The sequence below is a fragment of the Ursus americanus genome, chromosome 27 (assembly GCF_024610735.1).
Source record: "Ursus americanus isolate L20-20 chromosome 27, mUrsAme1.1.p, whole genome shotgun sequence".
NCBI lineage: Eukaryota > Metazoa > Chordata > Mammalia > Carnivora > Ursidae > Ursus > Ursus americanus.
Window position 1 is genome coordinate 16794887 of NC_142153.1, and position 288358 is coordinate 17083244.

The following is a 288358-nucleotide window of genomic DNA, read 5'->3' on the forward strand; positions in this document are numbered from 1 at the left end:
GCTCAGTCGGTTAAACGTCTGCCTTTGGCTCAGGTCAGGATCCCTGATCCTGGGATTGATTCTGGCATTGGGCTCCCTGCTCAGCGGGGAGCCTGCTTCTCCCTCTTCCTACTACTCCCCTTGCCTGTGCTCTCTCGCTCTCAAATAAATTAATAAAATCTTTTAAAAAGTGAACAAGACTAATACAGTCCTGCCCCTCATGAGAGGTAGATACAAAACAAAGTACAGAAATAATTATACAGTGAAAATCGCTGTAATACTACAAAGGAATGCAATGAGGTTGTATATTAGAGGGACCAAATCTGGTGGATGTATACGAGTGTGATGTTTAGGCAGAGACCTGCTGAGTGAGTTGAAATTACCCAAGAGTATTAGTTTCCTAGAGCCGCCACAACGAATAACCACAAAGGTCACGGTGACTTAAAACAACAGAAATGTATTCGTTTACAATTCTGGAGCCCAGAGGTCCAAAATCAAGGTGTTGGCAGGAGTGTTCTCACTCTGAAGCCTCAAAGGGAGACTACTTCTTGGCCTCTTCTAGCTTCTCGTGGCTCCCAGAGTTCCATGGCTTGTGGCTGCTTCACTCAAATCTCTGCCCCTGTCTTCACAGGGACCTCTTTGGGTTTCTCTGTGTCCATTTGTCATAAACCTCCCTCTGCTTTCTCTTATAAAAACATCAGTCCTTGAATTGAGGGCCCTCCCTAAATCCAGGAAGATGTCACCTTGAGATCCTTAACTTAATTACATCTGCGAAGGTCTTATTTCCAAATAAAGTCACATTCACAGGTACCGGTTTGGATGTATCTTTTGCCTGGGGACACAATTCAACCCATTACATCAGGTGAATGGATGTTCTGGAGTGAAGGAAGAACAAAGAGCCTTTTATAGAGAGGAAACAGCATGTGTGAAAACCTTGCCATTGAAAGTAACACAATACTTTTATTCAAGCAATAGAAAGGAAGACTTCCTTTTAAGCATACGTTGAATAGGTTTGTTTATAGCTGCTTGCTCCCGACACCCCAATAAAATGACAGAAAATGAATCTGAAATATAAGAATTCACAAGGGTAAAGAGAAACAGAGACAACAATGGACTAGTATGTCAACGAATTTTTGGAGGATAGTAAGAAGAGGGAAGAGTGATTAATAACTTTAACAGAACAGAGAAAGCTGAAACCTTACATGTTTGCATAATGATGACAAAAAAGAGCAAGCCCATTTCCCAAAAACTACAGAAAGGGTCAGTTCCTGGAGCCTCTAGGAACAGTGGAAGGTAAGAGTAAGTGATGGGACTAAACCCAATGATCAGCTGAAAGTCTGTATATAAAACAGATTCCAGTTCTTTCCCCCCATATTTCATAGCTTAGTCTCTGTATTCCTCCTTTCTCTGTAGGTAGAAGCTTTCCTCCAGTCTCTGGAGGGCACCAGGGGTTTATAATCTGGAGAAACTGAATTAGAGAAGTTATGCACTTGAGGATACTAGGCAGCATGGAGGAGAGACAGGTGTGGGACTGACAGCAGTATAAATAAGAATTTGACACTGAAAGTCAGAGCCCCTCCCCCCCCCAACCAACCACCTTTCCCTGTTCATCTCCCAGAATGGTAGCAACCAAGGTTATTCCTTCCAGGTAAAAAAAAAAAAACAACCAACCAACCCACCAACAAGCAAACGAAAAAACCCCACAAGACACTTCTCTAGGGAAACAGAATGGTCCTGGAGGAAACAAGTTATAAGAAGAGATATTTTTAGGTCTCTTAAATCACCAGGGACCTTGTCTAAATGCCCTGCAGTGGTCAAATCAGTCTATGCCTTCAGAGCTTTAGTCAGCTCTTTAATATTCCAATTTAGTATGAGTGAAAAATTACAGGTCTCCGAACACTGGAAAAAAGCCAGTACAATGAAATACAGAGACTAGAAAAGCAACTCAGAGGAAACAGATATTATAAAGAGCAGAAGAACCTTGTAACTATGATATGCTCACAGAAATCAGAGAAGATACTCCATCCATGAAACAATACCCCATTTCCGTTAAAAAAATAGAAGATCATTTGGAAATTAAAAATATAAGAGATTAAATTTAAAAAAACTTCCAGGGGTTCCTGGCTGGCTCTGTCAGTAGAGTGTGCAATTCTTCACCACAGGGTTGTGAGTTTGAGCCCCACATTGGGTGTAGAGATTACTTAAAAATAAATTCTTTTAAAAAATTTAAAAAATTAAAACTTTCAGTATAGCCTCAGGAATAAAGTCAGGAAACTCTCAAAATGTATAATAAAAAGGCAAAGAGGCAACATACAGTAAATCTGATGTATAGACATTTCAGAAAGAGAAAACAAAAAATATAGGGGAGAGGATTTTCTTTTTTCTTTCTTTTTTTTTAAAGATTTTATTTGTAAGTAATCTCCACACCCAATGTGGGGCTCAAACCCACAACCCTGAGATCTAGAGTCACACACTCTACTGACTAAGCCAGTCAGATGCCCAACCCCTCTCCTTTTTGTTTCTAGGTGAGGGGATTTTCAAATGAATAATATAAGAACGTTTCTCTGAACTAGGTTTCAAGATTGCAACTGTCCTTTAAATTCCCAGAATATTGTATGAAGAAACACCTACCCCAAGTGTAGACAGGGCATTGGTATATATGCATGTTCTCAGACAGCGGTTCTGTGTCTGTCTTTCTAGTCACCTTGGTGGTTCAGAACTCTTCTTTAGCAGATTCCACGGGAAGGGCCCATGGCAACAACACGCAAGAAAGTCTGAGTTTGTGTGTGTTAATGAAAGTCTGCCTCTGCCCCTTTATATTTGAAAGTCATTTTTGCTGGGTATAAAACCCTTGGCTCACATTTTCTTCTCTTGAATATCTTAAACTATTACACCATTTTGGCCTAAACTATTGCTGACAAAAGTTTGATGATAGTCTAATTTTCTTTCCTTCATGTCATTTTTTGTTTGTGCCTAGATGCCCAAATAATGTTTTCTTTCAAGTCTGGTAATTTTATGAGAAATGTCCTGGGTTGGTGATTTTCAGGTTGACATAAATATGTGTGTGCTATACTCTTTCAACATGTAGTTTTAAGGTTTTTTTTTTTTAAACAAGATTTCCTGACTTACAGATTTAACATTTGTTTTGTCTAGCTTATTTTACAATGGGGAGACCTATGGTTCTTACCTGCTCCTGGAGTGGACAAAACCTGGAGTGGCTCAGTCGGTTAAGCATCTGCCTTTGGCTCGGGTCATGATCCCCGGGGTCCTGGGATGTAGCCCCACATTGGGCTCCCTGCTCAGCGGGGAGTCTGCTTCTCCCTCCCCCTCTTCCCCTCCCCCTTGCTCATGTTCTCTCTCTCTCTCTCAAATAAATATATAAAATCTAAAAAAAAAGAAAGAAAACTTGTAGTGCTACTTAAAAGAAAATGTTTGTATTGAGATATAATTGACATATGACGTTGTATTTGTTTTGGGTGTACGACATAATGATTTTATATATGTATATATTGTGAAATGATTATATATTAAGTTTAGTTAACATGCAACATCACACATAGCTAGAATTTCTGTGTGTGTGATGAGAACTTTTAAGATCTACTCTCTCAGTGACTTCCACACATACAATACAGTAGTGTTAGCTACAGTCACCACGCTGTGCATTATCTCTCTAGGACTTATCTGTCTTAACTGGAATTTTGTACCTTTTGATCACCTTCACCCATTTTGCCCACCACCTCTACTTAAACACACACACAACTATAAAGACTTGTTTTATTAGGTAATAATAAAAATAAGAAATAAAAATAATTAATAATAAAAATTAATAATAATAAATAATAAAAAGTAAATATTAAAATTCCTAAGTGGCTGGAGCATAAAGAGTAAGGATAAGAGACACCTGAAATGAAGCTGTAAAGTTAGGGGAAGTTAGGGACGGACATGTGTGACAGTGTAGAGACCACACCCACACCCACACAAGCTATAGCTAGGTGACAATATTAGTATCTTTCATTTGTACGAGATGTTGTGATGGGTGATGCCTGGATGGTTTACTCGGTTAAGCATCTGCCTTTGGCTCAGGTCATGATTCCAGCATCCAGGGATTGAGCCTGCAGTCGGAATTGGGCTGCCTGCTCAGCCTGCTTCTCCCTCTCCCTCTGCCCCTCCCCCCGCTCATGTGCACGTGTTCTCTCTCGCTCTGCACTTTCTCTCTCTCTCTCAAATGAATAAATAAAGGATTAAAATAAATTAAATTAAAATTAATTAAATAAAGGATTTTTTTTTTTTTTTGAGAGAGAGAGAGGGAGGGAGAGCACAGAAGGAGAAAGAGAGGGAGAAGCAGCCTCCCAGCGGAGCAGGGAGCCTGATGCGGGACTGGATCCCAGGACTCTGAGATCATGACTGGAGCGGAAGGCAGATGCTTAACGGACTGAGCCACCCAGGCGCCCAACAAATAAATAAATAAAATCTTAAAAAAAAAAAAAGATGTTGTGATGGTTAATTTTGTGTGTCCACTTGACTTGGCTAAGAAATGCCCAGAGAGCTAATAAAACATTATCTTTCCATGTGTCTGGGAGGATGCTTCCAAAAGAGCTTGGCATTTGAGTTGGTAGACTGAGTAAAGAAGATGCCACCTCACCGACGTGAGTGGGCCTCATCCAACCTGTTGAGAACTGAAATAGAACCAAAGGGCAGGCTCTTTCTTCTTGAGCGGGGATGTCCATTTTCTCTTGTCCTGGGACATTGGAGCTCCTGATTCTTGTACCTTTGAACTCCAGGGCCGGCCGACCTCCCGGGTCTCAGGCCTTCAGTGTTGGACTGAATTGTACCACCAGCTTTCCTGTCCTTCAGCTTGCAAACAGCAGATCGTTGGACTTGTTTTTACACTCTTTGTATCTTTTGAATTTTGTACCACATGCATACATGTTGATAAAAAAAGTTTAAGCTAAAAAAGAATTTATACAATGTCACACAGGTAGTAAGGGCCAAAAAAAAAAGGACTAAATCCAAGTGTTCAAAGCTGTGATGGTGGATAAGAGAAGGGTTTTCCCTTTGTGCAGGATAACAGTGACAGAGAGGGATCAAAGAGCCTTGTGATCGAATTAAGAATGGACAAGGCAGAGTGCCAAGCGAAGGAGTGTGGACGTCATCCTGCAGATCATGGAAAGTTGCCCAAGTGTTATGCAGGGGATAATTTGATTAAAGGAATATTCAAGACCTTACTCCTCTCCTCTTTGACCACTGCCCAGAATCCATCCAGTCAGGGTTCAAGAGGTGAATTAGGAGAAAGAAGTAAGATACAGAATGATTTTCTTTTAATAGAAGCAGACAGCTCATTTAAATCAGCTTCAAAGGGCTCCAGGAGTGATTGGGCACACCTGGTCACCCAGCAGGTGAGGGAGGGACGATCACTTGCACAGTGGCTGAGTAGAGCACCGACACACAACCACTGAGCAATTAGTAGACCACAGAGGGCCTGGGAAAAAGTATCAGGAGCACCTCTACCATTCCTGGCTACCCTTCCCATTGATTGCTTTTTCTCTTGGACAAAACAATTGAGGAAGCTGTGTTCAGATTAGAATGATTTTTCAGTGCTCTGAAAGAATCTAGGATCTAAAAGCTATTGCATTAGCACACGTAAGCCTAGCTATAATGCAATAATTTGCATATATAGCAACATTCATCTCAGGCAGAGCCGTGCTTTCCAGCATTAACTCATTAATCCTCACAGTGTCCTTGGGAAGGAGCTGGTGAGTGTGATTATCTCCATTCCACAAATAAGAAAAATGGAGCTGCTGAGGGGGTAAGTAATTTGGACGAAAATAAGTTGGGTCTACGTCGGGAATTAATACTAGAATTAATACAAGTCTCTTGGAAATGAGTTATAAATGATTGGTTCAACACAGTTTGGTATTCAGATTTCTCAAAAATTTTGATAAATGAGTATCTGGCTTTGGCTTTGTAACCAACAGAATCTGATTATTGTTCTGTCTTTATTCACCCAGATGAATACCAAAATTTGTCTCATGGAATTCAAAGCCACATTTCTCCCTGACTAATAACTTTAGAGCCCAGAGGTCATAGACTCTGTGAAAGGAATCACAAGGTCAAGGGAATAATAAGGGCAATTCACTTGGCTTAATAGGTGATTAGCAATTTGTTTTTAGTTTTTGAACCATCCAAAATGCAACTTTAAGATGATGATTTGGGTGCAAATAGTTTCTTCAGAAGGTATCCCAGGAAGCATATTGAAGGGGTGGAGAAATAAGACAGCAGAGAGGAAAGTCAGTGAATGCTCCTTAGTGAGAGGGTTCTAGCGGTGGCAATGGTCTGTCCTCTAGGGACCCACTGGGAGACCCTGCAGACCATACCTCAGGCCCAGGGGCAAGGAAGTTTTTAACTTCACCAACTCCTGCCAGCCTTTAGTATATGTGCTGCCGAAGCGAGCACCAGCCTTTAGTTGAGGATCATTCCTGTGCACTCGTGGTCTGCTCTGGCCCAGGCTGACAGCTCCTGCAGGCAGGAAACGCAAGGAAGCTGTAGTGTGCCTGACATTAAGCTTTTAATTGCCAAGGTATCTATTTCAAAGACACCCTTCCTGAATAAACCTATTGTCAGCTGTAGGATACAGCCACTAGCAACGCAACCAGATAAGAAACCAGGTCACCCCCACCCATCAAGTTCCCCTTTTAGAAAACCCTGGGTAACCTGGATCACTGACCACTTGAGTGACCCCCACTTCTCCCTTCCTGCGCCCTAATTCCCACTCTAATGTTTTACATTTGCCAATAAAGAGCGAACCCAAGAAACCCTAGGCACCCTACCCTTGATCCTAACACAGGCAGAGCCCAGGTCCGTGGTCCCATGCTCTCTTCCTGTGCTCATAATGAGAACCACAAGGGCTGGTCCGGCCACAACATTGGTTCTAGGCAGCAATGGCTGTGGGGGCTGCCACGTATGGGCAGTATGGGCCCAGGTGAGCAGCTTAGGCATTTCTAGCCAAAGTGTCCCTGTCGCAAGACTGGGACCAACAACACGGAAGCCTTGAGCAAGGAAGGGATTTCACAATTGAGACTACTGGTGACCTCAGGGGGGGCCAAGAGGACAAGGTCAAGGCTCTGGCTGCACCTGCTACAACATTCGACTACCCAGCATTTATTGAATACTTACTGTGTGCCTGCCACTTTCCTAGGTGTAGGGCTACAAGATAACGAAGATATGGTGATTGTTCTGAAACATAAATTCTCGTCATGACTTTTGATAGAATCAACCTTCAGGAGTTCAGCTCTGCTTTAAGCTGCTACAATATTACAGGAGATACAGAGAAATTTGTAAGCTCGAGATGCAAAAACATTGAACAGCCTTAATGTATTCTATTCAGTTTGGTTTGACTGAGGGAGTGATTCCCAGCCTGTTTCCCTCATCTCCTTCCATCTAAGTGACAGGGCTTTGGTTTCACGCTAGACCAGGGCAGAATCCTCTTGTTTTATGAACTCCCTTTCACTGTGTTTCAATTACTTCTTCCCCAGTAGGCACAATATCCGTTTGTTTGGTTTTCTTTATTTCTCCTAGATTGAATGACAAATATATCTGCTTTCCTACTGTTAACTTTGTGTGAGTGTATGCGTGTGTGTGTGTGTTTTCTCTTTTCAACCTGATTCTCCCTTTTAAAACTCTTACCAATGACTGAGTTCATTTGGGATTTTTCCTTCCTATTCCAGTGCCCACATAATGACTGCCCCTCTGTGGCAATTTCTGGTCTCCAAATTTACTGATATTTTAATGTAATGCTGAAATTTTCCCCTCTTTTCTGGTTTCCAAGGTGAAGCTAGGTGAATCTTTCCTTGGGTTAGTAGAGAGCGAGAAAAAAGCCATCCCTGTCTGCTCTGCCTCACAAATGTATCCCAGGTAGCATTTATGGATTTTATTTATTTTTATTTATTTCTTCATTTGAAAGAGAGAGAGAGAACACAAGCAGGGAGGAGGGGCAGGGGGAGAGGGAGCCGCAGACCCCCCTGCCAAGCAGAGACCGCCTCCCCACCCAACGCAGGGCTCCATCCCTGGGATCAAGACCCAAGCCTAAGGCAGAGGCTTAAGCAACTGAGCCACCCAGGCGCCCCACATTTATGGATGTGAAACATGGCTACAGGAATCAGCGCTCCTTTTCCTGACCATTGTTTGGCCTAATGGAATAATGATGACGAGATCCTCAGTTGAACATGGAGGCACAGGTGCTTTGTTATCTTGACAAAGTGGCCTTTCTGCTCCGTATTTAATCATGTAGTTATATTTCCAGATAGTTTTATGAAGAAGGGAACCAAAAGAATTTGAGGTGGTGGGGGAAGATTCGTCTTATTTCCGTTAACTCCATGGTTATGGGGTGAGTGACTATGATTACCCTTGTGCAGTTATCTTCTTGGCCATCTGTGTGCTTTCTGGTCAAGGTCAGACATGAAGAAGCACGTGTGTAGCTCCAGTGATGAGGCAAAGAGAAAGTCACACGAGCGTGGAGGGTGCTGGCCATTGGCGTTATCGGCACCACACGGAGCAGCTCTGAACGCTGAGAGTTTCCCGTTCTATCTGTTTGATTTGGGAGCTCTCCTCTGCCGTGACAATGGACATCAAGAATAGCCACAGAAGGTAGATTTATGTAATTCGAGCCTACAAAAGTCAGCTCTTTCTCCCATAGAAACAGTCTGAGAAGGTGATGTAGTACGAGGCCGAAGATGCAGATTCAATTGTAACTCACACGCCCGATGTTCTCATCTTGGTAGCACTTGGCAGTCCGCTATGCTAATTTGGGGGGCGGGGAAAGGAGAAGGGGAGTATTGATGTCTTTGGTTTGTCATTTCAGACAACAATTCTACATGGGAGTCTCAAAGTCTTTGAAGAATCTTGGCCAAAAAAGAAAGGAGAGAGAGAGTGGTAGCTATAGAGAAATGCAGGGTCAAAACCCAGCAAACCGTCAAGGAAGCAACACTCATCCTAATGGGATATTATCAAATACAGTTAGAAAGTTTTGTCTCTGTCTTTAGTCTGTAAATGATTCCATTGATTTTCTTTCTTTCTTCTTTTTTTTTTTTTTTTAAGATTTTATTTATGTATTTGAGAGAGAGATAGTGAGAGAGAGCATAAGTGGGGGGGTGGTGCAAAGGGAGAGGGAGAAGCAGAGAGCCCGATCCCAGGACCCTGGGATCATGACCTGAGCTGAAGGCAGATGCTTAACTGACTGAGCCACCCAGGTGCCCTGATTTTCATTTTTTTGGCAACCTTGTCCCAGTGTCTATTCTGTACCTTCCTGGACATCTATGTTTTTTTTGCCTGTGAGACATCTCTCCTCCCATTTGGTAACAGGACTTAATTTTCTTAGGGAGTCACCTCTCCCCCACTCTCAGTTCAGGTGGCTTAGGTGGGGCTGATTGTCTCTCCTTGCTCTAAAGGTAAGAACACACCCCAGGCATAGGTAATTAGAGCATTCCAAACCCCCTAAACAAGGTAATTGGCTCAGGTGATGGCCCTGATCCAAGCCAGACCGTGAAATTAGCTCCAGAATTTTTATTGGAACTTTTGGGAGAGATCATTCTCTTTTTGCTGCGGTTGCTAAGGTGTTAGGATATAAGCCTGGAGCTGTAGGTAGTCACTTCTACCATCATCTGGGGAGAACCTGCGTGAGAATGAAACTAGTGCAGGGGAAAGCCCGGCCAATAGATGCAGACAGAAGTCATGATGACAATGAATATTTCAATCTAGCAATGACTAAAATAAAAACAAAATTATCCCTTGACTTTTCAGTTACCTGAGCCAATACATTTCTCCTCCTCCTCCTCCTCTTCCTCCTTCTTCTTTTTGCATAAGCAAATTTGAGTTGCCTTTCTCATGCTTGAGAACCAAAGAATTCTGGCTAATACAACCTTTTACTAATCAATGGATATTTCTTTCCATTGCTCTGTTTGATTTGTCTATTTTAATATAAGCTTAGCCTTTTTTACTGCGGTAAAATACACATCACATAAAATTTTCCATTTTAACCATTTTAAAGTATACAGTCCAGTTGTATTAAATACATGCATAATATTGTACCACTATCACCCTATCCATTTAGTTTAACCTTTTTAAAAAAAATTTGGATTTGAGATAAATTTTCTTCTTTATAGTCTGTTTCCTAAAAGATCAAGTCAATTACAATAATGTTGAATTAAAACCATTATATGAAATTAACTTATTCTGGCAATACTGTGGGGGCCAGGAAGTATGCGGTCCACAAATCACAAAGGGGCTATTTCTCCCAATTTCATATTGAGTGGACACAATCTTGTTGCTCCCTGAGTACCTCTTACTCTAATTATCTTAGTTTGGGCTGCTTTAACAAGATATCATGGACTAGGTGGCTTAGACAACACACATTTATTTCTCACAGTTCTGGAGGCTGGGAGGTCCAAGATCCAGGTGTCAACTGATTCAGGTCCTGGTGCCGTCCTGCTTTCTGGTTTGCAGATGGCCACCTTCTCACTGTATCCTCACACGGCAGAGGGAGAGAGAGAGTGAGAGAGAGAGATTGTCTCTCTTGTGTCTCCTCTTATAAGGGCAGTAGTCCTGTTCATGAGGGCTCCACTCTCATGACTTAATTACCTCCCAACGGCCTCATCTCCAAATACCAGCACATTGGACATTAGAGCCTCAGTGTGAATTTTGGCAGGCATGTCAGTCCACAGCATTTTGTTAGGATTATAGAAAGGTCCAGTACAAGAGAAGTCTTATTAAGTAATGAAGGCAGACTAGGACTCATAATCAGAGACACTGATGGATGTGTAAATGCTATGGGATTCCCACTGGCAATTCAAGACCCTCCAAGTCCTTGATAGTGTGACTGACAGTGTTCTCACTTTTCTGAGTCTTTAAAAAATAATTTCGAAAGCATTTTAAAACTTGGAAAAAAAAATTAGAGCAAAGAGACTCCAAGGCACTGAAGAGAATTGGTGATGGGAAGTACATATTAGAATATAGTAAGATGGCGTGTGTGTGTGTGTGTGTGTGTGTGTGTGTGTGTGTGTGTGTCTGCCTGCACTGGAGTTGTGGTAGTTGGGGGGCAGTGCAAAATATAGAGAAAGCTGAAAAAATCTCTTCCTCAGGTTCAACTGGGTAACCAGTGGTGGCCTTCACTTAGAATCCTAAGGGGATGTCAGAGGCAATCTTTCACTTCCCATCCTTCAAAAATGCCTGTTTCCTTTGCTCTCTCTATTGTCCCTCTCCATCTCTCTCCTGACACACTTACTCTCCCACATGTGCTCTCTTCCCTTTCTTGTTCTCCTTTGCCTCGGTCCTGCATGCAATACCAAAGGCAACAGCAGATAACTTCAGCATGTCCCCAAAGCCCTGTAGAAATTCACAGTGAGTCTGTTTAGGCCAGGAATCTCCTTGATTCCCCAAAGGATTTGCCCTGTTCCCTGGCTAGCTGCATGGAGTTCAGAAGTCATATTCACTGCTACATGAGCATGAAATTTCCTTGTAGATTTTGGATTACTGTGCTTTCAGGACTTCTGCTATTTCAAGACCTTGGGGATCTTTCAATGGAAGTTTCAGGAGAAGCGATAATGGTCCCCATTGAGAATTCTTATTAAAAATGGGAGTAATATATTTTTTCCCTAATTCTTAAGGACAATTGAAGGAAGTAGTGATGAAAAGCAATTGAAAGCAGTTCATCAGGATCAAAATGGCTGCCTTGCTTGTTACTCTACATAGAATTCTTCTGTCATGTCCGAGTTACTGTGTTGAATCCAGATTTGGTTCATGTGTTGCAGATGTTGGAGAATAACACCCCCCTCTGTGAATAGAGTGAAGGAATCAATTTTTCCTGGTGTCATTTATCCAATTGACCTTAACTCAACAAACCAGAACTTAGAATGTATAACAGGGAACATGTGTCTCATTTGGGGTCTTGTTCTTGTTAGATTTTAAAGAGGGTTTTTCAGGGAGGTGTCTGGGTGTGGGCTGCTGCATAAGAGATGCAAAGATGGTGAGTATCATGTCTAGTCGTGTTGCATTGAGTGGAGCTCAGTCACTTGACCACGGCTAACTACCAAGTGAGGTGGAGAAATGTAATTTAGCCGTGTGCCCAGGAAGAAGAGAAAGGTGAGTTTGAGTAGTAGCTGACCAATCTTTATTACAAACAACCACTCAAATATTTTCTACTCCCATTTTCTTTTTTAAAAATATTTTATTGTATTTTTAAAATAGATAAAACATTCATTTTAAAATATTAAAAGAAAAGATTTTATTTATTTATTTAGGAGAGAGAGAGACAGGGAGAGCACAAGCGGGGGGGGGGGCAGAGGAGAGGGATAAGCAGACTCCCTGCTGAACCCAGAACCCCAGTGTGATGCAGGGGCTCAATCGCAAGACCCTGGGATCATGATCTGACTTGAAGTCAAAGGCTTAACTGACTGAGCCACCCAGACACCCCTAAGGATTTTAATTTTAAGTAATCTCTACACCAATTGTGGGGTTTGAACTCACAACCCTGAGATGAAGGGGCACGTGCTCTACCGACTGAACGAGTCAGGCGCTCCTCTATTTCCATTTTCTTTCTTTTTTCCTCCGTAATATTTTAAGACCATGTAATATGCTATATATTTCACTTACTTATTTTGTTTATTATCTGTCTCCACTACTACAGCGCAAACTCTATGATTAAGAAGGTTTGTTCAGGGGGATTTTTTACTGTTGTGTTTACATCATTTGAAACAGTGCCCAGTAGCGCATAATAAATGCTCAATAAATATTTGTTGTATGAATGAATAATATTCAGAACTTTCTTTTTCTGTTCTTTCCTAAGTAGTTTAACCAATTCTACTTTATTTCCTATGTGAGGATATCTTTTTTTTTTTTTTTTTAAAGATTTTATTTATTTATGTGACAGAGAGACAGCCAGCGAGAGAGGGAACACAGCAGGGGGAGTGGGAGAGGAAGAAGCAGGCTCCCAGCGGAGGAGCGTGATGTGGGACTCGATCCCGGATCGCCAGGATCACGCCCTGAGCCGAAGGCAGACGCTTTAACGACTGCGCTACCCAGGCGCCCCATGGATATCTTTTGTTTATTTATTTTTTGAGATTTATTTACTTATTTTAGAGAGCGAGAGAGCAGGTGTGGGGAAGGGCAAAGGGAGAAGGAAAGAGAGAATCTCCAGCAGACTCCCTGCTGATCACAGATCCTAATGTGGGGCTGGATCCCAGGACCCTGAGATCATGAACTCAGGCAAAATGAAGAGTCTGATGCTCAATGACTGAGCCACCCCGGTACCTTGGGAGGATGTCTTTTAGATTGCCTGTGCGTCCTTTCCAAAAGATGTCTTTTCACTTCAGCTACATTTGACTGTAGTTCTTTTTCTCCTCTGACTCCTATGAAGAGCCTAGACCGAGACAGTACTTACCTCATGAAATAGTCCATGAGGTGGGTAAAGACATTAACAAGCAAACTGTACCTTTTAGGACACCTTATTTTGTGGTATATTGTGCATTTTTCTTCTTCTTTTGCTATTCCCAAAAGTATAACCTTTTCTAAGTTTCCAGCTTTGTCTTAGGTGTGTCTAGGGAAATTAAGATGTGTATACGTCTAGAATAATATGGCAGAGGCTACTAACTGTCCAACAAAATCCATTCTCTGCTTTTTCCATAATAAAAAATTTACACTAGACCATAGCTGCATAGTTAGTGACTACATTTCCCAGCTTCCCTTGCAGCTAGGTATGCCCTGTACCTAACATGTCCCCGTTTTATGCACAGAAGTGATCTCTGCAACTTTTCACTTGCTTATGAGAAAATCCCTAACTTTGGGTAACTATTGTTTTCTCTTGCCAGTTGTCTGGGAAGATGAAGACCAGAGTGACCTTGGAAACCACACTTTGAGACTGCAGGGCAGCTATCAGCCTGGGTCCCTGAAGGATCATGTAGACAGATTTGGTTACCAATCTGGACCATCACTGGGACTGTTGTGAGAGACAGAAATAAACTTCTTAAAATGGCATATTATTTTTCGGTGTCTTGTAATAGCAGATTAATGAGAATTCCCAAAGAGAAAGTGAGTTTTGAGGTCAAAGCCAAGGCATCTTCTCCAGTACAGCACAATGATTAAAATCATAGACTTTGGGATCAAACTGCCTGGGTTCATACTGGGCTTCTCCACTTACTAGTAAACTGGGAAGTTTAGTTAATCTCCCTGGGCCTATGTTTTCTCTTTTCTTACCTGAGGATAAAAGCAATACCACCTCAAAGGGTTATTGTGGGGATTAAATGAGGTAACGTATGTGATGAGCATGGGAAGAGTTCAACAAACAGTAGTGATTATGACTTTTATTCTAGGGATTCCTTCTCTATTGCCGGCTTTGGGGTACTAAAGTTGGAGTTCATTAGAGAGAGAGTGGATTTCCTTATAAGGCACAGAATCAGCTTTGGTTTTTCTTTTTTTAAAGATTTATTTATCTATTTTAGAGACAGAGACTGGGAGGGGGGTGAGGGAGAGGGAGGGAGAGGGAGAATCCTGAAGCAGTCTTCCTGCTGAGTACAGAGCCCGATGTGGGGCTCAATCCCAGCACTGTGAGATCATGACCTGAGCTGAAATCAAGAGGTAGATGCTTAACCAACTGAGCCACCCAGGTGATCCAAGCTTTGGTTTTTCTAAGTCCATCATGGGCGGACACTGAATGCTATGATCTCTGGCTCTTCCAAATCAGACATCTTCACTTCTCAAAACTGAGGTATAATTCACATACAATTAAATGCACAGGCCTTAAGTGTACAGATCAATGAGCTTTGAAAAACATATATATCAGCATAAGTACCACTCCCATCAAGATAGAAACATTTCCATCATTCCAGAAAGATCCTTCGGACCTTTTCTTTTTCTTTTTCTTATAATATTTTTTATTATATTATGTTAGTCACCATACAGTACATCCCTAGTTTTTGATGTAAAGTTCGATGATTCATTACTTGCGTATAATACCCAGTGCACCATGCAATACGTGCCCTCCTTAATACCCATCACCAGGCTTTGGACCTTTTCCAGTCAATTCCATTCCTAGTGGCAACCACTAAGCTGATTCCTATCATCCTAACTTAGTTTGGCCTGCTCCAGAATTTTATATAAATGGAATCCTACAATGTCTGGATTCTTTCAAGCACCTTCATGTTTTTGAGATCCATCCATGTTCTTGTGTATATCGTGTCAAAGATAAAACTAAATCGGAGACAAAATTAACAAAGACTATTGATTCATTGACTCTTGGCAAGGGAGCCCATCTGTCATCACTTTTGCTTCAGCAAGGATTCAGATGTAGTAGAAGGGAAAGGAAGTTTTATGGAGCAAAAAAGAGGAAATACTGAGACAGTCCCTGACTGGCAAGTAGTCTATTAAGGTGGGATTTGGGGAAGCAGGGAGACTTTCTAATTGGTATTCAGGTATTTGGTAGCCCTTGGTACCCTGCACGGGGGAATGTGAGCAGATATTTCAAAAGAGGAGGGCGTGTTCAGTGTTCGATGGAGGGTATTCCGTGACCAGCCATCTCCTGGGACAAGTTGGGATCCATGGGTGGTGTGGGGTTTTTTGATGGTCAAACTGGCATAATGGTTTTTTGGGGAAGAGCTGCAATGGCGGGCAGTTTCTCAATCAGTAGTTTGGTCCATTTCCTTGCTAAGTAATATTACATTCAACATACTAGACCATTCCATAGTGAACCACAATTCACTTGTCCAATGATGAATTCTCTACTAAAAAAATTCAATATACACTCAAGTTATTCAGTTAAGAAGATTCATATCACAAAAAGATTCTCCAATTTCAAAAAAATGTTCCACAGACACCCTTAAATAAGAATGACCCTAGCAGCACTTAGAAAGTAAATCTATTTACATAAAGTCAGTTTACTTGATTTTTTTAATGTAAAGATTTCATTTATATATTGGAGTTCTATTCTAGATGATCTGTGATAAAATTCCTTTTTATAGTCCTGAACTTATTGATACTCATTATACATTCATTCCCCCCCCCCTTTTGGGAAAAAAAAATAGAGATACAAAACTGTGACTGTTAACTAGTTTTCTTAAGCAAGTCTCATCAAGATCTGTGTGCAGGCTTCTTGGGAAAAAAAGCTTGTATTATCACCGCAAATGGAACGTGTGATGTTTGCAAAGTTCCTGTGGGAAATCACTAATATTTGTACTAATATTAGTATAAACTGAACCATATTAATATATTACTGATATTTGAACTAATAGAAATACTAATATTCGTACTAAAGAATAAAGAGGGACCCATCCACTGAACCCTTCTTAACTAAGAATAGAAATACAATCAGATGTCATTGTTGCCCATCTTTTCTGCATCAGAAGCTTTTTTTTTTTTTTTAAGATTTTATTTTTAAACAATCTCTACACCCAACGTAGGGCTCAACCTTACGACCCCGCGATGAGTCCCATGCCCCAGCAAATGAGCCAGCAGGTGCCCCTGCATTAAAAGTTTTAAAAAAGGCCAGATGCTTTCTCTCCTTGAAGTAGGGGGAAACCAAGGCAGGTGAGAACCATTGTGTGTACCTTTTTGTTGAGTGTGGGGAGGGCTACCTCTGATTAAACATATGAAGAAAGGAAGAACTCCCATAAACAGAAGGCTAAAACTGGTGTGACAATACCTGAGTGTTGTTTAATTCTGTTTTGGTTAGACAATAAGCAGGTGTTAAAAATTTTTTTATTGGTCTCTGAATCTTTTGACATTTTAAAACTTTTTCCTCTAATTTATTTAAAAAAAAACCAAAATTAGACCTAGTCCAAAAAAGGGTATCATCTCTGATTTTAGCAAGTGCTTAACATAGGTACTCATTTATCTTTTTACATTTGTCTTTAATAAATCACCACTTATCCTAAGCAAGTGGAACAATAGTAATTTGCAAGATTGCATTGTCTACTTACAAGTCCTCAAGTGGAGTGATTTTTCTCAGAATTCTTTTTGATTACATGCCTACATTATACATATGTTTAAAAAAATTTAAAAAAATCAAGATAAAAAGCTTCTGTACAGTGAAGGAAACAATCAACAAAACTAAAAGGCAACCTTTGGAATGGGAGAAGATATTTGCAAATGACATATCTGATAAAGTGTTAGTATCTAAAATATGTAAAGCACTTATAAAACTCAACACCCAAAAAACCAAATACTCCCATTAAAAAATGGGCAGAAGACATGAATAGACTTTTTTTTCCCCAAGAAGACATACATAAGGCCCACAGACACATGAAAAGATGCTCAACATCACTGATCATCAGGGAAGTACAAATTAAAACTACAATTGGATATCACCTCACACCTGTCAGGATGGCTGAAATTAACACAGGAAACAACATATGTTGGCCAGGATGCAGAGAAAGGGGAACCCTCTTACAGTGTTGATGGAAATGCACATTGGTGCAGCCACTGTGGAAAACCGTACAGAGGTTCCTCACAAAGTTAAAAATAGAGGGCTGCCTCGGTGGCTCAGTTGGTTAAGCATTTGACTGTTGATCTCAGCTCAGATCTTGGTCTCAGGGTCATGAATTCAAGCCCCACATTGAGCTCCACACTGGGCATGGAGCCTACTTTAAAAAAAAAAAAACCCAAAAAACAAAATAAACAAACAAAAAAACAAAGTTAAAAATAGAACTACTGTATGACCCAGCCATTGCATTACTAGGTATTTACCCAAAGGATACAAAAACACTGATTTTAATCAAAGAGATACATGTGCCCCGATGTTTACAGCAGCATTATCAACAATAGCTAAATTATGGAAAGAGCCCAAATGCCCATCAACTGATGAAGATGTGTGGTGTGTGTATATGTGTGTGTGTGTGTGTGTGTGTGTGTGTATATATATACAATATATATAATGGACTATTACTTGGTCATGAAAAAAGAAAAAATCTTACCATTTGCAATGGCATGGATGGAGCTAGAGTGTATAATGCTAAATGAAATAAGTCAGAGAAAAGACAAATGCTGTATGATTTCACTTATATGTGGAATTTAAGAAAAAGACAGATGAACATGGGAAAAAAGAGAGAGGCAAACCATAGAACAGACTCCTAACTGTAGAGAACAAACAGGTTGCTGAATGGGACGTGGGTGGGAGAATAGGTTAAATGAGTGATGGGTTAAGGAGCGCACTTGGAGTGATGAGCCTCTGAATTCTACACCGGAAACTAATAAGTTAGCTAACTGGAATTTCAATAAAACTTGGAAGGAAAAAAAAGTGAAAAAAAACAAAACAAAACAAAGTCGAGCATTTTTAAAAAATAAAAGTTAAAAACAAGAAATCATTCAGCATTATTATTTTCATGTAATGGTTACTTACGTGCTAGGTGCCAGGAATACAGTGGTGAGAAGTCAACCTTTAACCTGAAAACAAGTTGAAAATACTGTGAACGAGCAGTTTCCAAGTGAGAAGTTTGTTGACCTAAGATTTTGCCTTTGGGGAAAAGATACAGAGAAGTGAGGAATAAAGACCTAAGGTGATACTTCTTGAAGTATGTGAATGTTTTCTGGTCCAGAAGCTCATGTTTGGAATGAAATAATCATCATTCAGAATGGTCCTTTTTTCCTCTCCCCACCATGGAACATTATTTATAAGATGAGTGGCTTTCTTAAAACTTGAAATTAAGGGAGATGGAAGATATCACTTGGATTTTGTGTAAGAAATCCATGAACCTACAAGGCAAAGGGCAAAATCAATTTGCTTTATCTTGGTAGAGAAAGTGAATTTTGTCTGAATCATACTTTTAAGGTAAAAATGGGCAGAAATTCAAGCTTGAAGATTTTTTTTTTTTGCAATGAATTTGCTTTTTTCCAACAACTTTCTACAGGTTAGTGATGAGAGCAAGAAAGAGAAAGCCTCAAATACAAACGCTAAGCACTTGCACTGACCTTTCAGCTGCTACCTAATCAGTGGGCTGATCAAGTCCAGAACAAGAAGGGATTGCCCTGAAAGGGAAGAGCCATCCCTTGTTGTTTAAGTGACTATTCCTATTGACAGCAATTTTCCCAAAGGGAAAAAACACTGGCGAGATGGAAAGCAAAGTTTCTTTCCGTTGTCTGTTCCTCTATAATGCCAAAAACAATCAGCTGAAAGGCAGTGGGGAAAAAATCTAAGGGACAACTGGTGTTTTGTCTGTACTAGGTTGCATGATCTGTTTAATGACTTGACTGCAACGAATGGTTGTTTTCGCACTGAGTGGAAACAAGTTAAGAGATTAAGACTTACCAACTAATAGACTCCGGTAGCCTGATGATGATGATGATGGCGGCGGTGGTGGTTGAAGATATTATTTTTGAGTGCTTACAATGCGCCATACATTATTCTGCACTTCGTTTAATTCCCAATAACCTAATGAAGTAGACACTATTATTGTCTTCATTGTACAATGAGGAAATGCTCGAGATCGTACCGCTAATGTACATGAACTGGGTTGGTGAACTTTAAAGATGTGTAAAACACGCCAGAAGAGAGCTCAACCTTGTGAAAATTTAACTTGCAAGTGCCTACAAAATTATGTGACTTGATATTAAAAGCCTAATAATAATGGGCCAAAAATGCGTTAGATTTAAATAACCTTTTTCCAGAATAATTATCTTACGAAAACTTTAACACCACAGTCACCTCATTTTGAAGGGACTTCAGAAGACACTTCTTATGTCTGAAAGTTCTTGAAAATTGAAAGTGATAATCCATCCGTTCATGGAAGCTTTCATAGCACGCGTAACAGAATTTTGGAGGATAATGTTGATGTGGTTGGGCATGGTATGAAAAGAAAAAAAAATGTTTAGAATGAGAGTAAGAAATAATGTGTCACATAAATTTGAAGAAGCCAGCCCTTTGCTTCGGTGTTATACGTATGGACAGGCTGAGGTATTTTATGTATGTGTATGTATATGTATGTATTCATAATATAGTAACTGAGATTCTTGGGTTACCTGACGAAGATACATGAAGAAAGGGGAGATAAGTATGAGACACCTTTAGAACGTCAAATACAGAGTTACCATATTGCTGTAGTTCACACACATGACATGTAAAACTGCACTATCTTTTTAAAGATACATTATCTCTTTTTTGGACGGGATCCACCTTTTAGACAATTGGGTCCCCCTTTTCTCTCATATCTCACATACATTATCCATTGTTGGCTCTGTCGTCAAGACATACTTGTAGTCCTTCCACTTCTCACCGTCTCCACTGCTACTCTGGTTCAAGTCACTGTCATCTCTTGCCTGGGTCACTCCAAAAGCCTCTTACCAGTTTTCTCTGCTCCCACCTTGCCCCCTGTGGCTTATTTGGTTCTATTAAAATGTACGTCAGATGGCGACACTCACATGCTTAAAATGCTTTGGTAGCTTCTCATCTCAGAGTAAAAGTCCTTATGATGGCCTGCACACCACTGCCAGATCTGTCTCTTCTACCTCCTCCACACTCCGATCTTACCTGTTCTCTTGCCTGAACTCTCTTCCTGCTACACTGACTTCCCTCCTGTTCCTTCAACTTGCCAGGAACAGTCTTGCCTGGAGGTCTTTGCCTTGCCCCCCTGTCAGTTAATGCTCTTCCCTCTGATAGCCATATGACTCATTGCCTTCCTTCCTTCTGGTTTTTGCATAAATTCAACATATCAGAGAGACCTTCCCTAAGCATGAGGACTTAGTCCTACCCCCTGCCCTCCCTATTCTTCACATTCTGCTTTATTTTTCCTCCATGCTTAGCACCTGTTATAACCCGACATATTCTTTTCTGTTTATTGTTTGTCTCTCTGCCCTAGAGTGTAAGCTCCTGAGGCAAGATTTCTGTTCAGTTCACTGCTATATCCCCAGAACATCATAAACACTCAGTAAATAATGATCTTTCGAAAATGAGTGAGTTAGTCCTCATGGTAGTTCAGGATTGCGAATAGGACAGGAAAGGAGCTACACTTTCAAAAATTGGCTTGAAACCAGATTTTCATAACACAAATTTTGTTTGCATATCACTTATGAAATTTAACATGATTTAAGAAGAGTGATTCTAAGTTTCCAACAGTTTTTTTTTTATGAATTGGTGATAAGCAAAGTGATACAAGAACAGGAGAGAGAGGCATTAACAGTTTGTTATAAATCTATGTAAGCTCCATGAAAGCGAGAATTTCCCGTTTTATTTATCGCCACTTCCTAGCACTTTGAACATGTAGTAGGTACTCAGTAAATGTTTATTGAACAATTGAAGACATTTTGTATATGTCCCCACTAAAACTCATCTTACGGAAGCACATTCCATGCTCATGGATTGGAAGAACAAATATTGTTAAAATTGCTTTACTACCCAAAGCAAGCTACACATTTAATGCAGTCCCTATCAAAATACCAACAGCATTTTTCACAGAACTAGAAAAAATAATCCCAAAATTTGTATGGAATCACATAATACCCCAAATAGTGGGGCACCTGGCTGGCTCAGTCAGTAGAGCATATGACTCTTGATTTCAAGGTCATGAGTCCAAGCCCCACATTGGGCCTGCAGCTTACTTAATGACAAAAAAGATCCTGAATTGCCAAAGCAATCTTGAAAAAGCAAAGCAAAGCTGGAGGCATCACAATTCCAGACTTCAAATTATCTGATAAAGCTGTAGTAATCAAAACAGTATGGTACTGGCACAAAAATAGACACATAGATCAATAGAATAGAAAACCCAGAAATGAACTCACAATTATACTGTCAACTAATCTTCAACAAAGAATATCCAATGTGAAAAATACTGTCTCTTCACCAAACGATGTTGGGAAAAACGGACAGTAACATACAAAAGAATGAAAACCGATGCAGCCACTGTGGAAAACAGGATGGAGTTTCCTCAAAGAGTTAAAAATAGAACTCGCCTATGATCAAGCCATTGCAGTACTAGGTATTTACCCAAAGGACACAAAAATACTAATTCAACGGGATACATGCATTCTGATGCTTGTGGCGGCATTACCTACAATAGCCGTATTATGGAAACAGCTCAAGTGTCCGTCGGCTGATGAATGGATAAAGAAGTGGTATCTACCTACAATGGAATAATACTCAGCCATAAAAAGAATGCAATCTTGCCATTTGCAACACCATGGATGGAGCTAGAGAGTATCATGCTCAGCGAAATAAGTTAGAGAAAGACAGGCATGCGGTGCTGCACGCGGGTGTGCATCCTTCGTGTTGAACAACAAATCGTGGCGTTTTGGCTTGTCTACACATGGGGGACCCCGGAGTTCGAGATATCCAAAAGGAAGAATCCAGCTGCCTGGGAAAATGACAAAAACAGCCTCTCATGTGGATAATGTTTCCCTGTGTCTGAAAGACCCTTCTCTGGGAGAGGAGTCTACACTGCAGTGTCTTGAAGACATGATAAACTTCTTTTGGACTACAAAAAAAAGAAAAAAGACAAACATGCAAAGGGAATAGAGAGATATTGAGAGAGACAGAGAGAGAGAGACAAACCAAGAAACAGACTCTTAACTATAGGTAACAAACTGATGGTTACCAGCGGGGCAAGCGGTGGGGGATGGGTGAACTAGGTGATGGGGATTAAGGAGTGCACTTGTGATGAGCACTGGGTGATGTATGAAAGTGCTGAATCACTACCTTGTACACCTGAAACTAATATTATACTGTATGTTAACTAACCTGAATTTAAATAAAACTAAAAAAAAAATTAGTCTTATGGAAGCAAATAGCAACCTAAGTCTCTCCTTTTCCTAATGTCATTAGAGAGCTTTCCAAACAGTGTATTTTAATACATACACCTACATGGGTACACGTTTAATTTATCGTTTGAAATCTTTATTGCTTGTCTTAAATATATTGAAGGACGCAATGGTAACCAGTTATTCTAACTTTGTTATATATTTTCTGATTTTGATTCTGTTTTTTAACTCACTTGATTTATTCCCTGAAGTATGTGTTGAGTACCCGCTGTGGGCAAGTGTGGTTAAATACAGTTATTGAGCTTTGGCAGAGCCCCCGAGGGGCAATGGGCCTAAACTCGTTCACTGGCCGTGAGAGCGTAGGGAAGGAGCAGACATGAGCTTATCATGGCCAGGATTTGACAACTGATTGAATGCTGTAAGAAACAAGGGAGGTGTAAGAAAGCTCGCAAACAAGACTCAGATGGGGCTTGAAACAACAGGGACAGAAAAGCTTATGGTGCAATTCTCATGTTTGGATGTCTGGAATTCATTTTAAAACAATTCAGCATAGGGGCGCCTGGGTGGCTCAGTTGGTGAAGCGTCTGCCTTCAGCTCAGGTCATGATCCCAGGATCTCGGGAGGGAGCCCGGCATTGGGCTCCCTGCTCAGTGAGGAGCCTGCTTCTCCCTCTCCCTGTGCCCCTCCCCACCCTGGGCTCTCTCGCTTGCTCTCAAATAAATAAAATCTTTAAAAAAATAAAACAATTCAGTGCAGATGGACTGTTACTATGTGTTTGTGGCCTAGATTTTTTTCTTTTAAGATTTTATTTATTTGACAGAGATAGAGACAGCCAGCGAGAGAGGGGACACAAGCAGGGGGAGTGGGAGAGGAAGAAGCAGGCTCATAGCGGAGGAGGCAGATGTGGGGCTCGATCCCATAACGCCGGGATCACGCCCTGAGCTGAAGGCAGACGCCCAACCGCTGTGCCACCCAGGCGCCCCTGTTTGTGGCCTAGATTAAGCTACAACTAAGTGCAGCTAGCCTTCTAATCAGACGTTGCCAGAGACAGCTATCCTACACAACGGTATTTCTGGGATTACCGGTGCTGCGACCCACTCATAGGTACGCTACTTCTTACTAGACGAAATGTCAACAATGGCCATTTTACTGGTAAAATGAGTGACTTGTCAAACAGCATGAAGACAGAAACGGGAAATTCCGATGTCCTGATTTGTGGGATGTTTCAGAGCCCCTCCCCGCGCTGGCACACGCAGGATACAGATTGCTGTAGTGTGTATTTCTTCCGTGTGTAACCTTGGCCTCAGAGGAGTCTTGTGTGATGTCCTGGTGTGTCTGCCTAGAGGGGTTCGAGCATCTGGACAAAAGAAACAAGAGACAGAGAGGAAGGCAAGAAGGAAGGAAGGCAGGAAGGAAGGCAGGAAGGAAGGCAGGAAGGAAGGAAGGCAGGAAGGAAGGCAGGAAGGAAGGCAGGCAGGCAGGCAGGAAGGAAGGCAGGAAGGAAGGAAGGCAGGAAGGAAGGCAGGAAGGAAGGCAGGAAGGAAGGAAGGAAGGAAGGAAGGAAGGCAGGAAGGAAGGCAGGAAGGAAGGCAGGAAGGAAGGAAGGAAGGAAGGCAGGAAGGAAGGCAGGAAGGAAGGAAGGAAGGAAGGCAGGCAGGCAGGCAGGAAGGAAGGCAGGAAGGAAGGAAGGCAGGAAGGAAGGCAGGAAGGAAGGCAGGAAGGAAGGCAGGAAGGAAGGAAGGCAGGAAGGAAGGCAGGCAGGAAGGAAGGCAGGAAGGAAGGAAGGCAGGAAGGAAGGCAGGAAGGAAGGCAGGAAGGAAGGAAGGCAGGAAGGAAGGCAGGAAGGAAGGAAGGCAGGAAGGAAGGCAGGAAGGAAGGAAGGCAGGAAGGAAGGCAGGAAGGAAGGCAGGAAGGAAGGAAGGCAGGAAGGAAGGCAGGAAGGAAGGAAGGCAGGAAGGAAGGCAGGAAGGAAGGAAGGCAGGCAGGCAGGCAGGAAGGAAGGCAGGAAGGAAGGAAGGAAGGCAGGCAGGCAGGCAGGCAGGAAGGAAGGCAGGAAGGAAGGAAGGCAGGAAGGAAGGCAGGAAGGAAGGCAGGAAGGAAGGCAGGAAGGAAAGCAGGCAGGCAGGCAGGAAGGAAGGCAGGAAGGAAGGCAGGCAGGAAGGAAGGCAGGAAGGAAAGCAGGAAGGAAGGCAGGAAGGAAGGCAGGAAGGAAGGCAGGAAGGCAGGAAGGAAGGCAGGAAGGAAGGCAGGAAGGAAGGCAGGAAGGAAGGCAGGCAGGAAGGAAGGCAGGAAGGAAGGAAGGCAGGAAGGAAGGCAGGAAGGAAGGCAGGAAGGAAGGCAGGCAGGCAGGCAGGAAGGAAGGCAGGAAGGAAGGCAGGAAGGAAAGCAGGCAGGCAGGCAGGAAGGAAGGCAGGAAGGAAGGCAGGCAGGAAGGAAGGCAGGAAGGAAAGCAGGAAGGAAGGCAGGAAGGAAGGCAGGAAGGAAGGCAGGAAGGAAGGCAGGAAGGCAGGAAGGAAGGCAGGAAGGAAGGCAGGAAGGAAGGCAGGAAGGAAGGCAGGCAGGAAGGAAGGCAGGAAGGAAGGCAGGAAGGAAGGAAGGCAGGAAGGAAGGAAGGCAGGAAGGCAGGAAGGAAGGCAGGAAGGAAGGCAGGAAGGAAGGAAGGAAGGCAGGAAGGAAGGCAGGAAGGAAAGCAAAGCAAGCAAGCAGAGCTTTCTCTTGAGCTCGGAATAGGCGGGAAGAATGGCTTTTGTGCTTGCCTGGTTAGTCACTGGTTAGATGGCGAATGCGTGTGTGCTGGCGGAACGTCGTCTGCGGGCTCCTTTCTTCACAGCCAGGCGCCGAGGTTGTGGGGGAGTGCTGATCTTTACTCCAGGCAAACTTCTTAGGTGGCTACTGTCATCTTTCCAAAAGAACGTGCGTGTTGTGCATACGGAAGTGGCTGAGGTCAGTTGGCAACACCGCACCATTGTGTGGTACAAAATAGAAGCCACACTAACTTATACGATAAGTGTCAGTCAGTCCAATTATTTTAAACTTTATACCACGAGAGCGATCAGAGGAGTTTTGAAAGTATTCGACATAAGCTTATTTAATTTTTCCTTCCTGATTGGCTTCCCCGATTTGTTGAAGCCTCAGTCAAGGCTCGGTGTGCCTTGTATAGAGCCGATGAGGCTGTCACTTCAGGCTTCTGGAGAAGAAAAGGTCACTTGGGCGTTTTTGTGCCTGGTGACCTGTGTTATCTTTCTCCATGCAAGATGCATCTGATGATAGGAAAGCAGATCAAGAACAGGGAAAGAAGGGAACTGAAAGTCAAAGGAAGGTTAGAGCAAAGAACCGTGAAGGGATCTATGAAAAATTGAGAAGAATTATTGGTGAATTGCTGAAAGATATTATTGCTGCCTGGTGCCCTAAGGGCAGCTGACAATAGGCATGATATTTTTCATGTTCCCTTTACACAATGGAAAACCCATGACTTCGCTTTACTTATGAGGCAACTGAATATTCTTACTCTAAAACGAGTTTTCAGACCTCTGTTTGGTATTTGATTAAAGAAAAGCAATCTCTTCGTCAGTTTTCAGGCACCTATGTTCTTCAGCCCTTCAGATTTTTTTTCTTTGTGAATGCATTAAATCATCATCTTTCCACAATGTCTATGATTTTTCAGAAATGGAGAAATCTATCACCAAATTTAACGTATAAAACATGTCTTATTTTCGTCTTTCTCTTTAATTATCATTTTCTGAACCTACACAGCTGTCTATCAAAATGTGCAAATTAAAAATCCTGACCTTGACACGATCAAAATAAGATATTTGCTACATAACTGAATTATGTGTTTATCTTCCATACACCTTATTCATTACCTCACAAAGAATTTTATTTGATTTTTGGATATTAAAAAAGCCTTCTTTATAAATGAAGTCCTGATTCATGCTACAACATGGATGAGCCTTGATTCCATTTATATGAAATGTCCAGAATAGGAAAATCAATAGAGACAGAAAGTAAGTTAGTGGTTGCCTACAGCTGGGAAATGATGAGGGTGGGGGATGGGGGGAGGATGGGGGTTGACGGCAAATGGGTATGGGGTTTCTTTTATAAGGGAGGAAAATATCCTAAAATTAGAGTGTAGGGATGTTGGTGAGCTGCCCTCTTTTATTTCCCTTTAAGCCTCAGTAAATTTCCATGTCGAAGTATACATCACTTCAAGCACTGACATAGCAGAATCACAGAGTTGCCTTCGGAGTTACTTGGGTGGTGAGACATACTTCTGTTTATACTGCATCTTTCACAAAGTTGGAACATGGCCAGTGACTTCAAATCCATACACAGGGTGCAATGTTTTCTCATGTAATTAACAAGTGAGAGTTTAAATGACTGATGCTGCGTATCTAGTTTTAGCTCTACCACGAAACCGTCTTTTAAAACCAGGAACTACAACATAAAGAAAGAAATTATATTTAAATAACAATGCTCCCTCTGTAGAAAATCAAAGCTGATTACAGTAACGCTTCATTTTCTTTGTCCTCATTGCTGAGGACCCCAGCAAGTCAAGAGGGATAAATCCCTGTTAGAATTTTTTTCTCCTGCTACCAGTTGTGTAATGAATGAATAAATGCACACACACACACACAAAGAGATACATTACAGGAAGTCACTTATGTGAAAGAAAATAACATAGTGTCTAGCATATGGCGGGTATGTGATAAATAAATGATATAGTAGTTTCTGAATAAGTAGGAGGGGGTGTTTTCTGCTAAACAGAAAGCAGGCTTCAGCTTGAAGCTCTTCGCTAATACATAATTGCTGCTGCTATACGAGGGATTCAGAATATAATTAGTGATTTTCAGTATTTAGACCTTTGCTTACTGGGCAGGAGCGAAAGGACACAATAGAGAAAGCAGATGATGCAATTTTTGGTAGTAAGTCTGCTTTGGTAGCATGGAGGAAAGAATATCCAATCTGTGTGATAGGTGTTGGTGTTTTCAATCTTTCACTCTCTGGCCTCCTTTGAGAACTGTGAGGAAATTTAAAAATTTTCACTCTTCTGCTTTGAGACCTACAAATCAAGCAGTTATAGAAGTAGTGTCCCGACAGACAAGGACATTTTCCAGTTTAGCAGCCCTAGCCTTCAAGCTGATTTGAGAGAGGCGTGGAGTGCACGGACACCAAGCCAAAACGCTTTTAACTGCAACAGGGAGGGAGACGAAGAGATTAGAGAACTTAGAGAAATCACGACGCACAGCAAGCCACCTGGGCAATATCATTAAATATCACCACGGTGTTGGTCTTTGTCTGTCTCATTCCTGGCTCCTAAGAGCTCCTAAAACCCTTGAAATTTCCTAAGTGGAAAGAGCGTGATAATATGAGTGATAAAGGTGTCTTTGGTTATTCCTAACAAGTTCCTTTTAACTACCCCTGAGTTTATGTTAATGACCTGACTTACCGAAAGCCCCTGTGGCTGGGGGCTGGTTGCCAGGGGAACCAGCCCTGCTAAGAGAGGCTAGAGATCGGGTTCAACCACTAACGGCCAATGCTTTAATCAATTGCGCCCTGTGATGAAGTTTCCATAAAAACCCAAAAGGACAGGGTTCGGAGAGCTTCTGGGTTGGTGGACATGTGGAGGTGCTGCGAGAATGGGGCGCCCAGAGAGGGCGTGAAAGTTCTCCATCGCCCTGCCTCCTGGCCCTGGCCCCCTCCCCGTACCTTGCCCTGTGTATCTGTCTCCTCCATCTAGCTGTTCCTAAGTTATGTACTTTTAGCATAAACCGATAATCTGGTAAAACAAAAATAGAACAAACGAAAATATCCCCACAGTGGGAAGCATCTAACAACATGTGTCTCCACCAGGGGTGGGGTATCTCCAGATCACCTTTAGGGGACTTCCAAGGACAGACACTGGGGCTACCGACTCCTAAAATCTGGAAGTGGCAACATTTATTTTAAGGTTGCATAGAAAAAATGAGCTGACCTCTGAACAGAGCGTAGTGTTTATTTACTAATTTCGTTCTTTCATTTAACTCAATAAATTATAAGCTTCGATCATGTGGCAGGCCCTGTCTTAGGTCCTAGAGATACTCTATTCAATCAAGACATTAAAATTAACAGTGATGCTAAGAAGGAGAGGTCATAATGAGAAAATAAAATATATTAGATTTTAGTTGTTTCTAATCTCTCCCCTCACCTCTTGGGAGGAAGACGCTTAGGTTATTACTAAGTTCATGAGGATAATGGCCAAAGTGGAAAAACAAATAACCTGGAGAGCATGGGGGAAATCAGTGAGACTGCATCAGAGAAAAGAAGGCTTTACTAGAAGGTGACAAAGAATAGATATGAAAAGGGGAAGTAGTCAGGGAGAGTGAAGACTTGCGTAAGTGGAGTTTGCCTGAAACTAATTTTGAAGATCCTGAAGATGGATAGATAAGGGCTTTTGTGGCAACTTCTGTGAGTATGGAGTTATAGATGAGGAAAGAGGACAAAGAAATTTTGTCTGAGAAAGTGACTCACTCTTTTAGAATTTTCTTTTTTGGTCAAATTTACTTTATCCAGTTTATGTTGAAGTTCATAGTGCATTGTTTCAGAAAAAATAAGGGCGTGTCCAGTATACGAAGGTCTCCTTAATCTATCTCACGGTTCTGCTTCCCTAACTCACCAATTGTTCATTGTTTCTGGTATGTCCTTCCCAGAATATTTTCTGTATATGAAAGCAACTATGAGTATATAATATTTTCCCTGTCTTTGTACAAATGGTACCATACTATATACGGATGAAAAATACGGACATTCTTCCGATATCAAAATTATGATTTGGGGAGAGAATGCACTGTTTGGTACTGAATACAATCAGATAAAGAACCAAAGACTATGTATTTGCCATAGGTAAGTTCCTTTGGGGAAAAAGGCTCTGAGACTCTGAGATTTGTGTGTGGATTGTCTAGCGACTTGGTTTCTCAGGGCCTCTCCCTTGATTAACATTCTCTGGTGGAAATGAATAAGCAATGCAAAGACCCCCACACTTCTTGCCTATTCCCTTGGGTCCATCCACAAGGCTCTTCCCCAGACCTCCCCATCCTCAGCGTTCCAATCCTTCCCATTTTAAGCTCTTGACCAAACAGTCAAACCACATGTCCACGTCCACGAGTCTCTGCAGTCTTTCCTTGGGCCACTTTCCCTTCACACGAAGTGAATGAAGTGCTCAGCTGAAGCTCTGCCCATGGGGAGACTTCCCTCCACCCCTGATCTTCAGAGCCACCCCTGAATGGGTATGTGGTAGAGCTGCAGTCTGTTTCTGACTTGGACTCCCACACTGAGCTCAATCATTCAAGAACCCAGCCCTGTCTTTTTCCTTCTCCGTGAGCTCTTCACAGAGGTCCCCCTATGTAGCCCTAGGTATGAGCTGCGGGACAGACGATGGTGCGATGGTGGGGAATGACATGGAGCCTGGAGCAGCTGCTTGGGCAGCTTATTTTTGCCCTTTGCCCTTGTTTGTGCTCAATCCCGAATGTATCACTCCCATTTTAATGCTGCTGGACACACTTGACCTTATAACTTTGTGGGTCTGACAGAACACAGTTCATGATAGGCATTTCTGGATACATAGGCACTTGATGTCCAGTGGTCAAGCTTTCTGTCTTTTCCATGAAAGCTAACAGCATATCGGGATCTGTTTTTCAAATGATTTGTTTATTTTGATTTTTTTTTAAAAGATTTTATTTATTTATTCGACAGAGATAGAGACAGCTAGCGAGAGAGAGAACACAAGCAGGGGGAGTGGGAGAGGAAGAAGCAGGCTCATAGCGGAGGAGCCTGATGTGGGGCTCGATCCCATAACGCCGGGATCACACCCTGAGCCGAAGGCAGACGCTTAACCACTGTGCCACCCAGGCGCCCCTATTTTGATTTTTTTTAAAGTAAACTCTATTCCCAACATGCGCTTGAACTCATGACCCCCAGATAAAGAGTTGCATGCTCTACCAGCTGACCCAGCCAGGCACCCCTCAGGTGGTTTATAATCCCTGCTGCAAATGGCATGATCATATTCCAGAATCCCAGGAATCTGCATTGTGGTTCTTTTAAAAAAGTTTTTTTTATAGATTTTATTTATTTCTTTGAGAGAGATAGTACGAGTGAGTGGGGTGTGGAAGAACAGAGGGAGAGGGAGAAGCAGACTCCCCGCTGAGCAGGGAGCCCAGTGTGGCCAATCCCAGGACCCTGGTCATGACCTGAGTTGAAGGCAGGTGCTTAGCTGACTGAGCCACCCAGGTGCCCCTGCATTGTGATTCTTATGTTGGGACTTGCCGTAAAATCCATATGGCATCTTTTCCTACCACAGATGCCTCTAATACCATAGAGTCTGCTGGGTCAGACGGCAAAGTGACAGTGCTGCCTCCAGCCTGGACTTGCTGTAGAGCCCTTTGCTACTCTGGGCTTTACTCAAATGGGGAGACTTCCTTGTGATTTGGTAAAATGGGCCAAAGCATATTTCTAAGTGTAGAAAATGGTACTTCCAAGACCTGGAGATCCCTTCTAGGAGTTCCCTTCTAGGTTCCATGTTACTGGTGGGAAGTGTAAGACACATTAATTTGCTTTTCACTTTGGAGGGTATATCCTCTCATGCCTGAGGCCATTGACCCTGAATTCTTGCTGATGTGGTGGGGCCTTGAATCTCTGCTGGGTTTATTTCCCACTGTTTGGAATGTGTGTCTTAACAAGGCCTCCAACATACTTGCTACTTCCTGCTCATTTGATCCTATGAACATGATGTCATCCATATAAGGGACCAAGGTAGTATTTTGCAGAATGGTTGGAGATTCAATTCCCTCTGGGCCGTATTTTGACAGAGAGTGAAATAGTTAACATAGTCCTCTCATAAGACAGTTAAATGCATACTGTTTTCTGGCTTAAGTTAATGTGAACTTTCTAATAGAGAGGACAAAGAATGCATTTGACAGCTGAATGGTCACATGCTATGTACCAGAGGCAGTGTTCGTGTGCTCCAACAAAGATACCATATCTGACACTGCTGGTGCAATTTGGACCAGTATTTTGTTGGGTTTGAGGTAGTTCCCTGCCATCTTCCATGATGTAGTTTCAGTAGCAGCCAGATTGGAGAATTAAAGACATGTATGATGTGGACCACTAATCTCTGCATCATTTAGGTCTTTAAGAGTAGAATTCATTTCTGCCATTCCTCCCTTAAATATGATATTATTTTTGATTTACTATCTTTGCTTGGGGGGGGGGTAGTTTCAGAGACTTCACTTGCCTTTTTCCATTAAAAATTTTTTTTTCTTAAGTAGGGTCCATGCCCAGTGTGAAGCCCCAACACAGGACTCAAACTCACGACCCTGAGATCAAGACCTGAACCTAGATCAAGAGTCAGAGGCCCAACCCACTGAGCCATCTGGGCGTCCCTTTAATAAATGTTATCCCACAAACCAAGGAATCAAAGTAGGGTATCCTGCTAACTATAAAATATATGTAGTCCAATAATATATATGCATATATAGATAGAGATGTTGGCAGTATATAGAATATAAAAAATCAATTATATACAAAATACACGAATATCAGTTGTATTTTTATAGACTAGGAATGAACAATAAGAAGCTTAAATTACAAAAACAGCATGATTTATAATAATATAAAAATTATGAAATACTTAATGAATTTTAAAAAAGATGTGCAAGCCTTGTACATTTAAAACTACAATTCATGAGAGATACTAAAGAAGAATTTAATAAATGGTAGGAAGACTTAATATTGTTAAAATGTCATTTCTCCCAAAACTGGTATATCGATTGAATGTAATCCCACAAAAATCCCAGTAGGCTTTATTGCAGAAATTGAGAAACTGATTCTCAAATTCATTTGGAAATGCAGAGAAACTAGAAGAGCAAAATTGCTTTATAAAGAATACGAAAGTTGAGAAACTAACACTTCCTGATATCAAGACTTATTAATCAAGAGAGTGTGGTATTGGCACCAAGATAGACACATGTAATAATGGGACAGAACAGAGTTCAGAAATAGACCCACACATAAGTGGACAACTGATTTTTCAACAAAGATGTGAGGGTAAATCAGTGGAAAAGAATAGTCTTAGCAAAAAATGATGACAGAGCAACTAAATATTCTATTTTAACACAATGAAATTAGACCCATATCTTAGAGCATGTACAAAAATGGACTCAAAATGGATCATAGACCTAAATATGATACATAAAATACACAACTTACGACAGAAAACATTGAAGAAAATCTTTGTGACCTTGAGTTAGGCACAGAGTTCTTTGAAATGGTACCAAAAGCACAATTTACAAGAAAAAAACCTGATACATTGAACTTTATCAAAATTAAAAGCTTCTGTTCTTTGAAAGACACTGCTAGGAGAATGAAAAGACTAGCACAGAATGGGAGAAAATGTTGGCAAGTGATACAGCTGATAAAGGACTTGTATAAAGAACCCTGAAAATTCAAACAAGGCAATACAAACATTGGAAAGATAAAAAATAGGCAAAGATTTGGGGCACCTGGGTGGCACAGCGGTTAAGCGTCTGCCTTCGGCTCAGGGCGTGATCCCGGCGATCTGGGATCGAGCCCCACATCAGGCTCCTCTGCTATGAGCCTGCTTCTTCCTCTCCCACTCCCCCCTGCTTGTGTTCCCTCTCTCACTGGCTGTCTCTATCTCTGTCAAATAAATAAATAAAATCTTTAAAAAAAAAAAAAGGCAAAGATTTGCAACTTCCCTGAAGAAGAGATATAGATAGTAAATAAGCGCTTGAAAAGACATACAACATCACTAGGCATTGGGGAAATGCAGATTAAAACCACATGAATTACCCTTACGTAGCTATTCAAATGGCAAAAGTTAGAAAAACTGACCATACCAAGGATTGACAAGGATGGGAAGGAGGATAAAATGGAACGAGCACTTCAGAGAACAGTTTGGCAGTTTCTTAAAAAGTTAAATGTCTACTCACCATGATCTGGTCATTCCATTCCATTGTTAAAGAGAAATGAAAGCAAATGTGTATAACAATACCTGAACACAGCTTTTCATAGCAGCTTTATTTTAACAGCCAGACTGGAAACAACTCAAATGTCCATCAGGAGATTAATACAGCTAAAATTACACTATGTCCATACAATGGAATACTATTTTTAAAAAAAAGGAATTAACTATTGATACACACCATTTGGATTACTTAAAAAAAATAATTATGCTGAGTAAAAGAAGTCAGACAAAAAGGAGTATATACTGTATGACTCAATTATATAAAATTCTAGAAAATGCAAACTTAACTTTATAATGGAAAGTAGGTCAGTGTTTGCCTGGGAATAGGGGTAAAGATGAGGATGGATGTGGGAGAGGAAAGGAAAGTTTGCAGGTGATGCATATGTTTATTATTTTGAAGGTACGAGGGTTTCATGGTTGTATACATCATCAGAACGTATCAGGTTGTAAATTTGAAATGGATACAGTGCACTCTATGTCACTTACGCCTCAATAAAAGAATGAGAACAAGTATCTCTTTCGACCAAGTAACTTTCCTTGTTAAGATATGTGTAAAATGTCATATAGCATTAGTTGAAACTGTAAAAAACTGAGAACAATGCAATGTCCATTATTAGGAGATTAGTTAAATAAATGTTGATGCCCTCTTATAATGGACTACAAATAGCTATTAAAATAATTTTATTAATCTCTATGCACAGAAAGATGCCTAAGATATTTGAAGTATAAAAAGTAATTTGCTTGGGGCCCCTGGGTGTGCGGTTGGTTAAGCATCTGACTCTTGGTTTCAGCTCAGGTCGCGGTCTCAGGGTCATGAGATTGAGCCCCACGTGGGGCTCTGTGCTTAGTGTAGAGTCTGCCTGAGAGTCTCTCTCTTTCTCCCTCTGCCCTTCCTGCTCATGCTCACTCTCTCTCTCTCTCAAAATAACTAAATAATTTTTTTAAAAAGTTAATTGCTTGATGGTGAAAAGGTATAGCCAGTGTGGGCAGTAAATAACCCTATGACCCAAATATTCTACTCCTAAGTGTATATATTCAAGAGAATTGAAAACATATGTCCGCTTAAAAACTTGAACACTGATGGTCACAGCAGCATTATACATAATAGCCAAAAAGTGGGAATAACACAAATGTCCATCAACTGATAAATGGAGAAAAAAAAAGTTATCCACACAATGGAATATAATTCAGGCATACAAAGGAACGAGGCTCTGATACAGCCTGCAATATGGATGAACCTGGAAAACATTATGTGAAGAAAAAGAAGCCAGGCCTACAAGGCCACATAGCATATTTGTGTGAACTGTCTGGAATAGGCAAACCCATAGACACAGAAAGTAGAGTGGCTGACAGGGCCTGTGGGGATTAACTGCTGGGCCAACTGGGATTAACTGCCAGTAGGGACAGGGTTTCTTTTTGAGGGGATGAGAATATTCTGGAATTAGGTCATGGTGATGATTGTGCAACCTAGTGGATATCCTAAAACCGTGGAAGTGTATGTACATCTTAAAATAGCGAAGTCTATGTTGTGACCTATACCTCAATTTAGAAAACATTATTTAAAAAAACTTACAAGAAGTTAAAGATGAAATGTTAAAACACATAATTTGAATATTGAGTGAAATTGAGTATAGTAAAAGACCATTTTTGTTTAAAACATATGCATATAAATAAATTTGGAAGACTACTCACTGAATTGTTCATAGTTACCTCTGAGGAGTGAGGTTATGGAGGGCATTTGCTTTCTAAATATACATTTAGGTGCTATTTGATTAAATATTGTATTATATATAGGGGCACCTGGGTGGCTCAGTCGGTTAAAATATATGGTTGCACTCATATGTGGAACATGAGAAATAGCGAAGAGGACCACAGGGGAAGGGAGGGAAAACTAAATGGGAAGAAATCAGAGAAGGAGACAGACCATGAGAGACTCTGGACTCTGGGAAACAAACTAAGGGTTGCAGAAGGGAAGGGGATGGGGGGGATGGGGTAACTGGGTGATGGCTATTAAGGAGGGCACGTGTGGTGATGGGCACTGGGTGTTCTATGCAACTAATGAACCCTACGCAACTATTGAATACTACATCAAAAACTAATGATGCACTATATGTTGGCTAACTGAACATAATAAAACAATAATTGATTGAAAAAAGAAAATATTTATTCATTGGTTAAAAACAAACAAACATCCGACTCTTGGTTTCTGTTTAGGTCATGATCTCATGGGTCCTGAGACCAAGCCCTGCCTTGGGCTCAGGGCTCAGCAGGGAGTCTGCTTAAAGCTCCTCTCCCTCTGCCCCTCTCCCCACTCACTCGGCCGAGCTCTCTCTCTAATAAATAAATACATTCTTAAAAAATTATATACTATATATACATATATATATCATGATCGAGTAAAATCAAATACTTTTAAATGACTAAAGAAATACGCTGGCAGTTTGTTCATAAATACATCATATAGGAAATCTTTAAAAAATAATCCTTTGTTCCACAAAAATCACTCTACTATTTATTTTTTGTATAAATTTAGGTTTTTTTATTGAAAGAGTTTTCTTTCAAAATATAAGATGTGTATAAATATATATGAAGTATTTGTATGTTGCAATATTTTTTAAACTTTTCAAGTAGTTTCTTTTTTGTATAATTTTACTATTGAGCTTAAGAGTATTCATTAATATTGGGGCACCTGGTTGGCTCAGTTAGTTAAGTGTCAGACTCTTGATTTCTGCTCAGGTCACAATCTCAGGGTTGCGGGATCGAGCCATGCATGGGGCTCTGCTCTCAGCACGGAATCTACTTTTTTCTCTCTCTCTGCTCCTTCCCCCCTGCTCATGCTCCCTCTCAGATAAACAAATAAAATCTTAAAAAAAACGAAAAAGAGTATTCATTAGTATTTTAATATTACTTTTGAGTTTATTACCCATGGTCAGTTCAGACTCCAATTAGGTTAATCTTTCTCCCACAGTTTTCAGTATAAGGATCAAACTCATCCCTCTCTCAAGCTGAGCCAAAGGAGCCTCAGCATTTCAACAATGGCGGAGATGGGCTCTTTGTGAACACAAATGCCTCTGTGTGCTGGCATGGTGTGGCAGCCATGTGCACATGCCTCCCAGAGCCCCCACTGCAGAGAAGGTAATTAATGGAAGGCATCAGCTGCTGTGCTCTGACCTTTATCATTGTGTCCATGCTAAGACCCCAGTCCCCTGAACGGTTCCCAGTGACTGCTTCTGGCAGGGATACAAAGGCAGGTCCATTTCGCAAAGACACAGGACTCCTCGGAAGGATACCTTTGGCTTGAGGACTCCTGTTGGCCTTGCCAAAACTTCCTTTGAACAGTGCTGCAGTCTGAATGTTCCTTCTCTCCTGCACAGGGGTGAGATCAGCATTGGTCTGATGGATCTCCCAGCTTCCTCCAGCTCCCCATTTTCCCTCACCAGAATTTGTCCCAGCAAATCTCCTAAAGTTCTCTAATTCTATTTTAGCTTCTGCTTTTCAGATGACCTGGATTAACACAATTGGTCCCAAGAATGATCTAAGAAAAGATTGCAATTTGGGGACCAACCCACTAATCACCCAGTGGGCAAAAAGGGTGTTAACCTGTTTGATAGATAGGGCAAGGACAGTCCCAAGCATAAAGTGGTGACTCAAGTGCTAAATATCTCATTGATAGTGACCTAGGGAAATGTCCCGGCTGAGGGGGGAATGCTGTTGCAGATGTAATGATTCAGGCATTTTAAAGCTATGGTACGAACAATATCCTCAAAGACCGCAGAGTTGGCTGATTCCTGCTAAGTTGTATTGATGCCAGCAGGGGGATAATGAAAGGCTCAGAGCCATTAATAAGCAGTTAATGGCTAAGTGTGAGAGCCAGAGGGTCTCTTCAGTAGCTTACAAAGAGGTCCTTACCTCCTACAGTGTGGGAGACAGACACAGTGGAACAGACTGAAAATCAGATAGAATTGCAGAGATCCCCAGGTGTTTGAATGTTCAGCCAAGACAGAGCTCTTCTACCAAGGTCAAGGTGCTGGTTGGGGGACCCTGGGACCCTGAGAGCCGGGATAAGGACATTAGATGGCTGTTCCTGAGTCTGTTTTCTCTGCAGGGTTCCCCTCCCCATCCCAACAGCACCATATCCTTTAGGCTGCAGAGGTGTCCCATCCTTCCCTGGTAAAAGCCAGCAGTTCTGTCACCTGAGAGGACGCTGCAGAGACCTCTCCCTCTTGAGGAACACAGGCTCCCCTCGGCCTTGCCGCCTCCCTGTCTGATAACTAGAGATCCGTCCCAGCATAGCCCGCATGGACACATGCTAGGAATGATGAAGAAGAAAAGAGACTGTACACCAGATAGGCTGCCAGAATTCTCTAGCACGTACCAGCAGGAGCCAGAGGCATATACTTTGGACTATATTTTGAGAGTGCTTGATAAGGGGCCTGGAATTTCACTTTCTCAGGATCTAAGATTTTCAAGAACCTCAGGGAATGGGGCAAACTCACTGTTAAGGTAGTTCTTAGAAGTCTGGAGAAAGCAATGGCAACACTCAGTGAAGTCGAAGTTTCTGAGCTGCCCTCCGTAGGAAAGGATTTTGCAAGGGGCTCAGGCCGCAGTGCAGACCACATTGCTCACTGGTCCTTGTGATCAGGGGCAGGCATTATGAGGCTGTGGAAAGTGGGACTCCGTTAAGGACCCTGTGAATATTCAGGCTCCTGCCACTTCGGCTTCACTTATCATCACTACTAATGACCCACTGGGGGTTTGTGCCTCCTGTCCTTGCAGCTCCGGGCTTTGCAGCTTGGAAATTCTAGTCCCCGAAGGGGGCATATTCTTGGCAAAGGACACAGCCGGTATCCGGTGAACTATAAGTTACAGCTGCTGCCGAGGCACTGGGGACTTTTTGTGCCTAGGAATCAGCAGGTTAGGAGAGGAGTCACCAGTTGGGCAGGGATAATTCACCCTGGCAGTTCGGAGGAGATAGTGTTGCTTTATGCAGTGGAGGCAGGGAGGAAGGAACATGCATGTGATCGCCTCAGGCTGCTTTCTGATACTTCTTGCCCCATTGTAACTGCTAATGGACTTGGACGGCAACACAGCCGGAGAAGAGAATGATTAATTATGAAGAGATCAGATCCCTCAAGAGTGAAGGTTTGAGCCCTGCCATCAGGCAAGCCCCTGAGTCATGCCAAGGGGAGGGGTCATTTAGAATGGATGGTGGAGAAGGAAGAGAAGTTCCACTTGCGACCCTGAGATCCAATGCAGCACCAGGGGCTGTGCTTTATTCCCTAACTTCTCTTTTCTGAGTTTTTCCCTGAGGAAGAAAGGCCTGTGAGGACCATGGAGAGGGTGCTCCGCCAGCTTAGAAGGACATGTAGATCTGTGCCGTGCAGACAGAAGCCTGTGGTGGCCCTGAAAATGCATCTCTCAGATGTCCTACTTCGGGGAGCATGACCGCCCCGCAGACCAGCCTCTATGCTCTGCTGTCCATCCTGCGCTGGCACCGAGGTGGTGTGACTGAGTGTGGCGAGGTACTAAGCCAGACCATACCTGTAAGATGCTGGCCTCCTCTGAAGGGTCACCTGGGCTCAGGGACTGCCCATCGTTTGGCTGAAACCTTCTCAAAACTGTGCTGAAGTCTAAGAAGTAACTTCTTTCTCCCTTCTTCCCTCCCTCCTTAGTTTCTTCTGTGTTCTCCTTCCTAGGGTACAGCCCTGCCTCGCCCTGTGATGGCTCCTCCATCAGCTTCTCCATCAGCTCCTCCATTTTCCCTCAGTGGCGTTTCCTCTAATAACTCTATTGTTCCATCCAATCCCGTCTTGGCATCTGCTTCTTGGAGGACCCAGGCGTCCTGAGACATCAGAGGCAGAGTGGCATATATGACAACCTTGTACACTAAGTCTAGTCAACTGGTAATGGCTGCCGGGAATGCTGAGTTGAAAAAGATTCTAGAGCTGCATCTGGTCCATTGGAAAGAATGCCATGATCTCTTGACATGTTCTGCCATGAGGGCAAGGGAAGAGGGTTTTAATTCTTCATTAGTCGCTACTGCTGAATTGGGATGTTCCCACAATCTCTGTCAAGAAGGGCTGCAGTCTGAGGGGTATCTGTTGTATATGAAACTTTTGTTAATGATGAATGATATTACAATAGTGAATGAATAATGCCCGGTGTGGTTAATTATTACTAATAATGATGACTGCATTAGTAGTAATGATATAATACATAATGAATACATAATATATGAATAATGTTAATGCTTAATGATGAATGATAATTATATTATACCTTAAGGAGCCTAAAGTGATACAAATATAGTATGTGGTTTAATTATATTGGTAAGCAATAAGATTTTCACACTGAAAGATGGAATCGAAAAAAAATACAAAACATAAGGATGTGTTAGTGATTTCCATCTTTGACTTGGGATGAGTGTTCTGATGAGCTAATGTGATTATTTCTGTTTCCTTATGGAGCCTGTCATAATATGATGCTGTTCATTAATATTACTCATTTCCTTTTACCTGATTTTATACTTGTCAAGCAAAGTACTGACATTAATTAGATTTTATAAGGAGACTTCACTACTAGACAGAGAATATGCAACCAGTGGATGTAGGTATTCTAATTTATTTAGCCTTTATTTCCTTCCTCCAAAAACTCAGTTTTGAAATGATAAAAGTAATACATGCTTATCATTAAATAATTTAAAGAGTTATATAAAGCAAAATTTGAAGTCTACTTCTTATACACAGTTTCCTTTCAGTCTTACTCAGTGGGAATAACACTATTTTTTGCTGTAAATTAATTTTCCTCCCTGGGTATCTGAGGCTCAAGGTGTTTTCTTTATGATCTTGTTTAAAAGGAATCTCTTGTGTATTTACTCAGAATGAACTAACAGAACTGCATTTCTACATACCACAAACTGAGGGCTAATCCTTTCATTCAGAGTACTTTATATTTTCATTAGCTAGTGTTTTGTTAAGTCTTTTACGATGGCAAACATTACGCTCTCCAGAAAGTGTAAGCTTTAGCTGCCACTCACAGACTATGAGACCGATTTGCGAGAATATGTATAATGCTGTGCTCATGCATTATATGGTTTATTCAATCTTATGAACTATTTCTCATTTGTTTTTGCATGAATATATTCCTTATTTTTTAGTTATTTTCTAGGAGTCTTTTTACTGCCCCGATGATAAGCTGGAGGGTAAGAAAAGTGACTTTAGTCTTAATGTGAACTCAGTATGCACCTACCTCAATGGTTTAAAAAAAAATGCATGAAGAAGACAAATCTGAAATGAGATAGGTTATAGACTGGGTTTTTTTTTTTTTTTAATACGGGCAAGATTATTATTGTTGGCCATTTTCAAACTCAAAGCAATTCCTGATGAGAAAAATCAGTTTCCTAAGATTAATAAGGTTAGGTTTTTAATGTACATGAAATTTATTTCGAAAGATGTTCCTCAATGGAGAATATGTGGATCTTTACTGGAAGTGCTTTCACTCACAGATTTATAGATGACACTTTGAGCTTAAGATCTTCAAGGGAAATTATTATTTTAGGAACAGAAAACACAACTTGCCAAAATAATACTGATAAAAATAAAGACAAACATAATTTTACATAACTTTTAAAAAGCTTAAATAATAAACTTAAAGAGGGAGAGACTATATTATTTTCATAAATGAACCAAACTTACAAAGTGTACTCATTTTATTAAAGGCTGGGTTTTTAAAATAATTTCATACAAAAAAAACCTGATAAAATTTGTGAGAATGATTTTTTAGGTGGGACAAACATTATGGTGAACAATAACACATAAAACTGGTGGCTGGAAGGATAAAAATCAGAGATTTTTCACGTAGATTAAAAAGTAGATATTTTTCCAAAAGAAATTTATTTTTTTATCCTTTCATAAAATTAGAATTAATTTTTCTTTCAATTAACAGGCAAAATATCACCACAGAAGTGAAGATATGCTAAGACATTCATAGACCTACCTACTCTCTCTCTCTTTTTGATGAAAGAAGACCTGAAATTATTTTGTAGCACATTTACTAGTTGCCAGTTTTCATAAAATGGAATGCTGTAAAGGTAGTTACAAAAATACACAGTAGAAATATCTTTAGAAAGGTTGTGATTTAGTAAATACTGCATTTGTTCAAGACAGTCATGGAGCTGCAAGCCCAGTGTTCATATTGGCTCTGTTCTGTAAACTTTATTTTCTGATATTAGGAGTTTGACATGATTCAATAACTATTTGAGGCAAAATTACTACACCTACACTCTTTATAAAATAAAGAACCACAGCAGCATGGGAATGTCATTTCAGCCATGGGGCCCACTAGATTAGAGGGACAGGTTTGCTCATCCTCTGAGATCAATGATTGTTGCTTGAGAAGCTTTAATCGATTTATTTTGATCTTTTTTTTTAGATTTAAGGTTACCCATAGGTTAGGCAAAATACCAAGATTAGAATGCAGATTTGCACACTGCCTTAATAACTGACTTTATCTCTGGCTTGGGAGAAACAGACCTCTGCCCTCATGAGGATAGCTGCTTCACTTGTCCAAATGCTGTGATTCTTAGTGTGGCTGAAATTAAAAATCCAATAAGACCATGCCATTCTGGCATTTGGTATCAGTTTGTCCTGGAAAGTTCCAATTTTATTTTATTTTTGTCCATGTTTTCATACATGTGAAGTGGAAACTTTACTTAAGTATCAGTATACACGAATGACCTTTTCAATGTCATTCGAGCAATAATAAAGGTTCCGAGGCGTATTTGTTTCCATGCAAATGTTACCTCATGGTTCAAGTAGATAATAAAACCTTATTAATAAAACACTAAAATAAACAAAGGCACTCGATCGGCACATTTTTGGTTTTCTCAATGTACTAATTTCCATGTCTGATAGGTGTAGTTTTTGCAGATCCAACATAAACTTGCTTATGGAAGCGAGGCCAACTGGATTTAAATTCCCAAAGACACCACAAATTTGGGGGCACAGATGAAATAACGACATAAACACGTGGTAAAATCAACTCCGGGTTGATCGAAGGGCCCAGGAGAACTAATCTGCTTTCTGAAAAATAATTAAGAATCCAAACTAATCACACATAGAAACCAGTTTATTAGATTGTCAGTGATACTTTGAGACAAATTCAAGTTATTTCATTTTACTTTATATAAACAGAGGAAGGGAGGAAAGTTTTAAACTTCAAGCTTTGTCCAGCATGTGTGCAGTTAGCATCCACAAAAGCACCATTGGATATGGAAGAATTAGCACCACAGAATTTTAGGACCTAACTGTTAACATGCATCACTGGAAAACTTGGAACATAAAAACTGAAGTAGTACGTGGGATGGTCTATTATAAACAATACAAGGCAGTTTATGATTTGTTTTCCTACAGTACAATACAATCACCAATCAATGAGAACCTTTAAGTACAACACAGGACAAAAACACTTTGTACCCTGTTAACACTAAAACAGTTACAGATTTAAAAACATGTTTCTTGTGAGAGGCGGTGGGTTGAGACTATCCCTCCTCCTCTTTTGAAATTGAGTTATATAGTTACATGATCTCTTAAGAAAGTATTTTCAAATCTCTGTCTCTCTCCCTCAGCTCTGACAAAAATTTTTTTTTTTTTTTTTGAAAACGGAAAAGGCTCAATGAATTACACCCAAAACAAACCCAAACCAAAACCTGGCAAGAGTCAAGAAGTACTCCAGTGTGGTGGAAGATACTCCACTTAAGATCAGTTTGAGAATGATGCCAATGGTGTTGACACTTGTCTTCCCTTCGGTGCAGGAATGTCAAGTACAGAAGCCTTGCATTCACGATGAACTTTGGTTCATTTCGTTCACACAATGCCTTTATTCTGAAGTGTAACATAAGACACTTATGCCTTATTCCTCAACTGTTTTTGTAGTGTCATAGGGCTGTTCCTTATGCTGGATCTGACAACAGTGAAAAGGGTTGATATTCTCTCTGGATTTAGAGAAATTTGAGCTAAAGAAAAAATATTAATTTAAATTTAGCACATATGAAATTTTAAAGGGAGTTTCACTATTTTCACAGTACAAGCCCATAACGAATATCATTGAAAACCTTTCTGTTAGAAAGCATGTAACAAACCCTCAATTTTAAGTTGTGTGGAGGCCAGTTTTGGCATATTAGAAGATACTGTATAAGAAATGTGCAGTAGGAATAGATAGATACAGGTATATTCAGATCTCAATGCATTGATGCCAAGGAAAATATATTTTTTACTCACCAAGAGAAGAATATACCTTGAAGCATCTATGCAGACACATGAATCAATCATGTATCTGCCCAACTTCTAATTCTGGAATAGTGATAACAGGGTCATTTAAGAAAAAGTACTCAATTACAGTATGGAAGCAATTTTATGTTGTATATATTTAACAGCAAAACATTTTTGAAAATAGAATCATTATTATACGGTAAGTTTACAATTCACCATTTCTATACTTGTAATACATGCATTGATTTGTTTTCCCAGTTTTAAAAAAAAAATCCCACTAGGACCAACATCTTTCAGAACAACAGTCTAACATGAAACAAAACCTCCTAAGGAAAATATTTAGCATCACAGAGATTTGAGAAAAGTCTGTTACTCAGCATCACAAAATACTCATTAGATCTACATGTAAGATTGTTCATGCCATGACATTAACACACCTTTGGGTTAATATGTCTTATTTAAAAAGGATACCAAGATACAAACCAAAGAACTGACATGGAATTTATTTTTAGTTTCTCCTTGATAAGAGTAGACTGCTAATAAACTTGACTCCTGTCTCTACTAGGTGATGATAACGGCGTCTATCAAGCAGCATTTACATTTAGTAAAACATTTAAAACTACTGATAGAAAAATGGCCACCACAGAGAAAGAACGAAAGATAAGTGTAATTATAGACCAATGATTTTTTTATGAAGTGAACTGCCCCCAAACAAAAAAGAAAGCAAAGTTTGTTTGCTGTGAAATATTTTTCAGTTAAAAAATATTCTTGGATAAAAGTTAGCATATGATTTATAAATGTCAGAAAGATGTAAGGATGAACTTCAGAAAAAAGCTAACTTTTGAAAAAAAAAATGATCCTATGCCTTTTCTTCTGAACCAAATCCCTTGTATAAATCAACTTTTAATTTTCTGAAGAGGGTACAGCAGCTGCACGTCCACATTATTGATTTAAATTTGATAATTTGCCAGGCAGGCCTGACTTGAACAAAGAAGAAACAAAACTCATTTCTTAACGTTTTAGGGTTACATTAAAAAAACCCAAATAAAGAAAATTGAGTTATGATGGGCTGGCTTAATGCTTTTGATTGCCCTTATATTTGACCAACATTTCAACACAAGGTAGAACCAATTAAAGATAAGATTTAAAAAATAAAAGCTGTCTAAAAATTGTTCAATGAAAAAGCCTTCAAATTTTACATTTTAACCTCAACTGATTGTAGACTTACTTAGACTAACAGTTTTGCTGTTATCACACACACTTTTGTTACTCTAGAGTTTTATTTCTGAATTGTTCATTGGTTCTATCATGTAACACAATTTTCTAGTAAGTTAAAATAGTTTGAATTATTATATTATAAGAAGCTTTAGAAAAACACATAAGTAGGATAAATTTATAAAAGGATAAAGAATATTTTATGGGATTTTAGACAATTTCTATACAGACAAATAGCTATTTCAAGGTAATAAAGTGCCTTCATTTCTAGGTAATTAATTTTTCACTAAAATATTTTAAGGCTTTATAAGAAACTTAACATTATCAGAAGTGTGATAGTATATAGGGTTATGCTATTAATTAGCATTCTTTCATAGGTCTTATTTCATTTAATCTTTTAATTCATATTAGGTGCTTTTTAATAATCAGCAGCTTAAAATTCATAAATTTGAATTGTAAATTCTGAACATTTAGCGAGGAAAAAGAAAGATGTATAATTTCCAAATGCTGGGATTTGTACTTAAGACTCGCATGTGGCATGTGAACAATCTAGTTTACGTCATAATATACAACAGCCAATGCTCTCAAAAAATTCAACAGAATATTTATCCCATGGCAAACAGGGCCATCATTTCATTCATTCATATATTCTGTTGTCTCTACATTGAAATGATTGCACAGCCTTAGTGAAAAAGGCTGGAGAAAATCTAAGATAAATTCTTCAAATACAGGCACAATGAGTATTTTTTTTTATTGCAATAGCTTATGAATAATCTGTACTGATGCCGACATCCAATGTTAAAGCATTTATATTTGTTTTCAGTTTGCTTCTACTACCCATGGGTGTATCACAGTAAAATACTGGAAACCTAACAGAAGTGTATACAATAGCCATAATCATACAGAATTTTATTTCTTCTTGTCATTTCTCTTTGGAATATATGAGGGTATTTTAAGCAATGCTGTGTAGTTAGTTATGTTGGCAGCCCCAGATCTGAAGATAAATTATGACTATATGGACATCAGCTTACTCAATTGATTATAACCAATACAAACTAATTAAAATGTTCGAATATTCTTTTTCGGGAGATTTTTAATCTATTTTTATCGGAAGATTACTCAAGTCAGGCACCAGATTAAACATCCATGATACCTAAAATGCTTATCTAACTACCACTGGATTCATTTAAAATGTTCCTTAAATTAAAGGTTTTTGAGGTTAGGAGGGAAGAGGAAAGTTAAAACTCATTGCAAAGAATGGTTTAAAGAAATATTCCACATAATTAGAAAAACAGGAACCACCGGTAGGAAAAAGTGCCAGTCTTAAAATTGGGTTTGGTTTTCAATCTAAAGCCTAGTAAGAGTAATTCCTGGTGATTAAAAAAAAAAAATCAAAATGGCATAAAACTTTATAATTGCACATTCCTTTACCAAAGTGCCACAAGTTACCAAAAAATCTTTTTAAATGCATATGATGCTTTCAAAATCTAAGTACACATTAAGTTTTACCTTTTTCATAATAGTATAGTATAGATAGTTTCACAAACTTATCACAAATATAACCAGGAAGATGAGTTACAACTTTCTAAAAACAGGATAGTGTGTTTTTAAAAAATAACTATTAGAACCTTTATTATTTTGAAGATTCAAACCCAAGTATAGCCAAAGCATTCCCATAATATCCAAAAACATCATGAGAATTTATTTAGGCAAATTTTAGCAGTACTCTGCCATGCAATGCACAGACACCATAGCGTTTTTCTTTTTTTAACACTGGTTTAGTTATCCTGTTTTAATCTGACTACATATTATACTTACTCTCTTTAATCACTGAACTGACAATATATGGCATAACGGAGTTTTGAAAACAGCATTAAACACTGAGGTTTCTAGCCTTAATTGCTCATTCCTATTAAGCACGGCGAAAAGGTCTGATGCATGATTAATTTTCATGCTTCTATCTCTTTATTCTAAATGAAAATGTATTGAGATAATACGATAAGGACAAAAGGATGTTAGAGACCAAAGCACTGATATATGGAACAAAAAAATAATAAGCAACTGTATGGAAACCTTCCATATCATTAAATTTGTTAAATCAGGGAAAGATAGTAAAAAATAAGATCTCTTTACCAAGTAATAATTATATTAATATGCTTTTAAAAAAATCAATGGCATGCATATAAGGTTAAATTTTTAGTATTTTTATTTTTTGAGTGTTAGGAAGTTAAACTACAGAGGTATGTCATTATGAACTGAGACCGAAAAAATTATATTGTTCAGAGGAAAAAAAGAGAAGAGAAAATCACGATTCTCAATGACAGGTCATCTGCCTTGTGTTATGCCACGGGCTAAACATTGTGGTGTAGCGCCGCATTTAATTAGGGTGAAAATGTTGACAAAAATATAAAAATGCTAATAATAAAATTAAGATCAGTTCGCAGTCAAGGAACATTAAACAACTGTCAAAAAAGAACCCCTTCTTTCTCGTACAGTTTGAGAATCTCAATGTTCAGTGTAAGAATATAACCATATAAAAGCATATGAAAGAAATGCCCAATTCGAGAAATTCTTCATCTTCTGAGGATGGAGAATGGGACATAAATTGGTATCCTAGTCCTCTAAAAGAATTAACAAACTTTAAAAACACCGGTAAAATCAGAAAGAATTGTTCATGATAAATCACTGATAACGACACCCCCAAAACCCAATATACTGATGTTAATCACAGAACGGCAGATATTCATTCTATATAATTCAACGAACCTTCTTGTAGTTTCTGAATATGAAAATATAACCGCTTGTTCAGTCTTGGGTAGTGGCAAGCGTTTAAAAATTGTTGAAGAAATACTTCAAATAAACATCGAAATGCAGAAGATCCTTAATAGAAGCTGTAGGCATGTGGAAACCCCATACTCTATGTGAGATTCCAGCTGTATTTAGTTCCTGCATTGCCCAAAGTAATACAAATTGCATAAACCCTCTTGCCAATACACAGATATTTTCTTGTCTTCGCAAAACCTAGACAATTGCATTTACCTAACTTAGCTTTTCCCTGGTAGCGGTCCTACAGTGATGACATATATAGTGGACATACCTATAAGAACCATTCCTACCATATAATTTAATCTTGTTTTCTATTATTCAGCTCTTCTATAGCATTTTTCATTTCCAAAATGCCACACAACTAATTATAATAGTTATTTCTCATTTCACAAGGAGGGCAAAGTTAATAAATGGCTTGTGAGGTGGTGGAACCATACAGGGTTTTCAAGATCCTATGTATCTTCTCTTTTTCTGTAGGCAGTCTTATTTAGCATTGCCCTCTGCTATGTGTCTATACCGTATGTATACCTCTTGGGGTCAAAGACTCGCTCTTGTTGTCTGCTGTATACCCAGACCTATCAGAATGTTTAGCTTGTGCTGTATGCAAAATAAAATACCTGTTGATTTGACGAATGAGAAATAGGACTGAGAAAATAAAACAAAGAACCTCCACATATTGCCCCTCACCCTCGACTTCCAAGTGAAAAGCCGTGCTTACCCACTCTTGCTTCTCCACTACAATAACGTAAGTGGTGTTACTCTTCTTCCATAATAGGGTTGTATTACTCACTCTTAAATCTTGATGGCCAAGACCCTATGGTGTGTGTCCTCCAGAGTACTAGTGACTCAACTATTACTACAACTACTCCTAAAACTGCATTATTCACCTTTCCTTTGGCCAAGTATTTAAGTTAAAAGTTATGTTTCTGCACACAATAGACTATTCTTAGGCTAATTCAGGCTTAAAGAATCATGAAAATCCTCACAGCTGTAATCATTAGCATGAATATGGAGAATATCAGAAGGGACTGAAAAGACAGACAAATGCAACAAAAAGAACTGGGGACTAGAGGTCCTTTAATTTTCTGGAAAATAGTGCAGGAAAGCTAAGATCCTTGAGAAGACAGTGATTTTAGTGAACAAGGTTAATGTCAAGTTTAAACTAGATGATATTGAAAAGTCTTTTCCAGCTCTAAAATTCTATGTTGTGCTGACTGGTTCCTCTTCTGGTAAGATGAGAATCTGCACAGTATTCAAAGTATATTTTATTTTTTTAAAATACAGGATAAACTTGAAAAGTTTGATGTCTTAGAACTCTTGAGCAACTGAATATTAAAAGTTTTCTTTAAACCACCATTACTCCTTCTCTCGCAACAATACCATAGAAAGCCTTTTAAATCCTGAATAAAATAGATTTAGATGATGTCAATATAGTGTGGATATTACTTTGCTGACAATACTTCATATTGTCAGCAAAATTAGCAGTGAGGAGTTTGCTCCCACTCCTGCTACTTTGCATGAACCTGTCCCCTAAAGAAGTCTTACGTACAATTAGTACAATTCATGACCTCATTTCCGAATTCAAAGAGAGAAGGTGAAATTATTTCTTATAAAAATTAGAGTTATTGTTTTAAATCACAGCAGTGGGAAAAAAAGGCGATGATATTAAGTTTGAATCTCTAAATTACTCTATATGTTTTAAAAACAGGACTAAAATCTTTAAAAAAAACAACAACCAGGACTATGAAATTTGAACATTTTGACTGAGAGGCAACAAAAACAATACTAATTCCAAAACTAGGAAGCAGAATCTAATTTTTACTTGGGGCTTTTCTCTTTTTTTTCTTTTTGGTAAGTCTAGCTGGGGGTTTATTGATCTTACTAATTCTTTCAAAGAACCAGCTCCTAGTTTCGTTGATCTGTTCTACTGGCTTTTTTTTTTTTTTTCCCCTGTGTCATTGATTTCTGCTCTAATCTTTATTATTTCTCTTCTCCTGCTGGATTTCGGCTTTATTTGCTGTTCTTTTTCCAGCTCCTTTAGGTGTAAGGTTAGATTGTGTACTTGAGGCTTTTCTTGTTTCTTGAGAAAAATCTAATTTTTATTAGCCAGAACCCTAAATACGTGGGAGGAGGAAAGATGATTTACTATCAGCTTTAATTTTTGCTAAGCTAGGACTTCTCAAAACCCTTCAAGCAGACTGTACTCCCTGGGAAATCAGGTTTATAATTCTTTATTTCACGACCTAAGACCTCTTTACCCTTCTAACATTAAACTGATATCATCAGTTTTCAATATCATCTAGTTTAAACTTGACATTACTCATTGCTCAAATGGCAACAAGGGCCATATTCTCCTTTTTCCACATGGCAACAAACATTGTTGGCAGTTAATTAAAATTAATTACTCCAACTAAAATGAGGATGAACTGCTGAGAGAATTCACGCATACTGCTCGAAAGTAGTTAATCATCTTTATAGATGAGAGCATAGAAACTGGAGGCTTGGTATGATAGCACTGCAAGTCCTCCATGTAGGTTACATTATACTAATGAGGTTCTCTTGACGATGCAAATGAAACTGCTTTTTTACGTGACTTAAGCCAAATTCTACACTAAAGTAGAATGTTAAAGGGAAGTATCATTTCAACATTTTTAGAGTTATTAGACGGAAATATGAATGTGGTAAAATAATTTAGAAACCATAACAGAAAAATAAGTATGAGAGGGGAGAAGGAAGTTGTCTTTAGTGGAAGGCAGGAAGAAATGAGGAAATCAGTAGATGAGAGGGATTCACAGAATGGGGATAATCTGAAACTTTATTAATGTTATCGCATTTAATCTGGCAAAACTTCTTATTCGTTCGAGTGCCTTTTTCCATAGCACCTTAGTACTTTATGGTTATTTTTTCCCCTTGCGGAATAGTTGTATAAACACTGAAAATGACACGCTAACATCCCATAAAGTGAAGAAAGTGCTTGTTGTGTGTGCTGTTGATATGTGTGACTTAATGTTTTGGGATCTCTTTGTGGTTTTGCAGCTTCTGATGAAAAGTCTTAAAGCTGGACATGGTACAGATTGGGATAGACTAGCCGAGGGCCAGCTCAATCCTTGCCTTTAGGTAGTTACGTCAAAATTCAGACTCCTTTTCGGTCAGAACACAATTCTCTTGAAAAAGACAACAGCAGACAGTAACAATTCACCCTTTAGATCTGCTGGTACACAATTTACTATGACTCCTGAGTCACAGTATAATCTTCACTTAAATTTATTACTGCTCCCAAATCCCAATGAATCTTTGCTTAAAATGGCAATTTTTAGGGAAATTCAATTAGAACTTTCAAAAAAACCAAAAAACAAAAAAACACAACCCAAAATGCAATCTGAATGTTGGTTTCATTGTATCTACTCTCTTTCCATTTGTATAAATTATGGATCAAAGTGAGCTTGTAATAATAATACCGAGCTCATAAGGTCTATGTTATACAATTTTAAGAGTGCATAAAAGCTACTGAGCCATCACCATATTGATAAACAATGAAAGCATTCCTTCCAGCATGCTTTGAATATGGAGATATCTTAAGAAGTATCTCCTCGCCTGGAATTATTTTTCACATTTGCTTTCTAAGGTCAAAGCAGACATACAAAGGGAAGGAAACAATACAGTAGCATGGCCATTGCAACTGGTGAGGTGCGGTTGCCCAGTATCTTTGTTGTTAATAGAATCTTCCAGAACAGTACCTCTTGATGCATCCAACAGTAATTAAGGTGGGAGGGTCATCTGAATGTTAGGAATACTGTCATTTAATATTAATATGAGAGGGTATTTTGTCCCCTCCATTCTTACTGCAGTTTTGCTGCCCTGAATTTAACAATAGTCGTGTGTCATTTAAGATGCTCATTGAAGAGCTAATTATTTCTTGCCTGTTTTTTAAAAAAGTATTATCCACGGTAGAAACTATTCACTGATGAACTCAACAACATAGATGATCTCACAAATATTAGGCTGAGTGAAAGAAGCCAAAAACCAAAAATACATGGTCATTTATTTACAATTCTGGAATAGACAAAAGTAACCTGTAGTCATAGAAATCAGATCAGTGATTGCTTCGGAAGTCTGGATTGGGGAAAGAGTGGGGCTGTTGACAGGAAAGGGATACACAGAAATTTTCTGGAGTGAGAAAAATGTTCTGTGTCTTGATATCCGTCAAAACTGATTGAATCATATATTAAGATTTGAGCATTTTACTGTATGTAAATTATACCTTAATATAAAATGTGAAAAAGCATTGCCACTAAATATAATGTTCTCGCTGAAGCATTAGAGTTGGGTGGCATTTTTCTTCTCATTTAAAAACTTCTGCCTTCACACTGTCCCAGAAAGAGCAACATATCCTAGAATGGGATCCACGACCAATACCTTACAGAGAATGTGGATTTTATATCAGGGCACTGAACTAAAGCAGGTTTTTTATTGCTGGACAAACAGATGACAAATTCTTTTATGGACCGTACTAAAAGTAACAACTCTAAGAAAGCATAGAAAACACCTTACATTTAAAAAATACCCTAGAACAGAAAAGGGTTTTTAAGTTCAATTTATCATTGTGAAAATACTAATTTATAAAGGCATGAAAAAATCAATAAAAAGCTTGGCTCAAACACTACTTAAAAGTGATCATAGCAGCAAATGGCTAACAGACACATGAAAAAATATTCAACATCATTAGCCATCAGGGAAATTCAAATCAAAACCACCTTGAGATACCACCTTACACCAGTTAGAATGGCAAAAATAGACAAGGCAGGAAACAACAAATGTTGGAGAGGATGTGGAGAAAGGGGATCCCTCTTACACTGTTGGTGGGAATGCAAGTTGGTACAGACACTTTGGAAAACAGTGTGCAGGTCCTTAAAAAGTTAAAAATAGAGCTACCCTATGACCCAGCAATTGCACTACTGGGTATTTGCCCCAAAGATACAGATGTAGTGAAGAGAAGGGCCCTATGCACCCCAATGTTCATAGCAGCATTGTCCACAATAGCTAAATTGTGGAAGGAACCAAGATGCCCTTCAACAGATGACTGGATTAAGAAGATGTGGTCCATATATACAATGGAATATTACTCAGCCATCAAAAAGAACGATTTCTCAACATTTGCTACAACATGGACGGGACTGGAGGAGATAATGCCAAGTGAAGTAAGTCAAACAGAGAAAGACAATTATCATATGGTTTCACTCATTTATGGAACATAAGAAATAGGAAGATCAGTAGGAGAAGGAAGGGAAGAATGAAGGGGGGGGTAAACAGAAGGGGGAATGAACCATGAGAGACTGTGGAACATTGCATCAAAAACTGGGGATGTACTGTATGGTGACTAATATAACAAAATAAAAATTATTAAATAAAAAAAAAGTGATCATAGGGGGACACCTGGGTGGCTCAGTTGGTTGGGCATCTGCCTTTGGCTCGAGTCATGATCCCAGGGGCCTGGGATCGAGTCCCGCATCTGGCTCCCTGCTCAGTGAGGAGCCTGCTTCTCCCTCTGCCTGCCACTCTCCCTGCTTGTTCTCTCTCTCTCTGACAAATAAATACAATCTTAAAAAAAAACAAAAGTGATCATGGCAATATGACCTTCACTCTTTTTTTGCTTCCCCAAGGCTGAGTGAACACAGGTGGAGCAGTCGTAAACCAATGGTGTCTAAAGGAGACTGAGGAACTTAAAACATTTAGGTGGAAAAGAAGCAAGATTTTACTCATGCTACTTTGGTGCATATTCAAGTGCATATATTGAATATCGCATTTTAAAACCATTTTGAACGCCAATGTTTAGGGCCTAATTTATGATTACCTCGCCACTTCAAATCTAAGGGGCCATGTATTCATCAACTTTAAAGAGGTTATAATCAGAATCAAAATAACCACTGAATTCCCAATTTCCTGCAGAAATAACCTTATTACACTATCTGACAGTTCTAAAAATAAATAAGTGAAAAAATTCTATTAGTTATGAGAAGAAAGTAGTAATACCCTGAATAGAATTTATCTATAAGTAATGCCAAGTATTCATGGGCAAAGTTAAAACTATAATCAAAAGCCAGATAATTATTTATCCAATTTATTTCTTTTTTAATTCCAATTCAAGCCCGCCAAGGGTTTATGTTGTTTTAAATCCACATGTCATACAGTGACATCTAAAATACATAATTTTACTACTCATCATGATCTCCACCTGAAATTAGACATAAAAAAATGAAAAAAAGTAACCAATTTCCCTAGCATAATGGCTGGCCTCTGAGCGGAACTCAGTAAGTATTTGTTGAATGAATGAATGAATGCTTTCCTTTCCCTTGATTACCATTTCTTACCTCACGTAGTGGCTTCTTACTGCACATTAAAAATTCAGTATGATTGAAAAGGAAAAGCATAGACATTTACTTAGTAAAAGAAAGCAATGCTCTGAAACCCCTAAACCACGTGTCATTATTGCTGCTTCTGCTTTTGTTGACATAAAAATCACATAAATATAAATCAACACAATTGTGAAAGCACAACAAATTGATAGAAGATAATCTAGACTTTTAGCTATAAAATTTTCCTTTAAAAACTCAGTTAAAGGGGCACCTGGGCATCTGCCTTCAGCTCAGGTTATGATCCCCGGGGTCCTGGGATTGAGCCCCCAGTGGGGCTCCCTGCTCAGCGGGGAGTCTGCTTCTCCCTCTCCCTCTGCCCCTCCCCCTGCTCATGCTCTCTCTCTCTCTCTCTCACTCTCAAATAAATAAATAAAATCTTAAAAAAATAAAAAAATTAAAACTCAATTAAGGGTGCCTGGGTGGCTCAGTCGTTTGAGCGTCGGACTCTTGATTTTTGCTTATGTCATGATCTCAGGGTTGTGAGATTGACCCTCTGATTGACTGGGCTCCATGCTCAGCATGGAGTCTGCTTGTCCTTCTCCCTCTGTTTCTTCCTCCCCACCCCCAAATAAATAAATAAATAAATAAATAAAATCTTTTAAAAAAACCCCAACTCAATTAATGACACTAAAGGACATTGTCTGCTTTGCTAGAGTGAACAATAAAAACCTCTGTCATTAATAGAATGGGTAGTTGTGAAAGGTTTCATGTAAACATCTCTGATGTAGAGATCTGAAAGTTCGTAAGTACCAAAGATAAACAGAATATCAAGTGCTAGAAGATAGAAAAAAAAATACAGCTCGAGATTATATGAAATGAGAAAAAGCTCAGAATCAAGATGATGGTCTGCAGGGACTGCTTTATGACACTCACTGGGACCAGTAACTAAATTCACCATCCTGAAGCCAGGGGTGAAATATGTATTTACTACCACAAAGCTATTTTTCAGTCAAAAATGACCTACCACCATAATCTTACAATGCTTTCAACTTTAAACGAGTGTGAAAACTGTTCCAGCTGACAGAAGAAAACAAATACCCTGAATAAAGCCCACATACTACCTCCCACTGATTTTCAAGCAAAGCAACAGAGAAGTAGAAATTGAGTAGCAGAAGGACCACTTCCTGAAACCTAGTTCAAGTTCTGAAATGACTGGTTAGATGATTATGGACAAGTCACATGCTATCTTTAATATTTTTCCTATCTGTTAAAAAATGAGGGTGTTCACTGACTCCAAAGACCCCTTTGGGCAAAAAAAATTAAAGTTGATGGCAGATTTAGACAAGAGAATTTTATGTTGTCAAGGCACGAAGTAAAACAGGTGAATATAATCCTTTTAGTAGTGGGGTCATTGATTCCCCACATTATGCAAACTGTCTAACGATCATCTTTTTAAAAAAGGAAACGAAGAGGTTCGGATTCCCTCCAGCAAACAGCTATGCTTTGATATTTCCCAGTCTGTGCGGTTTATTCATTTTCTTTCTTTTTTTTTTTTTTTAAGATTTTATTTATTTATTTGACAGAGATAGAGACAGCCAGCGAGAGAGGGAACACAAGCAGGGGGAGTGGGAGAGGAAGAAGCAGGCTCATAGCGGAAGAGCCTAATGTGGGGCTCGATCCTGTAACGCCGGGATCATGCCCTGAGCCGAAGGCAGACGCTTAACCGCTGTGCCACCCAGGCGCCCCTATTCATTTTCTTAATCGTGTCTTTTGATAAACAGAACACTTTAATTTTGATGAAGTGTCTAATTTTTATTTTTTTCTTTTTTAAAGTTAGTGCCTTTTGTTTCCTGTCCAAGAAATTTCTGCCACAGAGTTGTGTACTTTTATATTTGACTGACGATAGCTTCAAGAGGTTATAACTAGCCCAACTCCCTGGCTACTGCTACCTGAAAGTTCTTGTGGCAAAAGGAGGCTCCCTTCCAATTTTGCATAATTTTGTTATACTTTCTGGGGAACTGTTCATGTTATGGGTCAGGAAGAATTAATAAGGATGTTATTAGTATTTATTAAATGCTTATTATGTGATAGAAACTTTGCTAACAGCTTCATGTATCTTAATACATTTAATTTTTTTTTTTTTAAGAGAATCCTGGTTGAGTATAGCTTCTGTGAGGGCAAGAAATCTTACCTGTTTTGTCTTCTGGATGAAGATAATTGTCCCAGAAAGAGTAATTAATAGGTATAAACTGAATGCTGATTGAATAAATTCTCACAATAACTCTATAAAGTTATATAATTTGCCCACTATTCACAACAGTGACAGAATTTGGACTTGAACCCAGGACTGGCTGACACCAAAGTCTGTGTTCTTTATAATTCTGTACTAAGGCCACTAAGATTATCTGATAATTCTGGGGGAACCCAGAACCTAAAGATACAGTTGAAATTACTGCTCTTACTTAAGGGGGTGGAGGGAATGTTTTAAAGTTATTGTGGTTTTATTCCTCTCATAGCAAAAAGCAAATGTGGAACTTCTACTAAGCTCCCCCACTTTTTTCAACGACTTATTTTTTTGAGAGAGAGAGCACAAGTGGGGGTAGGGGTAGAGGGAATCTCGAGCAGACTCTGTGGTGAGCTTGGAGCCCAACACAGAGCTCCATCCCATGACCCATGAGATCATGACCCGAGCTGAAGCCAAGAGTCTGTCCTAGGTTCAACATACTGAGCCACCCAGATGCCCCTCCTTTTTTTTTTTTTTTAAGTAGGCTCCACACCCAGCATGGAGCCCCAGGCAGGGCTTGAATTCATGGTCCTGAGATGAAGCCCTGAGCTGAGATCAAGAGTCAGAGGCTTAACCGACTGAGACACCCAGGTGTCCCTAAGCTCCTTCTTGATAATCCTAGCCATATTGATCTTTTTATATTTATAACTCTGCGATGATTTGTGCAGATTGAGCTAATATGAAACTTTTATGGCCTTGGATATACAGGGCCAGAAAAATTCAATCTGCACATAAAATTTAAATTTCAGCCTGCTAACTCCTCAGTGATGCTGCAAAACCACTGTTACCTGGGAATGCCAGGAGCAAGTTGTGTATTTAATGAAATTTCTAGTCAACAGATCTTTAACTACAATACTTTTAATCCTATTGAAATTGAATCCTATTGAATATTGAATGCATACAACATAGAGAGCACAATTAAATTTCGTATGAATGAGAATACTTCAGTGCTCTAGAAATTCACTGTTAACAACTATAATCACTGCAGGGACATCAAACAACAACAACAACAACAAAACAATAAGCGTAATACAATGATGTAAATGAAGAATAGATAAGTTCTTGAGTTAATTTCATATAAACTTAGAACATCCCTTTCAAATAGGTTTTGAAAAAACCTGCTTCCAATTTATCTCTTGCTCATAAGAGTTTAGGAAAAAAAATTCTCTAGTTGGTTTTTAATTATTAACTGAACTGACTGTGAAAATGAAGTATTTTTATCTCTTAAATTCTCTATATAACACTTTTTGAAGGCTATACTGCAATGCAAGTGCTGTGACAAGACTTGTGATGACAAGACAGCAAGGGATCTGTATTCTAGTCATTAGGATCAAGTTCTGGAAGGTTCACTAAGATGGGAGCTCAGGAAATAGACTAAAGAACAGAGCTGGCCAAAGACTCAATAAGTAGAGGAAAAAGGGCTGAATCTAGGCAAATGATTTGTGTATATTGATTACCAAAATAATGATTTGATATGCCTTCTGCCAGGGCCAAAACCCACAGTATATTGAGGGCAGAACTGAGCCCAAAGATGTGATGAAAACAGCAAAATGCCTGGAATGCATTAAAAAACACACACACACACAAACTGTTTAAATTGGCTCTAAAAACATGTGCTTAATTCATGGGACTAGAACAAGTAATTCTGAAATTTGTATGGAACCAAAAAAGACTGAATAGCCAAAGCAATCTTGAGAAAGAAGAACAAAGCTGGAGGTATCACAATCCCAGATTTCAAGATATACTATAAACCTGTAGTAATCAAAACAGTACAGTACTGGCACAAAAACAGACGCATAGGTCAATAGAACAGAATAGAGAGCCCAGAAATAAACCCATGCTTTTATGATCAATTAATCTACAGCAAAGGAGACAGAAATATACAATGAGGAAAAGACAGTCTCTTCAATAAATGGTGTTGGGAAAACTGGACAGATACACACAAAAGAATGAAACTGGACCACTTTCTTACACCTTGTACAAAATGAACTCAAAATGGATTACAGACTTAAATGTAAGACCTGAACCATGAAATTCCTAGAGGAAAATACATGCAATACGCTTTGATGTTGGTCTAAGCAATATTTTTTTGGATATGTTCTCCTCACGCAAGGGTTAAAAAGCAACAATAAATAATTTGAACTACATCAAACTAAAAAACTTTTGCACGATGAAGGAAGCCACCACCAAAATGAAAAGACACACTACTGAATGGGAGAAGATACTGGCAAATGATCTTTCTGTGAAGGGGTTGATATCCAAAATACATGAATAACTCATACAACTCAACAACAACAACAAAAAGAAACAACCTGATTAAAAAATGGGCAGAGGACCTGAACATTTTTCCAAACAGGACAAATAAATGACAGGGACAAAACAGATGGATCTGGAGGGTATTATGGTAAGTGAAATAAGTCACAGAAAGATGAACACCATATGATTTCACTTATATGTGGCAACTAAAAAACAAATGAACGAAAAATACAAAACAGAAACAGACTCATAGATACACACAGACTGGTGGTTGCCAGAGGGTAAAGGGGGGGCAGGCTGATGGATGAAAAACATGAAGGGAATTAAGAGGTACAAACTTCCAGATATAAAATAAATACATTATGGGGATGTGATATACAGTGTAGGGAATATAGTCAATAGTATTGTAAGAACTTTATATAGTGAGAGATGGTAACCAGACCTATTGTAGTGATCATTTTTTAATGTATAAAAATACTGGATCACTGTCTTGTACACCTGAAACTAAAATAATATTGTATGTTAATTATAACTTAAAAAGAAACTATTTAAATTATCTGTAAAAACATATACTTAATTTTACCAAATTTTGATTTCAAAGCTACAATGGAGCAGTGGGCTTCTTATAAACCTTGGTATTTTATTAGATTGCTACGTGACCTATGGTAAATCGTTTAACCTCCCTGGGCCTGTTTTCTTCCTCCGTTAAGTGAGGATAGAGATAATGAACAAAATCTATTTTTATCAGAATGAAATGAGATACTATATGTGAAGGAACTTTGAAAAATATGTGAAATTATATGTAAATTATTAAAATTGAAATTTCATATTCTTTTACATTTAATTTGATTAGAAATTTCAGTTATGGAAAAACTTTCAGGACAAATGAATCTTTCGTATCAGCAACTAACTGAATTTGTCCATTAATGGCCCTTCTTTGCAATGTATCTACAGAAAATGGTTACGGCTTCTGATTTACTAATACGGTACCAGTGGAATCAGGCTCATTTCATTTGGCTAAGATATCGGTGAGATTCGTATTTGAGAACACTGATGGATTTCTGTAAATCCAGGCATATGGAAAGAAAAGGAGTTTGTGAAGATATTGTTATGTGCGAAGAGAGTGAAATAAAATTAAAGTGAGGGCGAATACAGAAGCCTAGAGCAGGGAGAGCAAATACACAATATGATGTCACTACTCCTTGCCTTCCTCGACCTCTCCCCAAATCAATCCCCCATGCACACAGAGAACCACAGACGTCTTCTATGATGAGCCTACATGGGGCTTCACAATCATCTCCAACTTAGAGTTTAGGAAATCATGACCACTTGAATACAGCAGTCACATGAAGATGTTCCATGAGATGAAACAGAATCATTATTTTCATCCTAGGACATCAAGAGAGATTTGGAATGGAGAAGACAGAACCAGTATTTGAAACAGTATTGTTGCAGCTCTCTAAATTTGCATCAATGAGATATATTTTGAGAATTATAACACATGTCGATAATTATATCATATTTAAATTAAACAATGTAGATAATGTAGATAATTAAATCGTATTTAAAGGATAAATTGTTAAGGGAAAATAACATTCGGCATTTTATAATCAATAGCTTCAAACACACTTCTCATATATACCAACACATGGCCTGGGGCATGGCAGATAATCAGATGAATGTCTGTTGAATGAAAAAATGACAGTTTGCTTAGGTTCCAAAAGCTGCTTTGAATCAAGTTAACTTTGGACATGGCATACTTAGAGGCAGTGGAATATTTTTCTTTTGTAAATTATTTTACCTCTAGTCCCTAGCATAAGGCCTGGCACGGGGTAGCCACTCAGCGTTCACTGAGTGAATACAACAGGATCACTGATTGATCAAGCAAGGGAAAGAAGATTTCTGAAGTAAAATGTAGGATGTGCAGGAAACAAAAGATTCCACATTCTACTGCATCTTAATTTGTGAGTCAATCCCTGAAATAAAATGATCGCTTTCATTTCCACTTGGAGTCATTTTGATTTGTCTACGAAGTTCTGTAATCCTGAAGCAACAAGATTTCAAAGCAAAACAGGAATGGGAACCGTGGTGATTACGTGAAGAGAGATGACGTAAGTCATCAGCACAGTGCTAGGTGTGGAGGGGAATAGAAAAGAGGAAGAAACAGTCTCTGGTTTTAAACATAATAAAAAAAGGGACTGTGCGAATGAGACAGAGGAAACAGTACACTGAAACACTTTTCTAAAGCAACCGTCGCTAAGTATGAAGGATGCCGAGGAGGATAGGATGGTCAACAAATGTCAGAAGAAACCAAGAGCATCCAGAGAAAAATCAGGAAAGACCACAGAAGGAAGCCAAAGGTAACTGGAAGAGAAGTTTCACTGGCTCCAGGGATATAGATATTGAAAGGTTCCTATCATCTACTGTGATCCAATCTCCACAACTGATGAATAAGCAAGAGGTTAAATGACTTGCCCCAGGGCTAGCTACAAGGCACAGGGTTGAAGCTTCCGCCGCGGCCGCCATTACCCCTGTACCACACCTGCTACACACCGGGAGGGAAAAGGCAAGACCTTAGAATTCTTAGAATTCCATAAATGCTTGAAACAATAGTCCGAATACTACATAATACATTTGGGGGGGCTTATTAATTATAGCACAAATATAGTGAGTAATTTGGCATTCGCATTCACTTTGTAGTTATTTTGGAACAAAATTAAGATGAATCGCTTAGAATTAAATTATTGAAAATCTAATGTAAAAATCAAATTCTGTGCCTACCTAAGATTGATTTTTTTCCCCCACATAAACTGTAAAAAATTTCCATCAAATAAAACATAGATCTTTGGTAATATTTCTGATGTCAGAAGCAAATCACTTTAATGGAAGGTATGCATGCATCCCAGCTTGGTATGTCATTAAGTGTAATATTTGGGTTTTAAAAAAAAATCATTTGAACAGCAAATGGTGATTAACAAACCAAATCGCACGTAGTAATCTGATGACTCAAAGGATTTCTTAAATAGGAGTACAGTTTAATAATACACAAAGAACAATAATGCAAACTAGCTTTAGTTATCATAAACCAAGTGGGCATTCTTTATTCTAAGTAAATTTAATGTTATAATTGATAAAGTACGTAATTGTCAAAAAAGGCTCAGAACTTGGGGAATTTTCAGCCTGAGGTTTTTACTATATTAGATGAAGAGTCTTACGGGCAAAATACTAGCGCCAAGCTTATGTTAGCGACTCTGGAGGAGAGGTTAAGGGCTGGGTGGCTGGCAGTGTGTGCCCTGAGGATTGCATGGCACTCAATGAATTTCTGTGGTTTAGGGGTGATAATGGTGAGCAATGAGGAAAGATCTTAAATAGTGCCAGGGCACTGGAAAGGAAAAAGAGTAATTGCTTAGTATGTTACTGAACCGGACGCACCGCAACTCTATCACTAAATATTTTCAACTCAAAAATTGTTTCTCTTCTTGAGAAAACATCTCTAATTTTATAATGGAGATCAAAGGAATAATGAGATTCAATTTTAAAGAATTTTCTTTGAAGTATGTATTATCAGTATTGTTGCAGGAGATCATTAAAGAAATAGCTGGGTGCTACAAAAATTATGAAATTATTTAAAATTGTTCTAAATAAATAGCATTTGTCTGAAAAAGTAATATACATTCATATTATGAATTGTTAAATTCATAAAATGAAGAAAGATTCAGTTACCATTATCCAAGAATCACTGTCAACTAATTTTTGTGTTAGTTCCGAGATAATTTAGGCCAAGAAAAGGTACATTTTTCTATGTCAAAATCATAAACATAATACTCATAATTATAGCATTTCTGTTTATTTAGATGGATATTGCTTGTAGGATTTAATGTTTTATTAACTCCTTAAAAAATAAGGCTTTATTAACTTCTTGACAAAATTTTAATAACAGAGGCAGAGAAATTTTAAAAAATTTTTGAAAAATAAGAGTATTAAGAATGTTTCTTGGGTTTGGGTTTTTCTTACTGCCAAAGATTTTGAAAAGAGCGTTTGAAACACTCCATTTGCAGAAAATGTATTTTTATTTATGCCTATTTCCTCTCCAATTATATTTCTTTCTTTTTTTTAAGGGGGGAAGGGGCAGAGGGAGAGAGAGAACCTTAAGCAGGCTCCAAGCCCAGGGCAGAGCCTGACGTGGGGATTGATCTCATGACCCAGAGATCATGACCTGAGCTGAATCAAGAGTTAGACACTTAACCGACTGAGCCACCTAGGCGTCCCCAAATTATATTTATAATAAAGCTGCTTAAAGGTAAAGTTTCATAGTGGACTTAGCAAAGATTCTGAAAGCATTTAGTGAACATTAACTTTGCCAAATTCCAGACAAATTTCCAATTTCCGATCTACTACATAAGTAATGAAAAAACGATTCTGGAATGCACATAGGAAAACTCTACAGAAATTCCATGATTTAAGTTTAACTGCCCTGGTAATTCCAACCTCAAACCTTAAACAAACAAACAAACAAACAAACATACAAAAAGTATCCCTCTGGAATCCCCTAGATCTCATGAGGAATAAAGGTTACCTTTCCTCGAGGAAAGCTTCCGGGACCAGATATAGTTCATTTGTAGCTCCCCAAAGATTATAAGGATCGCTTAATAAAAGCACAATTGCTTTGCAATTGTAAATCTGTTTTTGTTTTTGTTTTTTTGAGTAGGCACCACACCCAGCGTGGAGCTCAATGTGGGGGTAGGGCTTGAAGTCATGACTCTGAGATCAAGAGTTGGAGGCTTAATCGACTGAGCCACGCAGGTGCCCTGCAAATGTAAATCTTTGTACAGGTGAAAATTATAACAACACCGGACGTAAGGATTATACTTGGAGAGCTGAGTAGCAATAACTATAAACCCATTATTGATAGGAGAAAGCAGATATCTTGTTTATTAAAAAAAAAAAGGTTGAGAAGAAAGTAGACTAGTGGTTTCCAAAGGATGGGGCAGAGGAATAGCTGATTGTTCAATGGGCTTACAGTTTCAGTTTTGCAAGATTAAACAAGTTTTGGACGTTGGTTGTACAACAAGGTGAATATACTTCACACTAATGAACTGCCTATTTAGAAATGGTTAAGATAGTAAATTTTATGTTTTTTTTAACCACAATTTAAAAAAAATAAAAAGAGAGAGTTGAATTAGACCACAAGAGTGAGGTATTCAGCTTGACTAAGGATATTTTTTGTACTCACAATAAATTGTGAGTTTATATCTTAAAAAAAAAAGAAAGAAAAGAAAAAATCAAATTGAGAAAACTCATTTGAGACTTAGAGGGTCAACTTGTGAGAAAGTGGAAGACAAGTCACCTATGCATTTGACTCAGACTGGAAAGACAGAATATTTTCGTTTTGAAATCCTGAATTTTGAAATGTAACCAATGGTTACATGTCAAGTAGTTTAATTTGAGCATAGAAGGTGGGGGAGAAACTACCATTCCCGGTGATCATTGCCCAGAAAGCTAGACAATATGATAGTACAAAGTCCTAGATTAAATACTTGGATTTATATATTTAGCCTCTCTCTGTTTCAAGTGAACCCTAGATATTACTTGTTGATAGGATAACCAAAAAAACTCATTTTGGCTGACAGTATTAAAATCTAAACAATTCCAGCTGGAAAGATGATATGGAAGAAAGAATGCAAGTCTAAGGCCACGACAAAGAATGGCTTCCATACCATGCAGAAAGAGCAAGACAAAAATGCCAATTTCTGAACCCCCACTCCGGACCAACCAAGTCAGAATCTCTGGGGGTGGGGACCAGAACCTATATGTTTAATACGGTATGTACACGAATGTTTGAGAATGACCGGACTAAATTGTAAAAGGAGAAACCTCTGTCATTTTAATGGAGGTGAGAACTCCTTAGAGGCAAATACACGGTTTAATGTTTAAGGGTATTCTTGATGACACCATCATGGTCATGACTCTTTGAGTTCCTTAGAGGCACATCAGAGAGTCTCTACTGTTTTAAAGGAGGGATTATTGGATTAAAATAATCTCTTTGAAATATTAGAAGAGATATTCTTAAGTGAGTCAAATGGTAGTCTGTGTTGCAAGAACCAGCTGTCTGGCAAAGCTTGAAATTTTTAGAGCTATAATGAGAACTTTTAAAGCTCTAAAGCAGGGATGACAAATAGCAAATATTTGGCATGATTGTTGTTCTTCTCTCTTTCCCTCTAGATGCAGATTTCAAATTCTCAACATAGCACTTTAGGACAGCCAATCAATTGTACTAACAAACAAGATGAAACCAATTTGTCAGTACTTCTCTAGGGGCATGGAGGGGGTGTGTGGAGGGGGAAGATTGGGTTCTTTAAAATTTTACACACGCACGCACGTGCACACACACGTGTAATGTCCGTGCAGAGTAAAATTCACTTAGTTAAATATTTAGAAATGTGTAATGCAGATATAGTTTATAGACTTTGGTGTAATACATTTTGACTTACTCAGCTCTCTAAAAGGTCTTATTATTTGTCCACCGAAATTTGGAAATGTTCCAGTATTATGAGAAAGCACAAGATGCCTGAAAGAAGGACAAGAAAAAGTGGACCCTGCAAGTGAGACCTGAGTTTCTTGGTTCATACTAGATCCCTGAATTTAGATATATTGCCACAGCTACCCTTTTGCCCTATATAAACCCTTGAAACTCTACAGGAGAGAATCACATATATTATTTGCAGCAATAATCAACCTACTTGGAATCTTGTTCTCTAATACAGAAACCTTAAGACGAAATAGTGAACTATGTTGTTTCTTCCCATCTTAAATTAGTAGTGCAAGAAAAAACAGAGAAGGAAAATATTATTTTATTGCTTCAATCTTTAACCAAATTTAATGTAGATTTTTACAAAGAAAAACTTTGGTAATATCCAATGATTTGGTTTTCTAATTTACTCTACTATCACTTATGTCTTTCCAAATAAACCTGTAGCAGGTACTTTTGAAAGAGCAACATAAGTACTATGTTCATTCTTTAATATGGTTGTTTCTGAAAATATGATTAAAAGTGAAACACTTTTTATGAAAATCATAAAAGGTAGACCTAATTTTGCAGGGCGAATCTCATGAAACCTATCTTAACTAATTCATTTAATTAGTACAACTCATAAATATTTGAAAATATCTCTTGTGTTGCAATAACAAGGGGTGGGAAGAAATGATTTTTTTCCCTAACGTGTTTTCAGAATAATACTAGAAAAATTGAAATCATACTTCTTTATCCAACTTGATACATTAACAGAAGACCTGAACTCAAAAGTTCCAAGTATTCCCAAGAAATCCTCTCAGAGTTGAAAACAATCTTCAAGGTAATAACAATCCATTTTTTAAAATTTATTAATTCCCTTTCACATCCTAAATTAATGCCTGTCTATTCTCTGCCTTAAATGATTTCAGCAACAGGGAAGTGACACTACTTCTTAAAGTCTGCCCTCATGTTGAGCTGAAATTTCCTATAAATCTCCTATAACTCTCTATTCTGCCTGAAGTTTCCTCAGATTATAATTCTAAGACTTAAATTTTTTAAATCTAAAATTTAAATTGTATGTATAGTACAAACAGGCAGAGAATTAAAAAAAAAGTTTACTGCCTGTAATGATCTTTTTGACTTGGTGACTATCTCTGTTACATTCATCATTTTCACAACTTGGAATTCATTCATTGTTTTGGAGGACTAATCATCGAACGTGTAATAGTTGGAAAGAGAAGTTAATGAACTTGCAGAACTGCCAAATGTGTATATATGAATGATATAGTATTTCTGATAAAATGCGATCCACTAGAATGACAGCTATTAAGGTTATGTCATATATATAAATTATATAGATTTATATACAAAATATTGTTTTATTAATTTTGATCAACTTATTAATTATAGAATGTCCACAGGTTAGTAAACATAATATCAATTATTTTCAGGTATGTTAGTTATGTTTTCAAATATGCTCAATGAGCATCCAGGAGAAGTATCTCTAAATTTAAATCAATGGGTCCCACTGTTATTTGAAAAAAGTACCATAAATACATTACAGTACATATATAGTTCCTCTATCCTACACATATAGATAAGACACAGGAAAATGGTGAAAACATATGCTTTTAAAAGAAAATTAGTGTATTTCTTATCATTTATATATCTTAAGAGACAATCAGCATTTTGAACTTTAGCTTTAATTTTCTGTTTACTTGGCTTACTTTAGTAATTATGAACCATGTGAGCTACGTGACATATGTCACAAAATGTAAAATTGAGGGACTGAACTAATTCTGAGGTCCCTTCAAGTCTTAATATTTAATATTCACTAGCACTTGTATTAGTAACTGTTGAGTATAGAAATTATTTACTTTCCTTTACTAAGATTTATATACCAGAGTTATTTAATAAAGTAAAAATGTTTCAGTTCCATAAATTTGAATGGTAAGCTTTTCAAATAAGAATTCGTAATTGTTAATCCCTACCAGAATTATATCAAGAGTGCTGTCAAAAAATCAGAGAGAAGTTACTAAATGTCATGAAAGGATAAAAAGAGAAGAAAATGATTTTTACCTAAAGTCTAGTCAATTTATGAAAAATATTGTTTTAGATTTGTAAATTTCTCAAGGCAGAATGAATAGCTGAGTCTTCTTTCTACCAAGACGCTACAGTTATTTCGACCACATTTCTCTTTCACTGTCTTTTGTAGCTAAAGTAAAATCACAGCAACATACAGCAGTGGTTCTTAAAGTCTGATCCCCATTCTAGCAGCATCAGCTCACCTTGGAATGTGTCAGAAATGCAAATTTTTGGTCCTCTCCTCACCACCCCAGACCGACAGACTATAAACTCAGGAAGTGGGACCAGCAATCTGTGTGTTAACAAATCCTCTGGGCGATTCTTAATCACACCAAAATTTGAAAACCACTGGCCTGGAGTCACAGAGAAAAATGTGTATCTGTAAATAGGGTAGTCATATCCGTTTATTCTGTTGGGGATAAGGAAACGAGGAGGAAACTTGGTAATGAAATATGAAAATAAATGGAGTGATATAGGAAGAGTAAGATGGTAAAACGAGTTGCAAGAAACAATAAACTTTTTACTAATATTGACAAGACTTATTTTCAAATCAATTCAACATGACCAGTTGATTTTGGTTCATGAAAATGAAGTTGTAGATCCATGGTAAATAGTAATTTGTCTCCTGTCTGCCCTTAAGGGTTAAATTGGGGATCTATCTATATTCTCATCAGCTGATCTCTTTTCATAATTATTAGCATTTATTTAAAATAGTTGGTTGAGATTAGAGGTTCAATCTGTAAATTATACTAAAGATCAAATAAGTTGTATTTACTACTGAATTTCAATGAACTATATGAACCCTTACATAAGGAGTGTCTCCTGGTGGTACTAGCCCCATATATAGGGATTAGTTTTAGATAAAATAATTCCTACTAATCTGAGTCAGATTTACCAGTGGTGTTCGAGGCTAGATTGTGCTTTATTGGTCAGGGGGGTTAAATTTTGGAGTAAGTCTTAAAGATAGTTTGGCCTAATTGAATGTGCACGATCTTTGGCTTGGTGTCAATTTGGGTTCACATATATTAGTCCTGAAATACTGAACCAGTTTTGAAAATCTCTGGAAAATCATATTAAAATGGGGATGGTAATAGGGTTGCTGTAAGGATTAGAATAGTTACAAGGGGTTCAGCAATGCCTAATACATGGTAAGTATTTGATAGTTGTTAGTACTAATAAATCTTGATCGACTCTTCCTTTTATTACCACCTTCTTTTTAAAAATGATCATGGTGCAATTTTCCTAGAGGCTAAACTCATTTCTGAAATTACCCGTCAATCACGCTAGTCAAATTATTTCCTGAAGATCTATTGTGTACCGAAACGTTGGATTAAGTGACCTTTCAGTCCGTATCTTCCCAAGTGAAATGTTTCTATTCATCCTAAATTGCTGTATAGGCATATGGTAAAAGTGTTGAGAACAACTGAGTGAAATAGTAGCCATTCTTTCTTAGTCTATAGATCTAGTTCATAGCGCGATTTCTTTAGCCTTCTCTATTGTGTTTCAACTGTCACCTAAACAAATAAATAGGATGGAGTGGGGCCATGGGGGTAGTGGGAGAAATTAGTGTTCTTACCTGCTTCCAACAGGGTACAGCACATGAGAGGGGGAAAAAGAAGGGAGGAAGATTACGAGTGATGGCATTTTAGAACTCTATTTTTATATATGATTATAGCATGGTTTACCCTTTCTGGAGAACAGCAATAGATAAAATTCCATAATAAATTCAACTGAACTTTCAAACTATTTTATCCTATTGACATTCTAGACTAGTCAATCATTGGTATAAATCACATTGGTAGTCTGAAAAACCTAGAAATAAAATACAGCAGCTTCTGAAGCAAATTAGCAAATGATAAGGATTTTTTTTTTTTTTTTGTATCTAGGGGTCTTGTACATATTCTTATCCTTATTTCTAAATTATTATCTTATGGTTCTATTGTTTTATTTGCTGGGTAGTTTTGGCACTTACATGTGTTCTTTTGGTAAAGTTGCTCAGAACTGTTTGAAATGGGAAGCTAAGGACAATTTCTACAAAATGGAAAGGGCAAATAACTGCCAAACTCTACTATTCTCTCCTATCCCACTTAGATTTCAAACAACACTGAGGAAGAAACAACTAAGAACCTGAAGTGTATCTGTTGTTTTGAGAAGAGGGAGGAGAAAACTAAATTTCTGCAACAGCCAATTCACTCTACAGGATTTGTTGAGAACTGACCAACCAGACTGCTATTGTGAATCACCACCATTAGGCTAAAGGCTGAGTATGTCTGCAATGGAATTTTATGTGCACAGTTTTGAAATTAACAAAATATACATGTGTGTACACACTTCAAAATACACTTTGGTTCCTCTTAAACAAATGGACACCAAAAAGAGAGGCTAGGGGGAGAGGTCTCTCTTTTCCATTTGCTCTATTGAGAGTGGTGGTAACACACTGTCCATTGGAGGACTGGGGCACCTAAATAAATGTGTCTGGGACAAAAAACCTTGTGTTCTTCTCATCCCCCTCAATCATCAACCTTGGTAGTCTCTCAAGGCTAAAAACAAAACAAACTCACGATGATGTTTTATCTTTGCACACCCTAGTAGTTACAGGTCCTCTAAAGTAGAACCGTACCGTTCACAGTTCAGTGCCCTTTCTGATTTCCTTTGTTAAACATCATTACTTGTAACATACTATGTTCAATAGACCAAGGAAATAGGGGTCAAGGGTAGTACTTCATTCTCAGGGGCCCCTGCAGTGGTAGTAGCAGTGTATTATTTAGCAATGTAATTTAAGGTTATTTCAGGCACAATGACATTTCAGGAAATGATGTTATTTTTAAAATTCTTTTGCCATGCACAATATAAGAAACAATCACAGAATGTGTAGAAACAAGTGATGCTTCCAAAGGATAAGATCACATATGGATAGTAAAAATATTTCTATAAAAAATTAAAGCATAGCATAGTTATGTAGTTAGTGTATAGCAATTTGATCTTAAAAAGGACTAGGAACAAAGTTTGATTTTGTGTGGCTGAAGAGATACATACATGTGATAAAAAACTGCCACTTCTGCGTGTTCTTTGGGTATCATCACAGACTGCTGCATCATTACAGTTGTTTTTAATATAAAGAGAGATTGCCTTATACTTTCCAATTCTGATATTCTCTATTTTTTCTTTTGCACTCCATTGATACAGAATTTTAAAGTTTAGAGTATGAGGGAACCTTAGCTTCTAGCATGATCTTGTTCATTTTTTTAAAAAAAGATTTTATTTATTTTATTTTTAGAGAGAGTGAGCAGGAGCTGGGAGAGGGATGGGGGGTGGGGGCGAGAAAGGGAGAGAATCTCAAGCAGACTCCGAGCTGAGTGCACAGCCCTACACGGGGCTCGATCTCACGACCCTGTCATGATCTGAGCTGAAACCAAGAGTAGGATGCTTAACGGATTGAGCCACCCAGGAGCCCCTTGTTCATTTTTCATAAAAGGAAGCCATCCTACTGAAGTTAAATGGTTTGCTGAGAGGCCATCCACTGGCAGAATTAGGTCTTATTATTCTTTCTCAAATGATCTTCTAAAGGTTAAATAAATAGGGATTTAGTTTTGAGAATGTCTTATTTCTCCCATTTCAGTTATGCTGATTTCCTGTTATAGGCAAACAAAATAATAAGCCACTACCTTTCTCTTCTCTCTTACTTATACATTTGCTACCTCTAGGCAACCTTATCAAAGTCACAACAAGTAATAAATAAAATCCTGAAGAGTATGTATTATACTACAGAACCATTTTCTCTACAAAAAGATAATAAATATTTCTGAATATAGGCATCTCAAAAGAAAGTCTGTCTTTAATAGATCAAATAAAGCAAACAGGTTTATATCCTCATTTTGATAAAGACAAAAACCCACAAAAGGATTTTTTTCCCCAATCTTACACTTTGAGCAACTCTAACTTTTAATTACTATGAACATTTTTCTTAGGGATTACTTTCCCTTTTCTTTACCCCTGTTATTTCTGGGAACAATGAAAACTTTGAATAACATAGAAACTATACAAGGGGAAAAATGAGAGGACAAGCAACTCCTATGCAGTCTTAGGTAAGTCAACAGCAGAAAAGAATAAACTGCATATTCTATTTAAATGAGTATTTTCTTTATATTCACATCACAAACTAACTTCACTGTAGCAGCACTAATTTCATTATGAGTCAGTTTTTATTCACTGGTAGATGTCACTGGCCTTGATAAGAATAAGCAATTTCTCAAAGGATGTTCGAAAGAAGATAAAGTTTGGAAAACATAATTTACCAGAAAGTACTAACATGGGAAACTCCTCGATTAAGGATGGAAAATTCCTAATTTTTTTAGCCTAAATTTAAGCAAAACTCATTCCTGCAGGAGAATTTACCTACCTTTTGACCCCTTTCTTTAAATAAGAAGCAAAACATATAAACCATTTTAAGCTTGAACAAGTAAGTGTCTGGAGATTTTTACCAATGTTACAAATTCTGCAAAGGATGATGAGTTATTAAAAGAAACAAAGTCTTTTATGCTTTAAAAGTATATGTTTAAGAAGATTCTGTCTTCTAACAACAACTCTCTCATTTTGCGAACAGAAAATCATGTCACCAATTATGGAGATATTATTCTAAAGTTTAAGCCAATGCTTGAATTTTTTAAACCTTTTAACATTTTTGTAAAATTTACAGATACAAATCCATTAAAAAAATTCCTCCTCAATCCTCATATATTTTACGGTATTTCTAATAGGACTGGACTTTTTACTCTGGTTGATTTGATTTATAACTAGATAGTATCCTTCAGGGTTTCAGTATAGGACTTTCAGTTTGTCAGATAATTTTTTCTTGGTGGTTATTAGAAAGGTGACTTTAAAATACATGCTTGATATGAGTGAAAAGAGAATAATGATTTTTTTTGGGCAGGGGGTTTTAAAAACTTAAAGCATTATGCTAACTTCATTTTAAAAAACAATTTATTGTTTTATACTCTTTTAGCAGAGAATGGAGATGGTTTAGTTGTATTTGAAACCTCAGAAGTTTTCATCTCTCTCCAAATCATCGTTAGTACCCCTTCTGGTCCCAAGGACATCTGCCAGACTCTGAGTCCTTCAGTGGGGGAATCAATGCTTTAAACAATCAGGACTAGTGTCATGCCTTTGTGTAGTGTTGGATTTGACTAAGTTGCTAAATGCATTATTCATTAATAACCTTATAATCATAAAGATAAAGCTCATGTTAACAAATCAAAAGATTTCAACAGTCATAGCATAACCTTTCACTATAGTTCTAGTACTGATTTGCTCTCAAAATGGCAGTCTTTGGATAAAAATAAGATAATATTAGCAGAACTAGTAAAACTTGGCTGAAAGCGATAATTTGTTAAAGCTTTTAAATACGGGTGTTTTTCATTGGAGAACATAGTTAAGCTAAAATAACACTTGGTAAAATAGCTTAATATCCTGCCAGTCCTGAACCGTATTACTTCAGGAAAAAGACCAATACTCTTTCGCGGGAAGGAAGATAGGAAGACAGGAAGGGTAAGGTGGTTAGGGATAGGGAAGGGAAATTAAACATTTATACATTTTAAATTAATATATACATATCTTTGCATTTTAAGTAAATATCAATGGGATTCATTCAAAATTTCCTTGAGGTTCCCTTGGTGTAAGGATATAGTTCAAATTAAGTGCTATGTTAACTAGATCAAGTATGGTATCTGAGTAAAAGGGAAAAAAATTCATTTAAAATGACAGATCTAAAATTGATACTACTAGGTACAGGACAGTGTATATATTTTCATTTGCATGTTCAAAAAGAATATATGTATATACACATATGCTTGCATATTCAGAGTAACTCTAGAAGGATACACAAGAAATTGGTAACACTGGTTACTTTTCACTAACTGTAGCATTTAAATTTTGTACATATATATGTTTTCCCTATTCAAAAATACTGATTAAAAATCCAGTACTAAAATAAATTTAATTTTAACAATCAGGTCAAATTAAGGAAAAAAAAGACTAATTTTTTTACATTATACAAGAAAATATACTAATGCATATATTGTTTTTCCAAGATCCACCTACATAAATTTTGGTATATTTACTTTCCGACAGTAACTGTGATCTAAAAACTCAAATTTCACATGACCTTAACTTGGGAAAAACACATTTTCCCTGGAACTCATTGCTACAGCACTGTAGACTATGGGTTGTCTCACCAGTATGCTAACATCCTTATTCTCTTCCTCTGATGGGCTAGCCATTAGCCACCATTTCTCTACGAAATTCAAGGAATCTTTAAGGAAACTTCAGAAGAACTTTAAGAATCTTATTTGGCAGTGATAATTATGATACCTGTATTATTCTGTTGGCATGGAATCAATTTTAACTTCTCTTTGTGGTTTACTTTAGATTTTATCCTGCCAAAGATGTTTGGTGTTTTGGTAAAGACAGACTTCAAACGATGTGGTGACTAAGCCAATCCCTTACATAAAGCTTGGAATAGGATTTTATAAATAGTTCCAATGAAAGACATTTTGAAATAAGCAGGGGAAAAAATCTCACACTTAACAAAAATTATTTTCAGAACACCACTTAAAAATTAAGTCCTGATCACTTAAATATTAAAATAAACCATAAACCAAAATCTAAAGGAGTGATAGTACATACATCAACTTTCAATGGTAGCTGCTTATTAAAAATGAGTGTCTGAGGGTGTATTCCAATTTCATCCTCTTCAAATTGTGCAGCTCAGATAAATGTTTATTTTACTGAAAATATTTGCAAAATTACAATATAAATACATGAATATATTAAGATAGAATGACTATATATAATGTATTCTTATCCATATATATAAAATGAATGCAGTAAATATAGCATATTCTCAATGAATTATTAGTACACAGTGTTTCTTAGTATAGTACATACAACCTATTATTAAGCAACAATTATCTAGTTTTCAAATGTACATCTCAGGAAGTTTTTAGGATGAAAAGATACACTAAATCTCCCAATACCCTTTTTGGTTGGTGAAAGTTGGTTCTGCAAATTCTGAAGTAATATTATGTTTATTTTAGCAATGGTTCTTAGGCTCTTTGCATTTTCTTAATTTGAAACTTTATTTCTTTAGTCTGGGTGTTTTCTTAATAATGCTGTATCAGCCAACCATACTTTTAATTCTAACACAGTATCATGTACTGTCTTTTCATTAGTCATTTTAACACACATCAACAACGAAACAGAATTATTAAAATTTTTTTTTGTCTGCAAAAATTTCCAAAATTAACTTCCAGGGTATTATGGGTATTATGGGGAGTCTCAACTAGATATAGTCTCAACTGTAATACTAATCTGGGCTAGAAATAGTTTTTTATTGATTTTAGGTCTTAAGAATACAAATATGAACTCTACTTTAAAAGTGTTTGTTAAATGTATTGGGATTTGTTTCAAAAGCATCTTCTACCCTCCTCCATTATACTGATTTAATGGAAACTTGTTATTATAGCAGTTCCAACACAAACATCTGCATGCAAGAGATCACCCTACAGATTCTAACTACATAGTTATTGAAACACATCCCACCTGTCAAGTGGCATAAATGTACATCTCCTATATACAAAAGGTAAAGTGCATTATTAAATTAGTGAACTGACAGATTGTCTGCCTGGACCATATAGCTTTCAAATAGACAAATGTGAAATTCTCCCATTAGAACCAATTATTTCAAGAGGTTCCAACTAGCTTTTCCACCCTGTCGTTTATTTTTTGGCCATGCTCTTTAGTGCAAATAAGCTTGTGTTTGACTCAAGTTTAAGGGACATGGCAGTTTGGGGCTTTAACAAGGAAAATTATAAAATGTGGCAGAACTTTTAATACTTTTATAATACATTGCATCTTTTGCATATAAGCAACAGATCAGTGCTGCTTTCAGTTGCTAGGAGCACACTGCCAACTATTATGAGGAACCCGTTTCCAAATTTCATACTATTAGCTTATATTATTACAGTTTTGAGTCTATACCACATTATACTTGGGTTATTATGTGCAAACATCATCAGTGTTTTAGAATTATACAGTGAACTAGTAATTTTGGTTACTAACTTGAATGCTCATTTTTTGACTTCTAACACCCAGTTGCCTTGAGTTTAATGTCTTCAAGGCTGGGATCCTATTATTTTGAAGAATACCATGTACACTTGCAGCTTCACTTATGTTACAAATGACAATAAATAAAATGTATATTGCACGGATAAAAATAGTAGCTTATTTTATAAGATACATGGCAATACATGTCCTAATACCAGAGTTTTGAACTGGATCTTATTTGATTATGGCTAATGAATAACTGGGAATTTTAAGTATCAAAAAATCATAACATCATTTCATTTTTCAATGAATACATATAAAAAAGTGAAACAAAAGGACTGGCAGAAGGCTTAGTGATTCTGAAGTATATTCAATTGCCGGTATATATGCATCTACCCATCTATAGCTTTGAGATGGTAGTAACTTTGAAGTATACATACAATGTAGAAGATTTGGCTACTTAACTAATTCTTGATGTAAATAATTAATGCAAATTAATATTTATATACAATTAAAGATATTTATCTTTAAGTCTGACGTAGTATCGTGTATATGTATATATACATACACACACGTATGTATATAGACATAAACACTCAAATCTTATCAGACTAAAAACCAAAAAAGAAATCATTTAGATTTAATGGATATAAATATTTTAGGAGGGTTTTAAGAGAGACTATATAGTCATAGCAATAGTGATAGGAACACTCGAATACTGGAACATTCATCGTTCCAGTTTGCCAAAATCTGACAGGTTGATAATTATTAATAGGCACTATGATGGGCAGCAATAACAATCAGTAGTACAGTAATTCAAGTGCACATCACTCCTTCATATACCAAAAACTACTTTTTATCAAGTCTACAACAGTTATTTTACAGTTAGGACTGTTTAAAGATCCTTGCTACTTTTAGAGTCTCAACACCCACCATGTGCTATTAACTCTAGTACTAACATTATCTTCTAACCTTCAGTTGTTCCATAGTAATCCAGATGGTCCACAATTATAATGAACTAATGAGATTCCTTCATACTACTCGAGGAAACGTGAAATACAATCTGAAAACCAATACCAGCATATATGTCTGGGTTACTGATTGCTCGTTTTTAAATAAGATAAGCCAGTAATATTCTTTTCTTAACTCACAAAGCTCTCTTAGTGACCTTACTTAAATGTATTTGGGGACAAACTGCTGAAGGAAAAAATTATTAAAATAATTTTGAACTACTTATCGCATATAAAAGGAGAGCTACATTCTGATCTCAATCCATGCAGCCAGCTCTCATCAATGAGAGCTATATTTGGGGGTTGAAATCAGTGTCTGGCTCTTAAACATGATTATATGGACTTATTGTGTGGGAGGTGAATAAAGCCAAGATAAAAGACAATAATTTCAATCAGAATAAAATGCAGCTCAACAGAGAAAATTCCAGTCAGTTAATACAGGGTGGGTTGGTACACATATACACTATATCCACCTGTTTAAAAATTGCTTAGGTGTTGAAAAATTGCTGTGGCACTTCCTGGAAAGTAATTTTTAATACAGGTAAATGGGTGAGTCTTGTGTAAAGTAAACCTTTTTTAAGTATCATAAAGAGCACCTTAGAAAATGCCTGAATTTTCCTTTCAAATATGTTTTTAACCAATCCTTGAATAATTTTCCCAGGCTGAAAATTTATATTCTAAATGTTTTTTAGAAAAAGAGTTTTTTTTTTTTTTTTTCTTCTGGAATTAAAACACCTGTAAAAGCCAGGTTTATATTGGAAGTGTTGACACGGTTTTAAGGGTAGCAATTGCAAAAGTGCTACTAAAATGTATTATTACAGATGTATTTTTGTATCAGTTAACTGGTGCACCAACCCCTCTGAAATAGTGCTAAAGAAGAAGCATAAAATATAACACCTTGAGTCCATGATATATTTTGGGAAAAAACCTCTCACAACCTTCAAAGTAGCATGAAAGGCTAAAACAACAAGATTTCCATAGCAAAGCCATAGGATGAAGCCTCCCACTCAACAGTGACATAAAAGTAATTCCTCAAACTTTGGAAAGTCAATAAAAATATATGGTATAGTGAAAAGAGATAAAGATGGGATTACAACTAGTTTTGAATAACCAATTAAAACTCTCCCACGGCTTTGATATGGCAACTAAACTGCAGGGTTACCACAAAATTTGAAATTATAGAATACTATCATTAACTGTAAGATTTGATTCTTTCATAGTACTTTTTGATATTCAGTTATCCAATGAACAACTAATATATTTCTACATGTACTTTTATAAAGAAATATATTTATACTATACTTGAGGTCAATTTCTGTTTCCGTGGTAACTGCCCTACAGGTAAGCTTAGCAGCTTTTAATGAAGTAGGGATGGAATACTTTTTTGGGGAACTTGTTAAATAGAAATTCACACTTCCGTATTAAGTATTCGTATATTTTCTCAGGATCATGTCATAGTGCAATGTAAATCTTAGTTATGGTTTTTAGAAGGTCAGAATGTCACATTTTGTGCTGATTTGCATACTTCAATAGTCTGGAGCAGTTGAAGCAGCTAAACTATTTAGCTCTGGGAAGGTTGGAATTCCCCTAAGAATTATAATGTTCTATGTATAACATGAGAATCAGACTCCTTGAAGTATAAACTACCAGAGGTATTACTAATAACAAAGGGCCAAAAAAAGGAGGAAAAACTTCTTCAAATGATTATGGATCAGTACTTTTAGCCAATTTATGATTTTAAATTTTGCCTGATGGAGTTCAATTTCACTCTAGTCGAGGCATTCTTGTTCTTCACCACTGGCCCTTCTGCCATCCATTCTCTTTTCTTTATGGCTGTTGCAAATTTTCCTCATCTCTTCTTCATACTTGATAAAATTCTCCCCAAACCTTGTCCAAGCTTTGAATGGAACAGTAATAGTATTACGGTAAGGTGGCCTCACCTCACTTACCTTCAGGAAAATTCCATATTTATTAGAGCCCACATCAAAGTAGAACCTTTTATTGTCCACTCTGAAAGAAGTCCCCTCTGGGAGTTCAAGTGGGTCATCATCTCCACCTCTTCGTTCTTCTATGTCCCCTTCGCCATAATCTTCAATGAGCTGAACCAAGGCATCACGAAACTCTATCATTCCTTGTGCTGGGAGCACAATAGTCTGTTCTTGGCCCAAACTGTGACCAAAATAACCTATCATGCCAGTCCCTCGCATCATGGTTTGTCTAATTCTTAGGAAGCGACCCCGTTGATTTTCCTTTAGGTCTAGATAATATTTCCTATTGTCCCTCTCTATGTAGTCTGTTTTGAGGACACTATGAGGGTGTTCTTCAGACCCTACAGAGACAGGTGGGGAGGGTGCCGAGTGCTTCTGTCTCCTCCTGGAGGCTTGATCTTTGCCGTGGCCATGCTCTTGCCGGTGGCCTTTCAGGCCCAGGTGGGCGTAATGCTCGATGAAGTCCCCTAGACAGTCCTTCAGCTCCGCTGCCACAGACAGGGACAGAGTCAGTTTACTCTTTCTGATATTGTCCTGCCGGCCTCTCCCTATCCAGACTTCGGCTATCTTTAGGAACCGGCCCCGGGAGCTTTGCTTTACGTCTAGGTAAAACCTCTTTTTCTGGATGTCCACTCGTTTGGAGGCCAGCTCCTGGATTTCGGCTGCGCCCCCAGCCTGATTAGGGGTGGCTGAAGCCGCGTAGTGGGGGTAGTGGGAGTGCTGGGCCTGGGGATAGAGTCTACTCTTGCTTAGGCCAGAGCCCCCTACATTCTTGCCGCCGCGGCCGCGGCCGCCGCCGCCTCCCCTTCGCCTGGCTCTTTCCATCTTCAGCTGCAAGTGACAAACAGACACACGGGGTGGGGTGGGGGAGGGGTGTTGAGAACAATCGCAGACGCCCCTCGGCCTGCGCTGCCCCCGCCTCCGCCCGGGACCCCCACACCGGGCCGCGGTGCACGGCGCCCGCCGCCGCAGAGCCCGGCTCCCGCCTCTGCCCGACCGTCGGCGGCGACAGGCGGCGTCTCCCGGCTCTGCGCCGCGCACATAGCATCCCTCCGCCTCCCCGGCCTCCCGCTCGCCGCGGGGCCGCCAGCCTCGGGCTCCGCAGCCCCGGGGTCCCCAGCCAGCAAACACTCACATCGACACTGCCATCACCGCCGCTACCGATGCCCTTCACGACCGCCGCCGCCGCCAGCTCTCGGCCCCTCTGCTGCAGCCGCCGCAGCCGCTGCCCCCCGCCAGCTCCCCCGCCGCCGCTCGCACCGTCCCCCGCCGGAGCAGCCGGGCAGGGGCATTGCCTGCGGCGCCCGCCGCCGCCGCCCCTCCTGCGGCCGCTGCGGGGGCCGCCGCCTCTCTTCGGGCACCGGCCCGATACCCGCCGGGAGGGGAGGGGGGTGGCGGCAGGGGGCGGGCCGTGGACCCCGCCTCCTCCGGCACAGCCAGCTGAAGGGAAGAGAAGGTCTCGCGCTCTTCCTGGGGGCGCGCCGAGACCGAAGCCCAGCACCCGGGGACGGAGAGTGAGCGCGAGGTGACTGGACAGGTGTGAAGATGGGAATGAGGACGGGGGTGGCGAGAGTGTTCAGACTTCTCCAGGTTCCGCCGGGATGCGGGACTCCGGCGGCCCACCGGCGTCCGCACAAAGACTACACCTCCCGGAGTACTCAGCGGCAGCGAGAGTCCTTGCGCATGCGCGCCGCATAGCCAGCTGGGCTTGGTGGCAGGGCTGCGGAGCCACACAAGCGGAGGACCGGGACGGGGGCGGGGCGTCCGCCTGCCAGAGCTGATGTGTGCTGGGGGCGCCGTGACGCTGCGGCGTACGTTCCGCAGCGCGGGAATAAAGTCTGTCGAATAGCTCTCTAGCCTGGATACCTGGGTTCCAGGCCCTGTTGTTGTGACGCTTCTCAAGTCATCCAGCTGAAGGAGGAGGCCGGTTGAACTGACTCTTCTCACGGTAATGTGTCCTCTCCACCCCTGTTTCAGCTAGCTGCAGACCCTGGGCTATCATTCGAGCCTTCTCCGACATTGGAGGTGCTCAGTCCGGCAAAACAGGCCGCGGGGCAGTGTGTGGGAGGTGCGTTAGAAACGGGTGTCCTCTGCCCCTTTCACCTCCGGAACATACAGGAAATGGGCCCCCCACCTGCCGCTGGCCTGCCCAGAGCTTCCCTCCCTCAGCTTGTGCCACCGGTTGCCTGTCGTGGGTCCTTAGGATTCTGTCCTTTACTGCTGCAGAAATGGAGTCCCTCCATATTTACAAAACAGAGTTCGGGGAAATAACCTGTTAGGTGTAATTTAGCAAATTAAGTTGGATTTCTTGCGTTTAAAATCCTTTAATTCATAATTTTTTTTTTTTCCTGGCTGAATGTGAGTTGTTTTATGGGTAGATTTGAGTATGTGAAAATACCAGTCCCTGTGGTAATGAAATCCCTTGGATACTTATTTAGCAGTCTTTAAGTCACGGTACTTTAGGTTTTGTATAATTTGGTATGCTAATTTTAGGGATATTGGGATATATAGGACAGTTTAGATTTTGATGTCATTGAATAGTGGTCTCCTTTTATTAATTCAGCAAATACTTATTGAGCACTCTCCTAGGGATACCAACATATCTGGGGATACCAACAAGGAACAAAACGGGCAAAAAATCTTTCTGCTTTTGGACCTTACGTTTTGGAGAGAGAGAAAGTCAAATGCCCAATATGTTAGAAGGTGAAAATCCTTTGGAGAATAATAAAGAAAGAGGGATGATGACTGTGGGTTGGAGTAGGGAGCTGCAGTTTTACAATGGCTTGTCAGGGAAGGCCTCATTGGAAAGGTAATTTTTGAGTAAAGAGTTGAAGGAAATGGGAGAGCTGTGGCTGTCTGGGGGGAAAGAAAGTGCAAAGGCCCTGAGGAAGCCCGTTGGTATGTTCAAAGAGCAGCGGAGGAGGCCAGTAAGTTAGAGCGGAATGAAATAGTAAGGGAAGAATTGTAGGAGATAAAATCAGACAGGAAAGGAGCAGGGAACAGATAGTGTAGAACCTGGTAGGGTATTTTGAAAATTTAGGTTTTCATTCTGAGGGAGATGGGAAGCTATTGGAGAGTTTTGTAAGGGAAACACCACCATCTGAATTATCTTTTAAAGAAAATAGTAAAATATATATAACAAAATGTGCTAATGTAACAATTTTTAAATGTACAATTCAGTAACATTAATTACACTCCCTCTCTTGCACAGCCATCACCACTATTTTTTTTTTTTTTAAGATTTTATTTATTTATTTGACAGAGAGAGCAAGAGAGCACAGGCAGGGGGAGGGCAGAGGGAGAGGGAGAAGCAGGCTCGCCCTGAGCAGGGAGCCCAATTTGGGCGATCCCAGCTGGGATCATGACCTGAGCCAAAGGCAGACGCTTAACCGACGGAGCCACCCGGGCGCCTCCATCACCACTATTTTTAAAACTTTTTCACCCCAAACAGATTCTAACTAACAGGTTAATTAAACAAAACTCCCCACTGCCCCCTTTGCCTAGGCCCTGGTAACCTCTAATATAATCTCTCTTTATGAATTTGCTCATGCTGGAAGCACAATATTTGGGCTCTTAAAATCTTTTTATTTTTATTTTTAATTTATTTTTATTTTTTTAAATACTTGTGTTTTTTACATCTGGCTTATTTCACTCAGCATAATGCTTTCAGAGTTCATCCATGTTGTGCCATGTATCAATTTAATTTCTTTTTATGGCTGAGTAATATTCCATTGTGTGATTATACTATGTTTTATCTGTTCATCTTTTGATGGACACTTGGGTTTTTTCGCAATTTTGGCTATTGTGAATGATGCTGCATTGGACATTACAAATATCTGCTTGAGTTCCTGTTTTTAATTCTTTTGGGTATATACCTAGGAGTGGACTTGCTGTGTCATATGATAATTCTGTTTAGCTTGCTGAGGAACTAACTGCCCAACCACACTGGTGGCCCTGTTTTACATTCAGCCAGTGATGTTGCAAGGATTCCGTATTTTCCATATCTTCTCCAAATAATTTTCTTCCTCTTTCTTTTTTTTTTTTTTAAGATTTTATTTATTTGACAGAGAGAGTGAGAGAGCACAAGCTCGGGGGTGGGGCAGAGGGAGAGGGAGAAGCAGACTCCCTGCCAAGCAGGGAGCCTGATGCAGCGTTTCATCCCAGGAGGATCATGACTGAGCTGAAGGCAGACACCCAACTGACTGAGCCACCCAGGGGCCCCCAAAATAACTCTTTTTTAAATCGAAGGATAGTTGACATATAATATTAAATTAGTTTCCGTGGTATAGCATAGTGATTCAACAATCATACGCATTACGAAATGCTCACTATTCTTGTCTTGCTTTTGATCTTAGAGTGAAAACTTTAGTCTTTTACCGTTAAATATATTACCTGTGGGTTTTTTTATAAATGCCCTTTATCGTTTTGTGGCAATTCCTTCCACTCCTAGTTTTCTGAGTCTTTTTTTAATATGAAAGCATGTTGGATTTTTAAATGCCTTTTTGTGTCAATTGAGATGATTATGTGGTATTTTTCTTTCATTCTATTGAAATGATTCATTACATTGATTGATTTTCTTATGTCGAACTGCTCTTGCGTTCCTGGGATAAATCTCACGTGGTTATGGTGTATAATCCTTTAAATTAAATTAACAGAATCGTTTTGGCTACTATTTTGGGAATAGACTGTAGAAGCAAGGAGACAAGTAATGTGGCTTGAACCAAGATTTTAGCTGTGAAGGTGGTAAGAGAAGGTAGGATTTCAGCTTTATTTTGAAGGTAAAATTTTTGCTGATAGATTGGTTGTGAAGTGTGAAGGAGTCAAGGATGAGTAAGGTTTTTGGCCTGAGTAATCAGAAGGATGAAGGTGCACTTACCGAGAGCTCCAATTTATAGAGGAGCAATTTGGGGAAATTTTTGTACATATTGACCATGATATGCCCATTAGAAATCAAGTATTTAGTAAGTAATTGGATATACAAGTTTGAAGTTCAGAGGAGTGGTCTAGGCTGTTTGTATAAGTTTGGAAGTCATCAGTGTGCTATAGATTATTTTAAAGCCATCAGGCTGTCATTTTCAAGGAATGAATGTAAAGAGAAGAGAATGAAAAGGTCTGTGACCTGAATCTAGAATGCTGTGATGTTTAGAGATTGGGGAAGTAAGGAAGGACCAGCAAAAGGTACTGAGAAGGGGGCACCTGAGTAGCTCAGGCAATTGGGTGTCTGCCTTCGGCTCAGGTCATGATGCCTGGGTCCTGGGATTGAGCCCCGCGTTGGGCTCCCTGCTCCATGGGAAGTCTGCTTCTCCCTCTCCCTCTGCCTGCCACTCTCCCTGCTTGTACTCTCTCTCTGTCAAGTAAATGGATAGACTCAAAAAAAAAAAAAAAAATTTACTGAGAAGGAATTCTTACTGATGTAGGTGGAGAATCAAGAATTGTCACAGAAGCTTAATAAAGTGTTTCATGAAGGTGGGTGTGACTGATTGTGTCATATGTTGCTGGTGTATTGAGCCAGATGAGGACTGAAAATTGACTGTAGGATTTGGCAGCATGAAAGTCATTGGTATCTTGGTATGAGCCCTTTTGGTGGGGTGGAGTGGTTACAGTGAACTTAAGAGACAGTGAAAGGAATGGAAATTGAGATGCTAGTATAGATGACTCTTCTGAGAAGTTTTTCTATAAAGAGGGGAAAAAGAGTGGAGTAGTTAGTCAAGAGTGTGTTTTTAAAATGGAAGAAATTGCAGTATGTATATACTGATGGGACTTTGGGACTTTTCTGGAAGACTAGTAGAGAGGGAAAAATTGGTGATGCAGGAGAGAGGTGAAAAATGGAATCTAGTGCACACATGGAGGGGCTGGATTGAGGAGCACAGATAGCACACAGGGGATATATATGTGTGTGTGTGTGTCTGTGTGTGTGTGTGTACAATACTGATACCTGTATCGATACTGATATCAATGTGTATATATATTTCTCAGCCTCCTTAATAGCATGGGACAGTTCCCAATTCCTTATTGTGAGAGATATATACTATAATATGTATATGATTGTATATATTGTATATTTTACACATTATATACTATTATATATACTATTTATATTATACACACACACACACACATGTAATCTGCAGTCGGCAAACTGGGGACATAGGAGAGCTGAGAGCGTAGTTCCAGTCCAAATCTGAAGGCCTGAGAACCGGGAGAGCTAATGGTATATGTTTCATTCCAAGTCTGAGTCTGAAGACAGACGACTAATGACCTAGATTGAATATGGCCAAGTGGGGAGAGTGAATTTTTTCTTACTCAGCCTTTCTGTTCTATTTAGGCCTTCAACAGATTGGGCGAGGCTCACCCAAATCGGGGGGGGGGGGGGGGAGCAGTCTGCTATACTCAGTGTACTAATTCAAATGCTAATCTCATCCAGAAACACCCTGACAGACATGCCCAGAATAATGTTTAACTAAAAACTTGGGCACAGTGTGGCACATTCGAGTTGACACAATAAAAGTAGCCATCGTGATGCAATTATGTGAATAAATTACAGGGTAGGGACTTAAGTAAGTTCTTCTTTAATTGCTTTTATTTTCAGGGAAATCTGAAGCAAGGTGGTCAGCTGAGAGTGAGGATGGGGGAGGAGATGTGATGGCTTTAAGTAGAGAGGAAAAGATATGAAGGGGAGGATAGTAGATAGATAAGTGAAAAGTTGTAGAATTGCTAGGAAGATGGAGGGTCCACTTGAGGTTGGTGGTCATAAATTTAAGGTGAGACCAGTCAACATGATTGTGTTTTTCATTTGCTGCATTCAGTTCGCTGCATCGGTACAGGCTCGGGGTAGGTAGAGAATTTTTTTTTATTCAGGCAGAGTTAGAGTTTTGACAGGAGAAAAAAACGAAGCCAGAGATGGGCAAGTTAAGGGAGTAGAAAGGAAGTGGTTAACTGGTCAAGGAGGAATTAAGGACTATTTGGGGGTGAGGAGAATGAAAGCTAGCAGGACCATTGGATTATAGGTCCTAGTTGGATCAAAGGATTGTTTGAGTTGAATTTCTAGAGGTAATGAACTTGAAAAAGAAGGAGATGTTGATTGGAGAATGAGATGCTTAGAATTGAGATTATGGAAGGATTCAGTCCTTGGTAATGACGTGGCATTGTCATGTGAACAAATGAGTGGAGCAGGGTGTAGGCAAGATAATTGGAGAGCTAGTCAGAAAACCGAGAGGCACTATCTTCTTTGGAAATTTTGCATCAAAGATTGTAAGCCCTTGGACAAGCAGAGGGGGAAAAAGGTGGGATGTAGATATAAATGGCCACAGTACTGATGTTGATGGTAATGATAATGGTCCATTAACATGCAACTCAAATGTCACCAACTTGATCTATATCCAGCACTGAAAAGTTAGCTACTGAGTTATGTATGGTTGTATCGCAACTCATAGTCAACCCGTAAGCCCTTCATGGACTTCTGTTCTTTGACCCACGTGTTCTTATAAGAGTGGCAGGTGACATATGGCATCTTTTCTTAGTTGTCGGTTTGAAATCTTTCACCAAAGGCTTATTATAGTGCAGCTTCTGTAGAAATTTTTCTTTGCTTTCTGTGTAGTCTTCTTTGGCTTGTCTTCTCTCTCAGGGTTGTGAATAATTTATTGGTGAGAAGGCAGGCAGAGAAGTAGGAGTATTCTGTGACTTAGTAATTTCATATCTAGGAATCTATCCTATAGAAATAATAATATGAGTGCCTAAAGATACACATAAGGGTGTTCATTGACCATTATTGGTGATAAAATTTGTAAGCAACCTGTCATCAATAGGGAATAGTTAAATAAATTGTGGTGATAAAGAAAATGGAATTCTATACAGTTTTTAAAAAATCAGTTCAAGAAGTAGTATTAGGTTTTATTTATTCCGTCCCATCACCAGGGATTTTTTTTTGCAAATATTGAGAAACCCAAGTCGAGCTGGCTTCAGCAATAAAAGGTTATTAGCCTATTTAACTGATAACACCCTGAGATAGAGTGGCCTGCAGGCAGGTTCAGTCAGGGCTCTGACTATTTTTTTGGCCCTGTGCTTGACCATCTTCCATGAAGAAGGCATGGAAGTGTTTTACCTTCGAGGTGATTGCTTGTAAAGTTATAAGATGGCTGTGTGCATCCACCATGGTAATATATTTCTTCCTTCATATCTAGCAGCAGCAAAAGCATTCCTTCCCATACCATGGAAAGAGAATCCTGAGGACCACTTTGGATCTGTTATGGACAAGGGATAGAGACCAGAGAACTGAGACCTAGGTTATAATTCCTGCTCCCCAGAATCAGTTGTGTGGCGGGTGGAATGGGATTTCTCCACTGACCTTAAAACAGTTGGGTTTCATTCCTGCTACTGGTGACGAGGTCATTCCTATCGAAAAAGCTTTGCTATTATACACTGGGGGTGGTGGGGAGGACTAAATGGGTTTGTTACCTTCTTTCCTAGTATTAAGGTAATCAGCCTATTTTTTCTCCTCTCATTCTTGATTTTACTAAAACCATGAGATTTTGTTTATCCTCAGGATCCCAAATTGGAAAAATATAAATAACTATTGATTTCATTATTTACAGAGGCTCTTTTACTCTCAGTTGCAAGAAAGAGGTAAACTGGAGGGAGGGAGGGAAGGTGGGAGAGAGAGGTATGCTTGTTGAGAAATAAGCTATAGAATGTTAAAACTCTCTCTTTACATACTTGACTTCAGTTTCATTCTTTTCCCTGTAGCGGCCCCCATTAACTGATATGTATCCTCCTGGATTGTTCTTTGCATTTATATATTTGTATTTTAAAATTTAAATGGTAACTACTATTGACGCTTAGTTTTTCCTTTTTCACTTAGCACAAGTTATAGAACTTGTCATCTGAATACATGTAGTTCTGTTTTCTTACTAACTGCTTATTATGCCATATTTTGGTTATGTCATTGTTTACTTAACTATTAATTTACCCTACTAATTGCTTCTAGTATTTTTGCTATTACAGATTGATATAATGAACATCCTTTGCATATATCTTGCTGCACGTATGCGTGTCTTTCCATAGAATAGGTATCATTGCTGGCTTGAAGGGTATGCAGTTTAAAATGTCGATAACTTCCACGAAATGTCTTTGAAAAAGGTAAGGCCAGTTTCTGTTCTCTTGCAAATATATCGTATATGATTAATATTTTAAATTTTTGCTGATAATGGTATATCAGAATTATAGACAGTTTTGTTGGCCTTATTCATTGGATACTTGTTCTTTCTTAAAGATGAGAAATGCCTTTATCGTATGTCAGATTTCTGTATTTACATGGATCTGTTTCTGGACATGGTATATTTTATTTCGTTGATTCATATCTCTTTTTATACCAGTTCTACATGATTTTAATTACTGTTGTTTTGTACTATTCCATATTTAGAGTGAGTGTCCCCTTATTGGTCTTATTTTTCAAAAAAAATTTACTACTTTTCAGCATTTTCTCTTCCTAGAGAACTTCAATATAAACTTGTGTGATTTGATGAAAAATCCTGCTGACATTTTTTCTTGTTATTGCTTCTTGGGTGTATTGATGTAATTGATATAATTTTGAGACTAACCATCCAGGAACTCAGTGTGTCCTATCTAGCCCTTTTTGGACATCTTAGTAGACTTTTCTAGTTGTCTTTAAAATGGGTCTCATATATTTTATGTTAGGTTTATTTCTTGGTAGGTTGTAATTTTTGCTGTTATTGAGTTCAGTTATAAATTATATTTTCTAATTGGTTCTTGCTCGTATATAGAAAAGTACTTATTTGGATATGCTTATTGTGAATCTGGTCATTCAAAGTATTTGTTCCTTTTAATCAAATAGGTAAATTACCTGCCCTGGAGATACTGGGGAAAAATTATTTATTTTAGGAGACTTTTTTTTTTTTTTAAGTAGTCTCCATGCCTAATATGGGGCTCGAACTCACAACACCGAGATCAAGAGTTGCATGCTCTACCAACTGAGCCAGGCAGGTGCCCTGAGATTTCAGCTCTTTGGTAAAAGTTAAGCTTATCTCTTATAAAAGCTGGTTAGTAATAGTAGTCAGCCACTTTTAAACGTGATTTTCTTTCTTTTTTTGATAAAATGCTTAATATTATGGGAAGATTAAGAAAGAGGATGGTTTTTGAACAATTTCTTCATGGGAAAATAAGTAATTAGAGTAATTTCATATACTCCCAAAAATAAATGAAACCAGTGACCTTCTCTCCTGAGCCTACTTCAAATTTTTGTTTCTTTCTGACTTTAAAGTCCTTATCTCTACATTTTATGATCTCTTCCATCTTTAGTCTGATAGGCTGGTTTTTCAGAGGAGGGCAGAGAGACACCGTCTCTTTAGGGTCTTTGAAGCCAAGATGATAGAGAGATGGGACCTTCCTAGTCTGTGGTAACAATAATAGAAGCCATTGGAAAAAAATACCAAAGCTTTGTTGCTTCTCCTAGAAATTTTGATATGCAGCATGAGACATCACCTACTGAACCTGATCTGCTTTTGCTGTTCATTCATAAAATGAAGTCACTGAAGGAGCGTGTGGGTGGCTCATTCGGTTGAGTGTCTAACTCTTAGTTTTGGCTCAGGTCATGATGTCATGGGTGGTGAGAGGGAGCCCCTCATTGAGCTCTGTGCTCAGTGGAGAGTCTGCTTGAAGATTCTCTCCTCTTCCCCCCCCCATCTCACTCACTCTCTATCAAATAAGTAAATAAATATTTTTTAAAAAATGAAGGCACTGAAGTACAGTAGAAAGACAGTTGGACTGGAAGATAACTTTTGCCTTCTAGGAGGTGTATAATCACAAAATTGCTGATTTTTCCTCTTATTCATTTTATGTAAACTCACCCTGTCTTAAGAGATGGGTTCTTATGAAAGATTTTCGTTGGATAAACTTATGGTTGCTTTTGGAATTGTATATTAATTTCCCAATTTCTTTTTTACCAAGTCTCCATTTTTATTTTCATTCTTCCTCTGACACTTACTGATCTTGTTGTAAAATTTATGCATTTTTCTGGGGCCCCTGGGTGACTCAATTAGTTAAGTGTCTGCCTCTTGATTTTGGTTTGGGTCATGATCTTGGGGCTATGGGATCCAGCCCCATATTGGGCTCCATGCTGGGTTTGGAGCCTACTTGGAATTCTCTCTCTCCCCCTTCCCTACCCCTCCAAAACAAAAAAAAGAAAATTCATGCATTTTTTTCTTTCTGTGTGTCAATGCTGCATTTCAACCCAGTGCAGAACTTTGCATCCTAAAGTTAAATATTACTCTCATTTAGTTGTTATAAGTTTTTGTTAAATTTCTGTTTATTGTTTATTTTGATTCTTACTCTGATTTTAAAAGGTTTTGAAACTATATATGAAGTTATGAAACTTTCATTATTGTATGCTTTATGTGGCTATTTTAGCTTTATAATTTATTTTATTTAAGATAAGGGATTAAAGAAAAGGATTAATGACAATTTTATTTTCAGTTCTATTTGTATATTACTTAGAATGCAGGCACAGATAACTTCTTTCAAACAGGCTTAAAAAATAAGGAAATTTATTATTAAAATGTAACTTGAAGACTGAGGCAGGGCTGACTAGAAGACTGGTTTTGTCCATTGACTACGGCTCCATTCTCATCTTTGCCTTCTTCTGTGTGTTGGCTTTGTATTTAAGTTGGCTTTCTCCTCGAGGTGACTTCCATTACAGTGACAAAATGTGTGTAGAAGGCCCAGGCTTCACATTATCAAATAGAGGGCATGGCATCTCTTATCAGTGCAAGACAATATGATTTTCAGGAATCCTCCTCTTTGTGTCTCACTGGCCTGAATTAAGTTGTATATTTTAGGGGTACCTGGCTGGGTCAGTCAGAAGAGTGTATGACTCTTGATCTCAGGGTCATGAGTTCAGGCCCCACATTGGGTGTGGAGATTACCTAAAAAAAGTTGTATATTTTATTATTATTTTTTTAAAGATTTTATTTATTTATTTGACAGAGAGAGTATGTACACAAGCAGGGGGAGCAGCAGAGGGAGAAGGAGAAGCAGGCTGCCCTCAGAGCAGGGAGCCTGATGTGGGGCTCGATCCCAGGACCCTGGAATCATGACCTGAGCTGAAGGCAGATGCTTAACCGACTGAGCCACCCAGCCACATCTGTATATTTTATTCTTAAACCAAATTTGGGGGAATGCTTTGAGTTTAACCTGAGTTTCTGAATCATCATTGTGGCAAAGAGAATGGGATTACTTGTGGATCACTTGGGTTTACCATGGGAGCTGGGAGTGAGGGCAGCTTTCCTGAAGCATGATGCCTTTGTGGGTAAATAACTGGTTTGTTCTAAATTAAATTTATGGTACTGTAAAAAGGGTGTAGGGTGAAATGGATGGTGGGTAGGCAGTCATCAATGTATACTCGATAATGAGTCCTATAAAATTTCATCTCAGGCCATGTGAAATGACAGTAATAAATATAAAAGGAAAAATAGGCAGCCTAAGCAAGTTTTAAATTGACTTACTTGAAAACTTTCTCTGCAGTTTCCCAGTTTATAATGGTTGATTTCAGCTGACGGGCTGTAGCTACTTACAGAAGAGAGGAAATTCATTAAAAATAATGAATTATTCAGTTGGATAGTGAAATTCAGTTATAAAACACTTCACTGAGCTGTGGATTCAGTTCAGGTCAAGTTGTGTTCCTAGTTTATGGGCAGTGCAGCTTCTCACAATGACACAGCATAGAGAGAGGCTTTTATCTTTTTCCCCTGTTGCTAGCGTTTTAATGGCATTTTATTATATTTATTTGATTGGTTTCATTTATACTTTATTTCGCTTGACTTTATTAATACAAATTTTTATTTATACCTTATTAATATCAATCATATATAATACTTGGCAGTTAGGAACATTTGGTGGATATCTTAATAAAAAAATATTCTCTCAAAAAAAATCGTCCTGTTACTTTTCAAATGGCTACTTACTGTAGCCAAACCAAATGCTATAGGTGGTTTTATTTAGCTTTTCTAATTGCTTGGCTGGGTTATTTGGGAGGAAATTAAAATAACCAGAAATCTAGCAATAGATTAATGAAAGTCTTGAAAGCCTCTTTAATTAGGAATTTAATGAGGGCTTTGTCATGGATTCTTTGGTTTTTCTTTGTTTTCCTCTACCCTCTCCTATTCTTATTAGTACATTGAGAAGTAGAAAGAATTCTCAAAAACAATACAGAAGAATTCCTTATAGATTATATCTTCTACAATAAATTATAGATTGGGCATATGTGCATATGTGTGTGTGTGTGTGTATGAACTAGTTGCCAGTAAAAAAAAACCTAGTTGCTAGTATATTGGTAAGTATAGTTAAACTGAAAGGGCGAGGTTATGTTTTCAGAAAATATGTAATAAATTAAAAGAAATCAAACCCAGAGTTTTTAAAATTGAAGTACAGTTGACATGTTATTAGTTCTAGAGGTACAGCTTAGTGATTTGACATACAGTTGACCCTTGAACAATATGGGTTTGAACTGAACGCGTCCACTTGTGCATGAATGTTTTTCAGTCACGGTACTGTAAATGTATTTTCTTTTCCTTATGATTTTCTTAATAAAATTTTCTTTTTTCTAGCTCGCTTTATATATATAACGTACAAAATACATATTAATTGTTTATAAAATCATTAAGATTTCCTATCAATAGTCGACTATCAGTAGTTAACTTTTGGGGGAGTCAAAAATTATTTGTGGATTTTTGACAGTGTGGTGGGTTGGTGCCCATAACCCTCATGTTGTTCAAGGGTCAACTGTATATACATTAGATAAGTGTAATTACCATCTGTTGCCATACAAAGTTGTTACAATATTATTAACTATATTCCCTGTTCTGTACTTTTCATCCTCGTGATTTATTTATTTTGTAACCGAAAGTTTCTACTGCTTAATCCCCATTATCCATTTCGGCTGTTCCTTTTGGAACCTTTTGGCAACCACTATTTTATTTTTTGTATTAATGAGTCTTGTTTTGGTTTTGTTTGTTTGTTCATTTGTTTTGTTTCTCAGATTTCACATATAAGGAAATCATATGGGATTTGTCTTTCTCTGACTTATTTCACTTAGAAGAATATCCTCCAGGGCTATCCATGTTGTCTCAAATGGCAAGATTTCTTTTTTTTTTTTTTAATGGCTGAGTAGTATTCCATCCTATACCACATCTTTATCCATTCACCCATAGGTGGACATTCAGGTTGCTTCCCTGTCTTGGCTATTGTATATAATGCTGCAGTAAACAGGGCTACATCCTTTTGAATTAGTCTTGTCTTGTCTTTTCTTTCTTTCTTTTTCTTTTCTTTTCCCTACCCTTTTCTTTCTCTTTCTTTCTTTCTTTCTTTCTTTCTTTCTTTCTTTCTTTCCCCTTCCTTCCTTCCTTCCTTCCTTCCTTCCTTCCTTCCTTCCTTCCTTCCTTCCTTGTACATACCCAGCAGTGAAATTACTGGTAAGTTTGATATACCTATTTTTAATTTTTTGAGGAACCTCTGTATTGTTTTCCATAGTGGCTACACCAATTTACATTCCCACCAACAGTGCACAGGGGTTCCCTTTTCTCCATATCCTTGCTAACACTTGTTATTTCTTGTCTTTTTGATACTAGCCATTCTGACATATGTAAGGTAGTATCTCACGGTGGTTTTGATTTGCATTTCCCTGATGATTAGTGATGTTGAGCATCTTGTCATGTGTCTATTGGCCATTTGTATGTCTTCTTTGGAAAAATATCTATTCAGATCCTCTGCCCATTTTTTAATTAGATTATTTTTTGGTGTTGAGTTGTATGATTTCTTCATATATATATATATACGTATATATATATACATATATACGTATATATATATGTATATACGTATATATGTATATATATATATATATATATATATATTTAAGATTTTATTTATTTATTTGACAGAAAGACAGCCAGCAAGAGAGGGAACACAGGCAGGGGGAGTGGGAGAGGAAGAAGCAGGCTCCCAGTGGAGGAGCCCGATGCGGGGCTCAATCCCAGAACTCCGGGATCACGCCCTGAGCCAAAGGCAGACACTTAATGACTGAGCCACCAAGGCGTCCCCTTCATATATTTTGAATATTTATCTTTTGTTTGCAGATATCTTGTTCTTTTTAGTAGGTTGCCATTTTGTTTTGTTGGTGGTTTCCTTTACTGTGCAAAAGCTTTTTGTTTGATGCAGTCCAATTGTTTTTTGTTTTTGTTTTGTTTTGTTTTGTTTTCTGCTTTTGTTGGCCTGCCTGAGAAGTCAGATCACAAAAATATTGCTAAGACTGATGTCCAAGAGTTAACTGCCTGTTTTCTTTCAGAAGTTTTATGCAAACCCAATGAATTTTTAAATTTCATTGTATTGTTGATTAAATTTGAAAGACTTTTTTTTTTTTTTTAAGATTTTATTTATTTATTCGACAGAGATAGAGACAGCCAGCGAGAGAAGGAACACAAGCAGGGGCAGTGGGAGAGGAAGAAGCAGGCTCATAGCAGAAGAGCCTGATGTGGGGCTCGATCCCAGATCGCCGGGATCACGCACTGAGCCGAAGGCAGACGCTTAACCACTGTGCCACCCAGGCGCCCCCTGAAAGACTTTTTGACTAGAAGCTGCCTCTCAGTAAAAAGAACATAACCGTACAGGTAAAACCCACAGAATCTAACCAAAATTAGGACATTGATAACCAAATTGAATTGCTGAAGCATTTAAGCTGCTTTGGTTTTATAAGCTGTGTTGTTATTTGAAAACACTTATTAATTCCATCTTACGACTTATAAGTCATTGACACTTTTAAAAAATTCATTCTTATTATTTTCAACATACACAGAAAGTTAGATGAGTATACGGCTATTACTGTTGTAATTTAGATTGTATTTGGAAACCTCCTAAATATAGTTTGTACAGTATAGCTACAGAGAAAAAAATGGATTCATGTTGAAATTCAGTACTCCTTGGGACAGGTCGATGGGTAAGAATGAAATCTTCTTGGATAAATGAATCCATTTTCTGTCTATTTGAGTTTATCATTTAAAAGAACATTCTACTGATAAAGCACTTCAGTGCTTAATTAATTTTTGATAAATTTATATACTCTGTCTAGTTGGTATGAATTTGATATCTCTTCTTGATTCCTCTCATACATTACAGGGAATGAGGTATAATAGCAGTAAAAGATCTATCATAGATTCTGTTGTAACAGAGCTCAAGGGGTTCGCTGCTTGGGGTGCATTAAATTGAACAGAACGCCTGGGTAGCTCAGTTAAGTGTCTGACTCTTGGTTTCAGCTCAGGTCATGATCTTAGGGTCCTGGGATCCAGCCCCTGTGTCGGGGTCTCTGCTCAGCAGGGAGTCTGCTGAAGGTTCATCTCCCCCTCCCTCTGTTCCTCTACTTTCCCCCTACTCATGCTCTCTCTCTCTCTCTCTAAAATAAATAAATAAATCTTAAAAAAATTGAACACAACACAAGAAAGTGTTGAAAGCAAAGAACTTTTTATTACCTCTTACAAGTAAGGAGACAGGGAGATAACTCTCAAAGCACTGTCTCCCTGTGGGATTGGTATAGGAAGCTTTTATTCAGTGTATTTGGGGGTGGAGGCAGGGAGCTTGCATTTACATTAAGGAACTTACACATATTCTTACCTAGGCACTTTGGTTCACCTGTTTATGCCTAACATGTCAGCATGCTAGCGTATACATCGTATGTTCAAAAAATGGGGGAAAGCCCTTCCCATAGGAGGAGATCTTAGTACTATAATGAACTGCGGATAACTTCAGGACAGCTTGGGGCTTCTGCTCAGGTCCTCATCCAGTCCAAAAGGGCTCAAACTGGCTCACATAAGAAGTTATCTCATGAAATACCTAACAAGGGGCCATCAGCTGAAACCATCTCTCTGAGTATCTCCTTGGTCAAACTGCTGGTTCTGTAAAACAAAACACATTCGTTCCCTGCTTTTGTCCCTTTCCCTCTCCCTTCTGCTGATAGCTTTCAGACCTCTGATTTGAGTAACTTTCTGTTGCATCCTAGCTAAAACTATCAATATACCAACTTATGTATAACTGTAGATTAAAAGATGTAACATCCTGTTTATCACTGTTTATATTAATGCCTTGGTCAGTAAGGCAAGTTATATAATATATAATCATAATGTAATATAGGGGCACCTGGGTGGCTCAGTAGGTTAAGTGTCTGCCTTCAGCTAGGGTCATGATCCTGGGGTCCTGGAATCAAGCCCCGCATTGGGCTCCCTGCTCAGCGGGGAGTCTGCTTCCCTCTGTCCATCTCCCCTCTGCTTATGCTCTCTCTCTCTGTCAAATAAATAAATAAAATCTTAAAAAAAATAATAATGTAATATAATAAGGCAAGTAATATAATAGGAATTTAATCCCATTTTACAGATGAGGAAATGAAAACAAAAGTAAAGTGACTTGTCCAAGGTCACATGGATACTAAGTAGCAAAGTACCAAAGTGTAATTTTCCAAAATATTAAAGACTGATTCTCATACAAATACGGAATGAGCATATGTCACATTTATTCAGTTCATCAATGACGGAACTAGCAGGAGGTAAAATTGGTTCAAACGGGAACAAAGATTATATAGTATATTAGGGTTCTTCAGAAAAACAGAACCAGTAGGATATATATAGATACATAGAAAGGATTTATTATGAGGGATTGACTCATGCAATTATGGAGGCTGAGAAGTTCCACAGTCTGCCGTTCCAAGCTGGAGGTCCAGGAAAACCAGTCATGTAATTCCAGTCCAAACTTGAAGGCCTAGGAACCAGAGGAGCCAGTGATCTAAGTTCTCCTCCTAGTCTGAAAGTCCAAGAACTGAAGAGTGCTGATGTGGGAGGGCAAGAGAAGATGAAGTCTCTCAGCTCAAATGGAGAGCCAATTTGCCCTCCCTCTGCCTTTTTTTTTTTTTTTTTTTTTTGAGACTCAGCGGATTGGATGATGTCCACCCTTGTTGGTGAGGGCAGTCTTTACAAAGTCTACCTATTCAAATGCTAATTTCCTCTGGAAACACCCTCCCAGACACACCTAGAAATAGTGTTTAACTAGCTCTGGGCAGGTAACCCCTTAGCCTAGTTAGGTTGACACGTAAATTTAACCATTACATACACATATTGGAGAAATAATTTTGGAAGGTTAGATACAAAGCTGTCCCTACAGAGCAATAAAAACCATAGCCTTTGAGATGGCATTTCTACTAGACAGAAGTTGGTCGTATCTTTACTAGACAAAAATTTACAAGTTAACAAGTAACTTCACAGAGTCTCAGTTTTTGTTAGTAAATAACAAGTCTTATAAAAGTGTATTCTCTAACGAAGTAATTTTTGGGTAGGATTGTGCTCCTATATGATATTGAAAGGACATACTGCCTTCTCTTTGTCTTTTACTTTTGGATAATTTTTCTTGACACACAGCAACATGGGAGCCTAGGTTTTCTGACTCTAAGTCCAGATTTCTTTCCATTCTACTTCTCTGCCTCTTCATAGTATAATTTTTAATACTAGTGTTGTCTGCTAACTTTTGCAAAATTAGCTGGTCTTTGTCATTAGTTTTCCTTTTTGATACACTTTCCTTTGTTATGTAGCGATGGTGATAAGAGTTTTCTTCCTCAGAAAATATGGTGAAATTCAATGGATATTTATAAAATTTGCATAAATACCCAAAGTGAGAAATTAAAATTATAGCTGATCTACTCTTTCATGACATTTTGTTAGCAAATTTCAGAGTCATTATAAATATTCTTGATTTTTGACTACATAATCATACAGATTAGCCTTTACATATTTTGAACAAAATAGAGGTGAACCATTTTAAGTAGTAGGTGAAAATTTGTTCACATTAAACAAGATAATTGCCGAACAATTAAACATTGCACTACTTACTAATCATTTTTTCCAGGCCCTGAAATAGTTATCTGTAGGTATCATTTAACTTACCAGTATTGGTTTTTTTTTTTTAATGCTTTTTAAGAAGGTTGGAATACTTTATTCAGTTTAGCCCTCAAGCAATTAGGCGAGTCAGTTACCATGGTAACAGTAGGTATTAATTTCCTTACCTTAGTTAAAGGTGTTTTTTGTTTGTTTGTTTGTTTTAAGTTTTGTCTGAGAGCGAGAACGTGTGTGGGGAAAGGGGCAGAGAGGCAGAGGGGCAGAGGAGCAGAGGGAGAGAATATCAAGTAGACTCTGTCTGAGCAGGGAGCCTGACTCAGGGCTCCATCACAGGAACCATGAGATCCTACCTGAGCAGAAATCAACAGTCTGAGGCTTAACTGACTGAGCCACCCAGGCACCCCAGCATTAGTTAAAGGTTTTAGGAGCAAAGACATCTCTGAGCTAATCCATTGAAACCCAGCTTTCTATGAAACAGGAGTTAGGTTGTCCATTCTTTAGAAGATGATACCATTTCAAGTAGAAAAATGTACTCTGGAGATGAATTTCTAATCTGACAGAGTGAAGTAGAGTATGATATAAAAGCTAGGTAATTAAAGAGTTATCCCTTCTTAGTTAACATGGGATACAATTTGTCTTAATTTTCCTGTATTTGGCCTAATTTAAATCTTGAATTTTATTGGTGTATTTCTATTGCCATGAACTAAAAGGCACAAAAAGTGCCTGCAGTAGACAGCTTTCCTACTATCTAATTGATGTCAAATAAAATCATTTAAGGTGAATTTTTTTCAAAACCTAATTCCTAATTTTAGGAGATAATCTCTTAACATTTAATTGGCTAATATTACTAAGCCTGTATAGTAAGCTTACTCATTCAGGTATCACAAAGTCCATTTTGCAAGTAATATATCAAAAAGGTTTTACTAAGAAGTTGTATTCTTATTAGTTTTTTTTTTCTTATTAGGTGTTTTATCACTGTATTATTGTGATTAAAAAAATAGCTGTAGTTGTTAATGCCAGTAGCATTGGACATTTTCCAGTCTTAGACCATTTTGTCTATGTTCTGTAGCAGTAGTTGGCAAATTTGTGGTGGGTCACATTTGACTTGCTGCTTGTTTTTGTACGATGAGCTAAATGGTTTTTACATTTTTAAGTGGCCAAGAAAAAAATCAAAAGAAAAAATTTTATGAAATTTACGTAAGTCTAGATTTCATTGTCTGTAGTCTTACTGGAACATTGCCATGCTGATTTAAGTATTATTTGTGACATTTGCACCACAATGTCTGACTTGGTAGTTGCAACAGAGACAATATGCCATGAGGCCTAGAATATTTACTGTCTGGCTCTTTAGAGAAAAAGTTTGCTAACTCTTGTTCTAGAGTATAAAAAAATGTAACTTTGGTTGTTCAGTAAAAAAAAAAAACAAACAACAACAACCAACCTTTCCCCTTTTTTTCGTTTACTTTCCCCCCTTGATTGCTAAAAGTAACACATGTTCTTATAGAAAATTTGGAACATATAGGAAAGTAAAAGAAGAAAATAAAAAACCATCTGCAGGGGCGCCTGGGTGGCACAGCAGTTAAGCGTCTGCCTTCGGCTCAGGGCGTGATCCCGGCAATCTGGGATCGAGCCCCACATCAGGCTCTTCCTCTATGAGCCTGCTTCTTCCTCTCCCACTCCCCCTGCTTGTGTTCCCTCTCTCGCTGGCTGTCTTTCTCTGTCAGGTAAATAAATAAAATCTTTAAAAAAAAAAAAAAAAACCATCTGCAGTTGTGGGATAACTGCTAATATTTTGGTATACATTGCTCCAGACCTTTAAAAATATAGAATATGTATATGTATGCATATGTATACCTATATGTATATATATGTGTATATATGTATATGTGTGCATGTATACGTATGTCTCTTTATATAGAATATGTATTTATACACATGCAAATACACATTTATTGTGTAAAATTAGAATTTAACTTGCTTTTTCACTTGATAAATTGCAAGTATGTTCTTAATGGCTACATAGTGCTCTGTTTTATGGATGTAACATAGTTTATTATTTAACTTTTTTTTACCGTTGTTGGACACGTAGTTTGTTTTCAACTCTTTATCATTATAAATATTGTATATTATGTATCTTAAATATTATCATATATAAAAAGAATGACTATCCTTGTATATAAGTCTGAGGAATGCTGGTTTTTTTGGTAAGATTAATTCTTGAAAATGAAACTATGTGTAAAACTAGAGAATTATTTTGAGGAAAATGTTGGTAGTGCATGAAAATACTTCCTTGGCCTGCCTTCATGAAAAAGATGGCTTATCTTTCATTTAGTCTTGGCTCTGGTTAAACATAATAATTTTCACACTAGACCATTAAACCAGCCCTTAAATAATTGGACTGGTAAAGCCTATAGTTGATACTGATTGTAGATGGACTGGAGGAACTGGGTCAGTGCCCCACTCTGGCTTCATAGGTTATACTCACAATTCGGCAGCTTGGGAAAGCAGATTTCTTGTGTGCGTGCTTCTCGCATTATTATCGAAGCCATAGAGAAAAGTGGAGTAATGCTCCGGTCTAGTGTGAGTTGACACAGCAGACTCAGAAATGGGGGTAAAGGGAGATGTGCTCCATTCTCAGAGTAATTCACTTGCTACTGCTCTAATTAAAGTAGGTGTTCCAGCCAACCACTCTGTGTCGTGTGTACGCTTCTTTAAAGGAAACGCCATTTGTTAGCATATTCCTAGTTTTTTGCCATCACTCACTCCTAGTGTTCCTACAAAAATGTACCCAAGTATTTCACTCAAAGAATGATTTGTAAATGGGTATGGACTTTAAAAATTACTATGGATACTCACACCAGCTGCCAGTACCGATCTGTCTACAGCAGAAGAAGTTGTAGATTGAAAGGCCTGCAGGCCCACTTTTGGCATGTAGAGGGGTCTTGGATATTGCTATTAAATGGAAGACTACATGGTGCAGTTTCTTCATCTTTGGAAAAATTGGAAGATCTGGTAACACTGGATCCATATGCACTACTGGCAAGAGTTAGCTGGAGCAAAGTTAGTGGCTTCCAATTTGTGCTGTAGCATAGTGATATGGATTATAAGGCAAGATTTTGATGGCTGCATATTTTTTATAGTTTTCAAACATATAAAAGCATTTTATGAAACATTCAAAGATTTATAATAGGTGAAATTATATTTGAGCCTTATTCTATATGGTGATCCTTTTGTAAACTACTTAAGTATCTCTTCTAAGGAAATGATTCACAGCAGCCATACTCTCAGTTTCCAAGGGGAAAAAAACACTTTATTGATATTATAAAGTAAAAAGCCTGGTGGACATAGAAGAAAAGGGAAATCTATGCATAGATGAGGGCAATAGCAAGCAGTATAGGAGAATAAGAAAGAATTAGTCAAACTTACTTACAACATCCAACCTCATTAGCTGGGGAAGCCCTGTGGAGACAGCCTGGCTGGGGTCCTGGTTGAGAGGCCTGGGCAGAGCATCTTCCCCTCAGGTGAGACTTCCATCTGATCATCCCCATGTGGGTGGTTTTTGTAGGGCAAATGACCGGGTGTGAAGTTAAACATTTGTTTGCCTCTTTGTGGTTTGGAGCGAGCGGCATTTCTGTGTTAATGTCTTTACGTCTTCGAGGAGCCTGGGCCATGTGTGCTTGCCTCTCCTCTCGGATTCTGTTCTGGGGGGGCCAGCCCAGGCTGGAGCCAGAGGGGATGCAAGGCAAAATTTATAGCTCTTGGTGTCTAGACCAGAAGGGCCAGTTCTGACCTGGAGGCTAGCTAATGTCAACTAATTAGGCTCGAGATCACTCAGCAGCACAAGTCTCACAAACAGCATTCTTTAGCTTGCCTGCCTAGGTGCAGGTCTGGGTGGTCCGTTTATGCAGGACAAATCGCAGTACAGTAACATGGATGGCTATGTATAGTAAACATGGTCAGACAGAGTTGTTCTGAGGCTGTATTATCTAGTACTTCTTCCTGACTTTCCTGTTAAATAATTTCCTATCTAATTATTATTTTAATTTTGTATGTGCATATCATTTAATAATTGGGAAAGTTATATGCGTTTGTGTATGTAAACTTCTCTTTCTTCCTTTCTCTTTCTTTTTTCTTTTTCTTTTCTTTTCTTTTCTTTTCTTTTCTTTTCTTTTCTTTTCTTTTCTTTCTTCTCCACGCGGGGCTTGCGCTCACAACCCTGAGATCAAGACCTGAGCTGAGATCAAGAGTCGGATGCTTAACTGACTGTGCCACCCTGGCACCCCAAAATTCTTTCATTTTTGTCTTAATTTTCACAATTATTTTATTGCTAACAGAAAAGAGCATGATTGTCAACTAAATCTTACCAGTATTTTCTAACAGAAAACAGTAAATTTTGTTAATTTTCTTGCTTCTTATTTAATTTTTAATTATTTATTTATTATGGCCTTTTGATGTGACAATTTGTCAAACCCCGATTATGATAGAATTTCATAATATGTTTGTTTTTAGAATTTATACTAGTGCTTATATCTAAAAATAATAATTGAACATAATACAATTCCATTGATTTAATAAGGGAAATATAGGCCTTTGTAACTTCAGAAGCTCATTTAAATATATTTTTGATTACAAGTATATTTTGCCTACTTTAGAAATTTTAATTATTAAACTAACTGAAAATTTTTCAGTATACTATTTTTGTTTAGTCTTTTTCATTAAGGAAGTTTTTTGGGATAAGATTTGTTAAAAAAATAAGAATTTAGACAAACTAAAAAATTGACAAGAAACGTTTCCCAATGAATGAAGGATTTACAGTATTTCAAGTACTTTGTTTTTTAAGTATTTTATATTCAAATTTAATTTCTGCAGATATTTACTTTCCCACTGTAATGTCTAATTTATTGATTAAAGCTGTAAAGTCATCTGATTTGTGAGTTAAACATAACACTAAATATTTCATCAATAATTAGGCTCTACAGTAAAGAATTATCTCAGAATTATATGGTGTTTCCATAATTCTTTATGGGCTAAATCAAATGAAATAGGGGTGTCAAACAAAATACTCTGGTACCTTTTCATAAAACAGCTATTTTACAAAAAAAAGAAGTTTGAACTTTTGAAATCATCTTTGAGCACAAAATAACAATTCTCTCTTTTTTTAAGATTTTATTTATTAGAGAGAGAGAGAGAACATGAGCTGGGTGGGGAGGGGCAGAAGGAGAGGGAAAAGAAGTAGACTCCCGCTGAGCAGGGAGCCCTACTCAGGGCTCCATCCCAGAACCCTGGGACCGGCACCTGAGCTGAAGGTAGACGCTTAACCGACTGAACCACCCAGGCACCTGGGGAACAAAATTCTTTTAAGAGATTGTGATCATCAGATTGAGCTCAAGAAGCTAGTTACAGGATTGCACAATTAGTAAAGCCCAGATACTTCACTAGTGTGCCAAATTTGCTCTTTTTTCCTGCCTGTATGGAACACTGTGTTTGGGATTGGTAAGGTAATTTTCAATTATTCTATTAGAAGATATGTTTGGGGCGCCTGGGTGGCACAGCGGTTGAGCGTCTGCCTTCGGCTCAGGGCGTGATCCCGGCATTATGGGATCGAGCCCCACATCAGGCTCCTCTGCTATGATCCTGCTTCTTCCTCTCCCACTCCCTCTGCTTGTGTTCCCTCTCCCGCTGGCTGTCTCTATCTCTGTCAGGTAAATAAATAAAATCTTTAAAAAAAAAAAAGATATGTTTAAGATTTGTTGAAGACATGGAAGACAGTACTAATTCAGAAGGTTATTTAATGAAGAAGATGTTCGTTGCAGATATGAATCCATAAATGTTGGTAATGGGCCTCAGAAAGCTGTATAAAATCCTTGAAGAAAAACGCTTGAAAGGACGTTATTTGCTTGGCAAAGAAGTTTCAGAACTGAAGTGTTCAAGAGAATATCTTGAGACATACAAGATATTATGAAAACAGTGGAAGTTTGGGACTGGTAATAACAGGAAGGTTTAGGCTGTACATTCAGTTCAATATAAAAAAGAACCCCTGATATTCTAAGTAATAAGTTGTCTTATTCACAGAGAAGCTCCTGTATATTAAAATTTGCTTGTAGTTCTGAGTTCCGTGTTAAATGAAGTCATAAAAATGGTGAACCTAATGAAGTCTAAGCTACTGTAGTACCTTCTTTTCAGCTTTAGGTGAAGAGATGTGGTTAGCTATTTCAGTAATGAAGTGTATTGACAGTCTAAAGGAAGATTTATAGGCTAAAAGAAAATTTCAAATTATTCCATATGAATGGTTTTTACTTTGCAGATTTGTTGAAGTATAGTTATAGGCTTCAATAAATAGTATTCTTAACTGACATTTTGAGCACCTGAATTAACTTAGAAGTGCAGTGATTATGTGGAAAATATATTAACATGTACTGACAAAGTTTATGGATTCACAGTAATAATTCCGCTTTGGGAGAGTGAAGTTAAAGTAGTTTTAGAAGTGACATTTAATTGGTATCATTTGAATCCCAAGGATGAATTAAGAATACTTGTAGAGCAAATTCAGCATATGCCTGTGACAGAGCCTTAGAACACTATATTGAAATACTTGATATAAAAAATTCATTTTTTAAAAAAGATTTTATTTATTTATTTGACAGAGAGACAGCCAGCGAGAGAGGGAGCACAAGCAGGGGGAGTGGGAGCAGGAGAAGCAGGCTCCCAGCAGAGCAGGGAGCCTGATGTGGGGCTGGATCCCAGCACCCTGGGATCACGCCCTGAGCCAAAGGCAGATGCTCAGGGACTGAGCCAGCCAGGTGCCCCTAAAAAATTCATTTGTATTCAAAACTTATTTATATCATCAAAAGGAATTAACATAGTTTTCAGGAGAAGAAAAGGAGAAGCTGTTAGATTTAAAGAACTTTAGCATTCTTGAAGTACAATTTAAAGAGGTCAAGTAGTTGGAATGCTGGTTAATAGTGAAAAAGAAGTTTTCAGCTTTTTAGAGCAAAGCCTCTTCTTTTGCCATTTGCTACCACTTGTGCTAATAAAGGTTCTCCGTGATGCTTGCTATATAGAATATTAAGAAAATGTTAAAAATTTTAATCGGGAGTTGTATGTAGCTATTTTAAGCAGAAAGCCTAATATGCAAGTTATGTTCATCTAAACTTAGTTTCTTGTTTAAAAAGTTTAATTTTACAATGAAGATATAATGCAGTTTTTACAAAATGTCATATACACACTCCCAGATTGCCTTCCCAGTATGCTATAAAAATATTTTCATTTTCTGAATGTGCCATCAAATTGAAGATGTTGTGGACTCCTGGTATAGACCTTCATTTATAAATGAAGTGGGCATCAAGAATCTTCATGTATTTGAGAAAAATCAACAGTTGTCAAGCTTGCTTAGCTGAATAGTTGACCGTTGGTAAAAAATAATTTCTAGGGGCGCCTGGGTGGCTCAGTTGGTTGACCGTCTGCCTTTGGCTCAGGGTTTGATCCCAGGGTCCTGAGATCTAGCTCGGGTCGGGCTCCCTTCTCAGCGGGGAGAGAGAAGGTTCTCCCTCTCCCTCTACTACTCCCCCTGCTTGTACTCTCTCTCTCTCTGTCAAATAAATAAATAAAATCTTAAAAAAAATAATTTCTGAACAAAAAACCCTAAAAGTCTTAATAAGTATTCTCAATGGATTCAGCAGGAAATGTGTTAATGAAAGAACTGAAGAAGATTAATGAAGGGAAGTGGGTGGGGGATGGGCTAAATGGGTGATGGATATTAAGGAGGGCACTTGTTATGATGAGCACTGGGTGTTATATATAAGTGATGAATCACTAAATTTTACTGCAGACACCAATATTACACTATATGTTATCTAACTAGAATTTAAATAAAAATTTGAAAAAGAAAAAATAAAGTGGTTGAAAAGGAAAATTGCAGGATAAGAAAGGAATTGAAACATAATTCCCTAAATAAAATACTCAGTAGAATTACTGTGGTAGAACAAATATGGCTGAAAACGAAATAGATACTTGTTGAGTGAAGTGAACAGCTGGTCGTAGGACGCCTATTTGATCTTTCCTGTCTTAGAGCACTTCCAGAGGAGTTGTACTGATGAGCTCAGTGTGCTTGAGATTACATTTTGGGAGACCTGTTAATAGAGAAATTGCCTCCTAATATTTCAGTGGAAGAGTTACAGTCTTTGTCCTATTCTCAGCTTCCTGAGGGACCTTAAGAGCAGATACCTGCTGATGGTAAATAGAGTTTTACAGGCAAAGGAAAATAACAGTCCAACTAAGGAAGCTACCATCAGTGGAAAGAAGAACAAAGAACACTCAGAATAGGAGAGTTTTATTGAAACGATATTTGGACTAGATTATAACTTTTACAAAAGAAAGAAATGATAAGCACATTTAGGGAGACTCAACTAGAGCATAAAGAAACTTTCTGGAACTAACAATCAAGATCTTAACATTATAAAAATTCAGTAGACAAACTGAAAAGGACTATCACCATTGGGAGTGAAATTAGCATCTTGGAAGTCAAGTGTAAGAAGTATCTTAAAATACAAAGAACAAAATTAAAGAGATGGTAGTCAGGAAGGAAAAAATAGAGTCTAGGAGAAGAAATCCAGGCAGGAAGAAATTCACCAGCATGTGAATAAATGTTGTAGAAGGAAAAAAGGGATGAGATAGTGGCAATTAATAACTGAACTAGAAATAGGGGTATATTAGTTTGCTGCAGGTGCCATAGTTAAGTGCTGCAACTCCATGATTTAACAGAAATTTATTGTCTCACAGTTTTGGAGGCCAGAAGTCCGAAGTCAAGTTGTTGGTGGAGTTGTTTCCATCTGAGGACTGTGGGGGAAGGATCTGTTTCAGACCTTCTCTTCACGGCTTATAGATGGCTCTTTCTCCATGTGTTTCTTCACATCATCTCTCAGTGCATGTCTGTCTCTGTGTCTGTATTTCCCCTTTTTGTAAGGACACCACTCAGTTTGGATTAGAGACCACTGTAATAACCTTGTTTAAATTTGATTACCTCTGTAACGACTTTTTCCAAATAAAGAGCCACATGCTGTAGGTTAGGACCCTGACACCTTTTTTTTTTTTTTTTTTTTGAGGAGGGATACAATTCAACCGATATCGAGGGGAAAGTTTTCTGATCTTAAGAAAAAGACTTGGAAAGGAGTCCTTTTCAAGGACTCACTGATCCCAAGGAGAATAGAGTTTACGATTAGGCTCCTTAAAATATAAAAATCCTTAAAAGTCTTTCAAGCTCCCAGATGGGAAATAGGTGACTCACAATAGAAAAAACATCAGAGAAACAATGGATTTCTTACTTGCAGCATCAAAAGGTGGAAGACAGTAAGAGAATATCTACAGACTACTGAGGGACTGTTATACTCAGCCAACACATCATTCTATCTATTTGAAGAAATAAATTTTCATATATGCAGGGAATCAGAGTTTATTACTTTCATATTCTACCTGATGAAAATAATTTAAAGAGTTCTCTAAACAAACAGTTGAGTCAGAACAAGGATTCAAGAGAGAGAAGATAAAGGGAAGAGGAAACTGTAGTAAACAATATATTTACATATTTAAATTTATAAATATGTTTATATTAGAATGGATGATGAAATGTATAACATAAATGTTTAGAAAATAGTAAGGATTGTTGAAATAGAAGAGCAATACTAAGAAAACTAACAGGCTGTAACCAAAACCATAACAACAGAAAACAGTAATTAGAAGGATGGGGAAGTAAAAACAGGACAGTGCAAATGTAGGGTCTTGGTGGGGAAGGTATATTATTATATTATTTTGCTGAGATAGTATGGTAATAGTAGGATGGAAAAAAATTGACATTTTGTCATTGATCATGGGAAAAGAGTATGAATGTCAGGAAAAATGAAAAAAGTAAGAAAACTGAAGAAAGTAAGAAAAATACTAATCAAAGTAAGATGAAAGAGGAAACTTACGTTCTTACACTAAATGCAAATGAGATGAATTACCCTATTGAAAAACATGTTCAATGGGACTATTCAAAACAAAAAATAGAAAAATAAAAAAATAATAAAATAATAAAAATCCCAGGTATATATTGTTTAGGGGCAGCCCTTAAGAAAGTGATCAAGATTGAAAAGTAGCAGACAATGGTAGATAGATAACCAGGATAATTCCAGGAAAGTATAAACCAAAGCAAATCAAAGTATATTACAGATCTTACTTGACTTAGGACTCCCCGATAGACCATTGGAAGTTGAAAATGTGGTTCATACATTTAACCTCCTGATCGTCATAGCTTAGCCTAGCTGACCACATAAAGGTGCTCAGAACACTTACTTAGATTAGTCTACAGTTGGCTAAAATCATCCGACAGAAAGACTATTTTATAATAAAGTATTGAGTATCTCATGTAATTTATTGACTATTGTATTAAAAGCGAGACCAGAATAGTTGCACGGTTACAGAATGGTTGCCAGTGTGTTGGTTGTTTATCCTTGTGACGGTGTGGCTGACGGCAGCTGTGGCTCCGTGCTGCTCCCCAGCATCATCACAGAAGGTCGCTAGCACAAGAAGAGATCCAAGTTCAAAATCTGAAGTGTGGTTTCTAGTGAATGTGTATTGCTTTTGCACTATTGTAATATTGAAAAATCCCAAGTCACACCATTGTTAGGGACCATCTGTATTTATTTCAGAGAGGAATGTAAGATCTTTTAATGGTGCGAGATGAAGTGTTGTGAAATGATGAAAGACTTGATTTTAGAAAAAGCCCTGTCTAGGTTGTTTATACTCAACAACCTAACAGCTAAATATATAAATAAAAAATTCTATTATTCAGTGACTCGGATCCCTTCTGAGAGTAACCTTCATCTGATCAACGATTAAAATCCTCAGGTATCTTGAAGAGTTTCCTTGTTGCAAATTATTCTACAAGCTTAATTTTCTGTGTGCTTTTTATCTGTCCTGAGATCTAAGTAAATTTGACAAAGATGTTAGGTCTGTAAACAAGTTTACTTTCAAATTCTTTGCCTGTAAGCATCTAGACAGAATTTTATGTGCAAAAGAGAGTATTTTACGTCTGAAAACTAGGCATTTCAAATTTAAATGATTTTAGTGTTATAGGTGGCTTCAGGGAAGAGTTACTGAAGTTTATTTCTGTTTTGGCAGTGTGAATGAATTACTTACAAAATTTCAAGATTTTATAGTTGTTTTTATAGATTTGTCTATTATTTGCAGAAACCACAATTTTCTGGCAGTTTTGCACATTATCTACTCTATGTGTAGCAAAAACTTATTTTCCAGCTTCATAAAAATAATGTTTTAAGATTAAGAATGGAGCATATGTAAAAGTACACTTTGGGATCAATTTTTAACTCTCCTGTTAAGAGTTTTGAATTTGTGACATATAAATGTATTAATAACTACTGACATTTGTAAAATGTTTTATAAAATAAAATATATATTTTACATAGTTTATCTTCTTAATATAATATAAGTGGTAACATCCAAACTTGAGTTGTCCATTCTGATTCAGTGAATCATAGATCTTACCCAACGCCAAACTTTGCTAATGATTCAAAGAATACAAGCAAGCACCAAGTGCAGATGGCATATTCTTTTTTTGGAGGATCCCCAGACTGTCAGACACAGATTCCAAAAATGTCCTTTTCTTTTGCAATAGGACATGTTATGGTTTTGGATTAACGGAATAGTTTTGAGCAATGTGTGCAAAAAAAAAAAAAAAATTGCACAAAGGAAGTTGTGTTGGTTTTGGAACTCCTCTGTTTTATATTCTCTTAATTACACAGCTTACTTGACTACTCCCCATTTTTCAGCCATAAATTAATAAACCCATAATTCCAGGCTCATTTGTGATGAGCAGTCAAGATAGTTGAGCTATATCTTGCAAACAGCATTTTCTAGATAGGTACTTTTTGGTATTTTTCTGCTAGTAAATATCATTGTTAAGTTTACAAGGCTACCATCTGGTTTGAGGTCATTAGTTGTATTATTGGGATCCCTTGTTGAGGTCTTTCATCTTCCCTCCCTCAGTAGGGAGAGTGAATTACTAGCTAGTTCTTAACCCTTTCCTTCCCAATGCATAAGAGTGGTGGAGTTGGTTCCATATAGAAAGTTTTGCTAGAGTAATCTTTTAAAAATTATCAGTATTCTCAGTTTTGGGGATTTATGCTTGGGAAAATGAGCAATTAAAATGGATACCTGCTGATACTGTGTAATTTCTTCAGGGTTTATTGTGCTAAGTATCAATAGGGATAACAGGTTATCCCTAAATCATAAATGGTTGCTGTGATTATTTTATATTAACATCTTTCATCATAAGAATCTTCAGGTATATATTTAAAGCTGCTGCCTCTTTACTAGAAATTTGAGATAATAGGAACTAAGGTTGGAGTTGTGAAGACTTTACTAAGAACTTAAAGCTACTTCAATTTAGTATGTTAGGTCACACCAGGGTATGGATCCATTTGCCATTAACAAAAAGAGTCTGTTATGGTTCTCCCATTCATTGTGTTTTCTATAACCATTCTTTACGTGTGGTTTACATTGAGCAGAGCCCTCACAGCTAGTAACAGATTTTTGAAAATATCCTCTGTGAAACTCTTAGAGAAACTTGTTCACTTAGTAGGCCAAGAGCTTAATAAAAAAAACCCCTTAATATAGAAAAGCTGTTCTCTGTCTAAAAATTCATTTTTCAAGTAGACTTGTGAACAAGTCCAACAGTTTGCTGAGTTTACTTAGATCTTAGGACAGATGATAAGAAAATTAAAGATGTCAAAATCTGTAAGAATTTACACACCCAAGGATTGACTTTGGTAATAAGATAAAGATTATTCTTTGAAAGGATCAAAGTCATAGAATAACAGGATTTTGAAACTACTAGAACCTTAGAACTCAAGTAAATTGGCTCACTTATTTTAAAAAGAGGAAATACTACTAAATGTATAATTATTAGATCCAGCACATTATATCTGTTTCCTTTTGTTTTGCAATTCCAGCTCTTAAAACCTATATGTGGGCCAAACTCCATAACTTTAAAAATGCATGTTTGGTCCTTCAGTCATATCCACAGGCCTCTCTCTTGAGTTTTCTTTCAAAGATTGCACTGTATTTATTCACAGAGTAATTGTTTTTTGGATTTTGCAACTAGAGCCTATTAAAGATGAATGAAAAAAAGTTGGGAACAACTCCACAGCAGCGGAAACTTCCTGAATGGATGTCTGTGCAGAATGAGACCTGTCCTGCAGTAGAAGGAAAGGTATGTGATTCACCAGTTATTCTTTCAGATGGGAAATTTAGTGTAAATTTTACTGTAAAATCAGTCTTCACTTGTAAACTTAGGTCACCATTTAAGATAGAGTTGCTGTTGTGTGATTGGTTAAATTTTAATGGGGTTTACAAAATGGGAATTCTTACTCTGTATTTTACCTTTTTGTCTAGTTTGTATGGTTGACCTTACTAGTTTGTTCTAATTTGGGTAATTTAGGCAGTATTTACTTTGGTGGATTTTTATGGGTAAACAAGTTTAAGTTTTCATAGATTCAAGATCCACTAGTCAACTCTTCAGCAATTTAAGGCAACATTATTACATCTAGAATACTATTATAATTAAAGACAAAAATTAATAAAATAGGTACTCTTATGAAAATAGGATGAGAAGTTTGCAAATAAGCTTTTTAGAAAAATAATTTTATAGTGGATGGCTTTATTTTTGCTACATTGTCCTTATGACTTCATTAGTCTATAGAATATTAGTTGATAAAACTTAGAATTATAAATTGAGTGCTTCACTGAACTTTTTCCATGAACATCTCTTACTTAATGTGAAATTTATTTGTGCCTTTTTTTGAATTTTATTTAACTCAAGGCATCTTTTCAGAAGAGTGTTTTCGAAGATGACCTCCCTTTCTTAGAATTTACTGGATCCATTGTTTATAGTTATGAAGCTAGTGATTGTTCTTTTCTATCAGAAGATATTAGGTAAGAGATTTGAATTTCCTAGTTTCATTTGAATTTGGACCCTTAGAAGGTAACTGTGTATACTGAATTTTACAGTTCAGGTGTGTTCCGTAGATAATCATTTCTACATGTAAAATATCATTTGACAAGTTCTAATTTTACGTTAAAAAAATCTTAAAATCACTGGATTAAATGTGTAATGTACCTGTTTGTTCATTCATAATCCTTTCTATTAGCTAATTTTTGTTACTTTCGATACTTAAATACTTAAATAAACACATTGTTTATTTCACCAGTGAACCAATGAACACATTATTTATTTCACCAGTGTAGGACAAAAAATGCAAGAATTATTCAACCTCCAAATGCCCCTTTTGTATTTCATTAAAAATATCAACCTAGTAGTGAATAATGGTTGTGATCAACTCTGTTGCATTGAGTTAGCAACAATTATAGCAAATGATTCCTAAGAAGAACATTAGAAATGACTGTTAGTATTTTTAAAAATTGTGTTGTTAAATTAGGACTATGCAGGAATGCAGTCCAAGGCTCTTGAAACATTTTACAAGGAGAAGAAGTAGGGATTCATTCAGATCTTTTTTGAAGTTGTTATACCTTTTTTTTTTTTCCCCCTTAACTGTTGTACATTGCAATGGTTAAAAGATACAGAGGTAAGTTAAGCTATTTATTAATGCTCTCCTGGTGGTAGATGAATTCTAGAAATAGTATTCAGGTGTTCTCACTCCTACTATAGTTAACTGGCCACTTTTGGGTCTCATTATATAGAACAGAATTTGACTCACAGAGAAGGGAAGTCTGTCATTTATGATTGTATGTTAACTCCACCATCTTACCTTTGTCAGTGCTGTAGCGTTACATATGTAAAGGAAATAAGCATAAGTGATTTGAGGAATGGAGTTCCGATGAATTCTGTGTGCATTATGATAGGCAGGCTTTTTTTTTCTAACCCCCACTGGCTACCTTAAAGATTTTTGCTCTCACAAGTTTTCAACAATTTGATGATGATGTGCCTTTGTGTAGTGTGGTTTGTCGCCATCCTGTGTGGGGGTTCATTGAGCTTTTTGGATCTGTGGGTTTCTAGTCTTAAATCAGATTTAAAAAATTTCTTGAGATTTTTTTTTCCCCCTCATCCTGTTACTCTTTTCTCCTGGTCGCCTTTATACACCCCTTTATACACACAGGATGGATTGCTTAATACTATGTCATTGGTCATGGGGTTCCCTTCTCTTTCAGTCTTTTATTGTTTTTCTTTAATTCTTTTTCTCTCTGTGTTTTGGTTTGAATCGTTTCTTTTGCTATGTTTGCAAGTTCATTTTTTTTCCTTCTGTAGTGTCTGTCATCCCATCCTGTGAATTTTTAATTTTATTGTATTTTTCATCTCCAGAAGTTCCATTTTTCTTTTTAGAAAATATCTTCCATTTTGGCTCTCACATTCGTGTTTTCTTTTAAATATTCGAACATATTCAGCATATTTATAATGGCTGTTTTAGTCAGTTAATTCCATTATGTTATTTTTTCTATGAAATGATTTTTATCCTGGTTAGGGGTCACATTTTCCTGATGCTGGCAGTTTTGATTGGACATTGTGATTTTACTTGTTGAACGTTGGATTTGCTTGTTTTTCTTCAAAGAAAAGAGCTTTGCTTTTTCATGCAGTCAAGTTACCTGAAGATCAGCCTTTACCTTTTGAGCCTTTATTTTTAAGCTTTACCAGGGCAGGTTGGTAGGAGTCTTTACTCTGGGAATAATTTAGCCCTATAATAAGGTGTGACCCTTATGGAGTCTTTGCTGACTGCCCCAGGCGATCAACAAGACTCTCTAAGGTGACTTTTCAGAACTTTAATGCCTCTGCCCTGCATATGAGCCCTAGGAAGTGTTCATCTGATGATTCCCTGGTTGTTCTTTGTTCAGCCTCTCTTTCCTAGCTCCCTCCTTTCCAGAAACTACTTCCAGCTCCCTCAGCCTCTCTGGCTCTGAACCCTGTCTCCCTACCTCAGTGCTCTGCTTTGACTTCTCCCTGTTCTGTTGTCTGGAAAGCGTTCCAGATAGAAAGCAGGGGCAGCTGTAGGGCTTCCTCATGGTTTCCTTTCCCTCAGAGAGCATAGTCCTGTATTGCCTATTGTCCAGTGTCTGAAAACTGTTGCTTAGCTATTTTGTCCAATTTTCCGTTTGTTCATAGAGGAAAGGTATGTCTGATTACTGTTACTCCATCTTGGCCCAAAGCAGAAGCTGAGATTCTTTTGTGATACATGTTTTTAATTTAAAAATTATAAAATAGGCACATATAAACAAAAATAGAAAATACTATAACAAAAACCCTAGCTTTAGCAAATCTTAATATCCATTTTCTTCAAATCTTTATTAAGAAATGTTACAATAAAATACAGCTGGAGCCCCAGATATTTCCTTTCTGATTCTCCCCTCTGCAGCTCTCTGAGATAACTTCTACCATGAGTTCAATGTTTAACATTCCCTCACATGTTTTCTATTATATCTATACTTTTATATCCCCAAATATCATATGCTATTATTTTGCCCATTTAAAAACTTTAAAAAGTACTATCAGACTATATGTATATTTTGCCACTTGTGTTTTTCACTCACCATTTTATGTTTTTTTGAGAATTTTTCTTTTTGGTATATGTAGTTCTATTTTAATTTTTATATAATATTTAATTGTTTCCATATGCCAGAATTTGTCCATTCTTTTGTTGGTGAAAATACAGTTTGTTTCCTTTTTTGCCACTAAGAACTGTATTATAATGAACATTCTTTTTTTAAAGCAAATTATTATTTTTTTCAAGATTTATTTATGTACTTAGAGAGATTGACAGAGCACGAGAGAGCGTGCACTCCAGGGAGTGTGCGTGGGGGGAGGGGCAGAAGGAGAGGAGAGAGAAACCTTAAGCTGACTTCCGGATGAGCGCAGAGCCTGATGCAGGGCCAGTCCCAGAACCCTGATATCATGGTCTGAGCTGAAATGAAGAGTTAGATGCCTAAACTACTGGGCCACCCAGGTGCTCCTGCAATGAGCATTCTTAAACATCTGTCTGGTTGTGCTCATCTGAGAATTTGATATATTTATGAGAAAAAACTTGTGGGTCATAGTATGTATACATCTTCAGCTAAATATTATCAAAGCCTTTCCTAAAAGGATTTTACCAATTTACGTTCACCAGTGTTTGAGCAGTCCCACAGGTAGATAGCTTTTTCTGCACTTGATACTGTGAGGCTTTAATTGTTGCCACTCATAGATATATGAAATTGTATCAGTTAATTTGCATCTGATTTCAAGTGAGGTTTCATGTCTTCACATATTTATTAGGATTTATTGGCTATTTGGATTTTCTTTTGGGAATTGCCTGGTCATAGTTTTCCTCTTTCTCCTCCTCCTCTCCCCGCTCCATCCTCTCTTTCTCCTTCTTCTTCTTTTTACTGGATTATCTGTCTTCTTACCAACTTTTCAAGGACTTTTTAATATTTTCTGGGCATTCATTATCAGGTATTTGTATCATAGATATCTTCTACCATTTGTGGTTTGTCTTAATTTTTGGAATGCAGAAGTTATATAGAAGTTAAAAATTTAATGTAATTAATTTGAACTATTTTTCCCCCTTTAGCATAAATCTGTCTACTGGAGGTGTGGTAGGATTTGACATGGAATGGCCACCAGTGTACAATAAAGGGAAACTGAACAGAGTTGCCCTGATTCAGTTATGTGTGTCTGAGAGCAAATGTTACTTGTTTCATATTTCTTCTATGTCAGGTTGGTATCTCTTTTCTTTGTTTCATTTTTATATGGTTAATAGTTGTATTATGTCAGCTTTATCCCTATAAAATTAAACTTTTCAATTAGCTGGTGCTTCTCTCATCACCTTACCTTTATTGAAATATTCATGTTTCATCTGATTCATTCATATCCCTGTTTTACTTATTTTTACAGTATCTCCATCAGGCATTGATATTACTGGTTTAGACGGTAGAGAACTGAAGTTTAGACAGGGGAAGTGACCAGGAATATACTGTTAATGTTATCAGAGGAAGTATTCAAACCAGTTGTTTTTCTTGTCATTTATCAGTCAGGAGTTTGCTTTAGGTAAGAAAAGAAATGCTCACGGTAGCAGTGCCTGGGTGGCTCTGTTGGTTCAGCATTTGCCTTTGGCTCAGGTCATGATGGGGGGTCCTGGGATTGAGCCCCATGTTGGGCTCCCGGCTCAGTGGAGAGTCTGCTTCTCCCTCTGCCGCTGTGCTCACTCTCTCTCTCAAATAAATAAATAAAATCTTAAAAAAAAAGAAATACTCAAGGTGAATATGTTTCAGAATTTATGCTTAACATAAACATAAATTTAAATATAAACATAGAATGTGTAAAAAGTAGAAAATCAATAATACTTGATAGAACCTATGGAAATAATAATAAAATGTTACAGTTTTTCCACAGGGATTAAAAATGTTGCTTGAAAATGAAGCAATTAAAAAAGCAGGTGTAGGAATCAAAGGAGATCAGCGGAAGCTTCTTTGTGACTTTGACATTGATTTGAAGAATGTTGTGGAGCTGACAGATGTTGCCAATGAAAAGGTAGACATAAGGCGTACACTTGTTGTGATGAGCCCCGGGTGTTGTGTGAAGTGTTAAATCACCATATTGGGACACCTGAAACCAATATTACACTGTATGTAAACTAACTGGAATTTAAATAAAAACTTAAAAAAAAAAAGGTAGATGTAATACATATATTATTTTCATAAACAAGATTGTGTTTCACAGAATGTCCCATCTGTCTGAATGTTAAATATTTTGAAAAAAATAATTTAAGCTGTATGTTATTGTAACAATAAAGAGATCCCAAATGAGTATTCCATGATGAAAACCTTCAGTTCTAATCCATTGCCTTAGAGAAGTTTCTTTAAGCTAGCACCCCCCCTTAGTACTATTTCACTTTATTTCATATATTTGTAAATTTACATATTGTATTTTAAGTTTTTCCTTTTGATGCATTTATACCAATAATTTCTATTTTTTTTATTTTTAAAAAATTTGTTTTAAGGGAAAGCCTAATGTAGCTCTTGTGGTATGATGCGCTTAGTGGAGGTTTGGCCATCCATTCCATCACCCTTATTTCATATATTTTATTAATGTAGTCATTAAGTTAAATTCTCATATTTAGTCAAATAGTCATTGGACTGGATAGAAAGCATACCAACCTAATCCAGCTTTTTTACATGAATAATACTTTCATAGTCCAAGAATTTTAATACCTACATTGGGGAAATTCTGGAGTTCAGTTCTTATAATGTGGACTGCAAATGAGGTTTCTAGTGATGGGAAATTAATTAAGGACTATCTCTGCCTTGTATTTTGGTATAACATTTCCAACATTATTTGCGGCATGGGCATTTGGTGGTATTTAGGAATATCTGAAAATAGAAAGAAATAATTTTTTACAGTATTGATTTTCATTACTTCTAGCTGAAATGTACAGAGATCTGGAGCCTCAATGGTTTGGTTAAACACCTCTTCGGCAAACAACTTCTGAAAGACAGATCTATCCGCTGTAGCAATTGGAATGATTTTCCTCTCACTGAGGATCAGAAACTATATGCAGCCACTGATGCGTATGTATGTACCAAAGGTCTTTATGATGTGTTTTTTAAACTTTATAATAAATTACTTTAGAAAAATTTTGTTGTAATGGTTGCAAACTCAACTAAAATATTCTAAATCAGGTTGGCATTAAAAATGCTTAAGAAGACAGTCAGTGAAACTGATAATTCTCAATATTAATTAGCAAGTACCAGTCAATAGATTGTTCAGTGCTAATAGTTTTTATTGTCATGAAGCCAAAATAATGTCCAATTTGTATGTGATAAACGTACTCTCTCTGAAAACACGGAAAGCTAATAAACACAGGCTGAGCAAACACAAATGGTATTGATGATGTATTTAATTTATAAGCAACTTCAGAATAAAAATAATTATAGATAGTTTCTATATTGAAACTGGAATTATTTCTTATATTTACATTTAAAATGTGCTAAAAATTTAGGAAAATTACCTCCAAATTTAGCTTTCCACTTCTGTTAGTTGTGTTTTTTCATATTTACATATTCATATATACTGAAATTTAGACTTATCTTAGCATTATTTGGTTTTTGTTTTTGTTTTGTTCAGGAAATATATTTTATGTCCCTGTGGATTTCTTTTTCCCTAATTTATACTTTCATTTGTACATGAATATCTTGTTTCCTTTTTTGTATCTGTTTTTAGGCCTGGAAACTCCTTTTTTTTTTTAAAACAGAAAAAAATTCAATTTTTTCAGGAAAGAGGGTGATTAATTTTCCTTTACATTCTGTTAAAAAAAATCGTAGGACTTGTGGAGAACTCGTGCAAGTTCTGTAGCATTTTTATTCATGAAAAATCAGTGTGTGACTTGGTTGGTCCTGTTAACAATGCCTGGAAGGAGGGCTGTTCATATGCCAACATTCACACCTGATTTAATGAGATGCGGGGGAGTGGCTTTGTGTCTCCAAAATAGATTTCTGTTACTTGATTGTATTTTGTTGGAGTCCCACTTTTAAGTTGTTTGATTTGGCTAACTCCTTATAATATTGAATATTAAAAGATAAAAATTTAAAACTTTTAAGGCACATCAGCTTATTTTCTCCATTCTCAAAATTGGTATGGTGATTTAATGAAGACATAGATCTTTGTGTATCATAGTAGGTTGAATGCAGGTTTTTGGGTCCTTTGGGAGTCACTGTTTTGGATTTTTCTCAAGTGGGACATATAGCTTTATTTTGGTTATCTTTAGTGTACTCTTTTTTTTTTTATAGGCTGGTCTCATCATTTATCGAAAATTAGAGATTTTAGGTGATGCTGTGCAAAGGTTTGCTATAAATAAAAAAGGTATGTGGTGCTCTGAAAATAAAGGATAGAATTTGAATTCACTCTTTTGTGAGGTTTATCTCCAAAAAATCAATATTTACACATGTGCAAACTGTTTATATACAACTTCTTGAGTGTCTGAACCATGTTGACATTAGGGTGTGAGGTCTCTCTGGCCAAAGATTAGCGTTTCAGGCACGTTACTCATGGCAGAGGAGGACTTACTCCTGCTTTGTCACTTCTTTTGCTATTCATTAGGCTTCTTTAGTTGGGGCTTTGTGATTTTGATAACATCAGTAACACAACCAGTTATCTCCCAGTATGGAGATTATTATATCCTTGCTATAAATAGTTGAAGTGTACACGTTACTTTATAGTGTTCTGGTTTAAGTTTCTAAGTTTTTTTCTAGGGTAAGATAACTGCTGTTTTTCTCCAAAAAAGTATGGCCGCTTTGTTCAACTTCAGTGCTTTTCCCAGATGTCTCAATAGGTCAGTGATAGCAGACCTACATGGTAGAATGGAAGAACATGGGCTTTCATGTCACAGAAATCAAAGGGGAATCCCTGCCACGTGACTTGAGATTTACGTGTTTCCCCATGCTTGGAATGTAGACGATAGCCACATACCTATTGCATAGAATAGTTGTGAGCACTAAGAGGGAGGGAATACTACAAGCACCTGTATTGATCTATATAGAGTTGTTATTCCTATTCTTTTTTTTTTTTAAATATTTTATTTATTTATTTGACAGAGATAGAGACAGCCAGCGAGAGAGGGAACACAAGCAGGGGGAGTGGGAGAGGAAGAAGCAGGCTCATAGCGGAGGAGCCTGATGTGGGGCTCGATCCCTGAACGCCGGGATCACGCCCTGAGCCGAAGGCAGACGCTTTAACCGCTGTGCCACCCAGGCGCCCCTGTTATTCCTATTCTTGTAGCTTCTTTTGGAGATTTTAAATAATTGTGTTTGTTAAGATGTTAATTAAATTAGTGATTTTGGGGGCACCTGGGTGTCTCAGTCATTAAGTGTCTGCCTTCGGCCCAGGGCATGATCCCAGGGTCCTGGGATCCAGCCCTGTATCGGGCTCCCTGCTCCACTGGGAGCCTGCTTCTTCCTCTCCCACTCCCCCTGCTTGTGTTCCCTCTCTCGCTGCCTGTCTCTCCGTCAAAATAAATAAATAAAATCTTAAAAAAAAAATGAGTGATTTTGCTAAATAAAGATATACGTGACCTCCTCTTATAAAATTATATTTTACCCTTGTAATTGCCATTGAGAAGGGATTCATGTCCTTTGTAATAGACCCTCCTTCTTTACCTAATAACGTAGAAGACTCCTTATGCTTTCTTTCTTTCCCTGGAAAGCCACTTCTGATAAGAGCTTGCTAACTCTCTATAGCCAAAGGTACTGTGGCTAGAAATTATCTTGCTTAAATTGAGTGGATGATATGTTTTTGAAGCTGATCTGGAGAACAATATAGAACTTATTTAGATCATAACAGAATTAAACTCAACAGAGGGGATTCATGGTTTTCTGAATTTGTGGTTTGTAGAATTACTTCTAGGTTATACTTGTAATTTTGTCTCTGATTAAAATGCTTCTAAGGAAATGTTTAAGATATTTCTTAACTAAAGTAACATATATTTATAAGTCTCTACTAGAAGCTACTAGAATACTACTGTATTGTTTGACCCTCACTTTTATTCTTTATTTCGTTATATGTGTGAGTATATTTTGACATCTTAAGTGAGGTACCTTGACTATGATTCTAGTGAATTGTAACAATGATTACCACTCTTTCTTTTTTTTCTCCTTCCCTTCCTCCCTTTCTGCTATGAAGTCAGAGGTATCAGCCTCACTGTTGTTTAATTTCTCTGGTGTATTTATACATGATATTTTCAAATGACCACCTTTGGTTATAAAATTGTGTTTTTTCTTCTTATTAAAGAATTAAAGTGGATTATAACATCAGAAAATAAAAGGATATTTGCACATTGTTTCTCCCTGTTAAAATATTAGCTTACTCCAAGAGGATGGCTAATAAACACTAAACGATATAGCAGATAAAAATACACTTACTCATTTATTAAAAATTGTTGAGCATTTTATGATGTGGGGATTCAGTAATGAACAAGACACTCCTGATCTGCTTCCTCAGGGGGAAGTCCACAGGTTTGTAGGGCATATAGAGATGAACACAAGCGCTGTGTTTAGCTTATAGGAGAGCCATGTAATGCATATTTGGAAGTATTGCAGTATTTCCTGGAGAAAGTGATGTTTAAGGCAAGACCTGAAATAGGAACAGGAATTAGGTAGCGGAAGAATAGAGGAAAAGTGTTATAGGCATAGGAAACAGCGGTGCAAAAAGAGATCATAATATTGATAGGCAACTGAAAGTAGTTCAGTGTGGTGAACTATTGAAGATGACGGAGTGAGGGATAGAGACGCAGAACAAGGAAACAGATAGGCCATGTTTACATGAGGAGTTTATTTCCTCCTAAGAGGTATTGGGGGGTTTAAACGCAGGAGTGACATAAATTACATTAAAAAAAAGAAAAAAAGAATAACTTGGGCTGTACAGTAGAAAATGGATTGTAGCAGGGCAAGAGTCACAGTGGGAAAGCTTGTTAGGAGGCTGTGAGAGCAATCCAAGGGAGAGGCAGTGGTGACCCGGCTTGGATGGTTTTATTGAGAATGGAGAGAAGGGGATAGATTCAAAATACATTTAATAGAGCAGTTGAGTCAGCAGAATTTGGTGTGATGATGAGAGCCATGTGTCAAGGATCATTCCTCTGTTGTTGCCATGACTAACAGGGGTGAAAACCACTGAAGAAAAGGAGCAAGCTTTGGAGCTGAGGAGTCACAGTTGATTTTAGACATGTTAAAGGAAGGAGGGCTGTCGTATAGCAAGCAAGGTGGAGGTGGCCAGGCAGCAGTTCAATATCCAGGCTATAGCTCAGAGGACAGTTTTTGTTAGAGATAAAGAACTGGGATTAAGAATTTTGAGAAACTCTTCGTACTTCATGTTTGCATGGTGGAAGGGACAGCAAAGGAGTTGCCATCCACTGGCATAGAAGGCAATTAGGAGATACAGTGTGTGGAAAGCCAAGGGAAGAGCATGCTTCACGTGGGAGGAGTAATCAACCTGTTTTAAGTCCTGCTGAGAGTTTGAGAAACTGAGGATTTAGAATTAATCATCAGTTTTGGCAACGTGGCAACCATTTATAACCTTTTACTCCAGCAGCTTTGGTGAATTGGGTGACAAAAGTGTCTCGGGGAGAGAGTAGTTATTTGGGGCATGTGCCATTAAAACAGAAAAGGGTCCACAGGCTTTGAGAACATGAAGGTGCTATAAGTAGATCAAGAATGGAGTAGTGGAGTGCTGTGAGTGGAAATCAAGGTGAACAGAGGAATTATTAGATCTAAGGAACGTGAGAAAGTATGTGTAAACGACTTCATTTTTAGACGATTGGTTTGGAAAGGGGATATTCATTCATTCATATAACATATTTGATGGGTGTTTATTATGAGTCAGGCACAGTTTCACTTGTGGGGGAAGTGCACTGAACACAGGAGACCAAGTGCCTTCACTTCATGTCACAGGAATGAGTGAATGAGCCATGTAGATATCTGAGGGAAGAATGTAGCAGGCATCGGGGAAAGAGCTAAGTGTCTGAGGGTGATTGTTTGTCTTATTTGAGGAACAGTGAGGATAACTGAAGCAAAATGAGTAAGGGTCAGAGTGGGAGGAAATGAGGATAGAAAAGGAGCTTGGGCCAGGTCATTTAGGGCCTTATAGGTGGTGACTATGGCTTCATATTTTATTAATTACGATAAATACAAAGCAGAGTGATGGGAAACCCTTAGAGGGTTTGGAGCAGGAGAATGACATGATTAAATTTTAATTTAAAAAGATTTTTTTGGCTGCTATAAAAGGGCAAGTGTTCAGGCAGGGAAGTCTGTTAGGCTACTATAGTAGTCCCAGGAGGAGATAACGATTGTTTGGATTAGGCTGGTAGCAGTAGAGATGGTGAGAAGTGGTAGATTGTGTATATGTTTTGAAGGTATATATTGTAAAGGATTTGCCAGTGAATTCTCCATAAAGGGTGAGATGTGGAGACAGAGAAGACGATCAAGATATTTCGGTTGGATTGGCTGAGTTAATGGAAGGATCAGTTATGGTGGAAAGGTTATAGAAAAGTGGGTTTGTGTGAGAAAAATCTAGATTTCAGTTTTGGATATGCTAAATTTTAGATGCTTATTGATATCCAAGAAGATACCACTGTTGGACACGTGATTCTGGAGTTCAGGGGAAAGTTTGAGGTTGGGGATGTAACTTTGGGAAACATCGAGATACACATGGCAGTTAAAGCAGTGAAAGGAGATGAGATGAAAGAGGGAGTGACTGGAATAAAGAACAGAGGAGGCCCAAGTATTGATGTTGAGGGCACACTGACATTTAGAGATCAGGGAGATGAGAGTGCGGTGAAGAGGGCCCGAGAAGGGGTAGTAGTGAAAGATGGAGTGCTGAGAGGAGGAGGAAGTTATCAAATATTTTAAATAGCTGAGTATCTGAGGAAGATGAGGAACTAGACCTGACAATTAGATTTGACAACACGGAGGCCACGGGTAACTTTTCTCAAAGCAGCTGTGCTGTACTGGTGGGGGTGAAGGCTTGATTGGAGTCAGCATAGGGAAAATAGGAATTGAAATTTGAGACCGTGCGTGTGGACAACTCTTTTCATGAAATTTTGCTGTAAACGAGAGTAGTTCTGTAAGCACAGACTAATTAGCAAATTGGGGGGAAGATGAGGTAGATTTCTTTTTCTATCTTCTTAGCATAATGAGGGGTGAGGTTGTTCCCTGAGTAAAAGGAGGAGCAAGCAGATGTTAGAGGGTTGGCGAGAAAGAAGGAGTTATGAAATAGTCATCTTGATAGTAGGAAAGTGGGAAATATAGAATATTTAACAGTCACTACTGAGGGTTCCTTTGAGATCTGTGTCATGAATTTAAAGCAAGCTGAATCATCTTGGCTGTATTTTATCTTTAGCTATAGTCAACTCTTTGAGTATAGGCATCAAGTAGGTAAAAAATTTGGGTTTAATTAGAGTAGGGGTTTTCCTAGATAAAAAGTACCATGGAGGGAGGAAGGAGCAAAAGAGGTCAGAGTCCATACAACGGAATGATTATTATAAAATGGCAAGAAAGGAAAAAAAGACATGGTGGGGAGTGGGAGTGGGAAGGATAAGGTGTGTGGAAAAGGTGATACGATCAGTGAATTTGGTTCTGAAATTGTGAAAGAACAGTTGTATTGGGGAGGGCATCCTGGAAAGCAAGCCAGCATGCTGGTGTTCAGAAGATAGAATGCTTACAATTGAAGTTTGGAAGTAGTGCCTTTATTGGCAATTATAAGGTGAAATGACTCTAGGAATGGGTGGCTGAGGTCAGCTGAGGAAAAGATTGTTGAAAATGGAAGGATCAAAGCACTGAAAAGGCCACATGTTAGGTGGAATTATCATGAGAGTAGTAGTGAAGGGCAAGACAGTGAACCAGGCAGTAAAATCTTCAGTGAACGAAAGGATGTGATTTTGAGGTCACAATAGCAGCAGTCAGGAATAGCAGATGGTACAATCCTATGTCAATGCTTCAGAGGAGCTGGACTTTTGAAGGACAAGAGAAAATGGCGATGAGCTATAAAAGACTCTAAGCAAGGGTAGGGGTTCGAGGAAGGAGGGCAGGTGTGGCGTAGATGGAGAGGGATGTACCAGACAGAATAAAGTTGAGAGTTTGGAAGATGATTGCTGATTGGAAAGGCTTGCATTTTATTTTGGTCATGACTGGTAAGAGTGGAAGTGAGGCATGGCTGTTGACTCAGGTTATGTTTACCAAATTATGTTTCATAACTAATATTTTGAAATAGTGTAGATGGGTTCAGATTCTCATTTCTGCGATTTTCAGCTTAGCTTGATAACCACTGGTTGTAGTATGTATGAATGTAGATCATTTGGAATTTATTCTAAAATTCAAGTAACAAAAATCTAAAAGGAAAGTAAAATGATTAAGGTGATAAGGAGATAGAATAAGGAAGTTCTTCTGTTTTGGAATTCACTTAAGGAAAGAAATTGAAAATGTGTTTAAATAAATGGCTAAATAAATCCCTTTGCTTTGTGGTTTGAAAATTGACATTGATTCTTTTTGTCCAGAGGAGGAAATGCTACCTAGTGATGTGAAGAAACGATTGACTTCAATCTCTGAGGATATGATGGGTCTGGCTAAGTGTCTTCCTGACACTTTGAAAAAATTGGAAGATCCACAGAGGTTAATATTACCTGTTTTCTTTCTTTCTTTTTTTTTTTTTTTTTACCAATTTTGTTTGTTCTTATTGCACTTTCCTATTTATATAGAATTACTATTCATTAAGGTAGACTCATAGAAATTATTTTTAAACATTTTTATTTAAATTCAATCTAGTTAACATGTATTGTACTGTTAGTTTCAATGCTCATTACATCATGTTCCCTCCTTAATGCCCATCACCCAATTACTCCATCCCCCCAACTCACCTCCCCTCCAGCAACCTTCAGTTTGTTTCCTATAGTTAAGAGTCTCTTATGCTTTGCCTCACTCTGTTTTCATCTTATTTTATTTTTCCTTCCTTCCCCTATGTTCATCTGTTTTGTTTCTTAAATTCCATATATGAGTGAAATCATAGGGTTTTTGTCTTTCTCTGTCTTATTTTGCTTCGCATAATACCCTCTAGTTCCATGCAAGTCACTGCAAATGGCAAGATTTCATTCTTTTTGATGGCTGGGAAATATTCCATTGTATATATATACCACATCTTCTTTATCTGTTCATAAATCGATGGACATCCGGGCTCTTTCCATATTTTGGCTGTTGTGGACATTGCTGCTATAAACATTGGGGTGCATGTGCTCCTTCGAATCACTATGTTTGTATCCTTTGGATAAATACCTAGTAGTGCAACTGCTGGGTCGTAGGGTAGTTCTATTTTTAACTTTTTGAGAAACCTCCATACTGTTTTCAGAGTGGCTGAACTAGTTTGCATTCCCACCAATAGTGTAAGAGGTTCCCCGTTCTCTGCAATCTTGCCAACATCTGTCGTCTCCTGAGTTGTTCATTTTAGCCATTATGACAGATGTGAAGTTGTGTCTCATTGTGGTTTTGATTTGTATTTCCCTGATGCCTCATGACGTTGAACATTTTTTCTTGTGTCTGTTGGCCATTTGTATGTCTTTGAAGAAATGTCAGTTATGTCTTCTGCCCATTTCTTGACTGGATTTTTTTTTTTTTTTAATGTTGGCTTTGATAAGTTCTTTATATATTTTGGATACTAACCCTTTGTCTGATAAGTCAGTACCTTCTCCCATTCCATAGGTTGCGTTTTAGTTTTGTTCACTGTTTCCTTTGCTATGTAAAAGCTTTTTATCCTGATGAAGTCCCATAGTTCATATTTGCTTTTGTTTCCCTTACCTTTGGAGACATGTCTAGCAAGAAGTTGCTGCAGCCAAGGTCAAAGAGGTTGCTGCCTGTGTTCTCCTCTAGGATTTTGATGGATTCCTCTGTCACATTTAGGTCTTTCATCCATTTTGAGTTTATTTTTATGTATGGTGTAAGAAAGTGGTCCAGTTTGATTCTTCTGCATGTGGTTGTCCAATTTTCCCAACACCATTTGTTGAAGAGACTTTTTTCCCATTGGACATTCTTCCCTACTTTGTCCAAAATTAGTTGACCATTGAGTAGAGGGTCCATTTCTGGGTTCTCTATTCTGTTGTATTAATCTGCATGTCTGTTTTTCTGCTAGTACATACTGTCTTGATGATTAAAGCTTTGTAATAGAGCTTGAGGTCCGGAATTGTGATGCCTCCAGCTTTGGCTTTCTTTTTCAACATTACTTTGGCTACTCAGGGTCTTTTCTGGTTCCATACAAATTTTAAGATTGTTTGTTTCAGCTCTGTGAAAAATGTTAATGGTATTTTGATAGGGATTGCATTAAACGTGTAGATTGCTTTGGGTACTGTAGACATTTTAACAATATTTGTTCTTCAATCCATAAGCATGGATGTTTTTCCATTTCTTTTTTATTATTTTATTTTATTTTTTTATAATAATTTTTTATTATGTTATGTTAGTCACCATACAGTGTATCCTTAGTTTTTGATGTAATGTTCCATGATTCATTATTTGCATATAACACCCAGTGCACCATGTAATACGTGCCCTCCTTAATACCCATCACCGGCCTATCCCAATCCCCCACCCCCCTCCACTCTGAAGCACTCAGTTTGTTTCCCAGAGTCCACAGTCTCTCTTGGTTCATTCCCCCTTCTGTTTACCCCCCTTCATTCTTCCCTTCCTTCTCCTACTGATCTTCCTATTTCTTATGTTCCATAAATGAGTGAAACCATATGATAATTGTCCTTCTCTGCTTGACTTATTTCACTTAGCATAATCTCCTCCAGTCCCGTCCATGTTACTGCAAATATTGTGTAATCTTTCTTTCTGATGGCTGACTAATATTCCATTGTATATATGGACCACATCTTCTTAATCCAGTCATCTGTTGAAGGGCATCTCGGCTCCTTCCAAAATTTAGCTATTGTGGACAATGCTGCTATGAACATTGGGGTGCATATGGCCCTTCTCTTCACTACGTCTGTATCTTTGGGGTAAATACCCAGTAGTGCAATGGCTGGGTCATAGGGTAGCTCAATTTTTAACTTTTTAAGGGTCCTCCACACTGTTTTCCAGAGTGGCTGTACAAACTTGCATTCCCACCAACAGTGTAGGAGGGATCCCCTTTCTCCACATGCTCTCCAACAGTTGTTGTTTCTTGCCTTGTCAATTTTTCCCATTCTAACTGGTGTAAGGTGGTATCTCAGTGTGGTTTTGATTCGAATTTCCCTGGTGGCTAATGATTTTGAACATTTTTTCATGTGTCTGTTAGCCATTTGTATGTCTTCATTGGAAAAGTGTCTATTCATATCTTCTGCACATCTTATGATTTATTTGTTTCTTGTGTATTGAGTTTGAGAAGTTCTTTGTAGATCTTGGATACCAGTCTTTTATCTGTAGTATCATTTGCAAATATCTTCTCCCATTCCATGGGCTGCCTCTTAGTTTTTTTGACTGTTTCCTTGGCCGTGCAGAAGCTTTTTGTCTTGATGAAGTCCCACAAGTTCATTTTATCTTTTGTTTCTCTTGCCTTTGGAGACGTGTCATGAAAAAAGTTGCTGTGGCCGATGTCAAAGAGGTTGCAGCCTATCTTCTCTAGGATTTTGATGGATTCCTGTCTCACAAGAGGTCTTTCAACCATTTGGAGTTTATCTTTGTGCATGGTGTGAGAGAGTGGTCAAGTTTCATTCTTTTGCACCAGCACCATTTATTGAAGAGACTGTCTTTTTTCCACTGGATGTTTTTTCCTGCTTTGTCAAAGATTAGTTGCCCAAAGAGCCGAGGGTCCATTTCTGGGTTCTCTATTCTGTTCCGTTGGTCTATGTGTCTGTTTTTGTGCCAGTACCATGCTGTCTTTGTGATCACAGCTTTGTAGTATAGCTTGAAATCCGGCAACGTGATGCCCCCAGCTTTGTTTTTCCTTTTCAACAATTCTTGGCGATTCGGGGCCTTTTCTGGTTCCACACAAATTTAAGGGCTGTTTGTTCCAGTTCTTTGAAAAATGTCATTGGTATTTTGATCGGGATGGCATTGAAAGTGTAGATTGCTCTGGGTAGCATAGACATTTTAACTATGTTAATTCTTCCGATCCATGAGCATGGACTATTTTTCCATCTTTTTGTGTCTTCTTTAATGTCTTTCAAGAGTGATTTTTAGTTTCTAGAATATAGATCCTTTACGTCTCTGGTTAAGTTAATTCTGAGATAACGTATGATTTTTGGTGCTATTATATATAGAATGGATTCCCTAATTTCTCTTTCTTTAGTCTCATTGTTCGTGTATAGAAATGCAACTGATTTCTGCACATTGATTTTGTATCCCGCTACATTACTGAATTGCTCCATAAGTTCTAGTAGTTTGGGGGTGGAGTCTTATGGGTTTTCCATATAGAGTATCATGTCACCTGCAAAGAGAGACAGTTTGACTTCTTCTTTGCCAATTTGGATACCTTTTATCCCTTTGTGTTGTCTGATTGCTGTTGCAAGGACTTCTTGTACTATGTTGAATAATAATGGTGAGAGTGGGCATCCTTATCATGTTTCTGATCTTAAGGGAAAGGCTTTCAGCTTTTCCCCATTGAGAATGATATTCGCTGTAGCCTTTTCATAGATGGTTTTTATGAAATTGAGGAATGTACCCTCTATCCCTATACTCTGAAGGGTTTTAATCAGGAAAGGATGCTGTATTTTGTCAAATGCTTTTTCTGCATCAATTGAGAGGATCATATGGTTCTTGGCTCTTTTCTTGTTGATATGATCTATCACACTGATCTCCTTGTGAATGTTGAACCACCCTTGCATCCCAGGGATGAATCCCATTTGGTCGTGATGGATAATCCTTTTAATGTGCTGTTGGATCCTATTAGCTAGGATCTTGTTGAGAATTTTGGCTTCCATATTCATCAGGGATATCGGTCTTTAATTCTCCTTTTTGATGGGGTCTTTGCCTGGTTTGGGGATCAAGGTAATACTGGCCTCATAGAATGAGTTTGGTAGTTTTCCTTCTGTTTCTATTTTTTGAAACAGCTTCAGGAGAATAGGTATTATTTCTTCTTTGAATGCTTGTTAGAATTCCCCAGAGAAACCGTCAGGCCGTGGACTCTTGTTTTGGGAAGGTTTTTGATCACTGCTTCAATTTCTTCATAATTAATCGGTCTGTTTAAATAATCAGTTTCTTCCTGGTTCAGTCTTGGTAGTTTATAGGTTTCTAGGAAGGCATCCATTTCTTCCAGGCTGTTTAATTTATTGGCATAAAGCTGTTGATAAAAGTTTCTAATGATCCTTCCTATTTCATTAGTGTTGGTCGTGATCTCTTCCCTTTCATTCATAATTTTATTAATTTGGGTCCTTTATCTATTCTTTTGAATAAGTCTGGCCAGTGGTTAATCAATCTTATTTATTCTTTCAAAGAACCAGCCTCTAGTTCTGTTGATCTGCTCTATTGTGCTCCTGGTTTCTAATTCATTGATCTCTGCTCTAATCTTGATCACCTGCCTTCTCGTGCGTGGGTTAGGCCTGTTCTTCTCTTCCAGCTCCAGCTTCTTGAGGTGAGAATATAAAAACCGCATTTTAGATTTTTCTGTTCTTTTGAGTGAGGCTATGTATTTTCCCCTTAGGACTGCCTTTGCAGTGTCCCATGGGTTTTGGACTGATGTGTTTTCATTTTTGGTGGTCTCCAAAAATTGTTTAATCTCCTTCTTAATTCCCTGGTTTACCGAATCATTCTTGAGCAGGATGGTTCTTAGTTTCCAAGTGTTTGAGTTTCTTCCAAATTTTTCCTTGTGATTGTGTTCCAATTTCAACGCATTGTGGTCTGAGAATATGCGGGGAATAATCTCAATCTTTTGGTATCCGTTGAAACCTGTTTTGTGACCCAGTATATGGTCTATTCTGGAGAAAGTTCCATGTGCATTCAAAGAGAATGAGTATTTTGTTGTTCTGGGGTGTAGTGTTGTGTATATATCTATGAAGTCCATCTGGTCCAGTATGTCATTCATAACTCTTGTTTCTTTGTTGATTTTCTCCTTAGGTGATCTGTCTATTGCTGATAGGGGAGTGTTGAAGTCCCCTACTATTAAGGTATTATCATCTATATGTCTCTTTATTCTGGTTAAGGGTTGGCTTGTGTATCTAGCTCCTCCCCTGTTGGGGGCATAGATATTTATAAATGTCATATCCACTTGTTGGATACATCCTTTAAGAATAATATAGTGGTCTTCTGTATCTCTAACTACAGTCTTTAGTTTAAAATCTAATCTGTCTGATATGAGAATTGTTACCCCAAGTTTCTTTTGAGGTCCATTGGCATGAAAAATGATTTTCCATCTTTTTACTTTCAGTCTGGATATATCTTTATGTCAAGATGAGTCTCTTGTAGACAGTAAATGGATGGGTCATGTCTTTTTATCCAGTCTGCAACCCTGTGGCGTTTTATGGGAGCATTTAGGCCGTTCACATTGAGAGTGATTATTGAGAGATATGATTTTAATGATGTCATGTTGCCTGTGAAGTCTTCATTTCTATAGATTGTAAATTTCTGTTCTATATCACTCTTGGGGCCTTTTTACTTTTATAGAATCCCCCTTGATATCTCCTGTAGGACTGGTTTGGTGGTTACGAATTCCTTCAGTTTCTGCTGATCCTGGAATTTCCTTACATCTCTTCATCAATTCTGAACGACAGCCTTGCTGGATAAAGGATCCTTGGCTGCATGTTCTTCTCAGATAGAGCTTTGAAAATACACTGCCAACCCTTCCTATCCTGCCAGGTCTCTGTAGACAGGTCTGACGTTATTCTGATATTTTTACCTCTGTACGGAAGGATTTTCTTTCCCCTGGCCACTTTCAATACTGTATCCTTGGATCTAATATTTGCGATATGCACTATGACGTGACGTGGTGTAGGTCTGTGGTCATTGACCTTGGGAGGGGTCCTCTCTGCCTCTTGGACACGAATGCTTGTTTCCTTTGTCATATTAGGGAAGTTCTCAGCTACAATTTGTTCAAATATCTCTTCTAGACCTCTCTCTTTCTCCACCCCCTCGGGGATGCCGATGATTCTGACATTGGAACGTTTCATTGAGTCAGTAATCTCCCGTAATCTACATTCTTGAGATTGGATTTTTTGAGCCAAGTTTCTGTTTTTATTTTCTCTTCTACCATCCCATCCTCCGGTTCACTAATACGTTCTTCTGCCTCATTTACCTGGCCGTCAGAGTGTCTAGTTTATACTGCATTTGATTCATAGCATTTTTAATTTCTGCGAGATTCGCTCTCATTTCCACTCTTAGAGATTCTATATTCTCGTTAATATTTTTTTCAAGCCTACACATCATCTTGACCATTGTTACTCTGAACTCCATTTCTGACAATTTGGTTATATCCATATCCATCAGTTCTGTGGCAGAGGCCACAGTCTCTGTGTCCTTTCTTTGCTGAGGGTTCCCCTCCTTGTCATTCTGATGAGGAGAGGTTGCGGGGATGCCCAGAGCCCAAATTATTGACCAGGACCCAGGCAGTGTGTGCGTGTTTTATAGGGACCTTAGGGATGTGGGCTTCTTGATTTTTCAGCCTGCCTTCTGGGGGAGGGGCCGGCCGCACTGATATTCAGGTAACCCTGTTTGGGTAGAGTCTCTCTGTCCCCTGCGAGGGGGGCTGGGGATGGGCACAATGTGAACCGGTATTTCCCGGCTTTTGTTCTCTGGTGCTTTCCCTGGAGGTTTTCTATGACTCTTCTGAGAGTCAGAGCAGCAGTGGCCATATCCTAGCCTCTGTCTCAGAATAGAGAGATCACAGTCCGCTCTCCACGGAGCTCTCCTGGCCACTTTAACTCTGTTTCTGTCGGTGCTGCTAAAAACCTAGCAGTGTCCCAGGTTGAGCGCCCCACAGCCGCTCTCCCAGCTCTCGCTTCCAGGGCTGGCACATCTCTGTCCTTTGTGCCTCTAAGACCGCCAGCCGCCCCCGGTTCCCACACGTGCTCCCAAGCTCCCTGTTTCATTGTGGTTTGTGCGCGCTCCGGATCACCAGTTTTCAGACTAGGCGCACGTGCGTTCCCAGGCTCACGGTCTCAGTCTCCTTTCTTGCAGGTGCCGGTCCCAGAGTCCGGCTGCCTCCCCAGTGCAGGTGCCTACTGCTTCCCGGTGCCTGAGCGCGGTGGCTCCCTCCCCCTTCCGTTTATCTTCTGATATCTGTGTGCGGATTCATGGCTCCCCGCTTCATCCCTTAATACTCAGCCCTAGAGATGTTCATTTGTAGAGATCCAGATGTATCTTCCTGCGTTGCAGGCGGATTCCATGGGTGTTCCGGGTGGTCTGGTTGATATCCAGCTCGACTCAGGGGAGCAGCTGAAAAAGGGGTCCCCTGCTCCTCTGCCATCTTTTCTCCCTCTGTTTTTCCATTTCTTTGTGTATTCCTCAATTTCTTTCTTAAGTGTTGTATAGTTTTCTGAGTACAGATCCTTTAGCTCTTTGGTTAGGTTTAATCCTAGGTATCTTATGGTTTTTGGTATAATTGTAAATGGGATAGATTCCTTTATTTCTCTTTCTTCTACCTCATTGTTAGTGTATAGAAATGCAGTTGACTTCTATGCATTGATTTTATATCCTATGACTTTGCTGAATTCCTGTATCAGTTCTAGCAGTTTTTGGTGGAGTCTTTTGGGTTTTCTACATACGGTATCATGTTGTCTGCAAAGAGTGAAAGTTTGACTTCTTTGCTGATTTGGATCCCTTTTATTTCTTTTTGTTGTCTGATTGTGAAGCTAGGACTTCCAGTACTATGTTAAATAACTGTGGTGAGAGTGGACATCCCTGTCGTGTTCTTGACCTTAGCGGAAAAGCTCTGTTTTTCCTTGTTGTGGATGATATTTGCCGTGGGTATTTTGTATATGGCTTTTATGATATTGAGGTACATTCCCTCTATCCCTATACGGTGGAGTTTTTTTAATCAAGAAAGGATGTTGTATTTTGTCAAATGCTTTTTCTGCATCTGTTGAGAGGATCATATGGTTCTTGTTCTTTCTTCTGTTAATGTGGTGTATCACATTGACTGATTTGTGGATGTTGAACCACCCCTGGGGCCCAGGAATAAATACCACGTGCTCATGGTGAATATCCTTTTAATGTACTGTCGGATCCTATTGGCTCGTATTTTGGTGAGAATTTTTGCATCTGTGTTCATCACGGATATTGGTCTGTAAATCTCCTTTTTAGTAGGGTCTTTGTCTGGTTTTGGGATCCAGGTAATACTGGCTTTATAGCATGAGTTTGTAAGTTTTCCTTCCATTTCTATTTTTTGAAATCGTTTCAGAAGAATAGATATTCTTTAAATGTTTGGTAGAATTCCCCTGGGAAACCATCTGGCCCCATACTCTTGTTTGTTGGGAGATTTTTGATTACTGATTCAGTTTTCTTTCTGGTTATAGTTTTGTTCAGGTTTTCTGTTTCTTCCTGTTTCAGTTTTGGTAGTTTATATGTTTCTAGTTTATATGTTATAAATTCTAGGAATTTATCCATTTCTTCCAGATTGTCTAATTTGTTGGCATATAATTGCTCATAATATTCTCTTATAATTGTATTTCTTTGGTGTTGGTTGTGATCTCTCCTCTTTCATTCATGATCTTATTTATTTGGGTCCTTTCTCTTTTCTTTTCGCTAAGTCTGGCTAGGGGTTTATCAGTCTTACTAATTCCTGCAAAGAAGCAGCTCCTACTTTCATTCATCTGGTCTACTGTGTTTTTGATTTATCTGTCATTGATTTCTGCTCTAATCTTTATTATTTCTCTTCTCTTGTTGGATTTAGGCTTTATTTGCTGTTCTTTATTCAGCTTCTTTAGGTTAAGTTTAGGCTGTGTATTTGAGACTTTTCTTGTTCCTTGAGGAAGGTCTGTATTGCTATATATTTCCCTCTTAGGACTGCCTTTGCTACGTTCTAAAAGTTTTGAACTGTTGTGTTTTCATTTTCACTTGCTTTCCATGTATTTTTTAAATTCTTCTTTAATTTCCCAGTTGACCCATTCATTCTTTTGTAGGATGTTCTTTAACTTCCCTGTATTTGTGGTCCTTCCAAATTTCTTTTTGTGGCCGACTTCATGTTTCATAGTACTGTGGTCTAAAAATATGCGTGATATGATCTCAGTCTTTTTGTACCAGTTGAGACCTGATTTGTAACCCAGTATGTGATCTGTTCTGGAGAATGTTCCACGTACACTGGAAGAGAATGTGTATTCTGCTGCTTTAGGATGAAATGCTCTGTATAGATCTGTTAAGTCCATCTGGTCCAGTGTGACCTTCAAATCTATTGTTTCCTTGTTGATCTTCTGCTTTGATGATTTGTCCATTGCTGTGAGTGGATTGTTATTGTTCCCTACTATTATTGTATTATTATCAATGAGTTTCTTTAATGTTGTTATTAATTGGCTTATATAATTGGCTGCTTCCAAGTTAGGGGCATAAATTTTTACAACTATTAAATCTTCTTGTTGGATGGACTCCTTTATTACGATATAATGCCTTTCTTCATCTCTTATTACAGTCTTTGGTTCAAAATCTAATTTGTCTGATGTAAGAATGGCCCTCCAACTTTCTTTTGATGTCCATTAGCATGATAAATGGTCCCCCTCGCTTTCAATCTGGTGGTGTTTTCGGGTCTAAAATGAGTCTCTTGTAGGCAACATATTAATGGTTCTTATTTTTTTTTTGTTTTGTTTTGTTTTTTTTAATCCATGCTGATACCCTGTATCTTTTGATAGGAGCATTTAGTCCATTCACATTCAGAGTAATTATTGAAAGATATGAATTTAGTGCCATTGTATTATCTGTAAAGTTGCTGTTCCTGTAGATTGTTCTTTTCTGGTCTTTGTTACTTTTGGGCTCTCTCGCTGCTCATAGGATCCCCTTTAATATCTTTTGCAGGGCTGTTTAGTGTTCACAAATACCTTTAGTTTTTATTCGTCCTGGAAACTCTTTATCTCTCCTTCTATTGTGAATGACAGCCTTGCTGGATGAAGTATTCTTGGCTGCATGTTCTTCCCGTTTAGCACATTGAATACATCATGCCAGTCCTTTTTGTCCTGCCAGGTCTCTGTGGACAAGTCTGCTGTCAGCCTTATGAGGGTCAACTGATAGAAGTTTGCTTCAATACATGCACACAAACTGATTTATAAATTTGAGAAATATCTTTCCAGTTGTTAAATTGCCCATCAAGAAGTTTAAGGCTTTTCTGTCTGCTTTGTAGGATGTTTTATGAAAGAAAGCAATACAAAATTCAGATTTCCACAGAAAGGAAAATATTTTAGATTTAATGTTGTCTTTTTCTTTTGTATATGGGCAACTCTCATTCAATTATATTCATAGTTTGGTCACCTAAAACTTTTTTTTCTTTAAAGATTTTATTTATTTATTTGACACAGAGAGAGCATAACAGGGGGAGCAGCAGGCAGAGGAGGAGGGAGAAGCAGGCTTGCCTGAGTAGGGAGCCTGATGCAGGGCTTGATCCCAGTATGCTGGGATCATGACGTGAGCTGAAGGCAGATGCTTAATGACTGAGCCATCCAGCTCCCTGGTCACCTAAAATGTTATAAATAAAAACAACTCTTATATTTAGTAGCTTCATTTTTCAGGTTTTAATCTGATTATTAAAAAGGAATTTTGCGTAATCAATAGGCTATTTATTAGAACAAGAGGTATCCAGCTTTTTAAAAATTTTATTTATTTTTTTAAAGATTTATTTATTCATTTGACCAAAAGAGAGCACAAGCAGTCAGAGTGGCAGGCAGAGGGAGAGGGAGAAGCGGGCTCCCAGGGAGCCTGACGTGGGGTTTGATCCCAGGACCCTGGGATCATGACCTGAGCCGAAGGCAGATGCCTAACTGACTGAGCCACCAGGCGCCCTGATGCATTCAGATTTTAAATGCCATTTTATAGCTAAAGCCCTGATAATCTGAGATATTTGGATTAATAGACATTGGATTACCAGTGCCTTATAGCTGACTCTTTTTGGAACCAGGCCTTGCCCTAGGCCTTAATTGCTGAATGACTTCCTCTAATAGCAGGAATGCTCTTGAACTGTGAATGATTACAATATAGTTATATACTGAGGAAGAAATACTTTGTAGAATGTCAAGCAGTTAGTTGAAATAGAATTCTGATTCTGACAAAATGCAATGGTAGTGTTTTTTGTGTGAGATCTGTGATAAATTTTGATTCTGATATTTCGAATTATGATACAGAGATTCAGCTCTTTTTCAAAGTCCTTTTTCCCCCTAGCAATTTGTTTTAGTTGTTTTTATGTAACAGAATTTCTGAAAGACATGACTGTCAATTAGGAATAGGTAACAATAAAGCCATTTCGTATTCAATTTTACATTTTTCCCTCTATGAAAGAAAAATAGTCACTGTTTACGTGATATTTACATGTATTTCAGATTTTTTCCCTAGCACTTAAACTATCTGTTGAATGTAAATTATGTCTGCTTAATGCGTTGCTTTGTAATAACAAAGCTAAATGGGTTTTCTTAAAACGAGAATGGGAAATACTGGATTCATTTTTAGTAAAGAACGATCTTGTCAAGTTTCAGTGTCAAACAAGGACTAGTTAAATTTCTTATTTCAGGTTCTTTGTAAGAAATCTACAGTAATACCTAACTTACCAAATTATACCTCAGAACCAGAGAGGAACAAAAAAAGGCCTCTGAATGCTAAAATACATGTCAGAAGCATGAATTCAAACTCATTTAACTGCATTTCCAGTGGAGCGCATGAGGGCACATTCAGAGCTATTTGCTTCTCATTTATAGATACAGTTTGACAAGCTTAGATATTGAGTTAAAATGAAAACCAGGTATTGATAAGGAATGGTGTGCACGTGACCACAGCTGGAAGTCACAGCTGGCAGTCTGTGAAAGAGTGGACAAAAGTATAAAAATTAGAACTGAGAACTTTTAAAATAGAGTAGTTTGAGTTTTGTTACAGAAGAGAGCAGCTTTATGCTTCAGTGGACCTGGAAGCTATTGGATTGTACAGTACTACTTACTCATTGATTTAAATTCATTACACATCTGTTGTATTGGTGTCATGTACTTAACATTCTGTTGGGTGCGGAGGCTTTCTGTAGGCTACTAATATGCATAATAACAATCCTAAGAAGGAAGGAAAATATATTGTCTTACCAAAGACAGCCTTTGATATTTGTTAGAGTAAATAGTTGACATGTAAATAGAGTAAATAGAGACATGTCATTCTCTGATGTTAGCACAGAGTAAATGGGCCCTTACAGTCTTACCAATATATACGTCACTGTCGCTATGTTTATGTGTTACAACATTCCCATGCATTTAACAATTAAATGGTGTCACATATCTGTTTCTACTAAAGTATTTATGTACAGTTCTTATATTTGAATATCTGTGTATAATACTGACTATTCTTTATAAGATTTGAAGAATTTTAGAATGTTAGAATCAGTGAGTTTTTCGGTTTTGAATTTGATTTTGATTTTGTTTGTATTGATGGAAGACTTGTCACCTTAAGCTTGAGCCCAACTTTGGTGCAATTTTTAGTGTGGAAAAAAAATCATGAAATGACTCAGCATTTTTGATAGTCTGTTCTCATAAGTGATTAATTTTTTATTTGAATCATCAATATAAAACTTTAAAAGTCATACTGGATTTTATTAAGTATTTTCAATACAGAAGAATTGAAAGAGCTAAATGAAAGTGTTAAATAGGAAAAATGTCTCTTTCTTATCATATTCCCTTTTTTCCCTCAAACTTGTACTTTGATGAAGTAACTAAAAATTGCTTTAATAAACCCTATAACCAACAGATAGTATGCCTTATTTTACACTCTAGCAGTGATTTTCCTTTGCAGTTAACCAGGTTTGTTATAAATACCTGTTTAAAGTCACTTAGTTAGGGGCACCTGGGTGGCTCAGTTGGTTGAGTGTCTGCTTTCAGCTCAGGTTAGATCTCAGGGTTCTGGGATAGAGCCCTGCATCAGGTTCTCTGTTCAGCAGGGAGTCTGCTTCTCCTTCTAGTTCTGTCCCTTCTACCCACTCATGCTCTCTCTGTTGCTCATGCTCTCTCTTTCAAATTATTAAAAAAAATCTTGAAAAAGTCACTTAGTTAAGATGTTATATTAGTAACTACGATTAAGGAGTTAAGAAATTAATATCGTGGGGCGCCTGGGTGGCTCAGTCGTTAAGTGTCTGCCTTTGGCTCAGGGCATGATCCCGGCATTATGGGATCGAGCCCCACATCAGCCTCCTCCACTGGGAGCCTGCTTCTTCCTCTCCTACTCCCCCTGCTTGTATTCCCTTTCTCTCTGGCTGTCTCTCTCTGTCAAATAAATAAATAAATAAAATCTTTAAAAAAAAAGAAATTAATATCATATTTATTCATATACAATTTCTCCATATTTTCCTACTTGTTATATTTGTGCACTGATGGGAAGGTTTTTTTTTTTCTGTTTCAAAGAATATGTGTCTGGTTTTGTGATTATTGAAGATGCACAACAGCATCATTTTCGAATTATAATATAAACACTCTTATATGTTACAGCTGGGACTAGTAATTGATAGGGAAATTGAATCAGTTAGTTAAAACATGGGATCACAAAAATTTTCTTTTAACTTAATAATAATGTATATTTGTTTCCCAATGTTTTGATATTCATCATGGTTTTTTTCATTAAATATAGGACTGCTCTTTGGAATTCTGCAGAGTGGTTCTTGTTTAAAGCACACCCATAATGTATCATTTGCAATTTCTAGTTTAGTTTCTTTAAAATGGAGTGAAAACTTAAGATTGACTATTGTTAATCAGACAGAACTTTCTTTTAAAAAGGAAATTTGCTGTGTCTTTCAACATGTTCAACTTAAAAAAATTTTTTTTTTTGATGGTCATGTGTCATTGATTTGACTTATATTTAATTAAATTAATTACCACAAAAAGTATATCTGGCATAAAGAATTAGTTTGGGACCAAACACACTGACACTTAGGAAGCATATAAATCAACAAGCACATAAGCATGTATGCTTAGTTAAGTGTACAGGTGAATGCAGAAGTTAAGTGTACAAGTTGAATGCAGAAGTACCTTGTACTGGAGAGTAGCCAACAGCTGTAAGCATATTGTGGGTATTAGAGATGAAAAATAACTGTAATCCAGTGTGTCCTTTAAATGAAAGTCAATTTAGAAAGCTTGTACTTACTAAAAAGCATTACAACTGTGCTGGTAGTTATTGAAGTTAAAGTTGAATTACCCTTTCTTAATTTTTTTAGGATTTCTATACTATTAAGTGATATTTCAGAAAGTCTGTGCTCATTGAGGAAGATGATACTTGGTTCTACCGAGACCATTCAGTTATTACCATTGGAAGATCCAACTGCTGATGGAGTGCAACAGAAACAAATTAAAGAACATAAAATTTTTACTAAAGTTAAAGATGAGACATGGGACACAACACTTGATAATTTAATTAAACATGATGAAGGAAATGTACTTCGAAATGAAGTGAAACAAGAAGATGATGGACTTGAAGCTGGATTAGAAGAAGGCAATAAGTTGAAAGAGAACACAGAAAGAATTTGTTTGATGTCGTTAGATATTACAGAACATGAACTCCAGATTCTGGAACAGCAGGCTCAGGAAAAACTTCTTAATGATGTTACTTGCCAATCTCCTGAGGTACTAAAAAAAGAGAACGCAAATTTTATTCATTAGTAGGGGTTGGCTGATTTTTTTCTGTGAAAGGGCAGATAGTAAAAATTTTAGGCCTTGCAGATCAATCACACGTTTTCTGGTGTTACTATTCAATTCTGTCCAAAAATTTAGTGTGAAAGCAACTATAGACAAGTGTAAACAAATGAGCTTGCTTGTGTTTTGATAAAACTTTATTAACAAAAAGAAAAAGTGAGCTGAATTTGGCTTATGAGCTATAGTTTGCTGTTTTTGACTTAGTGTAATAAGCACAACTTAATGGTCTTGTAGTGGAAAGATTTTAAAGTGCTAGTACACATTTGTTGAGCTTTGCTGTTTTAGCATTTCTCCTGATTTTTATGTAATGGATACCTCGGCTTTTTGTGGAATTCCTATATACCTACTAGTGTTAAGTCTTCCAAACCTGATTTTTGGGAGTAGTTATATTTCCTCATACAAGACTTTCTTTACTTAATATTGTGAGAAGTTTCTAATAAACTAATGTTTTTGCTTGGCACTAACCTTTACTGTTATCTGGAGAGTCAGTGACTTACATTTTTTTCTTCATAGATTGTTTTGAAACATTCTGTATTATCTGTCAACTTCATGTTTAGATTTCTAATTATTATGTTCTGAGTAGTTTGATTTGTGAGGTTGTTTTTCTCCTGGCTAAGTTAATATTTTTTGAAATAGTGAAGTTTTATTGGAGAAATCTTTGTGTTTCTTTTGTCGTAAAGACAAACCATAAAATGAGACATCATATAGCTGTATTCTTTTTATATCATTTGTTTTTCATTAGTTTAGGAAATTACCTGTGATGCCTATATTTGGTAGAATTCTATACATTTTATTTTACAATAACTAAGCTTATGGTTTTTAAAATTAAATTTGAAAGCCATTTAATAAGGTTATTTCCTTCTTCAGTTTTCTAGTGTCAATCAAAAGTCTTAGTATTTGAGAAATTCTCTGTTTGGTAACTGTATTAGTAATCACTTCTACCAGTATGTAAATGCATTTTATTTTAAAATGATTTTCAGACTATTCTCATACCAACCACTTGTAAAACAGATTCCCATTTTAGGAAATATCTTTTGCTAATGTCTGCATCACCTTTTAACTTTTTAAAAATTTCTTACTAGGTATACATTTTAAGATGGTATTTTTCTTATAATAATACAGAATTATGATCAGGATTTCATGATCTGATTGTCATCTTATATCCCAATTATTGCCATTTTTATTGTGTAATAATTAGCAGTTTTTTTCTTTACTCATTAAAACCCTATTTAAAAAGTAAAATAATTTTTTTTCTCTTTGTATAAAACTCATTTTAAAATCCTTTTTTAAGGGGCGCCTGTGGCTCAGTCAGTTAAGTGTGTGACTCTTGATTTCGGCTCAGGTCATGCTCTCAGAGTTGTGAGATCAGGCTCTGCGTTGGGCTCCATGCTGGGCGTAGAGGCTGCTTAAGATTCTGTCTCTCCCTCTGCCCCTCCCCTGCCCATAAATAAATAAAATAAACAAACAAATAAATAAATAAATAAATAAAATCCTTTTTTAAGACTTGATTTTTTTGCAGACTAATTATGGCTGTGCTTCCTTTTCCTACTTTCAGTTTAAAGATTAGACTTTTTTGGGGTCCTTCTACATTTCTTTTATGCAGGGGTCCCATGCTGTTGGACACTTGCTTCCTGGGGATTGCCACATTATTGTAAAGTTTTCTCATATCCCAACACTGGCAATAGCTGAATAAATAACTTGTCTGACACTGTTTTTCAAATATAAATAGATGCTGTTTATAAAATAGTGATCTATTTAAAAGTATTACAGTCATAGGAGCTTTTTGTGATCATTTAAAAATTAGTGGATATAAGAGAACAACTGTTCTTCTTGGAATAGAAATAGAATAGAATAGAATTTTTCAACATCTAAAGAGGTTCTTGTACTCACTTTGGGACACATAGTTTGATATTGTGTAACCATTGTTGAACTTGTCACGTTGAACTCTCTGTTAGATTGTGGGCTTTATATCAAGTCTGTTTGTCTCTGTTGTCTGTCTTTCCAATTACATTTCTCTTTCTTTCTCTTTTTCTTTCTTTGTTTCTTTTTTTCTGTTTATTCTCCTTCTTGTTGAACTCTCTGTTAGATTGTGGGCTTTATATCAAGTCTGTTTGTCTCTGTTGTCTGTCTTTCCAATTACATTTCTCTTTCTTTCTCTTTTTCTTTCTTTGTTTCTTTTTTTCTGTTTATTCTCCTTCTTTCTCTTCTTCCTTGCTACCCTGTCTTCCTTTCTATCTATGTCTCTTATACCATATAAATATGTATTATAAATTTATCTATTAGAGAAGAAGAGGAAGTTGTCTAATGATATCTAGTGTATAGGAACTTTATTTTGTAGAAAACAGGATATGGAGTCAATTATATTGGAAAATTAATGTTTGAAATATAACTTTTTAAAGGATTTATCTTCCAAGGATAATGAAGAGGATCTATCTTATGTAATTGAAAGTGATGAAGATTTAGAAATGGAGATGGTTAAGGTATGTTTGAAATTATAGAAATTTACTTCCAGTTCTTTCAAAAAGGACACTTAATAATGTAAAATATTACCTAATTCTAAATGTCCCCCCACAATGAGATTAGTATCATTTATGTAACCATTAGATTTTATTTTCCTTTTCATATTTGTTTATATCTTTGTATGGTCTATGAATAATGTTTTAGTAGTAGTATACTAATTTTTACATATTAGAAAACATATTCCTGTCAGGTCGCTTCTTTTAAATCTTTTCCTGGAACGTCAGTAGTTATTTTGCCCTCCACTGTTGAAATGTTTCTTTTTCTTCCCATCCATGTGTATCCCATTTTTTTGGGAGTTCTGTTGTTATACATTCAATATTCTTCTTTACTTCTTTTGGTCTTACCTACTATGGATATATTTATTATATATAATTTTCTAATGTTTTTAATTATTTCATTTTCTTCTATTTTATTATCAAAGTTGTAATACTATTTTATAATTAAATATTTTCCACCACTTCACCCAGCCTCCAGTTTCTTTGTCAGGTATGAATCAGGGATGGAAAATAAGGAAGAAAAGCTTAAATTTCAAATTAATTGAAAATGAAAAAAACCCACAAAAGTTCATCATTATTCATGCTTTTTATTCCTCATCTTTAGGTCGATGTGATTTTTGTTCTTTTTTTTATGAAATGAGATTAAGTTCCTGATTCTTTGTTTTCAACCAGAGTAGTGGAGTGATTAGGAATGTGGATTCTGAATTTAGATGTGGGTTCAAATCCCAGCTTCTCCATTTATTTGCTGTGTGACTTTGGGGAAGTTTCTTAGTCTTTTTGATACTCAGTTAACAGCTGTTATTATTTAAGGTGTTATTTGTTAAGAGCTTAGTACAGAGCCTGGCATTTCTTAAGTGTTTAATAAATATTAGCTAATAGTAATAATAGGACATAAATACTAAATCATATTCCTTCATTGATTAGCCATTTCTCTGAGGAGTGCTGTTCAAGTAGCACATTTATACGACACTTGCAGACTTCCACAAACTTGCATTGTATATTGAACCTCTTTGAAGGCAATCTGGATGCCCATATGAGAGAACTTTATTTTCAAAATGCTTTTCTAAGTATATTTGTTGACTTGAATAAAGAATCAGGAACAGAATCAGTCTTTTTCTTTTCCAGGCCTGAAATGAATACACTTTTTAGAAAACCATTAAAGTCAAGTTTATTAAATGGAAGGTTTAATAAAAAGAGAAAATGAGAACTGTGGTTTAATAATTCTTCCTGTCTCTTTTTAGTAAAAAAAACTGTGCAGATGAAACAATTTTGAAATATCCTAACATTCCTTAAATAGATAATCATTTAGGGGAGAAAATCCAATATTGTCAAGCCAAAATAAAGAGCAACTTTATTCACATTTGTAATATTCCATTCCTAAAATTATTTGAATCTTTTATTGTTTTCATAATTCACATAAACAGATTCACATAATTCACAAAAAACACATTTATTGTTTGTTTACTATTTAAATCTTAAACTGGCACATGATATGGAGAAACTCATTACAAAAATAACAGTAAGACCCACATTTACCTCTTGGCAATTGAAAAGTCTGAAGTATGATAAAGGAAAAAAGTTTTAAATTAAAATTTTATTCAAAATTTTGATAACTTTCCCCACAGGCACTCCATGATATGCTATTAACGAACCCTGTTTATGCTGGAAGTATTCCATCTTTGGCCTTGTGCCTTAGAAACCATTCTTGAGCACATATTTAAACTAGAGCACACATGTTCTTTTGTGGTATTGGTTGCACATCTGCCAGCTTTGAACAAAATTGTAGGTTCTGTTAATAATACTTCTTTTGTGTTTGGTGAAAAAGATATGACACTGTCAATGGTTTTGCTTTTAAGATTTCTTTTAAACTTTCAGTCTTTAGAAAATCTAAATACTGGCACAGCAGATCCAGTTCATTCAAAATGCATAAAAATGGAAAGAAATCTGGGTGTTTCTTTTGAAGATGATGAGATTGAAGCTATTGAAGAAGAAGAAGATGATGCAGGTAAGCACTGTAACATGTTTTGAAATGACTCACCTCTGCTACCTACTGCTGACTTTAATTTAGGGTCCAGATTTTAAACATTTTGGAGGCAAAGATTTTGTGGCATATAATTAATGACATCCTAAAAACTTGTCATTAAATCCTTTGGTGTTTGGTCTGTATAAAGCACAATCTTACCTTTTATGAAAGTAGAGGTATAGAAGTCTTGTGTTATTTGGCGCATTTGGTGATGCAGAACTTTTCATCCTGAATTTTATGTTTTGTCAAAATAATAGAAAATCATTAATAAGAATCATTAATTAATTACTTATATTAAACATTATTCTTAAAGGCATAGATATGTGGTGTCTTTTCTTTAGGGGCTTATTCCTTAAAACAGGTGGCACAATGTCAGATAGCAAAATGGACTGATTTCATACTCTGTGTGCCAACTGTAGTAAGGAATCCACAAAATGAACCTTGTATTACCGAAGTGTAAGTAACAGTATTCATTACGGCAAACCTTGGGGTCTTCTCATAAAGTAGAACATTCCTCTAGAGCTATATTCGTCAGTGTTATAATGTGGGAAAATGAAGATATATTGCAGGTGGAAAGTACATGAAAATGTTAAAGAAAATGTTATTCTCTTTGTTTTCTTGTATTAAATGAAGGCATAACATCTCCAAGCAATTTAATTCTCTATTTAGAATTGTTAAAAGCCGAGATGTATAATAATGAATTTTCATTTGTTTATGGATGAATGGTCTTGATTTGCATTGTTCTGTCTTGGCCACTCATGAACCGTTCGACCTAAGTAGAAAATAAAAATCAGTTGAGTAAATCAACATAACTCCGTTGTGCTATGCAGTTAGAATTGTGGTCAAGGACTTGGAGTGGTACCTAAAATGAAGATTTAATTTTATCTCTGGGTTTTATTTGTGATAGTAATGTAATTTCTGATTACCATTAATTGAAAGTTGGTTGTATTTTTAAATTCACATTGGTATATTGCTTGCCATGGTTGGGTTTAAATGTGAGGTTTTAGAACTATAGCAAATTCCAAAACATCGTTTTCTTATAGTGTAGGCAAAGTGTGAACCATTTTGTAGTAGAATCACGAAGTTCTAATCCTTAGTATTAGGTAATAATCAAAGTATTTAACTGAAATCATGACTGGTATCCAGAGGATGGAATTAGTTGGATTTAAAAGACAGAAAACAGTAACCTCTGGTACTTATCACTATATTCTTTAAGATAAGTCAATGAAATAAAATTTTTATTTCCTATCAATTGTATTTTAACATAAATGACTATTTCGTTTTATTTTAAGATCATTCATTACCAGGACCTAATGCAAGCCAAATTAATTCCCTCAAGATCTATTTTGGCCATTCCAGTTTTAAGCCGTGAGTATAATCTCAGTTAATTAAATTGCATATTCACAATTTTCTTCACAAAGGAAAAATGGCAAATAATCCATCTGTTTAATGGTAATAACACAACTTCACTGTAGTTTATACATTCCACACTGTATTTCCTGTAAGTGACTACAAAGTTATTTTAAAATAATATTTATTTAAAATTCATATCTACAAATTGTTTTTATAAGAGAGGAAAATGGTTTTCTTTACCATAGAGAGTTCTGTGTAGATACTAGTTGAAACACATTAATAAATTAATCTTAATTTAATGTTGACTTGTTTTCATTAAATAAGTATCTGCGTGTCTATTTCATACAACTTATTGTCCAAAGCATGCTGATGTAATAGAAATTCATGAGATAACAGTTTGAAGAACAGTGATAATCTTATCAGTTTTAATATATTCAAATGTATTTATATCTAAAGGGGCACATTTATAAGTATTAAAATGAGATGAATAAAAATGAGGTGAGGAACAAGTAATTTTGAATAAAACTAATAAGAATGTAAAAATCTAGACTGGATTTTTCCTATTCTGCAAATTTAAAATTTAACCCATGGAAGCATTTCTTTCTTCTTTTCTTTGATCTTAAATTTTTTTTTTTTTTATTAAACTATGTCCTACATACAGAAAAGTGCACGTGAATGTACAGATCAATGAATTTTTACAAACTAGGCACCCTGTGTAATCAGCACTCACATAAGAAAAAAATAGGTCATTATTAGCACATCAGAAGATCACCTTTCCTATTGATTTTTCCCTCAACATTTTATTTAAAAAATTTTCAAAGACATAGGAAAGGTGAAAGAACTTTTTTTTACTATGAATTCTTGTATATTCAACATTTTTGTATACTTGCTTTATCATATATCCATTTATCACCTCTCTATCCATTCCTTAATCTGCCTAATTTAGAAAAAATGCATCTCAAGGTAGACTGGACATGATTATTTGTCTCCCTAAATACTTCAGTGTATAAATCATTAACTATAGTTAAATATTTATGGTTTATTTCTTTTGATGTAAAATTTATATACAAGGAAATGGTCAAACCTTAAATGTGCATTTGCACATCTTAAGGGTACATGCGTGCACCCATGCAGCCTAACCCTTTAGTCAAATATGGAACATTACAGTCACTCCAGAAAGTTCCCTCATGCCCCTTCCCAGGCAATCCTTGCCTCAGGAGATTTTATTATTTATTTATTTATTTATTTATTTATTTGAGAGAGCGAGCGCACACGCGTGCAAGTGGGGGGGGGGCAAAGAGAGAGGGAGAGAGAGACTCTTAAGCAGGCTCTATGCCCATCGCAGAGCCCGATGTGGGGCTCCATCTCACAACCCTGAGATCATGACCTGAGCCGAAATCAAGTTAGATACTTAACTGACTGAGCCACCCAGGTGCCCCTCTTTTATTTATTTTAATCAATAAATTTATACATATATTGAAGCTCAAAAATGTAAAAGAAATTTTATTAGAGGGGTGCCTGGGTGGGTCAATCTGTTGAATTTCTGACTCTTGGTTTTGACTTCAGTCATGATCTCCAGGTGGTAAGATTGAGCCCCTCGATGGCTCCGTGCTTAACGTGCAATGTGCTTGAGATTCTCTCCCTCTCCTTCTGCCTCTCCCTCTGCTTGCACATGTGTGCTTTCTAAAATAAAATAAATACATGCAATCTAAAATAAAATAATAAATATAATTTTCTAGAAAAAATTTCTATTTGAGATAGTGAAAAAATTAAACGTGTTTCCACTTGTCCTTGGGTTTCTTGTTAGTAAAACAAAGTAGGCTTTTGCTTTTTACCCTCCAGGGTTCAGTGGAAGGTGATTCATTCTGTTTTGGAAGAAGGAAGAGATAATGTTGTTGTGATGGCAACTGGTAAGTTGTAGTTAAGTAATAACTTAGTCCTCTAAAATATAAAGCTTAAAGGTCTTGAAATACGTGATCTTTTATTACACTCTCAAAATATAAATACAAATGCAAATGCTGTAAAATACAGAAGAGAGTGATCTGAGATTAGATGCTCAAATTTATGCCGGAATTAGCTCTTAGGAGGATAGCATTTTAGTAGGGACCATTCATCTCACACAAGTACATTGTAAGAAGAAATCAAAGTACCAAGGCTTAATTTTTTTTTTTTAAAGATTTTGTTTATTTATTTGACAGAGATAGAGACAGCCAGCGAGAGGGGGAACACAAGCAGGGGGAATGGGAGAGGAAGAAGCAGGCTCATAGCGGAGGAGCCTGATGTGAGGCTTGATCCCATAACGCTGGGATCAGGCCCTGAGCCGAAGGCAGACGCTTAACCGCTGTGCCACCCAGGCGCCCCCAAGGCTTAATTTTTATTTCTATCAGTGTATTATTTTTATTTCCAGGATATGGAAAGAGTTTGTGCTTCCAGTACCCACCTGTATATTCAGGCAGGATTGGCCTTGTCATCTCTCCTCTTATTTCTTTGATGGAAGACCAAGTGCTCCAGCTTAAGTAAGTAATGTTTTCTTCCTTCCTCCCTCCCTCCCTCTCATCCCTCTCAGCCTCCTTCTCTCCCTCCCTCCCTCCTTTCCTTCCATTTTATGTAATCTCTACACCCAATGTGGGGCTTGAACTTAAAACCCCGAGATGAAGAGTCGTAGGCTCTTCCCACTCGGCCAGCCAGGTGCCCCAGTAATGTTTTCATTGCTACATTATCACCGTTTTTTTTTTCTTGCATGAAGGAAACGTGTAATCTATCACGTATGTTAAAATCCAGTCCCCAGTAACACATTTCTGTAAATGTTGCTCTGTTTTAGAGATAAATGGCCCTTTGGTGGAAGGACTTATCTTCTTTCTTGAGTTCTCTATAATCCAAGGCTACCAGATGGTCCCAATAAAAATTTTTTAACAGTAAACTCTAAGCAGTTTACATCCATATCTCAAAATTCTTTTCTCTTTTGGTTACCTTTGCTCTTTAGCTTGGTATGAAGGGTATACATGGAAGTATAATTTTTAGTTACAGAAAAATTTTAAACCTCTTTAACCTGACCTTACCATCTTTCTGAAAAACCTGCCGTAACAACCTGCTTTCTAATATGGCCTTTGAAGGAATTTGTTTATCAAATTAGTGAGTTACAAAAAGAGTGAGGATTGCAAAGAAGACTGTTCATCATTGTATTTCCTTAGTCCTTAAGAATGAAGTTGGTCTTTGTAGGGTGTACATGGCTCCAGAATATCTGTTTTTCTTCTTACAGAATGTCCAATGTTCCAGCTTGTTTTCTGGGATCAGCACAGTCAAAAAGTGTTCTAGAAGATATTAAGTCGTGAGTAATTTATATGATTTCTGATTATGTGGTTGGGTGTCTATGGTATGGAAGAGAATTTTATACAAAATTATATATAAAAATATATATTATAATTTATATATTATATAAAAATTTTTATTTAATGTGTGGACAAAAGTTCATGATTAAAAAATTTATTTTGTTTTTATAGTGCATTTGCAGAATTGTTCATTTTTAAATATTTGGAACTTAAATCTATTATTTTTCATGGACTGTGAAGTTAGCATTGTACTCATATTGTTGTAAAATTTTGGTTTTGAACAAGAACTAGGAGAGTACATATCTAGTTTTATCTCATTTTACAGATGAGCAAACTGAAGCCCAGAGAAAATAATTTGCCTAGAGTCATTCAATGAATTAATGGCTGAGCAGGGACTGGATTCTAGAGCTCTTGCCCCACCAGTCCTATCACGGCATAATTCCTAATAAGAATAACACACACAAAAATATATATGTGTGTATATAGATTAACATATGTATTTTATTAATAAACACACATATACACATGTATTTACTGAATTTTGATAAATGCATACAAATATATCACCCAAACCCCTGTTAAGATACGGGGTATTACTGTCACTCCAGAAAGTTCTTTCATGTCCCTTCCCAGTCTGTCCTCCTTTCTCCATTTTAAAGCAGACCACTGTCTAATTTTTTTCTACCATACTTTTGTCTGTTCTAGAACGTCATGTAAATGGATTCATACAATATGAACTTTTGTATAAGACTTCTTTCATTCAGAAAAATGTTTTGAGAATACTTCATGTTGTATGTATCCACAGTTTTTAAAATATATCGGAGTGATATGTCATTGTATGAAAATACCATAGTTTGTTTTTCATTTCCTTATCAGTAGATGCCTAAGCTGTTTGTAGTTTAGGGCTATTAGTAATAAAGCTGCTATGAACATTCCTATAGAATTTTTTTGAATGTATGTTTTCTTTCTCTTTAAATATTTTAAATCACCTCTATTGAAGTATAGTTGACAAACAATAATTTTTACATACTTAAAATATACCTAATTTGGTAAGTTTGGCATATAAACACCCACAAAACCATCACCACAATCCAGATGATGAATATATATTCATCATCCTTGAAGTTTACTCGTACCTTTTGTAATCCATTCCCCTCACTTTTTCTTACCTTCTTTTCCCCACTCACTAAGTAATTACTAATCTGTTTTCTGTCACTCTACGTTAGCTTACGTTTCCTCAAATTGTACATAAACAGAATTAGTCATACAATATGTGCTCTCGTTTTGTCTGGTTTAAATCCCACACCATAATTACTTTGAGATTCACCCATCTCAAATGGATGTTTCAGTATTACATGTATCAGTAGTTCATTCCTTTTTTATTGCTGAATAGATTACATCATGTGGAGATGTCACAATTCGTTTCATCTGTTCAGCTGTTGATAAGACATTTGCATCGTTCCCAGTTTGGGGCTGTTACAAATAAAGCTGCCCTGAACATTTGTATGCACATCTTTGTATGGACATATGTTTTCATTTCATTGGTATAAACCAAGGAGTGGGATAACTGGATCATGTGGTGAATATATATTTAACTTTTTTTTCTGATTGAGATAAATTTATGTAGTAGTCATGATTTTAACCATTTTAATTGTGTACAGTTCAGTGGCTTTTATTACATTCATAATGTTGTGCAATCAGTATCTAATTTCAGAACATTTTCTTCACCGTCCAAAAACCTCAATATCCAGTAAGCAGTCACTCCCCAGTGTCCGTCCCCCCACATCCCTTCAAACCACTGATCTATTTTCTGTCTCTATGATTTGCCTATTCTACATATTTCATATAGATGGGCTTATATAGTATATGGCCTTTTGTGTCTGGCATCTTTCACTTAGCATAATGTTGTCAGTACTTGATTTCTTTTTATGGATGAAACAGACGTACCGTATTTTGTTTATCCATTCTTTAATGATGGACATCTAGGTTGTTTCCGCTTCTGGGCTGTTAGAATAATTGTACTGTGAATGTTTATGTGTAAGTTTTTATATAGAGATATGTTTTCATGCTTTGTGTATATGCCAATGAGTGGAATTGCTGGGTCATAGGTTATTCTGTGTTGACTTTTTAAGGAACTGCCAGACTTTCTGAGAGTGATTGTACCATTTTACATTCCCACTCTCAGGGTCTGAGAGTTCCAGTGCCTCCTCCTCTCTGCCATTACTTGGTGTGGCCGGTCTTAATTTTAGCCATTCTAATAGGATCTCAGTGTGCTTTTAATTTGCATGTCCTTCCTGGCTAGTGAGGTCGAGCATCTTTTCATATACTTATTGACCATCTTTGAGGCTTCTTCTTTGAGGAAGTGTCTATTCATATCTGTTGCCCGTTCTTTATTGTTGTTTTTCCCTTATTGAGTTTTGATAGTCATTTATATATTCTGAATACGAATTCTTTATTTGGTATATGCTTTGCAAACGTTTTCTTCTAGTTTGTGACTTCTCTTTTCATTCTCTGAACAATTCTTTTGAAGAGCAGCAGTTGTTTATTTTGAAGTCCAATCTGTCAATTTGTTCTTTTATGGATTTTGCTGTTGGTGTGGAATCTAAGAAACCTTTGCCTAACTCAGGGTCACAAAGACTTTCTTTTATATTTCCTCCTAAAACTGTTACAATTTTAAGGTTTACATTTAGGCCTACAACCCATTTAATGTAAATTTTGTGTATTATACTTGTTATTGATTACAATTTATTTTTCTCATAAGGATATCCCATTGTTCCTGCTCCATTTGTTGAAGATACTATTCTTTCTCCACTGAATTGCCTTTGTACTTTTGTCGAAAAGAAAATGACTGCATATCTATGGGCCTATTGCTCCACTCTTTCTTCTCTGTTCTATCAATGTGTTTGCCCATCTGGTTTGGTGTGTTGATTACTGTAGCTTTATAATAAACCTTGAAATCAGGTAGTGCAAGTCTTCCAATTTTGTTCTTTTTTTTTCAAAGTGTTTTGTCTATTCTAGGTCCTTTGTATTTCCAAACGTATATCAAAATTACCCTTTCTACTCCAGTGCCAGCTGGAATTTGATTGGATTTATCTTCAATTTAGATTATCTGTTGTATTAGCTGTCCTTATAATTCTTTTTTTTTTTTAAAGATTTTATTTATTTATTTGACAGAGATAGAGACAGCCAGTGAGAGAGGGAACACAAGCAGGGGGAGTGGGAGAGGAAGAAGCAGGCTCATAGCGGAGGAGCCTGATGTGGGGCTCTATCCCATAACGCCGGGATCATGCCCTGAGCCGAAGGCAGATGCCTAACCGCTGTGCCACCCAGGCACCCCTGTCCTTATAATTCTTATAACCAAATTACACTGAAGAAACTGAGGCACACTAAACTTAAGTATTCGGCTAAGATCACTTAGCTTGTAAGAAGTAGAATTGAGACTCAAAACCTGGGCAGTCTGACATCAGAGCCTGTTATTTATACTGTTTTCCTATGTGAATTAGAATATTGGATTAATGTCATGAGATTAAAAGCGTATCTATTTTGTTCCTAATTCCTAATGAAAGCACCATGCCTAGCGTACAGCAGATGAAATATTTTAAAGTCTTTTTATAAGGGAAATTCATTATCATTCTATTTAACTTTATCTATGTCTTCACTTGGTAGAATGAAAAGGAGACAGCAGATGAAATATTTTAAAATATTTTAAAGTCTTTTTATAAGGGAAATTCATTATCATTCTATTTAACTTTATCTATGTCTTCACTTGGTAGAATGAAAAGGAGACAATATGTATTTTAAATGCCCTAGACCTAACCTTTATTACAAACATTATCTTAGTTAGGATCCTATCTGCCCAGAATAGAAAAAAGTCAAGCTAGCTTAAGCAAATACTGAATTTTATATTAAGGATATAGGAATGTCTCGTGGATCACACCAAACACAAGTTAGCCACTCCTTAGGAAGAGACTTGGAATTGGATATCAAGAATACAATAAGGCTTTCTTTTATTTATAGGCTCTATGTGTCTTTCTCATTTTTCTGAGGAGATGAGCATTTTCTGCTTTTCCAGTCACAAGATAGAGAAGACTGCTCTGCAGCTCCTTTTTTCACGTATTACAGATCTTGCCGTTGGCAGAGACTGATTGGTTGTTTCTTGGTCAGATCCCCCAAATTCTAGGACAGAGACTAATTGATTTGACATTGATACAGTGGCTAACCCTGGCCCAAGAAGATACATTTAGGCAAGAGAGCAAAATACATAGGAGAAACATGGGCACTGTGGGCTTAATCATGGGGAGGGAGTCGGTGGTAGGGTGGTGGGTTGTAGTTCTCCAAGAAGGAGGGTAGTATGTGGGTGGATTGCTGGCACATAAAAAAAGGCTTACCATAGACTTGATCGTTTAACGCAAACACTAGTTTTGGGGCTAGACTGTTGGAAATCAGAACCTGGCTTCTAATGTCACCTTAATGCTGAGTACTCCCTGAGTACTCTTTGCCACTTTTTATTTTGCTGTGTTGAAGTGGAATCATGTATGCGGATATACATACATATAACATTTGTTTAGTTTTAAGTGGTATAAAGTATTATTTAAAAATTTGTCAGGTGATATGGTTTTGAGTTGTAGTTCACTGGATGATTGTTTTCTTTAGTGTAGCATATTTCCTTTCCTATTTCTTTTTTTGTTTGTTTATTTTTACAGAGGCAAATATCGGATTGTATACATGACTCCAGAGTTCTGTTCAGGTAACTTGAGCCTACTCCAGCAACTTCAGGCTAATATTGGTAAGTGGTATGATAGGATCTTTTTATAAGTACTTATTTAATTGAGGTATCTATTTTAAAGTTAAATATATGGATGGATATTGGATGTCACTTCTGCTAAAGTTGATTTCAAACAGTATTTCCTCCAGGAAGTCTCTGACTTTCTAACTTGGTGTCTTTCCAGTCTTATCCCCTAGTACCTATAATTCCTTCTGCCATAGAAATTAGGCTCCTGTATTATAATTGCCTGTTTATGTATCTCTTTTCTTCTGCTAGACTATGAACTTTTTTTGGAAAGAAAAATGCCCTAGTGCAGTACCTGGCACATCGTAGGGATTTAAATGTATTATTGAACAAATGTTGAATCTTAGATTCTATGAAATGATAGTTTCCTTTTTTTTATATTCTGAATCTTAATTAAATCACAACAGTGGTTCTCCACCCTTGTTCGTGAGAATCACTTTTCCAACTTTAGAAAAATGTAGTATCCTCCAAACTTGAAAATTCTGGTTCAACATGCCCAGGGTGGGTCCCTGGCACCTGTAGGTTCATGAGTGATTCTGATATGTAGTTAGGGTTGGAAACCATAGTACCTTTGATTATTTGCCACCAGTGAGTATGATTTTAAAAAGTTAGATAGTAAGTTAGAGCTTATTTCCTAGAAAATGTAAATACAGAATTAGTAGCTGGTGCCCTTTTTTTCTGTACTTCAAAAATTTTTGTCTTTATTTTTTCCTTCTTGACAGCTGGAATAAGCTGCCCAAGAGTTGCAGTTGTAGCTGCTGCTTTTTGAAACATTCAGTTGAACCAACCAGTTTTAGTTTCCTAATATTATATGATCTCACTATATAATTATGTGTTAAAATAATTCTGGATAGGTAAATTTTCAACATGGCAACATCTCATTTGATGGTTGGTTAGTAGCATGTAACTCTAGGAATGCATTTAATAATTTTTGTAACAGTCTATTGAAAACAAACTTGTTTCTTTTTGGTATGTATTAAATATGAACAAAAGTATGAGGGCAGAAGTTAACATTTGTTTAAATACATTATCAGTGATGTATTATCAGTTTCTTATCCCTTCTTGGCATATTATAGTTTTGTCTTTAATGGAAGACACATTTGGTGTGTCTCCTATTACATTGTATGGAATTCTTAAGGCTATTTCACTTTAGATTAGGCCTAAATACCCTAAATACATGAATTTTATGGTTTTATAGCAAAAGCTAGGATTTGTGTCCATGGCGAGCTGGATATGTTTTGTTCCATTTTAATATTTGCTTTGTTTCTGGGGTGGAGTTAATTAATTATTAACTTAAGTATTTTCTTAAATCCTTTGACAGCTAGTTCTAATTCTCTATTTTTATTTTTTGTAATGGATTAAATTATGAACACTGCAATCATTAGAGCAGAATACTCTGCAGAACATGGGTGAACGTGTTCTCTTTGGTTGACTCAGTGTTGAACAAAAAGGGATAAATTCTTCCTGAAATATTTTTCTTTGGCTTTTGTTTGTAGGAAATTATAAAATGCTTGCAAAAATGAATCTACTCAGAATTCTGTTTGTACGGTAGTCTGACATTTAGCTAATCAGATTGATGCTTTTTGTGTTACATTATTTAAGTAGTATGAGTGTATAACAGAAGCAGCAAACATAATTTTATATGGAGACTCCTTAAAACCAAACACACTTATAATTGTCTTTTGACTTTAGAAATAAGACTTGAGTGGCAGATATGCCAAAATGAAATATGTATAGGACTTGGGCAGGCACTTGGACTTGCAAATTTAAAGTGAAAGTTAGCAAAAGCTTGGTAAACTGATGGTAAGGGACAAAGTTCAGCTCCATTAGGAGGTAGGTAGTTAAACCAGTAATTTTAAGGAAGGTTGTAAAATAAAGAAGGAGCCATCATGTTTGTTTTAACCTATTTAATTTAAAATCTGGGTCATTTAGTTTCAAAAGCCAAAATTGGTGGTAACATTGAATCAGCAGCCAGAGAATTTGGATGCTGATCAACCTGTATTCATATTTAGTAGGTTTATTTTTTTGCTTTCTCTTTCATCTCTATTGTATTTGGTAATTCATTGAATTGTAATTGTTTTATTTGCTTGTCTGTCTCCTCTTTTAGAATTGTGAGCTTCTCATCTTATTAATCTTTTCCTAGAAAAGTATTTGGATCATAGTGGGCATTTAATAACCGTAATAGTAATAGTTTGGCGTTTTGTTTTGTTTTTAATTGAGCTGTCTTTTATGCTAGGTCCTCCTAGCTTAGTATTTTATGATCTAACTTAATCTTTAGAGTGACTAAAAAATGTTAGGTACTACTATATCTACCTTCTCTTTGTGGGAAACTGACACTTGGAAGCTTAAGTAACTTGCTTAAGGTAATACAGCTGTTAGTGGTGGAGCCAGGTTCTGCATTCAGGTAGTCTGACTCTAGTTCAGATATTTGTAGTCACCCCCCTAATGGCAGAAAATCATTAATACTCAAATAAGTATCAAGTAATGATCATCTCCATGATGGAAAAAATTATTTTTGTCTTAAGTATGAATTTGATAATGGAGGGCAAAAGCACTGCTATCTTTACTTTGAAATGTCTGAAGACATTTCAATGGTTAATGGTTATACAAAAAAGCCCTTTTCTGAAATGCATTACTACACAGTATTGATTCTGTTTTGGTGTGGGTGTGTGGTGTGGGGACAGAGTAGAGGGGTTGCTAGGGGAAGAAAGAACGAATTATATTCCTTCTTACCTACCTTGTACATACCGAGATTTAGTTCTTACCATTTACATTAGAAAATGTGGGTATCATCCTGTCTTCCAATATTGACATCCCGGAGGAACTCTCTGCTGTCTGATATGTGATCCGTCATGGACAATGATGGTGCACCTTGTCTCAGCAGGAATGTGCTCTTTAATCTCTTTTGGTAGCTAATCCATGAGATAAAATTGAAAGTATTACCAAAGAGGAAAAAAGCCCCAGCTCTTCTTTTTTAAGGCATTATCATTGCAAATGGTTCATGAGTGATGGTTTTGAGGGCACAGTAATAGTAAGTAATTCATTTCTTTGAGGAGTAATGATGAAAGCTGAAATCTAATAAATAATGTTGTTTGAATAATATATAAATGTTTCCTTCTTTTATCCATATGCCTTGACCCATATATCTCCCATCCTCTATTCTCCTAATGAGGTTTAGTTACCTGATGTCATTTATGTTTATATTTTTATATAAACCAAATATTTTGATTTGAATTATTTTTTCTCCTTTCTGTAATATTTATGTATTCTAAGTGAAGGTGATATTGACTTAGATGAATTCATGACTTCTTTTTGAACTTTATTTCCCCCGTTTTTATATTTTTCACTTTTGTAGGTATCACACTTATTGCTGTGGATGAGGCTCACTGTATTTCTGAATGGGGACATGATTTTAGAAGTTCCTTCCGGAGTTTGGGCTTCCTAAAGGCAATACTCCCATCGGTAAGCTTGCCAAGTGCAAACATCTTGAAGTGACATTCTTATCAAAGGAGAGTCCAGGATCAGGGAATTGCCAGAAGGCTGAAGGCTTCTCTATGGAAGGGCAAATGTTTAGTGAAAGCAAGGGAAAGGTTTAAAAAAAAATTCTAACTTGGGCTTTCTTCTAAGGTTAGCATGTAATTTATTGTGGAATACTATACAATAGGGGTTGGCAAACTTTTTCTGAAAGAACCAGATAATAAATGTTTTAGGCTTTATGGGCCACATGCGGTCTCTGTCACGTTTTTCTTTGTTTCTTTTTTACAACCCTTTAAAAATGTAAAAAGTGTTTGCTTGTGAGCCATAACAAAACAGGCTATGGGCCGGATTTGACCTGTAGAGCACAGACACGACTTTAGAACCATGATTAGATGCCATGCCTTCTCAATGAGCTCTTATGCATGTGTCCTTTTACTCTAGGTTGCTGTGAAAGCATGGTTACTTCTTCTTGCATCATATTGAAAACCCGAAAAATGAACTATTCCAGTGAGGTTTTAGTAAAGTTTTTAGAACTAGAATTCTACTTTCTTCCCTAGTTATAAAGAATAGCAGATTTCTACATGAGTATTCTACATGAATGGCATGTTTTATATGGACATCTTAAAAATTTACAATAATGGCAACCATCTTATTTTTTTTTAAAAAACTGTGGAGTCACAGGCAGTTATTTAAAAAAAATGTACAGAGCGATTCTATGTACCTTTCAGTTTCCCCGATGGTAATACCATGTATAACTGTAGTGCAATATCAAAACTAGGAATATGACATTGGTACGGTCTTTACAGTTCTTTTTTTTTTTTTTAAAGATTTTATTTATTTATTTGACAGAGAGAGAGAGACAGCCAGCGAGAGAGGGAACACAAGCAGGGGGAGTGGGAGAGGAAGAAGTACGCTTCCAGCGGAGGAGCCTGATGTGGGGCTCGATCCCAGGACTCTGGGGTCACGCCCTGAGCCAAAGGCAGACACTTAATGACTGAGCTACCCAGGCACCCCTACAATTCTTTTTTTCTTAATTAAAGATTTATTTATTCATTTGAGAGAGAAAGAGAGCATGAGTGGTAGGAGGGGGCAAAGGGAAAGAATCCTAAGCAGACTCCCCACTGAGTGCAGAGCCCTACACAGGGCTTGATCCCACAACCCTGAGATCATGACCTGCGCCGAAATCGAGAGCTGGATGCTTAATTGACTGGGCTATCCAGGCACCTCTTCACAGTTTATCCTTATTTCACTGGTTTTATAAGTACATGTGTGTGTATTGTTCTCTACATTTCTATCCCATATGTAGATTTGTAAAACTACCACTGAAGTTAAGTTACAGAACTGCTCCATTAGCACAAGGCTCCTGGGGCTGTCCTTTTGCAGCCACACCCACCATTCCCCCCACCCCTCACCCTAACTTCTGGTGACCACCGGTCTGGTCTCCATCTTTATAATTTTATTTTGAGAATATTGTATAAATGGAATCATACAGTTTGTCACCTTTTGGAATTGGCGCTTTTTCACTCAGCATAATTCCCTTGTGATCCATTCAAGTTGGTGTGTAAATCAAAAGTTTGTTGCTTTGTATTGCTGCATAGTAGTCTGTTATAGCAGTTTGTTTAACCATTTACCTGTTGGAGAACTTTTGTGTTGTTTCCACTTTGGGGCTATTGTGAACAGTGCTGCTATGATATTTGTGTACAACCCGAAGGTCCTTCAGTTGCTGAGTAAACAAACTGTGACCATAAGTTTTAATTTCTCTGGAGTAGATGCCCAGGATTACAATTGCTGGTGCTATAGTAAGTGCAGGTTTAGTCTTTAAGGAACTGCCAAATTATTTGCCAGAGTGGCTGTACCATTTTACATTCCTGCCAGCAGTGTCTGAATGACTCCATTTCTCTTCATCCTTGCCTGCATTTGGTGTTTTCAGTATTCTTTATGTTAGCCATTTTGATTAAGTGTGCAGTGTTATTCTGTTGTGTTTTTTTAAAAGATTTTATTTATTTATTAGAGAGAGAGAGAGCGTGAGCAAGGGGAAGAGCAGAGGGGGAGGGGGAAGGAATCCCAAGTAGACTCTGCTGAGTGAGGAGCCCGACACTTTAGCGGAAACCAAGAATTGGACGCTCCACCGACAGAGCCACCCGAGTGCCCCTATCCTGTGGTTTTTAATTTTCATTTCTCTAATGGCTAATGATGACATCTTTTCATGTACAAATTGCCTCTTTTGTGAAATGCCTGATCTCATTGGAACTTTCTTTTAACTGTTTAAAGTGTTTTTTTTTTTTTTTTTAAGATTTTATTTATTCAACAGAGATAGAGACAGCCAGCGAGAGAGGGAACACAAGCAGGGGGAGTGGGAGAGGAAGAAGCAGGCTCATAGCAGAGGAGCCTGATGTGGGGCTCGATCCCATAACGCCGAGATCACGCCCTGAGCCAAAGGCAGACGCTTAACTGCTGTGCCACCCAGGTGCCCCTAAAGTGTTTTATTCTAAATATGAATCCTTGGTCAGATATGTGGTTTATAAATATTTTCTTTCAGTTTATAGCTGCCTTTTCATTGTCTTCCCAGTGTCTTTCATATAGCAAACATTTTTAATTTTGATGAAGTCCAGTTTATCAGTTTTTTCTCTTGTGCTCTTCACCTAATCCTAGATCCTGAAGATTTCCTCTTATGATTTTTCCCTAAAATTTTAATAGTATTATGTTTTACATTTAAGTCCATGATTCATTTTGAATTAAGTTTTGTGTAAGGTGTGAGGGTTAGATTGAGGTTCTTTTTTTTTTTTTTTTTGCCTGTAAATGTCCAGTTGCTCCAAGCCATTTGTTGAAAAGGCTGTCCCCCTTCTGTTGAATTGCTTTTGACACTCTGTTAAAAATCATTTGGGTATATTTGGGTGAATCTGTTTCTGGGTTCTCTAGTCTACTGTATTAATTTTGAATGAATAAACAAGGTTGATTTATATTTATGTTTTCCTGGTAGTAGTGAAGCTATCATGTCCTCTGAGCCCAAGATTTAATAGTTTACAAGTAAACTCTTAAGAAAAAGCATTAGAGATTGTTATTCTTTTGGTAAATTGTCTAGTTCATGTCCATTGCATATTAATTATGCTTATACGTAGCAAAATTGAGAGGTTCTTTCTGTTAGCTCTTCTCAGAAAGATTTGGTTATTGCAGACATTAAAATAAAGTAAAACAAACCAACAAAAAAAGACCCTTGAATGTACTAATTAGCAAGTATATACTGAAAGAATCAAACTAGACTGAATTGAACGCCACCTATGGGACTGGCCCTGGGTTAATGCTTTCATCTTGGTTAAGCCTCCCAACAAGCCAGCAAGACTAATATCTCTGTTACTTTTTGAGACAGTTCTTCACTAGGCTAGCACATTCTCTTGGTTTCCTTCCTTCCTTCCTTCCTTCCTTCCTTCCTTCCTTCCTTCCTTCCTTCCTTCCTTCCTGTCTCTTCATTCTGAGATTCCTCTGCTTGTTTCATCTCATCTCCTGCACTTTCCACATTGGCATGCCTGAAACCTTAGTCTTTGGACCTATTCTCTTTCCTATATGCACTTAAGCCCCTGGTCATTTCATCTAACATACGGTTTGAATACCATCTATATGTTGACAGCTCCCAAATTTATATACCCACCCTCCATTAATACCAGCAATGTGTGAGTGATCCAATTTCTCTGCCTCCTTGCTAGCATTTGGTATTATCACTATTTTTTATTTTAACCATTTTATAGAATACACACACACATACACGTTTATTTAAATGTAACTACCTCTTTTTTTTTTTTTTTTTAAAGATTTTATTTATTTATGTGACAGAGAGAGAGCCAGCGAGAGAGGGAACACAAGCAGGGGGAGTGGGAGAGGAAGAAGCAGGCTCCTAGCAGAGGAGCCCGATGTGGGACTCGATCCCGGTACGCCGGGATCACGCCCTGAGCCGAAGGCAGATGCTTTAACGACTGCGCCACCCAGGCGCCCCTAAATGTAACTACCTCTTAACCATCTTTTCTACTGAGATGCCTAATAGGCATCTCAAACTTAACCTATCCTTCTGGCTCACTTTCTGATTTTCTCTCCATCCCAGACCTGCTCTTCCCTCAGCTTCCCCCATGTCATTTGATAGCAGCTCATCCTTCTGGTGCTTAGGCCAAAATAGTTCAACTCTTCACTTTTTCTCACGCTCCACCCCACCCCACATTTAAACAATGAGGAAATCTCATGAGGTCTTCAGAATATATACTGAATCTAATAATTTCTCTCTCTCGATCCCTGTCACTGCCCTGGTATAAGCCACCAATGCCCTTGCTGGTGCGTTATTGAAGCAGCCTCCTCGTTGGTTCTTGCTATTGTCACTCTTTCCCTCCTTCAGTCTATTTCAGTACAGCACCTAGAGTGATCCTTTTAGAATAATAAGTCAGATAGGTCATGTCTTCTGCTGAAAATCCTCTAGCAGCAGACCATTTCACTCTAAAGAACGACAAAAGTCACGACAAATGTGTTATGTGATCTGGTCTTCCATTTTGTCTTTGACTCCATTCTCTACTACTTGTCTCCTCATTCACTCTTCTCCTTGATACTCTTCAGACACTGAGCATGCTCTTACAATAGGGCTTTGTTGCCACTCTTCCCTCTCTCTGAATACTTATTTTTATTTTTTAAAAATACTTTATTTGTCAGAGAGCACACAAGCAGGGGGAGCATTAGGCAGAGGGAGGAGCAGACTCCCCGCTGAGCAGGGAGCCCGATGTGGGACTGGATCCCAGGACCCTGGGATCATGACCTGGGCCGAAGGCAGACGCTTAACCAACTGAGCCACCCAGGCATCTTGAATAGTTATTTTTAAAAAAGATTGATTGATTGATTGATTGATTAGAGAGAGAGAACGTTCCTGTGTGCAGGTCGGGGGGAGGGCAGATGGAGAAAATCTTCAAGCAGACTCCCTGCTGAGTGTGGAGCCTGATGACATGGGGCTTAATCTCAGGACCCACATGACCTGAGGTGAATCCAAGAGTTGGAGGCTTAACCAACTGAGCCACCCAGGTGCGCCTTCCTGAATACTTTTCACATGGGGTGATCCCTTACTTCTCTCAAGTCTTTGCTGAAATATTCCTTTTTCATTTAGGCCTCTTGGGCCACCATATTAAAAATTTGAAATTAATTTCCCCCTCCAACATTCAACATTCCTCATATTCCTTTGCTGTTTTTTTTTTTTTTTTTTAAGATTTTATTTATTTATTCGACAGAGATAGAGACAGCCAGCGAGAGAGGGAACACAAGCAGGGGGAGTGGGAGAGGGAGAAGCAGCTCCCAGCAGAGGAGCCTGATGTGGGGCTCGATCCCATAACGCCGAGATCACGCCCTGAGCCGAAGGCAGACGCCCAACCACTGTGCCACCCAGGCTCCCCTCCTTTGCTGTTTTTTAATAGCACTCAATTCCAATGAGAAAGTGGAGAATCAGAGACGTCACTTTCCCACGCAGGGAGTGGTGGAGTTGGGCCGTAGCTTCACAGTGGGACACCATGCTGATTTCTCAAGCAAGTGATGTGAAAGAAGTATAAAACATCATTTCTGCCCTGAAGTAGCTCATGGTGCAGTAAAGAAATTTAGATCCATACCTATAAAAGTAGAAGCAATAGTATCAAACAGTAAATGGTGTGTGGAACAGTACAAATAATAAAAAAAGGTTAACAGTGTTAATAGTACAGTTAATAGAGCAACAAGATATTTGTACGGTGAAAGTCAGGAGGCTCAGTGTGTCTCGAGGACTGTTTTCCATTAATTTAGTATGGATTTAAAGTAAGCTTTTGGAAAATAGGAAGATTGCTTTCTGTAATCCTTTCTGAGGCCTTTGATTCTAAAAGGATTGTTAGAGGAGCTTTAAATATTTTATGCAGCTCTTAAACACTTTTCAGTGGTGAATTAAATCTTTTATTATGCCTGGCTGTGGACTCTATTGGATCATTTTCATTTCTTGCAATGACTCAGTATAGCACAGGGTGTTTGTCAAGCAATGGCTGAGAAAACCTTTTCCCCCTAGTGTTTTCATGAATCCTGTTGATTAGCTAAGTGGTGAGAAATGCCACCTGGTGGTTGTAGGACTCTCATTTTCCTCACTGTTCTCCGTGCTTTTCTCCTCTTTCCAGTTGCAATCACGCTGGGACAACTGTTGCAGCTTCACACCATATGATTTCAATACATTTAAAAATAGCAAAGAAATCACTAAACCACTTGGCATAAAGATTCCCATTTGGAGAGAATCAGACAAAGTGAGTCTCAGAAAGAGCAGCTAGGCAGAAAGCTCAATATAGTCTTAAAATTCTGTAAAATTCAAATAAAAGGTACTGTGATATCCATGAGACATATCGATTCTTTCCATTCCTCCCTCCCTCACCCTTTCCCAAAGATAGCATATATAGACGCTGCTTGAATAATGTGAACAATAACTGCTTGAAATGAGTGAACGAATGAATGAAGCATGATATTATGCAGTACAAAGTTAGAATTAGCAACATGATCCAAATTTAGAAGCAGATGGAACAGTTACAATTCTCTCAATGTGTAGGTGCTGCACCTTTCCTAAATTTATAATCACGAGGTTAATTTATAGTTTTTGCTTGTTTTAACAAAACTTGGTACTTATTTCCAAAGAAACCAAGTTTTCCAACTTAAAGTGTAAGAGTTTCATGAATTAAGAACTTGATGTAACAAGGTGACACTATAGTTTATTGTCCAAATCAGTTTGCTTTTGAACATTAGAGATTGCGAGCTATCAGTATTTATGCCGCGATTGACAGCATAAGCTGGGAGTGTCCCTGGAAACCAGGATGTGTGATCTCCTTTCTCATAAACAGCCTCTATGTTATGTCCAGGCTTCGCTCTGGTTTATAAGTTTTAAACGTCATAAGGCACCACAAACTTCTGAAAGATTCTGTTCATTTCTGAAGTGAAAATAAATAACCATTGTTCCTTTAAGTTTAATAAATGCATTTACTTTATTCTGTTTTCTAGTTGTGGAAGCAGCATTCTTAACTGTGACCTTCTAGAATGTTGGAGGCGAAAGATCGCATTTATGTTGAGTTTTCATCATTTGCAGGTCACTGGCAAAGGGACTTTCTAGTAGTAAGGTGGGAATTTTTTTAAGTTAGAAGAGAGTCTAACATCGTGTAGCCCTCTACATCTCATATTTTAGTAGGAAAAAAAAAAAAAAAAAAAGCCGAGGCCAGGAGAAACCCTTGCCGAAGTCAGTGGTAAATCTGGGAGTCGTGCCCATGGCTCTGGAATTATTATAATATTTTTTTAAAGATTTTATTTATTTATTTGACAGAGAGCACAAGCAGGGGAAGCAGCAGACAGAGGGAGAAGCAGGCTCCCCACTGAGCAAGGAGCCCAATGTGGGGCTCAATCCCAGGACCCTGAGATCATGACCTGAGCCGAAGGCAGACACTTAATTGACTGAGCCACCTAGGCGCCCCTATGGCTCTGAAATTCTTGTATAGAATTCTTTTCAGTTGTTGCAATAACATCAGTAATAGTTGAAACTTTTTTTGTTTAAAGATTTTATTTACTTGAGAGAGAGAGTGCACGAGCGGGGAGGGGTAGAGGGAAAGGGAGAAAGAATCTGAAGTAGATTCCACCCTGAGCACAGAGCCAGATGGGGGGGCTCCATCTCACAACACTGAGATCATGACCGGAGCCAAAACCAAGAGTCCCACACTGAACTGACTGAGCCGCCCATGTGCCCGAATAGTTGTAACTTTTGAGTGCTTACTTTGTACCATGCAGCATGTTCAGCACATTACATGGTCTGTCGTCATTTGGTCTTCACAATGACTTTATGAGATTGCTGTTATTGTTGTCACTTTATAGATGAGGAAACCAAAGTTTAGAGAGTCAAATAACCAGCTCAAAATCTCACACCTAGTTAGCAACAGAGGCAGGACTTGAACTCAGGTGTCTGACTTTAAGCCAGTTATTTTTCACTACCATGCTGCTATTTTGCCTGATTTTTTTTATTAGTTTCTTCAAGGGGCGTCCTGTTTCATGCTTATTTTATTTTCATAAATGCATTGCTCATCCGCTCATACACTATACTGCTTAGAAAAACAAACCAAACCCTCCTACTCTTTGTGTCCTGAAAACTTCGGTCTTTCTGTGCATATGCAGTTAAACAACAAAGATATTATTAGTGCATTTTTAGATTGAGCAAAGCACTTAAAATGATGAAAATGCTTTGTTGTTGTGAGGGTGAGAATGTGCATGTCCTAAAAGTTTCTAATGCTTAAACTTTCCGTGTGTGTATGTATGTATATATATATGTGTGTGTGTGTGTGCAGGTGTGTGTGTATGCTTGTATATATATACATGCATACACACGAGCACACACACACACACATATATATGTATAAGCTTGTTTAGAGAAACTAACTTCTCTATAAATTGGCTTACGTATCTATAAGTTGTTAAGTAGGCACTCTCTAAATTCAGATTGTAAGCCAGAAATCAATGAAGTTAATTTGGGAGTTTCATTTTTAAATAATGAAATTAAAAATGTTTAAATAAATTTAATTAAAATATTTAAATAATATTTAATAATTTAAGTAATTTCAAAGAATTTAAGGATAGAGAATGCAACAATGCCAATTACCTGGTCACATTGGTTCTGATACCTTTTTATTCCATTTAAAAAAGACTACTTCAAACTTAACTTTTTCACATGAGTTTTGAGATAATTTTTAATTCAGTAAAGCTATATTGATTATAAAAGTAGTTTATAGTGTTAGTAAATTGCATCTTGTTTTTCAAATTCTTTAATTGCTTTTTTTGCAATTGCACCTAAATTTTCACTTACATGGAAGATAATTGCTTAAACTGATTTGTGAGGTGGGTGCAGGGTACCTGAAGAGCTATCTTATGAGGATATCATTTACTTTATTTGTAATAGACCACAAAAAGCATTTTGAGAAAGTTGTATTCTTGGATATAGAACAGCTAATGATTTAGGAACATCTTGAAGACTTGGTCCCTTTTTTCTGAATATAAAATAATAGCATAATTGATTATAACTCCCTGTGATAATAGGAACAAAAATAATGAATCGAATTTCACGGGAGATATGTCATTATCCTAGTTTAGAATTTCTGAAAGATTACATATTCATGTCCTAGTAACTGCTGTGTCTCCTGTTTTGGCTGCTACTCCAGTTAAGAAGTCTTTGCTAGACTGAAAGTAGAATGTGACTTGGTTGCTCAAGGAATCAATTAATAATGGATGTTTTGTGTTATGCATTCTTCCTAATATATAGTATGCCATGATTAACTTAGTAAATTGGAGAGAGGTTATCCAGGTCATTAAGAGCTTTGCTTCCAGATCTGAGTAGCCATAAACCAGTATCTTTAACATAGAATACAAAAAAAAAAAAAAAAAAAAAAAGTCTTGCTGCTTTGTATTGTTAGATTTTTTTCAGTGAATGAAAGTGTTTATAATTTGTGAATTATAGATTAATAAAAAATAAGGCATAACATATCCCTCATATCAGCACTATTATAAATGTTATAAAATAAATGTTAAATATATGTTACATGTTAAAAATAAAAAATAGTAAGTGGAGAGTTAGATAGTGAATAAGTAGGTAGATTGTATTTAGAGATCTTATGGATTTAGGGGCACCTGGGTGGCTCAGTCGGTTAAGCATCTGCCTTCGGCTCAGGTCATAATTCCAGGGTTCTGGGATCGAGCCCCACATTGGGCTCCCTGCAGGGAGCCTGCCTCTCCCTCTGTCTGCTGCTCCCCTGCTTGTGCTCTCCCTCTCTGTCAGATAAATAAATAAAATCTTTTAAAAAAAATCTTATGGATTTAGTGTTTTATTTAAACTCTTTCTGATTTTTAAAAAGTAAATGTATTCCGGGGTGCTTGGGTGGCTCAGTCAGTTAAGCATGTGACTCTTGATTTTGGCTCAGGTCGTGATCTTAGGGTCATGAGATTGAGCCCTGCCTTGGATCTGCACTGGGCGAGGAGGCTTCTTGAGGTTCTCTCTCCCTCTCCCTACCCCCGCTGGCATGTTCACTCTTTCTCTTTCTCTTTATTATTTTTTTTTTTAAAGATATTTTATTTATTTATTCGACAGAGAGAGACAGCCAGTGAGAGAGGGAACACAGGCAGGGGGAGTGGGAGAGGAAGAAGCAGGCTCATAGCGGAAGAGCCTGATGTGGGGCTCGATCCCGGAACGCCGGGATCACGCCCTGAGCCGAAGGCAGATGCTTAACCGCTGTGCCACCCAGGCGCCCCTTTCTCTTTCTCTTTAAAAAAAAAAAAAAAAAAAAAAAAAGTATTCCAAAGGCTGAGAAACAGGTAAGTAGGAAGTTTTCTTCTTTGAAAAAGTAATTTTAAAGTTGTATTTTTAACACTGTTCCTCTTGTAATTGTCATCCAGTCTGTTTGTAAGAAGGCAATAGAAATGTTGGGAATTAGTGCGCGCTCTCCTTTTTTGAAAATCAGTTTCATTTCATTCAGGTTCCAGTTGTTGCACTCACTGCTACTGCAAGTTCTTCAATCCGGGAAGACATTGTACGCAGCTTAAAACTGAAGAATCCTCAGATTACCTGTACTAGTTTTGATCGACCAAACTTATATTTAGAAGTTGGGCGAAAAACAGGAAACATCCATCAGGATCTTGTCCAATTTCTTGTCCAAAAGACAAGGTAAGGATGTCATGGTTGATAAATTTTGGTTAACTGTTTCCTTCTTTTTAAAAAACTTGTTTTATTTATTTGTTTGTTTACTTTTTACTTACTATTTCTTTCTAATGCGTATATAACATATTTCACATTCTACTTAGCTTTGGTTAAAGTCAAGTGTAATGTTATATAATCAAGACAGCGACTGAGATAATTGCTTAATTCTGAAGGCAGAAACTAGTTCTGGTATTTTTTGTACTTCATATCATTATTACTTGAACAGGACATACACTTTTTTTTTTTTTTTTTTAAAGTTAGCTTTACGCCCAACGTGGGGCTTGAACTCACAATCCTGAGATCAAGAGTCGTGTGCTTTACCTACTGAGCCAGCCAGGCACCCCTACACTTTTAGTAATTGACAAATAAACAACAGAAAAAACTGAGTCTTTTATCTGAATTCTCTTTAGTTCACTAATTATATGACTAATTGAGTATTAGGGAATTTTAGAAGTCATTTTAATAATAAACATTTTTGAGCCCTTGTTATGTGCCAAGGACTATCCTCGGTGCTTTATATAAGTGATCTAGTAATTCTTATAACTGCTCAGTAAGCTACATATTATTTTCATTTTACTGAAGAAGAAGCTCTCACTAGTACTTTTACCTGTTTCTTTTGTTTGGAGGCATGTTATATGTATGCTAAGAAGCTTTCCTTTGCCTCATTTCCCTGATCTGTCTCCTTGGTGAGAAACTTATAACTGTCATGTTATGAAATGTGTTTTTAAGTCAGAATACATGAAAATAATGTTTGACCTACCAGCACAAACACAAAACAAGTCTAGGCAAATAGAGTTTAAATAACATCAATAGTATTTTACTGAAGGACTCTTGGGGTCCTTTAGGATGAATTTAAATGTCGGATTTGCTATTGGCGTGATCGTACTATATCCAGATCAAAAAAAGAAAGGAATGCGGGTGCCTGGCTGACTCAGACGGTAGAGCATGTGACTCTTGATCTTGGGATTGTGAGTTTGAGCCCCTCATTGGGTGTAGAGATTACTTAAAAACAAAATCTTAAAAAACAAAACAAAACAAAAAAGTAATGGATATATTGAGTATTCGTGCTGCTCTGGTGATCTCTCCGAAGTGAGTACTCGTTGTACTTCACTTCCCTTGTGTTCTAGAAGGAAAACATTCTCTTGAAGAAGGCTGTTTATTCTATACTAGAGTCTTTTAACAGTGACATCGTTATGTACTCTCCTAATCTTTGATCCTTTTCTGTCCATATCATTTTTAGTCTCTGTAGCCTTCCCCTAATAACCTTCTCCTTTTTGAAACTTTACCTTTGTGTGTGTGTGTGTGTGTGTGTGAGAGACATTGTGACATTTTATCTTTCTGACTATATTGTCCTTTTATGCTATCTTTTGTGAGTGTTTTCTTCTCACCGTCTTTTGTGTTAATTCTACTAGTGGAGGTCTCTTAGCCTAGACTATTATCATCTCCCTTAACAGACTGCTCTCTTCCTCAGTGCTCCTCCTTGCAATCGAGACACAATTTTCAGATTCATCATCCGAAAGCACATCCCTGAGTCTTGGAATTCCTCTCTGGTGCCTCCCTCTTTCCTGTGGACTAACAGCCAGACTCCTTAGCCTAACATCCAAGACCATCCAAGATTTTTATATTTAAGTGACAATGGTTTTTCTGAGAGCAAAGCAACAAAGATTTTGCACCCATTTTCAATCCTCCAGGAGTTATGGTAGCAGCCAGCCACTCTGAGTCAGAATGCTTCCTGTAGATCTCAGGCAAATAGAAATTTTCCTCTTAATGAGCAATAATTAGATGGAGGGTAATTAAGACTTCAGAGTCTTGCCTTTTATTTCTATTTCTTCCCTTTATTTAATTCTGCCATTTTTTTCCTATTCATTGAGCTAACATGTTTGTTAAATTCTGACCTTATTTGTTTTCTATATTCATGATACGTTGAAATTGAATAGACAAGCCTCTATCACCCATCTAATTTAGTGGTTAGATGAAGATAGATTTCTTTCCCTTCAGGAAATTGTTGTGAGGAAATAACAAGGTTTAGTAAACCACTTGGCGAAGTAATGAATCATTTTGTAATAGAGATTTTTACTCCTTTGATTTTTCTGCTAAGTTTAAATGTTTGTGTATTTTCTACATTTTTTAAATGTAAAAATTGATACGCAGTCTTAGTATCAATTTGAACACTACAGATGCATGTCAGTTGAAGAGTACTTAGATCTTTGGTTCTGGTCCTCATTTATCACTGTTGATGTTTTGCATTGAGCTTTATTGCCTTCATTTCTCTAACTGTACCGTGCAGATACACACTTCTAGTTTTTGTTGTTAACTTTATACAGAAGTAGTTACAGAGTATATCCATATTTTAGGCAATATTTTCCTTTGATTTAAAGTATCTTTGCTAAGATATATGTTAAAATCTCTGATTATTATAGATAGACCTATAATCTCCCTTTAGTTTTGTCGATTTTTGTTTCATGCATATTAAAGCTCTGTTAATTGATACATACACGTTTAGGATTTTTGTAGCTTCAATAAATTGAAACTTTTATCATTATTAAGAAAAAGCATTTTTGCTATCTTCCTGCATAATGTGATTTTTTAAAGTTAGGGCCCTTAATATGTAGAATATTACAATATTCACATTTTGGTGAACAAATTTTTCTTCTTTGAGAAATGTTTTAAAAATGATGATGGTTTTGTGAGGGGTACCTGAGTCGCTCAGTTGGTTTAAGCTCCGACTCTTGGTTTTCGCACCAGTCATGACCTCATGGGTTGTAGGTTCCAGCCCCCTGTCAGCCTCCAGGCTCAGCAGGGAGTCTGCTTGAGATTCTCTCGCTCTGCCCCTACTCTCACTCGTGCTCTCTCTCTTTTTCTCTCTCTCTCAAATAAATAAATCTTTAAAAAATTAAATGATAGTTTTGCGTATTAAAGATACTTTGTATTTTTTCTCACTTCTTTACCTGCCGGGACGTTTTGTTATAGAAGCCCATTTGGTCACTATAAAAAAATTGCTTTGATTGGATTATTCAGTAAAATTTGTGAAGTCAAATAACTGCCTATTTTTTCCCCTCTATTTAAGCTTTCAATGACTTTTGCCATAGTCCTTCTTAAAGGTTTTAGATACAGTAATTTTTTATTGTTTGCTTAGTATTTTGCAGTATGAATGTACATAATGATGAACATTTATTTTTCACTATTATAGTTCTTTTGTTAATATTTGTGTATATGTCTTTTGGCAGATGTGAAAGTATATTTGTAAAATAAATTCCTAAAGTTGAAATTGTATCAGAATATATGCATTAAAAAATAAAGTTTTTCCGAAATCTAAAATAATAAATTTTTAAATATTGCTTAAGTCAGCATAAATGTATTTATGTAAATGAATATATTGAGGAATTAAATAAATGTACTATGGAAACCATCCTTTGCATTTTTAATAAATAAGCACTGGTTTTTAAAACAGACTTTCAAACAGATGTTTTCTATAATCTCAAGATTACTAGTAAGTACTTCTTTGAACTCTAAAAATGATCTTTAATATTACAAAAAGTTACTGCTTTTTTAGTAAACATACATAGAAACTCAATTTCTTGATCATGAGAAAGAATAAGACTATTCTCCTATGTAAATATTCACTTATCTTTCTAATGTAGATGAAGACAATTCTTCATCTAGTGCTTTGCATTTCTAAAAGTGTGGAAATTGCATTTCCAGTAGCTTGTTAAGTTTTTATCAAGGCTTTTGCTTAAATAAATAAACTTGTCTCTGGTTTTAACTTTAATTTGAACAAAAGATGAGTCCAAAGTGTTTGGGATTTAATGTAATTTATTTCCACATTTCACTTTCCACATTTTTATGTAGCTAAATATATTGTTTTCTATATGCTTTCTTTTTTTAATGTTTTACTAAAAGGAAAATTAACTAAAAATTTAAAAATTAAAATTAAATTATAATTTTAAAAAGAAAGGGGAAATTAAATAAGATAAAACTCAAACTGGTTTTGAAAACTCAAACTGAAGCCTATATATTTATATATTTGTTCTTCTGTTCTTTTGTTTTTGTTTGTTTGTTTTTAGTTCCACCTGGGAATTTGAAGGTCCAACTATCATCTATTGTCCTTCCAGGAAAATGACAGAACAAGTTACAGCTGAACTTCAGAAACTGAAGTTAGCCTGTGGAACATACCATGCAGGCTTGGGTGTTAAATCAAGGAGAGAGGTTCATCATAGTTTCATGAGAGATGAAATTCAGGTGTGAAGACCCATCATCGTTACTGTTTTCCCATGGAAACAGATACTTCTCTAATATTTATTTGCCATATCTTTATCGACTACTTTGTGTTGAGTATAAAGAAGTTTCTCCAATAAAAGGGCATTAATGTATAATATGGATGACAAATACACGAACAAGCTATTGCAGATGAGTATAAATAGCAGACTGCACATAGTGCTTAGGTACATAGAGGAAGGAACAGTAGCTGTTAAGATGGGTTCTGTTATGGTAATTGTCCTTCCAGGAAGAAGCAATTTGAGTGTAGAGTCTGAACAAGTAAGTGGAAGTTTGTCAAGTATGTGAGGCCAGTAGGTGATGAGGGAAAAGGGATTGGTTATGGAATTCAAGGAGAAGGGACTAGCATGTGCAAAGACACTGTGGTATGAGACTGCATACTGGGTTCAGGAAATTGGGAATAGTTTGGAATGGTTGGAGAGGAAGGGAGTGTGGAGTAGATTTGGTACAAAGTATGGGTGAAAAGGCAGTCAGGAATTGTTAGAGACTCACAAGAAAAAAGTTGAGTGGGTTGGTTGGTCAGGTTATGGAGGAGGGCCTTAAAACTTACAAAGAGGCAGGCTGGGATTGATGCGATGTACCTGTAGTTTTTCTAGACTACTTTATCCTTAGAATTTTTTATTTAAATTTTCATTTAATTTTTTAATTCATTTTGATCTAATAGGTAAAACAAATCAAAGTAGAATAATTCTTGTTGAAGATGACATGTGGGAGAAAGAGATCCAAGAGCCTTCCCTTCTCCCAAGACAGTCCCTGGGGGTGTCCTGTAATCCTCAGAGCTCTGCAGAATAGTGTTTAAAAACCATCATGACAGACTACTCTTTTTTTTTGAGCAGGATCCTAGTATTATAGAAACATTAGATTAGTAGCCCTAAGCAGGATTGATTTGAAGAAGAAAGACTGAAGAAAGAAAGGGTATCAAATGAAGTCACTGTGAAGTGCTCTAGCTGAGATTCCTGTTGGGATTGGAATCATGTTAATAATTCTAATCTGAAGTGATTGGAATCCTAGTTTAGTGGGCGTCATGCAGAATATTTAGGAAGACTTAAATTCAAGCCACGTTGGAAGGTTTAAATCAACAGCTTCACGCTGTCAACATCCTATCTAAAGTCTGTTACTGTAAGCCTATGGACTAGCCCTCCTCTCAAGTTAAGAGATGAACTTAACTTCTGCTTTGCATTTTCCGCTCACTAGGTCTTCCATTTCCTTTCTGTCCAGCTCTGTAGTTGTTAACCACCCTCAAACCAACGTTGTTCAAACAACCTACCTCAAATATGGTTCATATGCACTGTCTATAAAGTTCACTATGCACTGTCATGCTGTAACACATACTTTCCTGAGAGCATCTATTCTTTTTCTCCCTCTTCTTTCCAAAGATAAGAACAGCTATCACAACGGCTTAGTTACCTAAATTCTTAAATGTTTATAGTTTTATTCTGTTATCTCAGGAGTTTGAAAATTATCAGATAAAATGTATTAGCTGTTGCTTACTGAATCTTAACAATTGATGTTTGAGCATTAATCAATGATTTCTTTCATCTTGATTTATTATTAATTACTCATTTAGGTAGAAACATCTACAGATAGGAAAGATTGCAAACTTTATCTGTTATGTTGTGATGGGTGACTTTGTTGGATGCATCTGGTTTTGCTACCCACATTCAGTGTCAGTGAAACATTAATGCTTTGAAATATGGCTTTAAAAACCTCACAGTGATCACGAATTATACCTCGTATCTAGGAAGGTATATGTATGTATGTGCCATTATATTTTCCCTTTCTGTGACAAGATGTCAAAAATTTTTGTCCATATTATGAAATTAATAAATTAATATTGATGCTGTCACCCTAGCGACATCAGGGATTCTGTTGTATCAAGAGTTTTTGCATTTGCATCAAGAGTTCTCAGACACCTTCTCAAGATGATGAAAATACATTTCCTTATCTATATAGAATAGTCTGGTGCTCTTGGAATTGATTACTTGCCATTGCATATTTATTGAGTGCCTACTGAATGCATACATGTACAGAATTCTAGATGTTCACTCTCCTGTCTTTCTGAAGTTGATATATACCTCTGTGTGGACCTAAAAGTAGAGCTCACCTCCCCAGCTCACCTCCCTAGCTCTTAAAGTCTTAAATTGACTAATGCTTAGAGTCTTAGTATTTTCTATTTTATAATTTTAGAAAAAATTTTTTTCATATTATTCTTAACCAAATCTAACCATATTCAGATGTAGATTTGCATTTTTAGACTGTGACCATTCATTCTTACTTTTTGTGCTGATTTTTAGTTTCATGTTCTTTTGTATTTTATTTGCTTTTTTAAGGTCTTGAATCCTTTTCTTTCTGGGATGAGGCTGTGAATAAATTATTTCATAAAATACTTTATTTTCACCTGAGAGTTTATAATGATATTTTGAACATCATGTCTGTAGAATAGGGTGATGTCATCTAAAAACAGCATCATAAAGGGGCACTGGTTGGCTCAGTCAGGAGAGCATGCGACTCTTGATCTTGGGGTTGTGGATTCGAGCCCCATGTTGGGTGTAGAGATTACTTAAAAATAAAATCTTAAAAAAAACCCCAGCAGTATCATATGTTGAAAATTAGATCTTCAAAGTTCTCACCACACACAAACATGCACACACTCTTGCAAACGGTAACTATGGGAGGTAATGGATGTGGTAAGTAAGTTTATTGTGGTAATCATTTCACAGTGTATACGTACATCAAATTACCACATTATGCATCTTAAACTTGCACAGTATTATAGTCAATTATATCCCAATAAAACTGGAAGAAAATTGAATCAAATACATTTTTAAAAACCTTTAAATTATTATGTTGCTTATTCACCTTCAAATATAGCAAAATGGCCTAGTTTTATTTACTCAAAGCTTTTTCTTTTTTTTTTTTTTAAGATTTTATTTTTAAGTAATCTCTGTACCCAACTTCAGGCTTGAACTCACAACCACAAGATCAAGAGTCACATACTCTACTGACTGAGCCAGCCAGGCACCTCTCAAAGCTTTCTCTTAATAAATTTCTATTTCGATTTTTTTTTTCCCTCTCACTTTTCTTATACTTATCTGTTCAGCCTTTTCTTTTTCTTTCTTTCTTCCTCTCCCCCCGCCTTCTGTCTGTCTGTCTTCTGTTCTTGGTCCATCTTAATACATTTTTTTAATAGCACTTTAATTTGTATTGGTCATGCACACACATAGTTTAAAGAACAAGCTAATTCTACAGTGCTTACCATGAGAACATCAGCCCCTCCTGCCTTCCCCACTTCTGTTTCCTATTTTCATCTCTTTTAGTTTATTCTTTTAGTATTTACCACTAGATCTTGCAGTGATTTGCTTTTACTGTTATTGCTTAGTTTTTATTAGATTTAGGCATTGTCTATTGACTTCCCACTATAAGGAGTGAAAGTTTAGCTCCCTTTCACACCCCTTACTGCCCTTCTGCTTGCTCCGTTTATGTATTTCTAACCTCCTTTCCTCCCAACATTAACATAATTTGGTTAGATCAATATACATATTCAAATATTGTCTATTTACATAATTATTTCTCTATAAGTGCTTTTTATCTCTAAGCTATGTAGTGTATTATTGCACATCTTTTATTGTTAATACTCTAAGTTTTTTGTTTAGTTTTTTATATGTTCTTATCACTATTCTTCCCTAAAATTTCCCCCAATCATGTAAATCTCATTTTAGTATGCACATAGATATGAGATATCCTTTTAAAGATACAGGGATAAATTCATGTTTCATTTTACCATCTTTAATGAGCAGCTGCCTTCCATCTTTGAATAATGCTAGAAAATGTTAAGATACTGGGCAATCAGGTTAAGGACTCTTGAAACTTCATAATAACACAAAGTCTCTTTAAGTAAGTATTTTAAGAGCCTACTTTGTGTCTTGTACTCATAGCTGTTCAGAGAGATCACTTTAGTTGCTACTTTTTATAGAGAGGAAATAGAAATCCTATTTTAGGGTTACCAATCCCTAATTTGTAAATTGGGCAGATAATCTTTTGATCTGTAAGTGATTGGTTGAAATTTTTTTTTTTTTAAAGATTTTTTTTTATTTATTTGACAGAGATAGAGACAGCCAGCGAGAGAGGGAACACAAGCAGGGGAAGTGGGAGAGGAAGAAGCAGGCTCATAGCAGAAGAGCCTGATGTGGGGCTCGATCCCAGATCGCCGGGATCACGCCCTGAGCCGAAGGCAGACGCTTAACCGCTGTGCCACCCAGGCGCCCCTGGTTGAAATTATATTAAACTCAGTTTCATGCCAGGGACTGTAGTTAATGAGCTTATTAATTACTCTTACCAAAAGGCAAAGGTGTAAGGTTTTGGTTCTCCTACGTATTTGTCAAATTATATTGTTATTTATTCTCAGTGTGTCGTAGCTACCATAGCTTTTGGAATGGGGATTAATAAAGCTGACATTCGCAAAGTCATTCATTATGGTGCTCCTAAGGAAATGGAATCATATTACCAGGAGATCGGGAGAGCTGGCCGTGATGGACTTCAGAGTTCTTGTCATGTACTCTGGGCTCCAGCAGACATTAACTTAAATAGGTAAAAACATTTATTGCTTTCACCCTCGCAGATTTCTTTCTTTCTATATAAACTTTGAAAGTATTTGAAGCAGCATGCAAAATTTCAAGTAATGTGTATAAGTGCATTTAAAACCAAAACAAAACAGAGGACATCTAAGAACCTTTGTGGTAAGTGTTATCACCCAGAGGAGATGACCTAATTTCAGCTATACCTCATTTAGTGTGAAGAATTAACTAAATCAGGGCTATACTGGGAATGGAACATGGATCCTATGGGTGCTTTCCTAATATTGTGCGTGGACAAACTGTTTTTTTTCTCCCAGGTCCTCTCAAGTTTTGATATGTCTTCAGCCATAGTTTTCTTCAGATAGCGTTTATTTCGTTATTGTTTCTTTCTTCCCCTGCTGCAATGGTGCTTATTCCAAGTGACTTTTACCAATCCCTATTTGACTTTCTTTACCATTTGTTTCCTTTGTTAGTTCTATGAAAACGTGCAAGCTCTTCTTGACTGTGTGTAATCATGTTGCACTGTACCCTTTCTCTGTACTGATTGACTGCCATGAAAAAAATTAAGTCCAGTGTTTAAATGTAGGAAGGTCATTCTACTTAAACATGAAGCAAGTCTTTTATTGGTACTTGAGTTCTATGAGATTTATATTGGAATATTTATATTTATATTTATATTTATATTTATATTTATATTTATATTGGAAAGGCAGTGTTTAGCAACTGATTCCCTCATCCATAAGGGGATAAAATCTCAGGAAAAAAACTTATATATGGTAACTGATGGGGCTGTTAAGATGATGTATTTTCAAAATGCACATCCATGTAGCTGAATAAATTGAGCTTGAATGGACATATTAACTCATTATTAAAATGATGAGAGTGGCTATCCAATACAGCTTTTATTTTTATTCATCATTCAGCAGTGTTTTGTTCTGAGTGCCCATTATGTTTTAAGCATTATGCTCTATGCTGGAGATAATGATAATGATAAATAAAAACAGATATGGTACCTGCTTTCGGAGAGCTTGGAGTATAATGGAAATGGCAGATCTTAACAGAATCACAAAACTGTAGATACATAGGATTCATTTTACTGTTCTCTACTTGTGTTTGACAATTTCAATAATCAAAAGAATTTTTAAAAGGGATCATGCAAATCTGTGTAAAATTACAGCTGTGTTAAGTACTATGAAGGAAAGTTGCATCGAGTAGTCAGTATATAATAGGATGTGTATTTACCAAGCTAAAAAGTTCAGATAAGTCTTCCTTCAAGAAGTAAGTTGAGATCTGAAAGGATGAGTTGAGATCTGAAAGAATAGGGATTAATTAGGTAAAAATGTTTGGTATAAATTTTAAGCTCTTCCTTTTTAGAACAGTGGTAGCTTTTGTTTCTTAACAGAGTCAATAAAACCATCGCCTTAAACAGAACAATTATTGTTTTTCTTTTGACTGTCGTCTATAGAAAGCTTTTTATAAACTAAAATAATTGGGATAGAGCGCAGCTCTATCTGATACTATTAAATTTGGGATTGTATCAAATATATGTTGATTCCTACCAATTCTGATTTATTTATAAGTTTATACTAAAGGTGCCGAACACTTAACAGCCTGAGTTTTATACTGTGACTTTGCAAGTTCATCAATAGATGTAGTTGCTGTTTATCTGGCTCTCAAAAGATACTTTAAATGGTTATCTCATTAAGATTTCACAGGAAGAAATAGTGCTTAGTAATCAAGTAATGGTGCCAGAAAACCCATACTTGAATCTTTAGTATAGACAGGTTGTTCTTTGCATCCGTCCTAAGGGAAATAAACCTATAGGGTTAATCATGATAAAAAAGAATTCAGCGAGGATTTAGGACAGATCTGTGTCATCCTTGGGACAGATCTCTTCTAATGAAAAAAACAAAGTTCGAGAATAAATGGAGTTGCTGGTTCTCAGTGAAAAGATTAGAGTAATTCATAAAATTTTTAGAGTGTATCTTCTGCTAGATTGCTATGATTGAGAGAGGAAACTTGTCCAGTCATCAGTGTAAATATATAATTTTATATTTCTTATTGCAGAAGCTATACCACTGGCAGTGTCTCAATGTCTGCATTTGCTATTATTTTGAACAGTCAAACCCAGAAGTTACTGTAAACTTTTTTTAAAGGGAATAATTTGCAAGTTAATTTAAATTTAATAAATCTTCCAACTGGTTGTATCTGATTTTTATTTTTGGGTTGCTTTTAGAATTTTTCTCGTTTTTCAACTTATTTTTATTATGTGGAATATTGTACTTTATTTTAATAGTCCCCAAAGTAGAATAAATATTTATTAAATTTGTTTTTAAGAGACTTGTAATTTTAATTTTTCAGATTTGTTACTGATAATGAGAAGATTAGTTAAATGTAGGTCATCTGAACCAAATATAAGGGAGGCTATAGTACTTAGAGTGTAGGCGTTTGTTTTCTTTGTTCTTTCAGAGGAGAAGGAGGTGAGCTAAACAAACAAATAAAGCAAGAATTTGGGTTATGAGCCTCTTTCAGTATGTTTTTAGTTTCTCAGATAAAATAAAATAAACAATAACCTTTTATTGGGAAAATGTAAAAATTCATATATAGTGGAAAGATTGCCAAAAAGCTTGTAGCATATAAATCAAAATGAAAAACTTTAGGGTTTATAATAATTTTTTAAAGGCAGCTAAAAAATTGATGCTTGGACATAGGTATAGAATTCTTTCAAAAGTAGTTTTCATAAAAGTCAGAAAAATGCTTGTGTCTTGTGCGGGCATTGACCGGAAAGGGACACATAACTTTCTGGGATTATAGAAAAAAAATTTTTTTTATCTTGATAGAGGTATAGGGGCTTTAAGTTATGAAAAGTAAGCAGTAATAAATGTAAAAGTAACAAAATTGCTAATGCAATTTTATATATTCCTGTGATATTTATAATTGACAGGCACCTCCTTAGTGAGATTCCCAATGAAAAGTTTCGATTATACAAATTAAAGATGATGGCAAAGATGGAAGAATATCTTCATTCCAGAAGGTGTAGGCGAAAGTATGTATTATTTGTTTTATATTAATTAATAGCAGATTTATGAATGGTGCTCTTTTAAGAAAAAGTTTTGCAAAACAATTAGAAGTTTTTAGAAACAATTATTTTGTTGGTGTTACATATGTGCTGAATTTTTAAGGCAGCTTTCTTTGTGCCTCAGTAAACTGAAGCCAGATAATGAGATCCCAGGTGAATCAATTAGTGATGATTTCATCTCATTATTTTCAGCAATGATTTTAACATATATGGTTTTGTTCTTTTATTTAATTTTAAATTTTCTCTTGGGTAGACTCATCCTGTCTCATTTTGAAGACAAACAACTACGAAAGGCCTCCGTGGGTATTATGGGAACTGAAAAATGCTGTGATAATTGCAGGTCCAGGTAAAGATTTTTTCTTCTAGATGGAGATTCTAAAAGTCTTTGTTTCTCTTCCTTTTCAAATGATTTTTTTTAAAGTAGGCTCCATTACCAACCTGTGGCTTGAACTCACGACCCTGGGATCAAGACCTGAGATCAAGAGTCAGATGTTCCACTGACTGAGCTACCCACTTGCCCCTCAAATAATTTTTAATTGAGTTTTTGTTGAATGATATGTATTACAGTTTTAAAAAAGATAATGAATTTATTTAAATAGAAGACAAAGCAAACAATATTGTTTTGCTTTACAGACAGATAAACCAATAAAATGGTGGACCTAAATCTAAATTTATCAATAATTATATTAAGTGTAAATGGTCCATAATCACCATTTAAGGGCAGACATTGTTAGAATTGGTTTAAAAATATGACCCAACTAACAGCGCCTGGCTGGCTCAGTTAGAGGAATATGCAACTCTTGATCTTGGGGTCATGAATTTCAGCCCATGTTGGGTGAAGAGATTATTTAAAAATAAATAAACTTTAAAAAATGACCCAACTATATGCTGTCCATAAGAAATCCACAAGTATAATTATATAGGTAGATTAAAAATAAAAGGATAACAACTGTATAACAATGAAAACACTAATCAAAAGAAAGCTGGAGTTATTTTAATATCAGACAGTGGAGACACTGGAGAAAGAATAATACCAGGGATAAGGAAAGACATTACATGATGATAAAAGGGTCAGTTTACCAATGAATCATAGTTCTCCAGACACACACATACACACACACACACACACACACACACACACACACACACACACACAGATTGATTTTAAGGAATTGGCCAATGGCAGTTGTGGGGATTGGCAGAAGGAATTTTTTGTAGGGCAAGCTGGCAGGCTGGAAAGTCAGAATTTCTGTGTTAATAGTCTGTAGTCACAATACCTTGTTGTGCAGCAAATCTTAGTCTTCGCTCTTTAAGGCCTTTATTTGATTGGATGAGACTCAGGTAGTCTCTTTTACTTAAAGTCAACTGATTGGAAGTGTCAGTCCCATCTATAAAATATTTATAACAGCATCTAGATTAGTGTTTGACCAAACAGCTGGGCGCCATAGCCTAACCAAGTTGACACATCAAGTTAACCATCATGTCCAAGAACACATAATCCTAAATGTGTATAAACTTAACAAAAGAACTGACAGAATTAAAAGGAGAAATACAGAAATCCATAACTACAGTTGGTGATTTCAACATCTTCTCTCAGTAATTAATAGAACTAGTAGACAGAAAATCAGTAAGAAGATAGAAATGAACAGGACTGTCAACAAACTGGATCTAATTAACTTTTATAGGACACTCCACCCAACAACAGTGGAATAAACATTCTTCCCAGGTGCTGGTGGAATGTTCACAAATGTAGATTACATTCTGGGTCATAAAACAAACCTTAATACACTTAGAAGAATTCTGTTCATATGGAGTGTGTTTTCTGACTCTAATGACATTAAACTAGAAACCAGTAACAGGTATTAGGAAAGTCTCCAAATGCTCGAAGATTAAATAGCACACTACTCAGTAACCCATGAGTCAAAGAGGAGGTCTCAAGGTCAACCAGAAAATATTTTGAACCGAATGAAATGAAAATATAAAATGTATGGGATGCAGCTAAAGCAATACTGAGAGGGAAATTTAGAGCATTAAATACTTACAATAGAAGAAAAGTTTCAAAGCTGTAATTAAACCTCCACCTTAGGAAGCAAGTAAGAGCAAAGTAAACTAAAAGGAAGCAGAAGGAAGGAAATAATAAAGATAAGAGCATAAATGAAATAGAAAACAGAAAAACAAAAGAAAAAACCAAAGAACTCAAAAGCTCACTCTTTGAAAAAGCCAATAAAATTGATAGAAGCTTCTAACAAGAAAAAGAAAAGAGACAGAGATTACCAATACCAGGAATGAAAGGAATTTCACTCCAGGCCCAACAGACATTAAAAGGATCATAAGGAAACACTGAATAACTCAGTGCACATATATTCAATAATTTAGAGGAAACAGACCCAATTTCTTGATAACCTCAAACTAACAAAATTCACCCACAATGAAGTAGATAACCCGGATAATTTTATGACTGTTAAAGAAATTAGATCTGTTAAAAACCTCTGGAAATAAAATTCCCCAGCCCAAATGGTTTAAATGGCAAATTTTACCAAATATTTAAAAGAAGAAGTAATACCAGTTTTATAGTATGATCCCATTTATATGATATTCTCTCAAAAGTAAGACTATTTATTATAGGGATGAAGAAAAGGTCAGTGGTTGCCAGAGGTTAGAGGGAGGTTGAGGGTATGATTACAAAGGGTATGAGCGCAAGGGACTGTTTACTGTGATGGAGTTGTTGTGTGTCCTGATTGTGATGGTGGCTGATTGTGGTGGTTAGAGGAATCTATGCATATGAATCAATAGATGTGCATAAATTCGTATAACTTTACATATGCACAGATATACAGTCAATTTAACTGGATATTAACTGAAAAAATAAAAACAAATGGTATAACTATAACTAGTTGAGTTAGCCATATATATCTAGGCGTGGTAGCTGTGTTACTAACAGACAAAAAAATAATGATTAGGGATAAAGATGATCTCTGTGGTGACAAAAATTTGCTTCACCAAGAGGATAGAATTATTCTATGCACCTTGAAAAAAAACCCCAAACCCTACAAATATATAAAGCACAAACTGACAGAACAGCTGGAAGAAATCAACAAATCCACCATTAAAGTGGAAGAGTTTGATATAATTTTTTGGGTATTGGTAGGTTAATCTATCCAAAACTGAGTAAGCTGTAGAAAATTTGGTCAACATAGTAACAAGTTTGATTTATCACACACTTGCTATTTAGAACCCTGTACTAAGCATTTAGAACAATGTGTCTCAAGCATTTTCACTTCATGATCCACAAAGCTAATAATACCTATATAACACATTAGGCCATATACTACTCCAGCCCGGGTTCTGTCCAGAACTGTGATCAGCTATTACAACACCCCTACAATCCATTTGCAGCACACTGGCTGGGAAGCACTAAATTAGAGACTAAACTTCTCAAACATACATGGACATTGATTAAAAATTTGACTAATTTGACTCTGTGTTAGAGCAGGGATTGGCAAACTATGGCTTGTAGACCAAATCCACTTTGCTGCTGGTTTTTGTGGATGAAGTTTTCTTGGAACACAGCATACCCTTTTGTTTATATATTGTCTGTGGCTGTTTTTGCAGAGTTGAATGCCCAGTAGCTGTGACACAGAGACAGTATGGCCCACAAAACCTAAACTGTTTACTATCTGGCCCTTTATAAAAAAGTTTTCTGGCCCTTATACTAGACTGTAGTGTTGTCTCAAAAGTTTTCAATGTATGGGTATTAAACATACCACTTTTTCTGATCAGAATGCAATTGAATTACAATGAAATAAGATAAAGAAAATTCTCATTCATTAAATTAAAAACATTGATTCATTAAATTAAAACATTTTTAGAACTTTAGTGATGATTACAACATTATACATTAAAACTTGGAAGATAGAGCAGAGGTGGTATTTTGTGAGAATCTGATAGCTTTAAATATTCATACTAGAAAAGAAAATTAATGAGCAAAGTATCCTACTAAAGAAGTTAGAATGATAAACCTAAATGTAGTCTTTCCCCCTCAAACGTATTATTGTATCTGGAATGTTGTCTATATTCTTATTGTTACTTCAAAGCTATTGTTACAAAGAAAGCAATTGAATTAGGTAGTTGAACTGTATTAGCTGATTTTCTCTAAGGAGTCCTTTTGTTCTCAACCAGCTTTAAAGAATTCTCATTTGTATTAATGATAATTCCAAATCTACCTGAAGGATGGCTTAGGAATGTAACTTCCAAGTGGACTTGAATGAGGTGCAGTTTATCTTTGTGTCATATTTTACAGTCATCAGAGTTTAAGCTAAGTATTTATTGCTTAGGAGATTTGGTTTTTAAGTTATTAACTTTTTTTTCTTACAACAGTCTTTTTCTCCCATCACAACCTGACCCAAAAGTCCAGTATTTATATAATCAGTTGAGTGGAGCTTTTCGAGTTATACTTCTTCATTGTGCTTGCTTGAACCTCCCTACTCTTCTGTTTATGGTCCTAGGTACCTCCCGTGAAATTAGGGTTAAGAACCATCAACATAACATACAAAGATATATCATGGCATATATTTCATGTTTTACATACTTCACATGGTCTTGGCTGTAATGAGCTTTATTTGTTAGCTTATGAAGCAGTTGGATTATTTGAGATTTTTTTTTAACTTGGCTAATTATTACACCGAATCTTTTTATTTCTAAAGGTACATGTCTTAGCTAAGCTTTCTATCATTATTATTACTTAGATTGGATCATTGCTCTTCCATTGATGACTTAGATGATACATCACAGGATTTTGGTCCACAAGCATTCCAGCTACTATCTGCTGTGAAAATCTTAGGAGAAAAGTTTGGAATTGGGCTTCCGATTTTATTTCTCCAAGGATCTGTAAGTATACCTTTGAATCACCTTCATAGTTCTTCTTGCACTCCTGTTAACCTTTTCTTCAGAAGTTTGTTGTCTTAGGATTGCAGCTTTGGCTTTAGATGAGCTATTGGAAAGTCAGAGAGCCGTATTAAGTTCCAATTAAGCACTGCATTCATTACTTTTGACAAAACCTGCGTGTTATCACATGTACTGCTTTTTTCCTATTTCAAGTTGATGTTCAGCTTTATTATTTAAAATATACTTAAAAGTAGAGATTAATATTCTCACTTTGTAGAATTAAAAAAATAATTTAGGTAAGCATTTATTTGTTAAATACTCGAATGCTTCATGTAAATATTTTTCTGAGTTTTTGTCTTGTTTAGAAAGAATGTTAAGTTAGTTGTGAAATAGTTTTAATGAAATATTGAAAACATGTTAACTTTTCAGGTAGTAATGTTTTTAGATTCTGAATGGAGTTTAAAATTTTGTGTGTTTTTATTTTTTTTTTCCCACAGCCCCACTATAATTTTGTTTTTAAATCACCAGTTTGATTAGAAATTTAATAGTGTTGCCACTATTAATTAATTAGTTAAGTAGTGGTCCAAGTTAAGGAACTTGGTTTTAGCTGCAATGAGTGCTACTATTTTTTTTTTTGCTTTTGCTAGTATTTTTTTTATTAAAGAATTAAGTTGCAAGAGATAGATTAAGTTTAATTGAGATCTATGAAAGTTTCTTCTGTCTCTGTCATCTTCAAAACCTGTGTTATCCCAGTTGAATGTGTAATTTATAGAAATTATCCTTGTTTTAATTTGGTATAAGCCTGCAGTATCCAGTATCAACAAATAAGTGTAAGTGGGCTCCTACACAAACTTGAACTGGCCACAAGAGGGATCGGATTTCACCTATTATTTGAAAACCAAGTCAGACCGCCTATACTGACAGTCTCTTCTGGGAGAGAATCAAATTAAGAAGTTTATTCTTTGTGAAATTTTATACTACCCTTGCTAGATAAAGGTGTAAAACTTTTCAAAAAGTACCACTTAACAAAAATTTGTAGACATTAACTACAAGAAAAATAAGGTAATTTTTTTCCCCTTCCATTTCAGTGATCTTGGTATCTTTTGGGATATTGTTTTAAAGATTATAATTGTGATTCCTTTAGGAATTTAGTAAATCGTCCACCTTAACTAATTTAGGGGAAATTGATAGATTGTAGATAATTTTGATCTGTAAGATGATAAATATATTAGACTGAAAACTCTTAGCGTTTTAAAGAGATAATATTTGTACATATATATAACAAATATAATTTAAACAGTGTGTGATTCTCCTTTCATACACAAGATTTTTCTAAATAGTATAAACAGTTATGCGGCCCATCCAGGTATTTGTGAATAGAGTAAAATTTTCTTTTTAAATTAGCACAGGTTTAGATAGAAATTAGATAGAAATTAAATAGTGGAAATGTTGCCTAAGAAACTTTGTTTTAGCTGTCTAAATAGCTGACCATATAAATATTGTTAAATACCCTGTATGAATAAGTGGTAAGGTATGCAATTATCGTTTTATAGATTAGGAAACAGAAACACAGTATTTAATTTGCATAACGAGGACATTAAGTGAAACCTCATTCCTGATCATATTATCAAAGTGCTAAACCTTGTCGTGGCTCCAGAATTAGGTAATACTTTTGATAAAAGATGCTTTGACTGTAGGCAGCCACTAGAAAACTATTGGTGGTTTTAATCACCCTTTATAATTTTCAAAGTAACAGGAGACGGTTATCCATTTAATTTTCTGGATAAGTTATTCTGTCTGATTGAAATATATTCCTAGAGATAATTTTTTTTTTAATCTTTTGATTTTATTTTGCACTTAGAATAAAAACACTGGAACTGACTTTATTAAGCCCTAAAGTAGCAGCTCTGAGCTTCTTTGGCTTGTAGGAATTGGGAAAGAGGCAAAAGAAAAAATGTTAAAATGTAAACAAACTATGGGCTTGTTTCACACTTTAAGAACATAGAGATTGAAGACTTGAGAGTTAGAGCTTATACCTGTTTTTTTCCACTTGTTATTAAACATCTTTTTGTGGGTGTGTAAAGCACTGTGTTTTGGGGGCATCCAAAGCCTGAATTAGATGAAACTCATCCTCTAGTATGGAAGGTGTTACTTGGGAAAATTATGAACAGATACAAGTTCTGGAGAGAGCGCTTGTTAATAGCCGGGAAATTAGAGAAGTCTCTGTGATTCTGTCAGTACCACTGGAGCTTTCTTTTCTGTGGGAGATATAGTAGATTTTGGCACTCAGAGATGGAATGAGGGAAGAAAGGTGAAAGGGACTGTGGCATTCCTAGCTGAAAGCATTACCACACAAAACAATTGTCATTTTTAAAGAAGTTACTTCAGACAAGTGGCAGGTTTGTTTGTTTTCTCTATCAGAGGTTCAGAGATTTTGCTTTTATCAGAAAGTGATACTTTGGGTTGTGGGTTCTAGCCAGTCTGCTCTCTTTATTCTGATACTTAGCCATCAGTTAGTCGGCTTCCATATTCCTTGATATGCCAGTTTGGTGCATTTTATTTTCCCAACCTGATTTTTATTTTTTAAATTTTTTAAATTTTTTAAATTTTATTTTTTTCCAAGATACACATGTACCTTTTTTTTTTTTTTTTTGGCTATTAACATTATTTATTTATTTATTTTTAATAATAATAATTTTTTATTAGATTATGTTAGTCACCATACAGTACATCCCTAGTTTTTGATGTAAAGTTCCATTATTCATTACTTGCGTATAACACCCAGTGCACCATGCAATACGTGCCCTCCTTAATACCCATCACCAGCCTATCCCATTCCCCACCACACCGAAGCCCTCAGTTTGTTTCCCAGAGTCCATACCTGATTTTTTAAAAGAAAAGAATGAGATAATTTCCCTTTTTGAGTGTGTCCCATAGAAGTATAGACTCCTAGAGCAAAAAGACTATTTATCTCTATCACTTTATTTTACAGTGGTTGATACTGAATCCCTGAAAGTTAGAGGACCTCCCTAGGACATATTACTTTGTGCCAGAATCAGGATGAGCAAGCAGCTTTCCTGACTACTGGTCTAGTGCCCTTTCTATTCACTATGCTGTTCACATGCAGTTTTACATTTTTATTTTTAGATTGAATGATCTGGAGATACTTGAATGAATGCGATTGGTGAGGGATGTATCTGTAGAATGTGCCTGCCTTAAAATCAATGCCCAAATCCCTATATTCTCTATAGCAGCTTTCTGGGCATGATGATTGCCATGGAAACAAGACTGTAAATTTATTCACACAGTATAGAGTATTTGCAATTATTGATCATGAGGGGAAGGACAGTTACTCCCTGGTGATTAGAAAAAAATCTCATTGCTTCATACTAGCGATTGTGTTCATTCACTTCAGGTTTTGTGTTTTTGTTGTTTTTTTTCTTATGAAAGGAAAGGCTAGAAGAATAATTTTAGTGTTGAGATTGCTAATAAGTACTAGTTGGGCAATTTAATACCTTTGGTGTTACTAGTTTGCAAGCAATAGAATCTCCTACTGTAAGGATAAACCCTCGTAGATGTAGAGTACCACTACAGTGTTACAGGGTAATCGGACTAAGATACTAAGTAGTGGTTTTTCTTTTATTTTTTCTTCTATTTTTTTTTTAAAAGATTTATTTATTTTACAGAGAAAGTGCACACATGCACATGTTTATGTGGGAGGGAGGAGTAAAGGGAGAGGGAGAAAGAATCTTAAGCAGGCTCCATATCCAGCGCCAGGGCTCAGTCTCATGACCCCGAGATCATGACCTGAGCTGAAATCAAGAGTCGGCACTTGTTTATGTGGGAGGGAGGGGTAAAGGGAGAGGGAGAAAGAATCTTAAGCAGTCTCCATACCCAGCGCCAAGGCTCAATCTCATGACCCTGAGATCATGACCTGAGCTGAAATCAAGAGCCGGCACTTAACCACCTGAGCCACCCAGGCGCCCCTGTAATGGTTTTTCTTTTAGATTAGGGATTTCAGGTTGAGTTAAAGGATCAGCTGTTAACTAATAAAAAGAAAGTTAATTTACTGAGCCAGGCACTGTCTTGGTTATTCAATCTTTGCAACATCCCCAAGGGATAGAAGCTATTGTTAATACTTGTATAGCAGCTGATGAAATAGAAGCCCAGGTAAGTTAACTTGCCCAAAGTCACAAAGGTAGTAAGTACCAGAGCTATGGCTTGAATCCAGGTGGTCTTGCTGTACTAACTACAATGTGTATGTGTATATTTATGTATACGGATATGTGGGATATATATATGTAGTGTATGTACAAATGTGTAAGATAAGTGAAGGAGGTAGTAAGAGGGCACAGTGAATGGAAAAGTACTTTACAGAGAGTGAAGGTGGGTGGAGTCCTCTCTATTAGAGGACAAGAGAGTTGCACGTGACAGACTAGCTTCCCCAACATTGCCAGAATGTGATGGTCTTTGCAGAGTCTCCCACTGGAATCCTCTTTTCACTTAGGAAAAAAAGAGAATCTCAAAAACAGTAACTTTGTAGCCTACACTTGCTTTTCCTGGAATATCTCAGTAAAGCAGCTCAATCAGAAATGATTAAGTAAACTTTGCAGTACCTTGTGAACAAAAGCACAGTGAACGCAGCCACGCAGTGAGGACTGAGTTGTTGCAGTGCACTCACTGATAATAGCTATTAGGTCACACTGCCTTTTAACACCCATGCTTCTTATCTTGAGCTGCAGCTTATGATTACTATTGTCAGACAGTAATGTATGTTAATAAAAGGTCTAAATAGCCTAGCCAAAGATACCCAACCCTATGCATTGGAAAATGCATGTGAATTATATGTGAAATTACCTGCCATTATTTCACACAGGAAAGGAACACTATTTTGATTATATATTTATTTATGACTTAAGTACTCAGAACAAGCAGGATGGGCATAAAATTTTGTAGGTATTTAAAGCTGAAATTTAGTGTTAAATCCAAAAAATGAACAGACAATTCTATTTTACTTATCCTGTTTAACTAAAAAAAAAGGATTTTTAGATACTGATTTTCTTCCTAATTTCAGAATTCCCAGCGTCTTGCAGATCAGTATCGCAAACACAGTTTATTTGGCAGTGGCAAGGATCAAACAGAGAGTTGGTGGAAGGCTTTGTCCCATCAACTCATGACCGAGGGATTCTTGGTAGAAGTTCCTGGGAAACGCAGATTTGTAAGAATTTGTACTCTTACAGAAAAGGTAAACAATGTAGAAGTCTACCTGTTTGATTTAATTTTTCTCACTATGTATTAAAAGATTCTTCTTGTGTTCAATAGGGCAGACGTTGGCTTCATGAAGCCAGTACAGAGTTTCCTAAGAAACTTATCCTTCAAGCTAATGATGAATTGTGTCCGAGGGTGTTTCTTCTGCCAAGGTTCATTTTTCAGTTTTTTTTAACTTCTGTTTTTTTGTTGTTGAAATGTCGAATTATACCAGTTCATAGGCACCGCAAAGATAAGATGAGTAAAGATTGCTTTGCATACCTCTTTTAGCTAGTTTGAAGATGGGAGTTAGTGGGTGAAAGATAAATCATACAACATTTTCTTGATTGATAGGATGTAGTTGAGTATAGTATTTAGAAAGCTACTTTCCCATTGATTAAAGAAGCAGCACTGAGATCAATGTAGAAGAATCTATATATCATATTTCCTTCTTATGTGTAGAAGGTGGGAAGGGAAAACACTTGTTGCCTTCTTTTTCGTATCTTTACATGTTATTGATCATTTATGGGTTCTTTTCCTTTTTTAAAAGATTGAGATATAATTGACATATAACATTGTGTAAATTTGAAGTGTACAACGTGTTGGTGTGATAGATTTATATATTGTAATATGATTACTACAGTGGCTTAGCTAATACCTCTATCATGTCACATAATTATCATTTCTTTTTTTTTTTTAAGATTTTATTTATTTATTCGACAGAGATAGAGACAGCCAGCGAGAGAGGGAACACAAGCAGGGGGAGTGGGAGAGGAAGAAGCAGGCTTATAGCAGAGGAGCCTGATGTGGGGCTCAATCCCATAACGCTGGGATCACGCCCTGAGCCGAAGGCAGACGCTTAACCACTGTGCCACCCAGGCGCCCCACATAATTATCATTTCTGTGTTGAGAACAATCTAGTCTCTCCGCAGCTTTGAAGTTTATAATATAGTGTTGTCAACGGTAATCCCTATATTGTGCATTAGATTATCAATTTTTCTTTTAAACTTGAAAAACTCTAAAGAGCTTTACACTTAAACTTTAAAGAGCTTAAAAAGCACTTTCCAGAGCTAGTTCTAAAAAAAAATTAATTTTTTAAAATTTATTTATTTATTTATTTGACAGAGAGAGACAGCCAGCGAGAGAGGGGACACAAGCAGGGGGAGTGGGAGAGGAAGAAGCAGGCTCTTAGCGGAGGAGCCTGATGTGGGGCTCGATCCCAGAACGCTGGGATCACGCCCTGAGCTGAAGGCAGATGCTTAACGACTGCGCCACCCAGGCACCCCTAAAAAAAAATTAATTTAAAAAAAAATCTCAGTTTTGGGACGCCTGGGTGGCTCAGTCAGTGAAGCGTCTGCCTTCAGCTCAGGTCATGATCCCAGGGTCCTAGGATCAAGTTCCGCATCAGGCTCCTTGCTCAGCTTCTCCCTCTGCCTGCCACTCCCCTCGCTCGTGTTCTCTCTTTCTCGCTCTCTGACAAATAAATAATAAAATCTTTTTAAAAATTAAAATAAATAAAAATAAAAAATAAAAAAATCTCAGTTCTTACACAGTAATAGAATCTCATCTGTCTGTCTGAGGGTGGATGCATTACGATAGTAGTTAATTAGATAATTATATTTTAACATTTGAGATAATTTGATTTTATTATTTTTCAGTTCTAAAACTGTACCACCTGGCATTGAACAGCGTTCCTCTAATCAAGTATCAACTGAATTAACCACAGAGAAGAAGGTTGGTTTGTTAAAGAGGTGGTTCATATTGATTTCCTTCTTTATTGAATGAAATGCCGTATGTAACAAAGCAAACTTTGGAAAGAGTAGTGATGTGAACAGAATAAAATATGCAGTATGTGATTTCTGGGGCTAATAGGACTGTTAAAAATATTTGAGAAAGTAACATTTTAAATTTCTTTAAGCCTATTTTATAACTCATTTGGCCTGGAATTTTTTTTTACGTGTTATGATACTTATAATTGATAGAAAAAATAAGCATGATTCCTAAATGTTCTCGTGAAAGTTATACACACATTCACATACATGCACACATACTTTCTTGCTTTGTTTTTGGATCTTAGATAACGATTACAGATTAAAGACCCACAGGCAGACTTCAGCTAATTGGAACACTGGAGTAATAGGAAAATGTGCTGAATTAAATTTTTTGGTTAAGTGTTTCTGTTTTATTAAAGTATGCAGAATTTAACTGAATCATTTTATAACTTTGGCCTCTGCTGTGCCTCGAATAATTGTTTTGATCGTATATTCTCTATAGATTTGGGAGATATAGGACATTTCATTTCTAACTGCCTTTAGAATCCTAGAAGTTGATAATCCAAGAGCTATTTTCAGGTGCTGACTTTTATTTGATGACTTGGTTAATCAGAGGAAAAATTGTCATCGTGAGATTTTTGTATCTTATTTTTTTTTGTATTTGAAAGTTTTTGAAACTTCTAATTTTTTGTAATGAACCTTTATATGTTTAAAAGCAGCCTAACTTGGAGAAGATGTATTCTCACAAAGCATCTGATAAAATTTCTTCTGGGGGAAACATTCCTAAAAAAAGGTACAGAGTTCAAAATGTTTATTTTCTGTGTTTACTGTATCAACACCTTTTTTCTTTCTTTCCTAAAGAGAAAGGTCTATCAGATGTTGAGCTATTTCATTGGCAGAAGGAAGTGAAAGTTAAGGCATAAGCCTCCAGTATTATAATTATTAAAGAAGACGTGTAAAATGATAGTATTAATGTTAATTTAATAGCTCATACTTCTTGGGTATTATTGTTTGCCAACCCGTATGCTAAATGCTAAGTATTTTATTTGTAATATCTCATTTAATTGTTACAACAATCTATGAGTTAGCTTCTATTATTTGTTCCCATTTTAAAGTTGAAGATACCAAGGGTTAAGAAGTTAACTAACTTGTTCAATCACATATGGCAGAGCTGACTTTCAAATCTATATTTGTCAACCTCTAGCACCTACACACTCATTATATATGTATAAAATACATATTCCAAGGCCATGTAAAATATATTTTATGGCAACATAAAATGGTAGATATTAGAGTTGGGCAAAATAACGAATGTACCTATTGTACTTTGGAGCTTAATATTTGACTTGCTGACTTAATGATTAAGTGTGGAGAATGTACAGAATTACAGAAGGTCTAAAGATGGAGAATTTGTCAAGACCTATATACAGATTATTGAATGGACTTTGTTTATATAGATATCAGGTGAAAGTAAGTTAATGTGCTCTGATACCGTTACTTTCTAGTGGATTTCTCACTTAGATAATACTCCTTTGGATCTGACAGAAACATTTCCCATAATACAAGTCTCTCACTTAAAACAATTTCTTTTTGTTTAGATATAGGGTAATTAATTACAATATATAAACAAAAGGATTAAGGAGTATATAAAACAAGATATCCATTCAATATGTTGAAACGTTTCTTCATTTAAACATTTATTGTGTTTTTGCTAAACATCTTTGTGCCAGGTATTACTCTAGGCATTGGGGTTTGGTGGGGAAAAATAGAGACATAGTCACTGGCCCTCCCAGGGTTTATATTCTAGTGGAATATACAGGTAGGGGAACATAAAGTTACAATCCAGGGTTGTAGCACTTTGGAAACACACTTTGGAAATGACACTTGAGTCTTAGGTAGAAGTTAAGTGACATGAGGGGAAGTTCTCTGAGCAGAGGAATGGCCCACGTATTAAAACCTGAAAGCAAGACAGTGTGTGGTATGATCAAGGAACGCCACACCTGGTAGAGGGAAGTGAGGGAGTGGTGAAAATTCAAGACTGAAGAATTAAATAGGGTCCAGAATATCCAGTTCCTGTCAAGCCCTCAACTTGATCATAAAGGCAGTTGAATTGGGAGCTAAGGAAGGATTTTCAATAGGACAGTGACATCAAATTTATGAGAACAGAGGTTGACATTTCCATCAAGGATCAGATAGTAAATAATTTAGGCCCTGAGGGCCATGTGGTCTCTGTCTAACTTTGTTCTTGTAGCCTTAAAGCAGCCATAGTTGATATGTAAAGAAGTGAGTGTGGCTGTGTTCCAATAAAACTTTATTTATGGACACTGAAATTTGAATTTCATGTAACTTTCACATGTCACAAAATGTTCTTTTGATGTTTTTTTTAACTGTTTAAAAATGTAAGAAAGCATTCTTAGCTTCCAAGTCTTACCAGATCAGACGGGTTTGTCCCGTGCACCCTGGTGTGCCGACCCTTGCTCGATGACTCTGGCTGTGGAGGGAATGGAAGGCAGGAGGATCAGAGTGTAGAGACACAAATTAGCAGACTGTTGCAGTAGCATTTGCAAGAGAAGATGGAAACTTAGACGAGGGAAGTGGCAGTGGGCATGGAAAGAAACAGAACTGTAAGATATTAAGGAGTTAGAATTGTTAGGACTCAGTGATTGAAAAGACCGGGGGGCTAAGGAAAGTGGAGAACTTGAACATGACACTTTGGTTTGTGTCTGATTGCAGGTGACAGTGTTGGCATTTCCTTCACTGGCAGCATAAAAAGAACCCAGGTTTGAGGTTGGTTACTTAGGGGATGAGGAGTGTAGTGATAGACGTACTGGGTTTGACATACCTGTGGAGTACCCCAGAAATGAATTTTAATATATGGGCTTAGTGTATAGGAGTGAGAACGATGCTTACACATCAGTAACTATTATTTTAAAGATCATTTGAATTTTCATTAAAATAATTCATGTTCATGATTTTAAAAGTCAGTTGGTACTTAATGGCATATAACAAAGCAAGCCAGTTCGCATCCTTCCCAAACCCACTTTACTCTGTTCTGTAGGAGTGGTCATCCCCAAATCTTTCAGCTGGGCTCATTGATATTTGCCTACATTTTTTTAAGGAGAGGGGAGGGGCAGAGGGAGAGAGAATCTCAAGCAGACACTCCTCTGAGCAGGGAGCCTGTCCTGGGGCTCCATCTCACGACCCTGCGATCATGACCTGAGCCAAAATCGAGTCGGATACTTAACAAACTGAGCCACCCAGGTGCCCTTGCCTCCATATTTCTAAGTGACATGCTAGATTACTCTTTTTGGACCTATCAACTTTAGAAGTTTTTTTATTGACCTATAATGGTAGATTAGGGCTTATCTCCCATATGCCCTTCCCTCATTTCCATTACTTCAGTCCCTGCCCTTGACCAAAACAGAATTATATTTAAAGTTTTGGTCATATTAACAATTTGTTTTTACATTATTATACTTACCCACAAATATTGTACACTACTAAGCCAAATGTGTGGCTATGGCCACCACTACCTTAATTTTCCTTGATGTTAGTTTGCCTTTTTTGTTTTCTTGGCTTGGTTTTTAGGGTTCTTATTACTCATTTTTCTTTTCTTGTTTTCAATTTCTTTTTGTTTGTTTACTTTCTTGGATTCCTTGACTTTATATTCCCTTCCATTTAATAAGATTTTAATTTTAGTTATTGAATTTTTAATTTCTAAGAACTATTTCTTGTTCTGTTTCTTCTTTAACATAGCAGTCTTTTCTTGTTTCATGGGTAGAAGGTCACCATTTTTTCCCCAAAAGATTTATTTATGTATTAGAGAATGTGAGGCAGGGAGGGGCAGAGGGAGAGGGAGAGGGAGAGAGAAACTCTAGCAGACTCTGTGCTCAGTGCAGAGCCCGATGCAGGGCTCTATCCCACAACCCTGAGATCACGACCTGAGCCAAAACCAAGAGTTGGACGCTTAACTAACTGCATCACCCAGGCGCCCCCAACATCTCCACTTTTTGATAATATTCATTATAGTTATTTTAGACTTTTTTTCTGTGTACTTTTAATAGCATTCATAGGCAAAACATTTTTTATTAAATGTTTTCCATGTATATTTCTGCTTCAGGTCTGTGTTACCCATATTTTGCCAGTATATGTGATAATAAAATTTATTTGTGAAATAATTTAAAATACCATTTTGCAAGCAGTACATTAGTATAAAGACTTTTATAAATAAAGATGAAGGTTAATATAATTATATTATTTAAAACAAATTTATAAGTATCTTGAGTAACCTGATACTACTAATTCTTTGAACTGGAGTTATCTTTTCTCAGGTTTAAATCTACTTATTTTAGTGATAGGATTTGATATTTGTGAAAATCTTACTTTACATTATAGATTTTGAATTCTTGCAGTAGAGAAATTTATAAACATTTCTTAAATATCAGACATGTTCCCCTCTTTCCTTACCAAAGGAGGGCTTTATCATTGGCATGTTTTATATAGGCTGTTCTGTACAATTTCATTTTTATATCTTTTCGTCTTTATAATTATCAGGGAGTAATGCTTATTGTAGAAATTGGTTTTCTGTCTAGTTTGCTGCCTAGCATCTTCCATGTTGTTTGCTAATTGCATGTTTTTTATCTTTCTTTTGTGGAGTCAAAAGAGAAATTATTCTCTTTGGCTTATTTTTGTTTGATTTTGAAGAAAATTGTGAACAGTTTGATTAATCCCATGCTAATGTTCCTCACCAACCAAAAATTGGTGATGTCACAGTAAAGAGTCATAGATTGTATCTCTCTTGGTCAAAAAAAGTTATCTTCGGAATGGATAAGGAGTATTTTGAAGAATTTGGTTGAGAACGAGGATGGGGCAAATGGTATTTTTAAGTATACTACATTCTGATGAATTCAGATTACAGTTTTAACTTTACCATTGTAATGAATGCTTTGATTGCAATCGTTTAAAATCTAGGCTGTCCTATAAATCACAATTATTTTACTGGTATGATGAAGAATAAATGTTACTATTGACTTGGAACAATATTTGCATTTTGGGGGTACAATAAAAAGTGAACATGGAGAAAGACAAGGCTTTACTATTTATTTTCTTTTAAATATTTTAGAATCATGGTACATCCACCAGGAAAATTTTACAAGTCCTCAGAACCTGTTATTTCAGCTCAAGAGCAGGAGACTCAGGTACGGCTTTTGTGAAAAGGCAGTATTTGAAAGGCCAGTTGTGATTATATGCATGCTTAAAATTTTGTTGCCAGTATTTTAAAAATTGTTCTTTAGCTGTGAGCCTGAGATACAGTTAATTTTTCATCCTAAGGGAAAATGTAATAGCTGAAGCTCTAAAAATAAAGGACTGGATTTTCCTAAGTAGGTTAAAAAAAAAACCAAACAAACATAGAGTTGTTTCTTTGTTCTTTGTTCAGACTGTGCTGTACGTCGAATTGGTCGAAGCCAGGCAGAAACAAGCCAATAAAATGGATATTCCTCCAGCCATTCTGGCAACAAATAAGATACTATTGGATATGGCCAAAATGAGGTAAGCTGTCTGTCTGCATGTGTTCTAACTTACTGCCTTCTAACATAATAGATTTGTAATGTAGATTGTTCAGTGACAGTACGACTTAGGGTCCAGCCGTCCTATCTGTGAGGTGACGCCCCGGTCTCCCATGCTACGGCCCACCATCTCTCCACTGAGCTGCATACCCACATTTCTACGTGAATGAAAACCAGCTGTTTTCAGCCATCACGTTCGGTATATATAAAATCTCACTCATTATCCACAAACTCTCCATGCGTGCATTTCGTGCAACTACCAAAACTCTTCTTTCTGAATTTCTTATTTTTGTCAATTCATACCTTCATCTTCTCAATGACACATGTTTAAAAATCCTGGTGTTATTTTCACTCCTGTAGCATGGATCCCCCGTCTTACTCTTACTTAAGTAGTTTTGAGACTTTTTCATTTCAGTGTTCCTTATGTATCTGTGTATGCTGTCCTCTCTCTTTTTTTGTGAACCCTGTTAGTTCAGACCATTGCCCCTGGATTGTTGCAAAAGCCTCTTAACTAGTTAGTCTTTCCTTCATTTCTCCATCTCTGTTTCATCTGATATATGAAACCAAATCAGTCTTTCTTTCTCAGGTCGTGCTTCTGTTTAACTAGTTCACCACTGTCTTAACTTCTTTAGCTTATAATTCAGGGCCCTCCATTTGTGGACTTAAACATGCTTTTACATCTGTGTCACAGAATTTTGAATGGTTTATCTGACCATTTGTTGAAGACCTCCTTTCAAATTCCATGTATTTATTTACAGTGCTGCTTCTGCCTTATAATTTCCTTGATTTCTCAAAACTCCTGCTAGGAAATCCTTCAAGATCTGGCTTTATTAATTATTTTCTCAATGAAGTCTTTCATGCTCTTAGTAGCAAAGTAATTCCTTTCTCTGGAATTCATAAAGGACTTTAAAATGTCAATTTAGAAGATGCTTCTGTGACACTTCACAGATAATGCTTTAGTTATTTTTTGTTATTATTGGTGTACATTTGTTATATCTTCCAGATGTTAAACTCTGTGAATAAAGATACTGTTTTCCTAATCATTTTGTGTCTTCCAAAGCACCTAGCACGATGCCTAATAAACACGAGGTGGTCAGTAAATATTTAGAAGAAGTTACTTCCCAAGAATAGTTGTTTGTGGGACGCCTGGGTGGCTCAGTGGGTTAAGCGTCTGCCTTCAGCTCAGGTCATGATCCCACGAATCCGACATCGGGCTCCTTGCTCAGCGGGGAGCCTGTTTCTCCCTCTGCCTGCTGCTCCCCTTGTTGTGCTCTCTCTCTCTGTCTCTCTCTCTCTCATTCTGATAAATAAATAAATAAATAAATAAATAAATAAATAAGATCTTTCAAAAAAAATTCTGTCTTTAAAAAAAGAACACTTCTTTGATAGTTGTATTCATCGTTTATAATTTCTTTTAAAAAATTATTTTTGTCATTATATTTCATCCAAAAGCTGTTACTTTAGTGTAGAAATTTTAATAATATAGTGCTTATATTTAAAATAATTATTTTATTAAAAGTATTCAAAAACCACACTTGAGTATTTAGTGAAGACATCTAAAGGAAAAGGAGTAATAATTAGATTGGCAGATTTTTAGCAAGTAGACATCATACAGTCTCTTGGGTACTGGACACAATAAGTAATACCGAGTTAAAAGCCTAAAGTAGTTAGCAAGTTTATTGTTACAGGTAAATACTTTGTAAATAATGAATGACATTTTCTTTTGAGTTTCTTAGCCTGTTGGTTGTCCTCAGAGCCTCATAGCTTTTTTATATCTGTAAAAATAATAATAGCAATAAGGTCAATAATAGAGTAGAACATTAGCCTGTTTCTTCATGTTAATGGCCTGTTTACCAGTTAGTACTGTGTTTTTGTGGTGATGTGGTGGTATTTTTATTCATAAATTGCTAAGAAAATAAATCTTTAGATGGTGGAAAACAAAGAGAGACATCGTAAAACGCATTACTCGTATTACACATTGTTTCTGGTTGTTAGAAAAATATATGTTTATTGGGTGTTAATATAAAGCTAAACATCAGCTGTATTGCTGGAGTGATAATGTTTTAGTGGTTTCTTGACTTTTTAATTTTTTTAAATGACAGACCTACTACATTTGAAAATGTGAAAAGGATCGATGGTGTGTCTGAAGGCAAAGCTAACATGTTGACCCCTCTGTTGGAAGTCATCAAACATTTCTGTCAAATAAATAGCGTTCAGGTAAAATACTGTGGTTTGCAGGAACTGTGAGAGAATACATATTTTTTGATGATTTCAAAAACACCTTTCAAAAGCAACATTTTCTCCCTTTACAGTTGACCCTTGAACAATGTGGGAGGTTAGGGGCGCCAACCCCCACACCGCCAAAAATCCATGTGTAACTTTTGAATCCCCAAAAACTTAACTACTAATAGCCCGCTGTTGACTGGAAGCCTTACTGAGAATACATACAGTTGATTAACACATATTTTGTATGTTATATATTTTGTTTACTGTATTCTTTTTTTTTTAAAGATTTTATTTACTTATTTGAGACCGATAGCACAAGTGGGGGTGGGGGGAAGGGCAGAGAGAGAGGGAGAAGCGGGCTGCCCACTGAGCAGGGAGCCTGACTCAGGGCTCAATCCCAGGATCCTGAGATCATGACCTGAGCTGAAGGCAGATGCTTAACTGACTGAGCCACCCAGGTGCCTTCTATATACTATATTCTTATAATAAAGTGAGCTAGTGAAAAGAAAATGTTATTAAGAAAATCATAAGGAAGGGGCACCTGGGTGGCTCACCTGGAGTGTCCAACAATTGATTTCAGCTTCAGTCATGATCTCAGGGTCATGAGATCAAGCCCTGCCGTGGGCTCCGTGCTCAGCTAGGAATCTGCTTGAGAATCTCTCTCTCCCTCTCCCTCCGCCCCTCTCCCCCGCTTGTGCATACTCTCTCTCTTTCAAATAAATAAATCTTTTTTTAAAAAAAATCATAAGGGATTGATAAAGGGGAGGTAGGTGGGCTTTAAATGGGTGATGGGTGTTAAGGAGGGCACCTTTGTGATGACACTGGGTGTTGGATGTATGCGATGAATCACTAAATTCTACTCCTGAAACCAATATTACACCATATGTTAACTAATTAGAATTTAAATGAAAACTGGAAACAAAACAAAATCATAAGGAAGAGAAAATACATTTATAGCACTGTACTATATTTATTGAAAAAAAATCTGCTTATAAGTGCATCTGGCCAGTTCAAACTATGTTGTTCAAGGGTCAACTATATTTTCATTTCCACACTGGACACTTAGAAAATCGATTCAGATTGTCCTGTAGTAAATCTTACAAAATATGTTAGTTACCTAATTTTTAAGATGATACTTAAGTATTTGTCCAGGCTGCTCACATCTTTCTATTCTGTTGAGTGATTTTACCTTTAAATTTGAAAAAGTGCTGTGTTTTAGGTAAATTAGATAAATTTAGGTAAATTTAGATAAATTATTTTACTTTCAAATGGAGATAGAAATTAAAGCTGCAAAGTTATTCTTCCTATCAGTTGGCACAGAGCTCAGCCACTTTCTTTTTTGTATTATTTTATTCCCTAATTACCCTCTCCTTTTAGTCATGCTGTCTGTTGATATTAAGTAGAATATATGTTCTTCTCTTCGGTCTTAATAGCGTTTTCTTCCTATCCTTTTATTACTTCTTGCTCCACCATAAATGGCCGTTTCCACAAGGATCCTTTGGGTTTCTTTCTTTAAACTCCACATGCAGACTCTATTACTTTGTGTACTCCAACATAGAAAGTGAGGCATTGTGAGATGGTAGAAAGTCAGAATCAGGCAATCAGGAATTTAATTCCACCATAGTCTACCTGGGCAGCCAAATGTGTTCTTTTTTTTTTTTTTTTTAAATTTAAGATTTTATATATTTGGGAGAGGCTGGGGGCAGGGGCAGAGGGAGAGAGAGAAGCAGACTCCCTGCTCAGCAGGGAGCTCTGTGTGGGGCTCAATCCCAGGACCCTGTGATCATGACCTGAGCTGAAGGCAGATGCTTAACCAACTGAGCCACCTAGGCACCCCACCTTTAAAAAAAAAAAAAAAAGATTGTTTTTATTTGAGAGAGAGAGAACGAGCAGGGAGCCTGACTCCGAATGTGTTCTTTAACTTTTTTGGGTTTCCATTTCCTCACCTACACAATGGAAAAGATACTTTTCCTTCCCCATATTAAGGAAATAGTAGATGAAATAGAAAGACAAAAGATAGGGATGCCTGGTTGGCTCAGTTGGTTAAACATCCAACTCTTTATTTTGACTCAGGTCATGATCTTGGGGCCCTGGGATCGAGCCCTGTGTTGGTCTGTGCACTCAGCGGGGAGTCTGCTTGGGATTCTTTCTCTCTCTCTCTCTCCCCATCTCCCTTTGTCCCTTTCCCTGCTCACACATGCTCTCTCTCTCAGATAAATAAATAAATAAATAAATAAATAAATAAATAAATATTTATAAAAAGAAAGATAAAAGATAAGGGGTGTATATAAAAAGTTGGAAGAGTTAAAAATATGGAAGGCACTATTGAGAGGTTGTTTTCACTTCTAAGGATCTCCTGTGAGCTTTGGACAGGCACATTTGGATCCCACTTTAAAAATCATTCTGCTTTTTGTATGTAATATTTCCCTCTTGCGATATAGAATATCTTTGGCGACTTTACATTTCTTTTTCATGCTCTTATATAAGTCATTATGTGAAAACTACTCATGTTTCATATTGGAAATTTTGAAAATGAGATGAGAATTTCTTAACAGTTTGATAAAGAGTATCATAGTTACCAGTAGTAATTGAATACGTTTTTTTCTCTTTGGACACTTTGCTGTAGGATCTTATTTCATGAATTAGTGGTATTATTTAATAATGAAAGAAGTATCCCTCCCAGCCTCTCTTCAGGAGAAGAAACCGAAATAGGGCAAAAGATAAATGCTCCAAAGGATAGGTTTGAAACCTTTTTGAACTTTCTGGTTACAGAAAATGACTGCTAATTTCTGTGGTTAGGAATTGTGCCTGGACTATTTTGTAAATTGAAACAACATATTAAGTAAATAAATTAATTAATAAACTTGAATGTTTATTAACCCAGTTTTGTTATTCACCACTTTCATTAAGCTTTCAAGATATTTGCTTAAGGGCTGCCTGGGTGCCACACTGTTTCTGTTTAAAAGCTTAGAATAGCTGTGTATTGTAGTTTTTAGAAAATATGCATCAAAACGGAGCACGTATTTTCTGGGGAAGCCTAGCTGGCTACTCACACTTTGGCATTTGCCATGGTCTAGGGCATGGATTCAGTCCTCATCCTTGTAATCTTATTAAAAGTCCGATATGTCTTGTCACAGAATAGTTAGTTGTGTTTTGGGGAGTAGATTTGCATTATCCTCCTCTCTGAGCTTGGTTTTATGTATACATGTGTGCATATGTAAATATGAATGGTTACACCGGAATGCAAATTCATTGATTTATAGTGAGAAATGTTAACTGGGAAGTTTCACCTGATCCAACCAGTGTGTTTTCCTCTCCTATTGAAGAAGAAGGTATATGGGAAGCTGGCTTATGTGATAGTTGCTTAGCAAGCCTGGAATATCACAAGGGGAATTCTGATAATATCAGAAGTAGTCTGTCAGCATCATGGCAGGTTAGCATTGTCCTACATTACTTGTCAGGGAAACTGTAATATTCAAATCTAGTTAGCCAAGACGTCTTCTCATCTGAACGGTGCTTGGATAGATATTGCCTCCTTTGGTCCTTCTGCCTTTCCTATTTATGTTTCCATAATTGATCACTCTCTGTTCATATAGTCTTTTATTTACATAGAGCATGATTTGATTAGACTTTTGCTTAATTATTAGAATTACAGTCTAGCCCTTCCTTCTTGAGATTACTGCCCTCATAGTACTTTGCTTAGTGTTTTGGATGTTCCTAAACCCTTTAGTCTCACGTTCACAGATGGTATCATGATTTTGTCCCATAAATAATAAAATCTTCATGGATTTGCCAGTATAATTCACAGTGGTCACATTTCTAAGACCTTGGAATCGGGGTGTCCTATTGTTGCCTCCAGCTATAGCCTACACTGACAGACTGAGGAATCAGGCTAATGGAGTCTGATATTAAGCATTCGCTAGGAATTTAGGGCCAGATTTGACCGTGTTAAGGTCTCAGATAGAAACACTTCATTTAATAAAAAATATTCTTCCTTGAAAATCTACAGGTGCCTAGAAACAATGACTTTAGGTCTTGTGATATTGTCTGGCTTTTCTGTTCACCAAACTGTGTTGTCCCAGGTGTCTGAACTAATCTATACACTCACTTATTTATTTAGGGTAGAAATAGATTGCTATGAGTTACTATAAGCCAAGGTCTGTTGGATTAATTCTTTTAATTTAGTATTGATGCTTATGTTTGGAAAGGTAAAGTTGGCATGGGGGAAACTATTCATACATCTGTGTGAATCATACATCATATAATTCTGTCGTAACTCCCACTTGGTCTTTACCTTTATTTCAGGCTTTTAAAAAATTCCAGTATTTCTTCATTAATCTCATTTTTCAATCCTTTCTTCGATTTTTCTCTTTTAAACGTCTCCTAAGGAACCATATTTAAGAGTTTACATAATGCTTCAAGTTTAGAGCCACAGTTTATATGTATCTTCTCAAACTATATGTATATAATGATGATATATTTACTTATGAAATGTTAGCAGAATTTGTGACTATGGTATCTAAATTTGAATATTAATTTGGTTTATTCATTCATACAATCACTTCCAGAGATTAAGGGACTAATTTAGAGTCAGAGTGGTCAACATTATAGTTCATTTTTTATTCCCTCTTTATTGGCTAAAGGGGAGACTAGAAATTCTAGTTTTATAACCATGTTTGCTATTACAAATATTTTACTTAAAAACTCATTCCCTCCAGCCTTAGTTTACCTTTCTAGTTCACTCTGTAAAAAAAAACAAAAAGAAAAGCAAAAAGAAAACAAAACAAAAACAGAACCTTTCTCAGCTCTTCATAAAAGGGGAATTTTTGACTGTTCCTTAGAAGTTTTATTTTGTGTTTTTTTCCCCTCATGCCTAACGATCATACTGATACTCTATCATTATATTGATATTATTATTGATCATTTATATTACATTTAAAATTTTGTAGACAGACCTCTTTTCAAGGACAAAACCTCAGGAAGAACAAAGGAACAGTATGGTGGTGAAAAATGAAGCATGCTCCCTTTCACAACCTGTGGCCATCACATATTATTTATTCCAAGAAAAGAAGATGTCTTTGGTAAGTGTTTTACTTTCAAGTTACAGGGGATTTTCAGATTTATCTAAACATGTGTTTTATCAGCTTTTCAAATGGTAAAGTTGTGACTTGGGATAAATTTCTTCTAATCTTGCAGTATTTTATATTGTTTCATTTTATATTTAATCTTAGACTAGAATTTTCCTGTTCTGCCAAGCCTACCTTTGTCAATTAATTAAAAAGAGTAAGTGTACTTTGACCATGGTTGTTTTGTAGAGGTTGTATCAGCGGTACTGTCGAACATATTTAGAGCTTAGGGATATTAGAGCAGCCATATTTTAAGACTCTATTTTTTTTTTAACTGAGATTAATAGTTTAAAAACTAGTAGCATATATACTGATAAGAAATAATCTCCAAGATACATTAAAGTAAAGAAAGGGAAGACAGAGAGCAGTATGAAAAACATGAATATGTGTGTATATATGCAAGCTTATATATTAACATGTTTTTGTGTATATATACAAAAAATTTATAGACTGTCTCTGGAAGGATGTCCAAGAAGCTGGACATAAGTTTTTAAAAAACAGTTTGCTTTTCACTCTGGCTTCTCTACTATATTCTATTTTTTAAACCATGCCTGATGGTCTTTGAAAAAAAATCTTAATTACTGTGGAAAATGGCCACACTTAATATTTCTTCACTGTTCTGGACTCAGTCCTTAAGACTGTTGAGGTTTTTAATATACAAAATGAAGAGTATATCTTAGTGGAATAAGGACAGAATTAGCCATCCAGCTAGGTTTAAGTAATTTGAATTCCTATCCTCTCTGTCATTAAATTGATTTGGAAAAGACTATATGGTCCAGTGCCTGCTTTTCCTGTTCTCTGTGTCTCTATTCACTAGGCTATATTATACTTCTTATTCTGGTTAAAATCCAGTATAAATAAGAAAGAATTTATAGCTTGTCCTCATCACTTAATAGATGTTCTAATTAAATAGATTTTTGAAATTAAAAGTACAAAAGCCATTACAGAAGAAACCAAAAAATTCCATTGTACTATTTTTGAAGTGAATTATATGATAAATAGAAATTTTAAGTTCAGTTTCTTAAATAGTAACTTACATGTATGTGTTGAATATGCTTATAAGTATGTAATTTGACCATATATATATATGATATAACTGAATATAGTTCTAAGAAAATTTGGTATAGCCTCCAAATTTTCTGAATAAAATACATTCTAATACTCAGACATGATATGTCGTTTCATATATTGTATTATGTATTTGTGGTTAAAAATGTGGAGTGGTATGTTTCCATTGATATCTTTTGCTATTATTTTTCGGTATATTATTATGTAATATCATGATATAATTATCTGTTCCTCCCAAGGGTCTGCGAGGGTCTGTGCCAGTTAACCACAAAATTAAACATGCCTAAGGACTAATTAATCAGGAGCAATAATACAATTAGTTCTAGGTAATTTGATGCCTGGTATCAAATAACCCTGATATTATGTGCACACATGGTGCATACTGTGGAGTAGAAAAGGATAGACATTTAATGAAAGTAACTTAAAACCCACCTTCGAAGGCTGAAAATGTTGCTTTTAAGTGCTCTGTTCTGTGAAAGTATCAACAGTCACATAAATACCGTCCAAATTCAGACTTCCAAGATATATTAGAATTTCATGAAATAATTTAAAGCTGAGTAAACTTTCTGAGTGTTTAAAAGAATGTTTTATCTAATATACATCTTAAATGGATTTGGAGCTACATTTGTTTAAAAAGCTACATAAATATGTAACACTGTCCTAAATTTAAAACAATTCATGTTAAGTTTAATGCTAGGCAAGAGATGACAGCCCTTGCTAAATTGTGGTTATTATTTTATGAATAGAGCCAGTATAAAACACCCTGTTAAAGTTTTCTCAAGAACCTTTTATAGAATGCATCTGGAGCCTTACATTATCACTAAGCGTTTTAGGATTTGTCTTTTTGGAAATTCACATAACTAAAGTACCATGTGTTAGTTCAATTATATAGAATATTGGATTACAATTTGCTATATTTTCAAAAGGCTGTGGCAGTTATTAGACTTACACAGAATGATTACTCTCTGCCACGAATAGGTTTTTAAAGTGAATAATTACAGAGGGATGAGGATTGAGTTCTTAACTAAAGCTGGATGATTTTGTTTTATTCACTGTAATAAGTATGAAAGGTAGAAACTGTGCAGATCTGTAATGTGGATAGTTTTAAAGAAATAGTAAAAATAAAAATTCTAAGTGAAGGCTTAGTGCGTGTTTATTTTTCAGTGAACATTGACTATGGTTTTGGACATTTTATTTACGTATGGTACAGTGCAAACTTTTAAGACCTCACTGGTGGCTTTGCTCCTGTTTTTCTAGATAAGTATAGCTGAAGACAGGATTATGCCCCTCACAGCAGTTGGGATGCACTTAACCCAAGCGGTGAAAGCTGGCTGCCCCCTTGATATGGAACGAGCAGGCCTGACTCCAGAGGTTCAGAAGATTATTGCTGATGTTATCCGAAACCCTCCCATCAACTCAGGTGATCGCTCTGACCCTAGTCTGTAGCCTTAATGACTTGAGTCATTGAACCCAGAGGAAGTAAACAAGCAATCCATGAGTATTTTTCACTTTACCAGCATTAACCCCTTGTGCTATGATGGAAACTTTACTTTTGTAATGCTTTTTATAGTGCTTTTGAAAAACAATCTTTCCTCCCACTATCACTCAGAGGAAAGTCTGAGTCTGAGAAATTCCTGTTTTCCTTTTTAGCTTTAGATTATGACTTCCACTCCCATGCCCAAACAATGGGCTTTCATCCTTCTCTAATTCTACCTCACCTCTTAAAAAAAACAAATTTTTTCCTCTATTCATTTCCCATAGCTTACTGACTTTTCATTTTCCCCTAAATCCTACAGATTCCTTGTCATTGACCTCACTTAAATAGTCTTTCTAACCAGTACAGTCAGTGGTCTCAGTCGCTGTGATGCTGAAGGGATGGTCCTCGGTCTCTCGGCCCCCTTGTAGAAGGGCTTCCTATTGTCACTTTGCTGCAGAACCTCAGCTGTGCTCATGGAGATTGAGCCCCTTTGCCTGCCCTGCAGAAAGTTTTAGATTATCTATTTTTTACAGAATTAAGGATGAGGTACCTCAGTGGGTTTTTTCCCCATAAATGTACAAACTAGATGTGTTACAACTCAGTAAATTGTCAGACTCCTAGGACAGAGCAGTAGACATACAAAAAGCCTTATCTCCAGAACTGCAATTAAAATACTTCAATTTTTATTAACTCAAATTCTTTCCCACTTGGGAACAACTAGGCAGTTCCCCCAGAAATTTAGAAATAAGGGAAATAAGATCACCCTCTGAAAGTACAATCAATACTGTACTAAATTGGTCAGAACAAAAATATTAAAGTCACCTTAAAAGATAGCATTGGGTGCCTGGGTGGCTCCCCAGGGAGCTGGGTCATCTCTTAATCGACCACCTCAGGTCATGAGCTCAGGGTCATGAGCTTGAGCAAAGAGTTGGGGTCCTCGCTCAGCACAGAGTCTGCTTGAGAGTCTCTCTCTCCCTTTCCTTTTGCCCCTCCCCCTGCTTGTGCTCTCTCTCTCTAAATAAATAAAGAAAATCTTTAAAAAACATATATTGAAAAAGACAGCATTAATTCTAGGCTTCAGGAAGACTTGATTGAGGTCTAAAGAAAGAACACCTTCATCAGTTCCATTGGTCATTGTTTACTTATTTATTCAAATTTCTTTCTTTCTTTTTTTTTTTTCCCAAAGTAATCTCTCTGCCTTCTCTCTCTGTGGGGCTCAAACTCACAACTCAAGAGTCCCATGCTCTCCTAACTCAGCCAGCCAGGTACACCTAAAATTTTTTCTGTTTATTATACAATATTAAAGTTGTACTACTAATTATTTAAAAGAAAAATCCTGGCCAATGAGACTTCATGTATACTAAGTGCCTGTTGATAAGTTATGCCAAGAACTTATTTGAGGACAATAACAACTAATTCTGCTTCTATAGTACATCCTCGCCTTCTGGTTATAATTTGATTTCTCATGTAGATCTGTCTATAGCGAAAGTGTGCACTAGTCATGCTAATCTGGATACTTATCTATGAGATAATTGTAAATCAGTGAATTGACAATCTGTGAACACGGTTAATGTGGCTCTATTAAAGTTAAATTAGGTTTCTAAATCTGAAAACCTTAGGGCCACACCCTGGACTGTGATGAAACATCCAAGGTAACTTAGCTGTGAGTCCTCTTATGAGAAAGCTAAGCAGCTGTCCTGGTCCCATTCCAGTCTTTCTAACTCCAGCAGCCACCTAACTAGAAATTAAGGCAGAGAAAGGAAAACAGTAATTATTCTGTAGGGTTAGAATTGTGATGATATAAAATCTCTCTTTCTTCAGTGCAAAGTAAAATAGTATTTTAGAGAAAGTCAGACTCAGATGCCATCTTGATTTTAATACTTCTGGTATTATTTTTTTCCTTTATGTAAAATCTCTCAGCACTTAAAGAAAGGTATGTCTTTTGATGAGCTGTTGGATAGTAGGCAGTATTCCCTGAGATTGTGCAGCTTTTTTCCTTTTTTTTTTTTAAACCCCTATTGACTATTATTGGCTGTCTTCCTTAAATCCTGAAGACTGACGGATGTGGTAGCCTGGTTGGTAAGAGCAAAGGCTCTGATAACAGCTGATTTATTTCAATATAGGCTGTACCACTTCAAAGCTAAGTGACCTTGGGCAAATTACCCAATCTCCACAAGCCTCAGTTTCCTCATCTCTAAAACAGGGCAGGATAATATTGCCTCTTCTTACAAAACTGTGAGAAATAATTAGATACTGCACAGAATGCTCTTGCACTTGTAAGTGTTTCATAGATGGTGGTGATGGCAGTGATGGTGATTATAATGATGATGAAGGAAGAAGTAGATGGTAAGATCTTATGGCTTCTTAAAAATACCCTCTAAATATGATTACTTTTATACTCTATCCTTTTTAGTAGCTAATGAAGAAAATAAGTTAATAAAAAAGTATACAAGAAGGGAGATTTCAAAACAACTTTATAGAACCTTAGAACTTTAATAATTCAGTCAGGTTATAATTGTCTTTTTTTTTTTTTTCCAAGTACTGAAGAATTCTTGGGCAAATATTCTTGAGTGACATAAAATAGATGTTCTAATTTCAGTTCATTATTGGCAGGAGAAAATGGTAGAGGAAGATTTAAGATTCTATTATTTACCCAATTATTGACCGCATCTATTTTATTTGGCTATGGTGAAGAATCCAGGTATTGCTAAGTCGCTTTCCAAATCATATAGTTGTAAAGTTACAGGATTTTAGATTTGGAAAGGAAATTGGAAATCATTAAATTTTCACTTTCCCAATCCTGCCCTGTTTCAGGGAGGAATTTGAGGCCTAGAGACTTGCAGATTGTTTTAATATCACATCAAGATTAATGACTGAGCAAGTTTTTCTTTTTTACTATACCATGTTAAAGTGTACTGCCAACTATTTAAAGAAAGAAATATGCAAGTTCTTTTTTTAGTTTAAGGTTTTATTTATTTAGAGAGTGAAAGAGAGCGAGAGTGAGAGAAAGCGCGAGTGAGAGAAAGCGCGCAAGCGAGTGGAGCAGAGGGAGAGAGAGAATTCTAAGCAGACTCCAAGCTGCCGGGGAGCCCAAGGTGGGGCTTGCCCAAGGTGGGGCTCGATCCCAGGACCCCGAGATCATGACCTGAGCCGAAATCAGGAGTTGGTCAGGCACCTCGAAATATGCAGTTTCTAATCCTGATATAGGATTGGGGTTTATAAACTGCTAAATGATGGGCAAAATAAATATACTTAATTATATTCAGTTTAACATATTTATATGTGTAATGCCTTTAAATATTCTCTATCTAGTCTCCTTTAAATTCTGAGTTTAGTAATTTTAATTTCTGATGTTAGACAACTTTTTAAATTAAGAAGTTTTAAAGTCAAACAATATATAAATGTGAATATAAAATTGCACAGCCTGATTCAACAAATATCAGAGAGATAAGAGAAGCATCTATAATCATTAGTGACTAAAACATTATTTAAAACATTTATCTTTACCATTATATACTGAATATAGCAAATAAATTTTCATTTAGAGATAAATACTAAATTGAAATTCTAAAGAAGGGCGAACACTTTTAAATATACTTATTAAACAATTCATCTTTCTGTCACCACACTGTATGTAGGTTATACATACAAAATGAGAAAATATATTATTGTAGTTTACTTCCAAAGCAAAAATTGAGAAAGTTAAGATTATGGGAACTATGAGCTCTAAATTTTCTTTTGATTGTACGTTTATAGTGTGTAAGATAACATTTACTGATGTGAAATTTTACTTTCGAATTCTTGTTTTTCCTTGATAAAATACTGTTTGTTCTCCTATTAGAGAAAATATTGTTGAGTTATAAATTATAAAAAGAAATGAAGGTGTACTTATTACGTTAATGATTCAGATATGTTATTTTCATTTTTTTATTTAATTGTAGCCGTATCCCATAATTTGGTGTTTTAATGAACAAGTTTCGCATTTAAATTTTGTAAAATTCTGAGTTGACAATTTTCTATGTTTTGTTATGGCATAATCTTACACCTGAAAATAGAGTTATTTGTGAATTGAGAAATCATATGTATTATTTTCATGCTGTCTTATTTGCTAAGTAGGTTTTGTCCTTGTAATTTAATATTTAAAGGAATTCTGTAACTTTTTAACCTTTTAGCTTATCCGTGTTTATATAATTTTAAGCTGCTTTTATGGAGTTGAGATTCTAACTATGCTTAATAATAAATTAAGCAAGGCATTTAATGAGGTATCTGGGTAATATTTTGAATGATTTCATTCTTCCATTCTTTATGTGCATGTAACTGGAAAATTAAGGGTGGCTTCCAAGGGACCTGCCACAAAAATAGGAGTAATATGATCTCTTTTAAAGCACTGGAGAAGTGCAGCCAATGTTCACTATTCTCTAATAGAAATTTTCAGCACTTACTTGCCTGGAAAGTTAGGACAGAATCAGATGTATCTTTAATGCTAGATACCCCTTTTTTGCACATATATATTTTAGGATGATTTTAAGGTAAAAATATAAAGGATTTACAGAAATGTGTAAGTGAATATATGGATTTTCTAATTATATCTGAAAATTATATTCAAATTATAGTACAATAACTTTGTACATTTATTAAATCATTAACAGTGGTTTAAAACCATAAGCAGATGTTATACATCATAATTTTATGAAAAGAAGACATTATAATTTTAGAAACAGATTGTTTTGATGGAATAAAATATGTTTTTCCTTTCAAAATAAATCATTGAACCCATGATGCTATGATAGTTCAAGATTATTGAACTGTGTTTCAAAAAAATTGGCTTGTAAAGTGTACATTTATAGTATGATGAAATTAAGGGTGTATAGCTTATTTATCCAGTGTTTAAATACGCATAGAGGAAAATGAATATAATATGATGTAGTTGTATTACTTGGCTAGAGTACAGGAAAATTTGTATGGTTTTTCTAGAGCAGCATTATCCAAGAAGAAATATGATATGAACCATATATGCAATTTTATTTTATTTTTAAATTAAAACAAATTCTTTTATTGAAGTGTAGTTGACACACAATGTTAGATTAGTTTCAGATGTACAGCATAGATTCAACAAGTCTCTATGTTATCCACAGTATGCGATTTTAAATTTTCTATTAGCCACATTAAAAAAGTAAAAAAAATAGGGGTTCTTGGGTAAGTTGAGTCATTTAAGCGTCCAGCTCTTGGTTTCCTCCCAGGTCATGATCTCAGGGTCCTGGGATCGAGCCCCGCATTGGCTCCATGCTCAGTGTGGACTCTGCTTAAGATTCTCTCTCCCTCTCTCTCTCCCTCCTATCCAGCTCGAGTGCATGCATGTGCTTTCTACCTAAATAAAAATAAATTTAAAAATCTAAAATTAAAAAAAAGCAAATTAAAAAACCAAAAATAAACAGACGTAATTAATTCTAATGATATAATTTAATTAACCCAATATATTAAAAATGTTATCATTTCAACATAATTAATATAAAATTATTAATGAGATATTTTGTGTGTTTTTTTGTACTAACATTTACAACATACCTCAATTCCGATGCTAAATTTTAATTGAAAACACTTGACTAGTATTTAACTTTCATTGAATTTACAGTTGAATAAAGTAGATGAAGATATTCAGTGTGTTCCAAACATACTTAAAATTTTTCCAATCACAGAATCAAGTATCATTTTTTAAATTTAATTTTAAATTAATTAGGGTTCCGTAAATGAATTGAGTTCCTTGGCCATACTGGCCACATTTCAGGTGCTTAGTGGCTCCATGTGGTTAGTGCTCATTGTATCAGCGAGCACCATAATAGAGGTGGTTTGGCAATACCTGTCAAAACATAAAATGTCTTTAACCTTTGAACTAGCAATCCCACTTCTAAAGATCTAGAAATGTGGAAGAAAATGTGTAATATAATGTTCTTTGGAACGTTTTGTTTTCAGAGAAAAATTGAAGACAATTGAAAGGAAACTCAAAGTAAGTTTTGGTAGACACATACAAAAGAAGATGCCTCAGCCATTAAGAAATTGTTGAAGTAGTAAAATTGGCCAAATTTCTGTGGTATTTGGATGGCACAACGACTGAAGGACGAATAGAATTTTAGTTGGTTGACAGATATGGTAGTCATATTGCTAATTTTATTACATTTAGAGGTGATCTTATCTTTCCAGGATTTTGAATAGAATCAGTTTTACATCTTAACCCTTTAGAGTAACAAAGAGTACAGGCTGAATAGTTAGATACCCTATGGTCCTAGTTTCTTATTAGCTGGGTAATCTTCTCTTGCTGGTGTTTGTTGTTGTTTAGTTTTGTTTTGTTGTTTTTTTAAGATTTTTATTTATTGGGACATCTGGGTGGCTCAGTTGGGTAAGTGTCTGCCTTTGGCTCAGGTCATGGTCCCAGAGTCCTGGGATCTTTAAAAAAAAAAAAAATTATTTGGCATAGAGTGCCTGTGAGAGAGCACAGGCGGGGGAGGGGCAAAAGGAGAGAGAGAGGGAGAAGCAGGCTCCCCGCTGAGCAGGGAGGCCCACGTGGGGCTTGATCCCAGGACCCTGAGCCACCCAAATACCCACTGTTGTTGTTTTTTTAACTGCAGGTTTTTTTTGAAGTTCAGGAGTAGCAAAATAAGATCTTCGGAAGAAAGGAGAATATAAACCTTGAAAAATGGAATAATTGAAAGACCACCCTTCCAGGGTAGCATTTAGAAATACTTGGATTCTCATCGTTAATTTGAATTGGGTGTCAGAAATGTTTGAAACTGGTTTTATAATTACATGAACATGAGTGAATAGATTCTAAGCTGCTTAGTTTTATGATACTCTAGAGCATTACAGATGAATGTGTTGTTGCAAGTGTTTGAAACATAACTAGTGGTCTGTAGGAGATGGCTAAATAATTTGTAAAAGGTGTGAAGACACACAGTCTGAATCGGTTCTGTTGAGTTACACAAATTAAAAATTCCTTGATTGTAAAAGTAAGAGATTTCTTTCCCAGAAAACTCATTTAGTTAATACGCATTTTAAATAATTGACATGTTATGCTACAATATCCATTGAAAAGATCTTTTTTTATTAGCATCTTATTTACAAGTATGTGACTAGCTTCTATTTTAAGAATAAGTTCATTAAAAAATAATTGTAATAGATATTTGGAATTTGAAGCATGATGCCTTTAGAAACAATTCTGTGAAGGGTGGTTTTGGTTCTCAGGGCACCCCCAAAAAGCAGTTTGAAACATAATTTATGCAGAGTCCATGGCATTGACCTGACTTTAAGTCTTGGAGGCAAGGGCTGCAGCTGGTGCAGGGGTGAGGGGGGACCATGCTTTACTTCATTTCCGTTTGTAGGGCTATAGGCATTCGAAAGAGGAATTTTTCTTTGGACACCTTCCTCCTTCCTTTCTACAAAATATTTCACTATTTCCAGCTCATAGGTTTTCTAAAATGTTCTGTGTAATTTATTTTTAACTCTTACTATTTTTTTCATCCTTTACAGATATAAATAAAATTAAACTAATTAGAAAGCTGGTTCCTGAAAACATTGACACGTTCCTTATCCACATGGTGATTGAGATCCTGGAAAAAGACTGTGACAACAGACTGTTAGACCAGCTTTCATGTGCTTCCAACAGAAAGAGATATTTCCCCAACTCTGAAGAGAGCTGTTCAAGTTCTAAGAGAAGCAGGGAAGAAATAGGTGCTAATACCAAGGTGTTAATTATATGTAGAATTTTCATACATTGTCGGTTGATTCAGTTTGCATATTCTAATACTAAAATGCTGTATTTTTTAAACTGTTATAAATTCTGATACAAGTTACTTTTTAAAATCTGTGCTCTATTTCCTTAGTTTTTCATAAATCTTACCTGAGAAAAGTGATTTTTTTTTTTTAAACAACAGAAAAAGGGAAATGTAGCCCATCTATTTAGCTTTTTGTGTGGAATGTCAGCCTAAATATTACCTCTACCACATACTGATTATATATATAGCCTGGAAATTCTTTTTCTTTCATAGACATAGTTAATATTGGCTTTGAGCATATGGCAATTTATGTAGTTTATGAAAATGAAAACGAATTCCATTATAAATACCCCCAAAACTAGTTTGTCTATCATTCTGTCATTCATCATGCTCTGTTCCTGTCATACTGAATCTCTCAGGTGTACAAGGATAATTGTTGCTCGTGGTCCTGAGTATATACCATATATATTTCTGAGAAAGACCATGAAGTTAGTATTATTTTAGTTTTATTAAAATTAAATGCTTTGGAAATTATTTCTCTGCATGTTGTATGAAATAACTATTCTTTGATAATTGTTCTATTGTATAAATTTGAAAACTTAACCTTCAGTATCTTCTAGGTCTAAAATTATATAACTCCATGATGAAAGTTGTGAAAACTAATAATTAGCTAAAAAATTATTTTAGTTTCTAGAACATAAATTGAGCATGTAGTAAGTGTTTGCTCGTATTGTGCATTAGGGATTCCATTCCAGGTCCCAGGTAGTCTTTATTGGATTTCTAGGAGTTAAACCCATTTTCTCAATAGCTTAAAAGTAAGAAGAACTGGTCTTTTTAAATTCTGTACTCCAGTTAGGTTTGTATATAGACATGTCCTAGATAACCTAATGAAATTTGATTAATTGGAATTCTTCACATTATTTAGACAATTGAAGTAGCTGTGAGAAGGGTATTAATGAAAATATATGTTGGGTGGTGGTAGTGAAATTTGGCTTCTGTTCCTAGCCTTTTATTTCTGAAATCTATACCAGGTGCCTAAAACCTTGTTTTTTTCCCAACTTCTACCTATCAGTAAAGGAAAAGGTGAAGCTTGTTATTTTTTCTTGATTATTGATGCACATTTATATGAAATATTATTTTAATCACATATTAGCATTTGGTTTTTCCCTTATTAAAATAACATCGGATGCTGACAACAGAGTGGGGAGATTTTGGGGGTGGGGTGGGTGGATGGGTAGAAGTCATGCTGAGCCTATTGGATTTAGCGCCCCCCCCCCCCATTTGGGGAACAAGGATAATGGGGCTAGGAAGCAGATTAAGAGATGAGTGAGCCAGCCAAAGTATTTTTCTTTCATCTGCCTGGCAAGTAGAGAAGGCTGCTCTGAATAGTGTAGTGTGTTGGAGGGCTGGTTTCAGATCTGTCCTGTTAACATTCATCTTCTCTACTACCTGGATTGTATCTCTTAGTCTGTTTCATCGGATGAATACGAGGCTTCTGATAAAGAATAATGTCAAAACAAATTCTTTGTTGATGCATCGTTAGTTTTACATCTGTTGTGATTGCTATTAAGATAGAAGCTCAGTTACGCCTGTGTTTAATGAAGAAAGATTCTGTCTTGATATTGGTAGTTCTGATTCAAAATATGCAGGTACACAGTGGGTTCTTTAAGGACATCTTTTTTTTTTTCTTTTTTTTCCTAGAAAGTCGTCTTAAATACTTTTTAGTATTTGTCCCATTACTTTGTATTTCTTTTTCAGGTACTTCTGCTATCTCTATGTTGGATCTTCTTTTCCTAGCTGCAATATTTATCACTTTCCATGAATTCTTTCTAGTTCTTCATTTCTCTTTAATTTAAAATTTTCTTCTTCATCTTCTTCTTTTTCACCTCCCATTTCTCTGGACAGAATCTTACGTTTATTGCTATATTCCTTATAGTTTAGTATTCACTTCTATACATTTTTCCTTTTGCTTCTGATTCTTAACTGAGCTTTTCTCCTCCATTTTGAGTTTTTCTGATTTTGATTTATGATGTTCTTTCATGTTTTGAATAATTTTCTTAATGTTTTTCAACTCATTTTAAGAGGTTGCAGTTTTATTCTGTATCTTAGCAAGTCTTCTGGTGTCACATTTGACCAATACTTTCCTATTGTTTGTTTTCATGTGAAATTAGTTTTCCTACACTTTGAAAAGAAAGCATGTTTCAAGGTAGTTTTCCCCAAGTTCACAGAGCTTTCTCTTCTGGTATTTTATGTAATTGTTCAAAATATGGAAACTTAGTTTATGGGACAGACTCCTCTGCCACTCTTCCCTTTGTCTCTGTTTCAGTTGAACTGCTTGATTTGATTTCACCCCAGCAGTTCTCCCAGAAGGCAGCGTTATAGCTGGTCAGGAGCCATTGAAGACACCGTGGTAGACTCCTTAGAAGTCACTTGCTATTGGGTTGGGCAGAAGCCCTCCCATTTTCAGATGCTGTTTTCACATTAATCTACCATGATTGCTGATGTCTATCCTGTGGGCTACTTTGGGGTTCTTTGTTCTTAGGTACCTCACTGCATGCCTCTGCTTTCAATCTCGTGCATCGTGGAACTCAGCAGGTCCTATGGCTGTTGGTGGTTTGTCCTCACATGCTCAGAGTTTGGATTTCCTAAGGATACCTTTAAATTTAGTTTCATTGTAAATGTAGATTATGATTTTGGGTTTTCCTGTCAGTTCTGTTCTAATGGTGGACTTCAGAAAGATTAACAAACTATGCTGTTGCTTCAACCATCTTCCCAGAACCGTCTCCCCCAAATCACCTTTTTCCTCCTTATTTTTCTTCACTGCCTAAGGGAAAATGTATGTGATATTTTCTGCCCTGCCACTAAGTTTCATTATAAATTAACTGTACAATATCATTCACAAACTGTTTTGAGATACTCAGAAAAAAAAATGCCTTATGAGTAATATTATTGTAATTATTATTGTTAAAATTCAGTACTTCGGAACAATTAGAATTTTCTTAAGCTTCCTTTTTTAGGCATAGTTCTTGTTTTGTGTTGTTCTCTAAGAAAATAGTGCATGCTGTAACTATTTTGTGTTCTCTAATAATGTTAAAGGTTGATGCACAGCATCCTTGTGATTTTTCACCAAAAGAGGAAAGTCACAGAAATTCCCTAAGACTAACTTCTTGGAGTCAGCCAGCCAGCGATTCAGAAACAGATTTATTTACAGATTCTCATTTACAGGTAAAATTAAATTAATAAAGTAGTTTTCATGACAAGTACATCCAACTTGATAATTACTGTTTTTAGATTTGTCTTAGTTTAGATGAAATTAAATGTGACTATAACATACATATTTCTCTATTTGCTTACATATGTATGCTCACAGATACTCAACAAATGAGTTAATGTTTTGTATTTTCAACTTAATGATAATATTTGTTAATAGAATTTGGAGTATCAGAAAGATATATATACCCCCTGAAAATTTTATTGTGATTGCTGGGAATTTTAGTTGTCTGCTGGTGAAGGAAGTAGTCACTGAAAGGTATTGTTTCTGTTAGGTGACTCAGTTCTCATAATTAAAATCTCTCCAGATACTTACTGTTGAGACTTAAAAATACACTCAGTGTAAGTAAGGATTTTCCCTCTTTCTCAATGAAACAAGATCATTATTATAGTAGTATGGTAAATACTGAAGATAACATTCTGTAGAAGTATTATAGAAGATAAAACATTTTAAATGATGTTAGTTACTGATTAATGAATGCCAAGAGTAAATCAGAATGTATTTTGGTAGTTTGCATATATTCTCATTTGACCCTCCAGGTAATCCAGTGATGTAATGTACTGTTATTCTCATTTTCTGGGTGAAGCAGCTGACGCTGAAATAACATTCAGAAGGCCGTACATTTAGCAAGTGACTCGATTAGAACGCAAACCTAGTTCTGTCTTGTCTGGAAGCCCCTATTTATTCCATGGTATTCGGCTACAAGACTTAGAGTTTTTCCCTCTGCTCTGACAGGAGTTCAGATGTCATGCTCTGTTTTGCTTTTTGGTTTTGTTATCATAACTGATTTCCTTCCTCCAAATGCGCATAACTGTCCAAACTCTGATTGCAAGCAACTGTAGGCTGCAAGGGATTGTGCTAATAAGATCTTACAGGAAGAAGAAATATTTCTGGACCAATTTTATGTCTGCCCAAATGCCTTGTGTCTGGGCCATTTTATATCCCCAGTATTTATTATTTCTGAGTCAAATATCATGTCATACAATGCATATAAATCTAATCTTTTCTCCTGGATTTCTATTCCCTGTGAGGAAATTTGCTGTCCTTAGCCTGTTTTTTCTCTTTAGCTTTTGCTAAAGTGTGAATAGCTCTTTCTTCTTCATTGGATTTCTTTAATTAAGCCGAAACAGCTAGTAGTGTTTTTTTGGGGTTTTTTTACCTTTTCTAAATACAAGGTTTCACAGTTTTCTGCTAAGGATCTTTTACTTTTTTCCCACCCTTAAATCTTTTGAAACCATTTTTAAACATAGAAAACATAATAGAACATAGCAAGTAATTGTAATTTCATTCTTGAAATTGAATAAATTATGCTTTTTACCTTAAGTTAACAGACACATTATAACTGAGATTGAGGTCAATTTATCATATAGTCCTTCAGAGAGTTCTGATAACTAAATTAACTCTGCAGGATTCCAAGGTGTACTTGCGTTAGAATGATTTGTCTATTACGTTAGTTTGAGGCTCTTGTGGTCAAACTGGGATAACACTAATTCATGCCATTTTATGCTTAAGGAACATAACTCAAAACTTGTTTTATCTTTTTCAAGTGAAGATCGTATAATACATAACCACTGCCTCTGGGTTCTTAAAATTTTTTTTTCAGGGACTTTTAACTTAGGGTTCTGAGGCTTCATTTGGTGCATCAGTCCCCTAAAACTGTGCAAAGTATTATGTGTGTGTACAGTTAGAAGTGGATCTTCAGTTTTTAGCAGATTCTCAAAAGAGTCTGAGACAAAAAATGGAATTTTTTTCATTTATTCAGTGAACGTTTTTTGAGTGTCTGTTACGTCCCAGCAACTCTGCAAGGTACCTACAGTGTTTGAAGCACTCTGCTAGTCAGTAGCCGTTGGAGACACAAAGTCTATGCTTTTTCGAATGCCTAATATGATTCTGTGTGTGTCTGTGTGTGTGTGTATATGTGTGGGTGTATATATGTGCGTGTGTGCGCACCTAAGCAGGTGCCTTCCTCAGAACATTAAATTAACCATTTTGGTCAACCCAAACCGAATACATGTGAGACATAACTCTGAAATAGCATCCAGTTCTTTCCTTCTTAAGTGACTGTGTACACTTGAGTGCCTGCGAACAGATTACAAGATGGCAGGTAATTGCCTAAAGAAATGATATAGCGACTTTTGTTCCTCTTTTATTTACTTTTTGATCCAGAAATAAATTCTGTGGCTCTCAATATTTTGTTTTATTCAGCAAGGGAAGGGTGGTGGGTGTATATACAGTAACCTGTGCTACTTTTTACAACTGAACTACATTTTCAACATTACAGATATTTCTTATTCTGTTTCTTCCTACAGCCTGCATCTGTAACCTTAAAGAGAAAATTACCTGAGTGGTTTGCCAAAGACCATGAGACTGTAGCTGACACCAGCAAGAAATCAATGGCCAAAACAAAAAAGAAAGGTCTTTTTAGTTAAACTGGCAATTTCCAGAGGAATTGTGTGTGTCTTGCTGTATTATAAGAGGGGAGCTGGGTTTCATTTCTGAAAATAGTGGCGACCAGTACCAGTTTACAGATTATTCTAATCTCAAAAGTAAAACTTACCCATTTGTTCAACAGCTGACATCTTAAAACAGCCTTGTGCAGTTTAATAAGTTGAGTCTTCTGAGAGCCTGAGTGAGTACATCATAGAATAGAATTATAAGTTAGTTTCCTTTAAGATTGCTTTAAAAAACTGTGTTACTGCTCTGTTTTCTAATCTCTTTATTTATTTCAGCAGTATGTTTGGAAAATGTAAGGGGTGCTGATTTGATACAAGTAACAGTCTGGTAGTTGTATGATGATAAAGTGTGTGATAGAAAATCTTCATATATTACCAGAATTCTTTCTTGTGAATGAAGGAAGCATAGTTATTTTTACAAATTGTCCTTACCTATCTTTACAAGAAACTCTTACACGCATTGATAAATGGTATTAGTGGTATCACTAGTGGTAGTGAAAATGAAACACTCTGGGTTCCATGAAAGTAGGGAAAAATAATATAATAAAGGAGACCAACTCCACTAGGCAACTATGCACTTTGTATTTTGATGGTGTTTCTGTTATTTTTTAAATAATAAATCCCTTCGTACTGAATATTACAAAGATATATATATATATATATATATATATATATATATATATACTTTTATTTACTTAATTACCTTGACACTTTTAGTTTTTGAGGATGTTGGAATTTGATTTTAATACCTTTTTATGTAGCACATGCAACTTCGCTATCAAAACCCATACTCTGACACTGCGTTTGGTAAACCATAGTTAATATCACTTGAACCAGGTCACCATCTGGCCTTTAATTGACTTTTTTGTACTAAAAATAACTGTTAATAATTAGAAGAAATATCGTAGAAGAACTAGAAAATCTGGAGAGGTGAAAAAAAGAAAATAAAAATCACCAGCAGATAATCAGTTAACCCCTTCTGTGAATCCTGCTAAGCCTCTGTATTCACTGCTTCTCTTAGTTTGATACATGAATAATACTGAATGTATTTTGTTTATAAAACATTTAAGTTAAAACACAGAAGTTCCCTATATTCCCATTTTCATACATCTCATTACCATTCCCTTTCCAGGAGGTAGCTCCTATTGAATACGTGACTTAAAGTTCTCTAGTCATTCCTTGAGCACTTACGTGCCTTTGCATATATAACTACACATTCATTCCTATTTGTTAAAGTGAATTAGATCATGCTACATGCAATTTTCTACAACCAACTCTTGTCACTTAATGTCATGAAGAACTTTCCATGTCAGTATATATTGGTCTGTCTCGTTTTTTTATAGCTACCTACCATTTTATATGATGAGTATACTATATTTTATATAATCACTTTCCTATTGGTGTTTTTTGTCCTTTTTTTTTCCTAGTTTAGATTATTTCTAGAAGTGGAATTAGAGACTCAAATTTATATTTTAATTGAATATATTATGAACATTTTTTTCCCGTGTCATTAAATTGTTTTCCACAGAATCTTTTTTTGTGGCTTTATATATAGTACAGGGATTCTCAAAGTGTGGTCTGCAGACTTTTAGGAGTTTTTGAGACTCAAGGAATTTGCAAAGGCAAAACTGTTTTCATAATACGAAGACGTTACTTGACTTTTGTCCTGTGTTCTTTGCATTGAGGGTGCAAAGCAGTCGTGAGTAAAACCACTGATATGTAAGTGCAAATCAAGGTAGTGACACCAGATTATCGGTTGTTATTAATTCTCAGTCCTTAAACACACATCTTTTCGATCTTCTATGTGATGGAATGGCGAGTATGTATAAAACACTTCTGTGTCCCAAAGTATGATGGTTACCTCCAGGAAAAACACTTGTTTGATTGTTTGAATTGTGAATTGAATCAGTTCTTTTTCCATGGAATACCATTTTTTACTGAAAAGAGTGACTGATAGAAAACTATGATTGGTTATTCAGACTTGGGCATTTGGTGGATATTTTCTCAAAATTGAATGAAGCCATCCTATCACTCCAAGGAAAACTGATGGTTATTTGTTGGCAATGAAAAAATTTGAGTCTTCTGGTAGAATTTATAGTTTTGGAAAACTTGTGTCTGTTGCCAGGAGTTTGAGAGCTTCCCATAATATAAAGACTTTTCTAACGAGGTATTATTCATACTACTAACAAATTGTTTTGTTTACAGTGATATTGTCAACAATTAGAAGATCTGCACAACTCAGTGAACTAATATTTTCTAGATGACTAATACATGATCTTATAAAATCATGCATGAGTGAAAGATTCCTTCAAACCACACAATGGCCCGGTGGATTTTAATGTAGCAGGGTATGAAAACATTCATTTATGTTATAGGTTTCAGGTTGTGCACTGCAACCAGTCTTTAAGAAACTACAGGTGTCCAGTTGTGGTATAGTTTCAAAGAAGAGTGTCTACGATTATCTGGAAAAGCTATTAAAATGCTCTACCCTTTTCCAACTACATACCTGTTTAAGGTCACACTTTCTTCATATACATTAACCAAAAGAACGCATTTGAATGTAGAAGCAGATTAAATGTAGAAGCAGACCTGAGAATCCAGCCACTTCTGTGAAGTCAGACTTTGCCATTCTTCTCGCTATTTTGTGGGGGATATCTTTGTAAAACGTTTTATGTTATCATGTAATGGATTTACTGCTGCTTTTTAAAAAAAAAATTAATAAACATTTCTTAAACATTTCTCAGTTTTAATTTCTAAAATGATAAGTAATGATAGATAAAACCCACATTAACAAAAGCTCTTTTGGGTCCTCAATAATTTTTAAGAATATAAAGGAATTTTGAGATATAGGAGATTGAGAACTGCTGACATAGTATTATATAGATGTACTATGAATTATTTAGCTGATTTCTTACTGTTGCACATTAAATCACATCCAGTTTTTCTGCTGTTTTAAAGCTCTGCTTTGAACATTCTTAAAATGAAATATGGTATAATCTCATGCCACATACATAGCCAAAGGGAGAGAGAGAATTATTATTTTTTGTCTTGGTTATCATTTTGTATGGACGTTAGGCCTTTCAGCGTACATGGCTCTTGATTTATGTTTGAGTTGGTTCCAAGAAGAAAAATCCCAACCTGGATATGGGATTGGCACCTGTGACCTCATCTAAGCTAGTCTTTGGCCACAGTATTTGGATCTGGCTAAATTATTCCAATGAGAGTGAATCTCAGGACTTTTTATGGAAATGCTGGAACAAATATGTTCTCTTTTCCCCTGCTGATACTAATGAGGAAGCATGGACCTTGGGAGTGTTGGAGCACTTTTAGGACCCTGAGGAATCATCGTTTAGTGAAGCTGATGGGGAGGTAGGCTGAGTAGAAAGGGCAGGGAATCAGGTTATGGGTGATACTGTCAGGCTACCTTCATGCCTTTCCTGAAGTCAGACCTATTTTTGAGTATTTCTTATACACGGGGCATTAAATTCCCTTTACTTAGGTTAAACCTGTTTGAATAAGGGTTTTTTCATTTTTAACTTCCAATTTTGTGCACTTGTCACCACAGTACAGTCAGGATTGATAGACCCCCCCCCCCCAACAGACATAGAAGATACAAAGTTTTTTTAATGGCAAAGGATGTGGAAGCTTATAGAGGTAGTTCCGCAAAGTAGACGACGAAGTAGCTTGCTCCTTGGTGGAGGGGCAGGCTTTCTAAATCTCCAGGTTTCCCATTCGTGCGGAGTTTCCATATCCTCCCACTCTCCCCACCCGTTCCCGCTCCCTACCACTCCATAGCACCAGGGCACGCTCCATACCATTTCCTACCAGCAGAGGGCGTTGGGGGAGGCGCTGCTGTATTCTGCCTGATGACGAGGTGCAAGTGTCTGGTACCAAATGACTCAGTACAGCACCGAGTACTGACTAAGAACTGATGAACTGGACTTTAATTTTCCGGATGTGTCATCATCCTTCAACAGTGTCAGGTCTCAAGTTTGCCACAGGTTCATTCTCAGAAGTAAGGAGTTTCTTTTAGGGTATTTGTCTTATGCTATCTCCTCCACAAAGTATTAATTTTGATCTCTTGTGTTGTCATTTGGAATTCTGACCATGGAGTCAGAAAATGCCATAACAGTTATTTAGAATTACAAAAAAAAAAAAAACCCACCACAAAAAACATAAGCCTATGGTCCTACCAGATAGATTAAGAAAAGAATATAGGACTCTTCCTGTTCAGAGAGGTTGCAATAGAAGTAACTAAACATGAAAGAGCCAATGGCATTACTGTAAAGTCATTTTAGGGCTAACTAGACATTTATCTGTCTTGTGGGAGGCAAAGACCTGCAAAACCAACAAAAACTGAAGAGCGTTCACCACAGTCGTGAGGGGAGCTGCAAACATCAGGATCTCAGCTACCTGGAAAAGTGCCACATAGTTTTTCTTGGGAAGGCAACCCAAAAATCATTTGGGATAACATACAGACATCCTTACCAGGTAAATGTGTTTAAACCTTGGAAGAAATTAGAAATAAGTAGAATACGAAGTAAATTAAACCTTTGGTAGGAATATTTCAGGGTTAAGGAATAATAGGTCTATATCTGATAGTGTAAGCATCTGAAATACTTGGGAATAATTTAGCTTTTAGAGTAACAGATTTTCTTGTGGCTCAGTTTTAGAATGTATCATTGAAAAATTAGCATATGTTTGTTCTTTTAAAGCTGAAATCCTACCAAGTTTGAAACATTATTGGAATATTTAATAAGGATTCAAAAACATGTTATTACATAATATTCTATCACAAACAAATTTCATTTGTGAGAGAAGGAAAAAGATGTAACATTATGCTTACTATTAATGCTAAGGTTAATATTAGAATCCATTAAACCCAGAGCTTTCATTATTTTTCAGAAAATTAATGAAACTTCGGCCTTATATCCAGCTTCATTTTCTAACTCAATTTTAAAGGATTATTGAGAAGTGTGTACTCATTTATTCAGTACTTCTTCGTTTGATAAACGTTTGCATTCATGGGCTGTGAGACAATAGACTGGCCTTGTAAAGAAGGAACAAATAGAAGAAGGAAACACAACATGGATCCCATGCTTAAGAGGGGAAGATTTACTCTGAAAAATTAACGAAAAAGCATCTTATAAAAGTATTTTCTTATAGGAAACAAAACATTTTGAAGAAAATACATCACATACTCTAAGATTAAAAAAAATGACCAATGTGAAAGAAAAAAAAAGATCACATGAAGGAATCATAAAGCTAATCATTTATTAAGCATTTGCTGTGTACCACACCCTGGGCAGTCACCCTTTGGTACAACATGAATTAGAATCCTGTATTTGCCTACATGTATTTCCTTACCTTTCTGTAAACAGAAAATGAGTGAGGAAAAAAAAGGTTACAGTATATGAGTATGTAACCAGTTGGGGTTAGGAACCACGTGAGACTTTCCTTATTTTTTTAAAATTTTGACTGAACTTAAAGTTTATTTTAAAAATGCTAAATTCAGAGTGCTTCTAGCTGTTTGTATGATGGCACCTTTTTAGGAAAACTGGCACTAGTACTTCTTCCCCATCCTCGCCTCTGTGAAAGACAAGTATTGGGTGAGAGGGAGAACTTCATTCGCAAAAGACACAGCTTGTGGGAGGGCAACAAACCTTTCCTCTTGTATCTACCATGAGAAAGGAGGCTCTTCACTTGGCTTCCCATCCTTATTTCGAGAAGACTGAAGGTGTTGAAACAGTGCTCTAGATTAAGGAGAGTGACTTTCTCTCTGAGAGCCTCTGACCTGGTCCAGCAGAGTACTCGATGATCCTGGGGTTTGATACAGTGGGCTGTGACTGCAGATGCCAAGGGCCCAGCTTGCCCATCACCATGTGGCATAGCAAGAATGTGCTAGTTTCCCGTGGGTTGAGTGGACTTCCTGGAAGGAGCTGGGTCTCAAGGCCATTCTCAGGGTACCCTTAGAAGAGGACCACCTATGGTGCAGGCATCCAAGCAGCAAAATCACACTTGGCAGGAGGTTGGAGAAAGATACCCCCACCCCCGGACCCTCGGAAGGACCACTAGTGCACCCCTGAAGAGAGCTGGCATTTGTATATCTGCCAACAGACTGAGCAACTGCCAATTAGAGAAGCAACCATAACCTAGAGGGAATAAGCAATTCTGCTAGTCAGTTTTGGGACTGTTTTTCCTCCTCCTCTTCCCTCCTCTAACTCCTAAGGGTAAGTACAGGGAAGAGGGAGGTGATTTAAAGGAGATAGCTGTGGCCATCCGTCTAGCATGACCTGGGGTCGGGATGGAAGTAAGGAGAATGTTGAATCACATGTGCGATTGAAGATGGAAAACTGAACTGAGACCATTCCAACATTCCCAGAGTGATGGAAAACCCCGAAATTAGGCTGAAACATAAAGCAAGCTACTACCTCGAAGGAGATCTGGCACCTGGTGGCGGTTAGAAAAAGTAGAAGTTTATGTTTATACCTCATCCTCTCCGCCCATTATATGGTTGTGGGAGCATAAAGAAGTTGTGGGCTGAGACACTCCTAATGATTAACATTTATTATTTCGGGGGAGTGGAAGGGGAAGGGTGGAAGGGCCAGATATTTACATTTTTATAATCTGTTTTAAATTAAATCTATATTACTTTTAAAACTAAAGCTAAACTCCCATCTCTATGATCAGATCAGAGATTGCAAACTCTACGGAATACCGTCCTTATGGTTTCAGTTGGATTTTGGTTAAAAAATTTCCTCCTCATCGCCAAAGAAAAATACATACAGAAGAATGTTAGCGTTTCACCAAACTACTTGACAATATATAGGTCTTTAGTGACTGCTGTTACATATAAATACAGGAGCAAAATGTTGTTGGATGGAATGGTCACTAATGTTAAAGAACCGGGGAATCTTGTAAATATACATTCATACACAGTCTCTCTTTAAAGCAAAATTGATTGTGTACCTCTCAACAAAACTGGTTTTTCACGGACTTTTGATCAGGATGCGAGAATGGTCTCACTCTACTGAAATAATCCAGCATTGACTTAAGTGGGGTTATCCCTGGGAAACCTCGTGAGCAATGGCTAGGCCTCTTTAGGGGAGTTGTACCTGGAAGATGTGGTCTCTCTACAGAACGGCAGATTGGGGACTGGATATACAAAAAGATGCTGACTGCTGCTGTAAGCTCTTAATGCAGTTGAGAGGCAAGAAAATGCTCCTGGTGAGTAAGGGAAAGGGAGACCCTAACCCCACCTACCCCCTCCTATTCCCCTTTTTGTTTTTCTTGTTTCTAGTTTGCAGATCCACAGTTGAGACTCCATGCTCTGAAGGTCAAGGTCACATTTGACTCTGTTTCCGATGTCTTCACTCAATATCAGACACCAGTCTGCTGGGGGCTTTAGGGTCTTAAATTAAAAAGTGAGGTCATCTGTAGGTTTTTCTTCAGCAAGTCTCTGGGGAGCTCAGAATTGTGGAGAAAGATGGTCTCTAGTTAGATATCTTATCAGCCAGCTTTGGGATGTAATAATCTTTGCTAAGTACCAGAGCACTTCCACCAGCTCTCCCACTTCTGCCTCCGGTGAGAGCATCCTCACACATTAGGGGCTCTCCTGTTTCAGCTGACTGTACAGAGTTGCAGGGCGGGGAATGAAATGGGGAAAGAGGCCCCTACTTGCACCATTGCTGCAGAAAGTAGGGAAGGCTAAATTCTGTTCTGCATCTCAATATGGGAAGTCACCTTTCCAGGGGAGGCTTCCTTCACAATTAAATTCAGGTTTTACCTTTTTATTTTCCAGATTTTATAAGATCATGCCAAACCTCCATAAGAGATTAGAAAAATAGCACTTTTATAAAAACATTAACATACACATGAGTGTAACTGAAATGCCTTGTTGGTGTAATAATCATTGTTAATGACTGGTATGCAGAAAAAAGTAAAAATTTAAAAAAATTTAAAAAATTAAATTAAAACTAAAGTAGGAAGGCGTCCCAGGATGAAGGCAGACCAATATGTTTGCTTCCACCCTGTCCCAGTTACAACTTCCATCTGCCTCTCTTGCTGGCTAGGACTGGCAGGTGAGCAGGGTCTTAGAGCACTGGCTGGAGTGCAGGCTCTTACTGATGAGACTGGTATGTGGAAGCAGGGAAAGCTAGGGCAAAGATAGGAGTGTGGAGGATTCCAGGGAGCTGCCTGGATCTCGGGGGGAATGTTGGTCTAGGTTTTCTGGAACGTGTCAGATCTTTTGGACTCCCAAAGAACCTAAGAGAAGCTGAACAAGTAGACCAAATTCTTTTCATTCCCCAGGTGGGAGAACTCCATGAGGCTGAGGGGGTTGGGGGCTTATCCTGTTGCTTTGACAGGTACTACCTGATGACCTGCCTCCCGCTAGACTCCTTGGCAGCTGAGCCTAAATGAGAAGACATCCCTTGCCTTTTCTGTGCGGGTCAGGAATCCTTGGGGCCGGGGGTCATGCTCACCTGGAGGAGCCCATACCCACTCACCTTTTCTAAACTATGTTCCCGGTAGTAAGACCCCAGAGTGTCTGGCCTAAACATTCCTGAGCTCCCAGGTGCCTCTGGCTTTGGTTCACTCTCTGGTATGCTCCTTTCTAAATGGCTATTTGTAGGTGTTATGGACAAGGCTTGGATGTCCAGGCTGAGTGTTCACATGTATGCACAGGAATTCTTTATGGTGTAGAAAAGAGCCAGGGGCAGAGAATGAGCTGTGTCTGTGTGCACCAATAGCACAGTTTCCCTTTATAACTTCCTCTGGACTTAATAGGTCAGCATATGTTCAATAAAGTCTGTAGCTCTGCCATTTACTAGCTGTGTGACTATAGACAAATTACTTAGACACTTCAAGACTCATTTAGACAACCTGTAACATGAGAAGTTGCTGGGGTTAAACTCAATGATGTAGATCATTGAACAATGGTTGGCACACATAATTTGTGTTCACCTAGTTGTAGCTGTAGAAATTTCTAAGGGAAAAGACAGACTCTGTGGTTGGGTGTCCAGAGGAGGCCATCTATCTCCCTAGACATTACTCGGACACTGCTTGTGAAATCACTGTGGTCCAGTGTGCCCCTTATTGTTCTTGCTCAGAAATTTGAGGTGTCCCACCCCAAAGTGGATCCTTCTTTCAAGGGTAGATTCAGGCTCTCTTTATCCAAGTTGACAGAGATGGAGGTGAATATTCAACAAATTCTATGGAGTACCTACCGTAGGCCTGGCACTGTTCTAGGTGCTCAGGATAAAACGATGACCAAACAAAACAGGTAAAATGTTACATGGTGATAAGAGGTAGGAGGACAAAGCAGGGAAGGTGGTGGGGCGTGTTGCAAAGTGGCTCAGAGAAGGACTTGCTGAGAAGTGAACTCTGGAATTAGCATGGATTTGACAACCTTCACTGTGACCTGGAGCAAATCGATCCTCTATAAGCCTCATTTATGAACACCATTTTATAGAAGAGGAAACAGGCTTAGTCGGAGAATTACACGAAGTACAGCATTTAGCATAGTTCTTAGTACACTGTGGGAATAATAGGTAGCTCATCCTTTACCTGTAGGAAGGCTACTGGGAAGCATATTATCATCAGAAGGTTGCCTAGTGGTTTGGTCAGAGAGAGGTTGGGTAATTTTGATATTTAAAGGCACCAGGTAGATTTCTTGATGTAAAAGTAATTGTTATTTTTCCTTTTCTTTCTTTTTTCCTTCCTTTCTTCCTTCCTTTCTCTTTCTTTCTTTCTTTCTTTCTTTCTTTCTTTCTTTCTTTCTTTCTTTCTCTCTCTCTCTCTCTCTCTTTCTCTTTCTTTCTTTCTTTCTTTCTTTCTTTCTTTCTTTCTTTCTTTCTTGTAATTGTTATTTTTCACTTAACAAAGGATACGAAGGGATGGGCATTCCAGAAGTCTTTAAGAAAATAACTGGAATAATAAAATACTTGGAAGTTGATGAGATATTCTGGTTCATGGATTGGTTTTCTGTTAAGACCCAGTCTTAACATTTCTGAATATAAATTACTTTTAATTTCCTCAATGGCTCATTGTAGCTGGCTAAGCATAGGGATATTTAAGCTTGGGATTGCTGAACATGCAAGACAGTGAAAAACAAGGAGGGAGAAAAAGGTGTCTGCCTGAACTCTGTAAGCCTTAGAGAAGATATGGGACTTGATAAGCCCCCTAGGCCCTCTTTGTCTTAGGTCCTAATAGGGGCAGTGTAGTACTTTTATTGACTCACCTGAATTTCTTACTGTTTTAAGCATCCACCAAGAATCATCGGTTTCTTTCTTTTGCTCCGGTGGCTCATCATTTTCACACTGGGAGTGAAGGGAGGAATATTTACCTTGCTGGTGCAAGAGCACCACCTACTGGTCAATTGAGGTAATTTCAGGTTATATGGTGCACAGGGAAAATCTGATCATTTGTTTTGGTTTTGGCTTCAGGTGCAGGGCTAATGTGTCAAGATTTGGAGGGAAAAAGCGAGGTGTTTACTCTGGGCCAGTTTTTATGAGCCACAGGGAAGCTGGAATCTGGTCATTCATTTATAGAGCAGCAGAAATTTGAATTAAGCCTGTTCATTAGTTCCTACGTGCAGGACATAATAGGATTTCCTTCTCTGCTCCCAACTGGAAATCTTCCATTGACCTGTATGTAGAAAATTCTTTGGCTCCCCACAGTCCAGAAACAGGCTTCTTAAACTTTCTTTTCATCTACTGTAACACCCCAATGTAGAGACTCTAACGCCTGGCCTCATAGAATGAGAGCAATGCTTAGTCCTCATTTAACAAATGTGATGATTATGTCTCATCTCCAGACCTAGAGCCTAAGTGTCTTGAAGATAACCTAGCGTAAGTACTGTACTGCTTATCATCCTAGATGAGACCTACCTTCAAGCCATCTATCCCCAGCTGAGATAATCAAAGTCTCAGAATAATCCTGTGTTGTGGGCTGAATTGTGTTCCCCCCACATTTGTATGTTGGAGTCCTAACCCCCCAGCATCTCAGACTGTGACTGTACTTGGAGGTAGAGTCTTTCAAGGGGTAATTAAGTTCAGAGGAGGACATTAGTGGGGCCCTAATCTAATATGACCGGTGTCCTTATGAGAAGCAGACATTTGGGCAAGGAGACACCCAGGGTGGGTAGACCATGTGAAGACATGGGGCGAAGACAGCCGGCAAGCCAAGGAGAGAGGCCTTGGAAGAAACCAACCCTGCTGACCTTGATTTTGGACTTCCAGCCTCCAGAACCGTGTTGTTGAAGCCAGCCAGCCTGTGGCATTTTGTCATGGCAGCCCTTTAAAATGAAAACACCCTGAGTTCCTCATCCTGAAAAACTGTTACATAGGCTTTCTCTGAGCGATGTTTTCCACTCACACACTCATCCTGCGGCACCCAGAGGTTCTCCAGGGTGGGAATTCAAGACTCGGCAGATTTCTTCCCTTTTTAGAGCTCATTTGGGAGCTGCTGAGCTCGTCCAGAGCGATAGAGAGGGGAATGGAAGAGAATCCGCCTGGAGTAAGCCCCTTGACATTTGAAGATGCCCTGTCTGCATTTTTTGAGCTCTAAGAACCTGTTAGCCTGCAATGCAAGGCCTTTTGCAGCTTGGCACTTAACTTCCCTTATGTTAAACTTAGAAGTGAAGTTGCAAATACAACATATAATTCGTATAGTCCATCCACTCAGAGTTAACCATAGTTTCAATTAGGAGTTAGCTTTCTCGTTCACTTTGAAATAGGTTTTGACATTTTGTCATGTGCACATCGTTTTTAAGGGCTAGCAGAGTTCTGTTGTGTGTTTACCATGCTTTATATAACTAATTTCCTATTTTTGTATACTTAGAATATTTCTAGTTTCACTATTATAAACAATGCTTCAAAGGACATCCTTTTAAATACTTTTAAAAAAGGAAAATCCTTTTGGTATACGTTCCTGGACATAGACTTGCAAATTGTCTTTCAGAAAGTGCCCATTCCCTCACCAGCACTGAGTATTCCTTTGTATTTTTGCCAAACTGGTAGGCCAAAAGTTGTTTCACTACTGCATATATTTTGAATTTCTTTTACTATTAATGAGGATCAAGCATTGCTACATGAGTTTTTGGCAATTTGTACTTTTTATTTATCCAATAAAAATTTGGCCTTAAAAAATGAAAAAAAACCCAAAACCTTAGAGGGGCGCCTGGTGGCTCAGTCGGTTAAGCTTCTGATCTCTTGGTTTTGGGTCAGGTCCTGATCTCAGGGTTGTGGGATTGAACCCCACGCTGGGCTCTGCACTGAGTATGGAGCCTACTAAGAATCTCTCTCTCTCCCTCTGCCTCTGCCTCCATGCCTCCCTCTCTCACTCATATACACTCGCTCTTAAAAAAAAAAAAAAAAAGCAGCTTATAAAATTATAAAAACATTTTTATCAGTTTTTAACTTTTTCTCTGTTGTATTTATTTATAAATTTTTCCCAGTTTGTCCTTTACCTTTTTTTTCTTTCTTTTGGGTCACTTACCTTTTAATTGTATCCATGATATATTTTTCACAAACAAAATAAAGACACATGTATTGTAAAATTTTGTTAAGCTCCATTCAGAATTATTTCCATTTAGAATTTGTTTTGGAGTAAGGAGAGTAAGATTGGAGAGTTTTCCAATGATTAGCCAGTTGCCCTGTGACAAATTATTGAACAACTAATGCTTTCATGGTATTACCTACTAAATTCTTATAAAATTGGATTTCTTTTGGTCTTTCTATTATGTTCCATTGTTCTATCAGTTCCTGTGCCAATGCTATGCTATATTAAATATTGCAGCTCTAATATATTAATATGTGCTGTGGAATCCTTCCTTGCCATTTTCAAAAATTTCTTGGCTATTCTAAGTTTGTTCATCTAAATGAATTTAGAATTGCTTTAAGTTCCAAAAAATTATTTTGGGTTTTTGATTGTTATTGCATTCATTTCATAGATTAATTTGGGAGAGAACTACAACATTATCAAAATTTCCTTATAAGGAATACAGCTTATGTCTTGGTTTTCTTAAATTTCTTTTATGCCTCTCCGCAAAACTTTGCAGTTTTCTTTTTCTAGGTCCTATATATATATATCAGGTATCTTAAGTTTATAGCTAGGTAATTTTTGTTGTTTTTGTTTGTGTATTATGAATAGAAACTTTTTAAAAGAAAGATTTTATTTATTTATTTATTTGAGAGAGAGAGTGAGAGAGAGCCCGCAAGCAGGGGGAGAGGCAGAGGGAAAGGGAGAAGCAGACTCCCTGCTGAGAAGGGAGCCCATCACCGGGCTGAATCCCAGGACCCCAGGATCATTACCTGAGCCAAAGGCAGATGCTCAACGAGCAGCCACCCAAGTGTCCCTGAATAGAAACTTTTCCCAGTTGTTATGGTAAGACTAATAATAATAGTTTTTGAACAAGAACTGTTAGTTTTATAAATTTTTCATTGGCTCTCTATGACCTTCCCGAGATTAGCATAGCATAGTTTAGATTAGCATTTCATGTGCCGAAAATGGTAATGACTTATCCTCTCGTTCATTATGAATATCTCTTAATTCTTCTGTTTTTCTAAATGCATTGGAAGAACCTTGAGAACAATGTTGAGTACTTGTGGTAAAATCAAGCATGCTTATCTTGTTTCTGACAATAATTTTGTTTTATCATTGATCATATTTAGTAGTGATTTGTGATAAATGATTTTTACTATATCCAGGAAATTTCCTTCTATTTATAAGCTTTTAATTTTTTTCCAGGGTGGATGTTGTATTTATTGGATGCTTTTATGGACATCTGTCCGAATGATTTATGTACTTTCTTTTTTACATTTGGTTTGTAAATATGATTAATTATATACAGATTTTTTAGTATTTCAAAGTTCTTATTTTTGTGGTGGTGGGGAATTATTTATTTAAGTTAGAGCCAGATTTAATATACTCATATTTGACTTTGAGTTACGTTCATAGTGTGATTCATTAATTCTTTCCTTCTTCCCTTCCGTTTCTTTTCCTCTTCCTTCCTCCCTCCCTCCCTTTCTCCCTCCCCTCTGTCTGTCCTTCCTTTCTTCTTTCTTTCTTTCCTTCCTTCCTTCCTTCCTTTGACAGGTTTCAGTATCTGGCTGTCCCAGCTTCATTAAAAAATTGAGATTTTTTTCTTTAGTTATATTTTTAACATTGTTATTGTTTTAAAAAATAATTTAACTTCTTTCTGAGTTAATTGCAGTAATTTATTAGTTTGATCAAAGTCATCACATTTATTGTTAAAAAGTTGTGCATGCCTTATAAGTGAAAAATTTTCTTCTTTATCTGTGGTTGTACTTAATTTCTAATTCATTATATTTTCACTTTCTCCCTTCTTTTCTTGGTTAGATTTGCTTATGGTTTGTGTCTTTTATTGTGTTTTTATTGGTCTTCTCAAACGATAGACTTGGTGTTTATTTATCAATTGTAATTCTTTTTAATTTTATAATTAATTGATTTCTGATTTACCATAACTAATTTCTATTTCCTTATTTTTTTGGTTAATTTTTGCTCTTTTTTTAATAGTTTCCTCAATTAATTTCTTTATTTTCATTTAAAAAAGTAATAATAAAAACAAAGCCCCAAATCTTAATTAGCACTTCGGGGTTATTTTGTGTGCTTTTTATATTACTATATAACTATTTTATTTAGCTATAGATTATTTAATATATTATTATATGATAATTATTATAATTGGTACAGATGGCATTATAATTCTTATTTCCTCTTATACCCAAAGATTACTAAGGAGACTCATTGTAAATTTTCAGGGGGTTTGATTTTTTTTAAATGTCTGTCTTATTTATTCTCATTTTATGAGTGTAGCAGGCCCTGCTAGTAGGCTGTCTAATATCTGTTTCTTCTATTTTTCTCTAGAAATTGAACTTGGGTTTTGCCGAGGGCAGCAAAGTGTCCAGCTAAAATGACTCAATTTCTGGTCCACCTGACAGCTAGTCATGGCTTAGTAAGATGTAGGCACAAGTTCCTGGATACAGAGTTGCTTCCAGAACAAAAAGGCAGACTTCACCAGGAGAATCCCTTTTGCCTCTTTGCCCTTTTCCCTTCTTCCTCACGAAATTTCCTCACTGAAACGCAGATTTGATGTTTGGAGGCAGCAAAAGACAAGCCTAGCAATGAACTCCCACATGCTAAGAATGGCAGAGAAGAAAGAGAGAAAGAGTCTGGGTCCCTGATGGCACTGTGGACTGGTTGCACCAGCTTGGGCCTTCTGGTTAGGTAAGTTCAGGTAACAACCTATGGCAGCAATGGCTGTATTTCCTGTTATGAGTACCTGGGTGCATGGCTGACGGACACACAAACTTTAGTCCGAGAACATGGCTTGCCAGAAGTCTACTTTCTTGTAACTATGATATGCTAACTGCTAGGACGTATAGACTGCCTAATGTAAATCATAGTGTCCCATCGTCTTTGTTTAGGGATGAGCATGGAACTTAGTTCTGACCAATGAGACAGTGGGGGAAGTCTGTTGGGTTAGGTGTGCTCTGGACAAGATTTCTTTGCTTCAAAAAATGGATTGCAAGGGGAAAGGCTCCCCCCTCTTTTTGGTATAGATGTTGGGGTGTGGCGATGTGAGGCTTAGAGCTCTTGAAGCCGTCTAGTTGAGGGGATTTGCTGACACAGTCGAAAACAGTGGAATATAGAGATGGAGAGAGTTTGGATCTTGCTGATGTGGTTGAGAGGCTGCCCTACCTTGGGACATCTTTTTTGTGAGTCAGTAAATTTCCTTATTGCTTACACTACTTTTGTGGGGTCCTCTATTGTTTGTAGCCAAAACATCCTTTCTGACATGTTGCTGCTGATTGTCTGCTTCAGTCTCTCATCCTGCAATTCTCACTACAAGTGTATTCATGTTTCTGGATCTTCTTTTGCCATTAGCAGCATCATTCTCATCGGCACCATCAGCAACATCACCAATAACATTTATTAGGTGTTTTCTAAGTGCTGGGCCCAGAGTCACGTTCATTACATACGTTTTCTTTCTTTCTTTCTTTCTTTCTTTCTTTCTTTCTTTCTTTCTTTCTTTCTTTCTTTCTTTCTATTTTTTTTCTTGTGGGGCTTGAACTCATGACCCCAGGATCAAGCCCTGCGCTGAGATCAAGAGTCGGGCACTTAACCGACTGAGCCACCCAGGCACCCCCATTAATACATTTTCTCATTTAAATCATATAACAACACTATGACTCAGATACTATTAGTATTGATTCTACTTTATAGATGGGGAAATAAGTCTTAGAAAGGCTACATAATTCCCTAGGCTGCCAGTTTAGGCAGAGCCAGGATTTGGATCCAGGCCTGAGTGACTCCTAGACCAGGCTAAACCCACTATGATACAGCCCCCCACATTCTTTTCTTTCTTTCATCTCCACATTCCTCTGAGTTTATCAAGCTAGACTTCCAGTTTTCTCCATTCTTCCTTGGTCTTCAATTCCCCCATTTCTTAGCTACAGCATCCTTCTGAATTATAGTGATAATACAATATGGTATTTCAAAGGTTACTATATGTTTCTCGCAGGAAAATAATTTCATAAAGGGACATGTACTTCCCATTCCCCATGCTGGTTCACTTCTTTAATTTTTATCTTTTTAAAGATTTATTTCTTTATCTTAGAGAGAGAGAGCGACAGAGAGAGAGCAAACATGTGAGTGGGGTGAGAGGCAGAAGGACAGAACCCCCAAGCAGATTCCCTGGGCTTGATCCCATGATCCAAGGATTATGACCTGAGCCGAAACCAAGAGTCAGAAGCTCAACTGACTGAGCCACCCAGGTGCCCCATGTCTACTTCTTTTAAACGATGAGTCTGGTGATTTTCCTTTTTAGCTTAATCTCACAGGTAAATTTTCCTGTAATTACCAGTGTTAGAATTGGAGATCCAGAGATGCTATGAGTCTCTGTTTTAAGCTTTCAGTCCCAGGAAAAGGGAAAAGAGAACTACCTATGTTTTCTATGGTTTTATTTTGCCAATTTAATTTCTAATTAACTAAAAAGCATCAAGAGAGCCATAACCCAAAGCAGTTGAATGGCCCAGAACTCTGTAACAGAGACAAGCTATTTCTTTTCCATGTTTATTGTGACAGCAAAAGTCAGCAGAGGCCATGCCTCTTGTTCTAACTTGCCTGGCCATCCTATCACGGCAACGACCCCACCTGGCACACGAGTGAGGTGGCCACCAAGGCTCTCTCCTCTGTTCATTGATCCACTTTGCATTATCTGAAGTTGCTTATGGGATCAAGCTTTGTGTCCTTGTCACCATCAGCTCTCTGACTTGGAGGATGTTGTATGTACTTGATTAGAGCCTGTTGAAAGTAGAGTAGAAGCTAGAGCCAAACTCAGACATAAGATAGGGGACTTAGATGTGATGTGTAATATTTTCCAGAAGTTGCTGACTCTCTTCCTTTTCACCTCTCAGGGCTGGCCTTTGATGTTCTACAGAGCAATACAAAGATTAGGTCATCGTGTCTCTGATTCTTCTGCCCTTAGTCTTCTGCCCTGGATCTTTTATACCCTCTTTTCCAAGAATCTTAACTTGGGTGATCTTCTGGCCTCCCTCGAGAAAACTACACCCATTCTGCAGGAGGATATCTTCTTTCTTGGTTCCTATCTGGGTCCATTGTGTTTCTCCATGAGTTTATAAGAAAAGATGTTGCTGTTTTCCTCTGCACATGTTTTCAGGCAGGAGAATGGGCGGGAGTCCAGGGAAGGTGAGAAGGTGAACAATGGTTCAATTCGAGTGTAATTTTCCTATCAATGGAACTGCTAGGCAATCAACTAATCAACTGTCTAGAAGACAATTTTTTAAATACACAACACCGTCTAGTCCTGTATAAATAAAAGAATATGGGTGAAATGGGTAAAGGTGGTCAAAAGGTACAAACTTCCAATTATAGAATAAATAGGTCCTGGGGATGTAATGATGTACAGCAAGAGGACAAGACAGACAGACAGACAGACAGACAGAAAGAAAGAAAGAAAGAAAGAAAAAGAAAGAAAGAGAAAGAAAAAGAGAAAGAAAAAAACAAAGAAAGAAAAGAAAAAGAAAATATTTTTCTTGTTAGCAGGACTTGGCTCTACCCTCAGGAAGGATAGTTCCCACTATTGAGCTGAAGTATATTGGTCTAATCTTGTTTTTTATGAGTGCTGAGGCATTCATGTGGGCCTCACCAGATTTTAGTGTCTGCTTTATCAACTAACAGTATTAAATATGATTAAATTCTTTTAGTTTATAATCTTCTGAAGATGGAAAGGCTTTTTGCATTTTTTTTCAAAGTCCTCCCACCATTTGCTACATCCCAGATGTTGGTTGGTCACCCTCCTCTCACCTACTTTCCTCCACATTAGTTTCAAATGGCAAGATCATGGTGGCTGTGGTAGTGATGGTGGCAAGGTTGGAGAAGGATTGCGGAAGTGATGCCAAGAGTAGAGCAAGATCAGCAAAATGGAGTTCCAGGGGATAAACGATCGGCTAATGGCTGGTTCATGATTAAGGGCTAGGCATAATAAGAGTAAACAAAATCTGAGTTCTTAGTTTTCCCACATGACCGTCAATTCCCAGAAATACTCTGGGTTTCCACTGTAATTTTCTAATTAATGAGATGAGTTCTGCCCTTCAAAAATGGCATGATCAGATTATCATAGCCTTCCTAATTAATCCTGCTCCATACTGTGGCAGGTCTCCTCTACAATTCCTATGCCAGGATCCCAGACTGCTGATCAATCAATAAGTCTGCTCAGAGTTCTGTCAAGTGAGCCAAGATATTGATTTAAAAACAGAATAATGTGCTGCCTACCTTTGATGATATTAAAAAGTAGCTAATTTCTCAAGAGTGTGCTATTTCAATATCACAACATAAAGAAAATTGCCTTGTAATTTTAGAGACATGTGATTTCAGAACCTACCAATTAGCTTGCTTCTAAAAGTTCAATTCCTCTAATAGGAGAGAACTTTTTAAATTCAGATGGCTCTAACCTTGGCTTTTTGTGATAAAATGCCCTAGATATGTTAAGAAGCCACTAGTTTAATGGGCATTTTCTTAAGCTGAGTAGATATGTTGGATGAGAAAAAGAAGTTGAGTCATCTTTATCTTTTTGTTTGTTTGTTTGCTGTGATCAGTGCTTACTAGGTGGATTGAATGTGGATGTGTGTTCACTTACATGACTCTACAAGTTCCTATAAATCAAACTCCTGAGACAAAATGAGCCAGCCACGAATGCCAAACTTGAGCCAGTCAGGTTATTTTCTTGAATAATTAATTGAATTGCCCCTTCCTAAGAACTCCTTCAACCCTGAGCCAAACCAACTTGAAACAAGAAGTTCTAAGTTTGGTTTTATGTGTATTTCTCCCTTGTTTACATTTCCCTTTTCTCTTCCATTTACCTTTCCTCTCTCCCTCTTCTTTGCTCTCTTCAACTTTTCCACTGTTCACAAGTGAAGCCATCCATTTTTATTTCTGTTATGTTCATCCACTCATTCAATTATTTGCTTGTTCAATAGGTATTTATTGGATATTCTGTTGGACTGGACCAGGTACTGGGAATTTAGTGATATGTAAAATCCAGTTTCTAACAAACATATACGTAAATTTGATAGGTGCAATGAAGTAAAGAAATAGGTTGCATATCTTCTTTGGTGAGTTTTCTATGCACATCTTTGGCTTCTTTTTAAAATTGGGTTGTTCATTTTCATATTGTTGAGTTTTATATATATTTTGGATAACAGTCCTTTGTCAGATGTCTTTTGCAAATACTTCTCTAAGTCTGTGGCTCTTGACTATGTCTTTCACAGAGCAGAATTTTAAAATTTTAATGAAGTCCAACTTAGCAGTTATTTTTTTCATGGATTGCATTTTTGGTGTTGTATCTAAAAAGTCATCATCTGGGGTGCCTGAGTGGCTCAGTCGGTTAAGTGTCTGCCTTAGGGTCAGGTCATGATCCCAGGGTCTTGGGATTGAGCCCCATGTCAGGCTCCCTGGTCAGTGGGGAACCTACTTCTCCCTCTCCTCCCTGCTCATGCTCTCTCCTGCTATTTATATTTATTATAAATAAATAAATAAATAAATAAATAAATAAACAAATAAATAAAATCTTTTAAAGAAATAAAAAGTCATCATGAAACCCAAAGTTATCTTGATTTTCTTCTGTGTTATCTTCTAGGAGTTTTATGGTTTTGTGTTTTACATTTAGGTGTATAATCCATTTGGGATTAATTTTGTGAAGGGTGTAAAGTCTGTGTCTAGGTTCATTTATTTGCACGTAGATGTCCAGTTGTTCTAGCACTATTGGTTGAAAAGATGACCTTTTCTCCATTGTATTGCCTTTGCTCCTTTGTCAAAGATAAGTTGGCTATATTTATTTGGGTCTATTTCTGGGCTCTCTATTCTGTTGCACTGATATTTTGCCTATTATTTCACCAATACCACACTGTCTTGATTGATTTGTCTTGATATGGTGTTGAGTGGTACTGAAGCTTTATAGTAAGTCTTCAAGTCAGGTAGCATTTGTACTCCAACTTTGTTCTTCTCTTTCAATGTTATATTGGCTAATCTGTGCCTTTTGCCTTTCCATACAAAATTTAGAATCAGTTTGTCAGTATTAACAAAGTAACTTTCTGGGATATTGATTTGTATTGCATTGAATCATAGAAAAGTTGGGAAGAACTGATATCTTGACAATATTGAGTCTTTCTAACCATGAACATGGAACATCTCTCCATTTATTTAGTTTTTTTAAAGATTGAAGTATAGTTGATTTATGTATTATATTGGCCTCTGGTGTACAGCATAGTGCTTCAACAATTATGTACGTTATGAAATGCTCACCATGATAAGTGTAGTTACTATGTGTCACCAATAGAAAATTATTGCAATATTATTGACTATGTAGTATACAGCATTGACTATGCTATACTTCTCATACTCATGACTTAACTATTTTCTTATTTTATAACTGGAAGTTTGTACTTCTTAATCCTCTTCACCTATTTTGCCCATCCTTCCCCCCACCCCTGTCAACTACTGGTTTGTTTTTTGTATTTATGAGTCTGTTTCTATTTTTCTTGTTAGTTTTTTTTTTTTTTTAGATTCCACATATAAGTGAAATCATATGGTATTTGTCATTCTCTGTCTGACTTATTTTGCTTAGCATAATACTTTGTAGGTCCATTCATATTGTTGGAAATGTCAAGATCTCATTCTTTTTTTGGGTGAGTAATATTCCATTGTACATATATACTACATCTTCTTTATCCATCATCTATCAGAGGACACTTACATTGCTTCCATATCTTGGCTATTGTAAATAAAACTGCAATAAACATAGTGAGGCATCTATCTTTCTGAATTACTGTTTTCATTTTTTGGAGGTAAATACCCAGAAGTGAGATTACTGGATTATGTTCCTATTTTTAATTTTTTGAGAAACCTCCATACTGTTTTCCATAGTGGCTGCATCAATTTACATTCCCACCAACAGTGCGCAAGTGTTCCCTTTTCTCCACATCCTTGCCAATGGTTGTTATTTCTTATCTTTTTGATAAGAACCGTTCTGATTAGTTTGAGGGGATATCTCATTGATGTTCATTTCCTTGGTGATTAGTGATATTGAATATTTTTTCATGTGTCTTTTGGCCATCTGTATGTCTTCTTTGGAAAAATGTCTATTGATTTCTCTTTGTTCAATTTTAAATCAGATTGTTTTTTTGGTGCTGAGTTGCATGAATTCTTTATATTTTTGATTACTAACCACTTATCAGGCAAATAATTTGCAAATATCTTCTCCCATTAAGTAGGTTGCCTATTTGTTTTGTTGATGTTTCCTTTGCTTTGAAAAAGCTTTTTAGTTTGATGCAGTCCCAATTGTTTTTGCTTTTGTTTCTGTTGCCTGAGGAGACAGATCCAGAGAAATATGCTAAGGCTAAGAGGCTATGTTTTGTTTTAGGACTTTTATGGTTTCAGGTCTTACATTTAGGTCTTTAATCCATTTTAAATTTATTTTTATGTATGGTGTAATAAAGTGTACCAGTTTCATTCTTTTGATGTAGCTGTCCAATTTTCCCAGTATTATTTATTAGAGACTGTCTTTTCTTCATTGTATATTCTGTCTCCTTTGTTGTAGATTAATTGACCATATAAGTGTGGGTTTATTTCTGGACACTATTCTGTTCTATTGGTCTATGTGTCTGTTTTCATACCAGTACCATACAGACTTGATTACTATAGCTTTGTAGTATAATTTGAAACCAAGGAGCATACACCTTCCTCTCCAATCTATATACCCTTTACTTTCTTTACTTGTTTTATTGCATTAGATAGCATTTTCAATATGATATTGGAAAGAAGTGGTGTGGGGACATTCTTGACTTGTTCATGATCTTGGTAGAAGAGCTTCTAGTTTCTCACAATTAAGTGTAATGTTAATTGTAGGTTTTTTATATAGATGTTATTTATCAAGTTGAGGAAGTTCCCCTCTATTCCTAGTTGCCGAAATTTACATCGTGTATGGGTGTTGGGTTTTGGCAAATCTTTTTCTGTATCTATTGATATGATCATGTAATTTTTCTTCTTTAGCCTTTTGATGTGATGGATTTACATTAATTGATTTGCAAATGTTGAGCCAGCCTTGCCTACCTGGAATAAATTTCACCTGGTAATCATGTATGATTATTTTTATGTATTGTAGGATTTGATTTGCTAATATGTTTTTGAAGATTTTTGCAACAATGTTCACGATATATTGGTCTGTAGTCTTGTAACGTCTTTGTCTGGTTTTGGTATATTAGGGTAATGCTAATCCCATGAGATGAAGTGAGGTAAATGATATAGGACATTGTGTTGTAGTGTTCGGCCACTATTGACCTTGTGACCATACATCAGAAGGAGGCTCATCTGCTTTTGGACTGCAGTTGACCATGGGTAACTGAAACCATGGAAAGCAAAACCACAGATAAGGAGGGACTACCATAATTTAGAATTATTTTAAGATAATTTGTCACTGTATGCATTGAATAAACTTTAATTTTAACTGACTTTGGTACTGTTAGAAATTCATTACAAGAAATTCATTACAATATTTAAATTTATAAATCTTGTTAAAGATTACTAGTGCCTAGATCTCATTTTTTCCCCTTAAGTGTATTTGGTAAATTTTAGGTTCGTGTTGCTATATATGTATAATTTTCTTCAAATCAAACCTGGACCAAAGAAATTTTTGCTTTAGTTCTACTCATACTTGTTCCAAATATTTAGACTGTATTGTTCTAATTGTATATTATGATGGAGAAATACTTGATAGGCCTTGATTTCTCCATTTTCTTTAAAAATTCTATTCGTAATTTTTTTTGTGTTAGAACTTTTGGAAAGATACAGACTTCTCTCTGGACTGTTCCCACCAGACGCAAAGATCTGAGAAACATTGCTTTTCTCTGGGGGAGAGAATGTTTCTGTAGACCTTTGCTCCTCCTTAGGGAGAGTGATTAAAACAGAGGCACAGGGGCACCTGGGTGGCACAGCGGTTAAGCGTCTGCCTTTGGCTCAGGGCGTGATCCTGGCATTATGGGATCGAGCCCCGCATCAGGCTCCTCTGCTATGAGCCTGCTTCTTCCTCTCCCACTCCTCCTGCTTGTGTTCCCTCTCTCTCTGGCTGTCTCTATCTCTGTCGAATAAATAAATAAAATCTTTAAAAAAAATAAAAAAATAAAACAGAGGCACAGAGCACTTGGTCATGCCTAGAATCCACAGCCATGCCTTGGTTATGCTGTTTTGTGAGCACAATTGTCTTTTCCAGCTCCTGTGATATTCTGTTTCTTCAACGCCACTTGTACCTTCAGGCATCTTAACAGAAAAAGCAAATCAGCTACATGGGAAATCAGACTGGCCCCTGCTGTTCCCCCAACTCCCCAGTGTTCAATGTCAGAAGACAATGGAACAATGTCCACAAAATTCTGGGGGAAAGAAATTTTGACCCAAGAATATTATAGCCAGTGAAGATGTCCTTCAGCTAAAGACCTCTGGTCTGTGTTACCTAATATAAAGCATGCATGAGTTATAATACTCATTAAAATTTCTTGGCCAATGAATCTAGAAAAATAAGAGTTGAATCAAAATAAAAATGTAAGAATAGAGACACTGATAAAACGTGAAATACATTAAATCCATTTAAACATAGATCTCATACTAAAAATTTTAAGAATTATGATTACAGAATACAAAGTAAATGACACAAATCCGAACAGCATGAAATAATAATATAACTAAGAAAAATCAAGGAGTTGGGAGAAGGGATATGGGAGAACATATTCTTTCATTAGTTAATTATGTCTAAAATTGAAGCATGTAAGAAAATAAACTAATGACTGAAAACTTCTCTTCAATGTTTTTTCTTATCCTTAGAAGGATATTTTAAGAAACAATATCTCCCGTGAAGAAAGAACACTTGAGTCAGTGTTCACAATTTTCCTTCAGTTAAATGCAAGTGAAATTAAATTCAATACATTTTATTAAAAGTGATATGATCCCAAATAACTAGATGTCATTTATTCTATCTACCTATTTATCTATCATCTGTCTATTCATTCATCCATAGATTGATAACTATGCATGGACAAATGCCCCTTTTGGAGGAGGGATGAAAGAGGACGTCCTTCTCTTCCCTCCCCTCCCCTCTCCCCTCCCCTCCCCTCCCCTCCCCTTGTCTCCCCATCTCTCCCCTCCTCTCCTTTTCTTTTTTAAAGATTTTATTTATTTATTTGAGGGAGAGAGGGAGAGACAATGTGAGCCGGGGGTGGGGGGTGGGGTGGGGAGGGAGGAGCAGAGGGACTGGGACAAATGGACTCTGGGCTTGGCACAGAACCTGATCCTGGGCTTGATCCCAAGACCCTGAGATCATGACCTGAGCCAAAATCAAGATTCCAACAGTTAACCGACTGAGCCACCCAGGCGTCCTGAGAGTGTTCTTTTCTAACCTTCACTTGCAAGGGCTTCTATGGTGCCAGTTGGACAGCTTTGAAATGTGTTCTCCACAGCTGGGAGACACAGAGGACTGGGGTCTGACAGCTGTGTAGGAATCCCAGAGCGTGAGAGAAAGATGAATAGCTGGTCTGGTGGCAGCAGGAGAGGCGCTTGGTGTGCTGGGAGCAGCCTGATGTCCTAGAGTTTGTCAGGGTAACACATGTGTGATAATTTCCTGTGGACACATGTGGACCAAGTGGGGGAGGGGAGACCTGGTGTGGGGTCTTTTGAGAGCCTGTCCCAGAGGGCTGACTGGCGGAGTGAGGGAAATGCAGCATTCGGAAGGTGGTATGCCAGGAGTTGTTAACAGTCCGTTGGGTCATGGAAACTTCAGGGAACTTCTAAGAGCTCATGGAAAGCACCACTGCAATCCATGTGAAATTACCAGCCAGACCCATCTGGGAATACTAACCAGTCAACCCTTATTTCCTCCCTTGCTGCCACCTGCTTTGACCCAGGAAGGTTCTGAAACTATAGCTTCCCCGTGGGGAAGGAAGCAAGCTTGAAGAGAGCAGAGGGCATAAGAACCACGCACCACCTTCCCCACTTCTGAACAGAAGCCAGCAAAGTTAATATAGCACTAAATCAAGTTCTGGAACTTTTATTGTTATATGGGACTTGTTATCTTAATTTTTGATTTGCGCTATTTTATGACTGAAAGTGACTGCAGGATATTTTGTTTTCTTCCAGAAGTTCAGAAAAGTCATCGCACCTGCACTCAGCCAGCTTTGCCACGGGTGCCTGGCACTTTCATGCTGCTTTGCCTTAGAATGCTCTCCGTCGAGTGAAACTCCGCTGTCCCTTCAAGGCCTAGCTCCAATGTCACTTCCACTGTGAAGCCTTCATGGATCTACTCAAACAGAGACTTTTGCTGACTCCTTTGTACTGTCCTACCACTTTAGTCATGTTATTGGTTTGGCACAACATAGACCCTATGTAGAATCTCACCAAAGTCTATACAGAGCAGCACCGGGGTCATTTGCTACCACCAGCAGTTAAACCAGTTCTCTCTTCTGCATCTGTGCTCATGGGAAAAGTGGAAAAATATCAGTTGAAAACTTGATGGAAAAGAAAATTAAATTCTTAGCCCCGAGGCCTCTGAAATCGTGCGCCGTCATCTTCACCATCCCAGCAAGATCCGCACTCTGGAAGACTGGCATTTAGGAAACAGGAGCACAGCTGAAGTGACGATTTTTTATTTACCCTTCCTTCCTGTGACAGACTGCAATGCATCAATTTATTCCTGCCTTTTCTGTGGAGCTTTGCCTTCCCGTGATGTGGTATTTTGCTCTATTCTGAGAGCCCCTTCCTGCCAAGTGATGTCTGCCAGGGGATACATAATACTGTACAAAATGGAACGAGTTATAGAAACAGGTCATATAAAATCTCAGAACCTTGTTGAAGTGGAGAAGTCACTAAATTGGAGACACCATGACTCTGAAATGCAAGGGTCCCAGAGTGTTGATGAAACTGGGGTGTGCTTTGTATAGTACGTTATGATGGCTGGGGAATGAGTGCCTCAGCGAACCTATTTTTTGTGTCTAAGGTACTATCAACAGTACTATCACCTAACACTAAATAAAAAGAAGTAGGATATGCCACATTTAGAGATGACCATGTCATCCCTGGTTGAGGCCGACTCGGTGATGGTATTAGAAACAGAGTTTGGTTAGAAGGAAAGGGAATTATGGAACAATGGAGTGTTTCCTCCCAGCAACCCCCCAGCAAAAACTTAGAGCAAATTCCTGGCTACATGGTTCAACCGTATGAATTTCTTCAAAGAAATTTCCAGTCTAAATACATGCAAAAAAATTCTAATAGCTTCCGAAAAGGAAGGAGGATCTTCTAATACCACAATAAAAAACAAAACCAGAAACAAAATGAAAAAACCTCTCCAGAAGTGACCTCAGTGGACAGCTTGGTGTAAATAATTAATAGTTAAGCGACTGCCACCTATGACATGTCTTAGTAACTTCTTTTATAAAAGATTTTTTATTTGTTTATTTGAGAAAAAGAGCACAAGTGGAGGGGAGGGGAGGATGAGGAAGGGGAGGGCAGAGGGAGAGAGGAGGGGCAGGAGGAGAGGGAGAAGCAGAGGGGGACCCTGGGATCATCACCTGAGCCGAAGGCAGAGGCTTAACTGACTGAGCCACCCAGGCGCCCCTCTTAGTAACTTTTATTTATTTATTTTTAAAGATTTTTTAAAAATTTATTTGGGAGAGACAGAGAGAGCACACAAGCTGGGGAGAGAAGCAGAGGGAGAAGGAGAGGGAGAAACAGACTCTGCTGAGCAGGGAGCCCCATGAGGGGCTCGATCCCAGGACCCTGGGATCATGACCTGAGCCGAGGCAGACGCTTAATCAAATGAGCCACCCAGACACCCCTCTTTATAACTTTTAATTATCATAAGGATCCTTCATATTTTCTAGGCTTTTATAGGCTGAACTCCAAATAATAAAACTAAGTGGAAGAAATAATCTTGTTGCATAACACAAGGATTATACTTTTTAACATCTTCCAATGTGAATATGGTTCAGGTTACTTGAGTTTTAGCTAAATCTATGTAAGAATGATTTTTTAATAAATTAATTTGGGAACTAGCTATATTGTAAGTCAAAAAAACAAGTTTCCAATACCTGCCTTAACCTATGAAGACTTGAGCTGTCTGAGACAGCAGGAGATCAGGAGAGCCTGAATGGTTTGCTCAGAGACCTGTGAAAAAGAGGAAAGATCCAAATCTCAAAGCAGTACATTTTCGGAGTAAACTTGTGCTTAACATTCTGACGGGATCATTCAGTGCAATACAGAGAAGGACTTTCTATTAGGGTATTTAGAAAATCTAAGAGATAAACATTTATCCGGCTCTTCAACATTCGGAAAGCTGTGTTTTCTCCCACAAATGGTGTAGTCTTTTGTAGGCGAAACATTTTGAGAAAATGTTCCTGTATATATGAACTTTCAAAAGCTATTTTCTGAACTGTTAAGCATTTTTTTTTTTTTTGCATTGAGCTCTTTGTTACAAAGAGCAAATCACTTGGAAAATAGGTGATTCCTTTTCGTAGTCTTACTTTTAGTGCGAATTGAAAAGATGGCTTTCACAACCCCGGTATTATGGGGTGTCACTCTTCCCGGCTTTGTCTTTCACCCATTTTCCTTATTATCCTTGGGGAGGGTTTGTTTCATTGCATGATTTGTGTCTTTCTGTAGAGTATTTGTTGAAACTGACAGGAAGGAAGGGTTCTAAAGCTTTACTGTGTTCTCCGCTAAGACGTGCTAGGGGGTAGAATAATGTTTTATTCTCCAAATATAAAACCAGACTTGGTAGGTGGGGAGAGGGACATATGATCTCTACAAGAAAATTACTTGCAATGCCAACTTAATGTTAGAATCATGAAGATGAAAGAATCTTGAAGTGTCTTCTAATGTGTCTCCCGTGTTTAGGGAGGACACTATGTAAGCAGCCTCCCCCTTTTTAGTCTTATTTTGCTTCTTCTTTTCTCCTTTTTCCCTTTCTCCTCCTTATTGGCATCGTCTGCTCTGTTCTTCCATTTTATTGCCCTATCCCCCCATCCTCATGGAACTTCTTGATCTCTTTCCAGATCACCCCTGAGTTAGTTCAAGGGAGAGGCCCCTGGCTCAGAGGTCACAGGATTTCTACCTGGAGCAGGTAGGAATAAGTCCAAAGGAGTTTATGGATTATCTCATGCTCTTGTCTAATTCCAGTTCAGGAACCAAATCTCATGCACTTATACTGGTGTCATAAGGAAATCCCAAAGTTTGTGGTGTGAATGAGGATCAAGCTGGGACCCAAAGCATATCTGGAGGAAGCTCATCTGGCCACTCCCACCACCCCTGATATTTCTGGGTATGTGTTTCTATTAGTTCACTTATCCAGGAGGTGGTCACATCAGCCCTCAGGGGTTGTTCTTTACTGGCTCAATTATTTCTATCTTTCTATCTTCTATCTATGCCAAAATATAGCACCTCCAGGACTTAGCACTCTAAACCAGCCCCCACCTTTTTTAATTGTTAGTGGTTTCTGAGAAGTGATTTCTTAGAGCTTTTCTCTCTTAGAATGATATGTGCAGTACATAAACACACTGCACAGTGATTCCTTTTATGGGGGATGCACTCATTCTCCTAGATACTGGGAGTGTTGCCAGAAGACAGTCATCAGACTTCAGTTTCCTGTGGAAATTGCCCACAACTGTTCTTGGGGGAAGCCTGTTCTATCGACCAGTCTCTAGGGGAACAAAAGACCAGGCCTCCTTGCTGCAATGCAAGTCAACTCTGAAGGGTCATCCCCACGCCACTGAGTCCCATGGCTGTGATGAGACCTTGGTTGAGGCTGTATCATAGCTCAGCTTCTCTCTGCTCAGTTCTGCTTCCCTCCCTTCCCTTCCTCAGAGGTTGAGTCCAAGAGCTTTCACTAATAAGCTTACTGTATACTAATCTCTGGTTCAGAGTCTGCTTCCAGGGGAATTATAAAAATTCCCCTTTTCTAGTCTTAAAAGGGAAGACATTTGCAAACAAAAACTAAAAAAAAAATGTCTTTCATAAGTTATTAATGTAACAATATACATCTTCTTTCGTTGGGCCACAGAAATGAGTAGGTAGGAGAACCCCAAACAACCGGGCAGAAGAACAGAGATTTAAACTTTCTCACCAAAAAGAAATTTCTGGAATGGACCCAAACCAAGATAGCAACATTGGAGGCAGCTACCTACAGGGCTGAGGACACAGACTAGACAAATTGCCTTAGCTGGAATTCTTGCTCTGCCATTTATTGTGTCTCTATGTCACACTCCCCTCATTTGTAAAATGAGAATAATAGTACTTACCCTATGTTGTGAGAGACTGAAAATACAAACGAATAGTGGCCAAATCATATATAAAAATAGAACTCTGACCCAGGATCCATAGCAACTGGCCCAGGAAACCAACCCATTTTCTATAGGTAACAGCCCAGGAAGCCAGCCTACTATCTACAGGTCAGACTTGTGGGAAATCAAACCACTCTTTCTAGCAAAAAGTGCAGGAATCCAAACAATAACCCTTGTCAGAATTGGTGGAAAACAGCCAGGACTTGATTAATGACTGACAGCTTCCCTAGTTTTGGTCTGTTCCCAGCTTAGGACCGACCAGAAAAAGCCTAATGTGTCCCTTAGCCAATTACATAGGATGCCCTGCTTCCAGTTAGTTTTCCTACAGCTTCCTCATGCCAACAGCCTCCAGGCATGGCATATTTGAGGCTGTCCCCTTTTTCCACTATAAAGCTTTCCTACTCCTCTGCCTTCAAGTTTCTGCCAAATGCAAGTGATAGGGGTTGACTCCCTTGGCATGTATAGCAAGCTCTGACGAAACAGCCTCTGCTTGTTTTCATTTGGGTGGCCTCTGTTGACTCCACAGTTACTGTGCAGATGCAGCAGATACCTGATTTGTATGACCTACTGCCATAGACCCCAGCCTTCAACCAGGTGCAGTGCCCAGTGACCCCTGTGTCTTGGAGGTGTGTTGAGTCCATGAGGACATGGTCAGTCAGTACAGAGTCTGAACTCTGCTGTGTTGAGTTCCTTGACTATTTGTTCATAGTTTGGTACTCGGTTTTGTTATCGGTTCCCATTTTGGGGGCATCATTGGTAGAGACAAGCGATTCCTTTTCATCATCACTTTTGCTATCTTTCACATTGCTGTTTTGTGTTATGCTGTCTCAAAGTCATAAAAAAGAAGAATCATAGGGTAGAACATAGGCCCTGTAAGCCCGTTGTTTCAATCTCCCTCACAGACTTCGTGGTTTCAAGTGGACTAGCATCTATTTGGACAAACTTTGCTGTGAGTCACCAATAAAACTGGATGAGGTTTTCCTTACATGTTAGTTTGGTTTGGCTTTCATGCTGAGAGAGCATTGTCTGGTTTTCTGCCTGGGGTGGGGGTGGGGGTGTAGATGATCAGGTCTGCTTTCAGAGACAGCCAACCTTAGGTTGGGAACCCATGACACAAGGTACATAAGCATTACATTCCTGCCAACTATTGCCACATCTCCTGGGGTTGTCTAAGTCTAAATCCTCTCTTCTGCCAGGAAAAATGCCTGCATCCTTTTTTTTTTAATAATAATTTTTTATTATGTTATGTCAGTCACCGTACAGTATATTCTTAGTTTTTGATGTATTGTTCCATGATTCATTATTTGCATATAACACCCAGTGCACCATGCAATACGTGCCCTCCTTAATACCCACCACCGGCCTATTCCAGTCCCCCACCCCCCTCCCCTCTGAAGCCCTCAGTTTGTTTCCCAGAGTCCGTAGTCTTTCATGGTTCATTCCCCCTCTGTTAACCCCCCCTTCATTCTTCCCTTCCTTCTCCTACCAATCTTCCTGCTATTTCTTATATTCCACAAATGAGTGAAACCATGTGATTATTGTCTTTCTCTGCTTGACTTATTTCACTTAGCATAATCTCCTCCAGTCCTGTCCATGTTGCTGCAAATGTTGAGTAATCGTTCTTTCTGATGGCTGAGTAATATTCCACTGTATATATGGACCACATCTTCTTAATCCAGTCTTCTGTTGAAGGGCATCTCGGCTCCTTCCAAAATTTAGCTATTGTGGACAATGCTGCTATGAACATTGGGGTGCATATGGCCCTTCTCTTCACTATGTCTGTATCTTTCGAGTAAATACCCGGTAGTGCAATTGCTGGATCATAGGGTAGCTCTATTTTTAACTTTTTAAGGGACCTCCACACTGTTTTCCAGAGTGGCTGTACCACCTTGCATTCCCACCAACAGTGTAAGAGGGATCCCCTTTCTCCACATCCTCTCCAACGTTTGTTGTTTCCTGCCTTGTCAATTTTTGCCATTCTAACTGGCATAAGGTGGTATCTCAATGGAGTTTTGATTTGAATTTCCCTGATGGCTAATGATTTTGAACATTTTTTTCATGTGTCTGTTAGCCATTTGTATGTTGTCATCGGAAAAGTGTCTGTTCATATCTTCTGCCCATTTTTTGATTTGATTATTTGTTTCACGTGTATTGAGTTTGAGAAGTTCTTTGTAGATCTTGGATACTAATCTTTTATCTGTAGTGTCATTTGCAAGTATCTTCTCCCATTCCATGGGCTGCCTCTTAGTTTTTTTGACTGTTTCCTTTGCTGTGCAGAAGCTTCTTATCTTGATGAAGTCCCACAAGTTCATTTTTTCTTTTGTTTCTCTTGCCTTTGGAGATGTGTCATGAAAAAAGTTACTGTGGCCGATGTCAAAGAGATTGCTGCCTATGTTCTCCTCTAGGATTTTGATGGATTCCTGTCTCACATCGAGGTCTTTCATCCATTTGGAGTTTATCTTTGTGTATGGTGTGAGAGAGTGGTCAAGTTTTTCTTTTGCATGTAGCTGTCCAATTTTCCCAGCACCATTTATTGAAGAGACTTTTTTCCACTGGATGTTTTTTCCTGCTTTGTCAAAAATTAGTTGCCCAAAGAGCCGAGGGTCCATTTCTGGGTTCTGTATTATGTTCCATTGGTCTATGTGTCTGCTTTTGTGCTAGTACCATGCTGTCTTTGTGATCACAGCTTTGTAGTATAGCTTGAAATCCGGCAATGTGGTGCCCCCAGCTTTGTTTTTCCTTTTCAACAATTCCTTGGCGATTCGGGGCCTTTTCTGGTTCCACACAAATTTAAGGGCTGTTTGTTCCAGTTCTTTGAAAAATGTCCTCGGTATTTTGATCAGGATGGCATTGAAAGTGTAGATTGCTCTGGGTAGCATAGACATTTTAACTATGTTTATTCTTCCGATCCATGAGCATGGAATATTTTTCCATCTTTTTGTGTCTTCTTCAATGTTTTTCAAGAGTGATTTGTAGTTTCTAGAATATAGATCCTTTACCTCTCTGGTTAAGTTAATTCCGAGATAACATATGATTTTTGGTGCTATTGTAAATGGAATGGATTCCCTAATTTCTCTTTCTTCAGTCTCATTGTTTGTGTATAGAAATGCAACTGATTTCTGAGCATTGTTTTTGTATCCCATCACATTACTGAATTGCTCTATTAGTTCTAGTAATTTGGGGGTGGAGTCTTTTGGGTTTTCCATATAGAGTATCATGTCATCTGCGAAGAGAGACAGTTTGACTTCTTCTTTTCCAATTTGGATATCTTTTATCCCTTTTTGTTGTCTGATTGCTGTTGCAAGGACTTCTAGTACTATGTTGAATAATAATGGTGAGAGTGGGCATCCTTATCGTGCTCCTGATCTTAAGGGAAAGGCTTTCAGCTTTTCCCCATTGAGAATGATATTCGCTGTAGGCTTTTCATAGATGGTTTTTATGAAATTGAGGAATGTACCCTCTATCCCTACACTCTGAAGGGTTTTAATCAGGAAAGGATGCTGTATTTTGTCAAATGCTTTTTCTGCATCAGTTGAGAGGATCATATGGTTCTTGACTCTTTTCTTGTTGATATGATCTATCACACTGATCTATTTGTGAATGTTGAACCACCCTTGCATCCCAGGGATGAATCCCATTTGGTTGTGATGGATAATCCTTTTAATGTACTGTTGGATCCTATTAGCTGGATCTTGTTGAGAATTTTGGCTTCCATATTCATCAGGCATATCGGTGTGTAATTCTCCTTTTTGATGGGGTCTTTGCCTGGTTTGGGGATCAAGGTAATACTAGCCTCATAGGATGAGTTTGGTAGTTTTCCTTCTGTTTCTATTTTTTGAAACAGCTTCAAGAGAATAGGTATTATTTCTTTGAATGTTTGGGAGAATTCCCCGGGGAATCTGTCAGGCCCTGGACTCTTGTTTTTGGGGAGGTTTTTGATCACTGCTTCAATCTCTTCATAATTAATCAGTCTGTTTAAATAATCAATTTCTTCCTGTTTCAGTCTTGGTAGTTTATAGGTTTCCAGGAAGGCATTCATTTCTTCCAGGTTGTTTAATTTATTGGCATAAAGCTGTTGATAAAAGTTTCTAATGATCTCTCCTATTTCATTGGTGTTGGTCGTGATCTCTCCCCTTTCATTCGTAATTTTATTAATTTGGGTCCTTTCTCTATTCTTTTGAATAAGTCTGGCCAGTGGCTTATTGATCTTACTTATTCTTTCAAAGAACCAGCTTCTAGTTCTGTTGATCTGCTCTACTGTGCTCCTGGTTTCTAATTCATTGATCTCTGCTCTAATCTTGATCACCTGCCTTCTCATGCATGGGTTAGGCCTGTTCTTCTGTTCCAGCTCCAGCTTCTCTATAAAAACTTCATTTTAGATTTTTCTATTCTTTTGAGTGAAGTTTGGATGGCTATGTATTTTCCCCTTAGGACTGCCTTTTCAGTGTCCCATAGGTTTTGGACCGATGTGTTTTCATTTTCGTTGGTCTCCAAAAATTGTTTAATCTCCTTCTTAATTCCCTGGTTTACCCAATCATTCTTGAGCAGGATGGTTCTTAGTTTCCAAGTGTTTGAGTTTCTTCCAAATTTTTCCTTGTGATTGAATTCCAGTTTCAAAGCATTGTGGTCTGAGAATATGCAGGGAATAATCTCAGTCTTTTGGTATTGGTTGAGACCTGTTTTGTGACCCAGTATATGGTCTATTCTGGAGAAAGTTCCATGTGCATTCAAAAAGAATGAGTATTCTGTTGTTCTGGGGTGTAGTGTTCTGTATATATCTATGAGGTCCATCTGGTCCAATATGTCATTCAAAGCTCTTGTTTCTTTGTTGATTTTCTGCTTAGGTGATCTGTCTATTGCTGATAGGGGAGTGTTGAGGTCCCCTACTATTATCGTATTATCTATATATCTCTTTATTCTGGTTAAGAGTTGGCTTGTGTATCTAGCTGCTCCCCTGTTGGGGGTGTAGATATTTATAATTTTCATATCCACTTGTTGGATACATCCTTTAAGAATAATATAGTGGTCTTCTGTATCTCTAACTGCAGTCTTTAGTTTAAAATCTAATCTGTCTGATATGAGAATTGCTACCTCAGCTTTCTTTTGAGGTCCATTGGCATGAAAAATGGTTTTCCATCCCTTCACTTTCAGTCTGGATGTATCTTTAGGTTCAAAATGAGTCTCTTGTAGAACAGCAAATGGATGGGTCATGTCTTTTTATCCAATCTGCAACCCTGTGGCATTATGGGAGTATTTAGGCCATTCACATTGAGAGTGATTATTGAGAGATATGATTTTAATGATGTCATGTTGCCTGTGAAGTCTTTGTTTCTACAGATTGTAAATTTCTGTTCTGTATCACTCTTGGGGCCTTTTTACTTTTATAGAACCCCCCTTAAAATCTCATGTAGGGCTGGTTTGGTGGTCATGAATTCCTTCAGTTTCTGCTGATCTTGGAAGGTCCTTATTTCTCCATCAATTCTGAATGACAGCCTTGCTGGATAAAGGATCCTTGGCTGCATGTTCTTCTCAGAGCTTTGAAAAAAAACTTCCCAACCCTTCCTGGCCTGCCAGGTCTGACAGGTCTGACATTATTCTGATATTCTTCCCTCTGTATGTAAGGATTTTCTTCCCCCTGGATGCTCTCAATACTATCCTTGGATCTAATATTTGTAAATTGCACTATGACGTGACGTGGTGTAGGTCTGTGGTCATTGACCTTGGGAGGGGTCCTCCCTGCCTCTTGGACACGAATGCTTGTTTCCTTTGTCAGATTAGGGAAGTTCTCAGCTACAATTTGTTCAAATATCTCTTCTAGACCTCTCTCTTTCTCCACCCCCTCGGGGATGCCGATGATTCTGACATTGGAACGTTTCATTGAGTCAGTAATCTCCCGTAATCTACATTCTTGAGATTGGATTTTTTCGAGCCAGTTTCTGTTTTAACTTTCTCTTCTACCATCCTATCCTCCAATTCACTAATTTGTTCTTCTGCCTCATTTACCCTGGCTGTCAGAGCATCTAGTTTTGATTGCATTTGATTCATAGCATTTTTAATTTCTGGCAGATTTGCTCTCATTTCTGCCTTTAGAGATTCTATATTCTCATTAATATTTCCATTAATATATTTTTCAAGCCTACACATCATCTTGACCATTGTTACTCTGAACTCCATTTCTGACAATTTGGTTATATCCATATCCATCAGTTCTGTGGCAAAGGCCACAGTCTCCATGTCCTTTCTTTTCTGAGGGTTCCTCCTCCTCATCATTCTGATGAGAGGTTGTGGGGATGCCCAGAGCCCAAATTATTGACCAGGATCCAGGCAGTGTGCACGTGTTTTATAGGGACCTTAGGGATGTGGGCTTCTTGATTTTTCAGTCTGCCTTCTGAGGGAGGGGCCTGCTGTGCTGATACTCCGGCAACCCTGTTTGGATAGAGTCGCCTCGTCCTCTGTGAGGGGGAATGGGGATGGGCACAATGTGAACCGGTATTTCTTGGCTTTTGTTCTCTGGCGCTTTCCCTGGAGGTTTTCTATGACTCTTCTGAGAGTCAGAGCAGCAGTGGCTGTATCCCAGCCTCTGTCTCTGAACAGAGAGATCATAGTCCGCTCTCCACGGAGTTCTCCTGGCCACTTTAACTCTGTTTCCATTGCTGCTGCTAAAAACCCTGCAGCGTCCTGGGTTGTGAGCCCCACAGCCACTCTCCCAGCCCTCACTTCCAGGGCTGGCACATCTCTGTCCTTTGTGCTTCTAACACCGCCAGCCGCCCATGGTTCCTGCGCATGCTCCCCAGCTCCGTGTTTCAGTGTGGTTCGCGCACACTCCAGAGTGCAGGTTTTCAGTCTGGTTGCGTGCGCACTCCCGAGCTCCGGGTTTCAGTCTAGTTCGAGTGATCACTCCGGAGCTCTGCTTTTCAGTCAGGTGAGGTGCGCATTCCGGGGCTCAAGGTCTCAGTCTACTTTCTCATGGGTGCTGGTCTGCAAGTCTGGCCCACTCCCCAGGGCAGGTGGCTACTGCCTCCTGGTGCCCCAGCGCAGCGGCTCCCTCCCCCTTCCGTTATCTTCCGATATCTCTGCGTGGATTCACGGCTCCCCGCTTCGTACCTCAATACTCAGTGCTGGAGATGTTCGTTTGTAGAGATCCAGATGTATCTTCCTGCATCTAGGGCTGATTTCTAAATATAGTACTTTCACACAAAACGTTTTTCAACACCTCCAGATGTTATCTCCACTCGATTCCCACAGTCGTAACAGAGTAGGTCTGTGAGGTGGATGGATTCCACTGGGCTAGAAGCAGGAGCAAACAGGCCAGGCTGGACGGCGGGAGGCTGTTGGTTCTCAGCCTGCGCTTGTCTTGTTGTTCCTCAGTGTATCTTTGACGGTCCCCTCAGTGCACGCAGCTGTGGGCCAGGTGGGCTGCCCACACCTAGGCGAGCCCTCAGGCCTAGGTGTGGCAGCAGTGCGACTCTGACTGGGAAAGGTGCGACAGAAGGTGTGAGCCAAACACCTCACTGACATGTGGAGTCAAGGAGCAAATGCCTGCATCTTATATGGACTCTCGTTACATCCTAATTCTTGTGCCTTTCTCAATGGCATAACTTCACCAAGAATGATTTGGGCCTCCAGCGGCCACTCAGGGGAACATTTGATTTGAACAAAATTGTTCATTTGAAAGGTACCTTAGAAAAGAAACAGAAAAAGTTTTCACAGGCCCAATGGGCAGTGTTTTTCGATGGGTAGGCAGAGGCCTACAAACAAAAGTCTGAGGTAAAAATTGCTTCACTAAAAGATTCTTTGGCCAATGCTAATGAACACTTGGGCAAATGTAAACAAGAGCAAGCTAGATTAATTTCTCTGGTAAACCCTCTCTTTCCTGTCCTTCAGTTGCCTCTCAATATCCAGCTCTCTGTCTTTCCCCTTATGTTTCTGATTTCTCTCCTTCTATACCTCTTGTTGACACTTTTGCAATGCAAGTTCTAGGCTCCTTGCTTGACCTTGTGGTTCCTCATGCAGTATAGATATCACTACTGACTGAAAACATAAAACGATTTTCGGTCAGCCAGTTAGCCTCTTATGAGATTCTATTACTCCTCACAATTCTATACCATAACACCCTGAAACCTCTCCTGCACCTACCAGAAGAAGGGGAGCCTCAAGATCATCTTGTCTTGGGGAACTTGCTGTACCTCACTCAGGTTTATTAGAGACTCTTACTGAAAAAACTAACCAAATATATTTTTTTAAGATTTTATTTATTTAGTTGAGAGAGAGCGACAGGGCATGCACAAGCAGGCACAGTGAGAGAGAGGGGGAGAAGCAGACTCCCTGTTGAGCAGGGAGTCCGATGCTGGGCTTGATCCTAGGACTCTGGGATCATGACCTGAGCTGAAGGCAGATGCTTAACCAACTGAGCCACCCAGTTGCCCCAATAATAACCTAATATCATTTGCCAATGAATCATACTTCAGACTGAAATTTGAAGTTATCAAGCAGGATATACAATCACTAATCTAAGGATACAGTCCTTGACCTGAGATAAAATTGGCCCAGATGAAAGAATTTACTGTACTCACTAGAGCTTGTCCACTACCCAAAGAGCAGAGAGCAAACATATGTTTGCTAATAGCAGGTGTGGTGTTGGAGTAGTACGTGACTTTGAGATGCTTTGGGAACAAAGATTATTTCTCATCTCTGCTGGAACTCCTATTAAAAAATAGACAGCAAGTTAAAGAACTTCTAGATGCACTCCCATATCCCAGACAGGTGGCAATTATATAGGTTGGGACCCATGTAAAAAGATCATGTGGAAGCTAATGGAAATGTTCTAGTAGAAGATCACTATACCAAATAAACTGCTTTAACTAAAATTATAATCCTATCTAAACCCTCAAAGGATAAATATCTGGAGGGATTCAAAAAGGCCATTATAAAATATCAACCTGTAACCCCTGATTTTGAAAAAGAAGATTAGAAAAAATCTGGTTGTACCCTTCACTCAGGTAATCTCTGGTGTTCTCAAGATGGGTGCTTGGTGGCACCAAATGTTTTTAAATGGATATTAGCTAAGTTTTTCCATGAAACTCCTCAACACAGATTAGACAAATTGGTTAGTACCTCCAATCAACATTGATACAGAAACTTTAAAAAGATGACATAGAGTATTTTTGGATCATGTGTCTCCTGTCAACAACATAATCCTAGAAAAATTGCAAATGTAGGACATAGTTAGGAATCAAAACCTCAAGGTCCCTTTGAACGCCTTCAGATGGACTTTATCTAACTTCTACTCTCCATGGTGTTTGAATATGTTATAGTTATTATATGTCTTTTTCCAGGAGGGTTGAGGCATTTTCTTGCCAAAAAGTTACAGTCTTTACAATTGTTAAAAAGCTTCTGGATTTTGAGTTTCCAATTTAAGCATTCATACTTTCATATCAAGTGATTGAGGCACACACATTATGGGAACCATTATAAAAGAACTCTGGAAGGCATTACCCCTTGCCCAAAAACTACACTGTCCTTACCACTGGCAGTCTCAATCTGAAAAAACTGAAAGGACCAATGGCATCCTTAAAATCCGTGAAGCTTTCAGAAACTCTTTAGCTCTCTTGGCCAGAAGTATTCCCATCAGTCCTTATGGTCAGGCAGTCTACTCTCTCAAGGACACATTTGTTATCAACCTATGAATTAGTAACTGGAAAGTCTGTGTATTTAGGATTTCACCCCCAACACTAGGCTTTGCCCTACTGCATGTGGCAAAATATTGTGAGGGATTCATGTCCTATTCCAGGTTCCATCACCAACAGGTTAAGGCTACCTTTCCCACAACATTTTCCTAAATAATCTTTTCATGATTTTTAACCAGGATATTTCAACTATTGGAAGAGACCTCAGAGAAAAACTGCTCTTGAAACCTGTTGGAAGGGACTGTATCAAGCACCAATAACAACAAACACAGCAGTGAAACTCCAGGGAGTTAATCCTTGGGTCCACATTTCACAACTAAAACAGAAATTCAGAACTCCACACAAATGGAAGTCTACTCCAATAGGGTAAGTCAAAATGAGGATCCCAGGAACAGTTGATCTTCAGAAATAGACAGCTGACCCAGCGTCTTTAGAACAAGCAGATGACAATGGATATTGGGCAGCTTCTGCCCAAGAGGTTGGACCAAGACCCCATCTAATTTGTGTTTTGTTTATCTGCTTGCTTATAATAATACTTCTTTTATATAGGCCTTTTGTTCTTTTCCGCTCATAATGACCCTTTTTTTTTCTCCTCACCTCCTTATTATAATTGTTAGGTCAAGACATACTCATACCAATACCGTTCTTTGATTATCCAAACAGTAACGACTGCCCTCAAACTTACTGACTCCTGGATATGTTATCCATCACCAGACTCTGTGATAAAATCTCTGGACAATTCTGGTTTCATCAAATGAGACCATAGGGGTTTACAGCTGATAGCATTTCCACTTGTACCTACATGGACAACTGACCTTACATTGACATGTGACTTTGCTAATACTTATTTGTCCCAGATAAAGAATCAGTAATTACAACCTATTGGTCAGACCCCAGATAATTCTAAATTTGAATTCAACAAACTTCATAGGGCAATGGGCCAAATAATTACAACCTGGAAAAGACTGATAGAGATCCAAGTATATAACTCAACTAATGGAAGGTCTTGGTTCCAAGCTCATGTCATGAACGACTAATTTTTTCCTGTATATCCATGTTCCCCTACTGGATACTACTTCTTTTGTGGCCAGGACACCTGGTCTTGTTTGCCTTTAGACTAGCACCTCATACACTTTAGGAATCGTATTTTGAGACTTCTCTGTACACAGAGATCCAAACTCTCTAAGTCACCAAGTTTGGATTCAGATCTGAGCTTCAAAATGAGGTCAGTCTTGACTATTCAGGCATACTACCTTGGGGAATTACTGACTCACTGTTTATATAAACGATCAGAGCAGTGTTCCCATTGGTGGTAATCACATAAATAGAAAAGACTGTAAGTAAACCTATCACTAACTAGCAGATATCATTAGAGACATCATCTCTGCCCTTGATAGACTACAGATCAGCCTCAGCTCATCGGCATGTGTCATGATGAGTGATTGCATTGCTCTAGATTTCCTGTTAAATAGTCATGGAGATGTCTGTGCCGTTGCTAATATTTTTTGTTGTACTTGGATCAATGAAACAGGCAAGGTGGAACAGGGTATATATTACCTTGAGGAAAAAACTATTTGGCTTTCTGTGTTTGATCCTATGGCCTATGGGATTTGTTTTCTTGTCCTTGGTTGAGCAGTTGGGCTTCCTGGTTTTGAAGCAGCTTGTAGGGACTATTCATTGTTCTTGCTTTCATCATAGTGGTCATGATGCTGGTCTAGTGCATTCTATCCAGACTCTTAAATGCTTCTGTGCAGCTTCTCTCTCACAGATGATCACCATGATATAATAACAAAAAAGGTCAAGAAAATCTTGCAATACAGTTGACTGTGAAGGCAAATGGACAGTTGGAGTAATGAAGAGATTGGTGGTGACTGAGGGGGTTTGTGAGGAGTAGGTATGATTCCAGTTTAGTTTCAATAAGTGGCTCTGAAATTTCTTTTCACTTTTTGTCATATCACTGTGCTATGATATTAATGGAAGTGGGTTCCTGATTTTGTTCCCTGTGGTCTGGGTAGCAGAAAATCTGGCTGAACTAGAAGTGTAGGGCTGTGTACAGACACTGCCAGAAATGGAGGAGGATGCCTGTAGTGGCTGACTTGGGGCTCTGGTAGACTGGCCTTGGTTTGACATTATCATGGATCCTAGGAAAGTGGACAGTGGGGTCAAAGTGTTCCTATAAGGTCCCAGGATGGGCTTTTAGTGTCTTCCTAATTTCTCTGGATCCTGAGGTCCTTCGTTCTGATAACTGGGACCCTGCGTCACCAAGGAGGGTAAACCTAGTGCCTTTCTGGAATCAGGGTCCTGTCCTGGGCCTCAGAGTATGTCTGGTGGTCTTGAGCTATATTTGGGCTTATTTTCCCAAAACTACCCATCAGAAAATAGGAGACTTCTTGCAACGAGCTTGGCCTATTGCCAATAATCTTGGTTTAATGTTACCCCTAGGCTATGTTTGGCTTTGGCACCTTTATTTTGGTAAAAAAAAGGGAGCAGACCTAGTGGACTTAGTTGCACACTGGTTGTAGGAGACCTTAATGTCTTTTTTTTAAATCTTTTTTTGGGGAGAAGAACTTCATGTCTTACACAAGCAACTCAACAGTAGGCCAGCTAGCACTGAGGTTAGGCTCTGATGTGAAGGCGTAAGGACTTGGCCTTCAGTCTGTGTGGTCAAGAAGATGGCTTTTTGGGAAAGGGAGACCAATCCTTCATTGAAGGGAGATTAATTGATATTGAAGAAAAGAACTTTAATAGTATCTAAACATGTAAGAGTTGAAGCAAGAGAGAGTGTGGGGAGTAAATTTCTAATGGGAGAGGGATTGGAAGGAAGTACTTAGAAGTAGGTTAGAAGGGTGACAGGTTGGCTTGAAAGCTGCAGACTCAGAGCTGAAGTTTGACAGTGAGGAGGCTAGGCTCCAAGATGTAGCCAAATGTCTCTAAGAACCACCATCCATTGGGAATGAGCCTTTCCTCAGAGAGACCTATTGGAGTGTCTACCAAAGTAGAATCAGCTTATAGAAGTGATTCCTTAAAAGAAAAAGAATTGTAGAACTTACGAATTCCTAGGGGGAAAAAAAAAAAGAAAGCTTTGTGGCAAATTAGAAGGACATTTTAAGAGAAAAGAAACTGCAATGACAGCTGACAGCAAAGTTGGAGACAGAAGGATTATTTAATATAACAGGTGACTCTGAGTCATCAAGAATGCCTAAGAATAACATGCAGAACATTGGGTAAGTATATAAATTCCATACTAAAGTTGTTTATGTCTATTTAGAAAGATATTTCAGAATCAGGTGTATATTCGTTAGGGTTCTCCAGAGAAAGAGAACCAGTAGAAACAGAACCATATATAGGGGTGGCTGGGTGGCTCAGTTGGTTAAGCACCTGCCTTCAGCTCAGGTCATGATACTGGAGTCCCAGGATCAAGCCCCGCATTGGGGTCCCTGCTTAGCAGGGAGTCTGCTTCTCCCTCAGCCCCTCCCCCTGCTCTTGCGCACTCTCTCTCTCACTATTTCTAATTGAAAAAAAAAAAGAAATATATATATATTCATCGACCCATTCATTCATTCATTCATTCATTCATTCAAGGAATTGGTTCATGCTGTTATGGAGACCAAGAAGTCCCACAGTCTGCCATCTGCAAGCTGGAGAACAAGGAAAGTTGGTGTAGTCCAAAGGCTTGAGGACTGGAGTTGCCAATGGTGTTTAAGTCTTGGAGTCTTAAGGCCTGAGAACCAGGAGCTCTGCTATTAGGGGGCAGAAGAAGATGAATTGCCCACTTCAAGAATAGAAGAAGGAATTCCCCTTTCCTTCATCTTTTTGTTCCATTTGGGCCTCCAGTGATTGGATGTTGCCTACCTACATTGGTGAGGACAGATCTCTTTACTCAGTCTACTGATTGAAATGCTAGTCCCTTCCATAAACACCCTCGCAGACATACCCAGAAGTAATATTTTATCAGCTACCTGGGCACTGAGGTCAGTCAAGTTGACCCATAAGATTTACCATCATAAATTGGTTTATAACAAATCTGTGCTGATCAAGATGTGTTAAGTGGGGTATTATAAAGGATTTGGTAGAGCTGCTTATTACATCTTTCAAAGCGAGCTGCTGTCATGGTGTCACAAACAGTTCAGTGTAAACCATCCAGTGAGGGCTTAAATGATGTGGTCCTGGTATTTAGTTTTTTGATTGTCAGGAAAGAATGGTCTTTTTATTGTCAAGCAATTACCCATAAAATCATGCTTTGAAACTGCTTTTGATCAGCACTGGATGGCAGAGTTGTGAGATTATATTCCTTCAGAAAGTCTGGGTGGATGATATCCTGTATTAGATAGTTGATTTGGGTGTAGCCAAATGTCATGGGGAGAAAACCGTTAAGTTTTTCTTTCATGAATGAGACACAGATTTGATTTTATTTTACTTATTCTATTTTATTTTTATAAAATAAAAATGTAGGAGCTTTTCCAATGGCAAAACAAATGGAATAATGAATTCTAAGTTTTTATACAAGATAGCATGGTCATGATATCCTTAGGCTTCCCAATACAAACAGAAGGGAAAAAAGGCATCTACATTTAGTAGTATGAGTTTTGGGTGAATCCTTCAAGTTAAAGTGGTTATATCATATACCCCTCAGTAACCAAAGAGACTCACAATGTGGGATTTCTAGGCGGTTGAGTATTAGATAACATTTACCAAAACCTCAGATTTTGATTTTGAATAGTTGATCTTGAATAATACCTTCAGAGAGCAAGCAATTAGTTAGTGGAGCCAGGGGTATATTATTGCCACTCCTGGTCTGTGGTGTTAAAGCCCCATAGTTCAACAGAGGAGTATTCATTTTCCTTTCCATTTTTAAAAAATACAGGTGTTTGTAGTGATGTTTTAACACTGAAACAAAATAAAAATCATAAAAGCTGAATTTATTGTTTACTTAAGAGAATTTTCATGAATCACAGGGTAACTCTTTAAAAAAGGTCCTCCTGTTATAACTATTAGACTAATTTTAAGGATTGGGTTCCACCATTAGAAATGGTTGTTTAATAATTTTTAAGGAGGTTACCCTTTGGTGTTCTATTATAATGATTATAAAGAAAAGAACAATAAAACAGTATATAAAGTAGAATATTTGACAAGGCCTTGTTGCTTCTCACCCTAATTTCTATTTTTGACCCTTTTAACTACTCCTTTTGTTATTTGTATCGTATTTCTTTTTTTAAGATTTATTTATTTATTTGAGAGAGAGAGCGAGTGAGCGTGCACATGTGCACGTGTGTAAGACTGGGAGGGGCAGAGGGAGAGAATCTCGAGCAGACTCCCCACTGAGTGTGGAGGTTGATGTGGGGCTCAATCCCACAACTCTGAGATCATGACCTGAACTGAAATCAGGAGCTGGACGCTTAACCAACTGAGCCACCCAGGCGCCCCTTTATCATCATATTTCTAAATAGCATATTTATATCCTATTTGTTGACTCCCTTTCCCCAAAATCTATACTTTTTAGATGAGTACTTAATACTTTTTTACCTCCCACCCCTCCACACATACATCATCCCATCCTATTAATATTATCACATATATGATAAATCAATATTTAAGTTTATTTTGACTGTGTACGTACCTACAGATGAGCATGTAGTATAATATAATTTTGTTTACTTTCTCATACAACTTTAAGTTTTCTATGTATTAAATACAGTACTTATTTTAAAATTTCCAGCTTTTTAAATTTATTACTATTTTTATTCGAGAGAGAGAGAGCATGTGAGTGGGAGGAGGGGCAGAGAGGGAGGGAGATGGAGACAGAAGCTAAAGCAGACTTCGCACTGAGCGTGGAGCCTGATGTGGGGCTCCATCCCACAACCAGGAGATCATGACCTGAGCCGAAACCAAGAGTCTGATGCTCAACTGACTGAGCCACCTAGACACCCCTCTAGCTTTCTTATTGACCTATTTAGTTTAGTCCCAAACTGCATCTGTCAGAACTACAAATTTCATCACAATACACTCTAACACATGGGTCACTTTTCTTTTCCTTTCTCCCTTTCCTTTCCTTCCTTCCTTCCAATCTCTCTCTGTCCCTCCTTCCCTCCCTCCTTTCCTCTCTCTCTCCCTCTCTCTCCTTTCCCTCTGCTCCTCCCACCTTCTCTATCTCTCTTTCTCCCCACCCCCACCCTTTGTGACTTTCTGTAGCCCTGAGTTCTGCCCCAATCTAGATAGATTCTCTCCAAGAGGGTTTCCGAGTATTGGTTTTCCTTTTACTATCATCCTGGAAATTCTTTTTGCTTCTTTCTTATGTTGGATTACATGTCTTGCTCAACGTTTATTCCTATACTTGGTCAAGCACATTCTCTAAAAACTTCTAGAAAAAGGGTTCATGTCAGGTTATTTTTTTGAGATTCTGCATGTTTGAACATGTTTTCATTCTACTCTTCTACTTCAGTGGTTTCAACTATGTATTAATCTATGCACGATGCCATTAACAGAATACCACAAACTGGGTGGCTTAAACAGTAAAGGTTTATTTTCTCACAGTTCTGGAGGCTAGAAGCATGAGATCAAGGTTCCAGCTGATTCCATTTTTGGTGAGAACCCTTCCTGGCTTGCAGACAGTCACCTCCTCACTAAGTCCTCATATGGTCTTTCTTTGGTAAGTATGGAAAGAGAGCAAGAGAGCTCTCCTGTCCCATCTTATAAGGACACCAGTCCTTTCGGATCAGTCACACCCTCATCACCTCATTTAACCTTAATTATTTCCTTAGAGTCTCTATCACTAAATACAGTTACACTGGGGATAAGAGCTTCAACATATGAATTTTGAGGGTTCACAAACATTTAGTGCATAGTAAACTATATACATATATTTTTTCTACAGTAGAAATATTTTTTTCCAGGGCACCTGGGTGGCTAAGTTGGTTAAGTCATGATGTCAGGGTCTTGGGATTGAGCTCCTCATCAGGCTCCACACTCAGCAGGGAGTCTGCTTGTCCCTATCCTGCTCCCTCTGTGCTCTCTCTCTTTCTCTCTCAAAAAAAGAAATAAAATCTAAAAAAAAAAATTTTTTTCAAAAAATTTTTTTCCTAAGAATTTCGAGGGTGATTTTCCATTATCTTCTAGCCTCAGTGTTATTGAGAAGTCTGAAATATTTTTTTTAGTTTTTTTATTAAGACTTATCTAAACATTTGAGAGAGAGAGCGAGAGAGAGCAAGAAAGAGAGTGAGTAGGAGGGGCAGAGGGAGAGAGAATCCAAAACAGACCCCACACTGACCATGGAGTCCAACACAGGGGTCAGTCTCATCACCCTGAGATCACAACCTGAGTTGAAGCCAAGAGTTGGACGCCCAACCGATGCACCACCCAGGCACCCCTGAAATCATTTTCATTACTGAACTGTTTTCCTTTCTGGAAGCTTTTAAGATCTTCTCTTTATCCCTAGGCTTCTGAAATTTCATGATGATGTGTTTTATGTGTTTTCTCATTCACTGTGTTGGGCACTTAACAGGTATTTTCAACTGAGAAGTTCTGGAATATCAAAAAATTTTTTTCTTAGATAATTTCTTCTCTCTTTCTTAAAAAGAGATTCTGTGTTTCTGATTTAGGATCCAATCTGTTCATTTTCTTACTAAATTCTATTTCCCATATCATTTCTTTTTCTTTTTATTCCCAATTGATCTGTTGAATTTTGGTATTTGTGTATACAGCTGTGACGCAAGGCAGTGTAGGTATATTGCTCTTCCTACAGGAAGGCACCTACTTCTGATTGTATTTAATAAGAATGAAAAAAATTGCTAAGTGCACACTAATTGCCAGGGGCTATGCCAGTTTGCTCCAGTGCTGATACCACATCTGAATTGCACAGTGATTGGCATCGCTATTTGCTACTGCTTGAGATTGAATCTAGTCATCTTTATGCTCTATCTGGCTTTTGCATTGGGCAAACACAAATGTTAAATGGTGTGTTAAGAATACCATCCCTGGTCTCTAAAATAGTCAAATTGATAGAAACAGAAAGAAGAAGGGTGGTTGCCAGGGGCTGGGGAGAAGGAGAAATGTTTTTTTTTTTTTTTTTTTTAATGGGTATAGAGTCTTAGTTTTGCAAGATGAAAAGGCTCTGGAGATCTTTTATACAAGAATGTGAATACACTTAACACTACTGACCTGTACACTTAAAGATGGTTAAGATGTAAATTATTTGTTACATTTTTTTTTACCAAAGTTTTTAAAAAAGTAAAAACAAAAAAACAAAAAAACGTGAATTATCATCTCTGCATATCTCAAATACTTGATGGTGGTGGTACTGATTGCCACAATTACTTCAGGGATGTTGTATTGTATGTGGTTTACTACCTTGGAAAGGATTGAGGTAGTTCCAGAGGCTTCCATTCCACCCTGCCTACCCAAATAGCCCTTACATCAAAGACCAGGGAACAAAGGCAGAGATTCTACCAGTTACTAAATATATCTATTCCCACTCTACATTCTGGGATTAGGGGATGACCATAGACAGAATGAGTCTCTGGTCCCATTTGGACCCACTAAGCGATCCATTTGCCAAGACTCCATTTATCTCCTGACTTTAAGACTCCACTCTGACTGGTAGACCGCAGTGATATATTGGATCACTGGAGAATAGGGTCACTTCAGAGCAGTATCCAGTAACTCCAAAATATCTGGTGTTTTACCTTCCCCAGTGCCCAGTTATTCTCTTAACTAGCTGTTGGCACCTCTGTGAAAGCCTGGAAGGATGATTTATGGATAGATATCTGTGACTGCATTGCAGGATCCTTCCCCAAAGTTCTTGCTCAGCCAAGGAGTTCTGGATCTGTGAACTGGTTTAGGTATGGGAACTAGTTAAGAGGCTGTGAACTCCTCATATAGCAATTAGAGTTAGGTGTCTGCCCAGGAGACCTGGAATTTTTCCACCTATAAATGCCAAGCAACATCCTTTGTAGACTGCCACTTTATTTCTGGAGATTTCACGATCTTACACAGTCCTGTGTATCTAAACCTTCTGATAACAACTTGGTCATGTCCACCTTGTCTGTGCTGGTGAGGGCTACCACCTGGCTTCTCTATTCAGGGATCCCATTATTTCAACTGAAACCAGAGAGTGCGGTTCCCTTGGGGCATCCCTCCCTGTTGTTGGTAGAGGACAGCTACCACAGAGCTTTTCAAAGTCGCTAGTTACCATCCTTCCTCACCAATGAATACCTTTTCCTCTCATTAATAAATATCTTAATTTCCTAATGTCTTAGTGGAGGGAGTGTCCTCAGTTCCTTCTAGGGGGTAAGACTACATTGGCGGTGGCTGAGTAGGTTGGTTAAAATAGATCTGGTCCAACATTTTCATCTCGTTGGGATTTTGGATTTCTTCTTCTACAGTAAACCAGAGAATTTTTGGGATTTTAACCTCATCGACTGCTTGTTCCTGTTGAGTCCAAGCTTCAATTAACCAGTCCAGTAGAATGTTAACACCAGCCCGGGGTGCTGAAACCAATGTATTCAGTTCTAATTCCTGCGTTAAGTGTACCCATATCAATAAATCAGTCCAATCAAGCTTTATGTTTCAGTTTCCCTGGTGTCACACTCTTTAAATCACTTGTATACATGCTTTTCAGAATCCTGTGACAGAAGTTTCATTCCTTTGGCTTGGCTCTGTTAATGTTGAACTCCCATCATGAACTTGGAGGCAAGAAAAAGTTGATGCACTTGGTCCTGAGGAGAATAAGCACCCATTTTTGAAGCAACTACTCCAGGTACAGTCACTGAAATATTTTTCTCCCCCAGAAGGTTGCATCCCTCAGATGGAGAGTGGGGAAGGGTTGGCTCCACTCTTAAGGAAGGTTCAGAAAGATCTGGGGTTTCAAAGTGTTCAGCCTCATTTCTGACTGCTCACACAACCCCCATCCCCATCTCAGGTTCTCACTTCTTCACCACCAGCCAATACCCCTATGTTGGTGAGGGACATGGTGGAGCTGAACATTTAATAGGTTTTACAATTTACCTCTCCTAAAATTAGGCCTGCTCTCAGTCCTCAGCCATACCGTCTATGTGACTGTAAGATAAGGGACTCATTAAATTCTGCCATTGAATCTTCTTGATTTTCCACTGGTGTTTTGAGTTGGATGGTCACAAACTCTAATTTTTTGTTTTCTGTGTATATGTTCTCTAGTGGTATCAGAAGCCAGCTGGCCCCCCCATCTTTATAACCAGCCCCCCCAATTTTGATAAGCACAATTATTATCATAGCAGTGATATGTCCCAGACATAGTCTTTCTTAGCAACTTGCCTTCTACCTGTAGTACCTCCCATGCTCTGTAATAATTTGAATAATTGTAATGCCAACCATGCCATGATTGCTTGAATCCCATTTTGTCTTAATAGAAAAGTTACCTGTGAACTTTCCAGATCACAGAATTCCATTCTAAAGTCTTTTTCCTAGGACCACTCCAGGCACTAATTACTGCATCGGTCAGGGTCCTGTCTCAAAACAAATGGTACACTCAAAGTAGCTATTTTGAGGAGGATTTGATAAGGGACTATTTATAAAGGTATAGGTAAGGTTTAAGGAAACCAACAGAGGATAATGTAGTACTGTGGGTTAGTAATTGTGGGGAGCTGATACCACTCTGGTCTGAAAACGCAAGGGGCAGAAGTGGCTACTGGAATCTGGAGAGGGAAGCTCTGTGGAGGAAGTTTCCAGATAGAGGTTGTGGCCTTTGGGACGAAGAGGCAGGCCACTCAAAGCAAAATAGAAGGGAGGGAATCGAAGGGGAAGGGAGAGAACAAATCCGCTAACCTCTTTTCCTTCTTTCCTCTGATCTCTTCCTGGTGTCTTCCCTTGGCCAAATCCAAATGGAAGTCAACAAGCAAAGAATCCTATTGGTGTAGCATCTTCCAGTAAACCTCCTTGCGCTCACAGAGAAAGGAGAAAGGTTGACAGTACCTGAAAGAGGACAAAGAGCAGATACTCAGCAGAGGGGCTGATTCTAAAAGTCTAAAATACTGGCTTGCCTGGCAGGAATCGGTCAAGTTTCTCTCAGATCTGTGATATGTATGGGCTATTCTGTATTATCTGGTTTAGTGAATGTATATAAACGTTATAAGAAGTTTTCTATTTAGGTTGATATATGTCTCTTAAAGTCCTATTAGAAAGTGGTGGTCCCATTTCTTGAGAGTTCCAGATAAAGCCTCATTTATTCCACTTTTAATGTAGAAATAATCAACTTCCAATGTAAAAATAATCTTTTATTCTTTCCAATATTAAAAAATCACAATTAAAAGGAATTATTTCAATTTTATAAGCCAGGAGCTTCTTAATGTTCAATAACAAAAATTCAACCGAGCAAATTTTAAAGATCTAATTGGATTTATTAATTGATTCTAGCAAGTAGGAGGGAGCTCCAAAGGGCTACAGGAAAGGAAAGGTTTTTAAAGGTAGAGAGGGAGGAGGAAAATGGAAATTATTAGCAAAGAATCCATTGTTTTTAGGCAAGGTTGCCCTCCTAATGGGATTGAAAGGGTCTATTAGTAGGTTTCCTAGTGCTAACCAGGAAGTCCACCTGCTGACTAGTTAAAGGTGACATTCCTAGGGGGTCAAAACTGCAGTTAGTTTACGTATTAAGTCTTGGTTTATTGACTTGAGACTTTAACCTAAATGGTGCCATTTTGGACCTGTGTGGGTGGTTTTGTTTTTTGTTTTTTGTTTTTTTTTTAACATCAGGAGGTGATGGGGATAGAGAGAAGAGACACATTTTAAAGTTATTAAAATGCTTTGATTGTTAGGCTTTTCCGACTGGATTGAGGGAAGCTGGCTGTCATGGTGCCCAGCTTCTCCCTGGGGAGAGTGGTTGTGTGGTTATTGGTTTAACCAAGAGAGGGAATCTGGAAGTGTCAGAGGACAGGTTGAGAGATACTCAGTTGTGTGTAGGCTGAGTTTAGAGGTACTTCTGGGACGTGCAGGTCATGCTGTAGAGACAGGCTTCGCAACACAGCGGGGAAGATTTTGGGAATTCAGGAGAGAGTTCTAACCTGGAGTTGCAGATTTGGGTTTGGGGTTGTTCCCATGACTTGGATAGAGGTGGTGATAATTCTAATTCTCTTTGGAAATGTTCTAGCAATAAGACAAACCAGAAAAATCATAAATCTCAGGGGAGGGGAGATACTGTTCTATGCTCAGGAGCCAAAAGGGGTTGGAAAAGTATACTTTGGGAGGATACCAGGGGCACATTCAGCTGGCTCACAGTTTTGTCTTGGGTTGGCTCAGATGGTGGTTCCTGAATATATGAAGTCTCGGGGGCACTGAGCTGCCCCCAGCCGGGTTCAGAGTGACTCATTCTCTGTGACAGCTGGGTGTGGAGGAAGTGCTGGCCACCTGCCTCCCTCCAGGGCTGTAATTAGCTCAGGCTTTTCTGCCTTTTGTCATGTTAAATGGTGCCTGCCTGCGCCTAACTTCCAGGAGGCTTGCACTTAATCTGCAGGAGAAAAGAAAGGGTGACTCACTCCTCTTTCCCAGGCTGCTGTTACAGAACTCAAGCTTTCTTCAGCGGACCCCAGGGGAACCCCTCCAGGAGCAGTATGAAATTTATCTTTATTCCTGAATTACTCCTTTCAAACTAGTTCCCATTTCCTGGGGAGAAGCAGCCCTCTGCCTGCTTAGTGCTTGATTTTGGGGGGCCCTGTATGGATTTCTCGTGTTTGCTAGGGCTCTTCCTATGTAGTTAGTGTATAGCTCTCCCAGATCTTGGTGAGCAGCCAAGCTTCACATCTTTCAAACTCACCAATTGCTCGATAGACTGTTTACATCAATCCACCCTCCAAATGCTCTCAGGGTAATGGCCATGAGGAACGGCAGGAGAAGAGAATCTGCAGAACAAACGTCCATTTCAGTGACCACTCAAGGTCACCAGAAGGTTCACTTCCCAAGGGCTTTGGGACTTATCTTTCCGTGGATGTACACTTTGGTCTCTGAGTTGATTTACTAGAAGAGCCTTCACCAGATGTGATGCTGAAAGGCCATCTGCTCTAAGGTTTAACGCGCTCTGTGCCTCACGGAAACGGAGTTTGTGATCTGTAACAATACTCGGTTTGAGGTCACCTTCAGCTACTCCGTGTGTAGTTTCAGAGCAGCTGAACAGTGAAAGCAATAGCTCTGTCCCTTAAGAGGTGCTCTAAAATAGCTTTAAAGGACGTTTACAGTGGAAGAGGCTTAAAGTTCGACAGATTTCCTAAGGAGCTTCTTTTTAAGAGGCTACGGAAAGAAATGAGTGGGGAATCCAGAACCTTCCTTTTTTAGCTTCTTGTAGCAAGAAGGTGGTGCTCTATCCTTCAGGCCATTCACAGCTCCCTGCAGCTTCCCTGTAGCTCAGAAGGGCTGGCATTTCTGCGAGTGGAGTGTTGCAATGATGGAGCTGTCCAGGGAAGTTCCTATTGTACCTTTAGTTTCAAGAAGTAGAGTTTCTATGTTTTCTTATACCCCAAATTCCTCAACATTTTCTCTGAAATGACTGACAGCACTGGCAGGTGATAGAAATGAACAACCCTTTGTTGTCAGAAGCTCTGGCTCATGATTAGTCACTATTTTTTTAGGTAATAAAAGCAGACTTGAATTTAATAAAACATCTGAAATAACCATGAAAATTTACCAAAGATGTAAATTAGGGGCATGACTGTATCCTAAATTATAGGTTTCTGCTTTTTTAAAAAAAAGTGTCTCTTGTGCGACTCCCTAAAATGGCTTAATTATTTGAAATTTGATTTACACACATTCAGATATATTTAATGTATAGACAAAGAGTTACTTCAGTTTTGATACTCATCTTGTTAAAAGATCAAGTGTGTGCTTTTAAGCCCCCCCGCCCCCCAAATGGTCCAACTATTTGTTGATTGTAAGGGTAAGGGCATCAATATTCAAACCTTAACTTCATTGTTTTTATCCAATCCTTTGATGTCTAAAATGCAAGTTTTTTAAAAAAGATTTTTGTTTTCACACACACACACACACACACACACACACACACACACGGAATGAGGGGGAGGGGCAGGGGAAGGGGAGAAACAACTGAGCAGGGAGCCCAACTTGGGGCTTGATCCCAGGACCCCAAGATCATGACCTGAGCCAAAGGCAGACACTTAACAGACTGAGTCACCCAGGCGCCCCTAAAACGCGTTTTATGTTAACTAACTTGTTAGCTAACATGTTGTAAATGAAGTTGCTTTTCCCAGGTTCCTCCTACAATAACAGTTCAAACTATGGTGTTTTTTCATAAGCAGTCTTAAAGATCCAACTTCCCGGGTATGATTGACTTACCAGGAGGCAGCTGGAACAAAGCACTGGGTGTATTCACCCTGATCTGCACTGGGTGAGGACAAGTGGCTGGCAGAGCCTGTGAATATCTGCGTATCAGTCATGGAACACGTGGAAAGAACCCAGTTACATGAAGGCATCTGGCAGAATGGGGATCTTGGTTGTCTTTCCATCTCTTGACGGTCCCTTCTCTGCAACTAAGTGGGAAATAAGAAAAGTGTGGAGTTTGTGGCTAGACCTGCTGTTTGGTAGGAGTTGGTAGAGGATGACTCCTCTGTGTATGACATCCATGTGGATGACTCTCTCTCCACATGGTTGTGTGACTCTTGCTGTACAGCCTCGTTGCTCTCAGGAGCTATCAGATATGTTCCGCATTTTCCCCTTTCCTGTCTCCCCAGGCAGGCTTCCACATGAAGACGACCTTCTAATAGGTGTCCCTTAGATCGGACTTCATCTCCCTGTGGAGGGAGACTTTATGTTTGTCTTGGAATTCCCATTAGAGTCCTAGAAAAACTCAGAAAGGAGTCTAAAGCTAATGGAAATCTCTTCTCTTGAGAAGTTTTGGTTATAAGAAGTTATCTAGGACAATGCGTTGAAGAGACATTGATTACATGGAAAAACATAGTCTGATTTATTGATGAAGAAGAGAGAACTATGACTTGAGTATTCAGTGAGGTTAAAAAAAAAAAAGCACTCAGTGTAGTCAGTATTGTAAAAAGAAATAGAATGAATAACATCTGAAAACAGATTGTGCATTTACCAGAAGCTAAAATATTGGCATAGTGTAGCTATGCAGATGAAATTGTTGGTGGGATTTAAATATTTTGCAGCTGTGTGTATATGTGACTGTGCAGACATGCGTGTCTGTGTGGTTGTGCATGGTGAATGGGCTGGGTAGGGCTTAGCCTATAGTTAAAAAAAAAAAGCCATTGGATTTTTCTCCCTGAGAAACTGTGGATGTGTTGAAGAACTGATTTCTTTTTCACTTCTTGGTGGTGCACAACTTTTCTTCCAACTCAATCTAGTTTCTCCTTGCTATTCTTCTAGAGAATTAAGGTTTAATTCCTGATCTGAGCTGGCAGGTAAATGGGTCATTAACCCTGTTGTTTTAGAGGGTCAGGCCCACCAGCTGCCCCTAATAGCTTTTCTCCCTTACAGCCCCTTTGATGTCCTGAACTGACAGTGTGCTCACATTGAAATGTAATGATACCTGATCATTTATTGAAGGTGAGAGTATTCTCATGAAGGTAGGGGGTTTTGAAAGTCTAAGGAAGCAAAGATTGGTCTGAGGAGCCCTCTAGAATTCGTGCTGCTCATTTATGGTATACCTATAATCCAGCTGCACAAAGGCACCCACCGTGGGCTGAAATGTGGAGGGTAGTGATGGGACCTAAGTCCCATCTGACAACAGTCAGACCCAACAATGTGCAGGAACTTAAGAGAGAAAAGCACAGTTTCAAAAGAATCACTGACCTACCTAAAACTAAAAGGAAAAACATCTGCCCATGGTAGCTTCCTGGAACATGTGGGAGGCGAAATGACCAGTTCTGCTCCTTGCTTTCTGCAGGATCAAGGCTGTCCGTTGGCAGACTGGTGATGGGGATGAAGATGGGCCAGGCCTGGGGTCACCTCCCTGTATAAGCCTCCTGCCCCTTAGGAAAACTCTGAACCCCTGGGGGTCTCAGGCTGCCTGTGGATTCTATTGATGTGTACCAATATTGGGATGAGATTCATGCCCCAATATCTTCTTACTTCAAACTCAAGATTTACTAATCAAATGCCCTATCTATTTTAAAAGTCTGCTAAATGCTCTATGATGGGATGACCAGTAAGTTAATTCTTCTAATATGTTAATTACCTAATTATTTACATTCTTTCCACAAGCACAATATCTCAGCACAGTCAAAATGCACACTTCATCTGAAAAAGACTTGAGAATAATTCTTATGGCAACACGGAGCTGGAAGAAATGTTGCAGATGGGTTAAATCCAATCCTCCCATTTTATAATGAAGGCAAGAGAGGCCCCTGACTTGAAACTACCTTACAGAGTCATACAATCACTTACTGCCTGGGCAGAAACCAAATCCTGGCCTCTTGACTCTGCATCATATGTGGTGAGAATCAGAGCCACAATAGCATACAAGTGAGGAATTTTTGTGGTTTTTGTTAGGGGGTGTATGGGTACTCCCCAAATCAGGAGCCCTTCCTATATGTAGGACACTGTGCTTAGAGCGGGTAATAAAGGAGGGGGGAAGATATTGATCTTGACTTAGAGGAGAGATGGTACAAATATGCTTAAGAGATAAGTCACGATCCTAGGGAATGTATCTATTCTGATGTGTGGAGCAGAGAATTACCTCCTGAAAAACTGAGTCTCATACAGCTCATACATTTCCCTTGATTTCTGTTACCTCTGCATTTTACAACTAGTTAATGTCAAATGTTATAAATTCAAGGGTCCTCAGAGTATGCTTGTTGCCTCTTTTTTTCCCCCCTGAGGTTGAGAATAAATTAATTTAAATTACTCTAAACCCTGAAACACAGAAGAAAATTGAAGGGCCTCTACCTGGGATATAGGTACCTCTAAGAATCAGGTTGTCCCAAAACTTAAGGAGGAATGGAATTGGTAAAATCAGGTTTTAGGCTTGACTTCCGAAAAGGAACACTTGAGAGGTAAAAGGAAAATGAAGAAAATGCTGTTAATTGAGCTGGAGAAGGAAAGGAATTTCCTTAGGAGAAAGACTGAGGTCTTAGCGAGCAGGTCAGATAGGAAGTAAGTGGGCTCTGTGGGTCTCTGTGTTCCTTTTGGGACTGGGCTTGGGAAAGGGGGGTCCTATGATGGTTAATAGATTGTTGAGTTGTTTGAGGAATATCAAATTTATAATTTATAATGTCCGCTCTTCCCTGTCTGGATTCTGAAGGAGCCAAGTATGAAGATGCCAGGAGCACAAGGCTCAAAAGGAAAGTGGAAATTACAAGCCTTTAAAATATGTGGAATGGATGCTGGGGGCCAAAGGGCATCTCAGGGAATATCTGGAGACTTGGAGGGACCACCTTGCAAATTTCCCTATTTTGCCACACTGGAGGAGCTCATGGGAAGGATGTGACCGCTGATTGACCCGGGGCTGGACCCTTTCAGTGGGCGGCTCCTCCCTGCCTCCCGGGCTTTAGGAATGTACAATCCGCCCACCTCCCCACAGCTGGAGCCGTTTTCAAGGACACAGCCCAGAGACACTCGTGTCCTTGAGGTCACCTAGGTGCTCTACGTGACCAAATCCAGTTAAGGCTTCTGCATAAGCTCCTAAGATTCTGTTAGGGGGGGCGTGGAGATCCCCTCAGCTGGTGGCCGCCCGAGAGGAGCTGTGCAGGTAGGCTCCCAAGTGGATCACACCTGCCACCTGCCAATCTGGGTGGTCTGCCTCTTCTGCCCTCCATGTATGGGGGTAGTGGGTGGGTGGGGGGCAGTTTCACATTTCCCCTGGGAAGCTCCCGAGGTTTCCAGCCAGCATGCTGGAAGACAGGGGTGTCTCAGATGCCTTTTGGGGAGAGGGTGCAGTATGCAGAGGCGAACTGTTTTTCCTAGGAAAGAGGGTGTGTAATACCACAATTACCTTTTTGGATGGTATGTTTCTGCTAATGTGATTCTGGATTGTTTTAAATCCTGGGTTTTGAGGCGATTGTTTTGTTTGGAGTAACTGTGGTAGGAGCTGGTCACTTGTGTTTTGACATTTTGTGCCTGGGGCGCTCATGCTTGGTGTTTTATTTTTCCTGTTTACGCTCTTTGGACACGTGGTTTCAGGGAGGGATTTGGGTTTTGTTAATTCAGCTTGGGAGGTGATGAAGGAGCCCATTCTGTGATAGTTAGGCTGTGGCTACCAGAGCAGGGACCTGACTCTGCCCAGGCCTCGAGGTGAGATTGTCTAAGCAGAACAAATTTGGGGATTAATTTTTTTCAGCTATACTGTACATGAGGATTTTGTTTCCAGAGTCCAATTTCTCTCTGACACTATATGAGGGAGTTCATGTTGTCTCAATTTGGTGCCTATTTATATTGCTGCTGAAGGATGTGGGGATTTAAGAATGTCCTCTGTGCTCCTTGCACACTTTTTTGGGCAAGCTGTATTAGTGCAGCTGGACATAACGTGAGATGGGAAATAGGTAGGGAGTGAATTTAGGCTCAGGGTGCAGTTTGGCCTTGGAGTTAATTTAGTAGATGTTCAGTTTTGGCCCTCTCCGAGCCTTAGGCACAAAAATCTCATCCACTCGAGCCTAAAGAAGATACATAAAGAGCAGTAATAGGTGTGGGCAGAGAGGTCTCATGAAAGTGGTAGCAAAACCGCCCTGATACCCTGTCGGTTTTCTTCTCTGAGAGAGCTACGTTCCTAATTCGTATCGACTTGGTTATCCCAGCACTGAGGTGAAAGAGTAAAGGCTGTGCGTGTGTGTGTGTGTGTGTGTGTGTGTATGTGTGTGCCTGTGACAGAGAGGTTGGGGAGAGATAAGGGGGTGTTATTGGTGGTGAAGGGAAGGCTTCTCCATTATTATTTTTGGCTGCTGTGAAGGGAATTTCTTCCCCATGATTTTTCTTTTTTTTTGAGATTTTATTTATTTATTAGAGAGGGAGAGAGAGAGAGGTGAGAGAGCACGGAACGGGAGAGGGTCAGAGGGAGAAGCAGACTCCCTGCTGAGCAGGGAGCCCAATACGGAACTCAGAACTTGATGTGGGACTCGAACCTGGGACTCCAGGATCATGACCTGAGCCCAAGGCCTAGGCTTAACTGACTGAGCCGCCCAGGTGCCCCTCCCCCATGATTTTTGCTTTCAGGGGAGGGCTAATCTGTTGGTTGGATCCCGCTTCTCTGTCAGGAGGGGGTTAAATCTGCCAGAGGCCACTGCTCCTGCCTGGCATGGTTTCTTGTCCCCGCTGGCACCGAGCTTCTCAGCTTCACGTTTTGTTTTCCCTGCCCTGGGCTTCCCCCCATTTTTCAGACTTCTTTTTGTAACAATAAAGGGCCATCAGGGATTGTGGGGATGTGATTATTAAAACTCAATTTGGTTCAGGTGAAGGACTCTTGCATTTGACATTCAGCGTTCTTCTCTCACCTGGAGAGCGGCTGGATTGGCTGTCACTTTGGTTCTTAGAGCAAGGCCTGAGCAGTTTCCACCCCCAACGTTATTTTACACAAGCTGCAAGAAGAGGAAGGAACAGAAGGAGATACACTGTAAGTTTCTTGTATCTTTTGCTCTTTGAGAAGTCATGCATACTTGTTATTCTGTAATATTGACGAAAAAAAGAGGAGGCTCAGCTTTAAGTGACCCCAAATAAGAAAAGTTAGGATTTCTTCTCATTACTCTTATCAACTTGATGTAAAATGGAGTCAGGTAACTACTCTCGGGTACGAGGGGACAGGTCTTACCCATGGGGCTTGATGGTGGACCAGCTCTCTGGTTCTTTAAGATGGGTGGAAGGAAGTTCAGACATTTGAATGAAAAGAAACAACCCTTACCAGCAGAGGTCTGAGAAAGCAGCTCTCATGATACTTGATTATTACTTAATAATAATTGGAGCAGATGTTAATCATTTAAGTAGTAGATTCGGATTCTGCTCAAAACCCACTATCCATCTGTCTTCTGTCCCCCTCCCAACTAAGAAAGTCCAAGGAAAACCCACTTTAGGTTTCAAGTAACTGTTTTCCACAAGCGGTTTTTTGTCTTGGAGATCGAAGTTGTACTTAGCAGTGACTGTGTGAAACTACAATGGAAAGCAAGCAGTCCTATCGCTAATTGCCCCAAGTACCGTATGGTGTGTATCTCTGCAATTTCTGTATTAGCCACTGGGTGGCGAGCTCAGTTCACGGAAACCCAAATCTGCGCACCAGAAGTTTCTTTCCCTAACATTGTTAACAAAAGGAAGACTTAAGCCAACACTGGCTGCTATGTGGAAATGAGAGGATAGAAACTTCCAAAAAAATAATTTTATTGAATAATCAATTTGGGCATTTACTGCTTTATGTGTGTTTTACAAAAGCTTATTGCTTTTTTTATTCTCTATTCCTCCAGGACACTTGATTTGAGAAAGCAATCAATAAAGATTAATTTAGACAACCAGGTGCCACAATGACATAGTGATCAAATTCTATTCCTTAACTGTACAAGATGCTTTTCATTTGAAGACCATACATATCTAATGTACCCCTGAGTCCTTGCTATGGGCTGAATTGTGTCCCCCTGTCCCTGTCCACCCCCCATCAATGTAACTGTATTTGGAGATAGAGCTTTTAGGAAGTAATTAAGGTCATAAGGGTAGGGTTCTAATCCTAAATGACTGTTGGTAATAAGAGAATTTAACATTTAAGAATTATTTTAATGATCAGTAATACTGGGGAGTTGAAGAAGCCTTAAGACAGAACAATAGTAGAATATCTTTCTCATTATTCCCAATGGTCTTAAACAAAACAAAAAAGCCCCAGAACTTATGTTTTCTATATCTTATATATATCTATGCTTGTGTATAAATTTTTATTTAGGAAATTGTAAGATATCCAATTGCACGAAGACAGAGAAAAGTTGATAGTCTATAGCAAAACTTCTGGGGTCTTCTTTGACAATTTTCCCCTATGTTTGCTAAAATTACTTAACTGGGGACAAGACCACCGAATCTGCAATTTGGAATGAGACTTAGAAGTGCATATTTCTAGAAAGTTAAAGTATTGTCTTAAATCCATCCCGGTGTCAAAGATGGCTCCTTTTACATGCAAATGTTTCTGGGAGGTAGAGTGGGGGTGGTGGAAATAAAGAAGAGGGAAAAGGTGAGGAAAAGTAGAGACAGGAGGGGGGAAATAAGAGAAACTTTCCCCTTTGGAACTAAGGAGGTTCAGATCTGCTCAGAAGACTCCAGATTCTGTTGTTTTTTGCTCACTTACAAAAGGGATACACTTAAACATGGAAACAATCCATACTTAAACCTTAGATCAGAATTTGAGGTCTAGTTTTGACACTTCTGCCTTTGGGCAGGATGCTTTCTGATCCTTTTCCCTAATCTGTTAAACAGAGCTAACGTGTACTCATGGCATGTCTGGAGGTTTGGATGCAAGGATGCCTACAAAGCCTCTAGCCTTGCCTGGCACAGAGTTGGTGCTTAGGATTATTTGGTGGGGGTTTAACATGGTAGCTAAGAGTACAGCCTTTGGAGGCAGACAGTCTGGCCTGAGTCCAGCTTGATCACTGACAAGCGAGGCTGCTTAAACAATCTACAAGTTTCTTCATCCGCAAGCCGAAGATCATATTTACTTCCTGTTGTGCGGATAAGTCAACATGTATCAAGTTCTGTGTAGTGAGGACTACTTAGTAGGAGCTCATTGAGTGGCGGCCGATACTGTTACCCATTAGGCTTGGACACTGTACTTGGCACTTGGGGGAAAACTGTGGATGGAAGCTGCAGGAGCTCTCTCCTGCTCACGCCTCTGCGCTTGCTTTTTCACGCTGTCCTCCTCTGACTTGGATCTGATTGTGCATTCATGTGTTTATGCATCAATATCTAGTGCAACATGTCTCAATTTTTCAGGACCCATGACTCCTTTTGATAAATGTAAAAAAAAAAAAAAAAAGGCAGCCTTCCTATTCCTTTTCAGATTTTGATTTCCTGCCCCTCTGTCCATCCCCTATTCCCATCTGGTCATTGCCTTGTCATTGCCTTCAGGGGAAAATCTCCCATCTGGAGGCTCGCCATTGCCCAGGGCAGAACTTCCCAGTCCTGGGCCAGGGCACATGGGACCTCTGGTGGCTTGTAGGGGTGGCAAGAAAATGATCCTCCCAGCTAGGTGGGGAGAAATCCATCCCTCTCCTTATTTCCTGGTGAAGTCTCCTCTTAATCCTACAAGTTCCCTTTCAAACATCCCTTCTTTAGGAGCCCCTTCCTAACCATGGCACTTGTGGTTGGCAGAATTCCAAGGTGACCCCCAGCATCCCACGCCCTGGTATAATTCATTCCCTGTGCCTGAGCAGACCTGTGAAGCTGATGAGATACTGCTCCTGTGATCACGTTACATTGTACCGCAAAGGTAAAGGGATTTTGCAGATGTAATTAAGGTCCCTAATTAGTTGATTTTTGAGTTAATCAAAAGAGAGATTATCCTGGGTGGGCCTGGCCTGATTAGGTAGCCTTTAAAAGTGACAAGCAGCAGCAGGCGTTCTCCTGCTGGCTTTGAAGAAGCGAACGACTGTGCCGTGAGCTGCTAAGCAGTGCAGAAACAGCCAGGAAGGTGAAAGAAAATCTGGCAAGCGGAACACGAAACATTTTCAGAAGGGAGGAGCCAACTGCTTCAGAGAGGTAAATTAAGACAAGGGCTGAGAAATAGACATTTTATACCCGGCAAGCAGGTGGTCAGGGTATAGTCCGTGGAATGGCATGGACAAAATCGGATTGCAGTGTTGTGAGCAGTGAAGGCAAGGTGATGAGTAGATCGAGCACCGGGTAAGTCTTTCAAGCAGCTGTGCTGGGAAAGGAGCGTCAGAGGGTAGTAGTAGAGGGGGCCCTGGGACCACAGTATGGTTTTCATAATGGGACATGCTGAGGAATGTAGATGCTACTGGGAAGGACAAAATGGAGAAAGAGGAGAGGAAGGCACTTCATGGTATGATGTTCCCAAAGAGATGATTCTGAACAAAGAGGGAGAAATTTCCCCTGGGCAGGAGTGGGTTGGCTCTTCCACTGTCCTTCAAAGGAAAGCTGTGTTAGGTTTAGGTTTGCATATGATTTTGGAAGGCGGGGTGATTGATTGGGTAGGGCAGGACGAAGAAGCATTTTTAGAGATGATCTCTACTTTCTCTGTGAAGTAGGAAGAAAATCATCCACTCATAATAAGATGGTGAGTGGTTTGTGGAAAGTGGGGAGTTAAAAATAAAAATCTTTAAAATTTAATTATAACATACATATAGAAAAGTACGTAACTCATAATTATACTGACCAGTAACTTATTACAGTGTGAGCTCAACCATGTAACCACCACCCATTTAAAGACCTAGAGTGGTACAGCACCCCAGAAGCTCTTCCTGTGCCCCCACTGAACAACAAATGCTTCCCAAAGGAACCACCACCCTGACATCTAACACCATACATTAATTTTGCCTGTTTTTTGGTATACTTTATCTGATCGGAATTATATGGTATATATTGTTTTATACCTGGTTTCTTTCTTTTTTTTTTTTAAAGATTTTATTTATTTATTTGACAGAGATAGAGACAGCCAGCGAGAGAGGGAACACAAGCAGGGGGAGTGGGAGAGGAAGAAGCAGGCTCATAGCAGAGGAGCCTGATGTGGGGCTTGATCCCATAACGCCGGGATCACGCCCTGAGCTGAAGGCAGATGCTTAACCGCTGTGCCACCCAGGCGCCCCTATACCTGGTGTCTTGTACTCAACATTGTATTTACAAGATTCATCCGTGTTGTTGGGTATAGAAGTAATTCATTAATTTGCATTGCTATATACTATTCCATTTATGAATGTATCACAATTTGTCTTTTCTAATGTTGATAGACATGGATTGTTTTGGCTATCACAAATAAGGCTTTTATGTAAAGACATACTGCATATTTTTTTTAAGATTTTATTTATTTATTTGAGAGAGAGAGAGAGAGAAAGTAAAAGCAGGGGAGGGGCAGAGGGAGAGGGAGAAGCGGACTCCCCAATGAGCAGGGAGCCTGACATAGGACTCAATCCCAGGACCCGAGATTATGACCTGAGCGAAAGGCAGACACTTAGCCAACTGAGCCACCAGACACCCCCATACTACACATTCTTTGGTGTCCGTATAATGCCACTCCATTCCACGGGCATGGAATTACTGTACATTGGGTTATACATATGATCAACTTTCACAAATACTGCCTGGGAAGGAAAGATCTGGCAGCAATCCTGCAATCAATTTTCTCCCTTTAGTGAGGATGCCTGGGAAAGAAAAAAAAAATGACCCAGGTGGACGCTGTTGTAAATGTGCTAATGAAAAACTTGCTGGCAAATACGCTTTTGGTATTTACTAGCATGAGGGTCCTTATCTATGGAATGCTTTTTAGCAGGATGTACTTGAATAGTTTATGTTGCTTTGTTGTAAATAAACCTGGTATATGTGTCCTTAAGGGTTATGATTCAAGAGAACAGTACCTAAGCTATGGACCCATCAGAGTATAAAATGTAGATGTTTCACAACTGAAATTAGCTCCCGTTGGTTTATGTGATGGCCGTGTGCATTGCTCACAGCCTCCTACCATGACAAGGAAGAGTGTGGACAGTGGTGTTGGTAATCACCAATCTCTCCTTGCTTTGCCTGTGTCTCACGATGACCTGTAACCGTGTAATTGTTTGTTGATATGGGGGAAACTCTCCAGATCTTATGAGTCTGATTTGAGTAGCTGATTCTTTGTGTTATCTCACTACCAAACAGTATCTGTGTGATCGCTCCAATTTATACTTCCAACAGCAGTGTAGAAGAGTTCCAATTGCTTCCATTCTTGTTAACACTCGGCAAAGTCGTCTTTTTATTTTAGATGTTCTGGCGTGTGTGTGTGTAAGTCCTTTGACTTTTTTTTTTCTTCAAAATTGGCTCGACTCTTCTTTTATTTCCATCTTAATCCACAACAGATCTGCCTAAATTTTGATTGAGATGGCATTAAATTCATACACAAATATGGAAGAAAGGCCATATTTTCAATACTTAGTGTTGTGGGTTGACTTGTGTTCCCCCAAAAGTTATGTTAAAGTCCTAACCCCAATACCTGCGAATATGACTTTATTGGAAATGAATCTTTGCAGATGTCCTCAACTGAAAATGAGGTCAGACTTGATCAGGATGGGCCCTACATTCCATGACTGGTGTCCTTATGATGATACCATAGTTGATTTTTAGACTTCTTTCTTTCCAGATATATATTCACTAAAGACTATATATTCCTTCTAAGTACAGATTTAGCCATATTGCATATTTTTTAATATGTTTACACCTTCATTTTCATTTGCCGATTTGCCATTTCTTCTTTGACTCATGGGTAATTTTGAAATAGTAATTTGAAAAATATGGATAATTTCTGGTTGTATTTTTGTAGTTGAGTCCTAGTTGAATTTCATTGTGATGAGAGAACATATTCTAAGTGGATTTTTTTATTTTTATTTTTTAAGTGATTTTGATCCTTCGGAATTTATTGAGACTTGCTCTATGGCCTAACATGTTGTTTAATTTGGTAAATATTCTGTATATATTTGGAAAGCATGTCTCTTTGCAGTTCCTGGGGTCAGTGTTCTATATAAGTAGATCAATTCATGTTTTTCAAGTTTTTTCTATCTTTATTTTTATTTTTTTTGTCTGCTTGTCCTATCAACTATTGAGAAAGGTATGTTAAACTCTCTTAGTATCATTGTGAGTTTGTCTATTTCTCCTTTTAGTTCTGTCAATGTTTCCTTTATTTCTAGGTTCTATGGTTATGTGCGCACACATTTAAAATTATAATTTCCTGCTAAAATGGAACTTTTATCATTATGAAATATCTTTCCTCTTCTATAATAATGCTTCTTGCCAAAAAATTTACTTTGTGTGATATTAGTGCAGGCACACAAGCTCTTTTCGTTAGTGATTGCATAGTGCATCTTTTCTCAGTTTTTACTTGTAGGCCCTTTGTATTTAAGGCATATCTTTTATAAAGAATACAGAATTAAGTTTAATTTTTGTTTTTCAAACCTACCAATGTTTTTCTCTTAATTGGACTGTTTAGTCAGGCTAAATTTATTATAATTACTTAAGTGTTTGTCTTTAAATCTATTATAGGATTGTTGTATATTTTTCCAATCCATTCTAAGTTCTTTTCTCTCTTTCAATCTCTCTTCCTCTATTGTAGACCTTCTGGTGCTGAGTTCTCTCAGTTTTTGTTTGTTTTGAAATAGGTTTGTGGAATTTTTACCTTTAAAGTAATTTTTATTGTGTATAGAATTTTAAAGTATTTTGAGGCTATTATTCCATCATCTTTTGGCTTTTATGATTTCCTTTGGTAAGTTTTTGCAAGTCTTATTGTTTCTATTTTGAAGGTAATCTTTAATTTTTTTTTCATATTGGTTGCTTTAAAAATGTTTTTTTATACCTTTGATTTTTAGCAGTTTTAGTTCAGTAAGTAAACTAGGTACATCATACTCTGATACAATCAGATATGATTTTTAAAAGAGATTTCATTTATTCATTCACTTATTTAGAGGGGGCAAGCAGGGGGAGGGGCAAAGGGAGAGGGAGAGAGAGCATCTCAAGCAGACTCCCCGCTGAGCATGGAGCCTGACTCCTGGCTCTGTCTCACAACCCTGAGATCACAACCGGAGCTGAAATCAGGAGTTAAATGTTCAACTGACTGAGCCACCCAGGTACGCCCAGATATGATTTTCTTGGTATTTATCGTACTTGGGGTTTGTAGTACCATTTTGATCTGTGGATTGATACCTTTCATTATTTTTGGAAAATTTGTAGCAGTCTTAGTCCAGTTATTCCCATTCTCTCTCTCTCTCTCTCTCTTTTTTCCTAGGAGCCCAATTACATGTGCTACATATTTTTTATTGTACTCCTTTGGTCTTAAACTTTTTAGATTTTCTTTTTTTTTCCTCTCTCTGTGATTCATTCTGGATATTCCCTTCTTACGAAAGCCTATTTTTTCAGGACAGTTTTAGGTTCACAGAAAAATTGAGTGGAAAGAACAGAGATTTCCCATACATCCTTTTGCCCCTATGAATGCATTGGCCTCCCTCATTATCAACACCCCCATTAGAATGGTACATTTTTTGCAGTTGAGGAGCTTACAATGACACATCTTTATCACCTGAAGTCTATAGTTCACCTTGGGGTTCACTCTTGATATTGTGTGGGTTTGGACAAATGTACAATGGCATCTGTTCATCCTTATAGTATCATGAAAAGTATTTTCACTGCCCTAAAAATCTTCTGTGTTCTACCTATTTATCCTTTACTCCCATTCCATTCCCTGGCAACCACTAATCTTTTTCCTGTTTGCCTCTTCTAGAATGTCATATAGTTCATATAATATATATGTAGACTTTTTAGATTGTTTTCTTTCACTTAGTAATATGCATTTAAGTTACCTGCATGTTTTTTCACAACTTGATAGCTAACTTCTCCATAGTACTGAATATTCCATTGTCTGGATGTGCCACATTTTATCTGTTCACCTACTGGAGAACTTTTTGTTGCTTCCAAGTTTTGGCAATTATGAATAAACCTGCTGTAAACATACATGAGCAGGTTTTTATGTGTATATAAGTTTTCAGTTCCTTTGAATAAATACCCAGGAGCACAATTGCTGGATTGTATGGTAAGAGTATGTTTAGTTTTGTAAGAAAACACCAAATGGTCTTCCAAAGTGACCGTACCATTTTGCACTCCCACCAACATTCCACCTGTTGTTCCACATCCTTGCCAGCATTTGATGTTATTAGTGTTTCAGATTTTGACCATTCTGTTAAGTGTGTAGTCATACCTCATTGTTTTAATTTGTATTTCCTAGATGATACATGTGGATTATCTTTTCATGTGTTTAT

General features: G+C 37.6%; 2 protein-coding genes across 9 annotated transcripts; one reads left to right on the forward strand and one right to left on the reverse strand.

Moving 5' to 3' along the window:
- Positions 1 to 42823: 42823 nt before the first annotated feature.
- PURG (purine rich element binding protein G) lies at positions 42824 to 79919 on the reverse strand. Of its 3 annotated transcripts, XM_045779267.2 has the most exons (4): positions 79750 to 79919; positions 78576 to 79445; positions 66753 to 66754; positions 42824 to 43730 (listed from the first exon to the last, which is right to left on the reverse strand). In XM_045779267.2, exons 2-4 carry the CDS (start codon positions 79437 to 79439, stop codon positions 43628 to 43630), a joined length of 969 nt encoding a protein of 322 aa, XP_045635223.1. In that variant the 5' UTR covers positions 79440 to 79445; positions 79750 to 79919; the 3' UTR covers positions 42824 to 43627. The 3 variants fall into 3 exon arrangements, with proteins under 3 accessions (XP_045635223.1, XP_087712542.1, XP_045635221.1); XM_087856416.1 differs by lacking the exon at positions 66753 to 66754; XM_045779265.2 differs by lacking the exon at positions 42824 to 43730 and having other exon boundaries at positions 53096 to 79445.
- A 432-nt stretch (positions 79920 to 80351) lies between these two features.
- Positions 80352 to 223611, forward strand: WRN (WRN RecQ like helicase). 6 transcript variants are annotated; one of them, XM_045779211.2, is made up of 37 exons: positions 80352 to 80562; positions 84032 to 87236; positions 87615 to 87749; positions 110706 to 110813; positions 111423 to 111535; positions 115156 to 115301; positions 115966 to 116114; positions 117006 to 117155; positions 118370 to 118442; positions 124621 to 124735; positions 139389 to 139794; positions 142263 to 142343; positions 144255 to 144384; positions 145695 to 145770; positions 147598 to 147665; positions 148163 to 148271; positions 149015 to 149083; positions 153788 to 153870; positions 157229 to 157335; positions 167868 to 168055; positions 172153 to 172327; positions 176769 to 176950; positions 179882 to 179983; positions 180270 to 180362; positions 184762 to 184903; positions 189975 to 190145; positions 190223 to 190320; positions 191806 to 191881; positions 192636 to 192712; positions 197042 to 197117; positions 197357 to 197469; positions 199589 to 199703; positions 204662 to 204793; positions 207164 to 207326; positions 214905 to 215119; positions 218246 to 218374; positions 220730 to 223611. In XM_045779211.2, the coding sequence occupies exons 3-37, from the start codon at positions 87735 to 87737 to the stop codon at positions 220847 to 220849; spliced, it is 4365 nt and encodes a 1454-aa protein (XP_045635167.2). In that variant the 5' UTR covers positions 80352 to 80562; positions 84032 to 87236; positions 87615 to 87734; the 3' UTR covers positions 220850 to 223611. The 6 variants fall into 6 exon arrangements, with proteins under 6 accessions (XP_045635167.2, XP_045635164.2, XP_045635169.2 ...); XM_045779208.2 differs by lacking the exon at positions 84032 to 87236; XM_045779213.2 differs by lacking the exon at positions 84032 to 87236 and having other exon boundaries at positions 192639 to 192712.
- The last annotated feature ends 64747 nt before the right edge of the window (positions 223612 to 288358 follow it).

Coding starts and splice junctions, on each gene's coding strand:
- PURG (XM_045779265.2), bottom strand. CDS start 79,439: ATGGAAAGAGCCAGGCGAAGGGGAGGCGGCGGCGGCCGCGGCCGCGGC.
- WRN (XM_045779211.2), top strand. Junction 153,871..157,228: donor GCAACTTCAGGCTAATATTG/GTAAGTGGTATG, acceptor TCACTTTTGTAG/GTATCACACTTATTGCTGTG. Junction 192,713..197,041: donor GGAAACATTCCTAAAAAAAG/GTACAGAGTTCA, acceptor TAAATATTTTAG/AATCATGGTACATCCACCAG.